Genomic DNA, 279,356 nt, shown 5'->3' with positions numbered 1-279,356 from the left:
GGACTCTAGGAGTGGTGGTAGGACCATGGAGTTCCTCTCGCCTTTCCTGTTGAGAGTGCCTCCTCTTGAGATGCGACGGGAACGCCGGGAATTCTTTCCCGTTGAAAGCAGGGAAAGGATCCCTCATCTCGAGCTACGAGGGGGAAACGGGGCTCCTCTGGATGTGGGCGGGACCATCGTGCTTCCTCTCGAGTGGAGACGGGTATGGCGGTGAACTTCTTGAGTTGCAGCAAGGGTGTGAAAGACCCTTTCGAAATTCCAGAGGTTAGGCGTCATTAGTCTCCAGACGCCTCATCGGAAATAGGCCTCATCTCGCCTGGAAGGGAGAACTTCCTGGATTTTCTCGAGTGGCGGCAGGTGTTCTCGAGTTAAGACTGGGACCTCAGGGACCCGCCCTGGTGGCCTCAGGAGAGGCCAGTCCCCATGCGAGGTGCTAGGGGGCCTCTCGGGATTCCTCTCCCGTCGATACCGGGGCCAAAAAGCTTGTGTGGAGTCAGGGCCGGAACCGAGGATTCCTCTCAGGGGCTGACATGGATCTTTGGGTACTTCTGGAGTCTCCCTAGGGGAGTCAGGCCTCGACTCGAGTGGGGGCATGCACGTGCGCTTTCCTTCCAGGCTGTAGCAGCAATGTCACGCTTCCCGTCGCGTGGATCAAAGGATCTGTGGTATTCCCTCGAGGCTTTCCCTCGAGGCTTTCCCACAGGGCTGTCCCACGTGCCACCGTGGTGTGAGTCGATCCTCGGCGTGAAAGATTAGCCAGTGCAGGGCAAAGAGGTTCCTCTGGAATGGACTGAGACATCTGGGGGACTCTTGGAATGGTGGTACGACCATGGAGTTCCTCTCGCCTTTCCTGTTTAGAGTGCCTCCTCTTGAGATACGACGGGAACACCGGGAATTCTTTCCCGTTGAAAGCAGGGAAAGGATCCCTCATCTCGAGCTAAGAGGGGGAAACGGGGCTCCTCTGGATGTGGGCGGGACCATCGTGCTTCCTCTCGAGTGGAGACGGGTATGGCGGTGAACTTCTTGAGTTGCAGCAAGGGTGTGAAAGACCCTTTCGAAGTTCGAGAGGTTAGGTGTCATTAGTCTCCAGACGCCTCATCGGAAATAGGCCTCATCTCGCCTGGAAGGGAGAACTTCCTGGATTTTCTCGAGTTGCGGCAGGTGTTCTCGAGTTACGACGGGGACCTCAGGGACCCGCCCTGGTGGCCTCAGGAGAGGCCAGTCCCCATGCGAGGTGTTAGGGGGCCTCTCGGGATTCCTCTCCCGTCGATACCAAGGCCAAAAACCTTGTGTGGAGTCAGGGTCGGAACCGAGGATTCCTCTCAGGGGCTTATATGGATCTTTGGGTACTTCTGGAGTCTCGCCAGGGGAGTCAGGCCTCGTCTCGAGTGGGGGCATGCACGTGCGCTTTCCTTCCAGGCTGTAGCAGCAATGTCACGCTTCCCGTCGCGTGGATCAAAGGATCTGTGGTTTTCCCTCGAGGCTTTCCCTCGAGGCTTTCCCACAGGGCTGTCCCACGTGCCTCCGTGGTGTGAGTCGATCCTCGGCGTGAAAGATGAGCCAGTGCAGGGCAAAGAGGTTCCTCTGGAATGGAGTGAGACATCTGGGGGACTCTAGGAATGGTGGTACGACCATGGAGTTCCTCTCGCCTTTCCTGTTGAGAGTGCCTCCTCTTGAGATGCGACGGGAACGCCGGGAATTCCTTCCCGTTGAAAGCAGGAAAGGATCCCTCATCTCGAGCTCCGAGAGGGAAACGGGGCTCCTCTGGATGTGGGCGGGACCATCGTGCTTCCTCTCGAGTGGAGACGGGTATGGCGGTGAACTTCTTGAGTTGCAGCAAGGGTGTGAAAGACCCTTTCGAAATTCCAAAGGTTAGGTGTCATTAGTCTCCAGACGCCTCATCGGAAATAGGCCTCATCTCGCCTGGAAGGGAGAACTTCCTGGATTTTCTCGAGTTGCGGCAGGTGTTCTCGAGTTAAGACGGGGACCTCAGGGACCCGCCCTGGTGGCCTCAGGAGAGGCCAGTCCCCATGCCAGGTGCTAGGGGGCCTCTCGGGATTCCTCTCCCGTCGATACCGGGGCCAAAAAGCTTGTGTGGAGTCAGGGCCGGAACCGAGGATTCCTCTCAGGGGCTGACATGGATCTTTGGGTACTTCTGGAGTCTCCCCAGGGGAGTCAGGCCTCGACTCGAGTGGGGGCATGCACGTGCGCTTTCCTTCCAGGCTGTAGCAGCAATGTCACGCTTCCCGTGGCGTGTATCAAAGGATCTGTGGTTTTCCCTCGAGACTTTCCCACAGGGCTGTCCCACGTGCCACCGTGGTGTGAGTCGATCCTCGGCGTGAAAGATGAGCCAGTGCAGGGCAAAGAGGTTCCTCTGGAATGGACTGAGACATCTGGGGGACTCTTGGAATGGTGGTACGACCATGGAGTTCCTCTCGCCTTTCCTGTTGAGAGTGCCTCCTCTTGAGATGCGACGGGAACGCCGGGAATTCTTTCCCGTTGAAAGCAGGGAAAGGATCCCTCATCTCGAGCTACGAGGGGGAAACGGGGCTCCTCTGGATGTGGGCGGGACCATCGTGCTTCCTCTCGAGTGGAGACGGGTATGGCGGTGAACTTCTTGAGTTGCAGCAAGGGTGTGAAAGACCCTTTCGAAATTCCAGAGGTTAGGCGTCATTAGTCTCCAGACGCCTCATCGGAAATAGGCCTCATCTCGCCTGGAAGGGAGAACTTCCTGGATTTTCTCGAGTGGCGGCAGGTGTTCTCGAGTTAAGACTGGGACCTCAGGGACCCGCCCTGGTGGCCTCAGGAGAGGCCAGTCCCCATGCGAGGTGCTAGGGGGCCTCTCGGGATTCCTCTCCCGTCGATACCGGGGCCAAAAAGCTTGTGTGGAGTCAGGGCCGGAACCGAGGATTCCTCTCAGGGGCTGACATGGATCTTTGGGTACTTCTGGAGTCTCCCTAGGGGAGTCAGGCCTCGACTCGAGTGGGGGCATGCACGTGCGCTTTCCTTCCAGGCTGTAGCAGCAATGTCACGCTTCCCGTCGCGTGGATCAAAGGATCTGTGGTATTCCCTCGAGGCTTTCCCTCGAGGCTTTCCCACAGGGCTGTCCCACGTGCCACCGTGGTGTGAGTCGATCCTCGGCGTGAAAGATTAGCCAGTGCAGGGCAAAGAGGTTCCTCTGGAATGGACTGAGACATCTGGGGGACTCTTGGAATGGTGGTACGACCATGGAGTTCCTCTCGCCTTTCCTGTTTAGAGTGCCTCCTCTTGAGATACGACGGGAACACCGGGAATTCTTTCCCGTTGAAAGCAGGGAAAGGATCCCTCATCTCGAGCTAAGAGGGGGAAACGGGGCTCCTCTGGATGTGGGCGGGACCATCGTGCTTCCTCTCGAGTGGAGACGGGTATGGCGGTGAACTTCTTGAGTTGCAGCAAGGGTGTGAAAGACCCTTTCGAAGTTCGAGAGGTTAGGTGTCATTAGTCTCCAGACGCCTCATCGGAAATAGGCCTCATCTCGCCTGGAAGGGAGAACTTCCTGGATTTTCTCGAGTTGCGGCAGGTGTTCTCGAGTTACGACGGGGACCTCAGGGACCCGCCCTGGTGGCCTCAGGAGAGGCCAGTCCCCATGCGAGGTGTTAGGGGGCCTCTCGGGATTCCTCTCCCGTCGATACCAAGGCCAAAAACCTTGTGTGGAGTCAGGGTCGGAACCGAGGATTCCTCTCAGGGGCTTATATGGATCTTTGGGTACTTCTGGAGTCTCGCCAGGGGAGTCAGGCCTCGTCTCGAGTGGGGGCATGCACGTGCGCTTTCCTTCCAGGCTGTAGCAGCAATGTCACGCTTCCCGTCGCGTGGATCAAAGGATCTGTGGTTTTCCCTCGAGGCTTTCCCTCGAGGCTTTCCCACAGGGCTGTCCCACGTGCCTCCGTGGTGTGAGTCGATCCTCGGCGTGAAAGATGAGCCAGTGCAGGGCAAAGAGGTTCCTCTGGAATGGAGTGAGACATCTGGGGGACTCTAGGAATGGTGGTACGACCATGGAGTTCCTCTCGCCTTTCCTGTTGAGAGTGCCTCCTCTTGAGATGCGACGGGAACGCCGGGAATTCCTTCCCGTTGAAAGCAGGAAAGGATCCCTCATCTCGAGCTCCGAGAGGGAAACGGGGCTCCTCTGGATGTGGGCGGGACCATCGTGCTTCCTCTCGAGTGGAGACGGGTATGGCGGTGAACTTCTTGAGTTGCAGCAAGGGTGTGAAAGACCCTTTCGAAATTCCAAAGGTTAGGTGTCATTAGTCTCCAGACGCCTCATCGGAAATAGGCCTCATCTCGCCTGGAAGGGAGAACTTCCTGGATTTTCTCGAGTTGCGGCAGGTGTTCTCGAGTTAAGACGGGGACCTCAGGGACCCGCCCTGGTGGCCTCAGGAGAGGCCAGTCCCCATGCCAGGTGCTAGGGGGCCTCTCGGGATTCCTCTCCCGTCGATACCGGGGCCAAAAAGCTTGTGTGGAGTCAGGGCCGGAACCGAGGATTCCTCTCAGGGGCTGACATGGATCTTTGGGTACTTCTGGAGTCTCCCCAGGGGAGTCAGGCCTCGACTCGAGTGGGGGCATGCACGTGCGCTTTCCTTCCAGGCTGTAGCAGCAATGTCACGCTTCCCGTGGCGTGTATCAAAGGATCTGTGGTTTTCCCTCGAGACTTTCCCACAGGGCTGTCCCACGTGCCACCGTGGTGTGAGTCGATCCTCGGCGTGAAAGATGAGCCAGTGCAGGGCAAAGAGGTTCCTCTGGAATGGACTGAGACATCTGGGGGACTCTTGGAATGGTGGTACGACCATGGAGTTCCTCTCGCCTTTCCTGTTGAGAGTGCCTCCTCTTGAGATGCGACGGGAACGCCGGGAATTCTTTCCCGTTGAAAGCAGGGAAAGGATCCCTCATCTCGAGCTACGAGGGGGAAACGGGGCTCCTCTGGATGTGGGCGGGACCATCGTGCTTCCTCTCGAGTGGAGACGGGTATGGCGGTGAACTTCTTGAGTTGCAGCAAGGGTGTGAAAGACCCTTTCGAAATTCCAGAGGTTAGGCGTCATTAGTCTCCAGACGCCTCATCGGAAATAGGCCTCATCTCGCCTGGAAGGGAGAACTTCCTGGATTTTCTCGAGTGGCGGCAGGTGTTCTCGAGTTAAGACTGGGACCTCAGGGACCCGCCCTGGTGGCCTCAGGAGAGGCCAGTCCCCATGCGAGGTGCTAGGGGGCCTCTCGGGATTCCTCTCCCGTCGATACCGGGGCCAAAAAGCTTGTGTGGAGTCAGGGCCGGAACCGAGGATTCCTCTCAGGGGCTGACATGGATCTTTGGGTACTTCTGGAGTCTCCCTAGGGGAGTCAGGCCTCGACTCGAGTGGGGGCATGCACGTGCGCTTTCCTTCCAGGCTGTAGCAGCAATGTCACGCTTCCCGTCGCGTGGATCAAAGGATCTGTGGTATTCCCTCGAGGCTTTCCCTCGAGGCTTTCCCACAGGGCTGTCCCACGTGCCACCGTGGTGTGAGTCGATCCTCGGCGTGAAAGATTAGCCAGTGCAGGGCAAAGAGGTTCCTCTGGAATGGACTGAGACATCTGGGGGACTCTTGGAATGGTGGTACGACCATGGAGTTCCTCTCGCCTTTCCTGTTTAGAGTGCCTCCTCTTGAGATACGACGGGAACACCGGGAATTCTTTCCCGTTGAAAGCAGGGAAAGGATCCCTCATCTCGAGCTAAGAGGGGGAAACGGGGCTCCTCTGGATGTGGGCGGGACCATCGTGCTTCCTCTCGAGTGGAGACGGGTATGGCGGTGAACTTCTTGAGTTGCAGCAAGGGTGTGAAATACCCTTTCGAAGTTCGAGAGGTTAGGTGTCATTAGTCTCCAGACGCCTCATCGGAAATAGGCCTCATCTCGCCTGGAAGGGAGAACTTCCTGGATTTTCTCGAGTTGCGGCAGGTGTTCTCGAGTTACGACGGGGACCTCAGGGACCCGCCCTGGTGGCCTCAGGAGAGGCCAGTCCCCATGCGAGGTGTTAGGGGGCCTCTCGGGATTCCTCTCCCGTCGATACCAAGGCCAAAAACCTTGTGTGGAGTCAGGGTCGGAACCGAGGATTCCTCTCAGGGGCTTATATGGATCTTTGGGTACTTCTGGAGTCTCGCCAGGGGAGTCAGGCCTCGTCTCGAGTGGGGGCATGCACGTGCGCTTTCCTTCCAGGCTGTAGCAGCAATGTCACGCTTCCCGTCGCGTGGATCAAAGGATCTGTGGTTTTCCCTCGAGGCTTTCCCTCGAGGCTTTCCCACAGGGCTGTCCCACGTGCCTCCGTGGTGTGAGTCGATCCTCGGCGTGAAAGATGAGCCAGTGCAGGGCAAAGAGGTTCCTCTGGAATGGAGTGAGACATCTGGGGGACTCTAGGAATGGTGGTACGACCATGGAGTTCCTCTCGCCTTTCCTGTTGAGAGTGCCTCCTCTTGAGATGCGACGGGAACGCCGGGAATTCCTTCCCGTTGAAAGCAGGAAAGGATCCCTCATCTCGAGCTCCGAGAGGGAAACGGGGCTCCTCTGGATGTGGGCGGGACCATCGTGCTTCCTCTCGAGTGGAGACGGGTATGGCGGTGAACTTCTTGAGTTGCAGCAAGGGTGTGAAAGACCCTTTCGAAATTCCAAAGGTTAGGTGTCATTAGTCTCCAGACGCCTCATCGGAAATAGGCCTCATCTCGCCTGGAAGGGAGAACTTCCTGGATTTTCTCGAGTTGCGGCAGGTGTTCTCGAGTTAAGACGGGGACCTCAGGGACCCGCCCTGGTGGCCTCAGGAGAGGCCAGTCCCCATGCGAGGTGCTAGGGGGCCTCTCGGGATTCCTCTCCCGTCGATACCGGGGCCAAAAAGCTTGTGTGGAGTCAGGGCCGGAACCGAGGATTCCTCTCAGGGGCTGACATGGATCTTTGGGTACTTCTGGAGTCTCCCCAGGGGAGTCAGGCCTCGACTCGAGTGGGGGCATGCACGTGCGCTTTCCTTCCAGGCTGTAGCAGCAATGTCACGCTTCCCGTGGCGTGTATCAAAGGATCTGTGGTTTTCCCTCGAGACTTTCCCACAGGGCTGTCCCACGTGCCACCGTGGTGTGAGTCGATCCTCGGCGTGAAAGATGAGCCAGTGCAGGGCAAAGAGGTTCCTCTGGAATGGACTGAGACATCTGGGGGACTCTTGGAATGGTGGTACGACCATGGAGTTCCTCTCGCCTTTCCTGTTGAGAGTGCCTCCTCTTGAGATGCGACGGGAACGCCGGGAATTCTTTCCCGTTGAAAGCAGGGAAAGGATCCCTCATCTCGAGCTACGAGGGGGAAACGGGGCTCCTCTGGATGTGGGCGGGACCATCGTGCTTCCTCTCGAGTGGACACGGGTATGGCGGTGAACTTCTTGAGTTGCAGCAAGGGTGTGAAAGACCCTTTCGAAGTTCCAGAGGTTAGGTGTCATTAGTCTCCAGACGCCTCATCGGAAATAGGCCTCATCTCGCCTGGAAGGGAGAACTTCCTGGATTTTCTCGAGTTGCGGCAGGTGTTCTCCAGTTACGACGGGGAACTCAGGGACCCGCCCTGGTGGCCTCAGGAGAGGCCAGTCCCCATGCGATGTGCTAGGGGGCCTCTCGGGATTCCTCTCCCGTCGATACCGGGGCCAAAAACCTTGTGTGGAGTAAGGGCCGGAACCGAGGATTCCTCTCAGGGGCTGACATGGATCTTTGGGTACTTCTGGAGTCTCCCCAGGGGAGTCAGGCCTCGTCTCGAGTGGGGGCATGCACGTGCGCTTTCCTTCCAGGCTGTAGCAGCAATGTCACGCTTCCTGTCGCGTGGATCAAAGGATCTGTGGTTTTCCCTCGAGGCTTTCCCTCGAGGCTTTCCCACAGGGCTGTCCCACGTGCCACCGTGGTGTGAGTCGATCCTCGGCGTGAAAGATGAGCCAGTGCAGGGCAAAGAGGTTCCTCTGGAATGGACTGAGACATCTTGGGGACTCCTTGAATGGTGGTACGACCATGGAGTTCCTCTCGCCTTTCCTGTTGAGAGTGCCTCCACTTGAGATGCGACGGGAACGCCGGGAATTCTTTCCCGTCTAAAGCAGGGAAAGGTTCCCTCATCTCGAGATACGAGGGGGAAACGGGGCTCCTCTGGATGTAGGCGGGACCATCGTGCTTCCTCTCGAGTGGAGATGGGTATGGCGGTGAACTTCTTGAGTTGCAGCAAGGGTGTGAAAGACCCTTTCGAAGTTCCAGAGGTTAGGTGTCATTAGTCTCCAGACGCCTCATCGGAAATAGGCCTCATCTCGCCTGAAAGGGAGAACTTCCTGGATTTTCTCGAGTTGCGGCAGGTGTTCTCGAGTTACGACGGGGACCTCAGGGACCCGCCCTGGTGGCCTCAGGAGAGGCCAGTCCCGATGCGGGGTGCTAGGGGGCCTCTCAGGATTCCTCTCCCGTCGATACCGGGGCCAAAAACCCTGTGTGGAGTCAGGGCCGGAACCGAGGATTCCTCTCAGGGGCTGACATGGATCTTTGGGTACTTCTGGAGTCTCCCCAGGGGAGTTAGGCCTCTTCTCGAGTGGGGGCATGCACGTGCGCTTTCCTTCCCGGCTGTAGCAGCAATGTCACGCTTCCCGTCGCGTGGATCAAAGGATCTGTGGTTTTCCCTCGAGTCTTTCCCACAGGGCTGTCCCACGTGCCACCGTGGTGTGAGTCGATCCTCGGCGTGAAAGATGAGCCAGTGCAGGGCAAAGAGGTTCCTCTGGAATGGACTGAGACATCTGGGGGACTCTTGGAATGGTGGTACGACCATGGAGTTCCTCTCGCCTTTCCTGTTGAGAGTGCCTCCTCTTGAGATGCGACGGGAACGCCGGGAAATCTTCCCCGTTGAAAGCAGGGAAAGGATCCATCATCTCGAGCTCCGAGGGGGAAACGGGGCTCCTTTGGATGTGGGCGGGACCATCATGCTTCCTCTCGAGTGGAGACGGGTATGGCGGTGAACTTCTTGAGTTGCAGCAAGGGTGTGAAAGACCCTTTCGAAGTTCCAGAGGTTAGGTGTCATTAGTCTCCAGACGCCTCATCGGAAATAGGCCTCATCTCGCCTGGAAGGGAGAACTTCCTGGATTTTCTCGAGTTGGGGCAGGTGTTCTCGAGTTACGACGGGGACCTCAGGGACCCGCCCTGGTGGCCTCAGGAGAGGCCAGTCCCCATGCGAGTTGCTAGGGGGCCTCTCGGGATTCCTCTCCCGTCGATACCGGGGCCAAAAACTTTGTATGGAGTCAGGGCCGGAACCGAGGATTCCTCTCAGGGGCTGACATGGATCTTTGGGTTATTCTGGAGTCCCCCCAGGGGAGTCAGGCCTCGTCTCGAGTGGGGGCATGCACGTGCGCTTTCCTTCCAGGCTGTAGCAGCAATGTCACGCTTCCAGTCGCGTGGATCAAAGGATCTGTGGTTTTCCCTCGAGGCTTTCCCTCGAGGCTTTCCCACAGGGCTGTCCCACGTGCCACCGTGGTGTGAGTCGATCCTCGGCGTGAAAGATGAGCCAGTGCAGGGCAAAGAGGTTCCTCTGGAATGGACTGAGACATCTGGGGGACTCTTGGAATGGTGGTACGACCATGGAGTTCCTCTCGCCTTTCCTGTTGAGAGTGCCTCCTCTTGAGATGCGACGGGAACGCCGGGAAATCTTCCCCGTTGAAAGCAGGGAAAGGATCCATCATCTCGAGCTCCGAGGGGGAAACGGGGCTCCTTTGGATGTGGGCGGGACCATCATGCTTCCTCTCGAGTGGAGACGGGTATGGCGGTGAACTTCTTGAGTTGCAGCAAGGGTGTGAAAGACCCTTTCGAAGTTCCAGAGGTTAGGTGTCATTAGTCTCCAGACGCCTCATCGGAAATAGGCCTCATCTCGCCTGGAAGGGAGAACTTCCTGGATTTTCTCGAGTTGGGGCAGGTGTTCTCGAGTTACGACGGGGACCTCAGGGACCCGCCCTGGTGGCCTCAGGAGAGGCCAGTCCCCATGCGAGTTGCTAGGGGGCCTCTCGGGATTCCTCTCCCGTCGATACCGGGGCCAAAAACTTTGTATGGAGTCAGGGCCGGAACCGAGGATTCCTCTCAGGGGCTGACATGGATCTTTGGGTTATTCTGGAGTCCCCCCAGGGGAGTCAGGCCTCGTCTCGAGTGGGGGCATGCACGTGCGCTTTCCTTCCAGGCTGTAGCAGCAATGTCACGCTTCCAGTCGCGTGGATCAAAGGATCTGTGGTTTTCCCTCGAGGCTTTCCCTCGAGGCTTTCCCACAGGGCTGTCCCACGTGCCTCCGTGGTGTGAGTCGATCCTCGGCGTGAAAGATGAGCCAGTGCAGGGCAAAGAGGTTCCTCTGGAATGGACTGAGACATCTGGGGGACTCTAGGAGTGGTGGTAGGACCATGGAGTTCCTCTCGCCTTTCCTGTTGAGAGTGCCTCCTCTTGAGATGCGACGGGAACGCCGGGAATTCTTTCCCGTTGAAAGCAGGGAAAGGATCCCTCATCTCGAGCTACGAGGGGGAAACGGGGCTCCTCTGGATGTGGGCGGGACCATCGTGCTTCCTCTCGAGTGGAGACGGGTATGGCGGTGAACTTCTTGAGTTGCAGCAAGGGTGTGAAAGACCCTTTCGAAATTCCAAAGGTTAGGTGTCATTAGTCTCCAGACGCCTCATCGGAAATAGGCCTCATCTCGCCTGGAAGGGAGAACTTCCTGGATTTTCTCGAGTTGCGGCAGGTGTTCTCGAGTTAAGACTGGGACCTCAGGGACCCGCCCTGGTGGCCTCAGGAGAGGCCAGTCCCCATGCGAGGTGCTAGGGGGCCTCTCGGGATTCCTCTCCCGTCGATACCGGGGCCAAAAGCTTGTGTGGAGTCAGGGCCGGAACCGAGGATTCCTCTCAGGGGCTGACATGGATCTTTGGGTACTTCTGGAGTCTCCCCAGGGGAGTCAGGACTCGTCTCGAGTGGGGGCATGCACGTGCGCTTTCCTTCCAGGCTGTAGCAGCAATGTCACGCTTCCCGTCGCGTGGATCAAAGGATCTGTGGTATTCCCTCGAGGCTTTCCCTCGAGGCTTTCCCACAGGGCTGTCCCACGTGCCACCGTGGTGTGAGTCGATCCTCGGCGTGAAAGATTAGCCAGTGCAGGGCAAAGAGGTTCCTCTGGAATGGACTGAGACATCTGGGGGACTCTTGGAATGGTGGTACGACCATGGAGTTCCTCTCGCCTTTCCTGTTTAGAGTGCCTCCTCTTGAGATACGACGGGAACACCGGGAATTCTTTCCCGTTGAAAGCAGGGAAAGGATCCCTCATCTCGAGCTAAGAGGGGGAAACGGGGCTCCTCTGGATGTGGGCGGGACCATCGTGCTTCCTCTCGAGTGGAGACGGGTATGGTGGTGAACTTCTTGAGTTGCAGCAAGGGTGTGAAAGACCCTTTCGAAGTTCCAGAGGTTAGGTGTCATTTGTCTCCAGACGCCACATAGGAAATAGGCCTCATCTCGCCAGGAAGGAAGAACTTCCTGGATTTTCTCGAGTTGCGGCAGGTGTTCTGGAGTTACGACGGGGACCTCAGGAACCCGTCCTGGTGGCCTCAGGAGAGGCCAGTCCCTATGCGAGTTGCTAGGGGGCCTCTCGGGATTCCTCTCCCGTCGATACCGGGGCCGAAAACCTTGTATGGAGTCAGGGCCGGAACCGAGGATTCCTCTCAGGGGCTGACATGGATCTTTGGGTACTTCTGGAGTCTCCCCAGGGGAGTCAGGCCTCGTCTCGAGTGGGGGCATGCACGTGCACTTTCCTTCCAGGCTGTAGCAGCAATGTCAGGCTTCCCGTCGCGTGGATCAAAGGATCTGTGGTTTTCCCTCGAGGCTTTCCCACAGGGCTGTCCCACGTGCCACCGTGGTGTGAGTCGATCCTCGGCGTGAAAGATGAGCCAGTGCTGGACAAAGAGGTTCCTCTGGAATGGACTGAGATATCTGGGGGACTCTTGGAATGGTGGTACGACCATGGAGTTCCTCTCGCCTTTCCTGTTGAGAGTGCCTCCTCTTGAGATGCGACGGGAACGCCGGGAACTCTTTCCCTTTGAAACCAGGGAAAGGATCCCTCATCTCGAGCTACGAGGGGAAAACGGGGCTCCTCTGGATGTGGGCGGGACCATCGTGCTTCATCTCGAGTGGAGACGGGTATGGCGGTGAACTTCTTGAGTTGCAGCAAGGGTGTGAAAGACCCTTTCGAAGTTCCAGAGGTTAGGTGTCATTAGTCTCCAGACGCCTCATCAGAAAAAGGCCTCATCTCGCCTGGAAGGGAGAACTTCCTGGAATTTCTCGAGTTGCGGCAGGTGTTCTCGAGTTACGACGGGGACCTCAGGGACCCGCCCTGGTGGCCTCAGGAGAGGCCAGTCCCTATGCGAGTTGCTAGGGGGCCTCTCGGGATTCCTCTCCCGTCGATACCGGGGCCAAGAACCTTGTGTGGAGTCAGGGCCGTAACCGAGGATTCCTCTCATGGGCTGACATGGATCTTTGGGTACGTCTGGAGACTCCCCAGTGGAGTCAGGCCTCGTCTCGAGTGGGGGCATGCACGTGCGCTTTCCTTCCAGGCTGTAGCAGCAATGTCACGCTTCCCGTCGCGTGGATCAAAGGATCTGTGGTTTTCCCTCGAGGCTTTCCCTCGAGGCTTTCCCACAGGGCTGTCCCACGTGCCACCGTGGTGTGAGTCGATCCTCGGCGTGAAAGATGAGCCAGTGCAGGGCAAAGAGGTTCCTCTGGAATGGACTGAGACATCTGGGGGACTCTTGGAATGGTGGTACGACCATGGAGTTCCTCTCGCCTTTCCTGTTGAGAGTGCCTCCTCTTGAGATGCGACGGGAACGCCGGGAATTCTTTCCCGTTGAAAGCAGGCAAAGGATCCCTCATCTCGAGCTACGAGGGGGAAACGGGGCTCCTCTGGATGTGGGCGGGACCATCGTGCTTCCTCTCGAGTGGAGACGGGTATGGCGGTGAACTTCTTGAGTTGCAGCAAGGGTGTGAAAGACTCTTTCGAAGTTCCATAGGTTAGGTGTCATTAGTCTCCAGACGCCTCATCGGAAATAGGCCTCATCTCGCCTGGAAGGGAGAACTTCCTGGATTTTCTCGAGTTGGGGCAGGTGTTCTCGAGTTACGACGGGGACCTCAGGGACCCGCCCTGGTGGCCTCAGGAGAGGCCAGTCCCCATGCGAGTTGCTAGGGGGCCTCTCGGGATTCCTCTCCCGTCGATACCGGGGCCAAAAACCTTGTGTGGAGTCAGGGCCGGAACCGAGGATTCCTCTCAGGGGCTGAAATGGATCTTTGGGTACTTCTGGAGTCTCCCCAGGGGAGTCAGGCCTCGTCTCGAGTGGGGGCATGCACGTGTGCTTTCCTTCCAGGCTGTAGCAGCAATGTCACGCTTCCCTTCGCGTGGATCAAAGGATCTGTGGTTTTCCCTCGAGGCTTTCCCTCGAGGCTTTCCCTCAGGGCTGTCCCACGTGCCACCGTGGTGTGAGTCGATCCTCGGCATGAAAGATGAGCCAGTGCAGGGCAAAGAGTTTCCTCTGGAATGGACTGAGACATCTGGGGGACTCTTGGAATGGTGGTACGACCATGGAGTTCCTCTCGCCTTTCCTGTTGAGAGTGCCTCCTCTTGAGATGCGACGGGATTGACGGGAATACTTTCCCGTTGAAAGCAGGGAAAGGATCCCTCATCTCGAGCTACGAGGGGGAAACGGGGCTCCTCTGGATGTGGGCGGGACCATCGTGCTTCCTCTCGAGTGGAGACGGGTATGGCGGTGAACTTCTTGAGTTGCAGCAAGGGTGTGAAAGACCCTTTCGAAGTTCCAGAGGTTAGGTGTCATTAGTCTCCAGACACCTCATCGGAAATAGGCCTCATCTCGCCTGGAAGGGAGAACTTCCTGGATTTTCTCGAGTTGCGGCAGGTGTTCTCCAGTTACGACGGGGACCTCAGGGACCCGCCCTGGTGGCCTCAGGAAAGGCCAGTCCCCATGCGAGTTGCTAGGGGGCCTCTCGGGATTCCTCTCCCGTCGATACCGGGGCCAAAAACCTTGTGTGGAGTCAGGGCCGGAACCGAGGATTCCTCTCAGGGGCTGACATGGATCTTTGGGTACTTCTGGAGTCTCGCCAGGGGAGACAGGCCTCGTCTCGAGTGGGGGCATGCACGTGCGCTTTCCTTCCAGGCTGTAGCAGCAATGTCACGCTTCCCGTCGCGTGGATCAAAGGATCTGTGGTTTTCCCTCGAGGCTTTCCCTCGAGGCTTTCCCACAGGGCTGTCCCACGTGCCTCCGTGGTGTGAGTCGATCCTCGGCGTGAAAGATGAGCCAGTGCAGGGCAAAGAGGTTCCTCTGGAATGGACTGAGACATCTGGGGGACTCTAGGAATGGTGGTACGACCATGGAGTTCCTCTCGCCTTTCCTGTTGAGAGTGCCTCCTCTTGAGATGCGACGGGAACGCCGGGAATTCTTTCCCGTTGAAAGCAGGGAAACGATCCCTCATCTCGAGCTACGAGGGGGAAACGGGGCTCCTCTGGATGTGGGCGGGACCATCGTGCTTCCTCTCGAGTGGACACGGGTATGGCGGTGAACTTCTTGAGTTGCAGCAAGGGTGTGAAAGACCCTTTCGAAGTTCCAGAGGTTAGGTGTCATTAGTCTCCAGACGACTCATCGAAAATAGGCCTCATCTCGCCTGCAAGGGAGAACTTCCTGGATTTTCTCGAGTTGCGGCAGGTGTTCTCGAGTTACGACGGGGACCTCAGGGACCCGCCCTGGTGGCCTCAGGAGAGGCCAGTCCCCATGCGAGGTGCTAGGGGGCCTCTCGGGATTCCTCTCCCGTCGATACCGGGGCCAAAAACCTTGTGTGGAGTCAGGGTCGGAACCGAGGATTCCTCTCAGGGGCTTATATGGATCTTTGGGTACTTCTGGAGTCTCGCCAGGGGAGACAGGCCTCGTCTCGAGTGGGGGCATGCACGTGCGCTTTCCTTCCAGGATGTAGCAGCAATGTCACGCTTCCCGTCACGTGCATCAAAGGATCTGTGGTTTTCCCTCGAGGCTTTCCCTCGAGGCTTTCCCACAGGGCTGTCCCACGTGCCTCCGTGGTGTGAGTCGATCCTCGGCGTGAAAGATGAGCCAGTGCAGGGCAAAGAGGTTCCTCTGGAATGGACTGAGACATCTGGGGGACTCTTGGAATGGTGGTACGACCATGGAGTTCCTCTCGCCTTTCCTGTTGAGAGTGCCTCCTCTTGAGATGCGACGGGAACGCCGGGAATTCCTTCCCGTTGAAAGCAGGAAAGGATCCCTCATCTCGAGCTCCGAGAGGGAAACGGGGCTCCTCTGGATGTGGGCGGGACCATCGTGCTTCCTCTCGAGTGGAGACGGGTATGGCGGTGAACTTCTTGAGTTGCAGCAAGGGTGTGAAAGACCCTTTCGAAATTCCAAAGGTTAGGTGTCATTAGTCTCCAGACGCCTCATCGGAAATAGGCCTCATCTCGCCTGGAAGGGAGAACTTCCTGGATTTTCTCGAGTTGCGGCAGGTGTTCTCGAGTTAAGACGGGGACCTCAGGGACCCGCCCTGGTGGCCTCAGGAGAGGCCAGTCCCCATGCGAGGTGCTAGGGGGCCTCTCGGGATTCCTCTCCCTTCGATACCGGGGCCAAAAAGCTTGTGTGGAGTCAGGGCCGGAACCGAGGATTCCTCTCAGGGGCTGACATGGATCTTTGGGTACTTCTGGAGTCTCCCCAGCGGAGTTAGGCCTCGACTCGAGTGGGGGCATGCACGTGCGCTTTCCTTCCAGGCTGTAGCAGCAATGTCACGCTTCCCGTGGCGTGTATCAAAGGATCTGTGGTTTTCCCTCGAGACTTTCCCACAGGGCTGTCCCACGTGCCACCGTGGTGTGAGTCGATCCTCGGCGTGAAAGATGAGCCAGTGCAGGGCAAAGAGGTTCCTCTGGAATGGACTGAGACATCTGGGGGACTCTTGGAATGGTGGTACGACCATGGAGTTCCTCTCGCCTTTCCTGTTGAGAGTGCCTCCTCTTGAGATGCGACGGGAACGCCGGGAATTCTTTCCCGTTGAAAGCAGGGAAAGGATCCCTCATCTCGAGCTACGAGGGGGAAACGGGGCTCCTCTGGATGTGGGCGGGACCATCGTGCTTCCTCTCGAGTGGACACGGGTATGGCGGTGAACTTCTTGAGTTGCAGCAAGGGTGTGAAAGACCCTTTCGAAGTTCCAGAGGTTAGGTGTCATTAGTCTCCAGACGCCTCATCGGAAATAGGCCTCATCTCGCCTGGAAGGGAGAACTTCCTGGATTTTCTCGAGTTGGGGCAGGTGTTCTCGAGTTACGACGGGGACCTCAGGGACCCGCCCTGGTGGCCTCAGGAGAGGCCAGTCCCCATGCGAGTTGCTAGGGGGCCTCTCGGGATTCCTCTCCCGTCGATACCGGGGCCAAAAACTTTGTATGGAGTCAGGGCCGGAACCGAGGATTCCTCTCAGGGGCTGACATGGATCTTTGGGTTCTTCTGGAGTCCCCCCAGGGGAGTCAGGCCTCGTCTCGAGTGGGGGCATGCACGTGCGCTTTCCTTCCAGGCTGTAGCAGCAATGTCACGCTTCCCGTCGCGTGGATCAAAGGATCTGTGGTTTTCCCTCGAGGCTTTCCCACAGGGCTGTCCCACGTGCCACCGTGGTGTGAGTCGATCCTCGGCGTGAAAGATGAGCCAGTGCAGGACAAAGAGGTTCCTCTGGAATGGACTGAGATATCTGAGGGACTTTTGGAATGGTGGTACGACCATGGAGTTCCTCTTGCCTTTCCTGTTGAGAGTGCCTCCTCTTGAGATGCGACGGGAACGCCGGGAACTCTTTCCCTTTGAAACCAGGGAAAGGATCCCTCATCTCGAGCTACGAGGGGAAAACGGGGCTCCTCTGGATGTGGGCGGGACCATCGTGCTTCATCTCGAGTGGAGACGGGTATGGCGGTGAACTTCTTGAGTTGCAGCAAGGGTGTGAAAGACCCTTTCGAAGTTCCAGAGGTTAGGTGTCATTAGTCTCCAGACGCCTCATCAGAAATAGGCCTCATCTCGCCTGGAAGGGAGAACTTCCTGGATTTTCTCGAGTTGCGGCAGGTGTTCTCGAGTTACGACGGGGACCTCAGGGACCCGCCCTGGTGGCCTCAGGAGAGGCCAGTCCCTATGCGAGTTGCTAGGGGGCCTCTCGGGATTCCTCTCCCGTCGATACCGGGGCCAACAACCTTGTGTGGAGTCAGGGCCGTAACCGAGGATTCCTCTCATGGGCTGACATGGATCTTTGGGTACGTCTGGAGACTCCCCAGTGGAGTCAGGCCTCGTCTCGAGTGGGGGCATGCACGTGCGCTTTCCTTCCAGGCTGTAGCAGCAATGTCACGCTTCCCGTCGCGTGGATCAAAGGATCTGTGGTTTTCCCTCGAGGCTTTACCTCGAGGCTTTCCCACAGGGCTGTCCCACGTGCCACCGTGGTGTGAGTCGATCCTCGGCGTGAAAGATGAGCCAGTGCAGGGCAAAGAGGTTCCTCTGGAATGGACTGAGACATCTGGGGGACTCTTGGAATGGTGGTACGACCATGGAGTTCCTCTCGCCTTTCCTGTTGAGAGTGCCTCCTCTTGAGATGCGACGGGAACGCCGGGAATTCTTTCCCGTTGAAAGCAGGCAAAGGATCCCTCATCTCGAGCTACGAGGGGGAAACGGGGCTCCTCTGGATGTGGGCGGGACCATCGTGCTTCCTCTCGAGTGGAGACGGGTATGGCGGTGAACTTCTTGAGTTGCAGCAAGGGTGTGAAAGACCCTTTCGAAGTTCCAGAGGTTAGGTGTCATTAGACTCCAGACGCCTCATCGGAAATAGGCCTCATCTCGCCTGGAAGGGAGAACTTCCTGGATTTTCTCGAGTTGCGGCAGGTGTTCTCGAGTTACGACGGGGACGTCAGGGACCCACCCTGGTGGCCTCAGGAGAGGCCACTCCCCGTGCGAGTTGCTAGGCGGCCTCTCGGGATTCCTCTCCCGTCGATACCGGGGCCAAAAACCTTGTGTGGAGTCAGGGCCGGAACCGAGGATTCCTCTCAGGGGCTGACATGGATCTTTGGGTACTTCTGGAGTCTCCCCAGGGGAGTCAGGCCTCGTCTCGAGTGGTGGCATGAACTTGCGCTTTCCTTCCAGGCTGTAGCAGCAATGTCACGCTTCCCGTCGGGTGGATCAAAGGATCTGTGGTTTTCCCTCGAGGCTTTCCCTCGAGGCTTTCCCACAGGGCTGGCCCACGTGCCACCGTGGTGTGAGTCGATCCTCGGCGTGAAAGATGAGCCAGTGCAGGGCAAAGAGGTTCCTCTGGAATGGACTGAGACATCTGGGGGACTCTTGGAATGGTGGTACGACCATGGAGTTCCTCTCGCCTTTCCTGTTGAGAGTGCCTCCTCTTGAGATGCGACGGGAACGCCGGGAATTCTTTCCCGTTGAAAGCAGGGAAGGGATCCCTCATCTCGAGCTACGAGGGGGAAACGGGGCTCCTCTGGATGTGGGCGGGACCATCGTGCTTCCTCTCGAGTGGAGACGGGTATGGCGGTGAACTTCTTGAGTTGCAGCAAGGGTGTGAAAGACCCTTTCGAAGTTCCAGAGGTTAGGTGTCATTAGTCTCCAGACGCCTCATCGGAAATAGGCCTCATCTCGCCTGGAAGGGAGAACTTCCTGGATTTTCTCGAGTTGCGGCAGGTGTTCTCGAGTTACGACGGGGACCTCAGGGACCCGCCCTGGTTGCCTCAGGAGAGGCCAGTCCCCATGCGAGTTGATAGGGGGCCTCTCGGGATTCCTCTCCCGTCGATACCGGGGACAAAAACCTTGTGTGGAGTCAGGGCCGGAACCGAGGATTCCTCTCAGGGGTGACATGTATCTTTGGGTACTTCTGGAGTCTCCAAAGGGGAGTCAGGCCTCGTCTCGAGTGGGGGCATGCACGTGCGCTTTCCTTCCAGGCTGTAGCAGCAATGTCACGATTCCCGTCGCATTTATCAAAGGGTCTGTGGCTTTCCCTCGAGTCTTTCCCTCGAGGCTTTCCCACAGGGCTGTCCCACGTGCCACCGTGGTGTGAATCGATCCTCGGCGTGACAGATGAGCCAGTGCAGGTCAAAGAGGTTCCTCTGGAATGGACTGAGACATCTAGGGGACTCTAGGAATGGTGGTACGACCATGGAGTTCCTCTCGCCTTTCCTGTTGAGAGTGCCTCTTCTTGAGATGCGACAGGAACGCCGGGAATTCTTTCCCGTTGAAAGCAGGGAAAGGATCCCTCATCTCGAGCTACGAGGGGGAAACGGGGCTCCTCTGGATGTGGGCGGGACCATCGTGCTTCCTCTCGAGTGGAGACGGGTATGCCGGTGAACTTCTTGAGTTGCAGCAAGGGTGTGAAAGACCCTTTCGAAGTTCCAGAGCTTACGTGTCATTAGTCTCCAGACGCCTCATCGGAAATAGGCCTCATCTCGCCTGGAAGGGAGAACTTCCTGGATTTTCTCGAGTTGCGGCAGGTGTTCTCGAGTTACGACGGGGACCTCAGGGACCCGCCCTGGTGGCCTCAGGAGAGGCCAGTCCCCATGCGAGTTGCTAGGGGGCCTCTCGGGATTCCTCTCCCGTCGATACCGGGGACAAAAACCTTGTGTGGATTCAGGGCCGGAACCGAGGATTCCTCTCAGGGGTGACATGTATCTTTGGGTACTTCTGGAGTCTCCAAAGGGGAGTCAGGCCTCGTCTCGAGTGGGGGCATGCACGTGCGCTTTCCTTCCAGGCTGTAGCAGCAATGTCACGCTTCCCGTCGCGTGGATCAAAGGATCTGTGGTTTTCCCTCGAGGCTTTCATTCGAGGCTTTCCCACAGGGCTGTCCCACGTGCCACCGTGGTGTGAGTCGATCCTCGGCGTGAAAGATGAGCCAGTGCAGGGCAAAGAGGTTCCTCTGGAATGGACTGAGACATCTGGGCAATCCTGGAATGGTGGTACGACCATGGAGTTCCTCTCGCCTTTCCTGTTGAGAATGCCTCCTCTTCAGATGCGACGGGAACACTGGGAATTCTTTCCCGTTGAAAGCAGGGAAAGGATCCCTCATCTCGAGCTACGAGGGGGAAACGGGGCTCCTCTGGATGTGGGCGGGACCATCGTGCTTCCTCTCGAGTGGAGACGGGTATGGCGGTGAACTTCTTGAGTTGCAGCAAGGGTGTGAAAGACCCTTTCGAAGTTCCAGAGGTTAGGTGTCATTAATCTCCAGACGCCTCATCGGAAATAGGCCTCATCTCGCCTGGAAGGGAGAACTTCCTGGATTTTCTCGAGTTACGGCAGGTGTTCTCGAGTTACGACGGGGACCTCAGGGACCCGCCCTGGTGGCCTCAGGAGAGGCCAGTCCCCATGCGAGTTGCTAGTGGGCCTCTCGGGATTCCTCTCCCGTCGATACCGGGGCCAAGAACCTTGTGTGGAGTCAGGGCCCGAACCGAGGATTCCTCTCAGGGGCTGACATGGATCTTTGGGTACTTCTGGAGTCTCCCCAGGGGAGTCAGGCCTCGTCTTGAGTGGGGGCATGCACGTGTGCTTTCCTTCCAGGCTGTAGCAGCAATGTCACGCTTCCCGTCGCGTGGATCAAAGGATCTGTGGTTTTCCCTCGAGGCTTTCCCTCGAGGCTTTCCCACAGGGCTGTCCCACGTGCCACCGTGGTGTGAGTCGATCCTCGGCGTGAAAAATGAGCCAGTGCAGGGCAGAGAGGTTCCTCTGGAATGGACTGAGACATCTGGGGGACTCTTGGAATGGTGGTACGACCATGGAGTTCCTCTCGCCTTTCCTGTTGAGAGTGCCTCCTCTTGAGATGCGACAGGAACGCCGGGAATTCTTTCCCGTTGAAAGCAGGGAAAGGATCCCTCATCTCGAGCTCCGAGGGGGACACGGGGCTCCTCTGGATGTGGGCGGGACCATCATGCTTCCTCTCGAGTGGAGACGGGTATGGCGGTGAACTTCTTGAGTTGCAACAAGGGTGTGAAAGACCCTTTCGAAGTTCCAGAGGTTAGGTGTCATTAGTCTCCAGAGGCCTCATCGGAAATAGGCCTCATCTCGCCTGGAAGGGAGAACTTCCTGGATTTTCTCGAGTTGCGGCAGGTGTTCTCGAGTTACGACGGGGACCTCAGGGACCCGCCCTGGTGGCCTCAGGAGAGGCCAGTCCCCATGCGAGTTGATAGGGGGCCTCTCGGGATTCCTCTCCCGTCGATACCGGGGCCAAAAACCTTGTGTGGTTACAGGGCCGGAACCGAGGATTCCTCTCAGGGGTGACATGTATCTTTGGGTACTTCTGGAGTCTCCCCAGGGGAGTCAGGCCTCGTCTCGAGTGGGGGCATGCACGTGCGCTTTCCTTCCAGGCTGTAGCAGCAATGTCACGCTTCCCGTCGAGTGGATCAAAGGATCTGTGGTTTTCCCTCGAGGCTTTCCCTCGAGGCTTTCCCACAAGGCTGTCCCACGTGCCACCGTGGTGTGAGTCGATCCTCGGCGTGAAAGATGAGCCAGTGCAGGGCAAAGAGGTTCCTCTGGAATGGACTGAGACATCTGGGGGACTCTTGGAATGGTGGTACGACCATGGAGTTCCTCTCGCCTTTCCTGTTGAGAGTGCCTCCTCTTGAGATGCGACGGGAACGCTGGGAATTCTTTCCCGTTGAAAGCAGGGAAAGGATCCCTCATCTCGAGCTACGAGGGGGAAACGGGGCTCCTCTGGATGTGGGCGGGACCATCGTGCTTCCTCTCGAGTGGAGACGGGTATGGCGGTGTACTTCTTGAGTTGCAGCAAGGGTGTGAAAGACCCTTTCGAAATTCCAGAGGTTAGGTGTCATTAGTCTCCAGACGCCTCATCGGAAATAGGCCTCATCTCTCCTGGAAGGGAGAACTTCCTGGATTTTCTCGAGTTGCGGCAGGTGTTCTCGAGTTACGACGGGGACCTCAGGGACCCGCCCTGGTGGCCTCAGGAGAGGCCAGTCCCCATGCGAGTTGCTAGGGGGCCTCTCGGGATTCCTCTCCCGTCGATACCGGGGCCAATAACCTTGTGTGGAGTCAGGGCCCGAACCGAGGATTCCTCTCAGGGGCTGACATGGATCTTTGAGTACTTCTGGAGTCTCCCCAGGGGAGTCAGGCCTCGTCTCGAGTGGGGGCATGCACGTGCGCTTTCCTTCCAGACTGTAGCAGCAATGTCATACTTCCCGTCGCGTGGATCAAAGGATTTGTGGTTTTCCCTCGAGGCTTTCCCTCGAGGCTTTCCCACAGGGCTGTCCCACGTGCCACCGTGGTGTGAGTCGATCCTCGGCGTGAAAGATGAGCCAGTGCAGGGCAAAGAGGTTCCTCTGGAATGGACTGAGACATCTGGGGGACTCTTGGAATGGTGGTACGACCATGGAGTTCCTCTCGCCTTTCCTGTTGAGAGTGCCTCCTCTTGAGATGCGACGGGAAGGCCGGGAATTCTTTCCCGTTGAAAGCAGGGAAAGGATCCCTCATTTCGAGCTCCGAGAGGGAAACGGGGCTCCTCTGGATGTGGGCGGGACCATCGTGCTTCCTCTCGAGTGGAGACGGGTATGGCGGTGAACTTCTTGAGTTGCAGCAAGGGTGTGAAATACCCTTTCGAAATTCCAGAGGTTAGGTGTCATTAGTCTCCAGACGCCTCATCGGAAATAGGCCTCATCTCGCCTGGAAGGGAGAACTTCCTGGATTTTCTCGAGTTACGGCAGGTGTTCTCGAGTTACGACGGGGACCTCAGGGACCCGCCCTGGTGGCCTAAGGAGAGGCCAGTCCCCATGCGAGTTGCTAGGGGGCCTCTCGGGATTCCTCTCCCGTCGATACCGAGGCCAAGAACCTTGTGTGGAGTCAGGGCCCGAACCGAGGATTCCTCTCAGGGGCTGACATGGATCTTTGGGTACTTCTGGAGTCTCCCCAGGGGAGTCAGGCCTCGTCTCGAGTGGGGGCATGCACGTGTGCTTTCCTTCCAGGCTGTAGTAGCAATGTCACGCTTCCCGTCGCGTGGATCAAAGGATCTGTGGTTTTCCCTCGAGGCTTTCCCTCGAGGCTTTCCCACAGGGCTGTCCCACGTGCCACCGTGGTGTGAGTCGATCCTCGGCGTGAAAAATGAGCCAGTGCAGGGCAAAGAGGTTCCTCTGGAATGGACTTAGACATCTGGGGGACTCTTGGAATGGTGGTACGACCATGGAGTTCCTCTCGCCTTTCCTGTTGAGAGTGCCTCCTCTTGAGATGCGACGGGAACGCCGGGAATTCTTTCCCGTTGAAAGCAGGAAAAGGATCCCTCATCTCGAGCTACGAGGGGGAAACGGGGCTCCTCTGGATGTGGGCGGGACCATCGTGCTTCCTCTCGAGTGGAGACGGGTATGGCGGTGAACTTCTTGAGTTGCAGCAAGGGTGTGAAAGACCCTTTCGAAGTTCCAGAGGTTAGGTGTCATTAGTCTCCAGACGCCTCATCGGAAATAGGCCTCATCTCGCCTGGAAGGGAGAACTTCCTGGATTTTCTCGAGTTGCGGCAGGTGTTCTCGAGTTACGACGGGGACCTCAGGCACCCGCCCTGGTGGCCTCAGGAGAGGCCAGTCCCCATGCGAGTTGCTAGGGGGCCTCTAGGGATTCCTCTCCCGTCGATACCGGGGCCAAAAACCTTGTGTGGAATCAGGGCCGGGACCGAGCATTCCTCTCAGGGGTGACATGGATCTTTGGGTACTTCTGGAGTCTCCCCAGGGGAGTCAGGCCTCCTCTCGAGTGGGGCCATGCACGTGCGCTTTCCTTCCAGGCTGTAGCAGCAATGTCACGCTTCCCGTCGCGTGGATCAAAGGATCTGTGGTTTTCCCTCGAGGCTTTCCCTCGAGGCTTTCCCACAGGGCTGTCCCACGTGCCACCGTGGTGTGAGTCGATCCTCGGCGTGAAAGATGAGCCAGTGCAGGGCAAAGAGGTTCCTCTGGAATGGACTGAGACATCTGGGGGAGTCTTGGAATGGTGGTACGACCATGGAGTTCCTCTCGCCTTTCCTGTTGAGAGTGCCTCCTCTTGAGATGCGACGGGAACGCCGGGAATTCTTTCCCGTTGAAAGCAGGGAAAGGATCCCTCATCTCGAGCTCCAAGGGGGAAACAGGGCTCCTCTGGATGTGGGCGGGACCATCGTACTTCCTCTCGAGTGGAGACGGGTATGGCGGTGAACTTCTTGAGTTGCAGCAAGGGTGTGAAAGACCCTTTCGAAGTTCCAGAGGTTAGGTGTCATTAGTCTCCAGACGCCTCATCGGAAATAGGCCTCATCTCGCCTGGAAGGGAGAACTTCCTGGATTTTCTTGAGTTGCGGCAGGTGTTCTCGAGTTACGACGGGGACCTCAGGGACCCGCCCGGGTGGCCTCAAGAGAGGCCAGTCCCCATGCGAGTTGCTAGGGGGCCTCTCGGGATTCCTCTCCCGTCGATACCGGGGCCAAAAACCTTGTGTGGAGTCAGGGCCGGGACCGAGGATTCCTCTCAGGGGTGACAAGGATCTTTGGGTACTTCTGGAGTCTCCCCAGGGGAGTCAGGCCTCCTCTCGAGTGGGGGCATGCACGTGTGCTTTCCTTCCAGGCTGTAGCAGCAATGTCACGCTTCCCGTCGCGTGGATCAAAGGATCTGTGGTTTTCCCTCGAGGCTTTCCCTCGAGGCTTTCCCACAGGGCTGTCCCACGTGCCACCGTGGTGTGAGTCGATCCTCGGCGTGAAAGATGAGCCAGTGCAGGGCAAAGAGGTTCCTCTGGAATGGACTGAGTCATCTGGGGGACTCTTGGAATGGTGGTACGACCATGGAGTTCCTCTCGCCTTTCCTGTTGAGAGTGCCTCCTCTTGAGATGCGACGGGAACGCCGGGAATTCTTTCCCGTTGAAAGCAGGGAAAGGATCCCTCATCTCGAGCTACGAGGGGGAAACGGGGCTCCTCTGGATGTGGGCGGGACCATCGTGCTTCCTCTCGAGTGGAGACGGGTATGGCGGTGAACTTCTTGAGTTGCAGCAAGGGTGTGAAAGACCCTTTCGAAGTTCCAGAGGTTAGGTGTCATTAGTCTCCAGACGCCTCATCGGAAATAGGCCTCATCTCGCCTGCAAGGGAGAACTTCCTGGATTTTCTCGAGTTGCGGCAGGTGTTCTCGAGTTACGACGGGGACCTCAGGGACCCGCCCTGGTGGCCTCAGGAGAGGCCAGTCCCCATGCGAGTTGCTAGGGGGCCTCTCGGGATTCCTCTCCCGTCGATACCGGGGCCAAAAAGCTTGTGTGGAGTCAGGGCCTGAACCGAGGATTCCTCTCAGGGGTGACATGTATCTTTGGGTACTTCTGGAGTCTCCCCAGGGGAGTCAGGCCTCGTCTCGAGTGGGGGCATGCACGTGCGCTTTCCTTCCAGGCTGTAGCAGCAATGTCACGCTTCCCGTCGAGTGGATCAAAGGATCTGTGGTTTTCCCTCGAGTCTTTCCCTCGAGGCTTTCCCACAAGGCTGTCCCACGTGCCACCGTGGTGTGAGTCGATCCTCGGCGTGAAAGATGAGCCAGTGCAGGGCAAAGAGGTTCCTCTGGAATGGACTGAGACATCTGGGGGACTCTTGGAATGGTGGTACGACCATGGAGTTCCTCTCGCCTTTCCTGTTGAGAGTGCCTCCTCTTGAGATGCGACGGGAACGCTGGGAATTCTTTCCCGTTGAAAGCAGGGAAAGGATCCCTCATCTCGAGCTACGAGGGGGAAACGGGGCTCCTCTGGATGTGGGCGGGACCATCGTGCTTCCTCTCGAGTGGAGACGGGTATGGCGGTGTACTTCTTGAGTTGCAGCAAGGGTGTGAAAGACCCTTTCGAAATTCCAGAGGTTAGGTGTCATTAGTCTCCAGACGCCTCATCGGAAATAGGCCTCATCTCACCTGGAAGGGAGAACTTCCTGGATTTTCTCGAGTTGCGGCAGGTGTTCTCGAGTTACGACGGGGACCTCAGGGACCCGCCCTGGTGGCCTCAGGAGAGGCCAGTCCCCATGCGAGTTGCTAGGGGGCCTCTCGGGATTCCTCTCCTGTCGATACCGGGGCCAATAACCTTGTGTGGAGTCAGGGCCCGAACCGAGGATTCCTCTCAGGGGCTGACATGGATCTTTGAGTACTTGTGGAGTCTCCCCAGGGGAGTCAGGCCTCGTCTCGAGTGGGGGCATGCACGTGCGCTTTCCTTCCAGACTGTAGCAGCAATGTCACACTTCCCGTCGCGTGGATCAAAGGATCTGTGGTTTTCCCTCGAGGCTTTCCCTCGAGGCTTTCCCACAGGGCTGTCCCACGTGCCACCGTGGTGTGAGTCGATCCTCGGCGTGAAAGATGAGCCAGTGCAGGGCAAAGAGGTTCCTCTGGAATGGACTGAGACATCTGGGGGACTCTTGGAATGGTGGTACGACCATGGAGTTCCTCTCGCCTTTCCTGTTGAGAGTGCCTCCTCTTGAGATGCGACGGGAACGCCGGGAATTCTTTCCCGTTGAAAGCAGGGAAAGGATCCCTCATCTCGATCTCCGAGGGGGAAACGGGGCTCCTCTGGATGTGGGCGGGACCATCGTGCTTCCTCTCGAGTGGAGACGGGTATGGCGGTGAACTTCTTGAGTTGCAGAAAGGGTGTGAAAGACCCTTTCGAAATTCCAGAGGTTAGGTGTCATTAGTCTCCAGACGCCTCATCGGAAATAGGCCTCATCTCGCCTGGAATGGAGAACTTCCTGGATTTTCTCGAGTTGCGGCAGGTGTTCTCGAGTTACGACGGGGACCTCAGGGACCCGCCCTGGTGGCCTAAGGAGAGGCCAGTCCCCATGCGAGTTGCTAGGGGGCCTCTCGGGATTCCTCTCCCGTCGATACCGGGGCCAGGAACCTTGTGTGGAGTCAGGGCCCGAACCGAGGATTCCTCTCAGGGGCTGACATGGATCTTTGGGTACTTCTGGAGTCTCCCCAGGGGAGTCAGGCCTCGTCTCGAGTGGGGGCATGCACGTGTGCTTTCCTTCCAGGCTGTAGCAGCAATGTCACGCTTCCCGTCGCGTGGATCAAAGGATCTGTGGTTTTCCCTCGAGGCTTTCCCTCGAGGCTTTCCCACAGGGCTGTCCCACGTGCCACCGTGGTGTGAGTCGATCCTCGGCGTGAAAAATGAGCCAGTGCAGGGCAAAGAGGTTCCTCTGGAATGGACTGAGACATCTGGGGGACTCTTGGAATGGTGGTACGACCATGGAGTTCCTCTCGCCTTTCCTGTTGAGAGTGCCTCCTCTTGAGATGCGACGGGAACGCCGGGAATTCTTTCCCGTTGAAAGCAGGGAAAGGATCCCTCATCTCGAGCTCCGAGGGGGAAACGGGGCTCCTCTGGATGTGGGCGGGACCATCGTGCTTCCTCTCGAGTGGAGACGGGTATGGCGGTGAACTTCTTGAGTTGCAGCAAGGGTGTGAAAGACCCTTTCGAAGTTCCAGAGGTTAGGTGTCATTAGTCTCCAGACGCCTCATCGGAAATAGGCCTCATCTCGCCTGGAAGGGAGAACTTCCCGGATTTTCTCGAGTTTCGGCAGGTGTACTCGAGTTACGACGGGGACCTCAGGGACCCGCCCTGGTGGCCTCCGGAGAGGCCAGTCCCCATGCGAGTTGCTAGGGGGCCTCTCGGGATTCCTCTCCCGTCGATACCGGGGCCAAAAACCTTGTGTGGAGTCAGGGCCGGGACCGAGGATTCCTCTCAGGGGTGACATGGATCTTTGGGTACTTCTGGAGTCTCCCCAGGGGAGTCAGGCCTCCTCTCGAGTGGGGCCATGCACGTGCGCTTTCCTACCAGGCTGTAGCAGCAATGTCACGCTTCCCGTCGCGTGGATCAAAGGATCTGTGGTTTTCCCTCGAGGCTTTCCCTCGAGGCTTTCCCACAGGGCTGTCCCACGTGCCACCGTGGTGTGAGTCGATCCTCGGCGTGAAAGATGAGCCAGTGCAGGGCAAAGAGGTTCCTCTGGAATGGACTGAGACATCTGGGGGAGTCTTGGAATGGTGGTACGACCATGGAGTTCCTCTCGCCTTTCCTGTTGAGAGTGCCTCCTCTTGAGATGCGACGGGAACGCCGGGAATTCTTTCCCGTTGAAAGCAGGGAAAGAATCCCTCATCTCGAGCTCCGAGGGGGAAACGGGGCTCCTCTGGATGTGGGCGGGACCATCGTACTTCCTCTCGAGTGGAGACGGGTATGGCGGTGAACTTCTTGAGTTGCAGCAAGGGTGTGAAAGACCCTTTCGAAGTTCCAGAGGTTAGGTGTCATTAGTCTCCAGACGCCTCATCGGAAATAGGCCTCATCTCGCCTGGAAGGGAGAACTTCCTGGATTTTCTTGAGTTGCGGCAGGTGTTCTCGTGTTACGACGGGGACCTCAGGGACCCGCCCGGGTGGCCTCAAGAGAGGCCAGTCCCCATGCGAGTTGCTAGGGGGCCTCTCGGGATTCCTCTCCCGTCGATACCGGGGCCAAAAACCTTGTGTGGATTCAGGGCCGGGACCGAGGATTCCTCTCAGGGGTGACAAGGATCTTTGGGTACTTCTGGAGTCTCCCCAGGGGAGTCAGGCCTCCTCTCGAGTGGGGGCATGCACGTGCACTTTCCTTCCAGGCTGTAGCAGCAATGTCACGCTTCCCGTCGCGTGGATCAAAGGATCTGTGGTTTTCCCTCGAGGCTTTCCCTCGAGGCTTTCCCACAGGGCTGTCCCACGTGCCACCGTGGTGTGAGTCGATCCTCGGCGTGAAAGATGAGCCAGTGCAGGGCAAAGAGCTTCCTCTGGAATGGACTGAGTCATCTGGGGGACTCTTGGAATGGTGGTACGACCATGGAGTTCCTCTCGCCTTTCCTGTTGAGAGTGCCTCCTCTTGAGATGCGACGGGAACGCCGGGAATTCTTTCCTGTTGAAAGCAGGGAAAGGATCCCTCATCTCGAGCTACGAGGGGGAAACGGGGCTCCTCTGGATGTGGGCGGGACCATCGTGCTTCCTCTCGAGTGGAGACGGGTATGGCGGTGAACTTCTTGAGTTGCAGCAAGGGTGTGAAAGACCCTTTCGAAATTCCAGAGGTTAGGTGTCATTAGTCTCCAGACGCCTCATCGGAAATAGGCCTCATCTCGCCTGGAAGGGAGAACTTCCTGGATTTTCTCGAGTTACGGCAGGTGTTCTCGAGTTACGACGGGGACCTCAGGGACCCGCCCTGGTGGCCTAAGGAGAGGCCAGTCCCCATGCGAGTTGCTAGGGGGCCTCTCGGGATTCCTCTCCCGTCGATACCGGGGCCAAAAACCTTGTGTGGAGTCAGGGCCCGAACAGAGGATTCCTCTCAGGGGCTGACATGGATCTTTGGGTACTTCTGGAGTCTCCCCAGGGGAGTCAGGCCTCGTCTCGAGTGGGGGCATGCACGTGTGCTTTCCTTCCAGGCTGTAGCAGCAATGTCACGCTTCCCGTCGCGTGGATCAAAGGATCTGTGGTTTTCCCTCGAGGCTTTCCCTCGAGGCTTTCCCACAGGGCTGTCCCACGTGCCACCGTGGTGTGAGTCGATCCTCGGCGTGAAAAATGAGCCAGTGCAGGGCAAAGAGTTTCCTCTGGAATGGACTGAGACATCTGGGGGACTCTTGGAATGGTGGTACGACCATGGAGTTCCTCTCGCCTTTCCTGTTGAGAGTGCCTCCTCTTGAGATGCGACGGGAAGGCCGGGAATTCTTTCCCGTTGAAAGCAGGGAAAGGATCCCTCATCTCGAGCTCCGAGGGGGAAACGGGGCTCCTCTGGATGTGGGCGGGACCATCGTGCTTCCTCTCGAGTGGAGACGGGTATGGCGGTGAACTTCTTGAGTTGCAGCAAGGGTGTGAAAGACCCTTTCGAAGTTCCAGAGGTTAGGTGTCATTAGTCTCCAGACGCCTCATTGGAAATAGGCCTCATCTCGCCTGGAAGGGAGAACATCCTGGATTTTCGCGAGTTGCGGCAGGTGTTCTCGAGTTACGACGGGGACCTCAGGGACCCGCCCTGGTGGCCTCCGGAGAGGCCAGTCCCCATGCGAGTTGCTAGGGGGCCTCTCAGTATTCCACTCCTGTCGATACCGGGGCCAAAAACCTTGTTTGGAGTCAGGGCCGGAACCGAGGATTCGTCTCAGGGGCTGACATGGATCTTTGGGTATTTCTGGAGTCTCCCCACTGGAGTCAGGCCTCGTTTCGAGTGGGGGCATGCACGAGCGCTTTTCTTCCAGGCTGTAGCAGCAATGTCACGCTTACCTTCGCGTGGATCAAAGGATCTGTGGTTTTCCCTCGAGGCTTTCCCTCGAGGCTTTCCCACAGGGCTGTCCCACTTGCCACCGTGGTGTGAGTCGATCCTCGGCGTGAAAGATGAGCCAGTGCAGGGCAAAGAGGTTCCTCTGGAATGGACTGAGACATCTGGGGGATTCTTGGAATGGTGGTACGACCATAGAGTTACTCTCGCCTTTCCTGTTGAGAGTGCCTCCTCTTGAGATGCGAGGGGAATGCCGGGAATTCTTTCCCGTTGAAAGCAGGGAAAGGATCCCACATCTCGAGCTACGAGGGGGAAACGGGGCTCCTCTGGATATGGGCGGGACCATCGTGCTTCCTCTCGAGTGGAGACGGGTATGGCGGTGAACTTCTTGAGTTGCAGCAAGGGTGTGAAAGACCCTTTCGAAGTTCCAGAGGTTAGGTGTCATTAGTCTCCAGACGCCTCATTGGAAATAGGCCTCATCTCGCCTGGAAGGGAGAACTTGCTGGATTTTCTCGAGTTGCGGCAGGTGTTCTCGAGTTACGACGGGGACCTCAGGGACCCGCCCTGATGGCCTCAGGAAAGGCCAGTCCCCATGCGAGTTGCTAGGGGGCCTCTCAGGATTCCTCTCCCGTCGATACCGGGGACAAAAACCTTGTGTGAAGTCAGGGCCGGAACCGGGGATTCCTCTCAGGGGCTGACATGGATCTTTGGGTACTTCTGGAGTCTCCCCAGGGGAGTCAGGCCTGGTTTCGAGTGGGGGCATGCACGTGCGCTTTCCTTCCAGGCTGTAGCAGCAATGTCACACTTCCCGTCGCGTGGATCAAAGGATCTGTGGTTTTCCCTCGAGGCTTTCCCTCGAGGCTTTGCCACAGGGCTGTCCCACGTGCCACCGTCGTGTGAGTCGATCCTCGGCGTGAAAGATGAGCCAGTGCAGGGCAAAGAGGTTCCTCTGGAATGGACTGAGACATCTGGGGGACTCTTGGAATGGTGGTACGACCATGGAGTTCCTCTCGCCTTTCCTGTTGAGAGTGCCTCCTCTTGAGATGCGACAGGAACGCCGGGAATTCTTTCCCGTTGAAAGCACGGAAAGGATCCCTCATCTCGAGCTACGAGGGGGAAACGGGGCTCCTCTGGATGTGGGCGGGACCATCGTGCTTCCTCTCGAGTGGAGACGGGTATGGCGGTGAACTACTTGAGTTGCAGCAAGGGTGTGAAAGACCCTTTCGAAGTTCCATAGTTTAGGTGTCATTAGTCTCTAGACGCCTCATCGGAAATAGGCCTCATCTCGCCTGGAAGGGAGAACTTCCTGGATTTTCTCGAGTTGCGGCAGGTGATCTCGAGTTACGATGGGGACCTCAGGGACCCGCCCTGGTGGCCTCAGGAGAGGCCAGTCCCCAAGCGAGTTGCTAGGGGGCCTCTCGGGATTTCTCTCCCGTCGATACCCGGGCCAAATCCTTGTGTGGAGTCAGGGCCGGAAACGAGGATTCCTCTCAGGGGCTGACATGGATCTTTGGGTACTTCTGGAGTCTCCCCAGGGGAGTCAGGCCTCGTCTCGAGTGGGGGCATGCACGTGCGCTTTCCCTCCAGGCTGAAGCAGCAATGTCACGCTTCCCGTCGCGTGGATCAAAGGATCTGTGGTTTTCCCTCGAGGCTTTCCGTCGAGGCTTTCCCACAGGGCTGTCCCACGTGCCACCGTGGTGTGAGTCGATCCTCGGCGTGAAAGCTGAGCCAGTGCAGGGCAAAGAGCTTCCTCTCGAATGGACTGAGACATCTGGGGGACTCTTGGAATGGTGGTACGACCATGGAGTTCCTCTCGCCTTTCCTGTTGAGAGTGCCTCCTCTTGAGATGCGACGGGAACGCCGGGAATTCTTTCCTGTTGAAAGCAGGGAAAGGATCGCTCATCTCGAGCTACGAGGGGGAAACGGGGCTCCTCTGGATGTGGGCGGGACCATCGTGCTTCCTCTCGAGTGGAGACGGGTATGGCGGTGAACTTCTTGAGTTGCAGCAAGGGTGTGAAAGACCCTTTCGAAGTTCCAGAGGTTAGGTGTCATTAGTCTCCAGACGCCTCATCGGAAATAGGCCTCATCTCGCCTGGAAGGGAGAACTTCCTGGATTTTCTCGAGTTGCGGCAGGTGTTCTCGAGTTACGACGGGGACCTCAGGGACCCGCCCTGGTGGCCTCAGGAGAGGCCAGTCCCCATGCGATTTGCTAGGGGGCCTCTCGGGATTCCTCTCCCGTCGATACCGGGGACAAAAACCTTGTGTGAAATCAGGGCCGGAACCGGGGATTCCTCTCAGGGGCTGACATGGATCTTTGGGTACTTCTGGAGTCTCCCCAGGGGAGTCAGTTCTGGTTTCGAGTGGGGGCATGCACGTGCGCTTTCCTTCCAGGCTGTAGCAGCAATGTCACACTTCCCGTCGCGTGGATCAAAGGATCTGTGGTTTTCCCTCGAGGCTTTCCCTCGAGGCTTTGCCACAGGGCTGTCCCACGTGCCACCGTGCTGTGAGTCGATCCTCGGCGTGAAAGATGAGCCAGTGCAGGGCAAAGAGGTTCCTCTGGAATGGACTGAGACATCTGGGGGACTCTTGGAATGGTGGTACGACCATGGAGTTCCTCTCGACTTTCCTGTTGAGAGTGCCTCCTCTTGAGATGCGACAGGAACGCCGGGAATTCTTTCCCGTTGAAAGCACGGAAAGGATCCCTCATCTCGAGCTACGAGGGGGAAACGGGGCTCCTCTGGATGTGGGCGGGACCATCGTGCTTCCTCTCGAGTGGAGACGGGTATGGCGGTGAACTACTTGAGTTGCAGCAAGGGTGTTAAAGACCCTTTCGAAGTTCCATAGTTTAGGTGTCATTAGTCTCTAGACGCCTCATCGGAAATAGGCCTCATCTCGCCTGGAAGGGAGAACTTCCTGGATTTTCTCGAGTTGCGGCAGGTGATCTCGAGTTACGATGGGGACCTCAGGGACCCGCCCTGGTGGCCTCAGGAGAGGCCAGTCCCCAAGCGAGTTGCTAGGGGGCCTCTCGGGATTTCTCTCCCGTCGATACCCGGGCCAAATCCTTGTGTGGAGTCAGGGCCGGAAACGAGGATTCCTCTCAGGGGCTGACATGGATCTTTGGGTACTTCTGGAGTCTCCCCAGGGGAGTCAGGCCTCGTCTCGAGTGGGGGCATGCACGTGCGCTTTCCCTCCAGGCTGAAGCAGCAATGTCACGCTTCCCGTCGCGTGGATCAAAGGATCTGTGGTTTTCCCTCGAGGCTTTCCGTCGAGGCTTTCCCACAGGGCTGTCCCACGTGCCACCGTGGTGTGAGTCGATCCTCGGCGTGAAAGCTGAGCCAGTGCAGGGCAAAGAGCTTCCTCTCGAATGGACTGAGACATCTGGGGGACTCTTGGAATGGTGGTACGACCATGGAGTTCCTCTCGCCTTTCCTGTTGAGAGTGCCTCCTCTTGAGATGCGACGGGAACGCCGGGAATTCTTTCCCGTTGAAAGCAGGGAAAGGATCGCTCATCTCGAGCTACGAGGGGGAAACGGGGCTCCTCTGGATGTGGGCGGGACCATCGTGCTTCCTCTCGAGTGGAGACGGGTATGGCGGTGAACTTCTTGAGTTGCAGCAAGGGTGTGAAAGACCCTTTCGAAGTTCCAGAGGTTAGGTGTCATTAGTCTCCAGACGCCTCATCGGAAATAGGCCTCATCTCGCCTGGAAGGGAGAACTTCCTGGATTTTCTCGAGTTGCGGCAGGTGTTCTCGAGTTACGACGGGGACCTCAGGGACCCGCCCTGGTGGCCTCAGGAGAGGCCAGTCCCCATGCGATTTGCTAGGGGGCCTCTCGGGATTCCTCTCCCGTCGATACCGGGGCCAAAAACCTTGTGTGGAGTCAGGGCCGGAACCGAGGATTCCTCTCAGGGGCTGACATGGATCTTTGGGTACTTCTGGAGTCTCCCCAGGGGAGTCAGGCCTCGTCTCGAGTGGGGGCATGCACGTGTGCTTTCCTTCCAGGCTGTAGCAGCAATGTCACGCTTCCCGTCGCGTGGATCAAAGGATCTGTGGTTTTCCCTCGAGGCTTTCCCTTGAGGCTTTCCCACAGGGCTGTCCCACGTGCCACCGTGGTGTGAGTCGATCCTCGGCGTGAAAGATGAGCCAGTGCAGGGCAAAGAGGTTCCTCTGGAATGGACTGAGACATCTGGGGGACTCTTGGAATGGTGGTACGACCATGGAGTTCCTCTCGCCTTTCCTGTTGAGAGTGCCTCCTCTTGAGATGCGACGGGAAGGCCGGGAATTCTTTCCCGTTGAAAGCAGGGAAAGGATCCCTCATCTCGAGCTCCGAGGGGGAAACGGGGCTCCTCTGGATGTGGGCGGGACCATCGTGCTTCCTCTCGAGTGGAGACGGGTATGGCGGTGAACTTCTTGAGTTGCAGCAAGGGTGTGAAAGACCCTTTCGAAGTTCCAGAGGTTAGGTGTCATTAGTCTCCAGACGCCTCATTGGAAATAGGCCTCATCTCGCCTGGAAGGGAGAACATCCTGGATTTTCGCGAGTTGCGGCAGGTGTTCTCGAGTTACGACGGGGACCTCAGGGACCCGCCCTGGTGGCCTCCGGAGAGGCCAGTCCCCATGCGAGTTGCTAGGGGGCCTCTCAGTATTCCACTCCTGTCGATACCGGGGCCAAAAACCTTGTTTGGAGTCAGGGCCGGAACCGAGGATTCGTCTCAGGGGCTGACATGGATCTTTGGGTATTTCTGGAGTCTCCCCACTGGAGTCAGGCCTCGTTTCGAGTGGGGGCATGCACGAGCGCTTTTCTTCCAGGCTGTAGCAGCAATGTCACGCTTACCTTCGCGTGGATCAAAGGATCTGTGGTTTTCCCTCGAGGCTTTCCCTCGAGGCTTTCCCACAGGGCTGTCCCACTTGCCACCGTGGTGTGAGTCGATCCTCGGCGTGAAAGATGAGCCAGTGCAGGGCAAAGAGGTTCCTCTGGAATGGACTGAGACATCTGGGGGATTCTTGGAATGGTGGTACGACCATAGAGTTACTCTCGCCTTTCCAGTTGAGAGTGCCTCCTCTTGAGATGCGAGGGGAATGCCGGGAATTCTTTCCCGTTGAAAGCAGGGAAAGGATCCCACATCTCGAGCTACGAGGGGGAAACGGGGCTCCTCTGGATATGGGCGGGACCATCGTGCTTCCTCTCGAGTGGAGACGGGTATGGCGGTGAACTTCTTGAGTTGCAGCAAGGGTGTGAAAGACCCTTTCGAAGTTCCAGAGGTTAGGTGTCATTAGTCTCCAGACGCCTCATTGGAAATAGGCCTCATCTCGCCTGGAAGGGAGAACTTGCTGGATTTTCTCGAGTTGCGGCAGGTGTTCTCGAGTTACGACGGGGACCTCAGGGACCCGCCCTGATGGCCTCAGGAAAGGCCAGTCCCCATGCGAGTTGCTAGGGGTCCTCTCAGGATTCCTCTCCCGTCGATACCGGGGACAAAAACCTTGTGTGAAGTCAGGGCCGGAACCGGGGATTCCTCTCAGGGGCTGACATGGATCTTTGGGTACTTCTGGAGTCTCCCCAGGGGAGTCAGGCCTGGTTTCGAGTGGGGGCATGCACGTGCGCTTTCCTTCCAGGCTGTAGCAGCAATGTCACACTTCCCGTCGCGTGGATCAAAGGATCTGTGGTTTTCCCTCGAGGCTTTCCCTCGAGGATTTGCCACAGGGCTGTCCCACGTGCCACCGTGGTGTGAGTCGATCCTCGGCGTGAAAGATGAGCCAGTGCAGGGCAAAGAGGTTCCTCTGGAATGGACTGAGACATCTGGGGGACTCTTGGAATGGTGGTACGACCATGGAGTTCCTCTCGCCTTTCCTGTTAAGAGTGCCTCCTCTTGAGATGCGACAGGAACGCCGGGAATTCTTTCCCGTTGAAAGCACGGAAAGGATCCCTCATCTCGAGCTACGAGGGGGAAACGGGGCTCCTCTGGATGTGGGCGGGACCATCGTGCTTCCTCTCGAGTGGAGACGGGTATGGCGGTGAACTACTTGAGTTGCAGCAAGGGTGTGAAAGACCCTTTCGAAGTTCCATAGTTTAGGTGTCATTAGTCTCTAGACGCCTCATCGGAAATAGGCCTCATCTCGCCTGGAAGGGAGAACTTCCTGGATTTTCTCGAGTTGCGGCAGGTGATCTCGAGTTACGATGGGGACCTCAGGGACCCGCCCTGGTGGCCTCAGGAGAGGCCAGTCCCCAAGCGAGTTGCTAGGGGGCCTCTCGGGATTTCTCTCCCGTCGATACCCGGGCCAAATCCTTGTGTGGAGTCAGGGCCGGAAACGAGGATTCCTCTCAGGGGCTGACATGGATCTTTGGGTACTTCTGGAGTCTCCCCAGGGGAGTCAGGCCTCGTCTCGAGTGGGGGCATGCACGTGCGCTTTCCCTCCAGGCTGAAGCAGCAATGTCACGCTTCCCGTCGCGTGGATCAAAGGATCTGTGGTTTTCCCTCGAGGCTTTCCGTCGAGGCTTTCCCACAGGGCTGTCCCACGTGCCACCGTGGTGTGAGTCGATCCTCGGCGTGAAAGCTGAGCCAGTGCAGGGCAAAGAGCTTCCTCTCGAATGGACTGAGACATCTGGGGGACTCTTGGAATGGTGGTACGACCATGGAGTTCCTCTCGCCTTTCCTGTTGAGAGTGCCTCCTCTTGAGATGCGACGGGAACGCCGGGAATTCTTTCCCGTTGAAAGCAGGGAAAGGATCCCTCATCTCGAGCTCCGAGGGGGAAACGGGGCTCCTCTGGATGTGGGCGGGACCATCGTGCTTCCTCTCGAGTGGAGACGGGTATGGCGGTGAACTTCTTGAGTTGCAGCAAGGGTGTGAAAGACCCTTTCGAAATTCCAGAGGTTAGGTGTCATTAGTCTCCAGACGCCTCATCGGAAATAGGCCTCATCTCGCCTGGAAGGGAGAACTTCCTGGATTTTCTCGAGTTACGGCAGGTGTTCTCGAGTTACGACGGGGACCTCAGGGACCCGCCCTGGTGGCCTAAGGAGAGGCCAGTCCCCATGCGAGTTGCTAGGGGGCCTCTCGGGATTCCTCTCCCGTCGATACCGGGGCCAAAAACCTTGTGTGGAGTCAGGGCCCGAACCGAGGATTCCTCTCAGGGGCTGACATGGATCTTTGGGTACTTCTGGAGTCTCCCCAGGGGAGTCAGGCCTCGTCTCGAGTGGGGGCATGCACGTGTGCTTTCCTTCCAGGCTGTAGCAGCAATGTCACGCTTCCCGTCTCATGGATCAAAGGATCTGTGGTTTTCCCTCGAGGCTTTCCCTCGAGGCTTTCCCACAGGGCTGTCCCACGTGCCACCGTGGTGTGAGTCGATCCTCGGCGTGAAAAATGAGCCAGTGCAGGGCAAAGAGTTTCCTCTGGAATGGACTGAGACATCTGGGGGACTCTTGGAATGGTGGTACGACCATGGAGTTCCTCTCGCCTTTCCTGTTGAGAGTGCCTCCTCTTGAGATGCGACGGGAACGCCGGGAATTCTTTCCCGTTGAAAGCAGGGAAAGGATCCCTCATCTCGAGCTCCGAGGGGGAAACGGGGCTCCTCTGGATGTGGGCGGGACCATCGTGCTTCCTCTCGAGTGGAGACGGGTATGGCGGTGAACTTCTTGAGTTGCAGCAAGGGTGTGAAAGACCCTTTCGAAGTTCCAGAGGTTAGGTGTCATTAGTCTCCAGACGCCTCATTGGAAATAGGCCTCATCTCGCCTGGAAGGGAGAACATCCTGGATTTTCGCGAGTTGCGGCAGGTGTTCTCGAGTTACGACAGGGACCTCAGGGACCCGCCCTGGTGGCCTCCGGAGAGGCCAGTCCCCATGCGAGTTGCTAGGGGGCCTCTCAGTATTCCACTCCTGTCGATACCGGGGCCAAAAACCTTGTTTGGAGTCAGGGCCGGAACCGAGGATTCGTCTCAGGGGCTGACATGGATCTTTGGGTATTTCTGGAGTCTCCCCACTGGAGTCAGGCCTCGTTTCGAGTGGGGGCATGCACGAGCGCTTTTCTTCCAGGCTGTAGCAGCAATGTCACGCTTACCTTCGCGTGGATCAAAGGATCTGTGGTTTTCCCTCGAGGCTTTCCCTCGAGGCTTTCCCACAGGGCTGTCCCACTTGCCACCGTGGTGTGAGTCGATCCTCGGCGTGAAAGATGAGCCAGTGCAGGGCAAAGAGGTTCCTCTGGAATGGACTGAGACATCTGGGGGATTCTTGGAATGGTGGTACGACCATAGAGTTACTCTCGCCTTTCCTGTTGAGAGTGCCTCCTCTTGAGATGCGAGGGGAATGCCGGGAATTCTTTCCCGTTGAAAGCAGGGAAAGGATCCCACATCTCGAGCTACGAGGGGGAAACGGGGCTCCTCTGGATATGGGCGGGACCATCGTGCTTCCTCTCGAGTGGAGACGGGTATGGCGGTGAACTTCTTGAGTTGCAGCAAGGGTGTGAAAGACCCTTTCGAAGTTCCAGAGGTTAGGTGTCATTAGTCTCCAGACGCCTCATTGGAAATAGGCCTCATCTCGCCTGGAAGGGAGAACTTGCTGGATTTTCTCGAGTTGCGGCAGGTGTTCTCGAGTTACGACGGGGACCTCAGGGACCCGCCCTGGTGGCCTCAGGAAAGGCCAGTCCCCATGCGAGTTGCTAGGGGGCCTCTCAGGATTCCTCTCCCGTCGATACCGGGGACAAAACCTTGTGTGAAGTCAGGGCCGGAACCGGGGATTCCTCTCAGGGGCTGACATGGATCTTTGGGTACTTCTGGAGTCTCCCCAGGGGAGTCAGGCCTGGTTTCGAGTGGGGGCATGCACGTGCGCTTTCCTTCCAGGCTGTAGCAGCAATGTCACACTTCCCGTCGCGTGAATCAAAGGATCTGTGGTTTTCCCTCGAGGCTTTCCCTCGAGGCTTTGCCACAGGGCAGTCCCACGTGCCACCGTGGTGTGAGTCGATCCTCGGCGTAAAAGATGAGCCAGTGCAGGGCAAAGAGGTTCCTCTGGAATGGACTGAGACATCTGGGGGACTCTTGGAATGGTGGTACGACCATGGAGTTCCTCTCGCCTTTCCTGTTGAGAGTGCCTCCTCTTGAGATGCGACAGGAACGCCGGGAATTCTTTCCCGTTGAAAGCACGGAAAGGATCCCTCATCTCGAGCTACGAGGGGGAAACGGGGCTCCTCTGGATGTGGGCGGGACCATCGTGCTTCCTCTCGAGTGGAGACGGGTATGGCGGTGAACTACTTGAGTTGCAGCAAGGGTGTGAAAGACCCTTTCGAAGTTCCATAGTTTAGGTGTCATTAGTCTCTAGACGCCTCATCGGAAATAGGCCTCATCTCGCCTGGAAGGGAGAACTTCCTGGATTTTCTCGAGTTGCGGCAGGTGATCTCGAGTTACGATGGGGACCTCAGGGACCCGCCCTGGTGGCCTCAGGAGAGGCCAGTCCCCAAGCGAGTTGCTAGGGGGCCTCTCGGGATTTCTCTCCCGTCGATACCTGGGCCAAATCCTTGTGTGGAGTCAGGGCCGGAAACGAGGATTCCTCTCAGGGGCTGACATGGATCTTTGGGTACTTCTGGAGTCTCCCCAGGGGAGTCAGGCCTCGTCTCGAGTGGGGGCATGCACGTGCGCTTTCCCTCCAGGCTGAAGCAGCAATGTCACGCTTCCCGTCGCGTGGATCAAAGGATCTGTGGTTTTCCCTCGAGGCTTTCCCTCGAGGCTTTCCCACAGGGCTGTCCCACGTGCCACCGTGGTGTGAGTCGATCCTCGGCGTGAAAGCTGAGCCAGTGCAGGGCAAAGAGCTTCCTCTCGAATGGACTGAGACATCTGGGGGACTCTTGGAATGGTGGTACGACCATGGAGTTCCTCTCGCCTTTCCTGTTGAGAGTGCCTCCTCTTGAGATGCGACGGGAACGCCGGGAATTCTTTCCCGTTGAAAGCAGGGAAAGGATCGCTCATCTCGAGCTACGAGGGGGAAACGGGGCTCCTCTGGATGTGGGCGGGACCATCGTGCTTCCTTTCGAGTGGAGACGGGTATGGCGGTGAACTTCTTGAGTTGCAGCAAGGGTGTGAAAGACCCTTTCGAAGTTCCAGAGGTTAGGTGTCATTAGTCTCCAGACGCCTCATCGGAAATAGGCCTCATCTCGCCTGGAAGGGAGAACTTCCTGGATTTTCTCGAGTTGCGGCAGGTGTTCTCGAGTTACGACGGGGACCTCAGGGACCCGCCCTGGTGGCCTCAGGAGAGGCCAGTCCCCATGCGATTTGCTAGGGGGCCTCTCGGGATTCCTCTCCCGTCGATACCGGGGCCAAAAACCTTGTGTGGAGTCAGGGCCGGAACCGAGGATTCCTCTCATGGGCTGACATGGATCTTTGGGTACTTCTGGAGTCTCCCCAGGGGAGTCAGGCCTCGTCTCGAGTGGGGGCATGCACGTGTGCTTTCCTTCCAGGCTGTAGCAGCAATGTCACGCTTCCCGTCGCGTGCATCAAAGGATCTGTGGTTTTCCCTCGAGGCTTTCCCTTGAGGCTTTCCCACAGGGCTGTCCCACGTGCTACCGTGGTGTGAGTCGATCCTCGGCGTGAAAGATGAGCCAGTGCAGGGCAAAGAGGTTCCTCTGGAATGGACTGAGACTTCTGGGGTACTCTTGGAATGGTGGTACGACCATGGAGTTCCTCTCGCCTTTCCTGTTGAGAGTGCCTCCTCTTGAGATGCGACGGGAACGCCGGGAATTCTTTCCCGTTGAAAGCAGGGAAAGGATCCCTCATCTCGTGCTACGAATGTGAAACGGGGCTCCTCTGGATGTGGGCGGGACCATCGTGCTTCCTCTCGAGTGGAGACGGGTATGGCGGTGAACTTCTTGAGTTGCAGCAAGGGTGTGAAAGACCCTTTCGAAGTTCCAGAGGTTAGGTGTCATTAGTCTCCAGACGCCTCATCGGAAATAGGCCTCATCTCGCCTGGAAGGGAGAACTTCCTGGATTTTCTCGAGTTGCGGCAGGTGTTCTCGAGTTACGACGGGGACCTCAGGGACCCGCCATGGTGGCCTCAGGAAAGGCCAGTCCCCATGCGAGTTGCTAGGGGGCCTCTCAGGATTCCTCTCCCGTCGATACCGGGGCCAAAAACCTTGTGTGGAGTCAGGGCCGGAACCGAGGTTTTCTCTCAGGGGTGACATGGAACTTTGGGTATTTCTGGAGTCTCCCCAGGGGAGTCAGGCCTCGTCTCGAGTGGGGGCATGCACGTGCGCTTTCCTTCCAGGCTGTAGCAGCAATGTCACGCTTCCCGTCGCGTGGATCAAAGGATCTGTGGTTTTCCCTCGAGGCTTTCCCTCGAGGCTTTGCCACAGGGCTGTCCCACGTGCCACCGTGGTGTGAGTCGATCCTCGGCGTGAAAGATGAGCCAGTGCAGGGCAAAGAGGTTCCTCTGGAATGGACTGAGACATCTGGGGGACTCTTGGAATGGTGGTACGACCATGGAGTTCCTCTCGCCTTTCCTGTTGAGAGTGCCTCCTCTTGAGATGCGACAGGAACGCCGGGAATACTTTCCCGTTGAAAGCACGGAAAGGATCCCTCATCTCGAGCTACGAGGGGGAAACGGGGCTCCTCTGGATGTGGGCGGGACCATCGTGCTTCCTCTCGAGTGGAGACGGGTATGGCGGTGAACTACTTGAGTTGCAGCAAGGGTGTGAAAGACCCTTTCGAAGTTCCATAGTTTAGGTGTCATTAGTCTCTTGACGCCTCATCGGAAATAGGCCTCATCTCGCCTGGAAGGGAGAACTTCCTGGATTTTCTCGAGTTGCGGCAGGTGATCTCGAGTTACGATGGGGACCTCAGTGACCCGCCCTGGTGGCCTCAGGAGAGGCCAGTCCCCAAGCGAGTTGCTAGGGGGCCTCTCGGGATTTCTCTCCCGTCGATACCCGGGCCAAATCCTTGTGTGGAGTCAGGGCCGGAAACGAGGATTCCTCTCAGGGGCTGACATGGATCTTTGGGTACTTCTGGAGTCTCCCCAGGGGAGTCAGGCCTCGTCTCGAGTGGGGGCATGCACGTGCGCTTTCCCTCCAGGCTGAAGCAGCAATGTCACGCTTCCCGTCGCGTGGATCAACGGATCTGTGGTTTTCCCTCGAGGCTTTCCGTCGAGGCTTTCCCACAGGGCTGTCCCACGTGCCACCGTGGTGTGAGTCGATCCTCGGCGTGAAAGCTGAGCCAGTGCAGGGCAAAGAGCTTCCTCTCGAATGGACTGAGACATCTGGGGGACTCTTGGAATGGTGGTACGACCATGGAGTTCCTCTCGCCTTTCCTGTTGAGAGTGCCTCCTCTTGAGATGCGACGGGAACGCCGGGAATTCTTTCCCGTTGAAAGCAGGGAAAGGATCGCTCATCTCGAGCTACGAGGGGGAAACGGGGCTCCTCTGGATGTGGGCGGGACCATCGTGCTTCCTCTCGAGTGGAGACGGGTATGGCGGTGAACTTCTTGAGTTGCAGCAAGGGTGTGAAAGACCCTTTCGAAGTTCCAGAGGTTAGGTGTCATTAGTCTCCAGACGCCTCATCGGAAATAGGCCTCATCTCGCCTGGAAGGGAGAACTTCCTGGATTTTCTCGAGTTGCGGCAGGTGTTCTCGAGTTACGACGGGGACCTCAGGGACCCGCCCTGGTGGCCTCAGGAGAGGCCAGTCCCCATGCGATTTGCTAGGGGGCCTCTCGGGATTCCTCTCCCGTCGATACCGGGGCCAAAAACCTTGTGTGGAGTCAGGGCCGGAACCGAGGATTCCTCTCAGGGGCTGACATGGATCTTTGGGTACTTCTGGAGTCTCCCCAGGGGAGTCAGGCCTCGTCTCGAGTGGGGGCATGCACGTGTGCTTTCCTTCCAGGCTGTAGCATCAATGTCACGCTTCCCGTCGCGTGGATCAAAGGATCTGTGGTTTTCCCTCGAGGCTTTCCCTTGAGGCTTTCCCACAGGGCTGTCCCACGTGCTACCGAGGTGTGAGTCGATCCTCGGCGTGAAAGATGAGCCTGTGCAGGGTAAAGAGGTTCCTCTGGAATGGACTGAGACTTCTGGGGTACTCTTGGAATGGTGGTACGACCATGGAGTTCCTCTCGCCTTTCCTGTTGAGAGTGCCTCCTCTTGAGATGCGACGGGAACGCCGGGAATTCTTTCCCGTTGAAAGCAGGGAAAGGATCCCTCATCTCGAGCTACGAATGTGAAACGGGGCTCCTCTGGATGTGGGCGGGACCATCGTGCTTCCTCTCGAGTGGAGACGGGTATGGCGGTGAACTTCTTGAGTTGCAGCAAGGGTGTGAAAGACCCTTTCGAAGTTCCAGAGGTTAGGTGTCATTAGTCTCCAGACGCCTCATCGGAAATAGGCCTCATCTCGCCTGGAAGGGAGAACTTCCTGGATTTTCTCGAGTTGCGGCAGGTGTTCTCGAGTTACGACGGGGACCTCAGGGACCCGCCATGGTGGCCTCAGGAAAGGCCAGTCCCCATGCGAGTTGCTAGGGGGCCTCTCAGGATTCCTCTCCCGTCGATACCGGGGCCAAAAACCTTGTGTGGAGTCAGGGTCGGAACCGAGGTTTCCTCTCAGGGGTGACATGGAACTTTGGGTATTTCTGGAGTCTCCCCAGGGGAGTCAGGCCTCGTCTCGAGTGGGGGCATGCACGTTCGCTTTCCTTCCAGGCTGTAGCAGCAATGTCACGCTTCCCGTCGCGTGGATCAAAGGATCTGTGGTTTTCCCTCGAGGCTTTCCCTCGAGGCTTTGCCACAGGGCTGTCCCACGTGCCACCGTGGTGTGAGTCGATCCTCGGCGTGAAAGATGAGCCAGTGCAGGGCAAAGAGGTTCCTCTGGAATGGACTGAGACATCTGGGGGACTCTTGGAATGGTGGTACGACCATGGAGTTCCTCTCGCCTTTCCTGTTGAGAGTGCCTCCTCTTGAGATGCGACGGGAACGCCGGGAATTCTTTCCCGTTGAAAGCAGGGAAAGGATCCCTCATCTCGAGCTCCGAGGGGGAAACGGGGCTCCTCTGGATGTGGGCGGGACCATCGTGCTTCCTCTCGAGTGGAGACGGGTATGGCGGTGAACTTCTTGAGTAGCAGCAAGGGTGTGAAAGACCCTTTCGAAGTTCCAGAGGTTAGGTGTCATTAGTCTCCAGACGCCTCATAGAAAATAGGCCTCATCTCGCCTGGAAGGGAGAACTTCCTGGATTTTCTCGAGTTGCGGCAGGTGTTCTCGAGTTACGACGGGGACCTCAGGGACCCGCCATGGTGGCCTCAGGAAAAGCCAGTCCCCATGCGAGTTGCTAGGGGGCCTCTCAGGATTCCTCTCCCGTCGATACCGGAGCCAAAAACCTTGTGTGGAGTAAGGGCCGGAACCGAGGTTTTCTCTCAGGGGTGACATGGAACTTTGGGTATTTCTGGAGTCTCCCCAGGGGAGTCAGGCCTCGTCTCGAGTGGGGGCATGCACGTGCGCTTTCCTTCCAGGCTGTAGCAGCAATGTCACGCTTCCCGTCGCGTGGATCAAAGGATCTGTGGTTTTCCCTCGAGGCTTTCCCACAGGGCTGTCCCACGTGCCACCGTGGTGTGAGTCGATCCTCGGCGTGAAAGATGAGCCAGTGCAGGGCAAAGAGGTTCCTCTGGAATGGACTGAGACATCTGGGGGACTCTTGGAATGGTGGTACGACCATGGAGTTCCTCTCGCCTTTCCTGTTGAGAGTGCCTCCTCTTGAGATGCGACGGGAATGCCGGGAATTCTTTCCCGTTGAAAGCAGGGAAAGGATCCCTCATCTCGAGCTACGAGGGGGAAACGGGGCTCCTCTGGATGTGGGCGGGACCATCGTGCTTCCTCTCGAGTGGAGACGGGTATGGCGGTGAACTTCTTGAGTAGCAGCAAGGGTGTGAAAGACCCTTTCGAAGTTCCAGAGGTTAGGTGTCATTAGTCTCCAGACGCCTCATCGGAAATAGGCCTTATCTCGCCTGGAAGGGAGAACTTCCTGGATTTTCTCGAGTTGCGGCAGGTGTTCTCGAGTTACGACGGGGACCTCAGGGACCCGCCCTGGTGGCCTCAGGAGAGGCCAGTCCCCATGCGAGTTGCTAGGGGGCCTCTCGGGATTCCTCTCCCGTCGATACCGGGGCCAAAAACCTTGTGTGGAGTCAGGGCCGGAACCGAGGATTCCTCTCAGGAGCTGACATGGATCTTTGGGTACTTCTGGAGTCTCCCCAGGGGAGTCAGGCCTCGTTTCGAGTGGGGGCATGCACGTGCGCTTTCCTTCCAGGCTGTAGCAGCAATGTCACACTTCCCGTCGCGTGGATCAAAGGATCTGTGGTTTTCCCTCGAGGCTTTCCCTCGAGGCTTTGCCACAGGGCTGTCCCACGTGCCACCGTGGTGTGAGTCGATCCTCGGCGTGAAAGATGAGCCAGTGCAGGGCAAAGAGGTTCCTCTGGAATGGACTGAGACATCTGGGGGATTCTTGGAATGGTGGTACGACCATAGAGTTCCTCTCGCCTTTCCTGTTGAGAGTGCCTCCTCTTGAGATGCGAGGGGAATGCCGGGAATTCTTTCCCGTTGAAAGCAGGGAAAGGATCCCTCATCTCGAGCTACGAGGGGGAAACGGGGCTCCTCTGGATATGGGCGGGACCATCGTGCTTCCTCTCGAGTGGAGACGGGTATGGCGGTGAACTTCTTGAGTTGCAGCAAGGGTGTGAAAGACCCTTTCGATGTTCCAGAGGTTAGGTGTCATTAGTCTCCAGACGCCTCATTGGAAATAGGCCTCATCTCGCCTGGAAAGGAGAACTTCCTGGATTTTCTCGAGTTGCGGCAGGAGTTCTCGAGTTACGACGGGGACCTCAGGGACCCGCCATGGTGGCCTCAGGAAAGGCCAGTCCCCATGCGAGTTGCTAGGGGGCCTCTCAGGATTCCTCTCCCGTCGATACCGGGGCCAAAAACCTTGTGTGGAGTCAGGGCCGGAACCGAGGTTTTCTCTCAGGGGTGACATGGAACTTTGGGTATTTCTGGAGTCTCCCCAGGGGAGTCAGGCCTCGTCTCGAGTGGGGCCATGCACGTGCGCTTTCCTTCCAGGCTGTAGCAGCAATGTCACGCTTCCCGTCCCGTGGATCAAAGGATCTGTGGTTTTCCCTCGAGGCTTTCCCACAGGGCTGTCCCACGTGCCACCGTGGTGTGAGTCGATCCTCGGCGTGAAAGATGAGCCAGTGCAGGGCAAAGAGGTTCCTCTGGAATGGACTGAGACATCTGGGGGACTCTTGGAATGGAGGTACGACCATGGAGTTCCTCTCGCCTTTCCTGTTGAGAGTGCCTCCTCTTGAGATGCGACGGGAACGCCGGGAATTCTTTCCCGTTGAAAGCAGGGAAAGGATCCCTCATCTCGAGCTACGAGGGGGAAACGGGGCTCCTCTGGATGTGGGCGGGACCATCGTGCTTCCTCTCGAGTGGAGACGGGTATGGCGGTGAACTTCTTGAGTTGCAGCAAGGGTGTGAAAGACCCTTTCGAAGTTCCAGAGGTTAGGTGTCATTAGTCTCCAGACGCCTCATCGGAAATAGGCCTCATCTCGCCTGGAAGGGAGAACTTCCTGGATTTTCTCGAGTTGCGGCAGGTGTTCTCGAGTTACGACGGGGACCTCAGGGACCCGCCCTGGTGGCCTCAGGAGAGGCCAGTCCCCATGCGAGTTGCTAGGGGGCCTCTCGGGATTCCTCTCCCATCGATACCGGGGCCAAAAACCTTGTGTGGAGTCAGGGCCGGAACCGAGGATTCCTCTCAGGTGCTGACATGGATCTTTGGGTATTTCTGGAGTCTCCCCAGGGGAGTCAGGCCTCGTCTCGAGTGGGGGCATGCACGTGCGCTTTCCTTCCAGGCTGTAGCAGCAATGTCACGCTTCCCGTCGCGTGGATCAAAGGATCTGTGGTTTTCCCTCGAGGCTTTCCCACAGGGCTGTCCCACGTGCCACCGTGGTGTGAGTCGATCCTCGGCGTGAAAGATGAGCCAGTGCAGGGCAAAGAGGTTCCTCTGGAATGGACTGAGACATCTGGGGGACTCTTGGAATGGTGGTACGACCATGGAGTTCCTCTCGCCTTTCCTGTTGAGAGTGCCTCCTCTTGAGATGCGACGGGAATGCCGGGAATTCTTTCCCGTTGAAAGCAGGGAAAGGATCCCTCATCTCGAGCTACGAGGGGGAAACGGGGCTCCTCTGGATGTGGGCGGGACCATCGTGCTTCCTCTCGAGTGGAGACGGGTATGGCGGTGAACTTCTTGAGTAGCAGCAAGGGTGTGAAAGACCCTTTCGAAGTTCCAGAGGTTAGGTGTCATTAGTCTCCAGACGCCTCATCGGAAATAGGCCTTATCTCGCCTGGAAGGGAGAACTTCCTGGATTTTCTCGAGTTGCGGCAGGTGTTCTCGAGTTACGACGGGGACCTCAGGGACCCGCCCTGGTGGCCTCAGGAGAGGCCAGTCCCCATGCGAGTTGCTAGGGGGCCTCTCGGGATTCCTCTCCCGTCGATACCGGGGCCAAAAACCTTGTGTGGAGTCAGGGCCGGAACCGAGGATTCCTCTCAGGAGCTGACATGGATCTTTGGGTACTTCTGGAGTCTCCCCAGGGGAGTCAGGCCTCGTTTCGAGTGGGGGCATGCACGTGCGCTTTCCTTCCAGGCTGTAGCAGCAATGTCACACTTCCCGTCGCGTGGATCAAAGGATCTGTGGTTTTCCCTCGAGGCTTTCCCTCGAGGCTTTGCCACAGGGCTGTCCCACGTGCCACCGTGGTGTGAGTCGATCCTCGGCGTGAAAGATGAGCCAGTGCAGGGCAAAGAGGTTCCTCTGGAATGGACTGAGACATCTGGGGGATTCTTGGAATGGTGGTACGACCATAGAGTTCCTCTCGCCTTTCCTGTTGAGAGTGCCTCCTCTTGAGATGCGAGGGGAATGCCGGGAATTCTTTCCCGTTGAAAGCAGGGAAAGGATCCCTCATCTCGAGCTACGAGGGGGAAACGGGGCTCCTCTGGATATGGGCGGGACCATCGTGCTTCCTCTCGAGTGGAGACGGGTATGGCGGTGAACTTCTTGAGTTGCAGCAAGGGTGTGAAAGACCCTTTCGATGTTCCAGAGGTTAGGTGTCATTAGTCTCCAGACGCCTCATTGGAAATAGGCCTCATCTCGCCTGGAAAGGAGAACTTCCTGGATTTTCTCGAGTTGCGGCAGGAGTTCTCGAGTTACGACGGGGACCTCAGGGACCCGCCATGGTGGCCTCAGGAAAGGCCAGTCCCCATGCGAGTTGCTAGGGGGCCTCTCAGGATTCCTCTCCCGTCGATACCGGGGCCAAAAACCTTGTGTGGAGTCAGGGCCGGAACCGAGGTTTTCTCTCAGGGGTGACATGGAACTTTGGGTATTTCTGGAGTCTCCCCAGGGGAGTCAGGCCTCGTCTCGAGTGGGGCCATGCACGTGCGCTTTCCTTCCAGGCTGTAGCAGCAATGTCACGCTTCCCGTCCCGTGGATCAAAGGATCTGTGGTTTTCCCTCGAGGCTTTCCCACAGGGCTGTCCCACGTGCCACCGTGGTGTGAGTCGATCCTCGGCGTGAAAGATGAGCCAGTGCAGGGCAAAGAGGTTCCTCTGGAATGGACTGAGACATCTGGGGGACTCTTGGAATGGAGGTACGACCATGGAGTTCCTCTCGCCTTTCCTGTTGAGAGTGCCTCCTCTTGAGATGCGACGGGAACGCCGGGAATTCTTTCCCGTTGAAAGCAGGGAAAGGATCCCTCATCTCGAGCTACGAGGGGGAAACGGGGCTCCTCTGGATGTGGGCGGGACCATCGTGCTTCCTCTCGAGTGGAGACGGGTATGGCGGTGAACTTCTTGAGTTGCAGCAAGGGTGTGAAAGACCCTTTCGAAGTTCCAGAGGTTAGGTGTCATTAGTCTCCAGACGCCTCATCGGAAATAGGCCTCATCTCGCCTGGAAGGGAGAACTTCCTGGATTTTCTCGAGTTGCGGCAGGTGTTCTCGAGTTACGACGGGGACCTCAGGGACCCGCCCTGGTGGCCTCAGGAGAGGCCAGTCCCCATGCGAGTTGCTAGGGGGCCTCTCGGGATTCCTCTCCCATCGATACCGGGGCCAAAAACCTTGTGTGGAGTCAGGGCCGGAACCGAGGATTCCTCTCAGGTGCTGACATGGATCTTTGGGTATTTCTGGAGTCTCCCCAGGGGAGTCAGGCCTCGTCTCGAGTGGGGGCATGCACGTGCGCTTTCCTTCCAGGCTGTAGCAGCAATGTCACGCTTCCCGTGGCCTGGATCAAAGGATCTGTGGTTTTCCCTCGAGGCTTTCCCTCGAGGCTCTCCCACAGGGCTGTCCCACGTGCCACCGTGGTGTGAGTCGATCCTTGGCGTGAAAGATGAGCCAGTGCAGGGCAAAGAGGTTCCTCTGGAATGGACTGAGACATCTGGGGGACTCTTGGAATGGTGGTACGACCATGGAGTTCCTCTCGCCTTTCCTGTTGAGAGTGCCTCCTCTTGAGATGCGACGGGAACGCCGGGAATTCTTTCCCCTTGAAAGCAGGGAAAGGATCCCTCATCTCGAGCTACGAGGGGGAAACGGGGCTCCTCTGGATGTGGGTGGGACCATCGTGCTTCCTCTCGAGTGGAGATGGGTATGGCGGTGAACTTCTTGAGTTGCAGCAAGGGTGTGAAAGACCCTTTCGAAGTTCCAGAGTTTAGGCGTCATTAGTCTCCAGACGCCTCATCGGAAATAGGCCTCATCTCGCCTGGAAGGGAGAACTTCCTGGATTTTCGCGAGTTGCGGCATGTGTTCTCGAGTTACGACGGGGACCTCAGGGACCCGCCCTGGTGGCCTCAGGAACGGCTAATCCCCATGCGAGTTGCTAGGGGGCCTCTCGGGATTCCTCTCCCGTCGATACCGGGGCCAATAACCTTGTGTGGAGTCAGGGCCGGAACCGAGGATTCCTCTCAGGGGATGACATTGACCTTTGGGTACTTCTGGAGTCTCCCCAGGGGAGTCGGGCCTCGTCTCGAGTGGAGGCATGCACGTGCGCTTTCCTTCCAGGCTGTAGCAGCAATGTCACGCTTCCCGTCGCGTGGATCAAAGGATCTGTGGTTTTCCCTCGAGGCTTTCCCTCGAGGCTGTCCCACAGGGCTGTCCCACGTGCCACCGTGGTGTGAGTCGATCCTTGGCGTGAAAGATGAGCCAGTGCAGGGCAAAGAGGTTCCTCTGGAATGGACTGAGACATCTGGGGGACTCTTGGAATGGTGGTTCGACCATGGAGTTCCTCTCGCCTTTCCTGTTGAGAGTGCCTCCTCTTGAGATGCGACGGGAACGCCGGGAATTCTTTCCCGTTGAAAGCAGGGAAAGGATCCCTCATCTCGAGCTATGAGGGGGAAACGGGGCTCCTCTGGATGTGGGCGGGACCATCGTGCTTCCTCGCGAGTGGAGACGGGTATGGCGGTGAACTTCTTGAGTTGCAGCAAGGGTGTGAAAGACCCTTTCGAAGTTCCAGAGTTTAGGTGTCATTAGTCTCCAAACGCCTCATCGGAAATAGGATTCTTCTCGCCTGGAAGGGAGAACTTCCTGGATTTTCTCGAGTTGCGACAGGTGTTCTCGAGTTACGACGGAGACCTCAGGGACCCGCCCTGGTGGCCTCAGTAACGGCCAGTCCCCATGGGAGTTGCTAGGGGGCCTCTCGGGATTACTCTCCCGTCGATACCGGGGCCAAAAACCTTGTGTGGAGTCAGGGCCGGAATCGAGGATTCCTCTCAGGGGCTGACATGGATCTTTGGGTACTTCTGGAGTCTCCCCAGGGGAGTCAGGCCTCGTCTCGAGTGGGGGCATGTACGTGCGCTTTCCTTCCAGGCTGTAGCAGGAATGTCACGCTTCCCGTCGCGTGCATCAAAGGATCTGTGGTTTTCCCTCGAGGCTTTCCCTCGAGGCTTTCTCACAGGGCTGTCCCATGTGCCACCGTGGTGTGAGTCGATCCTCGGCGTGAAAGATGAGCCAGTGCAGGGCAAAGAGGTTCCTCTGGAATGGACTGAGACATCTGGGGGACTCTTGGAATGGTGGTACGACCATGGAGTTCCTCTCGCCTTTCCTGTTGAGAGTGCCTCCTCTTGAGATGCGACGGGAACGCCGGGAATTCTTTACCATTGAAAGCAGGGAAAGGATCCCTCATCTCGAGCTACGAGGGGGAAACGGGGCTCCTCTGGATGTGGGCGGGACCATCGTGCTTCCTCTCGAGTGGAGACGGGTATGGCAGAGAACTTCTTGACTTGCAGCAAGGGAGTGAAAGACCCTTTCGAAGTTCCAGAGGTTAGGTGTCATTAGTCTCCAGACGCCTCATCGGAAATAGGCCTCATCTCGCCTGGAAGGGAGAACTTCCTGGATTTTCTCGAGTTGCGGCAGGTGTTCTCGAGTTATGACGGGGACCTCAAGGACCAGCCCTGCTGGCCTCAGGAGAGGCCAATCCCCATGCGAGTTGCTAGGGATGACTCTGGGATTCCTATCCCGTCGATACCGGGTCCAAAAACGTTGTGTGGAGTCAGGGCCGGAACCGAGGATTCCTCTCAGGGGCTGACATGGATCTTTGGGTACTTCTGGAGTCTTCCCAGGGGAGTCAGGCCTCGTCTCGAGTGGGGACAGGTACGTTCGCTTTCCTTCCAGGCTGTAGCAGCAATGTCACGCTTCCCGTGGCGTGGATCAAAGGATCTGTGGTTTTCCCACGAGTTTTTCCCTCGAGGCTTTCCCACAGGTCTGTCCCACGTGCCACCGTGGTGTGAGTTGATACTCGGCGTGAAAGATGAGCCAGTGCAGGGCAAAGAGGTTCCTCTGGAATGGACTGAGACATCTGGGGGACTCTTGGAATGGTGGTACCACCATGAAGTTCCTCTCGCCTTTCCTGTTGAGAGTGCCTCCTCTTGAGATGCGACGGGAACGCCGGGAATTCTTTCCCGTTGAAAGCAGGGAAAGGATCCCTCATCTCGAGCTACGAGGGGGAAACGGGGCTCCTCTGGATGTGGGCGGGACCATCGTGCTTCCTCTCGAGTGGAGACGGGTATGGCGGTGAACTTCTTGAGTTGCAGCAAGGGTGTGAAAGACCCTTTCGAAGTTCCAGAGTTTAGGTGTCATTAGTCTCCAAACGCCTCATCGGAAATAGGATTCTTCTCGCCTGGAAGGGAGAACTTCCTGGATTTTCTCGAGTTGCGACAGGTGTTCTCGAGTTACGACGGAGACCTCAGGGACCCTCCCTGGTGGCCTCAGGAGAGGCCAGTCCCCAAGCGAGTTGCTAGGGGGCCTCTCGGGATTCCTCTCCCGTCGATACCGGGGCCAAAAACCTTGTGTGGAGTCAGGGCCGGAACCGAGGATTCCTCTCAGGGGCTGACATGGATCTTTGGGTACTTCTGGAGTCTCCCCAGGGGAGTCAGGCCTCGTCTCGAGTGGGGGCATGCACGTGTGCTTTCCTTCCAGGCTGTAGCAGCAATGTCACGCTTCCCGTCGCGTGCATCAAAGGATCTGTGGTTTTCCCTCGAGGCTTTCCCTCGAGGCTTTCCCACAGGGCTGTCCCACGTGCCACCGTGGTGTGAGTCGATCCTCGGCGTGAAAGATGAGCCAGTGCAGGGCAAAGAGGTTCCTCTGGAATGGACTGAGACATCTGGGGGACTCTTGGAATGGTGGTACGACCATGGAGTTCCTCTCGCCTTTTCTGTTGAGAGTGCCTCCTCTTGAGATGCGACGGGAACGCCGGGAATTCTTTCCCGTTGAAAGCAGGGAAAGGATCCCTCATCTCGAGCTACGAGGGGGAAACGGGGCTCCTCGGGATGTGGGCGGGACCATCGTGCTTCCTCTCGAGTGGACACGGGTATGTCGGTGAACTTCTTGAGTGGCAGGAAGGGTGTGAAAGACCCTTTCGAAGTTCCAGAGGTTAGGTGTCATTAGTCTCCAGACGCCTCATCGGAAATAGGCCTCATCTCGCCTGGAAGGGAGAACTTCCTGGATTTTCTCGAGTTGCGGCAGGTGTTCTCGAGTTACGACGGGGACCTCAGGGACCCGCCCTGGTGGCCTCAGGAGAGGCCTGTCCCCATGCGAGTTGCTAGGGGGCCTCTCGGGATTCCTCTCCCGTCGATACCGGGGCCAAAAACCTTGTGTGGAGTCAGGGCCAGAACCGAGGATTCCTCTCAGGGGCTGACATGGATCTTTGGGTACTTCTAGAGTCTCCCGAGGGTAGTCAGGCCTCGTCTCGAGTGGGGGCATGCACGTGCGCTTTCCTTCCAGGCTGTAGCAGCAATGTCACGCTTCACGTCGCGTGGATCAAAGGATCTGTTGTTTTCCCTCGAGGCTTTCCCTCGAGGCTTTCCCACAGGGCTGTCCCACGTGCCACCGTGGTGTGAGTCGATCCTCGGCGTGAAAGATGAGCCATCGCAGGGCAAAGAGGTTCCTCTGGAATGGACTGAGACATCTGGGGGACTCTTGGAATGGTGGTACGACCATGGAGTTCATCTCGCCTTTCCTGTTGAGAGTGCCTCCTCTTGAGATGCGACGGGAATGCCGGGAATTCTTTCCCGTTGAACGCAGGGAAAGGATCCCTCATCTCGAGCTACGAGGGGGAAACGGGGCTCCTCTGGATGTGGGCGGGACCATCGTGCTTCCTCGCGAGTGGAGACGGGTATGGCGGTGAACTTCTTGAGTTGCAGCAAGGGTGTGAAAGACCCTTTCGAAGTTCCAGATGTTAGGTGTCATTAGTCTCCAGACGCCTCATCGGAAATAGGCCTCATCTAGCCTGGAAGGGAGAACTTCCTGGATTTTCTCGAGGTGCGGCAGGTGTTCTCGAGTTACGACGGGTACCACAGGGACCCGCCCTGATGGCCTCAGGAGAGGCCAGTCCCCATGCGAGTTGCTAGGGGGCCTCTCGGGATTCCTCTCCCGTCGACACCGGGGCCAAAAACCTTGTGTGGAGTCAGGGCCAGAACCGAGGATTCCTCTCAGGGGCTGACATGGATCTTTGGGTACTTCTAGAGTCTCCCCAGGGGAGTCAGGCCTCGTCTCGAGTGGGGGCATGCACGTGCGCTTTCCTTCCAGGCTGTAGCAGCAATGTCACGCTTCCCGTCGCGTGGATCAAATGATCTGTGGTTTTCCCTCGAGGCTTTCCCTCGAGGCTTTCCCAAAGGGCTGTCCCACGTGCCACCGTGGTGTGAGTCGATCCTCGGCGTGAAAGATGAGCCAGTGCAGGGCAAAGAGGTTCCTCTGGAATGGACTGAGACATCTGAGGGACTCTTGGAATGGTGGTACGACCATGGAGTTCCTCTCGCCTTTCCTGTTGAGAGTGCCTCCTCTTGAGATGCGACGGGAATGCCGGGAATTCTTTCCCGTTGAAAGCAGGGAAAGGATCCCTCATCTCGAGCTACCAGGGGGAAACGGGGCTCCTCTGGATGTGGGCGGGACCATCGTGCTTCCTCTCGAGTGGAGACGGGTATGGCGGTGAATTCTTGAGTTGCAGCAAGGGTGTGAAAGACTCTTTCGAAGTTCCAGAGGTTAGGTGTCATTAGTCTCCAGACGCCTCATCGGAAATAGGCCTCATCTCGCCTGGAAGGGAGAACTTCCTGGATTTTCTCGAGTTGCGGCAGGTGTTCTCGAGTTACGACGGGGACCTCAGGGACCCGCCCTGGTGGCCTCAGGAGAGGCTAGTCCCCATGCGAGTTGCTAGGGGGCCTCTCGGGATTCCTCTCCCGTCGATACCGGGGCAAAAACCTTGTGTGGAGTCAGGGCCGGAACCGACGATTCCTCTCAGGGGCTGACATGGATCTTTGGGTACTTCTGGAGTCTCCCCAGGCGAGTCAGGCCTCGTCTCGAGTGGGGGCATGCACGTGTGCTTTCCTTCCAGGCTGTAGCAGCAATGTCACGCTTCCCGTCGCGTGGATCAAAGGATCTGTGGTTTTCCCTCGAGGCTTTCCCTCGAGGCTTTCCCACAGGGCTGTCCCACGTGCCACCGTGGTGTGAGTCGATCCTCGGCGTGAAAGATGAGCCAGTGCAGGGCAAAGAGGTTCCTCTGGAATGGACTGAGACATCTGGGGGACTCTTGGAATGGTGGTACGACCATGGAGTTCCTCTCGCCTTTCCTGTTGAGAGTGCCTCCTCTTGAGATGCGCCGGGAACGCCGGGAATTCTTTCCCGTTGAAAGCAGGGAATGGATTCCTCTTCTCGAGCTACGAGGGGGAAACAGGGCTCCTCTGGATGTGGGCGGGACCATCGTGCTTCCTCTCGAGTGGAGACGGGTATGGCGGTGAACTTCTTGAGTTGCAGCAAGGGTGTGAAAGACCCTTTCGAAGTTCCAGAGGTTAGGTGTCATTAGTCTCCAGAAGCCTCATCGGAAATAGGCCTCATCTAGCCTGGAAGGGAGAACTTCCTGAATTTTCTCGAGGTGCGGCAGGTGTTCTCGAGTTACGACGGGTACCACAGGGACCCGCCCTGATGGCCTCAGGAACGGCCAGTCTCCATGCGAGATGCTAGGGGGCCTCTCGGGATTCCTCTCCCGTCGATACCGGGGCCAAAAACCTTGTGTGGAGTCAGGGCCGGAACCGAGGATTCCTCTCAGGGGCTGACATGGATCTTTGGGTACTTCTAGAGTCTCCCCAGGGGAGTCAGGCCTCGTCTCGAGTGGGGGCATGCACGTGCGCTTTCCTTCCAGGCTGTAGCAGCAATGTCACGCTTCCCGTCTTGTGGATCAAAGGATCTGTGGTTTTCCCTCGAGGCTTTCCCTCGAGGCTTTCCCACAGGGCTGTCCCACGTGCCACCGTGGTGTGAGTCGATCCTCGGCGTGAAAGATGAGCCAGTGCAGGGCAAAGAGGTTCCTCTGGAATGGACTGAGACATCTGGGGGACTCTTGGAATGGTGGTACGACCATGGAGTTCCTCTCGCCTTTCCTGTTGAGAGTGCCTCCTCTTGAGATGCGACGGGAATGCCGGGAATTCTTTCCCGTTGAAAGCAGGGAAAGGATCCCTCATCTCGAGCTCCGAGGGGGAAACGGGGCTCCTCTGGATGTGGGCGGGACCATCGTGCTTTCTCTCGTGTGGAGACGGGTATGGCGGTGAACTTCTTGAGTTGCAGCAAGGGTGTGAAAGACCCTTTCGAAGTTCCAGAGTTTAGGTGTCATTAGTCTGCAGACGCCTCATCGGAAATAGGCCTCATCTCGCCTGGAAGGGAGAACTTCCTGGATTTTCTCGAGTTGCGGCAGGTGTTCTCGAGTTACGACGGGGACCACAGGGACCCGCCCTGGTGGCCTCAGGAGAGGCCAGTCCCCATGCGAGTTGCTAGGGGGCCTCTCGGGATTCCTCTCCCGTCGATACCGGGGCCAAAAGCCTTGTGTGGAGTCAGGGCCGGAACCGAGCATTCCTCTCAGGGGTGACATGGATCTTTGGGTACTTCTGGAGTCTCCCCAGGGGAGTCAGGCCTCGTCTCGAGTGGGGGCATGCACGTGCGCTTTCCTTCCAGGCTGTAGCAGCAATGTCACGCTTCCCGTCGCGTGCATCAAAGGATCTGTGGTTTTCCCTCGAGGCTTTCCCTCGAGGCTTTCCCACAGGGCTGTCCCACGTGCCACCGTGGTGTGAGTCGATCCTCGGCGTGAAAGATGAGCCAGTGCACGGCAAAGAGGTTCCTCTGGAAGGGACTGAGACATCTGGGGGACTCTTGGAATGGTGGTACGACCATGGAGTTCCTCTCGCCTTTCCTGTTGAGAGTGCCTCCTCTTTGGATGCGACGGGAACGCCGGGAATTCTTTCCCGTTGAAAGCAGGGAAAGGATCCCTCATCTCGAGCTACGAGGGGGAAACGGGGCTCCTCTGGATGTGGGCGGGACCATCGTGCTTCCTCTCGAGTGGACACGGGTATGGCGCTGAACTTCTTGAGTTGCAGCAAGGGTGTGAAAGACCCTTTCGAAGTTCCAGAGGTTAGGTGTCATTAGTCTCCAGACGCCTCATCGGAAATAGGCCTCATCTCGCCTGGAAGGGAGAACTTCCTGGATTTTCTCGATTTGCGGCAGGTGTTCTCGAGTTACGACGGGGACCTCAGGGACCCGCCCTGGTGGCCTCAGGAGAGGCCAGTCCCCATGCGAGTTGCTAGGGGGCCTCTCGGGATTCCTCTCCCGTCGATACCGGGGCCAAAAACCTTGTGTGGAGTCAAGGCCGGAACCGAGGATTCCTCTCAGGGGCTGACATGGATCTTTGGGTACTTCTGGAGTCTCCCCAGGGGAGTCAGGCCTCGTCTCCAGTGGGGGCATGCACGTTCGCTTTCCTTCCAGGCTGTAGCAGCAATGTCACACTTCCCGTCGCGTGGATCAAAGGATCTGTGGTTTTCCCTCGAGGCTTTCCCTCGAGGCTTTCCCACAGGGCTGTCCCACGTGCCACCGTGGTGTGAGCCGATCCTCGGCGTGGAAGATGAGCCAGTGCAGGGCAAAGAGGTTCCTCTGGAATGGACTGAGACATCTGGGGGACTCTTGGAATGGTGGTACGACCATGGAGTTCCTCTCGCCTTTCCTGTTGAGAGTGCCTCCTCTTGAGATGCGACGGGAACGCCGGGAATTCTTTCCCGTTGAAAGCAGGGAAAGGATCCCACATCTCGAGCTCCGAGGGGGAAACGGGGCTCCTCTGGATGTGGGCGGGATCATCGTGCTTCCTCTCGAGTGGAGACGGGTATGGCGGTGAACTTCTTGAGTTGCAGCAAGGGTGTGAAAGACCCTTTCGAAGTTCCAGAGGTTAGGTGTCATTAGTCTCCAGACGCCTCTTCGGAAATAGGCCTCATCTCGCCTGGAAGGGAGAACTTCCTGGATATTCTCGATTTGCGGCAGGTGTTCTCGAGTTATGACGGGGACCTCAGGGACCCGCCCTGGTGGCCTCAGGAGAGGCCAGTCCCCATGCGAGTTGCTAGGGGGCCTCTCGGGATTCCTCTCCCGTCGATACCGGGGCCAAAAACCTTGTGTGGAGTCAGGGCCAGAACCGAGGATTCCTCTCAGGGGTGACATGGATCTTTGGGCACTTCTGGAGTCTCCCCAGGGGAGTCAGGCCTCGTCTCGAGTGGGGACATGCACGTGCGCTTTCCTTCCAGGCTGTAGCAGCAATGTCACGCTTCCCGTCGCGTGCATCAAAGGATCTGTGGTTTTCCCTCGAGGTTTTCCCTCGAGGCTTTCCCACAGGGCTGTCCCACGTGCCACCGTGGTGTGAGTCGATCCTCGGCGTGAAAGATGAGCCAGTGCAGGGCAAAGAGCTTCCTCTGGAATGGACTGAGACATCTGGGGGACTCTTGGAATGGTGGTACGACCATGGAGTTCCTCTCGCCTTTCCTGTTGAGAGTGCCTCCTCTTGAGATGCGACGGGAACGCCGGGAATTCTTTCCCGTTGAAAGCAGGGAAAGGATCCCTCATCTCGAGCTCCGAGGGGGAAACGGGGCTCCTCTGGATGTGGGCGGGATCATCGTGCTTCCTCTCGAGTGGAGACGGGTATGGCGGTGAACTTCTTGAGTTGCAGCAAGGGTGTGAAAGACCCTTTCGACGTTCCAGAGGTTAGGTGTCATTAGTCTCCAGACGCCTCATCGGAAATAGGCCTCATCTCGCCTGGAAGGGAGAACTTCCTGGATTTTCTCGAGGTGCGGCAGGTGTTCTCGAGTTACGACGGGTACCACAGGGACCCGCCCTGATGGCCTCAGGAGAGGCCAGTCCCCATGCGAGTTGCTAGGGGGCCTCTCGGGATTCCTCTCCCGTCGATACTAGGGCCAAAAACCTTGTGTGGAGTCAGGGCCGGAACCGAGGATTCCTCACAGGGGTGACATGGATCTTTGGGTACTTCTGGAGTCTCCCCAGGGGAGTCAGGCCTCGTCTCGAGTGGGGGCATGCACGTGCGCTTTCCTTCCAGGCTGTAGCAGCAATGTCACGCTTCCCGTCGCGTGCATCAAAGGATCTGTGGTTTTCCCTCGAGGCTTTCCCTCGAGGCTTTCCCACAGGGCTGTCCCACGTGCCACCGTGGTGTGAGTCGATCCTCGGCGTGAAAGATGAGCCAGTGCACGGCAAAGAGGTTCCTCTGGAAGGGACTGAGACATCTGGGGGACTCTTGGAATGGTGGTACGACCATGGAGTTCCTCTCGCCTTTCCTGTTGAGAGTGCCTCCTCTTTGGATGCGACGGGAACGCCGGGAATTCTTTCCCGTTGAAAGCAGGGAAAGGATCCCTCATCTCGAGCTCCGAGGGGGAAACGGGGCTCCTCTGGATGTGGGCGGGACCATCGTGCTTCCTCTCGAGTGGAGACGGGTATGGCGGTGAACTTCTTGAGTTGCAGCAAGGGTGTGAAAGACCCTTTCGAAGTTCCAGAGGTTAGGTGTCATTAGTCTCCAGACGCCTCATCGGAAATAGGCCTCATCTCGCCTGGAAGGGAGAACTTCCTGGATTTTCTCGATTTGCGGCAGGTGTTCTCGAGTTACGACGGGGACCTCAGGGACCCGCCCTGGTGGCCTCAGGAGAGGCCAGTCCCCATGCGAGTTGCTAGGGGGCCTCTCGGGATTCCTCTCCCGTCGATACCGGGGCCAAAAACCTTGTGTGGAGTCAAGGCCGGAACCGAGGATTCCTCTCAGGGGCTGACATGGATCTTTGGGTACTTCTGGAGTCTCCCCAGGGGAGTCAGGCCTCGTCTCCAGTGGGGGCATGCACGTTCGCTTTCCTTCCAGGCTGTAGCAGCAATGTCACACTTCCCGTCGCGTGGATCAAAGGATCTGTGGTTTTCCCTCGAGGCTTTCCCTCGAGGCTTTCCCACAGGGCTGTCCCACGTGCCACCGTGGTGTGAGCCGATCCTCGGCGTGGAAGATGAGCCAGTGCAGGGCAAAGAGGTTCCTCTGGAATGGACTGAGACATCTGGGGGACTCTTGGAATGGTGGTACGACCATGGAGTTCCTCTCGCCTTTCCTGTTGAGAGTGCCTCCTCTTGAGATGCGACGGGAACGCCGGGAATTCTTTCCCGTTGAAAGCAGGGAAAGGATCCCACATCTCGAGCTCCGAGGGGGAAACGGGGCTCCTCTGGATGTGGGCGGGATCATCGTGCTTCCTCTCGAGTGGAGACGGGTATGGCGGTGAACTTCTTGAGTTGCAGCAAGGGTGTGAAAGACCCTTTCGAAGTTCCAGAGGTTAGGTGTCATTAGTCTCCAGACGCCTCATCGGAAATAGGCCTCATCTCGCCTGGAAGGGAGAACTTCCTGGATATTCTCGATTTGCGGCAGGTATTCTCGAGTTATGACGGGGACCTCAGGGACCCGCCCTGGTGGCCTCAGGAGAGGCCAGTCCCCATGCGAGTTGCTAGGGGGCCTCTCGGGATTCCTCTCCCGTCGATACCGGGGCCAAAAACCTTGTGTGGAGTCAGGGCCGGAACCGAGGATTCCTCTCAGGGGTGACATGGATCTTTGGGCACTTCTGGAGTCTCCCCAGGGGAGTCAGGCCTCGTCTCGAGTGGGGACATGCACGTGCGCTTTCCTTCCAGGCTGTAGCAGCAATGTCACGCTTCCCGTCGCGTGCATCAAAGGATCTGTGGTTTTCCCTCGAGGTTTTCCCTCGAGGCTTTCCCACAGGGCTGTCCCACGTGCCACCGTGGTGTGAGTCGATCCTCGGCGTGAAAGATGAGCCAGTGCAGGGCAAAGAGGTTCCTCTGGAATGGACTGAGACATCTGGGGGACTCTTGGAATGGTGGTACGACCATGGAGTTCCTCTCGCCTTTCCTGTTGAGAGTGCCTCCTCTTGAGATGCGACGGGAACGCCGGGAATTCTTTCCCGTTGAAAGCAGGGAAAGGATCCCACATCTCGAGCTCCGAGGGGGAAACGGGGCTCCTCTGGATGTGGGCGGGACCATCGTGCTTCCTCTCGAGTGGAGACGGGTATGGCGGTGAACTTCTTGAGTTGCAGCAAGGGTGTGAAAGACCCTTTCGAAGTTCCAGAGGTTAGGTGTCATTAGTCTCCAGTCGCCTCATCGGAAATAGGCCTCATCTCGCCTGGAAGGGAGAACTTCCTGGATTTTCTCGAGTTGCGGCAGGTGTTCTCGAGTTATGACGGGGACCTCAGGGACCCGCCCTGGTGGCCTCAAGAACAGCCAGTCCCCATGCGAGTTGCTAGGGGGCCTCTCGGGATTCCTCTCCCGTCGATACCGGGGCCAAAAACCTTGTGTGGAGTCAGGGCCGGAACCGAGGATTCCTCTCAGGGGCTGACATGGATCTTTGGGCAATTCTGGAGTCTCCCCAGGGAAGTCAGGCCTCGTCTCGAGTGGGGGCATGCACGTGTGCTTTCCTTCCAGGCTGTAGCAGCAATGTCACGCTTCCCGTCGCGTGGATCAAAGGATCTGTGGTTTTCCCTCGAGGCTTTCCCTCGAGGCTTTCCCACAGGGCTGTCCCACGTGCCACCGTGGTGTGAGTCGATCCTCGGCATGAAAGATGAGCCAGTGCAGGGCAAAGAGGTTCCTCTGGAATGGACTGAGACATCTGGGGGACTCTTGGAATGGTGGTACGACCTTGGAGTTCCTCTCGCCTTTCCTGTTGAGAGTGCCTCCTCTTGAGATGCGACGGGAATGCCGGGAATTCTTTCCCGTTGAAAGCAGGGAAAGGATCCCTCATCTCTAGCTACGAGGGGGAAACGGGGCTCCTCTGGATGTGGGCGGGACCATCGTGCTTCCTCTCGAGTGGAGACGGGCAAGGAGGTGAACTTCTTGAGTAGCAGCAAGGGTGTGAAAGACCCTTTCGAAGTTCCAGAGGTTGGGTGTCATTAGTCTCCAGACGCCTCATCGGAAATAGGCCTCAACTCGCCTGGAAGGGAGAACTTCCTGGATTTTCTCGAGTTGCGGCAGGTGTTCTCAAGTTACGACGGGGACCTCAGGGACCCGCCCTGGTGGCCTCAGGAGAGGCCAGTCCCCATGCGAGGTGCTAGGGGGCCTCTCGGGATTCCTCTCCCGTCGATACCGGGGCCAAACACCTTGTGTGCAGTCAGGGCCGGAAACGAGGATTCCTCTCAGGGGCTGACATGGATCTTTGGGTACTTCTGGAGTCTCCCCAGGGGATTCAGGCCTCGTCTCGAGTGGGGGCATGCACGTGCGCTTTCCTTCCAGGCTGTAGCAGCAATGTCACGCTTCCCGTCGCGTGGATCAAAGGATCTGTGGTTTTCCCTCGAGGCTTTCCCTCGAGGCTTTCCCACATGGCTGTGCCACGTGCCACCGTGGTGTGAGTCGATCCTCGGCGTGAAAGATGAGCCAGTGCAGGGCAAAGAGGTTCCTCTGGAATGGACTGAGACATCTGGGGGACTCTTGGAATGGTGGTACGACCATGGAGTTCCTCTCGCCTTTCCTGTTGAGAGTGCCTCCTCTTGAGATGCGACGGGAACGCCGGGAATTCTTTCCCGTTGAAAGCAGGGAAAGGATCCCACATCTCGAGCTCCGAGGGGGAAACGGGGCTCCTCTGGATGTGGGCGGGATCATCGTGCTTCCTCTCGAGTGGAGACGGGTATGGCGGTGAACTTCTTGAGTTGCAGCAAGGGTGTGAAAGACCCTTTCGAAGTTCCAGAGGTTAGGTGTCATTAGTCTCCAGACGCCTCATCGGAAATAGGCCTCATCTCGCCTGGAAGGGAGAACTTCCTGGATATTCTCGATTTGCGGCAGGTATTCTCGAGTTATGACGGGGACCTCAGGGACCCGCCCTGGTGGCCTCAGGAGAGGCCAGTCCCCATGCGAGTTGCTAGGGGGCCTCTCGGGATTCCTCTCCCGTCGATACCGGGGCCAAAAACCTTGTGTGGAGTCAGGGCCGGAACCGAGGATTCCTCTCAGGGGTGACATGGATCTTTGGGCACTTCTGGAGTCTCCCCAGGGGAGTCAGGCCTCGTCTCGAGTGGGGACATGCACGTGCGCTTTCCTTCCAGGCTGTAGCAGCAATGTCACGCTTCCCGTCGCGTGCATCAAAGGATCTGTGGTTTTCCCTCGAGGTTTTCCCTCGAGGCTTTCCCACAGGGCTGTCCCACGTGCCACCGTGGTGTGAGTCGATCCTCGGCGTGAAAGATGAGCCAGTGCAGGGCAAAGAGCTTCCTCTGGAATGGACTGAGACATCTGGGGGACTCTTGGAATGGTGGTACGACCATGGAGTTCCTCTCGCCTTTCCTGTTGAGAGTGCCTCCTCTTGAGATGCGACGGGAACGCCGGGAATTCTTTCCCGTTGAAAGCAGGGAAAGGATCCCTCATCTCGAGCTCCGAGGGGGAAACGGGGCTCCTCTGGATGTGGGCGGGACCATCGTGCTTCCTCTCGAGTGGAGACGGGTATGGCGGTGAACTTCTTGAGTTGCAGCAAGGGTGTGAAAGACCCTTTCGACGTTCCAGAGGTTAGGTGTCATTAGTCTCCAGACGCCTCATCGGAAATAGGCCTCATCTCGCCTGGAAGGGAGAACTTCCTGGATTTTCTCGAGTTGCGGCAGGTGTTCTCGAGTTACGACGGGGACCTCAGGGACCCGCCCTGGTGGCCTCAGGAGAGGCCAGTCCCCATGCGAGTTGCTAGGGGGCCTCTCGGGATTCCTCTCCCGTCGATACCGGGGCCAAAAACCTTGTGTGGAGTCAGGGCCGGAACCGAGGATTCCTCTCAGGGGTGACATGGATCTTTGGGCACTTCTGGAGTCTCCCCAGGGGAGTCAGGCCTCGTCTCGAGTGGGGACATGCACGTGCGCTTTCCTTCCAGGCTGTAGCAGCAATGTCACGCTTCCCGTCGCGTGCATCAAAGGATCTGTGGTTTTCCCTCGAGGTTTTCACTCGAGGCTTTCCCACAGGGCTGTCCCACGTGCCACCGTGGTGTGAGTCGATCCTCGGCGTGAAAGATGAGCCAGTGCAGGGCAAAGAGCTTCCTCTGGAATGGACTGAGACATCTGGGGGACTCTTGGAATGGTGGTACGACCATGGAGTTCCTCTCGCCTTTCCTGTTGAGAGTGCCTCCTCTTGAGATGCGACGGGAACGCCGGGAATTCTTTCCCGTTGAAAGCAGGGAAAGGATCCCTCATCTCGAGCTCCGAGGGGGAAACGGGGCTCCTCTGGATGTGGGCGGGACCATCGTGCTTCCTCTCGAGTGGAGACGGGTATGGCGGTGAACTTCTTGAGTTGCAGCAAGGGTGTGAAAGACCCTTTCGACGTTCCAGAGGTTAGGTGTCATTAGTCTCCAGACGCCTCATCGGAAATAGGCCTCATCTCGCCTGGAAGGGAGAACTTCCTGGATTTTCTCGAGGTGCGGCAGGTGTTCTCGAGTTACGACGGGTACCACAGGGACCCGCCCTGATGGCCTCAGGAGAGGCCAGTCCCCATGCGAGTTGCTAGGGGGCCTCTCGGGATTCCTCTCCCGTCGATACTAGGGCCAAAAACCTTGTGTGGAGTCAGGGCCGGAACCGAGGATTCCTCACAGGGGTGACATGGATCTTTGGGTACTTCTGGAGTCTCCCCAGGGGAGTCAGGCCTCGTCTCGAGTGGGGGCATGCACGTGCGCTTTCCTTCCAGGCTGTAGCAGCAATGTCACGCTTCCCGTCGCGTGCATCAAAGGATCTGTGGTTTTCCCTCGAGGCTTTCCCTCGAGGCTTTCCCGCAGGGCTGTCCCACGTGCCACCGTGTTGTGAGTCGATCCTCGGCGTGAAAGATGAGCCAGTGCAGGGCAAAGAGGTTCCTCTGGAATGGACTGAGACATCTGGGGGACTCTTGGAATGGTGGTACGACCATGGAGTTCCTCTCGCCTTTCCTGTTGAGAGTGCCTCCTCTTGAGATGCGACGGGAACGCCGGGAATTCTTTCCCGTTGAAATCAGGGAAAGGATCCCTCATCTCGAGCTCCGAGGGGGAAACGGGGCTCCTCTGGATGTGGGCGGGACCATCGTGCTTCCTCTCGAGTGGAGACGGGTATGGCGGTGAACTTCTTGAGTTGCAGCAAGGGTGTGAAAGACCCTTTCGAAGTTCCAGAGGTTAGGTGTCATTAGTCTCCAGTCGCCTCATCGGAAATAGGCCTCATCTCGCCTGGAAGGGAGAACTTCCTGGATTTTCTCGAGTTGCGGCAGGTGTTCTCGAGTTATGACGGGGACCTCAGGGACCCGCCCTGGTGGCCTCAAGAACAGCCAGTCCCCATGCGAGTTGCTAGGGGGCCTCTCGGGATTCCTCTCCCGTCGATACCGGGGCCAAAAACCTTGTGTGGAGTCAGGGCCGGAACCGAGGATTCCTCTCAGGGGCTGACATGGATCTTTGGGCAATTCTGGAGTCTCCCCAGGGAAGTCAGGCCTCGTCTCGAGTGGGGGCATGCACGTGTGCTTTCCTTCCAGGCTGTAGCAGCAATGTCACGCTTCCCGTCGCGTGGATCAAAGGATCTGTGGTTTTCCCTCGAGGCTTTCCCTCGAGGCTTTCCCACAGGGCTGTCCCACGTGCCACCGTGGTGTGAGTCGATCCTCGGCATGAAAGATGAGCCAGTGCAGGGCAAAGAGGTTCCTCTGGAATGGACTGAGACATCTGGGGGACTCTTGGAATGGTGGTACGACCTTGGAGTTCCTCTCGCCTTTCCTGTTGAGAGTGCCTCCTCTTGAGATGCGACGGGAATGCCGGGAATTCTTTCCCGTTGAAAGCAGGGAAAGGATCCCTCATCTCTAGCTACGAGGGGGAAACGGGGCTCCTCTGGATGTGGGCGGGACCATCGTGCTTCCTCTCGAGTGGAGACGGGCAAGGAGGTGAACTTCTTGAGTAGCAGCAAGGGTGTGAAAGACCCTTTCGAAGTTCCAGAGGTTGGGTGTCATTAGTCTCCAGACGCCTCATCGGAAATAGGCCTCATCTCGCCTGGAAGGGAGAACTTCCTGGATTTTCTCGAGTTGCGGCAGGTGTTCTCAAGTTACGACGGGGACCTCAGGGACCCGCCCTGGTGGCCTCAGGAGAGGCCAGTCCCCATGCGAGGTGCTAGGGGGCCTCTCGGGATTCCTCTCCCGTCGATACCGGGGCCAAACACCTTGTGTGCAGTCAGGGCCGGAAACGAGGATTCCTCTCAGGGGCTGACATGGATCTTTGGGTACTTCTGGAGTCTCCCCAGGGGATTCAGGCCTCGTCTCGAGTGGGGGCATGCACGTGCGCTTTCCTTCCAGGCTGTAGCAGCAATGTCACGCTTCCCGTCGCGTGGATCAAAGGATCTGTGGTTTTCCCTCGAGGCTTTCCCTCGAGGCTTTCCCACATGGCTGTGCCACGTGCCACCGTGGTGTGAGTCGATCCTCGGCGTGAAAGATGAGCCAGTGCAGGGCAAAGAGGTTCCTCTGGAATGGACTGAGACATCTGGGGGACTCTTGGAATGGTGGTACGACCATGGAGTTCCTCTCGCCTTTCCTGTTGAGAGTGCCTCCTCTTGAGATGCGACGGGAACGCCGGGAATTCTTTCCCGTTGAAAGCAGGGAAAGGATCCCACATCTCGAGCTCCGAGGGGGAAACGGGGCTCCTCTGGATGTGGGCGGGATCATCGTGCTTCCTCTCGAGTGGAGACGGGTATGGCGGTGAACTTCTTGAGTTGCAGCAAGGGTGTGAAAGACCCTTTCGAAGTTCCAGAGGTTAGGTGTCATTAGTCTCCAGACGCCTCATCGGAAATAGGCCTCATCTCGCCTGGAAGGGAGAACTTCCTGGATATTCTCGATTTGCGGCAGGTATTCTCGAGTTATGACGGGGACCTCAGGGACCCGCCCTGGTGGCCTCAGGAGAGGCCAGTCCCCATGCGAGTTGCTAGGGGGCCTCTCGGGATTCCTCTCCCGTCGATACCGGGGCCAAAAACCTTGTGTGGAGTCAGGGCCGGAACCGAGGATTCCTCTCAGGGGTGACATGGATCTTTGGGCACTTCTGGAGTCTCCCCAGGGGAGTCAGGCCTCGTCTCGAGTGGGGACATGCACGTGCGCTTTCCTTCCAGGCTGTAGCAGCAATGTCACGCTTCCCGTCGCGTGCATCAAAGGATCTGTGGTTTTCCCTCGAGGTTTTCCCTCGAGGCTTTCCCACAGGGCTGTCCCACGTGCCACCGTGGTGTGAGTCGATCCTCGGCGTGAAAGATGAGCCAGTGCAGGGCAAAGAGGTTCCTCTGGAATGGACTGAGACATCTGGGGGACTCTTGGAATGGTGGTACGACCATGGAGTTCCTCTCGCCTTTCCTGTTGAGAGTGCCTCCTCTTGAGATGCGACGCGAACGCCGGGAATTCTTTCCCGTTGAAAGCAGGGAAAGGATCCCTCATCTCGAGCTCCGAGGGGGAAACGGGGCTCCTCTGGATGTGGGCGGGACCATCGTGCTTCCTCTCGAGTGGAGACGGGTATGGCGGTGAACTTCTTGAGTTGCAGCAAGGGTGTGAAAGACCCTTTCGACGTTCCAGAGGTTAGGTGTCATTAGTCTCCAGACGCCTCATCGGAAATAGGCCTCATCTCGCCTGGAAGGGAGAACTTCCTGGATTTTCTCGAGTTGCGGCAGGTGTTCTCGAGTTACGACGGGGACCTCAGGGACCCGCCCTGGTGGTCTCAGGAGAGGCCAGTCCCCATGCGAGTTGCTAGGGGGCCTCTCGGGATTCCTCTCCCGTCGATACCGGGGCCAAAAACCTTGTGTGGAGTCAGGGCCGGAACCGAGGATTCCTCTCAGGGGTGACATGGATCTTTGGGCACTTCTGGAGTCTCCCCAGGGGAGTCAGGCCTCGTCTCGAGTGGGGACATGCACGTGCGCTTTCCTTCCAGGCTGTAGCAGCAATGTCACGCTTCCCGTCGCGTGCATCAAAGGATCTGTGGTTTTCCCTCGAGGTTTTCCCTCGAGGCTTTCCCACAGGGCTGTCCCACGTGCCACCGTGGTGTGAGTCGATCCTCGGCGTGAAAGATGAGCCAGTGCAGGGCAAAGAGCTTCCTCTGGAATGGACTGAGACATCTGGGGGACTCTTGGAATGGTGGTACGACCATGGAGTTCCTCTCGCCTTTCCTGTTGAGAGTGCCTCCTCTTGAGATGCGACGGGGACGCCGGGAATTCTTTCCCGTTGAAAGCAGGGAAAGGATCCCTCATCTCGAGCTCCGAGGGGGAAACGGGGCTCCTCTGGATGTGGGCGGGACCATCGTGCTTCCTCTCGAGTGGAGACGGGTATGGCGGTGAACTTCTTGAGTTGCAGCAAGGGTGTGAAAGACCCTTTCGACGTTCCAGAGGTTAGGTGTCATTAGTCTCCAGACGCCTCATCGGAAATAGGCCTCATCTCGCCTGGAAGGGAGAACTTCCTGGATTTTCTCGAGGTGCGGCAGGTGTTCTCGAGTTACGACGGGTACCACAGGGACCCGCCCTGATGGCCTCAGGAGAGGCCAGTCCCCATGCGAGTTGCTAGGGGGCCTCTCGGGATTCCTCTCCCGTCGATACTAGGGCCAAAAACCTTGTGTGGAGTCAGGGCCGGAACCGAGGATTCCTCACAGGGGTGACATGGATCTTTGGGTACTTCTGGAGTCTCCCCAGGGGAGTCAGGCCTCGTCTCGAGTGGGGGCATGCACGTGCGCTTTCCTTCCAGGCTGTAGCAGCAATGTCACGCTTCCCGTCGCGTGCATCAAAGGATCTGTGGTTTTCCCTCGAGGCTTTCCCTCGAGGCTTTCCCGCAGGGCTGTCCCACGTGCCACCGTGTTGTGAGTCGATCCTCGGCGTGAAAGATGAGCCAGTGCAGGGCAAAGAGGTTCCTCTGGAATGGACTGAGACACATGGGGGACTCTTGGAATGGTGGTACGACCATGGAGTTCCTCTCGCCTTTCCTGTTGAGAGTGCCTCCTCTTGAGATGCGACGGGAACGCCGGGAATTCTTTCCCGTTGAAATCAGGGAAAGGATCCCTCATCTCGAGCTCCGAGGGGGAAACGGGGCTCCTCTGGATGTGGGCGGGACCATCGTGCTTCCTCTCGAGTGGAGACGGGTATGGCGGTGAACTTCTTGAGTTGCAGCAAGGGTGTGAAAGACCCTTTCGAAGTTCCAGAGGTTAGGTGTCATTAGTCTCCAGTCGCCTCATCGGAAATAGGCCTCATCTCGCCTGGAAGGGAGAACTTCCTGGATTTTCTCGAGTTGCGGCAGGTGTTCTCGAGTTATGACGGGGACCTCAGGGACCCGCCCTGGTGGCCTCAAGAACAGCCAGTCCCCATGCGAGTTGCTAGGGGGCCTCTCGGGATTCCTCTCCCGTCGATACCGGGGCCAAAAACCTTGTGTGGAGTCAGGGCCGGAACCGAGGATTCCTCTCAGGGGCTGACATGGATCTTTGGGCAATTCTGGAGTCTCCCCAGGGAAGTCAGGCCTCGTCTCGAGTGGGGGCATGCACGTGTGCTTTCCTTCCAGGCTGTAGCAGCAATGTCACGCTTCCCGTCGCGTGGATCAAAGGATCTGTGGTTTTCCCTCGAGGCTTTCCCTCGAGGCTTTCCCACAGGGCTGTCCCACGTGCCACCGTGGTGTGAGTCGATCCTCGGCATGAAAGATGAGCCAGTGCAGGGCAAAGAGGTTCCTCTGGAATGGACTGAGACATCTGGGGGACTCTTGGAATGGTGGTACGACCTTGGAGTTCCTCTCGCCTTTCCTGTTGAGAGTGCCTCCTCTTGAGATGCGACGGGAATGCCGGGAATTCTTTCCCGTTGAAAGCAGGGAAAGGATCCCTCATCTCTAGCTACGAGGGGGAAACGGGGCTCCTCTGGATGTGGGCGGGACCATCGTGCTTCCTCTCGAGTGGAGACGGGCAAGGAGGTGAACTTCTTGAGTAGCAGCAAGGGTGTGAAAGACCCTTTCGAAGTTCCAGAGGTTGGGTGTCATTAGTCTCCAGACGCCTCATCGGAAATAGGCCTCATCTCGCCTGGAAGGGAGAACTTCCTGGATTTTCTCGAGTTGCGGCAGGTGTTCTCAAGTTACGACGGGGACCTCAGGGACCCGCCCTGGTGGCCTCAGGAGAGGCCAGTCCCCATGCGAGGTGCTAGGGGGCCTCTCGGGATTCCTCTCCCGTCGATACCGGGGCCAAACACCTTGTGTGCAGTCAGGGCCGGAAACGAGGATTCCTCTCAGGGGCTGACATGGATCTTTGGGTACTTCTGGAGACTCCCCAGGGGATTCAGGCCTCGTCTCGAGTGGGGGCATGCACGTGCGCTTTCCTTCCAGGCTGTAGCAGCAATGTCACGCTTCCCGTCGCGTGGATCAAAGGATCTGTGGTTTTCCCTCGAGGCTTTCCCTCGAGGCTTTCCCACATGGCTGTGCCACGTGCCACCGTGGTGTGAGTCGATCCTCGGCGTGAAAGATGAGCCAGTGCAGGGCAAAGAGGTTCCTCTGGAATGGACTGAGACATCTGGGGGACTCTTGGAATGGTGGTACGACCATGGAGTTCCTCTCGCCTTTCCTGTTGAGAGTGCCTCCTCTTGAGATGCGACGGGAACGCCGGGAATTCTTTCCCGTTGAAAGCAGGGAAAGGATCCCACATCTCGAGCTCCGAGGGGGAAACGGGGCTCCTCTGGATGTGGGCGGGATCATCGTGCTTCCTCTCGAGTGGAGACGGGTATGGCGGTGAACTTCTTGAGTTGCAGCAAGGGTGTGAAAGACCCTTTCGAAGTTCCAGAGGTTAGGTGTCATTAGTCTCCAGACGCCTCATCGGAAATAGGCCTCATCTCGCCTGGAAGGGAGAACTTCCTGGATATTCTCGATTTGCGGCAGGTATTCTCGAGTTATGACGGGGACCTCAGGGACCCGCCCTGGTGGCCTCAGGAGAGGCCAGTCCCCATGCGAGTTGCTAGGGGGCCTCTCGGGATTCCTCTCCCGTCGATACCGGGGCCAAAAACCTTGTGTGGAGTCAGGGCCGGAACCGAGGATTCCTCTCAGGGGTGACATGGATCTTTGGGCACTTCTGGAGTCTCCCCAGGGGAGTCAGGCCTCGTCTCGAGTGGGGACATGCACGTGCGCTTTCCTTCCAGGCTGTAGCAGCAATGTCACGCTTCCCGTCGCGTGCATCAAAGGATCTGTGGTTTTCCCTCGAGGTTTTCCCTCGAGGCTTTCCCACAGGGCTGTCCCACGTGCCACCGTGGTGTGAGTCGATCCTCGGCGTGAAAGATGAGCCAGTGCAGGGCAAAGAAGTTCCTCTGGAATGGACTGAGACATCTGGGGGACTCTTGGAATGGTGGTACGACCATGGAGTTCCTCTCGCCTTTCCTGTTGAGAGTGCCTCCTCTTGAGATGCGACGGGAACGCCGGGAATTCTTTCCCGTTGAAAGCAGGGAAAGGATCCCTCATCTCGAGCTACGAGGGGGAAACGGGGCTCCTCTGGATGTGGGTGGGACCATCGTGCTTCCTCTCGAGTGGAGACGGGTATGGCGGTGAACTTCTTGAGTTGCAGCAAGGGTGTGAAAGACCCTTTCGAAGTTCCAGAGGTTACGTGTCAGTCTCCAGATGCCTCATCGGAAATAGACCTCATCTCGCCTGGAAGGGAGAACTTCCTGGATTTTCTCGAGGTGCGGCAGGTGTTCTCGAGTTACGACGGGTACCACAGGGACCCGCCCTGATGGCCTCAGGAGATGCCAGTCCCCATGCGAGTTGCTAGGGGGCCTCTCGGGATTCCTCTCCCGTCGATACTAGGGCCAAAAACCTTGTGTGGAGTCAGGGCCGGAACCGAGGATTCCTCACAGGGGTGACATGGATCTTTGGGTACTTCTGGAGTCTCCCCAGGGGAGTCAGGCCTCGTCTCGAGTGGGGGCATGCACGTGCGCTTTCCTTCCAGGCTGTAGCAGCAATGTCACGCTTCCCGTCGCGTGCATCAAAGGATCTGTGGTTTTCCCTCGAGGCTTTCCCTCGAGGCTTTCCCGCAGGGCTGTCCCACGTGCCACCGTGTTGTGAGTCGATCCTCGGCGTGAAAGATGAGCCAGTGCAGGGCAAAGAGGTTCCTCTGGAATGGACTGAGACATCTGGGGGACTCTTGGAATGGTGGTACGACCATGGAGTTCCTCTCGCCTTTCCTGTTGAGAGTGCCTCCTCTTGAGATGCGACTGGAACGCCGGGAATTCTTTCCCGTTGAAATCAGGGAAAGGATCCCTCATCTCGAGCTCCGAGGGGGAAACGGGGCTCCTCTGGATGTGGGCGGGACCATCGTGCTTCCTCTCGAGTGGAGACGGGTATGGCGGTGAACTTCTTGAGTTGCAGCAAGGGTGTGAAAGACCCTTTCGAAGTTCCAGAGGTTAGGTGTCATTAGTCTCCAGTTGCCTCATCGGAAATAGGCCTCATCTCGCCTGGAAGGGAGAACTTCCTGGATTTTCTCGAGTTGCGGCAGGTGTTCTCGAGTTATGACGGGGACCTCAGGGACCCGCCCTGGTGGCCTCAAGAACAGCCAGTCCCCATGCGAGTTGCTAGGGGGCCTCTCGGGATTCCTCTCCCGTCGATACCGGGGCCAAAAACCTTGTGTGGAGTCAGGGCCGGAACCGAGGATTCCTCTCAGGGGCTGACATGGATCTTTGGGCAATTCTGGAGTCTCCCCAGGGAAGTCAGGCCTCGTCTCGAGTGGGGGCATGCACGTGTGCTTTCCTTCCAGGCTGTAGCAGCAATGTCACGCTTCCCGTCGCGTGGATCAAAGGATCTGTGGTTTTCCCTCGAGGCTTTCCCTCGAGGCTTTCCCACAGGGCTGTCCCACGTGCCACCGTGGTGTGAGTCGATCCTCGGCATGAAAGATGAGCCAGTGCAGGGCAAAGAGGTTCCTCTGGAATGGACTGAGACATCTGGGGGACTCTTGGAATGGTGGTACGACCTTGGAGTTCCTCTCGCCTTTCCTGTTGAGAGTGCCTCCTCTTGAGATGCGACGGGAATGCCGGGAATTCTTTCCCGTTGAAAGCAGGGAAAGGATCCCTCATCTCTAGCTACGAGGGGGAAACGGGGCTCCTCTGGATGTGGGCGGGACCATCGTGCTTCCTCTCGAGTGGAGACGGGCAAGGAGGTGAACTTCTTGAGTAGCAGCAAGGGTGTGAAAGACCCTTTCGAAGTTCCAGAGGTTGGGTGTCATTAGTCTCCAGACGCCTCATCGGAAATAGGCCTCATCTCGCCTGGAAGGGAGAACTTCCTGGATTTTCTCGAGTTGCGGCAGGTGTTCTCAAGTTACGACGGGGACCTCAGGGACCCGCCCTGGTGGCCTCAGGAGAGGCCAGTCCCCATGCGAGGTGCTAGGGGGCCTCTCGGGATTCCTCTCCCGTCGATACCGGGGCCAAACACCTTGTGTGCAGTCAGGGCCGGAAACGAGGATTCCTCTCAGGGGCTGACATGGATCTTTGGGTACTTCTGGAGTCTCCCCAGGGGATTCAGGCCTCGTCTCGAGTGGGGGCATGCACGTGCGCTTTCCTTCCAGGCTGTAGCAGCAATGTCACGCTTCCCGTCGCGTGGATCAAAGGATCTGTGGTTTTCCCTCGAGGCTTTCCCTCGAGGCTTTCCCACATGGCTGTGCCACGTGCCACCGTGGTGTGAGTCGATCCTCGGCGTGAAAGATGAGCCAGTGCAGGGCAAAGAGGTTCCTCTGGAATGGACTGAGACATCTGGGGGACTCTTGGAATGGTGGTACGACCATGGAGTTCCTCTCGCCTTTCCTGTTGAGAGTGCCTCCTCTTGAGATGCGACGGGAATGACGGGAATACTTTCCCGTTGAAAGCAGGGAAAGGATCCCTCATCTCGAGCTACGAGGGGGAAACGGGGCTCCTCTGGATGTGGGCGGGACCATCCTGCTTCCTCTCGAGTGGAGACGGGTATGGCGGTGAACTTCTTGAGTTGCAGCAAGTGTGTGAAAGACCCTTTCGAAGTTCCAGAGGTTAGGTGTCATTAGTCTCCAGACGCCTCATCGGAAATAGGCCTCATCTCGCCTGCAAGGGAGAACTTCCTTGATTTTCTCGAGTTGGGTAGGTGTTCTCGAGTTACGACGGGGACCTCAGGGACCCGCCCTGGTTGCCTCAAGAGGCCAGTCCCCATGCGATTTGATACGGGGCCTCTCGGGATTCCTCTCCCGTCGATACCGGGGCCAAAAACCTTGTGTGGAGTCAGGGCCGTAACCGAGGATTCCTCTCAGGGGCTGACATGGATCTTTGGGTACTTCTGGAGTCTCCCCAGGGGAGTCAGGCCTCGTCTCGAGTGGGGGCATGCACGTGCGCTTTCCTTCCAGGCTGTAGCAGCAATGTCACGCTTCCTGTGGCGTGGATCAAAGGATCTGTGGTTTTCCCTCGAGGCTTTCCCACAGGGCTGTCCCACGTGCCACCGTGGTGTGAGTCGATCCTCGGCGTGAGAGATGAGCCAGTGAGGGCAAAGAGGTTCCTCTGGAATGGACTGAGACATCTGGGGGACTCTTGGAATGGTGGTACGACCATGGAGTTCCTCTCGCCTTTCCTGTTGAGATTGCCTCCTCTTGAGATGCGACGGGAACGCCGGGAATTCTTTCCCGTTGAAAGCAGGGAAAGGATCCCTCATCTCGAGCCACGAGGGGGAAACGGGGCTCCTCTGGATGTGGGCGGGACCATCGTGCTTCCTCTCGAGTGGAGACGGGTATGGCGGTGAACTTCTTGAGTTGCAGCAAGGTTGTGAAAGACCCTTTCGAAGTTCCAGAGGTTAGGTGTCATTAGTCTCCAGACGCCTCATCGGAAATAGGCCTCATCTCGCCTGGAAGGGAGAACTTCCTGGATTTTCTCGAGTTGCGGCAGGTGTTCTCGAGTTACAACGGGGACCTCAGGGACCCGCCCTGGTGGCCTCAGGAGAGGCCAGTCCCCATGCGAGGTGCTAGGGGGCCTATCGGGATTCCTCTCCCGTCGATACCGGGGCCAAAAACCTTGTGTGCAGTCAGGGCCGGAACCGAGGATTCCTCTCAGGGGCTGACATGGATCTTTGGGTACTTCTGGAGTATCCCCAGGGGAGTCAAGCCTCGTCTCGAGTGGGGGCATGCACGTGCGCTTTCCTTCCAGGCTGTAGCAGCAATGTCACGCTTCCCGTCGCGTGGATCAAAGGATCTGTGGTTTTCCCTCGAGGCTTTCCCACAGGGCTGTCCCACGTGCCACCGTGGTGTGAGTCGATCCTCGGCGTGAAAGATGAGCCAGTGCAGGGCAAAGAGGTTCCTCTGGAATGGACTGAGACATCTGGGGGACTCTTGGAATGGTGGTACGACCATGGAGTTCCTCTCGCCTTTCCTATTGAGAGTGCCTCCTCTTGAGATGCGATGGGAACGCCGGGAATTCTTTCCCGTTGAAAGCAGGGAAAGGATCCCTCATCTCGAGCTACGAGGGGGAAACGGGGCTCCTCTGGATGTGGGCGGGACCATCGTGCTTCCTCTCGAGTGGAGACGGGTATGGCGGTGAACTTCTTGAGTTGCAGCAAGGGTGTGAAAGGCCCTTTCGAATTTCCAGAGGTTAGGTGTCATTAGTCTCCAGACGACTCATCGGAAATAGGCCTCATCTCGCCTGGAAGGGAGAACTTCCTGGATTTTCTCGAGTTGCGGCAGGTGTTCTCGAGTTACGACGGGGACCTCAGGGACCCGCCCTGGTGGCCTCAGGAGAGGCCAGTCCCCATGCGAGGTGCTAGGGGGCCTCTCGGGATTCCTCTCCCGTCGATACCGGGGCCAAAAACCTTGTGTGCAGTCAGGGCCGGAACCGAGGATTCCTCTCAGGGGCTGACATGGATCTTTGGGTACTTCTGGAGTATCCCCAGGGGAGTCAAGCCTCGTCTCGAGTGGGGGCATGCACGTGCGCTTTCCTTCCAGGCTGTAGCAGCAATGTCACGCTTCCCGTCGCGTGGATCAAATGATCTGTGGTTTTCCCTCGAGGCTTTCCCACAGGGCTGTCCCACGTGCCACCGTGGTGTGAGTCGATCCTCGGCGTGAAAGATGAGCCAGTGCAGGGCAAAGAGGTTCCTCTGGAATGGACTGAGACATCTGGGGGACTCTTGGAATGGTGGTACGACCATGGAGTTCCTCTCGCCTTTCCTGTTGAGAGTGCCTCCTCTTGAGATGCGATGGGAACGCCGGGAATTCTTTCCCGTTGAAAGCAGGGAAAGGATCCCTCATCTCGAGCTACGAGGGGGAAACGGGGCTCCTCTGGATGTGGGCGGGACCATCGTGCTTCCTCTCGAGTGGAGACGGGTATGGCGGTGAACTTCTTGAGTTGCAGCAAGGGTGTGAAAGGCCCTTTCGAATTTCCAGAGGTTAGGTGTCATTAGTCTCCAGACCACTCATCGGAAATAGGCCTCATCTCGCCTGGAAGGGAGAACTTCCTGGATTTTCTCGAGTTGCGGCAGGTGTTCTCGAGTTACGACGGGGACCTCAGGGACCCGCCCTGGTGGCCTCAGGAGAGGCCAGTCCCCATGCGAGGTGCTAGGGGGCCTCTCGGGATTCCTCTCCCGTCGATACCGGGGCCAAAAACCTTTTTTGCAGTCAGGGCCGGAACCGAGGATTCCTCTCAGGGGCTTATATGGATCTTTGGGTACTTCTGGAGTCTCCCCACGGGAGTCAGGCCTCGTCTCGAGTGGGGGCATGCACGTGCGCTTTCCTTCCAGGCTGTAGCAGCAATGTCACGCTTCCAGTCGCGTGGATCAAAGGATCTGTGGTTTTCCCTCGAGGCTTTCCCACAGGGCTGTCCCACGTGCCTCCGTGTTGTGAGTCGATCCTCGGCGTGAAAGATGAGCCAGTGCAGGGCAAAGAGGTTCCTCTGGAATGGACTGAGACATCTGGGGGACTCTAGGAGTGGTGGTAGGACCATGGAGTTCCTCTCGCCTTTCCTGTTGAGAGTGCCTCCTCTTGAGATGCGACGGGAACGCCGGGAATTCTTTCCCGTTGAAAGCAGGGAAAGCATCCCTCATCTCGAGCTCCGAGGGGGAAACGGGGCTCCTCTGGATGTGGGCGGGACCATCGTGCTTCCTCTCGAGTGGAGACGGGTATGGCGGTGAACTTCTTGAGTTGCAGAAAGGGTGTGAAAGACCCTTTCGAAATTCCAAAGGTTAGGTGTCATTAGTCTCCAGACGCCTCATCGGAAATAGGCCTCATCTCGCCTGGAAGGGAGAACTTCCTGGATTTTCTCGAGTTGCGGCAGGTGTTCTCGAGTTAAGACTGGGACCTCAGGGACCCGCCCTGGTGGCCTCAGGAGAGGCCAGTCCCCATGCGAGGTGCTAGGGGGCCTCTCGGGATTCCTCTCCCGTCGATACCGGGGCCAAAAAGCTTGTGTGGAGTCAGGGCCGGAACCGAGGATTCCTCTCAGGGGCTGACATGGATCTTTGGGTACTTCTGGAGTCTCCCCAGGGGAGTCAGGCCTCGACTCGAGTGGGGGCATGCACGTGCGCTTTCCTTCCAGGCTGTAGCAGCAATGTCACGCTTCCCGTCGCGTGGATCAAAGGATCTGTGGTATTCCCTCGAGGCTTTCCCTCGAGGCTTTCCCACAGGGCTGTCCCACGTGCCACCGTGGTGTGAGTCGATCCTCGGCGTGAAAGATTAGCCAGTGCAGGGCAAAGAGGTTCCTCTGGAATGGAAGGAGACATCTGGGGGACTCTTGGAATGGTGGTACGACCATGGAGTTCCTCTCGCCTTTCCTGTTGAGAGTGCCTCCTCTTGAGATGCGACGGGAACGCCGGGAATTCTTTCCCGTCTAAAGCAGGGAAAGGTTCCCTCATCTCGAGATACGAGGGGGAAACGGGGCTCCTCTGGATGTGGGCGGGACCATCGTGCTTCCTCTCGAGTGGAGACGGGTATGGCGGTGAACTTCTTGAGTTGCAGCAAGGGTGTGAAAGACCCTTTCGAAGTTCGAGAGGTTAGGTGTCATTAGTCTCCAGACGCCTCATCGGAAATAGGCCTCATCTCGCCTGGAAGGGAGAACTTCCTGGATTTTCTCGAGTTGCGGCAGGTGTTCTCGAGTTACGACGGGGACCTCAGGGACCCGCCCTGGTGGCCTCAGGAGAGGCCAGTCCCCATGCGAGGTGCTAGGGGGCCTCTCGGGATTCCTCTCCCGTCGATACCAAGGCCAAAAACCTTGTGTGGAGTCAGGGTCGGAACCGAGGATTCCTCTCAGGGGCTTATATGGATCTTTGGGTACTTCTGGAGTCTCGCCAGGGGAGACAGGCCTCGTCTCGAGTGGGGGCATGCACGTGCGCTTTCCTTCCAGGCTGTAGCAGCAATGTCACGCTTCCCGTCGCGTGGATCAAAGGATCTGTGGTTTTCCCTCGAGGCTTTCCCTCGAGGATTTCCCACAGGGCTGTCCCACGTGCCTCCGTGGTGTGAGTCGATCCTCGGCGTGAAAGATGAGCCAGTGCAGGGCAAAGAGGTTCCTCTGGAATGGACTGAGACATCTGGGGGACTCTAGGAATGGTGGTACGACCATGGAGTTCCTCTCGCCTTTCCTGTTGAGAGTGCCTCCTCTTGAGATGCGACGGGAACGCCGGAAATTTCTTCCCGTTGAAAGCAGGAAAGGATCCCTCATCTCGAGCTCCGAGGGGAAAACGGGGCTCCTCTGGATGTGGGCGGGACCATCGTGCTTCCTCTCGAGTGGAGACGGGTATGGCGGTGAACTTCTTGAGTTGCAGCAAGGGTGTGAAAAACCCTTTCGAAATTCCAAAGGTTAGGTGTCATTAGTCTCCAGACGCCTCATCGGAAATAGGCCTCATCTCGCCTGGAAGGGAGAACTTCCTGGATTTTCTCGAGTTGCGGCAGGTGTTCTCGAGTTAAGACGGGGACCTCAGGGACCCGCCCTGGTGGCCTCAGGAGAGGCCAGTCCCCATGCGAGGTGCTAGGGGGCCTCTCGGGATTCCTCTCCCGTCGATACCGGGGCCAAAAAGCTTGTGTGGAGTCAGGGCCGGAACCGAGGATTCCTCTCAGGGGCTGACATGGATCTTTGGGTACTTCTGGAGTCTCCCCAGGGGAGTCAGGCCTCGACTCGAGTGGGGGCATGCACGTGCGCTTTCCTTCCAGGCTGTAGCAGCAATGTCACGCTTCCCGTGGCGTGTATCAAAGGATTTGTGGTTTTCCCTCGAGACTTTCCCACAGGGCTGTCCCACGTGCCACCGTGGTGTGAGTCGATCCTCGGCGTGAAAGATGAGCCAGTGCAGGGCAAAGAGGTTCCTCTGGAATGGACTGAGACATCTGGAGGACTCTTGGAATGGTGGTACGACCATGGAGTTCCTCTCGCCTTTCCTGTTGAGAGTGCCTCCTCTTGAGATGCGACGGGAACGCCGGGAATTCTTTCCCGTTGAAAGCAGGGAAAGGATCCCTCATCTCGAGCTCCGAGGGGGAAACGGGGCTCCTCTGGATGTGGGCGGGACCATCGTGCTTCCTCTCGAGTGGAGACGAGTATGGCGGTGAACTTCTTGAGTTGCAGCAAGGGTGTGAAAGACCCTTTCGAAGTTCCAGAGGTTAGGTGTCATTAGTCTCCAGACGCCTCATCGGAAATAGGCCTCATCTCGCCTGGAAGGGAGAACTTCCTGGATTTTCTCGAGTTGCGGCAGGTGTTCTCGAGTTAAGACTGGGACCTCAGGGACCCGCCCTGGTGGCCTCAGGAGAGGCCAGTCCCCATGCGAGGTGCTAGGGGGCCTCTCGGGATTCCTCTCCCGTCGATACCGGGGCCAAAAAGCTTGTGTGGAGTCAGGGCCGGAACCGAGGATTCCTCTCAGGGGCTGACATGGATCTTTGGGTACTTCTGGAGTCTCCCCAGGGGAGTCAGGCCTCGACTCGAGTAGGGGCATGCACGTGCGCTTTCCTTCCAGGCTGTAGCAGCAATGTCACGCTTCCCGTCGCGTGGATCAAAGGATCTGTGGTATTCCCTCGAGGCTTTCCCTCGAGGCTTTCCCAGAGGGCTGTCCCACGTGCCACCGTGGTGTGAGTCGATCCTCGGCGTGAAAGATTAGCCAGTGCAGGGCAAAGAGGTTCCTCTGGAATGGAAGGAGACATCTGGGGGACTCTTGGAATGGTGGTACGACCATGGAGTTCCTCTCGCCTTTCCTGTTGAGAGTGCCTCCTCTTGAGATGCGACGGGAACGCCGGGAATTCTTTCCCGTCTAAAGCAGGGAAAGGTTCCCTCATCTCGAGATACGAGGGGGAAACGGGGCTCCTCTGGATGTGGGCGGGACCATCGTGCTTCCTCTCGAGTGGAGACGGCTATGGCGGTGAACTTCTTGAGTTGCAGCAAGGGTGTGAAAGACCCTTTCGAAGTTCGAGAGGTTAGGTGTCATTAGTCTCCAGACGCCTCATCGGAAATAGGCCTCATCTCGCCTGGAAGGGAGAACTTCCTGGATTTTCTCGAGTTGCGGCAGGTGTTCTCGAGTTACGACGGGGACCTCAGGGACCCGCCCTGGTGGCCTCAGGAGAGGCCAGTCCCCATGCGAGGTGCTAGGGGGCCTCTCGGGATTCCTCTCCCGTCGATACCAAGGCCAAAAACCTTGTGTGGAGTCAGGGTCGGAACCGAGGATTCCTCTCAGGGGCTTATATGGATCTTTGGGTACTTCTGGAGTCTCGCCAGGGGAGACAGGCCTCGTCTCGAGTGGGGGCATGCACGTGCGCTTTCCTTCCAGGCTGTAGCAGCAATGTCACGCTTCCCGTCGCGTGGATCAAAGGATCTGTGGTTTTCCCTCGAGGCTTTCCCTCGAGGCTTTCCCACAGGGCTGTCCCACGTGCCACCGTGGTGTGAGTCGATCCTCGGCGTGAAAGATGAGCCAGTGCAGGGCAAAGAGGTTCCTCTGGAATGGACTGAGACATCTGGGGGACTCTAGGAATGGTGGTACGACCATGGAGTTCCTCTCGCCTTTCCTGTTGAGAGTGCCTCCTCTTGAGATGCGACGGGAACGGCGGAAATTTCTTGCCATTGAAAGCAGGAAAGGATCCCTCATCTCGAGCTCCGAGAGGGAAACGGGGCTCCTCTGGATGTGGGCGGGACCATCGTGCTTCCTCTCGAGTGGAGACGGGTATGGCGGTGAACTTCTTGAGTTGCAGCAAGGGTGTGAAAGACCCTTTCGAAATTCCAAAGGTTAGGTGTCATTAGTCTCCAGACGCCTCATCGGAAATAGGCCTCATCTCGCCTGGAAGGGAGAACTTCCTGGATTTTCTCGAGTTGCGGCAGGTGTTCTCGAGTTAAGACGGGGACCTCAGGGACCCGCCCTGGTGGCCTCAGGAGAGGCCAGTCCCCATGCGAGGTGCTAGGGGGCCTCTCGGGATTCCTCTCCCGTCGATACCGGGGCCAAAAACTTGTGTAGAGTCAGGGCCGGAACCGAGGATTCCTCTCAGGGGCTGACATGGATCTTTGGGTACTTCTGGAGTCTCCCCAGGGGAGTCAGGCCTCGACTCGAGTGGGGGCATGCACGTGCGCTTTCCTTCCAGGCTGTAGCAGCAATGTCACGCTTCCCGCGGCGTGTATCAAAGGATTTGTGGTTTTCCCTCGAGACTTTCCCACAGGGCTGTCCCACGTGCCACCGTGGTGTGAGTCGATCCTCGGCGTGAAAGATGAGCCAGTGCAGGGCAAAGAGGTTCCTCTGGAATGGACTGAGACATCTGGAGGACTCTTGGAATGGTGGTACGACCATGGAGTTCCTCTCGCCTTTCCTGTTGAGAGTGCCTCCTCTTGAGATGCGACGGGAACGCCGGGAATTCTTTCCCGTTGAAAGCAGGGAAAGGATCCCTCATCTCGAGCTACGAGGGGGAAACGGGGCTCCTCTGGATGTGGGCGGGACCATCGTGCTTCCTCTCGAGTGGACACGGGTATGGCGGTGAACTTCTTGAGTTGCAGCAAGGGTGTGAAAGACCCTTTCGAAGTTCCAGAGGTTAGGTGTCATTAGTCTCCAGACGCCTCATCGGAAATAGGCCTCATCTCGCCTGGAAGGGAGAACTTCCTGGATTTTCTCGAGTTGCGGCAGGTGTTCTCGAGTTACGACGGGGAACTCAGGGACTCGCCCTGGTGGCCTCAGGAGAGGCCAGTCCCCATGCGATGTGCTAGGGGGCCTCTCGGGATTCCTCTCCCGTCGATACCGGGGCCAAAAACCTTGTGTGGAGTAAGGGCCGGAACCGAGGATTCCTCTCAGGGGCTGACATGGATCTTTGGGTACTTCTGGAGTCTCCCCAGGGGAGTCAGGCCTCGTCTCGAGTGGGGGCATGCACGTGCACTTTCCTTCCAGGCTGTAGCAGCAATGTCACGCTTCCTGTCGCGTGGATCAAAGGATCTGTGGTTTTCCCTCGAGGCTTTCCCTCGAGGCTTTCCCACAGGGCTGTCCCACGTGCCACCGTGGTGTGAGTCGATCCTCGGCGTGAAAGATGAGCCAGTGCAGGGCAAAGAGGTTCCTCTGGAATGGACTGAGACATCTTGGGGACTCCTTGAATGGTGGTACGACCATGGAGTTCCTCTCGCCTTTCCTGTTGAGAGTGCCTCCTCTTGAGATGCGACGGGAACGCCGGGAAATCTTCCCCGTTGAAAGCAGGGAAAGGATCCATCATCTCGAGCTCCGAGGGGGAAACGGGGCTCCTTTGGATGTGGGCGGGACCATCATGCTTCCTCTCGAGTGGAGACGGGTATGGCGGTGAACTTCTTGAGTTGCAGCAAGGGTGTGAAAGACCCTTTCGAAGTTCCAGAGGTTAGGTGTCATTAGTCTCCAGACGCCTCATCGGAAATAGGCCTCATCTCGCCTGGAAGGGAGAACTTCCTGGATTTTCTCGAGTTGGGGCAGGTGTTCTCGAGTTACGACGGGGACCTCAGGGACCCGCCCTGGTGGCCTCAGGAGAGGCCAGTCCCCATGCGAGTTGCTAGGGGGCCTCTCGGGATTCCTCTCCCGTCGATACCGGGGCCAAAAACTTTGTATGGAGTCAGGGCCGGAACCGAGGATTCCTCTCAGGGGCTGACATGGATCTTTGGGTTATTCTGGAGTCCCCCCAGGGGAGTCAGGCCTCGTCTCGAGTGGGGGCATGCACGTGCGCTTTCCTTCCAGGCTGTAGCAGCAATGTCACGCTTCCAGTCGCGTGGATCAAAGGATCTGTGGTTTTCCCTCGAGGCTTTCCCTCGAGGCTTTCCCACAGGGCTGTCCCACGTGCCACCGTGGTGTGAGTCGATCCTCGGCGTGAAAGATGAGCCAGTGCAGGGCAAAGAGGTTCCTCTGGAATGGACTGAGACATCTGGGGGACTCTTGGAATGGTGGTACGACCATGGAGTTCCTCTCGCCTTTCCTGTTGAGAGTGCCTCCTCTTGAGATGCGACGGGAACGCCGGGAATTCTTTCCCGTTGAAAGCAGGAAAAGGATCCCTTATCTCGAGCTACGAGGGGGAAACGGGGCTCCTCTGGATGTGAGCGGGACCATCGTGCTTCCTCTCTAGTGGAGACGGGTATGGTGGTGAACTTCTTGAGTTGCAGCAAGGGTGTGAAAGACCCTTTCGAAGTTCCAGAGGTTAGGTGTCATTTGTCTCCAGACGCCACATAGGAAATAGGCCTCATCTCGCCAGGAAGGGAGAACTTCCTGGATTTTCTCGAGTTGCGGCAGGTGTTCTGGAGTTACGACGGGGACCTCAGGAACCCGCCCTGGTGGCCTCAGGAGAGGAGAGTCCCTATGCGAGTTGCTAGGGGGCCTCTCGGGATTCCTCTCCCGTCGATACCGGGGCCAAAAACCTTGTATGGAGTCAGGGCCGGAACCGAGGATTCCTCTCAGGGGCTGACATGGATCTTTGGGTACTTCTGGAGTCTCCCCAGGGGAGTCAGGCCTCGTCTCGAGTGGGGGCATGCACGTGCACTTTCCTTCCAGGCTGTAGCAGCAATGTCAGGCTTCCCGTCGCGTGGATCAAAGGATCTGTGGTTTTCCCTCGAGGCTTTCCCACAGGGCTCTCCCACGTGCCACCGTGGTGTGAGTCGATCCTCGGCGTGAAAGATGAGCCAGTGCTGGACAAAGAGGTTCCTCTGGAATGGACTGAGATATCTGGGGGACTCTTGGAATGGTGGTACGACCATGGAGTTCCTCTCGCCTTTCCTGTTGAGAGTGCCTCCTCTTGAGATGCGACGGGAACGCCGGGAACTCTTTCCCTTTGAAACCAGGGAAAGGATCCCTCATCTCGAGCTACGAGGGGAAAACGGGGCTCCTCTGGATGTGGGCGGGACCATCGTGCTTCATCTCGAGTGGAGACGGGTATGGCGGTGAACTTCTTGAGTTGCAGCAAGGGTGTGAAAGACCCTTTCGAAGTTCCAGAGGTTAGGTGTCATTAGTCTCCAGACGCCTCATTAGAAATAGGCCTCATCTCGCCTGGAAGGGAGAACTTCCTGGATTTTCTCGAGTTGCGGCAGGTGTTCTCGAGTTACGACGGGGACCTCAGGGACCCGCCCTGGTGGCCTCAGGAGAGGCCAGTCCCTATGCGAGTTGCTAGGGGGCCTCTCGGGATTCCTCTCCCGTCGATACCGGGGCCAACAACCTTGTGTGGAGTCAGGGCCGTAACCGAGGATTCCTCTCATGGGCTGACATGGATCTTTGGGTACGTCTGGAGACTCCCCAGTGGAGTCAGGCCTCGTCTCGAGTGGGGGCATGCACGTGCGCTTTCCTTCCAGGCTGTAGCAGCAATGTCACGCTTCCCGTCGCGTGGATCAAAGGATCTGTGGTTTTCCCTCGAGGCTTTCCCTCGAGGCTTTCCCACAGGGCTGTCCCACGTGCCACCGTGGTGTGAGTCGATCCTCGGCGTGAAAGATGAGCCAGTGCAGGGCAAAGAGGTTCCTCTGGAATGGACTGAGACATCTGGGGGACTCTTGGAATGGTGGTACGACCATGGAGTTCCTCTCGCCTTTCCTGTTGAGAGTTCCTCCTCTTGAGATGCGACGGGAACGCCGGGAATTCTTTCCCGTTGAAAGCAGGCAAAGGATCCCTCATCTCGAGCTACGAGGGGGAAACGGGGCTCCTCTGGATGTGGGCGGAACCATCGTGCTTCCTCTCGAGTGGAGACGGGTATGGCGGTGAACTTCTTGAGTTGCAGCAAGGGTGTGAAAGACTCTTTCGAAGTTCCAGAGGTTAGGTGTCATTAGTCTCCAGACGCCTCATCGGAAATAGGCCTCATCTCACCTGGAAGGGAGAACTTCCTGGATTTTCTCGAGTTGCGGCAGGTGTTCTCGAGTTAAGACGGGGACCTCAGGGACCCGCCCTGGTGGCCTCAGGAGAGGCCAGTCCCCATGCGAGGTGCTAGGGGGCCTCTCGGGATTCCTCTCCCTTCGATACCGGGGCCAAAAAGCTTGTGTGGAGTCAGGGCCGGAACCGAGGATTCCTCTCAGGGGCTGACATGGATCTTTGGGTACTTCTGGAGTCTCCCCAGCGGAGTTAGGCCTCGACTCGAGTGGGGGCATGCACGTGCGCTTTCCTTCCAGGCTGTAGCAGCAATGTCACGCTTCCCGTGGCGTGTATCAAAGGATCTGTGGTTTTCCCTCGAGACTTTCCCACAGGGCTGTCCCACGTGCCACCGTGGTGTGAGTCGATCCTCGGCGTGAAAGATGAGCCAGTGCAGGGCAAAGAGGTTCCTCTGGAATGGACTGAGACATCTGGGGGACTCTTGGAATGGTGGTACGACCATGGAGTTCCTCTCGCCTTTCCTGTTGAGAGTGCCTCCTCTTGAGATGCGACGGGAACGCCGGGAATTCTTTCCCGTTGAAAGCAGGGAAAGGATCCCTCATCTCGAGCTACGAGGGGGAAACGGGGCTCCTCTGGATGTGGGCGGGACCATCGTGCTTCCTCTCGAGTGGACACGGGTATGGCGGTGAACTTCTTGAGTTGCAGCAAGGGTGTGAAAGACCCTTTCGAAGTTCCAGAGGTTAGGTGTCATTAGTCTCCAGACGCCTCATCGGAAATAGGCCTCATCTCGCCTGGAAGGGAGAACTTCCTGGATTTTCTCGAGTTGCGGCAGGTGTTCTCGAGTTACGACGGGGACCTCAGGGACCCGCCCTGGTGGCCTCAGGAGAGGCCAGTCCCCATGCGATGTGCTAGGGGGCCTCTCGGGATTCCTCTCCCGTCGATACCGGGGCCAAAAACCTTGTGTGGAGTCAGGGCCGGAACCGAGGATTCCTCTCAGGGGCTGACATGGATCTTTGGGTACTTCTGGAGTCTCCCCAGGGGAGTCAGGCCTCGTCTCGAGTGGGGGCATGCACGTGCGCTTTCCTTCCAGGCTGTAGCAGCAATGTCACGCTTCCTGTCGCGTGGATCAAAGGATCTGTGGTTTTCCCTCGAGGCTTTCACTCGAGGCTTTCCCACAGGGCTGTCCCACGTGCCACCGTGGTGTGAGTCGATCCTCGGCGTGAAAGATGAGCCAGTGCAGGGCAAAGAGGTTCCTCTGGAATGGACTGAGACATCTGGGGGACTCCTGGAATGGTGGTACGACCATGGAGTTCCTCTCGCCTTTCCTGTTGAGAGTGCCTCCTCTTGAGATGCAACGGGAACGCCGGGAATTCTTTCCCGTCTAAAGCAGGGAAAGGTTCCCTCATCTCGAGATACGAGGGGGAAACGTGGCTCCTCTGGATGTGGGCGGGACCATCGTGCTTCCTCTCGAGTGGAGACGGGTATGGCGGTGAACTTCTTGAGTTGCAGCAAGGGTTTGAAAGACCCTTTCGAAGTTCCAGAGGTTAGGTGTCATTAGTCTCCAGACGCCTCATCGGAAATAGGCCTCATCTCGCCTGAAAGGGAGAATTTCCTGGATTTTCTCGAGTTGCGGCAGGTGTTCTCGAGTTACGACGGGGACCTCAGGGACCCGCCCTGGTGGCCTCAGGAGAGGCCAGTCCCCATGCGAGTTGCTAGGGGGCCTCTCGGGATTCCTCTCCCGTCGATACCGGGGCCAAAAACCTTGTGTGGAGTCAGGGCCGGAACCGAGGATTCCTCTCAGGGGCTGACATGGATCTTTGGGTACTTCTGGAGTCTCCCCAGGGGAGTTAGGACTCTTCTCGAGTGGGGGCATGCACGTGCGCTTTCCTTCCCGGCTGTAGCAGCAATGTCACGCTTCCCGTCGCGTGGATCAAGGGATCTGTGGTTTTCCCTCGAGGCTTTCCCACAGGGCTGTCCCACGTGCCACCGTGGTGTGAGTCGATCCTCGGCGTGAAAGATGAGCCAGTGCACGGCAAAGAGGTTCCTCTGGAATGGACTGAGACATCTGGGGGACTCTTGGAATGGTGGTACGACCATGGAGTTCCTCTCGCCTTTCCTGTTGAGAGTGCCTCCTCTTGAGATGCGACGGGAACGCCGGGAATTCTTCCCCGTTGAAAGCAGGGAAAGGATCCATCATCTCGAGCTCCGAGGGGGAAACGGGGCTCCTTTGGATGTGGGCGGGACCATCATGCTTCCTCTGGAGTGGAGACGGGTATGGCGGTGAACTTCTTGAGTTGCAGCAAGGGTGTGAAAGACCCTTTCGAAGTTCCAGAGGTTAGGTGTCATTAGTCTCCAGACGCCTCATCGGAAATAGGCCTCATCTCGCCTGGAAGGGAGAACTTCCTGGATTTTCTCGAGTTGGGGCAGGTGTTCTCGAGTTACGACGGGGACCTCAGGGACCCGCCCTGGTGGCCTCAGGAGAGGCCAGTCCCCATGCGAGTTGCTAGGGGGCCTCTCGGGATTCCTCTCCCGTCGATACCGGGGCCAAAAACTTTGTATGGAGTCAGGGCCGGAACCGAGGATTCCTCTCAGGGGCTGACATGGATCTTTGGGTTATTCTGGAGTCCCCCCAGGGGAGTCAGGCCTCGTCTCGTGTGGGGGCATGCACATGCGCTTTCCTTCCAGGCTGTAGCAGCAATGTCACGCTTCCCGTCGCGTGGATCAAAGGATCTGTGGTTTTCCCTCGAGGCTTTCCCTCCAGGCTTTCCCACAGGGCTGTCCCACGTGCCACCGTGGTGTGAGTCGATCCTCGGCGTGAAAGATGAGCCAGTGGAGGGCAAAGAGGTTCCTCTGGAATGGACTGAGACATCTGGGGGACTCTTGGAATGGTGGTACGACCATGGAGTTCCTCTCACCTTTCCTGTTGAGAGTGCCTCCTCTTGAGATGCGACGGGAACGCCGGGAATTCTTTCCCGTTGAAAGCAGGAAAAGGATCCCTCATCTCGAGCTACGAGGGGGAAACGGGGCTCCTCTGGATGTGGGCGGAACCATCGTGCTTCCTCTCTAGTGGAGACAGGTATGGTGGTGAACTTCTTGAGTTGCAGCAAGGGTGTGAAAGACCCTTTCGAAGTTCCAGAGGTTAGGTGTCATTAGTCTCCAGACGCCTCATCGGAAATAGGCCTCATCTCGCCTGGAAGGGAGAACTTCCTGGATTTTCTCGAGTTGCGGCAGGTGTTCTCGAGTTATGACGGGGACCTCAGGAACCCGCCCTGGTGGCCTCACGAGAGGCCAGTCCCTATGCGAGTTGCTAGGGGGCCTCTCAGGATTCCTCTCCCGTCGATACCGGGGCCAAAAACCTTGTATGGAGTCAGGGCCGGAACCGAGGATTCCTCTCAGGGGCTGACATGGATCTTTGGGTACTTCTGGAGTCTCCCCAGGGGAGTCAGGCCTCGTCTCGAGTGGGGGCATGCACGTGCGCTTTCCTTCCAGGCTGTAGCAGCAATGTCACGCTTCCCGTCGCGTGGATCAAAGGATCTGTGGTTTTCCCTCGAGGCTTTCCCACAGGGATGTCCCACGTGCCACCGTGGTGTGAGTCGATCCTCGGCGTGAAAGATGAGCCAGTGCAGGACAAAGAGGTTCCTCTGGAATGGACTGAGATATCTGGGGGACTTTTGGAATGGTGGTACGACCATGGAGTTCCTCTTGCCTTTCCTGTTGAGAGTGCCTCCTCTTGAGATGCGACGGGAACGCCGGGAACTCTTTCCCTTTGAAACCAGGGAAAGGATCCCTCATCTCGAGCTACGAGGGGAAAACGGGGCTCCTCTGGATGTGGGCGGGACCATCGTGCTTCATCTCGAGTGGAGACGGGTATGGCGGTGAACTTCTTGAGTTGCAGCAAGGGTGTGAAAGACCCTTTCGAAGTTCCAGAGGTTAGGTGTCATTAGTCTCCAGACGCCTCATCAGAAATAGGCCTCATCTCGCCTGGAAGGGAGAACTTCCTGGATTTTCTCTAGTTGCGGCAGGTGTTCTCGAGTTACGACGGGGACCTCAGGGACCCGCCCTGGTGGCCTCAGGAGAGGCAAGTCCCTATGCGAGTTGCTAGGGGGCCTCTCGGGATTCCTCTCCCGTCGATACCGGGGCCAACAACCTTGTGTGGAGTCAGGGCCGTAACCGAGGATTCTTCTCATGGGCTGACATGGATCTTTGGGTACGTCTGGAGACTCCCCAGTGGAGTCAGGCCTCGTCTCGAGTGGGGGGATTCACGTGCGCTTTCCTTCCAGGCTGTAGCAGCAATGTCACGCTTCCCGTCGCGTGGATCAAAGGATCTGTGGTTTTCCCTCAAGGCTTTCCCTCGAGGCTTTCCCACAGGGCTGTCCCACGTGCCACCGTGGTGTGAGTCGATCCTCGGCGTGAAAGATGAGCCAGTGCAGGGCAAAGAGGTTCCTCTGGAATGGACTGAGACATCTGGGGGACTCTTGGAATGGTGGTACGACCATGGAGTTCCTCTCGCCTTTCCTGTTGAGAGTGCCTCCTCTTGAGATGCGATGGGAACGCCGGGAATTCTTTCCCGTTGAAAGCAGGCAAAGGATCCCTCATCTCGAGCTACGAGGGGGAAACGGGGCTCCTCTGGATGTGGGCGGGACCATCGTGCTTCCTCTCGAGTGGAGACGGGTATGGCGGTGAACTTCTTGAGTTGCAGCAACGGTGTGAAAGACTCTTTCGAAGTTCCAGAGGTTAGGTGTCATTAGTCTCCAGACGCCTCATCGGAAATAGGCCTCATCTCGCCTGGAAGGGAAAACTTCCTGGATTTTCTCGAGTTGGGGCAGGTGTTCTCGAGTTACGACGGGGACCTCAGGGACCCGCCCTGGTGGCCTCAGGAGAGGCCAGTCCCCATGCGAGTTGCTAGGGGGCCTCTCGGGATTCCTCTCCCGTCGATACCGGGGCCAAAAACCTTGTGTGGAGTCAGGGCCGGAACCGAGGATTCCTCTCAGGGGCTGAAATGGATCTTTGGGTACTTCTGGAGTCTCCCCAGGGGAGTCAGGCCTCTTCTCGAGTGGGGGCATGCACGTGTGCTTTCCTTCCAGGCTGTAGTAGCAATGTCACGCTTCCCTTCGCGTGGATCAAAGGATATGTGGTTTTCCCTCGAGGCTTTCCCTCGAGGCTTTCCCTCAGGGCTGTCACACGTGCCACCGTGGTGTGAGTCGATCCTCGGCATGAAAGATGAGCCAGTGCAGGGCAAAGAGTTTCCTCTGGAATGGACTGAGACATCTGGGGGACTCTTGGAATGGTGGTACGACCATGGAGTTCCTCTCGCCTTTCCTGTTGAGAGTGCCTCCTCTTGAGATGCGACGGGAATGACGGGAATACTTTCCCGTTGAAAGCAGGGAAAGGATCCCTAATCTCGAGCTACGAGGGGGAAACGGGGCTCCTCTGGATGTGGGCGGAACCATCGTGCTTCCTCTCGAGTGGAGACGGGTATGGCGGTGAACTTCTTGAGTTGCAGCAAGGGTGTGAAAGACTCTTTCGAAGTTCCAGAGGTTAGGTGTCATTAGTCTCCAGACGCCTCATCGGAAATAGGCCTCATCTCACCTGGAAGGGAGAACTTCCTGGATTTTCTCGAGTTGCGGCAGGTGTTCTCGAGTTACGACGGGGACCTCAGGGACCCGCCCTGGTGGCCTCAGGAGAGGCCAGTCCCCATGCGAGTTGCTAGGGGGCCTCTCGGGATTCCTCTCCCGTCGATACCGGGGCCAAAAACCTTGTGTGGAGTCAGGGCCGGAACCGAGGATTCCTCTCAGGGGCTGACATGGATCTTTGGGTACTTCTGGAGTCTCGCCAGGGGAGACAGGCCTCGTCTCGAGTGGGGGCATGCACGTGCGCTTTCCTTCCAGGCTGTAGCAGCAATGTCACGCTTCCCGTCGCGTGGATCAAAGGATCTGTGGTTTTCCCTCGAGGCTTTCCCTCGAGGCTTTCCCACAGGGCTGTCCCACGTGCCACCGTGGTGTGAGTCGATCCTCGGCGTGAAAGATGAGCCAGTGCAGGGCAAAGAGGTTCCTCTGGAATGGACTGAGACATCTGGGGGACTCTAGGAATGGTGGTACGACCATGGAGTTCCTCTCGCCTTTCCTGTTGAGAGTGCCTCCTCTTGAGATGCGACGGGAACGCCGGGAATTCTTTCCCGTTGAAAGCAGGGAAAGGATCCCTCATCTCGAGCTACGAGGGGGAAACGGGGCTCCTCTGGATGTGGGCGGGACCATCGTGCTTCCTCTCGAGTGGACACAGGTATGGCGGTGAACTTCTTGAGTTGCAGCAAGGGTGTGAAAGACCCTTTCGAAGTTCCAGAGGTTAGGTGTCATTAGTCTCCAGACGACTCATCGAAAATAGGCCTCATCTCGCCTGCAAGGGAGAACTTCCTGGATTTTCTCGAGTTGCGGCAGGTGTTCTCGAGTTACGACGGGGACCTCAGGGACCCGCCCTGGTGGCCTCAGGAGAGGCCAGTCCCCATGCGAGGTGCTAGGGGGCCTCTCGGGATTCCTCTCCCGTCGATACCGGGGCCAAAAACCTTGTGTGGAGTCAGGGTCGGAACCGAGGATTCCTCTCAGGGGCTTATATGGATCTTTGGGTACTTCTGGAGTCTCGCCAGGGGAGACAGGCCTCGTCTCGAGTGGGGGCATGCACGTGCGCTTTCCTTCCAGGCTGTAGCAGCAATGTCACGCTTCCCGTCGCGTGCATCAAAGGATCTGTGGTTTTCCCTCGAGGCTTTCCCTCGAGGCTTTCCCACAGGGCTGTCCCACGTGCCTCCGTGGTGTGAGTCGATCCTCGGCGTGAAAGATGAGCCAGTGCAGGGCAAAGAGGTTCCTCTGGAATGGACTGAGACATCTGGGGGACTCTTGGAATGGTGGTACGACCATGGAGTTCCTCTCGCCTTTCCTGTTGAGAGTGCCTCCTCTTGAGATGCGACGGGAACGCCGGGAATTCCTTCCCGATGAAAGCAGGAAAGGATCCCTCATCTCGAGCTCCGAGAGGGAAACGGGGCTCCTCTGGATGTGGGCGGGACCATCGTGCTTCCTCTCGAGTGGAGACGGGTATGGCGGTGAACTTCTTGAGTTGCAGCAAGGGTGTGAAAGACCCTTTCGAAATTCCAAAAGTTAGGTGTCATTAGTCTCCAGACGCCTCATCGGAAATAGGCCTCATCTCGCCTGGAAGGGAGAACTTCCTGGATTTTCTCGAGTTGCGGCAGGTGTTCTCGAGTTAAGACGGGGACCTCAGGGACCCGCCCTGGTGGCCTCAGGAGAGGCCAGTCCCCATGCGAGGTGCTAGGGGGCCTCTCGGGATTCCTCTCCCTTCGATACCGGGGCCAAAAAGCTTGTGTGGAGTCAGGGCCGGAACCGAGGATTCCTCTCAGGGGCTGACATGGATCTTTGGGTACTTCTGGAGTCTCCCCAGCGGAGTTAGGCCTCGACTCGAGTGGGGGCATGCACGTGCGCTTTCCTTCCAGGCTGTAGCAGCAATGTCACGCTTCCCGTGGCGTGTATCAAAGGATCTGTGGTTTTCCCTCGAGACTTTCCCACAGGGCTGTCCCACGTGCCACCGTGGTGTGAGTCGATCCTCGGCGTGAAAGATGAGCCAGTGCAGGGCAAAGAGGTTCCTCTGGAATGGACTGAGACATCTGGGGGACTCTTGGAATGGTGGTACGACCATGGAGTTCCTCTCGCCTTTCCTGTTGAGAGTGCCTCCTCTTGAGATGCGACGGGAATGCCGGGAATTCTTTCCCGTTGAAAGCAGGGAAAGGATCCCTCATCTCGAGCTACGAGGGGGAAACGGGGCTCCTCTGGATGTGGGCGGGACCATCGTGCTTCCTCTCGAGTGGACACGGGTATGGCGGTGAACTTCTTGAGTTGCAGCAAGGGTGTGAAAGACCCTTTCGAAGTTCCAGAGGTTAGGTGTCATTAGTCTCCAGACGCCTCATCGGAAATAGGCCTCATCTCGCCTGGAAGGGAGAACTTCCTGGATTTTCTCGAGTTGCGGCAGGTGTTCTCGAGTTACGACGGGGACCTCAGGGACCCGCCCTGGTGGCCTCAGGAGAGGCCAGTCCCCATGCGATGTGCTAGAGGGCCTCTCGGGATTCCTCTCCCGTCGATACCGGGGCCAAAAACCTTGTGTGGAGTCAGGGCCGGAACCGAGGATTCCTCTCAGGGGCTGACATGGATCTTTGGGTACTTCTGGAGTCTCCCCAGGGGAGTCAGGCCTCGTCTCGAGTGGGGGCATGCACGTGCGCTTTCCTTCCAGGCTGTAGCAGCAATGTCACGCTTCCTGTCGCGTGGATCAAAGGATCTGTGGTTTTCCCTCGAGGCTTTCCCTCGAGGCTTTCCCACAGGGCTGTCCCACGTGCCACCGTGGTGTGAGTCGATCCTCGGCGTGAAAGATGAGCCAGTGCAGGGCAAAGAGGTTCCTCTGGAATGGACTGAGACATCTGGGGGACTCCTGGAATGGTGGTACGACCATGGAGTTCCTCTCGCCTTTCCTGTTGAGAGTGCCTCCTCTTGAGATGCGACGGGAACGCCGGGAATTCTTTCCCGTCTAAAGCAGGGAAAGGTTCCCTCATCTCGAGATACGAGGGGGAAACGGGGCTCCTCTGGATGTGGGCGGGACCATCGTGCTTCCTCTCGAGTGGAGACGGGTATGGCGGTGAACTTCTTGAGTTGCAGCAAGGGTGTGAAAGACCCTTTCGAAGTTCCAGAGGTTAGGTGTCATTAGTCTCCAGACGCCTCATCGAAAATAGGCCTCATCTCGCCTGAAAGGGAGAATTTCCTGGATTTTCTCGAGTTGCGGCAGGTGTTCTCGAGTTACGACGGGGACCTCAGGGACCCGCCCTGGTGGCCTCAGGAGAGGCCAGTCCCCATGCGAGTTGCTAGGGGGCCTCTCGGGATTCCTCTCCCGTCGATACCGGGGCCAAAAACCTTGTGTGGAGTCAGGGCCGGAACCGAGGATTCCTCTCAGGGGCTGACATGGATCTTTGGGTACTTCTGGAGTCTCCCCAGGGGAGTTAGGACTCTTCTCGAGTGGGGGCATGCACGTGCGCTTTCCTTCCCGGCTGTAGCAGCAATGTCACGCTTCCCGTCGCGTGGATCAAAGGATCTGTGGTTTTCCCTCGAGGCTTTCCTACAGGGCTGTCCCACGTGCCACCGTGGTGTGAGTCGATCCTCGGCGTGAAAGATGAGCCAGTGCAGGGCAAAGAGGTTCCTCTGGAATGGACTGAGACATCTGGGGGACTCTTGGAATGGTGGTACGACCATGGAGTTCCTCTCGCCTTTCCTGTTGAGAGTGCCTCCTCTTGAGATGCGACGGGAACGCCGGGAATTCTTCCCCGTTGAAAGCAGGGAAAGGATCCATCATCTCGAGCTCCGAGGGGGAAACGGGGCTCCTTTGGATGTGGGCGGGACCATCATGCTTTCTCTGGAGTGGAGACGGGTATGGCGGTGAACTTCTTGAGTTGCAGCAAGGGTGTGAAAGACCCTTTCGAAGTTCCAGAGGTTAGGTGTCATTAATCTCCAGACGCCTCATCGGAAATAGGCCTCATCTCGCCTGGAAGGGAGAACTTCCTGGATTTTCTCGAGTTGGGGCAGGTGTTCTCGAGTTACGACGGGGACCTCAGGGACCCGCCCTGGTGGCCTCAGGAGAGGCCAGTCCCCATGCGAGTTGCTAGGGGGCCTCTCGGGATTCCTCTCCCGTCGATACCGGGGCCAAAAACTTTGTATGGAGTCAGGGCCGGAACCGAGGATTCCTCTCATGTGCTGACATGGATCTTTGGGTTCTTCTGGAGTCCCCCCAGGGGAGTCAGGCCTCGTCTCGAGTGGGGGCATGCACGTGCGCTTTCCTTCCAGGCTGTAGCAGCAATGTCACGCTTCCCGTCGCGTGGATCAAAGGATCTGTGGTTTTCCCTCGAGGCTTTCCCTCGAGGCTTTCCCACAGGGCTGTCCCACGTGCCACCGTGGTGTGAGTCGATCCTCGGCGTGAAAGATGAGCCAGTGCAGGGCAAAGAGGTTCCTCTGGAATGGACTGAGACATCTGGGGGACTCTTGGAATGGTGGTACGACCATGGAGTTCCTCTCACCTTTCCTGTTGAGAGTGCCTCCTCTTGAGATGCGACGGGAACGCCGGGAATTCTTTCCCGTTGAAAGCAGGAAAAGGATCCCTCATCTCGAGCTACGAGGGGGAAACGGGGCTCCTCTGGATGTGGGCGGAACCATCGTGCTTCCTCTCTAGTGGAGACAGGTATGGTGGTGAACTTCTTGAGTTGCAGCAAGGGTGTGAAAGACCCTTTCGAAGTTCCAGAGGTTAGGTGTCATTAGTCTCCAGACGCCTCATAGGAAATAGGCCTCATCTCGCCTGGAAGGGAGAACTTCCTGGATTTTCTCGAGTTGCGGCAGGTGTTCTCGAGTTATGACGGGGACCTCAGGAACCTGCCCTGGTGGCCTCAGGAGAGGCCAGTCCCTATGCGAGTTGCTAGGGGGCCTCTCAGGATTCCTCTCCCGTCGATACCGGGGCCAAAAACCTTGTATGGAGTCAGGGCCGGAACCGAGGATTCCTCTCAGGGGCTGACATGGATCTTTGGGTACTTCTGGAGTCTCCCAAGGGGAGTCAGGCCTCGTCTCGAGTGGGGGCATGCACGTGCACTTTCCTTCCAGGCTGTAGCAGCAATGTCACACTTCCCGTCGCGTGGATCAAAGGATCTGTGGTTTTCCCTCGAGGCTTTCCCACAGGGCTGTCCCACGTGCCACCGTGGTGTGAGTCGATCCTCGGCGTGAAAGATGAGCCAGTGCAGGGCAAAGAGGTTCCTCTGGAATGGACTGAGACATCTGGGGGACTCTTGGAATGGTGGTACGACCATGGAGTTCCTCTCGCCTTTCCTGTTGAGAGTGCCTCCTCTTGAGATGCGACGGGAACGCCGGGAATTCTTCCCCGTTGAAAGCAGGGAAAGGATCCCTCATCTCGAGCTCCGAGGGGGAAACGGGGCTCCTTTGGATGTGGGCGGGACCATCATGCTTCCTCTGGAGTGGAGACGGGTATGGCGGTGAACTTCTTGAGTTGCAGCAAGGGTGTGAAAGACCCTTTCGAAGTTCCAGAGGTTAGGTGTCATTAGTCTCCAGACGCCTCATCGGAAATAGGCCTCATCTCGCCTGGAAGGGAGAACTTCCTGGATTTTCTCGAGTTGGGGCAGGTGTTCTCGAGTTACGACGGGGACCTCAGGGACCCGCCCTGGTGGCCTCAGGAGAGGCCAGTCCCCATGCGAGTTGCTAGGGGGCCTCTCAGGATTCCTCTCCCGTCGATACCGGGGCCAAAAACCTTGTATGGAGTCAGGGCCGGAACCGAGGATTCCTCTCAGGGGCTGACATGGATCTTTGGGTACTTCTGGAGTCTCCCCAGGGGAGTCAGGCCTCGTCTCGAGTGGGGGCATGCACGTGCACTTTCCTTCCAGGCTGTAGCAGCAATGTCACGCTTCCCGTCGCGTGGATCAAAGGATCTGTGGTTTTCCCTCGAGGCTTTCCCACAGGGCTGTCCCACGTGCCACCGTGGTGTGAGTCGATCCTCGGCGTGAAAGATGAGCTAGTGCAGGACAAAGAGGTTCCTCTGGAATGGACTGAGATATCTGGGGGACTTTTGGAATGGTGGTACGACCATGGAGTTCCTCTTGCCTTTCCTGTTGAGAGTGCCTCCTCTTGAGATGCGACGGGAACGCCGGGAACTCTTTCCCTTTGAAACCAGGGAAAGGATCCCTCATCTCGAGCTACGAGGGGAAAACGGGGCTCCTCTGGATGTGGGCGGGACCATCGTGCTTCATCTCGAGTGGAGACGGGTATGGCGGTGAACTTCTTGAGTTGCAGCAAGGGTGTGAAAGACCCTTTCGAAGTTCCAGAGGTTAGGTGTCATTAGTCTCCAGACGCCTCATCAGAAATAGGCCTCATCTCGCCTGGAAGGGAGAACTTCCTGGATTTTCTCGAGTTGCGGCAGGTGTTCTCGAGTTATGACGGGGACCTCAGGGACCCGCCCTGGTGGCCTCAGGAGAGGCCAGTCCCTATGCGAGTTGCTAGGGGGCCTCTCGGGATTCCTCTCCCGTCGATACCGGGGCCAACAACCTTGTGTGGAGTCAGGGCCGTAACCGAGGATTCCTCTCATGGGCTGACATGGATCTTTGGGTACGTCTGGAGACTCCCCAGTGGAGTCAGGCCTCGTCTCGAGTGGGGGCATGCACGTGCGCTTTCCTTCCAGGCTGTAGCAGCAATTTCACGCTTCCCGTCGCGTGGATCAAAGGATCTGTGGTTTTCCCTCGAGGCTTTCCCTCGAGGCTTTCCCACAGGGCTGTCCCACGTGCCACCGTGGTGTGAGTCGATCCTCGGCGTGAAAGATGAGCCAGTGCAGGGCAAAGAGGTTCCTCTGGAATGGACTGAGACATCTGGGGGACTCTTGGAATGGTGGTACGACCATGGAGTTCCTCTCGCCTTTCCTGTTGAGAGTGCCTCCTCTTGAGATGCGACGGGAACGCCGGGAATTCTTTCCCGTTGAAAGCAGGCAAAGGATCCCTCATCTCGAGCTACGAGGGGGAAACGGGGCTCCTCTGGATGTGGGCGGGACCATCGTGCTTCCTCTCGAGTGGAGACGGGTATGGCGGTGAACTTCTTGAGTTGCAGCAAGGGTGTGAAAGACTCTTTCGAAGTTCCAGAGGTTAGGTGTCATTCGTCTCCAGACGCCTCATCGGAAATAGGCCTCATCTCGCCTGGAAGGGAGAACTTCCTGGATTTTCTCGAGTTGGGGCAGGTGTTCTCGAGTTACGACGGGGACCTCAGGGACCCGCCCTGGTGGCCTCAGGAGAGGCCAGTCCCCATGCGAGTTGCTAGGGGGCCTCTCGGGATTCCTCTCCCGTCGATACCGGGGCCAAAATCCTTGTGTGGAGTCAGGGCCGGAACCGAGGATTCCTCTCAGGGGCTGAAATGGATCTTTGGGTACTTCTGGAGTCTCCCCAGGGGAGTCAGGCCTCGTCTCGAGTGGGGGCCTGCAAGTGCGCTTTCCTTCCAGGCTGTAGCAGCAATGTCACGCTTCCCGAAGCGTGGATCATAGGATCTGTGGTTTTCCCTCGAGGCTTTCCCTCGAGGCTTTCCCACAGGACTGTCCCACGTGCCACCGTGGTGTGAGTCCATCCTCGGCGTGAAAGATGAGCCAGTGCAGGGCAAAGAGTTTCCTCTGGAATGGACTGAGACATCTGGGGGACTCTTGGAATGGTGGTACGACCATGGAGTTCCTCTCGCCTTTCCTGTTGAGAGTGCCTCCTCTTGAGATGCGACGGGAACGCCGGGAATTCTTTCCCGTTGAAAGCAGGCAAAGGATCCCTCATCTCGAGCTACGAGGGGGAAACGGGGCTCCTCTGGATGTGGGCGGGACCATCCTGCTTCCTCTCGAGTGGAGACGGGTATGGAAGTGAACTTCTTGAGTTGCAGCAAGGGTGTGAAAGACCCTTTCGAAGTTCCAGAGGTTAGGTGTCATTAGTCTCCAGACGCCTCATCGGAAATAGGCCTCATCTCGCCTGGAAGGGAGAACTTCCTGGATTTTCTCGAGATGCGGCAGGTGTTCTCGAGTTACGACGGGGACCTCAGGGACCCGCCCTGGTGGCCTCAGGAGAGGCCAGTCCACATGCGAGTTGCTAGGGGGCCTCTCGGGATTCCTCTCCCGTCGATACCGGGGCCAAAAACCTTGTGTGGAGTCAGGGCCGGAAACGAGGATTCCTCTCAGGGGCTGACATGGATCTTTGGGTACTTCTGGAGTCTCCGCAGGGGAGTCAGGCCTCGTCTCGAGTGGGGGCATGCACATGCGTTTTCTTTCCATGCTGTAGCAGCAATGTCACGCTTCCCGTCGCGTGGATCAAAGGATCTGTGGTTTTCCCTCGAGGCTTTCCCACAGGGCTGTCCCACGTGCCACCGTGGTGTGAGTCGATCCTCGGCGTGAAAGATGAGCCAGTGCAGTGCACAGAGGTTCCTCTGGAATGGACTGAGACATCTGGGGGACTCTTGGAATGGTGGTACGACCATGGAGTTCCTCTCGCCTTTCCTGTTGAGAGTGCCTCCTCTTGAGATGCGACGGGAACGCCGGGAATTCTTCCCCGTTGAAAGCAGGGAAAGGATCCCTCATCTCGAGCTACGAGGGGGAAACGGGGCTCCTCTGGATGTGGGCGGGACCATCGTGCTTCCTCTCTAGTGGAGACGGGTATTGCCGGGGTCCAGCCCCGGTGGATCCAGGGAATTCGAAGGGTGGACGGCGTTGGCGTGGAAAGACTTGTTTATTTATTAATATAAGATTAGATTAAGAAACTGTAGTGCAGTAGGAAGATTAAGTGGAGAAAGAGGGCTGAATAGCTTGGTTTACGCGGAAGACCAATAAAATTCCAGACAAGGAATTTGCACCATCTACGTTGGGCCACCGGTGCCCGCTTGAATATCTAAGGGTGCCTCGCCTTAAGCTCCCTTTCTCGCGGATCTTAAAAACCAGGGCAAATAAGTAGACCTGGCGAGCCTCCGCGCCCCAGATGGAAATTCAGCCTGAAATTAAAGTAAAGAGCAGAGGGAAGAAAAGGGAGAGAAAAAGAGAGAGAGAGAGAGACACGGGGGGAGCCATATTCCCAAGACACCAGGCCGAGACTAGTCCGAGAAACTGGTCTGAGAATCTGGTCCCGTCCTTTATTGTTCAGAAGGCCTTTTATACTTTTGATAAAACATGGAGATCAATGGGTAACACAAAGTTATGCAGCGTTAGCAGTCCAGACTCTTATCAAAACCAGGCTTTTCTCTCTGCATACCTAATTGTATACACAAGTCTTAGGTAATTTACATCATCTTCCAACCAAAAGGGCCAATTAACATTTTACAGCCTTTTTTCTGATAAGGGTTTGTCAACCACAAGACTTATTTGTGTTGATCTTCCCAAGGTCTGGTGCCACTCTCGGAAAGCACTAAAGAAAGTTACATTCTTAGACAGCAAGGATACAGCAACTTATAACAAGTAGAGGGAGTGCAGTGATTTATAGCAAAAGAGAAGCAATTAACTCAAAAGTCTAGTGTTGCTAACATCAAAACTACTATGTATCTTTTTCTACATCCTGCTTACATTAACATCCTTCCAGGTGCCTAAAAGATAAAGAATAAGGAGGTCTGGCAGCAATCCTTGAGTCAACAGTGAAAACCCTCTACCAATATAATTTTTAACTCTTTAGAAAAGGCTCTGTATCTTTAAGATGCTTTTAAGCTTTGTGCCTCCCGCGGTTGGGGGGCTGTAAGCAATTCACAAGCTGTAAGCTTTGTGCCTCTCGCGGTTGGGGGGCTGTAAGCAATTCACAAGCTGTAAGAGGTCTGGGGAACCTGTTAGGCAGACTAGAGAGCTATCAGAGGGGTTTAACTGAAACATCCCTTTCAAATGCAGAAGACTAAAACCCTGAATTGACTTTTTTCCAGAGAATATCAGAAAAGTGGAAAAGCAGAGCACAAAAGCCGGCAGATTTTTGCTGGGGTACATGCTTAGGAATATCCAGAGGGGTCCCTGAAGTCTGAGCACGCCTTGCGTATGTCAGCTTCCTTCCTCATGACCTTGTCACGGGCGGGATTCCTCACACTGGCTTCCGGCAACTCCCCCTTCTTTATTAGTTTTTTAAAAAAATTAGGTGCAGTTCAGTCGCGAGATTCCGAATGCTCTGCCGAAGAGTCCTGACAACACAAGGAAGCACGATTACAAGGAGCAGGATTATGGCACCCACAGCAGCATAGCTAGAGACAGTAGTCAGAAGAGTTTTTCCAGAAATGAAGTCAGAGAAGGTGTGGAAAAAGTCATTGGCTTCTCCTGCGGCGGTAAAATCTAATCGGGAGTGTTCCAAGGTCTGAATCTGATTATGAAGTTTCCCTAAATCTAAACTAATATCTGAGCTGTTCCAGACACCTAAAATATGATTTTTGACCCTCTCCCATTTAAAATCTGTCTCATTTACTTTCAGGGATGTAACACATATCCACCGGTAATCGGCATGACATGAAAGAGCCAATTTCATTTTCAGACTCTGTAATTCATTCCCAATATGCATTACTGCTTCTTCTAAGGCATCAATCCTTATTTCTAGCTTCCTATCTATAATTTCCTGGGTTGCCAGCGTTAGAGAAACATTTTTGGATACGGTGTCAACATATTGGGCAGTATACACTTGTTGAGACAATGATAATGCCGCCACAGTAACAGAAGTAATTGCGGTTATCAAAGCTGATATTCCCAAAACAAGTAAGCCCACAAACCGTCGTGTTCGCATTAAATCTTGTAGCTGTTGCAGTACAGCTAGGCCATGGTTATCATACCAATACGTGGCTACAGTTACAGGTACCATGAGATAGGGCGGACGTTTTAAAACCATGAAAGAGCAAACTTTATATTGAGGAGTTAAACAGGATGAAAGCATACATTGTTCACAAGACACTACATGGGGTCCACCTGTATAATTCAATTGTATGTTAAGTCTTTCAGAATCATTAGTGAAAAGAAAAACATAAGGAGAGGGTAGACAAGCTAAAATAGAGTAAATAGAGGTATTTTTTGGTCGGATTAAAATAATAGGGGCGGTAGCCGCAAGGGCTCTCCAAATTTCTGGCTGCCAAAAGGTTTTACCTCTAGTTATATAAGACAGCATAGGGGGAACAAATTGGTTATGATGCCGTCTGGTGGCAACTAATGGCCAAGAAATTGAATATTCTTTCCAATTATCCAATCTATTGATAAAGTCATCGTCAGACTCAGGGTCTTGACCTGGATTTGGGTTGCTCCAGTCCTGAATCGCACAATTTCTTCCTCCCGGCATATTGTAATCTACTCTCGAATTATAAATACAAGATTTCCAAATCGGATATCCTGAATGATCATCTATAGTTTTCCAAATAACATCTGAGGGAGCAACATCATCACAATTTGGATATTCTGATGGAGTTTTGAGAGACAAAGACTTATAGGGGCCAAGGACCCCAGGCATACGGGCTCGTAATATCCAAGCAGACCGATCCCCTATAGATGCAAATTTAGAGGTTGGGGAATCTGTCATAACTGCTTTTGTGGAGGCTCCAACGCATCCTGTCTTGGTAAAGAAGTCTCCTGTAAGGCCAGGAGGAAAATTAAAGCAGACAGGAAAATCATCTGCTAGTCCTTTAAAGGTATAATTGAAATTAATAGGGTATTGGTCTTTTGTATAGGAAGTATAAGATCCTCCCAAAAGGCGAGGCTGGTCTGTACTAACTCGTATGGGGTCACTGTTCCAAGTAACAACTTGGAAAGTTGGAGGATCCGGGAGAAACGCCCAATATTTGGTTGGAATGGGAGCAGCGCTTACCTGGCAAGAGAGCAAGGCAAGCATGGCAATAAACACCTTTTCAGGAGAGACTGACGATCCCTGTAGGGTAGCTATCCCCTGTGCCTGGCGACAGAGAGCTTTAATCTGTCCCCAGGTGGGCAAGGAGGCTTGTTGGGTTGACTGAGCTGGGCGTCCTAATGGATTCCTGCGAGGCAAAAAATCAGGGGGTGCAATATCCTGTATCTGAAGTCGTGACATCTGTCCAGTGGGTGGCTCCGATCCGCGCCTATCCGGGATCTCCAATGTCAGCTGTCCTGGGGTCAGCGGCGTTTCCCGTGCTGGCGGAGGGAGCGGGGGAAGAGGGAGTTTCTTCCTTTTTAGAGATCGCGGTGGCGGGGGATTCTGGTATCCGGGGAGCTGAGACATGGCGAATTAGTCTGTCTGGAACCCAAATCGGAGCGTCCGCGTCCTGTGGAAAAACACAAGCATACCCTCGCCCATTGGTTAATAAGGGGTCAGGACCTTTCCATTGTCCGGAAAGAAGGTCCCTCCATTTTACTAATGGTTTTGCATTCAATTGCTCTGGGCACCAATGGCGAAGCATTGCAGTGTTTCCGGATGAATCAGCATTTAAGTTATTTATTACGAAAAGAGCATGTTGCAAAATCTGATGGGGGGAACTATATTTAAATTCCCCTTCTTTTAGTTTTTGAATATGGATTTTCAGTGTTTGATGTGCTCTTTCCACAATGGCTTGTCCTTGTGGGTTATAAGGGATGCCGGTGTTATGTTTAATTTGAAATCTTGTACAGAATTGCTGAAAAGATTTAGAAGTGTAAGCAGGAGCATTATCAGTTTTTAAAGCTTTTGGCAAGCCCAGATAGGAAAAGCATGTAAAAAGATGTTGTATTACATCTTTAACTGCTTCCCCTGTACGAGCAGTGGCAATAATAACATGAGAGAAGGTATCTACAGTTACATGAACAAAAGACAGTTTTCCAAATGAAGAGACATGGGTTACATCCATTTGCCAGAGTGCATTAGGTTTGAGACCGCGAGGGTTAACTCCCAGAGGCAAAGCATTCACGGTAGTAGGACAATGTGAACAAGAACGAACAATCTCTCGGGCAGATTCTCGAGGAATTTGAAACTGGTATCGTAAGGCAGTGGCATTTTGGTGATGAAGTGAGTGAGAAGCTCGAGCTTCTTCAAAAACAGAAGCCACTGAAATCCTGGTTAACGAATCTGCCAATTCATTGAGAGCATTTAAAGGGCCAGGCAGGCCGGAATGAGCCCGAATGTGGCCGATAAAGAACGCCCGATTTCTTTTCCATATTTGCTGCTGCAGTTTAGTTAACAAATGGAAGATAGCAGTTTTGTTTTCAGGCAAAACTGCAGTCTCAATGTGTGGAAACAGCCTGACCACATACTGAGAGTCAGAATAAAGGTTAAATTCTTTCTCCGCAAACATAACAAAGGCCTCAATAACAGCTGTGATTTCAGCCCTTTGAGCTGAAGTTTCTTGTGTTTCCAAAAGTTTTTGATGATCTCTTGTGACTATAGAGGCTCTACCGTTAGCCGATCCATCAGTAAAGACTACCTGAGCATCTGAAATAGGGAACTGTTTACACCGGACAGGAAAAATAACTGGATGGTTAGACATAAAATTTAGTAAAACATGCGAGGGTAAATGATGCAAAATTTGACCACAGTAATTCCCTATGGCAATCTGCCAGTCTTCATCAAACATTAAAAGAGCATCAAGCTGCTCCTTATTATATGGAATTACAATCTCTGATGGCTCTTTACCAAACAATTCAATGCTCCGCTTCCTTCCTTTTAGCATTAATGTGGCAATTAAACCAGGATAAGAAGCCACGACTTTTTTAGCTTGGGTAGGAAGATGGATCCATTCTAAAGGGCCGCGTTGCCACAGAACTCCCGTAGGCGCCGTTGGAGTAGCTAGGCAAAGGAACTGCCACGTCATCGTCAAATCAATTCTTTTTACATAGCTATTTGATAAGGCTGCTTCTACTTTGCCTAGGGCTTCTTGAGCCTCAGCTGTTAATTGTCTTTTTGAGGTTGGATCAGGATCCCCGCGTAAAGTGTTAAAAAGAGGTTTTAATTCGGCAGTGGTTAATTTTAAATATGGTCTAATCCAATTAATATCACCTAAGAGTTTTTGATAATCATTTAAAGTAATAAGATGGTCTTTTCTCAATTGCAGCGGGGTATGAGTCACCGTTTCCGAATTTATGACTCTTCCTAAGTAAGTTATGGGCGGATTGATTTGAATTTTTTCTGGGGCAATTTTTAGGCCTCTGTCTGTCAATGCCTGGGTCAGGTCCTGGAGCACAGTCTGCAGGTGAACTCTATCAGGATGAGCTATTAAAATATCATCCATATAGTGAATCATATACACGTGTTCATATTTAGCCCTAGTATCTTCTAGAGCGGCATTAACAAATTTTTGGCATAAAGTAGGGCTATTTTTCATTCCCTGAGGCAGAACCTTCCACTGAAACCGTAAATAAGGCTGTTTAAGATTTTCTGATGGCAGACTAAAGGCAAATCGCTTTTTATCCTCAGGATTTAAGGGAATAGTGAAAAAACAATCTTGTAAATCAATAACAATTATATTATATCCCTCTGGAACGGCTACTGGGGAAGGGAGCCCAGGCTGTAAGGCCCCCATGTCCTCCATGGTGGCATTAATAGCTCTCAAATCCTGTAAAAGTCGCCATTTACCAGATTTTTTCTTAATGACAAAAATAGGAGTGTTCCAGGGGCTATTGGAGGGCTCAATATGTCCCAATTCTAATTGTTCAAAGATTAATGCTTTAGCTGCCAATAATTTTTCCTTATGCAGAGGCCACTGTTCTACCCACACCGGATCTTGAGATTTCCATGTGATGGGGTCGGCAGCAAAAACAATGGCCTGAATTATAAATTTGGATATCCCAATCCAGCACGTAGCTTGCGAGGAGTTGGGCAAATTGGCTCAATTATTCCTGTCTGTTGTTTACCCAATCCTTTTGATGGATCATAGCCCATCTGCAACATCTGAGAGGTCACTTTATCATCAGGGCTAAAAAGTAACACTCCCATTTGAGATAGCACGTCCCTCCCCCACAGGGTAAGGGGGAGCGAAGGAACGACATAAGGTTGGAAAGTTCCACGGGTATCCTCAAATTGCCAATCTAAAATTTTTGCACTTTTGGCTATTGTGGGGGCTCTTCCTATCCCCACCAAGTTATTTTCAGTAGTATGTGTGGGCCAGGAGCTGGGCCAGTCTTTTCCTGAAATGCAAGAAACATCTGCTCCTGTGTCTAATAACCCCACAATAGACTTGCCATTAATCAGGATAGTCTTCATAGGACGTTTCTGAGTAATTTCTGTTATCCAAAAAACCATATCACTAGACCCAAATCCTTTATCCTGCCTTTCATTTTGAGTAGCTGTGCGCCCAATTGCAGTGTGGTAAGGCAAAAGCAAAAGTTGGGCTATTCTTTGTCCCTGATGTATTTGGAAAGTTTTAGTTGGGGGTGAAATCATTATCTGGATTTCTCCTGTATAATCTGAGTCAATTACTCCAGGGATGATTGTGAGACCTTGCATAGCTAAGGAACTTCTGCCTAGTATAATTCCTACTAAACCTGTTGGTAATGGGCCTTTAACTCCTGTAGGTATTTTTACAGTGGGGCTATCTGGTGTTAATATTGCTGAGGTGGTGGAACTGAGGTCCAGTCCTGCGCTGCCTGGGGTTGCTCTGATGAGTTCTGCGATGGGACGAAGGGAATGAATGGGTTCAGTGAGGCTGCCCCAATTGTTGTCGGGGCCTGAGGCTGGCCCCTCAATCCGTTTCCCGACTGCTGGTCGGGGCCCAAAAAGGCTCCATTTCTATGGAATTGTGACCTACATTCTTTTGCCCAGTGATATCCTTTTTGACAACGAGGGCAGAGAGATCTAGGGAGATTAGTAGGCACAGCCGGGGAGGGAGAATTCGGCAGAGAAGAACCGGCTGCTTTTTGGGGACAAGCTCGCATAAGGTGCCCTTCCCGTCCGCAAGAGAAGCAGGCCTTGGATAAACCAATATTCTGGCCTGGACTACTGGAATGACTCTTTGACGGGTTATTTCTATTTGTAAAAAAGGACTGTACTGCCTGCTGGTAAGAATTTCCCTTTATGGCTGCAGCTATGGCAACGCCCTGCATCATCGCTGGTCCTACATCTGCACATTGCCTGATATAATCTATTATTTCCCCAGTTTTTTTAATAGGACGTAAAATGGCCTGGCAGGTAGAATTAGCATTTTCAAATGCCAGTTGTTTTATCAATATACTAGCTGCCTCAGTGTTGGAAATTACTCTGTTGACTGCCTCTGCAAGTCTTGATATAAAGTCTTCATATGGCTCTTCTGGTTTTTGTTTAACATTTGAGAAGGAAGAGGTAGATTCTTTCCCTTCAGGCAACAAACGCCAAGCCCCAAGGGCGCAGGCGGTTACTTGATCTAAAGTGGTTTTATCTAATCCCATTTGATCTCTAAGTGTTCCAAAATCATTAGTCCCTGCCAACATATTTTTTATAATATATCTTGGGCCATATTTTTGGTTAGCATCAGCCTGTTTTTGGGCTAGATCTTCATATTCAGTTCTCCAAAGTACATATTGACCTCCAGACAGACAAGTTTTAGCGACTGTCTTCCAGTCATGGGGTGTCATCCATCTGCCCGCTAAAGCTTCCACCAATGATACAGTGTACGGGGCTTTAGGCCCATACAAAGCACAAGCCTGTTTGAGTTCTTTAATCATTTTCATTGGAATGGGTTCCCAGTGGGGGGCTGTTCTCCCACCACTTCCACCAAATATTATGGGGAAACAAGCCTCAAGGTGGGGATCAAGTTCATCATCTGGGCTAGAGAAAACTCTTCTTCGGGGAGCTTCTAGTGGAGGCCCCTCACCCTTATAGGGAGGGGGGGGCAAGGGGTGTCCTATGTCACTTTCTTCGTACTTTGGGAATTTTTTATCCGTTCTGTGTTTAGGTCTTACGGATGTTTTATCTGGGGAATCTGGCCTTAAACTCTCAGGTGCATATAATCTGATGGGGGACATTTGTCTTGAGCCTCTGGAAGCAGAAGGCTTAATTAAGGAAATTTCTCTTGAATTTGTGGAAGCAGGTGGTCTGGTTGGGGAAGTTTTTATTAAGCTCTTTGGAGCAGATAATCTAATTGGAGAAGTTTCTCTTAAACTCCTTGGAGCATCTTTATTTAATAAAGACCAGTCCTCATCAGAATGATCTTGACTTACTTCCTCTTCCAAATCTTCCTCATCTGAAAGCTGCTCTTTTTTGTCATCTCTATCTATTACCTTTTCTTGGGCAGTCATTGCAGCTATCATTTGACTCAACTGCCGATAGTTAGGTGTAGCCTCCTTTTCATCACTCTCCTCTTCGATAGATACCTTTTTCTCTGCACTTTCCTCTTTAAGATGTACCTTTTCAGATTCAGGGGCAGGGTCTAGAGCATCCCTAATTATATTCCATAAGGAAAAGGCGTCAGTAGGCACCTTTTGTGAGCCATGTTCAGCATGGTAAGTTTTTAGTTGTTTTCCTACTCTCTCCCAGGTGTCTAAGTTAACAGTGCCTTCTTCTGGAAACCAGGGACACTGTTCTTGTACAAAGGAAAAAAATGAATGAATATTGGATTTTTTAACTTTAATTCCTCGTTTAGTTAGTAACTGCAAGATTACTCCTGTAAAAAGCTGTCTTTCTTTTGATTCACTGTTACCCATGTCAGAAAACTAAGTCTTATAGAAAAGTCTACCTCAACAAAAAGGTTTTACCTTTGGCGAGGGGGGTTTTGTTTTCAACCCTAAGATAGCAGGTTTCTTTTCAACCTCTAGAGCACCAGGTTTCTCTTAAACCCTTGAACACTTCCCACTCCTCCTCACCCTGTCTATCCTACAGGGGGGTCCGCGGCACCCTGAGTGGGGTCCTAGCCGTCCCGAACACTCAACACTGGGGGAGTACCCGAAAGTACTCCGGGGGGAGTGATTAAGTCACTCCGGGGGGGAGCAACAGAGAGTGCTCCGGGGGGAGCAACAGAGAGTGCTCCGGGGGGAGCTACAGAGAGTGCTCCGGGGGGAGCTTTTGCTCCGAGGAACCTACCTTCGAATAGCCTGTTCCGGGCGCCACTTGCCGGGGTCCAGCCCCGGTGGATCCAGGGAATTCGAAGGGTGGACGGCGTTGGCGTGGAAAGACTTGTTTATTTATTAATATAAGATTAGATTAAGAAACTGTAGTGCAGTAGGAAGATTAAGTGGAGAAAGAGGGCTGAATAGCTTGGTTTACGCGGAAGACCAATAAAATTCCAGACAAGGAATTTGCACCATCTACGTTGGGCCACCGGTGCCCGCTTGAATATCTAAGGGTGCCTCGCCTTAAGCTCCCTTTCTCGCGGATCTTAATAACCAGGGCAAATAAGTATACCTGGCGAGCCTCCGCGCCCCAGATGGAAATTCAGCCTGAAATTAAAGTAAAGAGCAGAGGGAAGAAAAGGGAGAGAAAAAGAGAGAGAGAGAGAGACAGGGGGGGAGCCAGATTCCCAAGAAACCAGGCCGAGACTAGTCCGAGAAACTGGTCTGAGAATCTGGTCCCGTCCTTTATTGTTCAGAAGGCCTTTTATACTTTTGATAAAACATGGAGATCAATGGGTAACACAAAGTTATGCAGCGTTAGCAGTCCAGACTCTTATCAAAACCAGGCTTTTCTCTCTGCATACCTAATTGTATACACAAGTCTTAGGTAATTTACATCATCTTCCAACCAAAAGGGCCAATTAACATTTTACAGCCTTTTTTCTGATAAGGGTTTGTCAACCACAAGACTTATTTGTGTTGATCTTCCCAAGGTCTGGTGCCACTCTCGGAAAGCACTAAAGAAAGTTACATTCTTAGACAGCAAGGATACAGCAACTTATAACAAGTAGAGGGAGTGCAGTGATTTATAGCAAAAGAGAAGCAATTAACTCAAAAGTCTAGTGTTGCTAACATCAAAACTACTATGTATCTTTTTCTACATCCTGCTTACATTAACATCCTTCCAGGTGCCTAAAAGATAAAGAATAAGGAGGTCTGGCAGCAATCCTTGAGTCAACAGTGAAAACCCTCTACCAATATAATTTTTAACTCTTTAGAAAAGGCTCTGTATCTTTAAGATGCTTTTAAGCTTTGTGCCTCCCGCGGTTGGGGGGCTGTAAGCAATTCACAAGCTGTAAGCTTTGTGCCTCTCGCGGTTGGGGGGCTGTAAGCAATTCACAAGCTGTAAGAGGTCTGGGGAACCTGTTAGGCAGACTAGAGAGCTATCAGAGGGGTTTAACTGAAACATCCCTTTCAAATGCAGAAGACTAAAACCCTGAATTGACTTTTTTCCAGAGAATATCAGAAAAGTGGAAAAGCAGAGCACAAAAGCCAGCAGATTTTTGCTGGGGTACATGCTTAGGAATATCCAGAGGGGTCCCTGAAGTCTGAGCACGCCTTGCGTATGTCAGCTTCCTTCCTCATGACCTTGTCACGGGCGGGATTCCTCACACTGGCTTCCGGCAGGGTATGGTGGTGAACTTCTTGAGTTGCAGCAAGGCTGTGAAAGACCCTTTCGAAGTTCCAGAGGTAAGGTGTCATTAGTCTCCAGACGCCTCATCGGAAATAGGCCTCATCTCGCCTGGAAGGGAGAACTTCCTGGATTTTCTCGAGTTGCGGCAGGTGTTCTCGAGTTACGACGGGGACCTCAGGGACCCGCCCTGGTGGCCTCAGGAGAGGCCAGTCCCCATGCGAGTTGCTAGGGGGCCTCTCGGGATTCCTCTCCCGTCGATACCGGGGCCAAAAAGCTTGTGTGGAGTCAGGGCCGGAACCGAGGATTCCTCTCAGGGGCTGACATGGATCTTTGGGTACTTCTGGAGTCTCCCCAGGGGAGTCAGGCCTCGTCTCGAGTGGGGGCATGCACGTGCACTTTCCTTCCAGGCTGTAGCAGCAATGTCACGCTACCTGTCGCGTGGATCAAATGATCTGTGGTTTTCCCTCGAGGCTTTCCCACAGGGCTGTCCCACGTGCCACCGTGGTGTGAGTCGATCCTCGGCGTGAAAGATGAGCCAGTGCAGGGCAAAGAGGTTCCTCTGGAATGGACTGAGACATCTGGGGGACTCTTGGAATGGTGGTACGACCATGGAGTTCCTCTCGCCTTTCCTGTTGAGAGTGCCTCCTCTTGAGATGCGACGGGAACGCCGGGAATATTTTCCCGTTGAAAGCAGGGAAAGGATCCCTCATCTCGAGCTACGAGGGGGAAACGGGGCTCCTCTGGATGTGGGCGGGACCATCGTGCTTTCTCTCGACTGGAGACGGGTATGGCGGTGAACTTCTTGAGTTGCAGCAAGGGTGTGAAAGACCCTTTCGAAGTTCCAGAGGTTAGGTGTCATTAGTCTCCAGACGCCTCATCGGAAATAGGCCTCATCTCGCCTGGAAGGGAGAACTTCCTTGATTTTCTCGAGTTGCGGCAGGTGTTCTCGAGTTACGACGGGGACCTCAGGGACCCGCCCTGGTGGCCTCAGGAGAGGCCAGTCCCTATGCGTGTTGCTAGGGGGCCCCTCGGGATTCCTCTCCCGTCGATACCGGGGCCAAAAACCTTGTGTGGAGACAGGGCCGGAACCGAGGATTCCTCTCAGGGACTGATATGGATCTTTGGGTACTTCTGGAGTCTCGCCAGGGGAGACAGGCCTCGTCTCGTGTGGGGGCATGCACGTGCACTTTCCTGCCAGGCTGTAGCAGCAATGTCACGCTTCACGTCGCGTGGATCAAAGGATCTGCGGTTTTCCCTCGAGGCTTTCCCTCGAGGCTTTCCCACAGGGCTGTCCCACGTGACACCGTGGTGTGAGTCGATTCTCGGCGTGAAAAATGAGCCAGTGCAGGGCAAAGAGGTTCCTCTGGAATGGACTGAGACATCTGGGGGACTCTTGGAATGGTGGTACGACCATGGAGTTCCTCTCGCCTTTCCTGTTGAGAGTGCCTCCTCTTGAGATGCGACGGGAACGCCGGGAATTCTTTCCCGTTGAAAGGAGGGAAAGGATCCCTCATCTCGAGCTACGAGGGGGAAACGGGGCTCCTCTGGATGTGGGCGGGACCATCGTGCTTTCTCTCGAGTGGAGACGGGTATGGCGGTGAACTTCTTGAGTTGCAGCAAGGGTGTGAAAGACCCTTTCGAAGTTCCAGAGGTTTGGTGTCATTAGTCTCCAGAGGCCTCATCGGAAATAGGCCTCATCTCGCCTAGAAGGGAGAACTTCCTGGATTTTCTCGAGTTGCGGCAGGTGTTCTCGAGTTACGACGGGGACCTCAGGGACCCGCTCTGGTGGCCTCCGGAGAGGCCAGTCCCCATGCGAGTTGCTAGGGGGCCTCTCGGGATTCCTCTCCCGTCGATACCGGGGCCAAAAACCTTGTGTGGAGTCAGGGCCGGAACCGAGGATTCCTCTCAGGGGCTGACATGGATCTTTGGGTACTTCTGGAGTCTCCCCAGTGGAGTCAGGCCTCGTCTCGAGTGGGGGCATGCACGTGCGCTTTCCTTCCAGGCTGTAGCAGCAATGTCACGCTTCCCGTCGCGTGGATCAAAGGATCTGTGGTTTTCCCTCGAGGCTTTCCCTCGAGGCTTTCCCACAGGGCTGTCCCACGTGCCACCGTGGTGTGAGTCGATCCTCGGCGTGAAAGATGACCCAGTGCAGGGCAAAGAGCTTCCTCTGGAATGGACTGAGACATCTGGGGGACTCTTGGAATGGTGGTACGACCATGGAGTTCCTCTCGCCTTTCCTGTTGAGAGTGCCTCCTCTTGAGATGCGACGGGAACGCCGGGAATTCTTTCCCGTTGAAAGCAGGAAAAGGATCCCTCATCTCGAGCTACGAGGGGGAAACGGGGCTCCTCTGGATGTGGGCGGGACCATCGTGCTTCCTCTCGAGTGGAGACGGGTATGGCGGTGAACTTCTTGAGTTGCAGCAAGGGTGTGAAAGACCCTTTCGAAGTTCCAGAGGTTAGGTGTCATTAGTCTCCAGACGCCTCATCGGAAATAGGCCTCATCTCGCCTGGAATGGAGAACTTCCTGGATTTTCTCGAGTTGCGGCAGGTGTTCTCGAGTTACGACGGGGACCTCAGGGACCTGCCCTGGTGGCCTCAGGAGAGGTCAGTCCCCATGCGAGTTGCTAGGGGGCCTCTCGGGATTCCTCTCCCGTCGATACCGGGGCCAAAAACCTTGTGTGGTGTCAGGGCCGGAACCGAGGATTCCTCTCAGGGGCTGACATGGATCTTTGGGTACTTCTGGAGTCTCCCCAGGGGAGTCAGGCCTCGTCTCGAGTGGGGGCATGCACGTGCACTTTCCTTCCAGGCTGTAGCAGCAATGTCACGCTTCCCGTCGCGTGGATCAAAGGATCTGTGGTTTTCCCTCGAGGCTTTCCCACAGGGCTGTCCCACGTGCCACCGTGGTGTGAGTCGATCCTCGGCGTGAAAGATGAGCCAGTGCAGGGCAAAGAGGTTCCTCTGGAATGGACTGAGACATCTGGGGGACTCTTGGAATGGTGGTACGACCATGGAGTTCCTCTCGCCTTTCCTGTTGAGAGTGCCTCCTCTTGAGATGCGACGGGAACGCCGGGAATTCTTTCCCGTTGAAAGCAGGGAAAGGATCCCTCATCTCGAGCTACGAGGGGGAAACGGGGCTCCTCTGGATGTGGGCGGGACCATCGTGCTTCCTCTCGAGTGGAGACGGGTATGGCGGTGAACTTCTTGAGTTGCAGCAAGGGTGTGAAAGACCCTTTCGAAGTTCCAGAGGTTAGGTGTCATTAGTCTCCAGACGCCTCATCGGAAATAGGCCTCATCTCGCCTGGAAGGGAGAACTTCCTGTATTTTCTCGAGTTGCGGCAGGTGTTCTCGAGTTACGACGGGGACCTCAGGGACCCGCCCTGGTGGCCTCAGGAGAGGCCAGTCCCCATGCGAGTTGTTAGGGGGCCTCTCGGGATTCCTCTCCCGTCGATACCGGGGCCAAAAACCTTGTATGGAGTCAGGGCCGGAACCGAGGATTCCTCTCAGGGGCTGACATGGATCTTTGGGTACTTCTGGAGTCTCCCCAGGGGAGTCAGGCCTCGTCTCGAGTGGGGGCATGCACGTGCGCTTTTCTTCCAGGCTGTAGCAGCAATGTAACGCTTCCCGTCGCGTGGATCAAAGGATCTGTGGTTTTCCCTCGAGGCTTTCCCTCGAGGCTTTCCCACAGGGCTGTCCCACGTGCCACCGTGTTGTGAGTCGATCCTCGGCGTGAAAGATGAGCCAGTGCAGGGCAAAGAGGTTCCTCTGGAATGGACTGAGACATCTGGGGGACTCTAGGAATGGTGGTACGACCATGGAGTTCCTCTCGCCTTTCCTGTTGAGAGTGCCTCCTCTTGAGATGCGACGGGAACGCCGGGAATTCTTTCCCGTTGAAAGCAGGGAAAGGATCCCTCATCTCGAGCTACGAGGGGGAAACGGGGCTCCTCTGGATGTGGGCGGGACCATCGTGCTTCCTCTCGAGTGGAGACGGGTATGGCGGTGAACTTCTTGAGTTGCAGCAAGGGTGTGAAAGACCCTTTCGAAGTTCCAGAGGTTTGGTGTCATTAGTCTCCAGAGGCCTCATCGGAAATAGGCCTCATCTCGCCTGGAAGGGAGAACTTCCTGGATTTTCTCGAGTTGCGGCAGGTGTTCTCGAGTTACGACGGGGACCTCAGGGACCCGCCCTGGTGGCCTCAGGAGAGGCCATTCCCCATGCGAGTTGCTAGGGGGCCTCTCGGGATTCCTCTCCCATCGATACCGGGGCCAAAAAGCTTGTGTGGAGTCAGGGCCGGAACCGAGGATTCCTCTCAGGGGCTGACATGGATCTTTGGGTACTTCTGGAGTCTCCCCAGGGGAGTCAGGCTTCGTCTCGAGTGGGGGCATGCACGTGCGCTTTCCTTCCAGGCTGTAGCAACAATGTCACGCTTCCCGTCGCGTGGATCAAAGGATCTGTGGTTTTCCCTCGAGGCTTTCCCTCGAGGCTTTCCCACAGGGCTGTCCCACGTGCCACCGTGTTGTGAGTCGTTCCTCGGCGTGAAAGATGAGCCAGTGCAGGGCAAAGAGGTTCCTCTGGAATGGACTGAGACATCTGGGGGACTCTTGGAATGGTGGTACGACCATGGAGTTCCTCTCGCCTTTCCTGTTGAGAGTGCCTCCTCTTGAGATGCGACGGGAACGCCGGGAATTCTTTCCCGTTGAAACCAGGGAAAGGATCCCTCATCTCGAGCTACGAGGGGGAAACGGGGCTCCTCTGGATGTGGGCGGGACCATCGTGCTTCCTCTCGAGTGGAGACGGGTATGGCGGTGAACTTCTTGAGTTGCAGCAAGGGTGTGAAAGACCCTTTCGAAGTTCCAGAGGTTTGGTGTCATTAGTCTCCAGAGGCCTCATCGGAAATAGGCCTCATCTCGCCTGGAAGGGAGAACTTCCTGGATTTTCTCGAGTTGCGGCAGGTGTTCTCGAATTACGACGGGAACCTCAGGGACCCGCCCTGGTGGCCTCCGGAGAGGCCAGTCCCCATGCGAGTTGCTAGGGGGCCTCTCGGGATTCCTCTCCCGTCGATACCGGGGCCAAAAACCTTGTGTGGAGTCAGGGCCGGAACCGAGGATTCCTCTCAGGGGCTGACATGGATCTTTGGGTACTTCTGGAGTCACCCCAGTGGAATCAGGCCTCGTCTCGAGTAGGGGCATGCACGTGCGCTTTCCTTTCAGGCTGTAGCAGCAATGTCTCGCTTCCCGTCACGTGGATCAAAGGATCTGTGGTTTTCCCTCGAGGCTTTCCCTCGAGGCTTTCCCACAGGGCTGTCCCACGTGCCACCGTGGTGTGAGTCGATCCTCGGCGTGAAAGATGAGCCAGTGCAGGGCAAAGAGGTTCCTCTGGAATGGACTGAGACATCTGGGGGACTCTTGGAATGGTGGTACGACCATGGAGTTCCTCTCGCCTTTCCTGTTGAGAGTGCCTCCTCTTGAGATGCGACGGGAACGCCGGGAATTCATTCCCGTTGAAAGCAGGGAAAGGATCGCTCATCTCGAGCTACGAGGGGGAAACGGGGCTCCTCTGGATGTGGGAGGGACCATCGTGCTTCCTCTCTACTGGAGACGGGTATGGCGGTGAACTTCTTGAGTTGCAGCAAGGGTGTGAAAGACCCTTTCGAAGTTCCAGAGGTTAGGTGTCATTAGTCTCCAGAGGCCTCATCGGAAATAGGCCTCATCTCGCCTGGAAGGGAGAACTTCCTGGATTTTCTCGAGTTGCGGCAGGTGTTCTCGAGTTACGACGGGGACCTCAGGGACCCGCCCTGGTGGCTTCAGGAGAGGCCAGTCCCTAAGCGAGTTGCTAGGGGGCCTCTCGGGATTCCTCTCCCGTCGATACCGGGGCCAAAAAGCTTGTGTGGAGTCAGGGCCGGAACCGAGGATTACTCTCAGGGGCTGACATGGATCTTTGGGTACTTCTGGAGTCTCCCCAGGGGAGTCAGGCCTCGTCTCGAGTGGGGGCATGCACGTGCGCTTTCCTTCCAGGCTGTAGCAGCAATGTCACGCTTCCCGTCGCGTGGATCAAAGGATCTGTGGTTTTCCCTCGAGGCTTTCCCTCGAGGCTTTCCCACAGGGCTGTCCCACGTGCCACCGTGGTGTGAGTCGATCCTCGGCGTGAAAGATGAGCCAGTGCAGGGCAAAGAGGTTCCTCTGGAATGGACTGAGACATCTGGGGGACTCTTGGAATGGTGGTACGACCATGGAGTTCCTCTCGCCTTTCCTGTTGAGAGTGCCTCCTCTTGAGATGCGACGGGAACGCCGGGAATTTTTTGCCGTTGAAAGCAGGGAAAGGATCCCTCATCTCGAGCTACGAGGGGGAAACGGGGCTCCTCTGGATGTGGGCGGGACCATCGTGCATCCTCTCGAGTGGAGACGGGTGTGGCGGTGAACTTCTTGAGTTGCAGCAAGGGTGTGAAAGACCCTTTCGAAGTTCCAGAGGTTAGGTGTCATTAGTCTCCAGAGGCCTCATCGGAAATAGGCCTCATCTCGCCTGGAAGGGAGAACTTCCTGGATTTTCTCGAGTTGCGGCAGGTGTTCTCGAGTTACGACGGGGACCTCAGGGACCCGTCCTGGTGGCCTCAGGGAGGCCAGTCCCCATGCGAGTTGCTAGGGGGCCTCTCGGGATTCCTCTCCCGTCGATACCGGGGCCAAAAACCTTGTGTGGAGTCAGGGCCGGAACCGAGGATTCCTCTCAGGGGCTGACATGGATCTTTGGGTACTTCTGGAGTCTCCCCAGGGGAGTCAGGCCTCGTCTCGAGTGGGGGCATGCACGTGCACTTTCCTTCCAGGCTGTAGCAGCAATGTCACGCTTCCCGTTGCGTGGATCAAAGGATCTGTGGTTTTCCCTCGAGGCTTTCCCACAGGGCTGTCCCACGTGCCACCGTGGTGTGAGTCGATCCTCGGCGTGAAAGATGAGCCAGTGCAGGGCAAAGAGGTTCCTCTGGAATGGACTGAGACATCTGGGGGACTCTTGGAATGGTGGTACGACCATGGAGTTCCTCTCGCCTTTCCTGTTGAGAGTGCCTCCTCTTGAGATGCGACGGGAACGCCGGGAATTCTTTCCCGTTGAAAGCAGGGAAAGGATCGCTCATCTCGAGCTACGAGGGGGAAACGGGGCTCCTCTGGATGTGGGCGGGACCATCGTGCTTCCTCTCGAGTGGAGACGGGTATGGCGGTGAACTTCTTGAGTTGCAGCAAGGGTGTGAAAGACCCTTTCGAAGTTCCAGAGGTTAGGTGTCATTAGTCTCCAGAGGCCTCATCGGAAATAGGCCTCATCTCGCCTGGAAGGGAGAACTTCCTGGATTTTCTCGAGTTGCGGCAGGTGTTCTCGAGTTACGACGGGGACCTCAGGGACCCGCCCTGGTGGCCTCAGGAGAGGCCAGTCCCTAGGCGAGTTGCTAGGGGGCCTCTCGGGATTCCTCTCCCGTTGATACAGGGGCCAAAAACCTTGTGTGGAGTCAGGGCCGGAACCGAGGATTCCTCTCAGGGGCTGACATGGATCTTTGGGTACTTCTGGAGTCTCCCCAGGGGAGTCAGGCCTCGTCTCGAGTGGGGGCATGCACGTGCGCTTTCCTTCCAGGCTGTAGCAGCAATGTCACGCTTCCCGTCGCGTGGATCAAAGGATCTGTGGTTTTCCCTCGAGGCTTTCCCTCGAGGCTTTCCCACAGGGCTGTCCCACGTGCCACCGTGGTGTGAGTCAATCCTGGGCGTGAAAGATGAGCCAGTGCAGGGCAAAGAGGTTCCTCTGGAATGGACTGAGACATCTGGGGGACTCTTGGAATGGTGGTACGACCATGGAGTTCCTCTCGCCTTTCCTGTTGAGAGTGCCTCCTCTTGAGATGCGACGGGAACGCCGGGAATTCTTTCCCGTTGAAAGCAGGGAAAGGATCCCTCATCTCGAGCTACGAGGGGGAAACGGGGCTCCTCTGGATGTGGGTGGGACCATCGTGCTTCCTCTCTAGTGGAGACGGGTATGGTGGTGAACTTCTTGAGTTGCAGCAAAGGTGTGAAAGACCCTTTCGAGTTCCAGAGGTAAGGTGTCATTAGTCTCCAGACGCCTCATCGGAAATAGGCCTCATTTCGCCTGGAAGGGAGAACTTCCTGGATTTTCTCGAGTTGCGGCAGGTGTTCTCGAGTTACGACGGGGACCTCAGGGACCCGCCCTGGTGGCCTCAGGAGAGGCCAGTCCCCATGCGAGTTGCTAGGGGGCCTCTCGGGATTCCTCTCCCGTCGATACCGGGGCCAAAAACCTTGTGTGGAGTCAGGGCCGGAACCGAGGATTCCTCTCAGGGGCTGACATGGATCTTTGGGTACTTTTGGAGTCTCCCCAGGGGAGTCAGGCCTCGTCTCGAGTGGGGGCATGCACGTGCACTTTCCTTCCAGGCTGTAGCAGCAATGTCACGCTTCCCGTCGCGTGGATCAAATGATGTGTGGTTTTCCCTAGAGGCTTTCCCACAGGGCTGTCCCACGTGCCACCGTGTTGTGAGTGGATCCTCGGCGTGAAAGATGAGCCAGTGCAGGGCAAACAGGTTCCTCTGGAATGGACTGAGACATCTGGGGGACTCTTGGAATGGTGGTACGACCATGGAGTTCCTCTCGCCTTTCCTGTTGAGAGTGCCTCCTCTTGAGATGCGACGGGAACGCCGGGAATTCTTTCCCGTTGAAACCAGGGAAAGGATCCCTCATCTCGAGCTACGAGGGGGAAACGGGGCTCCTCTGGATGTGGGCGGGACCATCGTGCTTCCTCTCGAGTGGAGACGGGTATGGCGGTGAACTTCTTGAGTTGCAGCAAGGGTGTGAAAGACCCTTTCGAAGTTCCAGAGGTTTGGTGTCATTAGTCTCCAGAGGCCTCATCGGAAATAGGCCTCATCTCGCCTGGAAGGGAGAACTTCCTGGATTTTCTCGAGTTGTGGCAGGTGTTCTCGAATTACGACGGGGACCTCAGGGACCCGCCCTGGTGGCCTCCGGAGAGGCCAGTCCCCATGCGAGTTGCTAGGGGGCCTCTCGGGATTCCTCTCCCGTCGATACCGGGGCCAAAAACCTTGTGTGGAGTCAGGGCTGGAACCGAGGATTCCTCTCAGGGGCTGACATGGATCTTTGGGTACTTCTGGAGTCACCCCAGTGGAGTCAGGCCTCGTCTCGAGTAGGGGCATGCACGTGCGCTTTCCTTTCAGGCTGTAGCAGCAATGTCACGCTTCCCGTCACGTGGATCAAAGGATCTGTGGTTTTCCCTCGAGGCTTTCCCTCGAGGCTTTCCCACAGGGCTGTCCCACGTGCCACCGTGGTGTGAGTCGATCCTCGGCGTGAAAGATGAGCCAGTGCAGGGCAAAGAGGTTCCTCTGGAATGGACTGAGACATCTGGGGGACTCTTGGAATGGTGGTACGACCATGGAGTTCCTCTCGCCTTTCCTGTTGAGAGTGCCTCCTCTTGAGATGCGACGGGAACGCCGGGAATTCTTTCCCGTTGAAAGCAGGGAAAGGATCCCTCATCTCGAGCTACGAGGGGGAAACGGGGCTCCTCTGGATGTGGGCGGGACCATCGTGCTTCCTCTCTAGTGGAGACGGGTATGGCGGTGAACTTCTTGAGTTGCAGCAAGGGTGTGAAAGACCCTTTCGAAGTTCCAGAGGTAAGGTGTCATTAGTCTCCAGACGCCTCATCGGAAATAGGCCTCATTTCGCCTGGAAGGGAGAACTTCCTGGATTTTCTCCAGTTGCGGCAGGTGTTCTCGAGTTACGACGGGGACCTCAGGGACCCGCCCTGGTGGCCTCAGGAAAGGCCAGTCCCTATGCAAGTTGCTAGGGGGCCTCTCGGGATTCCTCTCCCGTCGATACCGGGGCCAAAAACCTTGTGTGGAGTCAGGGCCGGAACCGAGGATTCCTCTCAGGGGCTGACATGGATCTTTGGGTACTTCTGGAGTCTCCCCAGGGGAGTCAGGCCTCGTCTCGAGTGGGGGCATGCACGTGCACTTTCCTTCCAGGCTGTAGCAGCAATGTCACGCTTCCCGTCGCGTGGATCAAAGGATCTGTGGTTTTCCCTCGAGGCTTTCCCACAGGGCTGTCCCACGTGCCACCGTGGTGTGCGTCGATCCTCGGCGTGAAAGATGAGCCAGTGCAGGGCAAAGAGGTTCCTCTGGAATGGACTGAGACATCTGGCGGACTCATGGAATGGTGGTACGACCATGGAGTTCCTCTCGCCTTTCCTGTTGAGAGTGCCTCCTCTTGAGATGCGACGGGAACGCCGGGAATTCTTTCCCGTTGAAACCAGGGAAAGGATCCCTCATCTCGAGCACCGAGGGGAAAACGGGGCTCCTCTGGATGTGGGCGGGACCATCGTGCTTCCTCTCGAGTGGAGACGGGTATGGCGGTGAACTTCTTGAGTTGCAGCAAGGGTGTGAAAGACCCTTTCGAAGTTCCAGAGGTTTGGTGTCATTAGTCTCCAGAGGCCTCATCGGAAATAGGCCTCATCTCGCCTGGAAGGGAGAACTTCCTGGATTTTCTCGAGTTGCGGCAGGTGTTCTCGAGTTACGACGGGGACCTCAGGGACCCGCCCTGGTGGCCTCAGGAGAGGCCAGTCCCCATGCGAGTTGCTAGGGGGCCTCTCGGGATTCCTCTCCCGTCGATACCGGGGCCAAAAACCTTGTGTGGAGTCAGGGCCGGAACCGAGGATTCCTCTCAGGGGCTGACATGGATCTTTGGGTACTTCTGGAGTCTCCCCAGGGGAGTCAGGCCTCGTCTCGAGTGGGGGCATGCACGGGCACTTTCCTTCCAGGCTGTAGCAGCAATGTCACGCTTCCCGTCGCGTGGATCAAAGGATCTGTGGTTTTCCCTCGAGGCTTTCCCACAGGGCTGTCCCACGTGCCACCGTGGTGTGAGTCGATCCTCGGCGTGAAAGATGAGCCAGTGCAGGGCAAAGAGGTTCCTCTGGAATGGACTGAGACATCTGGGGGACTCTTGGAATGGTGGTACGACCATGGAGTTCCTCTCGCCTTTCCTGTTGAGAGTGCCTCCTCTTGAGATGCGACGGGAACGCCGGGAATTCTTTCCCGTTGAAAGCAGGGAAAGGATCCCTCATCTCGAGCTACGAGGGGGAAACGGGGCTCCTCTGGATGTGGGCGGGACCATCGTGCTTCCTCTCGAGTGGAGACGGGTATGGCGGTGAACTTCTTGAGTTGCAGCAAGGGTGTGAAAGATCCTTTCGAAGTTCCAGAGGTTAGGTGTCATTAGTCTCCAGACGCCTCATCGGAAATAGGCCTCATCTCGCCTGGATGGGAGAACTTCCTGGATTTTCTCGAGTTGCGGCAGGTGTTCTCGAGTTACGACGGGGAACTCAGGGACCCGCCCTGGTGGCCTCAGGAGAGGTCAGTCCCCATGCGAGTTGCTAGGGGGCCTCTCGGGATTCCTCTCCCGTCGATACCGGGGCCAAAAAGCTTGTGTGGAGTCAGGGCCGGAACCGAGGATTCCTCTCAGGGGCTGACATGGATCTTTGGGTACTTCTGGAGTCTCCCCAGGGGAGTCAGGCCTCGTCTCAAGTGGGGGCATGCACGTGCGCTTTCCTTCCAGGCTGTAGCAGCAATGTCACACTTCCCGTCGCGTGGATCAAAGGATCTGTGGTTTTCCCTCGAGGCTTTCCCTCGAGGCTTTCCCACAGGGCTGTCCCACGTGCCACCGTGTTGTGAGTCGATCCTCGGCGTGAAAGATGAGCCAGTGCAGGGCAAAGAGGTTCCTCTGGAATGGACTGAGACATCTGGGGGACTCTTGGAATGGTGGTACGACCATGGAGTTCCTCTCGACTTTCCTGTTGAGAGTGCCTCCTCTTGAGATGCGACGGGAACGCCGGGAATTCTTACCCGTTGAAAGCAGGGAAAGGATCCCTCATCTCGAGCTACGAGGGGGAAACGGGGCTCCTCTGGATGTGGGCGGGACCATCGTGCTTCCTCTCGAGTGGAGACGGGTATGGCGGTGAACTTCTTGAGTTGCAGCAAGGGTGTGAAAGACCCTTTCGAAGTTTCAGAGGTTTGGTGTCATTAGTCTCCAGAGGCCTCATCGGAAATAGGCCTCATCTCGCCTGGAAGGGAGAACTTCCTGGATTTTCTCGAGTTGTGGCAGGTGTTCTCGAATTACGACGGGGACCTCAGGGACCCGCCCTGGTGGCCTCCGGAGAGGCCAGTCCCCATGCGAGTTGCTAGGGGGCCTCTCGGGATTCCTCTCCCGTCGATACCGGGGCCAAAAACCTTGTGTGGAGTCAGGGCCGGAACCGAGGATTCCTCTCAGGGGCTGACATGGATCTTTGGGTACTTCTGGAGTCACCCCAGTGGAGTCAGGCCTCGTCTCGAGTAGGGGCATGCACGTGCGCTTTCCTTTCAGGCTGTAGCAGCAATGTCACGCTTCCCGTCACGTGGATCAAAGGATCTGTGGTTTTCCCTCGAGGCTTTCCCTCGAGGCTTTCCCACAGGGCTGTCCCACGTGCCACCGTGGTGTGAGTCGATCCTCGGCGTGAAAGATGAGCCAGTGCAGGGCAAAGAGGTTCCTCTGGAATGGACTGAGACATCTGGGGGACTCTTGGAATGGTGGTACGACCATGGAGTTCCTCTCGCCTTTCCTGTTGAGAGTTCCTCCTCTTGAGATGCGACGGGAACGCCGGGAATTCTTTCCCGTTGAAAGCAGGGAAAGGATCCCTCATCTCGAGCTACGAGGGGGAAACGGGGCTCCTCTGGATGTGGGCGGGACCATCGTGCTTCCTCTCTAGTGGAGACGGGTATGGCGGTGAACTTCTTGAGTTGCAGCAAGGGTGTGAAAGACCCTTTCGAAGTTCCAGAGGTTAGGTGTCATTAGTCTCCAGAGGCCTCATCGGAAATAGGCCTCATCTCGCCTGGAAGGGAGAACTTCCTGGATTTTCTCGAGTTGCGGCAGGTGTTCTCGAGTTACGACGGGGACCTCAGGGACCCGCTCTGGTGGCATCAGGAGAGGCCAGTCCCTAGGCGAGTTGCTAGGGGGCCTCTCGGGATTCCTCTCCCGTTGATACCGGGGCCAAAAACCTTGTGTGGAGTCGAGGCCGGAACCGAGGATTCCTCTCAGGGGCTGACATGGATCTTTGGGTACTTGTGGAGTCTCCCCAGGGGAGTCAGGCCTCGTCTCGAGTGGGGGCATGCACGTGCGCTTTCCTTCCAGGCTGTAGCAGCAATGTCACTTTTCCCGTCGCGTGGATCAAAGGATCTGTGGTTTTCCCTCGAGGCTTTCCCACAGGGCTGTCCCACGTGCCACCGTGGTGTGAGTCGATCCTCGGCGTGAAAGATGAGCCAGTGCAGGGCAAAGAGGTTCCTCTGGAATGGACTGAGACATCTGGGGGACTCTTGGAATGGTGGTACGACCATGGAGTTCCTCTCGCCTTTCCTGTTGAGAGTGCCTCCTCTTGAGATGCGACGGGAACGCCAGGAATTTTTTGCCGTTGAAAGCAGGGAAAGGATCCCTCATCTCGAGCTACGAGGGGGAAACGGGGCTCCTCTGGATGTGGGCGGGACCATCGTGCTTCCTCTCGAGTGGAGACGGATATGGCGGTGAACTTCTTGAGTTGCAGCAAGGGTGTGAAAGACCCTTTCGAAGTTCCAGAGGTTAGGTGTCATTAGTCTCCAGAGGCCTCATCGGAAATAGGCCTCATCTCGCCTGGAAGGGAGAACTTCCTGGATTTTCTCGAGTTGCGGCAGGTGATCTCGAGTTACGACGGGGACCTCAGGGACCCGCCCTGGTGGCCTCAGGAGAGGCCAGTCCCCGTGCGAGTTGCTAGGGGGCCTCTCGGGATTCCTCTACCGTCGATACCGGGGCCAAAAAGCTTGTGCGGAGTCAAGGCCGGAACCGAGGATTCCTCTCAGGGGCTGACATGGATCTTTGGGAACTTCTGGAGTCTCCCCAGGGGAGTCAGGCCTCGTCTCGAGTGGGGGCATGCACGTGTGCTTTCCTTCCAGGCTGTAGCAGCAATGTCACGCTTCCCGTCGCGTGGATCAAAGGATCTGTGGTTTTCCCTCGAGGCTTTCCCTCGAGGCTTTCCCACAGGGCTGTCCCACGTGCCACCGTGTTGTTAGTCGATCCTCGGCGTGAAAGAAGCCAGTGCAGGGCAAAGAGGTTCCTCTGGAATGGACTGAGACATCTGGGGGACTCTTGGAATGGTGGTACGACCATGGAGTTCCTCTCGCCTTTCCTGTTGAGAGTGCCTCCTCTTGAGATGCGACGGGAACGCCGGGAATTCTTTCCCGTTGAAAGCAGGGAAAGGATCCCTCATCTCGAGCTACGAGGGGGAAACGGGGCTCCTCTGGATGTGGGCGGGACCATCGTGCTTCCTCTCGAGTGGAGACGGGTATGGCGGTGAACTCCTTGAGTTGCAGCAAGGTGTGAAAGACCCTTTCGAAGTTCCAGAGGTTTGGTGTCATTAGTCTCCAGAGGCCTCATCGGAAATAGGCCTCATCTCGCCTGGAAGGGAGAACTTCCTGGATTTTCTCGAGTTGCGGCAGGTGTTCTCGAATTACGACGGGGACCTCAGGGACCCGCCCTGGTGGCCTCCGTAGAGGCCAGTCCCCATGCGAGTTGCTAGGGGGCCTCTCGGGATTCCTCTCCCGTCGATACCGAGGCCAAAAACCTTGTGTGGAGTCAGGGCCGGAACCGAGGATTCCTCTCAGGGGCTGACATGGATCTTTGGGTACTTCTGGAGTCTCCCCAGGGGAGTCAGGCCTCGTCTCGAGTGGGGGCATGCACGTGCGCTTTCCTTCCAGGCTGTAGCAGCAATATCACGCTTCCCGTCACGTGGATCAAAGGATCTGTGGTTTTCCCTCGAGGCTTTCCCTCGAGGCTTTCCCACAGGGCTGTCCCACGTGCCACCGTGGTGTGATTCGATCCTCGGCGTGAAAGATGAGCCAGTGCAGGGCAAAGAGTTTCCTCTGGAATGGACTGAGACATCTGGGGGACTCTTGGAATGGTGGTACGACCATGGAGTTCCTCTCGCCTTTCCTGTTGAGAGTGCCTCCTCTTGAGATGCGACGGGAATGCCGGGAATTCTTTCCCGTTGAAAGCAGGGAAAGGATCCCTCATCTCGAGCTACGAGGGGGAAACGGGGCTCCTCTGGATGTGGGCGGGACCATCGTGCTTCCTCTCGAGTGGAGACGGGTATGGCGGTGAACTTCTTGAGTTGCAGCAAGGGTGTGAAAGACCCTTTCGAAGTTCCAGAGGTTAGGTGTCATTAGTCTCCAGACGCCTCATCGGAAATAGACCTCATCTCGCCTGGAAGGGAGAACTTCCTGGATTTTCTCGATTTGCGGCAGGTGTTCTCGAGTTACGACGGGGACCTCAGGGACGCGCCCTGGTGGCCTCAGGAGAGGCCAGTCCCCATGCGAGTTGTTAGGGGGCCTCTCGGGATTCCTCTCCCGTCGATACCGGGGCCAAAAACCTTGTGTGGAGTCAGGGCCCGAACCGAGGATTCCTCTCAGGGGCTGACATGGATCTTTGGGTACTTCTGGAGTCTCCCCAGGGGAGTCAGGCCTCGTCTCGAGTGGGGGCATGCGCATGCGCTTTCCTTCCAGGCTTTAGCAGCAATGTCACGCTTCCCGTCGCTTGGATCAAAGGATCTGTGGTTTTCCCTCGAGGCTTTCCCTCGAGGCTTTCCCACAGGGCTGTCCCACGTGCCACCGTGGTGTGAGTCGATCCTCGGCGTGAAAGATGAGCCAGTGCAGGGCAAAGAGGTTCCTCTGGAATGGACTGAGACATCTGGGGGACTCTTGGAATGGTGGTACGACCATGGAGTTCCTCTCGCCTTTCCTGTTGAGAGTGCCTCCTCTTGAGATGCGACGGGAACGCCGGGAATTTTTTGCCGTTGAATGCAGGGAAAGGATCCCTCATCTCGAGCTACGAGGGGGAAACGGGGCTCCTCTGGATGTGGGCGGGACCATCGTGCTTCCTCTCGAGTGGAGACGGGTATGGCGGTGAACTTCTTGAGTTGCAGCAAGGGTGTGAAAGACCCTTTCGAAGTTCCAGAGGTTAGATGTCATTAGTCTCCAGAGGCCTCATCGGAAATAGGCCTCATCTCGCCTGGAAGGGAGAACTTCCTGGATTTTCTCGAGTTGCGGCAGGTGTTCTCGAGTTACGACGGGGACCTCAGGGACCCGCCCTGGTGGCCTCAGGAGAGGCCAGTCCCCATGCGAGTTGCTAGGGGGCCTCTCGGGATTCCTCTCCCGTCGATACCGGGGCCAAAAAGCTTGTGTGGAGTCAAGGCCGGAACCGAGGATTCCTCTCAGGGGCTGACATGGATCTTTGGGTACTTCTGGAGTCTCCCCAGGGGAGTCAGGCCTCGTCTCGAGTGGGGGCATGCACGTGCGCTTTCCTTCCAGGCTGTAGCAGCAATGTCATGCTTCCCGTCGCGTGGATCAAAGGTTCTGTGGTTTTCCCTCGAGGCTTTCCCTCGAGGCTTTCCCACAGGGCTGTCCCACGTGCCACCGTGGTGTGCGTCGATCCTCGGCGTGAAAGATGAGCCAGTGCAGGGCAAAGAGTTTCCTCTGGAATGGACTGAGACATCTGGGGGACTATTGGAATGGTGGTACGACCATGGAGTTCCTCTCGCCTTTCCTGTTGAGAGTGCCTCCTCTTGAGATGCGACGGGAACGCCGGGAATTCTTTCCCGTTGAAAGCAGGGAAAGGATCCCTCATCTCGAGCTACGAGGGGGAAACGGGGCTCCTCTGCATGTGGGCGGGACCATCGTGCTTCCTCTCGAGTGGAGACGGGTATGGCGGTGAACTTCTTGAGTTGCAGCAAGGGTGTGAAAGACCCTTTCGAAGTTCCAGAGGTTTGGTGTCATTAGTCTCCAGAGGCCTCATCGGAAATAGGCCTCATCTCGCCTGGAAGGGAGAACTTCCTGGATTTTCTCGAGTTGCGGCAGGTGTTCTCGAGTTACGACGGGGACCTCAGGGACCCGCCCTGGTGGCCTCAGGAAAGGCCAGTCCCTATGCAAGTTGCTAGGGGGCCTCTCGGGATTCCTCTCCCGTCGATACCGGGGCCAAAAACCTTGTGTGGAGTCAGGGCCGGAACCGAGGATTCCTCTCAGGGGCTGACATGGATCTTTGGGTACTTCTGGAGTCTCCCCAGGGGAGTCAGGCCTCGTCTCGAGTGGGGGCATGCACGTGTGATTTCCTTCCAGGCTGTAGCAGCAATGTCACGCTTCCCGTCGCGTGGATCAAAGGATCTGTGGTTTTCCCTCGAGGCTTTCCCACAGGGCTGTCCCACGTGCCACCGTGGTGTGCGTCGATCCTCGGCGTGAAAGATGAGCCAGTGCAGGGCAAAGAGGTTCCTCTGGAATGGACTGAGACATCTGGCGGACTCATGGAATGGTGGTACGACCATGGAGTTCCTCTCGCCTTTCCTGTTGAGAGTGCCTCCTCTTGAGATGCGACGGGAACGCCGGGAATTCTTTCCCGTTGAAACCAGGGAAAGGATCCCTCATCTCGAGCACCGAGGGGAAAACGGGGCTCCTCTGGATGTGGGCGGGACCATCGTGCTTCCTCTCGAGTGGAGACGGGTATGGCGGTGAACTTCTTGAGTTGCAGCAAGGGTGTGAAAGACCCTTTCGAAGTTCCAGAGGTTAGGTGTCATTAGTCTCCAGAGGCCTCATCGGAAATAGGCCTCATCTCGCCTGGAAGGGAGAACTTCCTGGATTTTCTCGAGTTGCGGCAGGTGTTCTCGAGTTACGACGGGGACCTCAGGGACCCGCCCTGGTGGCCTCAGCAGAGGCCAGTCCCTAGGCGAGTTGCTAGGGGGCCTCTCGGGATTCCTCTCCCGTTGATACCGGGGCCAAAAACCTTGTGTGGAGTCAGGGCCGGAACCGAGGATTCCTCTCAGGGGCTGACATGGATCTTTGGGAACTTCTGGTGTCTCCCCAGGGGAGTCAGGCCTCGTCTCGAGTGGGGGCATGCACGTGCGCTTTCCTTCCAGGCTGTAGCAGCAATGTCACGCTTCCCGTCGCGTGGATCAAAGGATCTGTGGTTTTCCCTCGAGGCTTTCCCTCGAGGCTTTCCCACAGGGCTGTCCCAAGTGCCACCGTGGTGTGAGTCAATCCTGGGCGTGAAACATGAGCCAGTGCAGGGCAAAGAGGTTCCTCTGGAATGGACTGAGACATCTGGGGGACTCTTGGAATGGTGCTACGACCATGGAGTTCCTCTCGCCTTTCCTGTTGAGAGTGCCTCCTCTTGAGATGCGACGGGAACGCCGGGAATTCTTTCCCGTTTAAAGCAGGGAAAGGATCCCTCATCTCGAGCTACGAGGGGGAAACGGGGCTCCTCTGGATGTGGGCGGGACCATCGTGCTTCCTCTCGAGTGGAGACGGGTATGGCGGTGAACTTCTTGAGTTGCAGCAAGGGTGTGAAAGACCCTTTCGAAGTTCCAGAGGTTTGGTGTCATTAGTCTCCAGAGGCCTCATCGGAAATAGGCCTCATCTCGCCTGGAAGGGAGAACTTCCTGGATTTTCTCGAGTTGCGGCAGGTGTTCTCGAATTACGACGGGGACCTCAGGGACCCACCCTGGTGGCCTCCGGAGAGGCCAGTCCCCATGCGAGTTGCTAGGGGGCCTCTCGGGATTCCTCTCCCATCGATACCGGGGCCAAAAACCTTGTGTGGAGTCAGGGCTGGAACCGAGGATTCCTCTCAGGGGCTGACATGGATCTTTGGGTACTTCTGGAGTCACCCCAGTGGAGTCAGGCCTCGTCTCGAGTAGGGGCATGCACGTGCGCTTTCCTTTCAGGCTGTAGCAGCAATGTCACGCTTCCCGTCACGTGGATCAAAGGATCTGTGGTTTTCCCTCGAGGCTTTCCCTCGAGGCTTTCCCACAGGGCTGTCCCACGTGCCACCGTGGTGTGAGTCGATCCTCGGCGTGAAAGATGAGCCAGTGCAGGGCAAAGAGGTTCCTCTGGAATGGACTGAGACATCTGGGGGACTCTTGGAATGGTGGTACGACCATGGAGTTCCTCTCGCCTTTCCTGTTGAGAGTGCCTCCTCTTGAGATGCGACGGGAACGCCGGGAATTCTTTCCCGTTGAAAGCAGGGAAAGGATCCCTCATCTCGAGCTACGAGGGGGAAACGGGGCTCCTCTGGATGTGGGCGGGACCATCGTGATTCCTCTCGAGTGGAGACGGGTATGGCGGTGAACTTCTTGAGTTGCAGCAAGGGTGTGAAAGACCCTTTCGAAGTTCCAGAGGTTAGGTGTCATTAGTCTCCAGACGCCTCATCGGAAATAGGCCTCATCTCGCCTGGAAGGGAGAACTTCCTGGATTTTCTCGAGTTGCGTCAGGTGTTCTCGAGTTACGACGGGGACCTCAGGGACCCGCCCTGGTGGCCTCAGGAGAGGCCAGTCCCCATGCGAGTTGCTAGGGGGCCTCTCGGGATTCCTCTCCCGTCGATACCGGGGCCAAAAACCTTGTGTGGAGTCAGGGCCGGAACCGAGGATTCCTCTCAGGGGCTGACATGGATCTTTGGGTACTTCTGGAGTCTCCCCAGGGGAGTCAGGCCTCGTCTCGAGTGGGGGCATGCACGGGCACTTTCCTTCCAGGCTGTAGCAGCAATGTCACGCTTCTCGTCGCGTGGATCAAAGGATCTGTGGTTTTCCCTCGAGGCTTTCCCACAGGGCTGTCCCACGTGCCACCGTGGTGTGAGTCGATCCTCGGCGTGAAAGATGAGCCAGTGCAGGGCAAAGAGGTTCCTCTGGAATGGACTGAGACATCTGGGGGACTCTTGGAATGGTGGTACGACCATGGAGTTCCTCTCGCCTTTCCTGTTGAGAGTGCCTCCTCTTGAGATGCGACGGGAACGCCGGGAATTCTTTCCCGTTGAAAGCAGGGAAAGGATCCCTCATCTCGAGCTACGAGGGGGAAACGGGGCTCCTCTGGATGTGGGCGGGACCATCGTGCTTCCTCTCGAGTGGAGACGGGTATGGCGGTGAACTTCTTGAGTTGCAGCAAGGGTGTGAAAGATCCTTTCGAAGTTCCAGAGGTTAGGTGTCATTAGTCTCCAGACGCCTCATCGGAAATAGGCCTCATCTCGCCTGGATGGGAGAACTTCCTGGATTTTCTCGAGTTGCGGCAGGTGTTCTCGAGTTACGACGGGGACCTCAGGGACCCGCCCTGGTGGCCTCAGGAGAGGTCAGTCCCCATGCGAGTTGCTAGGGGGCCTCTCGGGATTCCTCTCCCGTCGATACCGGGGCCAAAAAGCTTGTGTGGAGTCAGGGCCGGAACCGAGGATTCCTCTCAGGGGCTGACATGGATCTTTGGGTACTTCTGGAGTCTCCCCAGGGGAGTCAGGCCTCGTCTCAAGTGGGGGCATGCACGTGCGCTTTCCTTCCAGGCTGTAGCAGCAATGTCACACTTCCCGTCGCGTGGATCAAAGGATCTGTGGTTTTCCCTCGAGGCTTTCCCTCGAGGCTTTCCCACAGGGCTGTCCCACGTGCCACCGTGTTGTGAGTCGATCCTCGGCGTGAAAGATGAGCCAGTGCAGGGCAAAGAGGTTCCTCTGGAATGGACTGAGACATCTGGGGGACTCTTGGAATGGTGGTACGACCATGGAGTTCCTCTCGCCTTTCCTGTTGAGAGTGCCTTCTCTTGAGATGCGACGGGAACGCCGGGAATTCTTTCCCGTTGAAAGCAGGGAAAGGATCCCTCATCTCGAGCTACGAGGGGGAAACGGGGCTCCTCTGGATGTGGGCGGGACCATCGTGCTTCCTCTCGAGTGGAGACGGGTATGGCGGTGAACTTCTTGAGTTGCAGCAAGGGTGTGAAAGACCCTTTCGAAGTTTCAGAGGTTTGGTGTCATTAGTCTCCAGAGGCCTCATCGGAAATAGGCCTCATCTCGCCTGGAAGGGAGAACTTCCTGGATTTTCTCGAGTTGTGGCAGGTGTTCTCGAATTACGACGGGGACCTCAGGGACCCGCCCTGGTGGCCTCCGGAGAGGCCAGTCCCCATGCGAGTTGCTAGGGGGCCTCTCGGGATTCCTCTCCCGTCGATACCGGGGCCAAAAACCTTGTGTGGAGTCAGGGCCGGAACCGAGGATTCCTCTCAGGGGCTGACATGGATCTTTGGGTACTTCTGGAGTCACCCCAGTGGAGTCAGGCCTCGTCTCGAGTAGGGGCATGCACGTGCGCTTTCCTTTCAGGCTGTAGCAGCAATGTCACGCTTCCCGTCACGTGGATCAAAGGATCTGTGGTTTTCCCTCGAGGCTTTCCCTCGAGGCTTTCCCACAGGGCTGTCCCACGTGCCACCGTGGTGTGAGTCGATCCTCGGCGTGAAAGATGAGCCAGTGCAGGGCAAAGAGGTTCCTCTGGAATGGACTGAGACATCTGGGGGACTCTTGGAATGGTGGTACGACCATGGAGTTCCTCTCGCCTTTCCTGTTGAGAGTGCCTCCTCTTGAGATGCGACGGGAACGCCGGGAATTCTTTCCCGTTGAAAGCAGGGAAAGGATCCCTCATCTCGAGCTACGAGGGGGAAACGGGGCTCCTCTGGATGTGGGCGGGACCATCGTGCTTCCTCTCGAGTGGAGACGGGTATGGCGGTGAACTTCTTGAGTTGCAGCAAGGGTGTGAAAGACCCTTTCGAAGTTCCAGAGGTTAGGTGTCATTAGTCTCCAGAGGCCTCATCGGAAATAGGCCTCATCTCGCCTGGAAGGGAGAACTTCCTGGATTTTCTCGAGTTGCGGCAGGTGTTCTCGAGTTACGACGGGGACCTCAGGGACCCGCTCTGGTGGCCTCAGGAGAGGCCAGTCCCTAGGCGAGTTGCTAGGGGGCCTCTCGGGATTCCTCTCCCGTTGATACCGGGGCCAAAAACCTTGTGTGGAGTCGAGGCCGGAAACGAGGATTCCTCTCAGGGGCTGACATGGATCTTTGGGTACTTGTGGAGTCTCCCCAGGGGAGTCAGGCCTCGTCTCGAGTGGGGGCATGCACGTGCGCTTTCCTTCCAGGCTGTAGCAGCAATGTCACTTTTCCCGTCGCGTGGATCAAAGGATCTGTGGTTTTCCCTCGAGGCTTTCCCACAGGGCTGTCCCACGTGCCACCGTGGTGTGAGTCGATCCTCGGCGTGAAAGATGAGCCAGTGCAGGGCAAAGAGGTTCCTCTGGAATGGACTGAGACATCTGGGGGACTCTTGGAATGGTGGTACGACCATGGAGTTCCTCTCGCCTTTCCTGTTGAGAGTGCCTCCTCTTGAGATGCGACGGGAACGCCAGGAATTTTTTGCCGTTGAAAGCAGGGAAAGGATCCCTCATCTCGAGCTACGAGGGGGAAACGGGGCTCCTCTGGATGTGGGCGGGACCATCGTGCTTCCTCTCGAGTGGAGACGGATATGGCGGTGAACTTCTTGAGTTGCAGCAAGGGTGTGAAAGACCCTTTCGAAGTTCCAGAGGTTAGGTGTCATTAGTCTCCAGAGGCCTCATCGGAAACAGGCCTCATCTCGCCTGGAAGGGAGAACTTCCTGGATTTTCTCGAGTTGCGGCAGGTGATCTCGAGTTACGACGGGGACCTCAGGGACCCGCCCTGGTGGCCTCAGGAGAGGCCAGTCCCCATGCGAGTTGCTAGGGGGCCTCTCGGGATTCCTCTACCGTCGATACCGGGGCCAAAAAGCTTGTGCGGAGTCAAGGCCGGAACCGAGGATTCCTCTCAGGGGCTGACATGGATCTTTGGGAACTTCTGGTGTCTCCCCAGGGGAGTCAGGCCTCGTCTCGAGTGGGGGCATGCACGTGTGCTTTCCTTCCAGGCTGTAGCAGCAATGTCACGCTTCCCGTCGCGTGGATCAAAGGATCTGTGGTTTTCCCTCGAGGCTTTCCCTCGAGGCTTTCCCACAGGGCTGTCCCACGTGCCACCCTGTTGTTAGTCGATCCTCGGCGTGAAAGATGAGCCAGTGCAGGGCAAAGAGGTTCCTCTGGAATGGACTGAGACATCTGGGGGACTCTTGGAATGGTGGTACGACCATGGAGTTCCTCTCGCCTTTCCTGTTGAGAGTGCCTCCTCTTGAGATGCGACGGGAACGCCGGGAATTCTTTCCCGTTGAAAGCAGGGAAAGGATCCCTCATCTCGAGCTACGAGGGGGAAACGGGGCTCCTCTGGATGTGGGCGGGACCATCGTGCTTCCTCTCGAGTGGAGACGGGTATGGCGGTGAACTTCTTGAGTTGCAGCAAGGTGTGAAAGACCCTTTCGAAGTTCCAGAGGTTTGGTGTCATTAGTCTCCAGAGGCCTCATCGGAAATAGGCCTCATCTCGCCTGGAAGGGAGAACTTCCTGGATTTTCTCGAGTTGCGGCAGGTGTTCTCGAATTACGACGGGGACCTCAGGGACCCGCCCTGGTGGCCTCCGGAGAGGCCAGTCCCCATGCGAGTTGCTAGGGGGCCTCTCGGGATTCCTCTCCCGTCGATACCGAGGCCAAAAACCTTGTGTGGAGTCAGGGCCCGAACCGAGGATTCCTCTCAGGGGCTGACATGGATCTTTGGGTACTTCTGGAGTCTCCCCAGGGGAGTCAGGCCTCGTCTCGAGTGGGGGCATGCGCATGCGCTTTCCTTCCAGGCTTTAGCAGCAATGTCACGCTTCCCGTCGCTTGGATCAAAGGATCTGTGGTTTTCCCTCGAGGCTTTCCCTCGAGGCTTTCCCACAGGGCTGTCCCACGTGCCACCGTGGTGTGAGTCGATCCTCGGCGTGAAAGATGAGCCAGTGCAGGGCAAAGAGGTTCCTCTGGAATGGACTGAGACATCTGGGGGACTCTTGGAATGGTGGTACGACCATGGAGTTCCTCTCGCCTTTCCTGTTGAGAGTGCCTCCTCTTGAGATGCGACGGGAACGCCGGGAATTCTTTCCCGTTGAAAGCAGGGAAAGGATCCCTCATCTCGAGCTACGAGGGGGAAACGGGGCTCCTCTGGATGTGGGCGGGACCATCGTGATTCCTCTCGAGTGGAGACGGGTATGGCGGTGAACTTCTTGAGTTGCAGCAAGGGTGTGAAAGACCCTTTCGAAGTTCCAGAGGTTAGGTGTCATTAGTCTCCAGACGCCTCATCGGAAATAGGCCTCATCTCGCCTGGAAGGGAGAACTTCCTGGATTTTCTCGAGTTGCGTCAGGTGTTCTCGAGTTACGACGGGGACCTCAGGGACCCGCCCTGGTGGCCTCAGGAGAGGCCAGTCCCCATGCGAGTTGCTAGGGGGCCTCTCGGGATTCCTCTCCCGTCGATACCGGGGCCAAAAACCTTGTGTGGAGTCAGGGCCGGAACCGAGGATTCCTCTCAGGGGCTGACATGGATCTTTGGGTACTTCTGGAGTCTCCCCAGGGGAGTCAGGCCTCGTCTCGAGTGGGGGCATGCACGGGCACTTTCCTTCCAGGCTGTAGCAGCAATGTCACGCTTCCCGTCGCGTGGATCAAAGGATCTGTGGTTTTCCCTCGAGGCTTTCCCACAGGGCTGTCCCACGTGCCACCGTGGTGTGAGTCGATCCTCGGCGTGAAAGATGAGCCAGTGCAGGGCAAAGAGGTTCCTCTGGAATGGACTGAGACATCTGGGGGACTCTTGGAATGGTGGTACGACCATGGAGTTCCTCTCGCCTTTCCTGTTGAGAGTGCCTCCTCTTGAGATGCGACGGGAACGCCGGGAATTCTTTCCCGTTGAAAGCAGGGAAAGGATCCCTCATCTCGAGCTACGAGGGGGAAACGGGGCTCCTCTGGATGTGGGCGGGACCATCGTGCTTCCTCTCGAGTGGAGACGGGTATGGCGGTGAACTTCTTGAGTTGCAGCAAGGGTGTGAAAGATCCTTTCGAAGTTCCAGAGGTTAGGTGTCATTAGTCTCCAGACGCCTCATCGGAAATAGGCCTCATCTCGCCTGGATGGGAGAACTTCCTGGATTTTCTCGAGTTGCGGCAGGTGTTCTCGAGTTACGACGGGGACCTCAGGGACCCGCCCTGGTGGCCTCAGGAGAGGTCAGTCCCCATGCGAGTTGCTAGGGGGCCTCTCGGGATTCCTCTCCCGTCGATACCGGGGCCAAAAAGCTTGTGTGGAGTCAGGGCCGGAACCGAGGATTCCTCTCAGGGGCTGACATGGATCTTTGGGTACTTCTGGAGTCTCCCCAGGGGAGTCAGGCCTCGTCTCAAGTGGGGGCATGCACGTGCGCTTTCCTTCCAGGCTGTAGCAGCAATGTCACACTTCCCGTCGCGTGGATCAAAGGATCTGTGGTTTTCCCTCGAGGCTTTCCCTCGAGGCTTTCCCACAGGGCTGTCCCACGTGCCACCGTGTTGTGAGTCGATCCTCGGCGTGAAAGATGAGCCAGTGCAGGGCAAAGAGGTTCCTCTGGAATGGACTGAGACATCTGGGGGACTCTTGGAATGGTGGTACGACCATGGAGTTCCTCTCGACTTTCCTGTTGAGAGTGCCTCCTCTTGAGATGCGACGGGAACGCCGGGAATTCTTACCCGTTGAAAGCAGGGAAAGGATCCCTCATCTCGAGCTACGAGGGGGAAACGGGGCTCCTCTGGATGTGGGCGGGACCATCGTGCTTCCTCTCGAGTGGAGACGGGTATGGCGGTGAACTTCTTGAGTTGCAGCAAGGGTGTGAAAGACCCTTTCGAAGTTCCAGAGGTTTGGTGTCATTAGTCTCCAGAGGCCTCATCGGAAATAGGCCTCATCTCGCCTGGAAGGGAGAACTTCCTGGATTTTCTCGAGTTGCGGCAGGTGTTCTCGAGTTACGACGGGGACCTCAGGGACCCGCCCTGGTGGCCTCAGGAGAGGCCAGTCCCCATGCGAGTTGCTAGGGGGCCTCTCGGGATTCCTCTCCCGTCGATACCGGGGCCAAAAAGCTTGTGTGGAGTCAGGGCCGGAACCGAGGATTCCTCTCAGGGGCTTACATGGATCTTTGGGTACTTCTGGAGTCTCCCCAGGGGAGTCAGGCCTCGTCTCGAGTGGGGGCATGCACGTGCGCTTTCCTTCCAGGCTGTAGCAGCAATGTCACGCTTCCCGTCGCGTGGATCAAAGGATCTGTGGTTTTCCCTCGAGGCTTTCCCTCGAGGCTTTCCCACAGGGCTGTCCCACGTGCCACCGTGTTGTGAGTCGATCCTCGGCGTGAAAGATGAGCCAGTGCAGGGCAAAGAGGTTCCTCTGGAATGGACTGAGACATCTGGGGGACTCTTGGAATGGTGGTACGACCATGGAGTTCCTCTCGCCTTTCCTGTTGAGAGTGCCTTCTCTTGAGATGCGACGGGAACGCCGGGAATTCTTTCCCGTTGAAAGCAGGGAAAGGATCCCTCATCTCGAGCTACGAGGGGGAAACGGGGCTCCTCTGGATGTGGGCGGGACCATCGTGCTTCCTCTCGAGTGGAGACGGGTATGGCGGTGAACTTCTTGAGTTGCAGCAAGGGTGTGAAAGACCCTTTCGAAGTTTCAGAAGTTTGGTGTCATTAGTCTCCAGAGGCCTCATCGGAAATAGGCCTCATCTCGCCTGGAAGGGAGAACTTCCTGGATTTTCTCGAGTTGTGGCAGGTGTTCTCGAATTACGACGGGGACCTCAGGGACCCGCCCTGGTGGCCTCCGGAGAGGCCAGTCCCCATGCGAGTTGCTAGGGGGCCTCTCGGGATTCCTCTCCCGTCGATACCGGGGCCAAAAACCTTGTGTGGAGTCAGGGCCGGAACCGAGGATTCCTCTCAGGGGCTGACATGGATCTTTGGGTACTTCTGGAGTCACCCCAGTGGAGTCAGGCCTCGTCTCGAGTAGGGGCATGCACGTGCGCTTTCCTTTCAGGCTGTAGCAGCAATGTCACGCTTCCCGTCACGTGGATCAAAGGATCTGTGGTTTTCCCTCGAGGCTTTCCCTCGAGGCTTTCCCACAGGGCTGTCCCACGTGCCACCGTGGTGTGAGTCGATCCTCGGCGTGAAAGATGAGCCAGTGCAGGGCAAAGAGGTTCCTCTGGATTGGACTGAGACATCTGGGGGACTCTTGGAATGGTGGTACGACCATGGAGTTCCTCTCGCCTTTCCTGTTGAGAGTGCCTCCTCTTGAGATGCGACGGGAACGCCGGGAATTCTTTCCCGTTGAAAGCAGGGAAAGGATCCCTCATCTCGAGCTACGAGGGGGAAACGGGGCTCCTCTGGATGTGGGCGGGACCATCGTGCTTCCTCTCGAGTGGAGACGGGTATGGCGGTGAACTTCTTGAGTTGCAGCAAGGGTGTGAAAGACCCTTTCGAAGTTCCAGAGGTTAGGTGTCATTAGTCTCCAGAGGCCTCATCGGAAATAGGCCTCATCTCGCCTGGAAGGGAGAACTTCCTGGATTTTCTCGAGTTGCGGCAGGTGTTCTCGAGTTACGACGGGGACCTCAGGGACCCGCTCTGGTGGCCTCAGGAGAGGCCAGTCCCTAGGCGAGTTGCTAGGGGGCCTCTCGGGATTCCTCTCCCGTTGATACCGGGGCCAAAAACCTTGTGTGGAGTCGAGGCCGGAACCGAGGATTCCTCTCAGGGGCTGACATGGATCTTTGGGTACTTGTGGAGTCTCCCCAGGGGAGTCAGGCCTCGTCTCGAGTGGGGGCATGCACGTGCGCTTTCCTTCCAGGCTGTAGCAGCAATGTCACTTTTCCCGTCGCGTGGATCAAAGGATCTGTGGTTTTCCCTCGAGGCTTTCCCACAGGGCTGTCCCACGTGCCACCGTGGTGTGAGTCGATCCTCGGCGTGAAAGATGAGCCAGTGCAGGGCAAAGAGGTTCCTCTGGAATGGACTGAGACATCTGGGGGACTCTTGGAATGGTGGTACGACCATGGAGTTCCTCTCGCCTTTCCTGTTGAGAGTGCCTCCTCTTGAGATGCGACGGGAACGCCAGGAATTTTTTGCCGTTGAAAGCAGGGAAAGGATCCCTCATCTCGAGCTACGAGGGGGAAACGGGGCTCCTCTGGATGTGGGCGGGACCATCGTGCTTCCTCTCGAGTGGAGACGGATATGGCGGTGAACTTCTTGAGTTGCAGCAAGGGTGTGAAAGACCCTTTCGAAGTTCCAGAGGTTAGGTGTCATTAGTCTCCAGAGGCCTCATCGGAAATAGGCCTCATCTCGCCTGGAAGGGAGAACTTCCTGGATTTTCTCGAGTTGCGGCAGGTGATCTCGAGTTACGACGGGGACCTCAGGGACCCGCCCTGGTGGCCTCAGGAGAGGCCAGTCCCCATGCGAGTTGCTAGGGGGCCTCTCGGGATTCCTCTACCGTCGATACCGGGGCCAAAAAGCTTGTGCGGAGTCAAGGCCGGAACCGAGGATTCCTCTCAGGGGCTGACATGGATCTTTGGGAACTTCTGGAGTCTCCCCAGGGGAGTCAGGCCTCGTCTCGAGTGGGGGCATGCACGTGTGCTTTCCTTCCAGGCTGTAGCAGCAATGTCACGCTTCCCGTCGCGTGGATCAAAGGATCTGTGGTTTTCCCTCGAGGCTTTCCCTCGAGGCTTTCCCACAGGGCTGTCCCACGTGCCACCGTGTTGTTAGTCGATCCTCGGCGTGAAAGATGAGCCAGTGCAGGGCAAAGAGGTTCCTCTGGAATGGACTGAGACATCTGGGGGACTCTTGGAATGGTGGTACGACCATGGAGTTCCTCTCGCCTTTCCTGTTGAGAGTGCCTCCTCTTGAGATGCGACGGGAACGCCGGGAATTCTTTCCCGTTGAAAGCAGGGAAAGGATCCCTCATCTCGAGCTACGAGGGGGAAACGGGGCTCCTCTGGATGTGGGCGGGACCATCGTGCTTCCTCTCGAGTGGAGACGGGTATGGCGGTGAACTTCTTGAGTTGCAGCAAGGTGTGAAAGACCTTTTCGAAGTTCCAGAGGTTTGGTGTCATTAGTCTCCAGAGGCCTCATCGGAAATAGGCCTCATCTCGCCTGGAAGGGAGAACTTCCTGGATTTTCTCGAGTTGCGGCAGGTGTTCTCGAATTACGACGGGGACCTCAGGGACCCGCCCTGGTGGCCTCCAGAGAGGCCAGTCCCCATGCGAGTTGCTAGGGGGCCTCTCGGGATTCCTCTCCCGTCGATACCGAGGCCAAAAACCTTGTGTGGAGTCAGGGCCGGAACCGAGGATTCCTCTCAGGGGCTGACATGGATCTTTGGGTACTTCTGGAGTCTCCCCAGGGGAGTCAGGCCTCGTCTCGAGTGGGGGCATGCACGTGCGCTTTCCTTCCAGGCTGTAGCAGCAATGTCACGCTTCCCGTCACGTGGATCAAAGGATCTGTGGTTTTCCCTCGAGGCTTTCCCTCGAGGCTTTCCCACAGGGCTGTCCCACGTGCCACCGTGGTGTGATTCGATCCTCGGCGTGAAAGATGAGCCAGTGCAGGGCAAAGAGTTTCCTCTGGAATGGACTGAGACATCTGGGGGACTCTTGGAATGGTGGTACGACCATGGAGTTCCTCTCGCCTTTCCTGTTGAGAGTGCCTCCTCTTGAGATGCGACGGGAATGCCGGGAATTCTTTCCCGTTGAAAGCAGGGAAAGGATCCCTCATCTCGAGCTACGAGGGGGAAACGGGGCTCCTCTGGATGTGGGCGGGACCATCGTGCTTCCTCTCGAGTGGAGACGGGTATGGCGGTGAACTTCTTGAGTTGCAGCAAGGGTGTGAAAGACCCTTTCGAAGTTCCAGAGGTTAGGTGTCATTAGTCTCCAGACGCCTCATCGGAAATAGACCTCATTTCGCCTGGAAAGGAGAACTTCCTGGATTTTCTCGATTTGCGGCAGGTGTTCTCGAGTTACGACGGGGACCTCAGGGACCCGCCCTGGTGGCCTCAGGAGAGGCCAGTCCCCATGCGAGTTGTTAGGGGGCCTCTCGGGATTCCTCTCCCGTCGATACCGGGGCCAAAAACCTTGTGTGGGGTCAGGGCCCGAACCGAGGATTCCTCTCAGGGGCTGACATGGATCTTTGGGTACTTCTGGAGTCTCCCCAGGGGAGTCAGGCCTCGTCTCGAGTGGGGGCATGCGCATGCGCTTTCCTTCCAGGCTTTAGCAGCAATGTCACGCTTCCCGTCGCTTGGATCAAAGGATCTGTGGTTTTCCCTCGAGGCTTTCCCTCGAGGCTTTCCCACAGGGCTGTCCCAAGTGCCACCGTGGTGTGAGTCGATCCTCGGCGTGAAAGATGAGCCAGTGCAGGGCAAAGAGGTTCCTCTGGAATGGACTGAGACATCTGGGGGACTCTTGGAATGGTGGTACGACCATGGAGTTCCTCTCGCCTTTCCTGTTGAGAGTGCCTCCTCTTGAGATGCGACGGGAACGCCGGGAATTTTTTGCCGTTGAATGCAGGGAAAGGATCCCTCATCTCGAGCTACGAGGGGGAAACGGGGCTCCTCTGGATGTGGGCGGGACCATCGTGCTTCCTCTCGAGTGGAGACGGGTATGGCGGTGAACTTCTTGAGTTGCAGCAAGGGTGTGAAAGACCCTTTCGAAGTTCCAGAGGTTAGATGTCATTAGTCTCCAGAGGCCTCATCGGAAATAGGCCTCATCTCGCCTGGAAGGGAGAACTTCCTGGATTTTCTCGAGTTGCGGCAGGTGTTCTCGAGTTACGACGGGGACCACAGGGACCCGCCCTGGTGGCCTCAGGAGAGGCCAGTCCCCATGCGAGTTGCTAGGGGGCCTCTCGGGATTCCTCTCCCGTCGATACCGGGGCCAAAAAGCTTGTGTGGAGTCAAGGCCGGAACCGAGGATTCCTCTCAGGGGCTGACATGGATCTTTGGGTACTTCTGGAGTCTCCCCAGGGGAGTCAGGCCTCGTCTCGAGTGGGGGCATGCACGTGCGCTTTCCTTCCAGGCTGTAGCAGCAATGTCATGCTTCCCGTCGCGTGGATCAAAGGTTCTGTGGTTTTCCCTCGAGGCTTTCCCTCGAGGCTTTCCCACAGGGCTGTCCCACGTGCCACCGTGTTGTGAGTCGATCCTCGGCGTGAAAGATGAGCCAGTGCAGGGCAAAGAGTTTCCTCTGGAATGGACTGAGACATCTGGGGGACTATTGGAATGGTGGTACGACCATGGAGTTCCTCTCGCCTTTCCTGTTGAGAGTGCCTCCTCTTGAGATGCGACGGGAACGCCGGGAATTCTTTCCCGTTGAAAGCAGGGAAAGGATCCCTCATCTCGAGCTACGAGGGGGAAACGGGGCTCCTCTGCATGTGGGCGGGACCATCGTGCTTCCTCTCGAGTGGAGACGGGTATGGCGGTGAACTTCTTGAGTTGCAGCAAGGGTGTGAAAGACCCTTTCGAAGTTCCAGAGGTTTGGTGTCATTAGTCTCCAGAGGCCTCATCGGAAATAGGCCTCATCTCGCCTGGAAGGGAGAACTTCCTGGATTTTCTCGAGTTGCGGCAGGTGTTCTCGAGTTACGACGGGGACCTCAGGGACCCGCCCTGGTGGCCTCCGGAGAGGCCAGTCCCCATGCGAGTTGCTAGGGGGCCTCTCGGGATTCCTCTCCCGTCGATACCGGGGCCAAAAACCTTGTGTGGAGTCAGGGCCGGAACCGAGGATTCCTCTCAGGGGCTGACATGGATCTTTGGGTACTTCTGGAGTCTCCCCAGTGGAGTCAGGCCTCGTCTCGAGTGGGGGCATGCACGTGCGCTTTCCTTCCAGGCTGTAGCAGCAATGTCACTTTTCCCGTCGCGTGGATCAAAGGATCTGTGGTTTTCCCTCGAGGCTTTCCGTCGAGGCTTTCCCACAGGGCTGTCCCACGTGCCACCGTGGTGTGAGTCGACCCTCGGCGTGAAAGATGAGCCAGTGCAGGGCAAAGAGCTTCCTCTGGAATGGACTGAGACATCTGGGGGACTCTTGGAATGGTGGTACGACCATGGAGTTCCTCTCGCCTTTCCTGTTGAGAGTGCCTCCTCTTGAGATGCGACGGGAACGCCGGGAATTTTTTGCCGTTGAAAGCAGGGAAAGGATCCCTCATCTCGAGCTACGAGGGGGAAACGGGGCTCCTCTGGATGTGGGCGGGACCATCGTGCTTCCTCTCGAGTGGAGACGGGTATGGCGGTGAACTTCTTGAGTTGCAGCAAGGGTGTGAAAGACCCTTTCGAAGTTCCAGAGGTTAGATGTCATTAGTCTCCAGAGGCCTCATCGGAAATAGGCCTCATCTCGCCTGGAAGGGAGAACTTCCTGGATTTTCTCGAGTTGCGGCAGGTGTTCTCGAGTTACGACGGGGACCTCAGGGACCCGCCCTGGTGGCCTCCGGAGAGGCCAGTCCCCATGCGAGTTGCTAGGGGGCCTCTCGGGATTCCTCTCCCGTCGATACCGGGGCCAAAAACCTTGTGTGGAGTCAGGGCCGGAACCGAGGATTCCTCTCAGGGGCTGACATGGATCTTTGGGTACTTCTGGAGTCTCCACAGTGGAGTCAGGCCTCGTCTCGAGTGGGGGCATGCACGTGCGCTTTCCTTTCAGGCTGTAGCAGCAATGTCACGCTTCCCGTCACGTGGATCAAAGGATATGTGGTTTTCCCTCGAGGCTTTCCCTCGAGGCTTTCCCACAGGGCTGTCCCACGTGCCACCGTGGTGTGAGTCGATCCTCGGCGTGAAAAATGAGCCAGTGCAGGGCAAAGAGGTTCCTATGGAATGGACTGAGACATCTGGGGGACTCTTGGAATGGTGGTACGACCATGGAGTTCCTCTCGCCTTTCCTGTTGAGAGTGCCTCCCCTTGAGATGCGACGGGAACGCCGGGAATTCTTTCCCGTTGAAAGCAGGGAAAGGATCCCTCATCTCGAGCTACGAGGGGGAAACGGGGCTCCTCTGGATGTGGGCGGGACCATCGTGCTTCCTCTCGAGTGGAGACGGGTATGGCGGTGAACTTCTTGAGTTGCAGCAAGGGTGTGAAAGACCCTTTCGAAGTTCCAGAGGTTAGGTGTCATTAGACTCCAGACGCCTCATCGGAAATAGGCCTCATCTCGCCTGGAAGGGAGAACTTCCTGGATTTTCTCGAGTTGCGGCAGGTGTTCTCGAGTTTCGACGGGGACCTCAGGAACCCGCCCTGGTGGCCTCAGGAGAGGCCAGTCCCCATGCGAGTTGCTAGGGGGCCTCTCGGGATTCCTCTCCCGTCGATACCGGGGCCAAAAAGCTTGTGTGGAGTCAGGGCCGGAACCGAGGATTCCTCTCAGGGGCTGACATGGATCTTTGGGTACTTCTGGAGTCTCCCCAGGGGAGTCAGGCTTCGTCTCGAGTGGGGGCATGCACGTGCACTTTCCTTCCAGGCTGTAGCAGCAATGTCACGCTTCCCGTCGCGTGGATCAAATGATGTGTGGTTTTCCCTCGAGGCTTTCCCACAGGGCTGTCCCACGTGCCACCGTGGTGTGAGTCGATCCTCGGCGTGAAAGATGAGCCAGTGCAGGGCAAAGAGCTTCCTCTGGAATGGACTGAGACATCTGGGGGACTCTTGGAATGGTGGTACGACCATGGAGTTCCTCTCGCCTTTCCTGTTGAGAGTGCCTCCTCTTGAGATGCGACGGGAACGCCGGGAATTCTTTCCCGTTGAAAGCAGGGAAAGGATCCCTCATCTCGAGCTACGAGGGGGAAACGGGGCTCCTTTGGATGTGGTCGGGACCATCGTGCTTCCTCTCGAGTGGAGACGGGTATGGTGGTGAACTTCTTGAGTTGCAGCAAGGGTGTGAAAGACCCTTTCGAAGTTCCAGAGTTTAGGTGTCATTAGTCTCCAGACGCCTCATCGGAAATAAGCCTCATCTCGCCTGGAAGGGAGAACTTCCTGGATTTTCTCGAGTTGTGGCAGGTGTTCTCGAGTAACGACGGGGACCTCAGGGACTGGCCCTGGTGGCCTCAGGAGAGGCCAGTCCCCATGCGAGTTGCTAGGGGGCCTCTCGGGATTCCTCTCCCGTCGATACCGGGGCCAAGAAGCTTGTGTGGAGTCAGGGCCGGAACCGAGGATTCCTCTCAGGGGCTGACATGGATCTTTGGGTACTTCTGGAGTCTCCCCAGGGGAGTCAGGCCTCGTCTCGAGTGGGGGCATGCACGAGCGCTTTCCTTCCAGGCTGTAGCAGCAATGTCACGCTTCCCGTCGCGTGGATCAAAGGATCTGTGGTTTTCCCTCGAGGCTTTCCCTGGAGGCTTTCCCACAGGGCTGTCCCACGTGCCACCGTGGTGTGAGTCGATCCTCGGCGTGAAAGATGAGCCAGTGCAGGGCAAAGAGGTTCCTCTGGAATGGACTGAGATATCTGGGGGACTCTTGGAATGGTGGTACGACCATGGAGTTCCTCTCGCCTTTCCTGTTGAGAGTGCCTCCTCTTGAGATGCGACGGGAACGCCGGGAATTCTTTCCCGTTGAAAGCAGGGAAAGGATCCCTCATCTCGAGCTACGAGGGGGAAACGGGGCTCCTCTGGATGTGGGCGGGACCATCGTGCTTCCTCTCGAGTGGAGACGGGTATGGCGGTGAACTTCTTGAGTTGCACCAAGGGTGTGAAAGACCCTTTCGAAGTTCCAGAGGTTTGGTGTCATTAGTCTCCAGAGGCCTCATCGGAAATAGGCCTCATCTCGCCTGGAAGGGAGAACTTCGTGGATTTTCTCGAGTTGCGGCAGGTGTTCTCGAGTTACGACGGGGACCTCAGGGACCCGCCCTGGTGGCCTCAGGAGAGGCCAGTCCCCATGCGAGTTGCTAGGGGGCCTCTCGGGATTCCTCTCCCGTCGATACCGGGGCCAAAAAGCTTGTGTGGAGTCAGGGCCGGAACCGAGGATTCCTCTCAGGGGCTTACATGGATCTTTGGGTACTTCTGGAGTCTCCCCAGTGGAGTCAGACCTCGTCTCGAGTGGGGGCATGCACGTGCGCTTTCCTTCCAGGCTGTAGTAGCAATATCACGCTTCCCGTCGCGTGGATCAAAGGATCTGTGGTTTTCCCTCGAGGCTTTCCCTCGAGGCTTTCCCACAGGGCTGTCCCACGTGCCACCGTGGTGTGAGTCGATCCTCGGCGTGAAAGATGAGCCAGTGCAGGGCAAAGAGGTTCCTCTGGAATGGACTGAGACATCTGGGGGACTCTTGGAATGGTGGTACGACCATGGAGATCCTCTCGCCTTTCCTGATGAGAGTGCCTCCTCTTGAGATGCGACGGGAACGCCGGGAATTCTTTCCCGTTGAAAGCAGGGAAAGGATCCCTCATCTCGAGCTACGAGGGGGAAACGGGGCTCCTCTGGATGTGGGCGGGACCATCGTGCTTCCTCTCTAGTGGAGACGAGTATGGTGGTGAACTTCTTGAGTTGCAGCAAGGGTGTGAAAGACCCTTTCGAAGTTCCGGAGGTTAGGTGTCATTAGTCTCCAGAGGCCTCATCGGAAATAGGCCTCATCTCGCCTGGAAGGGAGAACTTCCTGGATTTTCTCGAGTTGCGGCAGGTGTTCTCGAGTTACGACGGGGACCTCAGGGACCCGCCCTGGTGGCCTCAGGAAAGGCCAGCCCCAGGCGAGTTGCTAGGGGGCCTCTCGGGATTCCTCTCCCGTTGATACCGGGGCCAAAAACCTTGTGTGGAGTCAGGGCCGGAACCGAGGATTCCTCTCAGGGGCTGACATGGATCTTTGAGTACTTCTGGAGTCTCCCCAGGGGAGTCAGGCCTCGTCTCAAGTGGGGGCATGCACGTGCGCTTTCCTTCCAGGCTGTAGCAGCAATGTCACGCTTCCCGTCGCGTGGATCAAAGGATCTGTGGTTTTCCCTCGAGGCTTTCCCTCGAGGCTTTCCCACAGGGCTGTCCCACGTGCCACCGTGGTGTGAGTCGATCCTCGGCGTGAAAGATGAGCCAGTGCAGGGCAAAGAGGTTCCTCTGGAATGGACTGAGACATCTGGGGGACTCTTGGAATGGTGGTACGACCATGGAGTTCCTCTCGCCTTTCCTGTTGAGAGTGCCTCCTCTTGAGATGCGACGGGAACGCCGGGAATTCTTTCCCGTTGAAAGCAGGGAAAGGATCCCTCATCTCGAGCTACGAGGGGGAAACGGGGCTCCTCTGGATGTGGGCGGGACCATCGTGCTTCCTCTCTAGTGGAGACGGGTATGGTGGTGAACTTCTTGAGTTGCAGCAAGGCTGTGAAAGACCCTTTCGAAGTTCCAGAGGTAAGGTGTCATTAGTCTCCAGACGCCTCATCGGAAATAGGCCTCATCTCGCCTGGAAGGGAGAACTTCCTGGATTTTCTCGAGTTGCGGCAGGTGTTCTCGAGTTACGACGGGGACCTCAGGGACCCGCCCTGGTGGCCTCAGGAGAGGCCAGTCCCCATGCGAGTTGCTAGGGGGCCTCTCGGGATTCCTCTCCCGTCGATACCGGGGCCAAAAACCTTGTGTGGAGTCAGGGCCGGAACCGAGGATTCCTCTCAGGGGCTGACATGGATCTTTGGGTACTTCTGGAGTCTCCCCAGGGGAGTCAGGCCTCGTCTCGAGTGGGGGCATGCACGTGCACTTTCCTTCCAGGCTGTAGCAGCAATGCCACGCTTCCCGTCGCGTGGATCAAAGGATCTGTGGTTTTCCCTCGAGGCTTTCCCACAGGGCTGTCCCACGTGCCACCGTGGTGTGAGTCGATCCTCGGCGTGAAAGATGAGCCAGTGCAGGGCAAAGAGGTTCCTCTGGAATGGACTGAGACATCTGGGGGACTCTTGGAATGGTGGTACGACCATGGAGTTCCTCTCGCCTTTCCTGTTGAGAGTGCCTCCTCTTGAGATGCGACGGGAACGCCTGGAATTTTTTGCCGTTGAAAGCAGGGAAAGGATCCCTCATCTCGAGCTACGAGGGGGAAACGGGGCTCCTCTGGATGTGGGCGGGACCATCGTGCTTTCTCTCGAGTGGAGACGGGTATGGCGGTGAACTTCTTGAGTTGCAGCAAGGGTGTGAAAGACCCTTTCGAAGTTCCAGAGGTTAGGTGTCATTAGTCTCCAGACGCCTCATCGGAAATAGGCCTCATCTCGCCTGGAAGGGAGAACTTCCTTGATTTTCTCGAGTTGCGGCAGGTGTTCTCGAGTTACGACGGGAACCTCAGGGACCCGCCCTGTTGGCCTCAGGAGAGGCCAGTCCCTATGCGTGTTGCTAGGGGGCCCCTCGGGATTCCTCTCCCGTCGATACCGGGGCCAAAAAGCTTGTGTGGAGTCAGGGCCGGAACCGAGGATTCCTCTCAGGGGCTGACATGGATCTTTGGGTACTTCTGGAGTCTCCCCAGTGGAGTCAGACCTCGTCTCGAGTGGGGGCATGCACGTGCGCTTTCCTTCCAGGCTGTAGTAGCAATATCACGCTTCCCGTCGCGTGGATCAAAGGATCTGTGGTTTTCCCTCGAGGCTTTCCCTCGAGGCTTTCCCACAGGGCTGTCCCACGTGCCACCGTGGTGTGAGTCGATCCTCGGCGTGAAAGATGAGCCAGTGCAGGGCAAAGAGGTTCCTCTGGAATGGACTGAGACATCTGGGGGACTCTTGGAATGGTGGTACGACCATGGAGATCCTCTCGCCTTTCCTGTTGAGAGTGCCTCCTCTTGAGATGCGACGGGAACGCCGGGAATTCTTTCCCGTTGAAAGCAGGGAAAGGATCCCTCATCTCGAGCTACGAGGGGGAAACGGGGCTCCTCTGGATGTGGGCGGGACCATCGTGCTTCCTCTCTAGTGGAGACGGGTATGGTGGTGAACTTCTTGAGTTGCAGCAAGGGTGTGAAAGACCCTTTCGAAGTTCCGGAGGTTAGGTGTCATTAGTCTCCAGAGGCCTCATCGGAAATAGGCCTCATCTCGCCTGGAAGGGAGAACTTCCTGGATTTTCTCGAGTTGCGGCAGGTGTTCTCGAGTTACGACGGGGACCTCAGGGACCCGCCCTGGTGGCCTCAGGAAAGGCCAGTCCCTAGGCGAGTTGCTAGGGGGCCTCTCGGGATTCCTCTCCCGTTGATACCGGGGCCAAAAACCTTGTGTGGAGTCAGGGCCGGAACCGAGGATTCCTCTCAGGGTCTGACATGGATCTTTGAGTACTTCTGGAGTCTCCCCAGGGGAGTCAGGCCTCGTCTCAAGTGGGGGCATGCACGTGCGCTTTCCTTCCAGGCTGTAGCAGCAATGTCACGCTTCCCGTCGCGTGGATCAAAGGATCTGTGGTTTTCCCTCGAGGCTTTCCCTCGAGGCTTTCCCACAGGGCTGTCCCACGTGCCACCGTGGTGTGAGTCGATCCTCGGCGTGAAAGATGAGCCAGTGCAGGGCAAAGAGGTTCCTCTGGAATGGACTGAGACATCTGGGGGACTCTTGGAATGGTGGTACGACCATGGAGTTCCTCTCGCCTTTCCTGTTGAGAGTGCCTCCTCTTGAGATGCGACGGGAACGCCGGGAATTCTTTCCCGTTGAAAGCAGGGAAAGGATCCCTCATCTCGAGCTACGAGGGGGAAACGGGGCTCCTCTGGATGTGGGCGGGACCATCGTGCTTCCTCTCTAGTGGAGACGGGTATGGTGGTGAACTTCTTGAGTTGCAGCAAGGCTGTGAAAGACCCTTTCGAAGTTCCAGAGGTAAGGTGTTATTAGTCTCCAGACGCCTCATCGGAAATAGGCCTCATCTCGCCTGGAAGGGAGAACTTCCTGGATTTTCTCGAGTTGCGGCAGGTGTTCTCGAGTTACGACGGGGACCTCAGGGACCCGCCCTGGTGGCCTCAGGAGAGGGCAGTCCCCATGCGAGTTGCTAGGGGGCCTCTCGGGATTCCTCTCCCGTCGATACCGGGGCCAAAAACCTTGTGTGGAGTCAGGGCCGGAACCGAGGATTCCTCTCAGGGGCTGACATGGATCTTTGGGTACTTCTGGAGTCTCTCCAGGGGAGTCAGGCCTCGTCTCGAGTGGGGGCATGCACGTGCACTTTCCTTCCAGGCTGTAGCAGCAATGCCACGCTTCCCGTCGCGTGGATCAAAGGATCTGTGGTTTTCCCTCGAGGCTTTCCCACAGGGCTGTCCCACGTGCCACCGTGGTGTGAGTCGATCCTCGGCGTGAAAGATGAGCCAGTGCAGGGCAAAGAGGTTCCTCTGGAATGGACTGAGACATCTGGGGGACTCTTGGAATGGTGGTACGACCATGGAGTTCCTCTCGCCTTTCCTGTTGAGAGTGCCTCCTCTTGAGATGCGACGGGAACGCCTGGAATTTTTTGCCGTTGAAAGCAGGGAAAGGATCCCTCATCTCGAGCTACGAGGGGGAAACGGGGCTCCTCTGGATGTGGGCGGGACCATCGTGCTTTCTCTCGAGTGGAGACGGGTATGGCGGTGAACTTCTTGAGTTGCAGCAAGGGTGTGAAAGACCCTTTCGAAGTTCCAGAGGTTAGGTGTCATTAGTCTCCAGACGCCTCATCGGAAATAGGCCTCATCTCGCCTGGAAGGGAGAACTTCCTTGATTTTCTCGAGTTGCGGCAGGTGTTCTCGAGTTACGACGGGAACCTCAGGGACCCGCCCTGTTGGCCTCAGGAGAGGCCAGTCCCTATGCGTGTTGCTAGGGGGCCCCTCGGGATTCCTCTCCCGTCGATACCGGGGCCAAAATCCTTGTGTGGAGTCAGGGCCGGAACCGAGGATTCCTCTCAGGGACTGATATGGATCTTTGGGTACTTCTGGAGTCTCGCCAGGGGAGACAGGCCTCGTCTCGTGTGGGGGCATGCACGTGCACTTTCCTTCCAGGCTGTAGCAGCAATGTCACGCTTCCCGTCGCGTGGATCAAAGGATCTGCGGTTTTCCCTCGAGGCTTTCCCTCGAGCCTTTCCCACAGGGCTGTCCCACGTGACACCGTGGTGTGAGTCGATTCTCGGCGTGAAAGATGAGCCAGTGCAGGGCAAAGAGGTTCCTCTGGAATGGACTGAGACATCTGGGGGACTCTTGGAATGGTGGTACGACCATGGAGTTCCTCTCGCCTTTCCTGTTGAGAGTGCCTCCTCTTGAGATGCGACGGGAACGCCGGGAATTCTTTCCCGTTGAAAGCAGGGAAAGGATCCCTCATCTCGAGCTACGAGGGGGAAACGGGGCTCCTCTGGATGTGGGCGGGACCATCGTGCTTCCTCTCTAGTGGAGACGGGTATGGCGGTGAACTTCTTGAGTTGCAGCAAGGGTGTGAAAGACCCTTTCGAAGTTCCAGAGGTTAGGTGTCATTAGTCTCCAGACGCCTCATCGGAAATAGGCCTCATCTCGCCTGGAAGGGAGAACTTCCTGGATTTTCTCGAGTTGCGGCAGGTGTTCTCGAGTTACGACGGGGACCTCAGGGACCCGCCCTGGTGGCCTCAGGAAAGGCCAGTCCCTAGGCGAGTTGCTAGGGGGCCTCTCGGGATTCCTCTCCCGTTGATACCGGGGCCAAAAACCTTGTGTGGAGTCAGGGCCGGAACCGAGGATTCATCTCAAGGGCTGACATGGATCTTTGGGTACTTCTGGAGTCTCCCCAGGGGAGTCAGGCCTCGTCTCAAGTGGGGGCATGCACGTGCGCTTTCCTTCCAGGCTGTAGCAGCAATGTCACGCTTCCCGTCGCGTGGATCAAAGGATCTGTGGTTTTCCCTCGAGGCTTTCCCTCGAGGCTTTCCCACAGGGCTGTCCCACGTGCCACCGTGGTGTGAGTCGATCCTCGGCGTGAAAGATGAGCCAGTGCAGGGCAAAGAGGTTCCTCTGGAATGGACTGAGACATCTGGGGGACTCTTGGAATGGTGGTACGACCATGGAGTTCCTCTCGCCTTTCCTGTTGAGAGTGCCTCCTCTTGAGATGCGACGGGAACGCCGGGAATTCTTTCCCATTGAAAGCAGGGAAAGGATCCCTCATCTCGAGCTACGAGGGGGAAACGGGGCTCCTCTGGATGTGGGCGGGACCATCGTGCTTCCTCTCTAGTGGAGACGGGTATGGTGGTGAACTTCTTGAGTTGCAGCAAGGCTGTGAAAGACCCTTTCGAAGTTCCAGAGGTTAGGTGTCATTAGTCTCCAGACGCCTCATCGGAAATAGGCCTCATCTCGCCTGGAAGGGAGAACTTCCTGGATTTTCTCGAGTTGCGGCAGGTGTTCTTAAGTTACGACGGGGAACTCAGGGACCCGCCCTGGTGGCCTCAGGAGAGGCCAGTCCCCATGCGAGTTGCTAGGGGGCCTCTCGGGATTCCTCTCCCGTCGATACCGGGGCCAAAAACCTTGAGTGGAGTCAGGGCCGGAACCGAGGATTCCTCTCAGGGGCTGACATGGATCTTTGGGTACGTCTGGAGTCTCCCCAGGGGAGTCAGGCCTCGTCTCGAGTGGGGGCATGCACGTGCGCTTTCCTTCCAGGCTGTAGCAGCAATGTCACGCTTCCCGTCGCGTGGATCAAAGGATCTGTGGTTTTCCCTCGAGGCTTTCCCTCGAGGCTTTCCCACAGGGCTGTCCCACGTGCCACCGTGGTGTGAGTCGATCCTCGGCGTGAAAAATGAGCCAGTGCAGGGCAAAGAGCTTCCTCTGGAATGGACTGAGACATCTGGGGGACTCTTGGAATGGTGGTACGACCATGGAGTTCCTCTCGCCTTTCCTGTTGAGAGTGCTTCCTCTTGAGATGCGACGGGAACGCAGGGAATTCTTTCCCGTTGAAAGCAGGGAAAGGATCCCTCATCTCGAGCTACGAGGGGGAAACGGGGCTCCTTTGGATGTGGTCGGGACCATCGTGCTTCCTCTCGAGTGGAGACGGGTATGGTGGTGAACTTCTTGAGTTGCAGCAAGGGTGTGAAAGACCCTTTCGAAGTTCCAGAGGTTAGGTGTCATTAGTCTCCAGACGCCTCATCGGAAATAAGCCTCATCTCGCCTGGAAGGGAGAACTTCCTGGATTTTCTCGAGTTGTGGCAGGTGTTCTCGAGTAACGACGGGGACCTCAGGGACCGGCCCTGGTGGCCTCAGGAGAAGCCAGTCCCCATGCGAGTTGCTAGGGGGCCTCTCGGGATTCCTCTCCCGTCGATACCGGGGCCAAAAAGCTTGTGTGGAGTCAGGGCCGGAACCGAGGATTCCTCTCAGGGGCTGACATGGATCTTTGGGTACTTCTGGAGTCTGCCCAGGGGAGTCAGGCCTCGTCTCGAGTGGGGGCATGCACGTGCGCTTTCCTTCCAGGCTGTAGCAGCAATGTCACGCTTCCCGTCGCGTGGATCAAAGGATCTGTGGTTTTCCCTCGAGGCTTTCCCTCGAGGCTTTCCCACAGGGCTGTCCCACGTGCCACCGTGGTGTGAGTCGATCCTCGGCGTGAAAGATGAGCCAGTGCAGGGCAAAGAGGTTCCTCTGGAATGGACTGAGACATCTGGGGGACTCTTGGAATGGTGGTACGACCATGGAGTTCCTCTCGCCTTTCCTGTTGAGAGTGCCTCCTCTTGAGATGCGACGGGAACGCCGGGAATTCTTTCCCGTTGAAAGCAGGGAAAGGATCCCTCATCTCGAGCTACGAGGGGGAAACGGGGCTCCTCTGGATGTGGGCGGGACCATCGTGCTTCCTCTCGAGTGGAGACGGGTATGGCGGTGAACTTCTTGAGTTGCAGCAAGGGTGTGAAAGACCCTTTCGAAGTTCCAGAGGTTTGGTGTCAATAGTCTCCAGAGGCCTCATCGGAAATAGGCCTCATCTCGCCTGGAAGGGAGAACTTCCTGGATTTTCTCGAGTTGCGGCAGGTGTTCTCGAGTTACGACGGGGACCTCAGGGACCCGCCCTGGTGGCCTCCGGAGAGGCCAGTCCCCATGCGAGTTGCTAGGGGGTCTCTCGGGATTCCTCTCCCGTCGATACCGGGGCCAAAAAGCTTGTGTGGAGTCAGGGCCGGAACCGAGGATTCTTCTCAGGGGCTGACATGGATCTTTGGGTACTTCTGGAGTCTCCCCAGGGGAGTCAGGCCTCGTCTCGAGTGGGGGCATGCATGTGCGCTTTCCTTCCAGGCTGTAGCAGCAATGTCACGCTTCCCGTCGCGTGGATCAAAGGATCTGTGGTTTTCCCTTGAGGCTTTCCCTCGAGGCTTTCCCACAGGGCTGTCCCACGTGCCACCGTGTTGTGAGTCGATCCTCGGCGTGAAAGATGAGCCAGTGCAGGGCAAAGAGGTTCCTCTGAAATGGACTGAGACATCTGGGGGACTCTTGGAATGGTGGTACGACCATGGAGTTCCTCTCGCCTTTCCTGTTGAGAGTGCCTCCTCTTGAGATGCGACGGGAACGCCGGGAATTCTTTCCCGTTGAAAGCAGGGAAAGGATTCCTCATCTCGAGCTACGAGGGGGAAACGGGGCTCCTCTGGATGTGGGCGGGACCATCGTGCTTCCTCTCGAGTGGAGACGGGTATGGCGGTGAACTTCTTGAGTTGCACCAAGGGTGTGAAAGACCCTTTCGAAATTCCAGAGGTTTGGTGTCATTAGTCTCCAGAGGCCTCATCGGAAATAGGCCTCATCTCGCCTGGAAGGGAGAACTTCCTGGATTTTCTCGAGTTGCGGCAGGTGTTCTCGAGTTACGACGGGGACCTCAGGGACCCGCCCTGGTGGCCTCAGGAGAGGCCAGTCCCCATGTGAGTTGCTAGGGGGCCTCTCGGGATTCCTCTCCCGTCGATACCGGGGCCAAAAACCTTGTGTGGAGTCAGGGCCGGAACCGAGGATTCCTCTCAGGGGCTGACATGGATCTTTGGGTACTTATGGAGTCTCCCCAGTGGAGTCAGACCTCGTCTTGAGTGGGGGCATGCACGTGCGCTTTCCTTCCAGGCTGTAGTAGCAATGTCACGCTTCCCGTCGCGTGCATCAAAGGATCTGTGGTTTTCCCTCGAGGCTTTCCCACAGGGCTGTCCCACGTGCCACCGTGGTGTGAGTCGATCCTCGGCGTGAAAGATGGGCCAGTGCAGGGCAAAGAGGTTCCTCTGGAATGGACTGAGACATCTGGGGGACTCTTGGTATGGTGGTACGACCATGGAGTTCCTCTCGCCTTTCCTGTTGAGAGTGCCTCCTCTTGAGATGCGACGGGAACGCCGGGAATTCTTTCCCGTTGAAAGCAGGGAAAGGATCCCTCATCTCGAGCTACGAGGGGGAAACTGGGCTCCTCTGGATGTGGGCGGGACCATCGTGCTTCCTCGCTAGTGGAGACGGGTATGGCGGTGAACTTCTTGAGTTGCAGCAAGGGTGTGAAAGACCCTTTCGAAGTTCCAGAGGTTAGGTGTCATTAGTCTCCAGAGGCCTCATCGGAAATAGGCCTCATCTCGCCTGGAAGGGAGAACTTCCTGGATTTTCTCGAGTTGCGGCAGGTGTTCTCGAGTTACGACGGGGACCTCAGGGACCCGCCCTGGTGGCCTCAGGAGAGGCCAGTCCCTAGGCGAGTTGCTAGGGGGCCTCTCGGGATTCCTCTCCCGTTGATACCGGGGCCAAAAACCTTGTGTGGAGTCAGGGCCGGAACCGAGGATTCCTCTCAGGGGCTGACATGGATCTTTGGGTACTTGTGGAGTCTCCCCAGAGGAGTCAGGCCTCGTCTCGAGTGGGGGCATGCACGTGCGCTTTCCTTCCAGGCTGTAGCAGCAATATCACGCTTCCCGTGGCGTGGATCAAAGGATCTGTGGTTTTCCCTCGAGGCTTTCCCTCGAGGCTTTCCCACAGGGCTGTCCCACGTGCCACCGTGGTGTGAGTCGATCCTCGGCGTGAAAGATGAGCCAGTGCAGGGCAAAGAGGTTCCTCTGGAATGGACTGAGACATCTGGGGGACTCTTGGAATGGTGGTACGACCATGGAGTTCCTCTCGCCTTTCCTGTTGAGAGTGCCTCCTCTTGAGATGCGACGGGAACGCCGGGAATTCTTTCCCGTTGAAAGCAGGGAAAGGATCCCTCATCTCGAGCTACGAGGGGGAAACGGGGCTCCTCTGGATGTGGGCGGGACCATCGTGCTTCCTCTCGAGTGGAGACGGGTATGGCGGTGAACTTCTTGAGTTGCAGCAAGGGTGTGAAAGACCCTTTCGAAGTTCCAGAGGTTTGGTGTCAATAGTCTCCAGAGGCCTCATCGGAAATAGGCCTCATCTCGCCTGGAAGGGAGAACTTCCTGGATTTTCTCGAGTTGCGGCAGGTGTTCTCGAGTTACGACGGGGACCTCAGGGACCCGCCCTGGTGGCCTCCGGAGAGGCCAGTCCCCATGCGAGTTGCTAGGGGGTCTCTCGGGATTCCTCTCCCGTCGATACCGGGGCCAAAAAGCTTGTGTGGAGTCAGGGCCGGAACCGAGGATTCTTCTCAGGGGCTGACATGGATCTTTGGGTACTTCTGGAGTCTCCCCAGGGGAGTCAGGCCTCGTCTCGAGTGGGGGCATGCATGTGCGCTTTCCTTCCAGGCTGTAGCAGCAATGTCACGCTTCCCGTCGCGTGGATCAAAGGATCTGTGGTTTTCCCTTGAGGCTTTCCCTCGAGGCTTTCCCACAGGGCTGTCCCACGTGCCACCGTGGTGTGAGTCGATCCTCGGCGTGAAAGATGAGCCAGTGCAGGGCAAAGAGGTTCCTCTGAAATGGACTGAGACATCTGGGGGACTCTTGGAATGGTGGTACGACCATGGAGTTCCTCTCGCCTTTCCTGTTGAGAGTGCCTCCTCTTGAGATGCGACGGGAACGCCGGGAATTCTTTCCCGTTGAAAGCAGGGAAAGGATTCCTCATCTCGAGCTACGAGGGGGAAACGGGGCTCCTCTGGATGTGGGCGGGACCATCGTGCTTCCTCTCGAGTGGAGACGGGTATGGCGGTGAACTTCTTGAGTTGCACCAAGGGTGTGAAAGACCCTTTCGAAATTCCAGAGGTTTGGTGTCATTAGTCTCCAGAGGCCTCATCGGAAATAGGCCTCATCTCGCCTGGAAGGGAGAACTTCCTGGATTTTCTCGAGTTGCGGCAGGTGTTCTCGAGTTACGACGGGGACCTCAGGGACCCGCCCTGGTGGCCTCAGGAGAGGCCAGTCCCCATATGAGTTGCTAGGGGGCCTCTCGGGATTCCTCTCCCGTCGATACCGGGGCCAAAAACCTTGTGTGGAGTCAGGGCCGGAACCGAGGATTCCTCTCAGGGGCTGACATGGATCTTTGGGTACTTATGGAGTCTCCCCAGTGGAGTCAGACCTCGTCTTGAGTGGGGGCATGCACGTGCGCTTTCCTTCCAGGCTGTAGTAGCAATGTCACGCTTCCCGTCGCGTGCATCAAAGGATCTGTGGTTTTCCCTCGAGGCTTTCCCACAGGGCTGTCCCACGTGCCACCGTGGTGTGAGTCGATCCTCGGCGTGAAAGATGGGCCAGTGCAGGGCAAAGAGGTTCCTCTGGAATGGACTGAGACATCTGGGGGACTCTTGGTATGGTGGTACGACCATGGAGTTCCTCTCGCCTTTCCTGTTGAGAGTGCCTCCTCTTGAGATGCGACGGGAACGCCGGGAATTCTTTCCCGTTGAAAGCAGGGAAAGGATCCCTCATCTCGAGCTACGAGGGGGAAACGGGGCTCCTCTGGATGTGGGCGGGACCATCGTGCTTCCTCGCTAGTGGAGACGGGTATGGCGGTGAACTTCTTGAGTTGCAGCAAGGGTGTGAAAGACCCTTTCGAAGTTCCAGAGGTTAGGTGTCATTAGTCTCCAGAGGCCTCATCGGAAATAGGCCTCATCTCGCCTGGAAGGGAGAACTTCCTGGATTTTCTCGAGTTGCGGCAGGTGTTCTCGAGTTACGACGGGGACCTCAGGGACCCGCCCTGGTGGCCTCAGGAGAGGCCAGTCCCTAGGCGAGTTGCTAGGGGGCCTATCGGGATTCCTCTCCCGTTGATACCGGGGCCAAAAACCTTGTGTGGAGTCAGGGCCGGAACCGAGGATTCCTCTCAGGGGCTGACATGGATCTTTGGGTACTTCTGGAGTCTCCCCAGGGGAGTCAGGCCTCGTCTCGAGTGGGGGCATGCACGTGCGCTTTCCTTCCAGGCTGTAGCAGCAATGTCACGCTTCCCGTGGCGTGGATCAAAGGATCTGTGGTTTTCCCTCGAGGCTTTCCCTCGAGGCTTTCCCACAGGGCTGTCCCACGTGCCACCGTGGTGTGAGTCGATCCTCGGCGTGAAAGATGAGCCAGTGCAGGGCAAAGAGGTTCCTCTGGAATGGACTGAGACATCTGGGGGACTCTTGGAATGGTGGCACGACCATGGAGATCCTCTCGCCTTTCCTGTTGAGAGTGCCTCCTATTGAGATGCGACGGGAACGCCGGGAATTCTTTCCCGTTGAAAGCAGGGAAAGGATCCCTCATCTCGAGCACCGAGGGGAAAACGGGTCTCCTCTGGATGTGGGCGGGACCATCGTGCTTCCTCTCGAGTGGAGACGGGTATGGCGGAGAACTTCTTGAGTTGCAGCAAGGGTGTGAAAGACCCTTTCAAAGTTCCAGAGGTTAGGTGTCATTAGTCTCCAGACGCCTCATCGGAAATAGGCCTCATCTCGCCTGGAAGGGAGAACTTCCTGGATTTTCTCGAGTTGCGGCAGGTGTTCTTAAGTTACGACGGGGAACTCAGGGACCCGCCCTGGTGGCCTCAGGAGAGGCCAGTCCCCATGCGAGTTGCTAGGGGGCCTCTCGGGATTCCTCTCCCGTCGATACCGGGGCCAAAAACCTTGAGTGGAGTCAGGGCCGGAACCGAGGATTCCTCTCAGGGGCTGACATGGATCTTTGGGTACTTGTGGAGTCTCCCCAGGGGAGTCAGGCCTCGTCTCGAGTGGGGGCATGCACGTGCGCTTTCCTTACAGGCTGTAGCAGCAATGTCACGCTTCCCGTCACGTGGATCAAAGGATCTGTGGTTTTCCCTCGAGGCTTTCCCTCGAGGCTTTCCCACAGGGCTGTCCCACGTGCCACCGTGGTGTGAGTCGATCCTCGGCGTGAAAGATGAGCCAGTGCAGGGCAAAGAGGTTCCTCTGGAATGGACTGAGACATCTGGGGGACTCTTGGAATGGTGGCACGACCATGGAGATCCTCTCGCCTTTCCTGTTGAGAGTGCCTCCTATTGAGATGCGACGGGAACGCCGGGAATTCTTTCCCGTTGAAAGCAGGGAAAGGATCCCTCATCTCGAGCTACGAGGGGGAAACGGGGCTCCTCTGGATATGGGCGGGACCATCGTGCTTCCTCTCGAGTGGAGACGGGTATGGCGGTGAACTTCTTGAGTTGCAGCAAGGGTGTGAAAGACCCTTTCGAAGTTCCAGAGGTTAGGTGTCATTAGTCTCCGGACGCCTCATCGGAAATAGGCCTCATCTCGCCTGGAAGGGAGAACTTCCTGGATTTTCTCGAGTTGCGGCAGGTGTTCTCGAGTTACGACGGGGACCTCAGGGACCCGCCCTGGTGGCCTCAGGAGAGGCCAGTCCCCATGCGAGTTGCTAGGGGGCCTCTCGGGATTCCTCTCCCGTCGATACCGGGGCCAAAAACCTTGTGTGGAGTCAGGGCCGGAACCGAGGATTCCTCTCAGGGGCTGACATGGATCTTTGGGTACTTCTGGAGTCTCCCCAGGGGAGTCAGGCCTCGTCTCGAGTGGGGGCATGCACGTGCACTTTCCTTCCAGGCTGTAGCAGCAATGTCACGCTTCCCGTCGCGTGGATCAAAGGATCTGTGGTTTTCCCTCGAGGCTTTCCCACAGGGCTGTCCCACGTGCCACCGTGGTGTGAGTCGATCCTCGGCGTGAAAGATGAGCCAGTGCAGGGCAAAGAGGTTCCTCTGGAATGGACTGAGACATCTGGGGGACTCTTGAAATGGTGGTACGACCATGGAGTTCCTCTCGCCTTTCCTGTTGAGAGTGCCTCCTCTTGAGATGCGACGGGAACGCCGGGAATTCTTTCCCGTTGAAAGCAGGGAAAGGATCCCTCATCTCGAGCTACGAGGGGGAAACGGGGCTCCTCTGGATGTGGGCGGGACCATCGTGCTTCCTCTCTAGTGGAGACGGGTATGGCGGTGAACTTCTTGAGTTGCAGCAAGGGTGTGAAAGACCCTTTCGAAGTTCCAGAAGTTAGGTGTCATTAGTCTCCAGAGGCCTCATCGGAAATAGGCCTCATCTCGCCTGGAAGGGAGAACTTCCTGGATTTTTCTCGAGTTGCGTCAGGTGTTCTCGAGTTACGACGGGGACCTCAGGGACCCGCCCTGGTGGCCTCAGGAGAGGCCAGTCCCTAGGCGAGTTGCTAGGGGGCCTCTCGGGATTCCTCTCCCGTTGATACCGGGGCCAAAAACCTTGTGTGGAGTCAGGGCCGGAACCGAGGATTCCTCTCAGGGGCTGACATGGATCTTTGGGTACTTCTGGAGTCTCCCCAGGGGAGTCAGGCCTCCTCTCGAGTGGGGGCATGCACGTGCGCTTTCCTTCCATGCTGTAGCAGCAATGTCACGCTTCCCGTCGCGTGGATCAAAGGATCTGTGGTTTTCCCTCGAGGCTTTCCCTCGAGGCTTTCCCACAGGGCTGTCCCACGTGCCACCGTGGTGTGAGTCAATCCTGGGCGTGAAAGATGAGCCAGTGCAGGGCAAAGAGGTTCCTCTGGAATGGACTGAGACATCTGGGGGACTCTTGGAATGGTGGTACGACCATGGAGTTCCTCTCGCCTTTCCTGTTGAGAGTGCCTCCTCTTGAGATGCGACGGGAACGCCGGGAATTCTTTCCCGTTTAAAGCAGGGAAAGGATCCCTCATCTCGAGCTACGAGGGGGAAACGGGGCTCCTCTGGATGTGGGCGGGACCATCGTGCTTCCTCTCTAGTGGCGACGGGTATGGTGGTGAACTTCTTGAGTTGCAGCAAGGCTGTGAAAGACCCTTTCGAAGTTCCAGAGGTTAGGTGTCATTAGTCTCCAGACGCCTCATCGGAAATAGGCCTCATCTCGCCTGGAAGAGAGAACTTCCTGGATTTTCTCGAGTTGCGGCAGGTGTTCTCGAGTTACGACGGGGACCTCAGGGACCCGCCCTGGTGGCCTCAGGAGAGGCCAGTCCCCATGCGAGTTGTTAGGGGGCCTCTCGGGATTCCTCTCCCGTCGATACCGGGGCCAAAAACCTTGTGTGGAGTCAGGGCCGGAACCGAGGATTCCTCTCAGGGGCTGACATGGATCTTTGGGTACTTCTGGAGTCTCCCCAGGGGAGTCAGGCCTCGTCTCGAGTGGGGGCATGCGCGTGCGCTTTCCTTCCAGGCTTTAGCAGCAATGCCACGCTTCCCGTCGCTTGGATCAAAGGATCTGTGGTTTTCCCTCGAGGCTTTCCCTCGAGGCTTTCCCACAGGGCTGTCCCACGTGCCACCGTGGTGTGAGTCGATCCTCGGCGTGAAAGATGAGCCAGTGCAGGGCAAAGAGGTTCCTCTGGAATGGACTGAGACATCTGGGGGACTCTTGGAATGGTGGTACGACCATGGAGTTCCTCTCGCCTTTCCTGTTGAGAGTGCCTCCTCTTGAGATGCGACGGGAACGCCGGGAATTCTTTCCCGTTGAAAGCAGGGAAAGGATCCCTCATCTCGAGCTACGAGGGGGAAACGGGGCTCCTCTGGATGTGGGCGGTACCATCGTGCTTCCTCTCGAGTGGAGACGGGTATGGCGGTGAACTTCTTGAGTTGCAGCAAGGGTGTGAAAGACCCTTTCGAAGTTCCAGAGGTTAGGTGTCATTAGACTCCAGACGCCTCATCGGAAATAGGCCTCATCTCGCCTGGAAGGGAGAACTTCCTGGATTTTCTCGAGTTGCGGCAGGTGTTCTCGAGTTTCGACGGGGACCTCAGGAACCCGCCCTGGTGGCCTCAGGAGAGGCCAGTCCCCATGCGAGTTGCTAGGGGGCCTCTCGGGATTCCTCTCCCGTCGATACCGGGGCCAAAAAGCTTGTGTGGAGTCAGGGCCGGAACCGAGGATTCCTCTCAGGGGCTGACATGGATCTTTTGGTACTTCTGGAGTCTCCCCAGTGGAGTCAGGCCTCGTCTCGAGTGGGGGCATGCACGTGCGCTTTCCTTTCAGGCTGTAGCAGCAATGTCACTCTTCCCGTCACGTGGATCAAAGGATATGTGGTTTTCCCTCGAGGCTTTCCCTCGAGGCTTTCCCACAGGGCTGTGCCACGTGCCACCGTGGTGTGAGTCGATCCTCGGCGTGAAAGATGAGCCAGTGCAGGGCAAAGAGGTTCCTCTGGAATGGACTGAGACATCTGGGGGACTCTAGGAATGGTGGTACGACCATGGAGTTCCTCTCGCCTTTCCTGTTGAGAGTGCCTCCTCTTGAGATGCGACGGGAACGCCGGGAATTCTTTCCCGTTGAAAGCAGGGAAAGGATCCCTCATCTCGAGCTACGAGGGGGAAACGGGGCTCCTCTGGATGTGGGCGGGACCATCGTGCTTCCTCTCGAGTGGAGACGGGTATGGCGGTGAACTTCTTGAGTTGCAGCAAGGGTGTGAAAGACCCTTTCGAAGTTCCAGAGGTTAGGTGTCATTAGTCTACAGAGGCCTCATCGGAAATAGGCCTCATCTCGCCTGGAAGGGAGAACTTCCTGGATTTTCTCGAGTTGCGGCCGGTGTTCTCGAGTTACGACGGGGACCTCAGGGACCCGCCCTGGTGGCCTCAGGAAAGGCCAGTCCCTAGGCGAGTTGCTAGGGGGCCTCTCGGGATTCCTCTCCCGTTGATACCGGGGCCAAAAACCTTGTGTGGAGTCAGGGCCGGAACCGAGGATTCCTCTCAGGGGCTGACATGGATCTTTGGGTACTTCTGGAGTCTCCCCAGGGGAGTCAGGCCTCGTCTCGAGTGGGGGCATGCACGTGCGCTTTCCTTCCAGGCTGTAGCAGCAATGTCACGCTTCCCGTCGCGTGGATCAAAGGATCTGTGGTTTTCCCTCGAGGCTTTCCCTCGAGGCTTTCCCACAGGGCTGTCCCACGTGCCACCGTGGTGTGAGTCGATCCTCGGCGTGAAAGATGAGCCAGTGCAGGGCAAAGAGGTTCCTCTGGAATGGACTGAGACATCTGGGGGACTCTTGGAATGGTGGTACGACCATGGAGTTCCTCTCGCCTTTCCTGTTGAGAGTGCCTCCTCTTGAGATGCGACGGGAACGCCGGGAATTCTTTCCCGTTGAAAGCAGGGAAAGGATCCCTCATCTCGAGCTACGAGGGGGAAACGGGGCTCCTCTGGATGTGGGCGGGACCATCGTGCTTCCTCTCTAGTGGAGACGGGTATGGTGGTGAAATTCTTGAGTTGCAGCAAGGGATGAAAGACCCTTTCGAAGTTCCAGAGGTTAGGTGTCATTAGTCTCCAGACGCCTCATCGGAAATAGGCCTCATCTCGCCTGGAAGGGAGAACTTCCTGGATTTTCTCGAGTTGCAGCAGGTGTTCTCGAGTTACGACGGGGACCTCAGGGACCCGCCCTGGTGGCCTCAGGAGAAGCCAGTCCCTATGCGAGTTGCTAAGGGGCCTCTCGGGATTCCTCTCCCGTCGATACCGGGGCCAAAAACCTTGTGTGGAGTCAGGGCCGGAACCGAGGATTCCTCTCAGGGGCTGACATGGATCTTTGGGTACTTCTGGAGTCTCCCCAGGGGAGTCAGGCCTCGTCTCGAATGGGGGCATGCACGTGCACTTTCCTTCCAGGCTGTAGCAGCAATGTCACGCTTCCCGTCGCGTGGATTAAATGATGTGTGGTTTTCCCTCGAGGCTTTCCCACAGGGCTGTCCCACGTGCCACCGTGGTGTGAGTCGATCCTCGGCGTGAAAGATGAGCCAGTGCAGGGCAAAGAGCTTCCTCTGGAATGGACTGAGACATCTGGGGGACTCTTGGAATGGTGGTACGACCATGGAGTTCCTCTCGCCTTTCCTGTTGAGAGTGCCTCCTCTTGAGATGCGACGGGAACGCAGGGAATTCTTTCCCATTGAAAGCAGGGAAAGGATCCCTCATCTCGAGCTACGAGGGGGAAACGGGGCTCCTTTGGATGTGGTCGGGACCATCGTGCTTCCTCTCGAGTGGAGACGGGTATGGTGGTGAACTTCTTGAGTTGCAGCAAGGGTGTGAAAGACCCTTTCGAAGTTCCAGAGGTTAGGTGTCATTAGTCTCCAGACGCCTCATCGGAAATAAGCCTCATCTCGCCTGGAAGGGAGAACTTCCTGGATTTTCTCGAGTTGTGGCAGGTGTTCTCGAGTAACGACGGGGACCTCAGGGACCGGCCCTGGTGGCCTCAGGAGAGGCCAGTCCCCATGCGAGTTGCTAGGGGGCCTCTCGGGATTCCTCTCCCGTCGATACCGGGGCCAAAAAGCTTGTGTGGAGTCAGGGCCGGAACCGAGGATTCCTCTCAGGGGCTGACATGGATCTTTGGGTACTTCTGGAGTCTCCCCAGGGGAGTCAGGCCTCGTCTCGAGTGGGGGCATGCATGTGCGCTTTCCTTCCAGGCTGTAGCAGCAATGTCACGCTTCCCGTCGCGTGGATCAAAGGATCTGTGGTTTTCCCTCGAGGCTTTCCCTCGAGGCTTTCCCACAGGGCTGTCCCACGTGCCACCGTGGTGTGAGTCGATCCTCGGAGTGAAAGATGAGCCAGTGCAGGGCAAAGAGGTTCCTCTGAAATGGACTGAGACATCTGGGGGACTCTTGGAATGGTGGTACGACCATGGAGTTCCTCTCGCCTTTCCTGTTGAGAGTGCCTCCTCTTGAGATGCGACGGGAACGCCGGGAATTCTTTCCCGTTGAAAGCAGGGAAAGGATCCCTCATCTCGAGCTACGAGGGGGAAACGGGGCTCCTCTCGATGTGGGCGGGACCATCGTGCTTCCTCTCGAGTGGAGACGGGTATGGCGGTGAACTTCTTGAGTTGCAGCAAGGGTGTGAAAGACCCTTTCGAAGTTCCAGAGGTTAGGTGTCATTAGTCTCCAGACGCCTCATCGGAAATAGGCCTCATCTCGCCTGGAAGGGAGAACTTCCTGGATTTTCTCGAGTTGCGGCAGGTGTTCTCGAGTTACGACGGGGACCTCAGGGACCCGCCCTGGTGGCCTCAGGAGAGGCCAGTCCCCACGCGAGTTGCTAGGGGGCCTCTCGGGATTCCTCTCCCGTCGATACCGGGGCCAAAAACCTTGTGTGGAGTCAGGGCCGGAACCGAGGATTCCTCTCAGGGGCTGACATGGATCTTTGGGTACTTCTGGAATCTCCCCAGTGGAGTCAGACCTCGTCTCGAGTGGGGGCATGCACGTGCGCTTTCCTTCCAGGCTGTAGTAGCAATGTCACGCTTCCCGTCGCGTGGATCAAAGGATCTGTGGTTTTCCCTCGAGGCTTTCCCTCGAGGCTTTCCCACAGGGCTGTCCCACGTGCCACCGTGGTGTGAGTCGATCCTCGGCGTGAAAGATGAGCCAGTGCAGGGCAAAGAGGTTCCTCTGGTATGGACTGAGACATCTGGGGGACTCTTGGAATGGTGGTACGACCATGGAGATCCTCTCGCCTTTCCTGTTGAGAGTGCCTCCTCTGAGATGCGACGGGAACGCCGGGAATTCTTTCCCGTTGAAAGCAGGGAAAGGTTCCCTCATCTCGAGCACCGAGGGGAAAACGGGGCTCCTCTGGATGTGGGCGGGACCATCGTGCTTCCTCTCGAGTGGAGACGGGTATGGCGGAGAACTTCTTGAGTTGCAGCAAGGGTGTGAAAGACCCTTTCAAAGTTCCAGAGGTTAGGTGTCATTAGTCTCCAGACGCCTCATCGGAAATAGGCCTCATCTCGCCTGGAAGGGAGAACTTCCTGGATTTTCTCGAGTTGCGGCAGGTGTTCTTAAGTTACGACGGGGAACTCAGGGACCCGCCCTGGTGGCCTCAGGAGAGGCCAGTCCCCATGCGAGTTGCTAGGGGGCCTCTCGGGATTCCTCTCCCGTCGATACCGGGGCCAAAAACCTTGTGTGGAGTCAGGGCCGGAACCGAGGATTCCTCTCAGGGGCTGACATGGATCTTTGGGTACTTCTGGAGTCTCCCCAGGGGAGTCAGGCCTCGTCTCGAGTGGGGGCATGCGCGTGCGCTTTCCTTCCAGGCTTTAGCAGCAATGTCACGCTTCCCGTCGCTTGGATCAAAGGATCTGTGGTTTTCCCTCGAGGCTTTCCCTCGAGGCTTTCCCACAGGGCTGTCCCACGTGCCACCGTGGTGTGAGTCGATCCTCGGCGTGAAAGATGAGCCAGTGCAGGGCAAAGAGGTTCCTCTGGAATGGACTGAGACATCTGGGGGACTCTTGGAATGGTGGTACGACCATGGAGTTCCTCTCGCCTTTCCTGTTGAGAGTGCCTCCTCTTGAGATGCGACGGGAACGCCGGGAATTCTTTCCCGTTGAAAGCAGGGAAAGGATCCCTCATCTCGAGCTACGAGGGGGAAACGGGGCTCCTCTGGATGTGGGCGGGACCATCGTGCTTCCTCTCTAGTGGAGACGGGTATGGCGGTGAACTTCTTGAGTTGCAGCAAGGGTGTGAAAGACCCTTTCGAAAATCCAGAGGTTAGGTGTCATTAGTCTCCAGAAGCCTCATCGGAAATAGGCCTCATCTCGCCTGGAAGGGAGAACTTCCTGGATTTTCTCGAGTTGCGGCCGGTGTTCTCGAGTTACGACGGGGACCTCAGGGACCCGCCCTGGTGGCCTCAGGAAAGGCCAGTCCCTAGGCGAGTTGCTAGGGGGCCTCTCGGGATTCCTCTCCCGTCGATACCGGGGCCAAAAACCTTGTGTGGAGTCAGTGCCGGAACCGAGGATTCCTCTCAGGGGCTGACATGGATCTTTGGGTACTTCTGGAGTCTCCCCAGGGGAGTCAGGCCTCGTCTCGAGTGGGGGCATGCACGTGCACTTTCCTTCCAGGCTGTAGCAGCAATGTCACGCTTCCCGTCGCGTGGATCAAAGGATCTGTGGTTTTCCCTCGAGGCTTTCCCACAGGGCTGTCCCACGTGCCACCGTGGTGTGAGTCGATCCTCGGCGTGAAAGATGGGCCAGTGCAGGGCAAAGAGGTTCCTCTGGAATGGACTGAGACATCTGGGGGACTCTTGGAATGGTGGTACGACCATGGAGTTCCTCTCGCCTTTCCTGTTGAGAGTGCCTCCTCTTGAGATGCGACGGGAACGCCGGGAATTCTTTCCCGTTGAAAGCAGGGAAAGGATCCCTCATCTCGAGCTACGAGGGGGAAACGGGGCTCCTCTGGATGTGGGCGGGACCATCGTGCTTCCTCTCTAGTGGAGACCGGTATGGCGGTGAACTTCTTGAGTTGCAGCAAGGGTGTGAAAGACCCTTTCGAAGTTCCAGAGGTTAGGTGTCATTAGTCTCCAGAGGCCTCATCGGAAATAGGCCTCATCTCGCCTGGAAGGGAGAACTTCCTGGATTTTCTCGAGTTGCGGCAGGTGTTCTCGAGTTACGACGGGGACCTCAGGGACCCACCCTGGTGGCCTCAGGAGAGGCCAGTCCCTAGGCGAGTTGCTAGGGGGCCTCTCGGGATTCCTCTCCCGTTGATACCGGGGCCAAAAACCTTGTGTGGAGTCAGGGCCGGAACCGAGGATTCCTCTCAGGGGCTGACATGGATCTTTGGGTACTTCTGGAGTCTCCCCAGGGGAGTCAGGCCTCGTCTCGAGTGGGGGCATGCACGTGCGCTTTCCTTCCAGGCTGTAGCAGCAATGTCACGCTTCCCGTCGCGTGGATCAAAGGATCTGTGGTTTTCCCTCGAGGCTTTCCCTCGAGGCTTTCCCACAGGGCTGTCCCACGTGCCACCGTGGTGTGAGTCAATCCTGGGCGTGAAAGATGAGCCAGTGCAGGGCAAAGAGGTTCCTCTGGAATGGACTGAGACATCTGGGGGACTCTTGGAATGGTGGTACGACCATGGAGTTCCTCTCGCCTTTCCTGTTGAGAGTGCCTCCTCTTGAGATGCGACGGGAACGCCGGGAATTCTTTCCCGTTGAAAGCAGGGAAAGGATCCCTCATCTCGAGCTACGAGGGGGAAACGGGGCTCCTCTGGATGTGGGCGGGACCATCGTGCTTCCTCTCTAGTGGAGCCGGGTATGGCGGTGAACTTCTTGAGTTGCAGCAAGGGTGTGAAAGACCCTTTCGAAGTTCCAGAGGTTAGGTGTCATTAGTCTCCAGAGGCCTCATCGGAAATAGGCCTCATCTCGCCTGGAAGGGAGAACTTCCTGGATTTTCTCGAGTTGCGGCAGGTGTTCTCGAGTTACAACGGGGACCTCAGGGACCCGCCCTGGTGGCCTCAGGAAAGGCCAGTCCCTAGGCGAGTTGCTAGGGGGCCTCTCGGGATTCCTCTCCCGTCGATACCGGGGCCAAAAACCTTGTGTGGAGTCAGTGCCGGAACCGAGGATTCCTCTCAGGGGCTGACATGGATCTTTGGGTACTTCTGGAGTCTCCCCAGGGGAGTCAGGCCTCGTCTCGAGTGGGGGCATGCACGTGCGCTTTCCTTCCAGGCTGTAGCAGCAATGTCACACTTCCCGTCGCGTGGATCAAAGGATCTGTGGTTTTCCCTCGAGGCTTTCCCACAGGGCTGTCCCACGTGCCACCGTGGTGTGAGTCGATCCTCGGCGTGAAAGATGAGCCAGTGCAGGGCAAAGAGGTTCCTCTGGAATGGACTGAGACATCTGGGGGACTCTTGGAATGGTGGTACGACCATGGAGTTCCTCTCGACTTTCCTGTTGAGAGTGCCTCCTCTTGAGATGCGACGGGAACGCCGGGAATTCTTTCCCGTTGAAAGCAGGGAAAGGATCCCTCATCTCGAGCTACGAGGGGGAAACGGGGCTCCTCTGGATGTGGGCGGGACCATCGTGCTTCCTCTCGAGTGGAGACGGGTATGGCGGTGAACTTCTTGAGTTGCACCAAGGGTGTGAAAGACCCTTTCGAAGTTCCAGAGGTTTGGTGTCATTAGTCTCCAGAGGCCTCATCGGAAATAGGCCTCATCTCGCCTGGAAGGGAGAACTTCCTGGATTTTCTCGAGTTGCGGCAGGTGTTCTCGAGTTACGACGGGGACCTCAGGGACCCGCCCTGGTGGCCTCAGGAGAGGCCAGTCCCCATGCGAGTTGCTAGGGGGCCTCTCGGGATTCCTCTCCCGTTGATACCGGGGCCAAAAACCTTGTGTGGAGTCAGGGCCGGAACCGAGGATTCCTCTCAGGGGCTGACATGGATCTTTAGGTACTTGTGGAGTCTCCCCAGAGGAGTCAGGCCTCGTCTCGAGTGGGGGCATGCACGTGCGCTTTCCTTCCAGGCTGTAGCAGCAATGTCACGCTTCCCGTCGCGTGGATCAAAGGATCTGTGGTTTTCCCTCGAGGCTTTCCCTCGAGGCTTTCCCACAGGGCTGTCCCACGTGCCACCGTGGTGTGAGTCGATCCTCGGCGTGAAAGATGAGCCAGTGCAGGGCAAAGAGGTTCCTCTGGAATGGACTGAGACATCTGGGGGACTCTTGGAATGGTGGCACGACCATGGAGATCCTCTCGCCTTTCCTGTTGAGAGTGCCTCCTATTGAGATGCGACGGGAACGCCGGGAATTCTTTCCCGTTGAAAGCAGGGAAAGGATCCCTCATCTCGAGCACCGAGGGGAAAACGGGGCTCCTCTGGATGTGGGCGGGACCATCGTGCTTCCTCTCGAGTGGAGACGGGTATGGCGGAGAACTTCTTGAGTTGCAGCAAGGGTGTGAAAGACCCTTTCAAAGTTCCAGAGGTTAGGTGTCATTAGTCTCCAGACGCCTCATCGGAAATAGGCCTCATCTCGCCTGGAAGGGAGAACTTCCTGGATTTTCTCGAGTTGCGGCAGGTGTTCTTAATATACGACGGGGAACTCAGGGACCCGCCCTGGTGGCCTCAGGAGAGGCCAGTCCCCATGCGAGTTGCTAGGGGGCCTCTCGGGATTCCTCTCCCGTCGATACCGGGGCCAAAAACCTTGAGTGGAGTCAGGGCCGGAACCGAGGATTCCTCTCAGGGGCTGACATGGATCTTTGGGTACTTGTGGAGTCTCCCCAGGGGAGTCAGGCCTCGTCTCGAGTGGGGGCATGCACGTGCGCTTTCCTTACAGGCTGTAGCAGCAATGTCACGCTTCCCGTCACGTGGATCAAAGGATCTGTGGTTTTCCCTCGAGGCTTTCCCTCGAGGCTTTCCCACAGAGCTGTCCCACGTGCCACCGCGGTGTGAGTCGATCCTCGGCGTGAAAGATGAGCCAGTGCAGGGCAAAGAGTTTCCTCTGGAATGGACTGAGACATCTGGGGGACTCTTGGAATGGTGGTACGACCATGGAGTTCCTCTCGCCTTTCCTGTTGAGAGTGCCTCCTCTTGATATGCGACGGGAACGCCGGGAATTCTTTCCCGTTGAAAGCAGGGAAAGGATCCCTCATCTCGAGCTACGAGGGGGAAACGGGGCTCCTCTGGATATGGGCGGGACCATCGTGCTTCCTCTCGAGTGGAGACGGGTATGGCGGTGAACTTCTTGAGTTGCAGCAAGGGTGTGAAAGACCCTTTCGAAGTTCCAGAGGTTAGGTGTCATTAGTCTCCGGACGCCTCATCGGAAATAGGCCTCATCTCGCCTGGAAGGGAGAACTTCCTGGATTTTCTCGAGTTGCGGCAGGTGTTCTCGAGTTACGACGGGGACCTCAGGGACCCGCCCTGGTGGCCTCAGGAGAGGCCAGTCCCCATGCGAGTTGCTAGGGGGCCTCTCGGGATTCCTCTCCCGTCGATACCGGGGCCAAAAACCTTGTGTGGAGTCAGGGCCGGAACCGAGGATTCCTCTCAGGGGCTGACATGGATCTTTGGGTACTTCTGGAGTCTCCCCAGGGGAGTCAGGCCTCGTCTCGAGTGGGGGCATGCACGTGCACTTTCCTTCCAGGCTGAAGCAGCAATGTCACGCTTCCCGTCGCGTGGATCAAAGGATCTGTGGTTTTCCCTCGAGGCTTTCCCACAGGGCTGTCCCACGTGCCACCGTGGTGTGAGTCGATCCTCGGCGTGAAAGATGAGCCAGTGCAGGGCAAAGAGGTTCCTCTGGAATGGACTGAGACATCTGGGGGACTCTTGAAATGGTGGTACGACCATGGAGTTCCTCTCGCCTTTCCTGTTGAGAGTGCCTCCTCTTGAGATGCGACGGGAACGCCGGGAATTCTTTCCCGTTGAAAGCAGGGAAAGGATCCCTCATCTCGAGCTACGAGGGGGAAACGGGGCTCCTCTGGATGTGGGCGGGACCATCGTGCTTCCTCTCTAGTAGAGACGGGTATGGCGGTGAACTTCTTGAGTTGCAGCAAGGGTGTGAAAGACCCTTTCGAAGTTCCAGAAGTTAGGTGTCATTAGTCTCCAGAGGCCTCATCGGAAATAGGCCTCATCTCGCCTGGAAGGGAGAACTTCCTGGATTTTTCTCGAGTTGCGTCAGGTGTTCTCGAGTTACGACGGGGACCTCAGGGACCCGCCCTGGTGGCCTCAGGAGAGGCCAGTCCCTAGGCGAGTTGCTAGGGGGCCTCTCGGGATTCCTCTCCCGTTGATACCGGGGCCAAAAACCTTGTGTGGAGTCAGGGCCGGAACCGAGGATTCCTCTCAGGGGCTGACATGGATCTTTGGGTACTTCTGGAGTCTCCCCAGGGGAGTCAGGCCTCCTCTCGAGTGGGGGCATGCACGTGCGCTTTCCTTCCATGCTGTAGCAGCAATGTCACGCTTCCCGTCGCGTGGATCAAAGGATCTGTGGTTTTCCCTCGAGGCTTTCCCTCGAGGCTTTCCCACAGGGCTGTCCCACGTGCCACCGTGGTGTGAGTCAATCCTGGGCGTGAAAGATGAGCCAGTGCAGGGCAAAGAGGTTCCTCTGGAATGGACTGAGACATCTGGGGGACTCTTGGAATGGTGGTACGACCATGGAGTTCCTCTCGCCTTTCCTGTTGAGAGTGCCTCCTCTTGAGATGCGACGGGAACGCCGGGAATTCTTTCCCGTTTAAAGCAGGGAAAGGATCCCTCATCTCGAGCTACGAGGGGGAAACGGGGCTCCTCTGGATGTGGGCGGGACCATCGTGCTTCCTCTCTAGTGGAGACGGGTATGGCGGTGAACTTCTTGAGTTGCAGCAAGGGTGTGAAAGACCCTTTCGAAGTTCCAGAGGTTAGGTGTCATTAGTCTACAGAGGCCTCATCGGAAATAGGCCTCATCTCGCCTGGAAGGGAGAACTTCCTGGATTTTCTCGAGTTGCGGCCGGTGTTCTCGAGTTACGACGGGGACCTCAGGGACCCGCCCTGGTGGCCTCAGGAAAGGCCAGTCCCTAGGCGAGTTGCTAGGGGGCCTCTCGGGATTCCTCTCCCGTTGATACCGGGGCCAAAAACCTTGTGTGGAGTCAGGGCCGGAACCGAGGATTCCTCTCAGGGGCTGACATGGATCTTTGGGTACTTCTGGAGTCTCCCCAGGGGAGTCAGGCCTCGTCTCGAGTGGGGGCATGCACGTGCGCTTTCCTTCCAGGCTGTAGCAGCAATGTCACGCTTCCCGTCGCGTGGATCAAAGGATCTGTGGTTTTCCCTCGAGGCTTTCCCTCGAGGCTTTCCCACAGGGCTGTCCCACGTGCCACCGTGGTGTGAGTCGATCCTCGGCGTGAAAGATGAGCCAGTGCAGGTCAAAGAGCTTCCTCTGGAATGGACTGAGACATCTGGGGGACTCTTGGAATGGTGGTACGACCATGGAGTTCCTCTCGCCTTTCCTGTTGAGAGTGCCTCCTCTTGAGATGCGACGGGAACGCAGGGAATTCTTTCCCGTTGAAAGCAGGGAAAGGATCCCTCATCTCGAGCTACGAGGGGGAAACGGGGCTCCTTTGGATGTGGTCGGGACCATCGTGCTTCCTCTCGAGTGGAGACGGGTATGGTGGTGAACTTCTTGAGTTGCAGCAAGGGTGTGAAAGACCCTTTCGAAGTTCCAGAGGTTAGGTGTCATTAGTCTCCAGACGCCTCATCGGAAATAAGCCTCATCTCGCCTGGAAGGGAGAACTTCCTGGATTTTCTCGAGTTGTGGCAGGTGTTCTCGAGTAACGACGGGGACCTCAGGGACCGGCCCTGGTGGCCTCAGGAGAGGCCAGTCCCCATGCGAGTTGCTAGGGGGCCTCTCGGGATTCCTCTCCCGTCGATACCGGGGCCAAAAAGCTTGTGTGGAGTCAGGGCCGGAACCGAGGATTCCTCTCAGGGGCTGACATGGATCTTTGGGTACTTCTGGAGTCTCCCCAGGGGAGTCAGGCCTCGTCTCGAGTGGGGGCATGCATGTGCGCTTTCCTTCCAGGCTGTAGCAGCAATGTCACGCTTCCCGTCGCGTGGATCAAAGGATCTGTGGTTTTCCCTCGAGGCTTTCCCTCGAGGCTTTCCCACAGGGCTGTCCCACGTGCCACCGTGGTGTGAGTCGATCCTCGGAGTGAAAGATGAGCCAGTGCAGGGCAAAGAGGTTCCTCTGAAATGGACTGAGACATCTGGGGGACTCTTGGAATGGTGGTACGACCATGGAGTTCCTCTCGCCTTTCCTGTTGAGAGTGCCTCCTCTTGAGATGCGACGGGAACGCCGGGAATTCTTTCCCGTTGAAAGCAGGGAAAGGATCCCTCATCTCGAGCTACGAGGGGGAAACGGGGCTCCTCTCGATGTGGGCGGGACCATCGTGCTTCCTCTCGAGTGGAGACGGGTATGGCGGAGAACTTCTTGAGTTGCAGCAAGGGTGTGAAAGACCCTTTCAAAGTTCCAGAGGTTAGGTGTCATTAGTCTCCAGACGCCTCATCGGAAATAGGCCTCATCTCGCCTGGAAGGGAGAACTTCCTGGATTTTCTCGAGTTGCGGCAGGTGTTCTTAAGTTACGACGGGGAACTCAGGGACCCGCCCTGGTGGCCTCAGGAGAGGCCAGTCCCCATGCGAGTTGCTAGGGGGCCTCTCGGGATTCCTCTCCCGTCGATACCGGGGCCAAAAACCTTGTGTGGAGTCAGGGCCGGAACCGAGGATTCCTCTCAGGGGCTGACATGGATCTTTGGGTACTTCTGGAGTCTCCCCAGGGGAGTCAGGCCTCGTCTCGAGTGGGGGCATGCGCGTGCGCTTTCCTTCCAGGCTTTAGCAGCAATGTCACGCTTCCCGTCGCTTGGATCAAAGGATCTGTGGTTTTCCCTCGAGGCTTTCCCTCGAGGCTTTCCCACAGGGCTGTCCCACGTGCCACCGTGGTGTGAGTCGATCCTCGGCGTGAAAGATGAGCCAGTGCAGGGCAAAGAGGTTCCTCTGGAATGGACTGAGACATCTGGGGGACTCTTGGAATGGTGGTACGACCATGGAGTTCCTCTCGCCTTTCCTGTTGAGAGTGCCTCCTCTTGAGATGCGACGGGAACGCCGGGAATTCTTTCCCGTTGAAAGCAGGGAAAGGATCCCTCATCTCGAGCTACGAGGGGGAAACGGGGCTCCTCTGGATGTGGGCGGGACCATCGTGCTTCCTCTCTAGTGGAGACGGGTATGGCGGTGAACTTCTTGAGTTGCAGCAAGGGTGTGAAAGACCCTTTCGAAAATCCAGAGGTTAGGTGTCATTAGTCTCCAGAAGCCTCATCGGAAATAGGCCTCATCTCGCCTGGAAGGGAGAACTTCCTGGATTTTCTCGAGTTGCGGCCGGTGTTCTCGAGTTACGACGGGGACCTCAGGGACCCGCCCTGGTGGCCTCAGGAAAGGCCAGTCCCTAGGCGAGTTGCTAGGGGGCCTCTCGGGATTCCTCTCCCGTCGATACCGGGGCCAAAAACCTTGTGTGGAGTCAGTGCCGGAACCGAGGATTCCTCTCAGGGGCTGACATGGATCTTTGGGTACTTCTGGAGTCTCCCCAGGGGAGTCAGGCCTCGTCTCGAGTGGGGGCATGCACGTGCACTTTCCTTCCAGGCTGTAGCAGCAATGTCACGCTTCCCGTCGCGTGGATCAAAGGATCTGTGGTTTTCCCTCGAGGCTTTCCCACAGGGCTGTCCCACGTGCCACCGTGGTGTGAGTCGATCCTCGGCGTGAAAGATGGGCCAGTGCAGGGCAAAGAGGTTCCTCTGGAATGGACTGAGACATCTGGGGGACTCTTGGAATGGTGGTACGACCATGGAGTTCCTCTCGCCTTTCCTGTTGAGAGTGCCTCCTCTTGAGATGCGACGGGAACGCCGGGAATTCTTTCCCGTTGAAAGCAGGGAAAGGATCCCTCATCTCGAGCTACGAGGGGGAAACGGGGCTCCTCTGGATGTGGGCGGGACCATCGTGCTTCCTCTCTAGTGGAGACCGGTATGGCGGTGAACTTCTTGAGTTGCAGCAAGGGTGTGAAAGACCCTTTCGAAGTTCCAGAGGTTAGGTGTCATTAGTCTCCAGAGGCCTCATCGGAAATAGGCCTCATCTCGCCTGGAAGGGAGAACTTCCTGGATTTTCTCGAGTTGCGGCAGGTGTTCTCGAGTTACGACGGGGACCTCAGGGACCCACCCTGGTGGCCTCAGGAGAGGCCAGTCCCTAGGCGAGTTGCTAGGGGGCCTCTCGGGATTCCTCTCCCGTTGATACCGGGGCCAAAAACCTTGTGTGGAGTCAGGGCCGGAACCGAGGATTCCTCTCAGGGGCTGACATGGATCTTTGGGTACTTCTGGAGTCTCCCCAGGGGAGTCAGGCCTCGTCTCGAGTGGGGGCATGCACGTGCGCTTTCCTTCCAGGCTGTAGCAGCAATGTCACGCTTCCCGTCGCGTGGATCAAAGGATCTGTGGTTTTCCCTCGAGGCTTTCCCTCGAGGCTTTCCCACAGGGCTGTCCCACGTGCCACCGTGGTGTGAGTCAATCCTGGGCGTGAAAGATGAGCCAGTGCAGGGCAAAGAGGTTCCTCTGGAATGGACTGAGACATCTGGGGGACTCTTGGAATGGTGGTACGACCATGGAGTTCCTCTCGCCTTTCCTGTTGAGAGTGCCTCCTCTTGAGATGCGACGGGAACGCCGGGAATTCTTTCCCGTTGAAAGCAGGGAAAGGATCCCTCATCTCGAGCTACGAGGGGGAAACGGGGCTCCTCTGGATGTGGGCGGGACCATCGTGCTTCCTCTCTAGTGGAGCCGGGTATGGCGGTGAACTTCTTGAGTTGCAGCAAGGGTGTGAAAGACCCTTTCGAAGTTCCAGAGGTTAGGTGTCATTAGTCTCCAGAGGCCTCATCGGAAATAGGCCTCATCTCGCCTGGAAGGGAGAACTTCCTGGATTTTCTCGAGTTGCGGCAGGTGTTCTCGAGTTACAACGGGGACCTCAGGGACCCGCCCTGGTGGCCTCAGGAAAGGCCAGTCCCTAGGCGAGTTGCTAGGGGGCCTCTCGGGATTCCTCTCCCGTCGATACCGGGGCCAAAAACCTTGTGTGGAGTCAGTGCCGGAACCGAGGATTCCTCTCAGGGGCTGACATGGATCTTTGGGTACTTCTGGAGTCTCCCCAGGGGAGTCAGGCCTCGTCTCGAGTGGGGGCATGCACGTGCGCTTTCCTTCCAGGCTGTAGCAGCAATGTCACACTTCCCGTCGCGTGGATCAAAGGATCTGTGGTTTTCCCTCGAGGCTTTCCCACAGGGCTGTCCCACGTGCCACCGTGGTGTGAGTCGATCCTCGGCGTGAAAGATGAGCCAGTGCAGGGCAAAGAGGTTCCTCTGGAATGGACTGAGACATCTGGGGGACTCTTGGAATGGTGGTACGACCATGGAGTTCCTCTCGACTTTCCTGTTGAGAGTGCCTCCTCTTGAGATGCGACGGGAACGCCGGGAATTCTTTCCCGTTGAAAGCAGGGAAAGGATCCCTCATCTCGAGCTACGAGGGGGAAACGGGGCTCCTCTGGATGTGGGCGGGACCATCGTGCTTCCTCTCGAGTGGAGACGGGTATGGCGGTGAACTTCTTGAGTTGCACCAAGGGTGTGAAAGACCCTTTCGAAGTTCCAGAGGTTTGGTGTCATTAGTCTCCAGAGGCCTCATCGGAAATAGGCCTCATCTCGCCTGGAAGGGAGAACTTCCTGGATTTTCTCGAGTTGCGGCAGGTGTTCTCGAGTTACGACGGGGACCTCAGGGACCCGCCCTGGTGGCCTCAGGAGAGGCCAGTCCCCATGCGAGTTGCTAGGGGGCCTCTCGGGATTCCTCTCCCGTTGATACCGGGGCCAAAAACCTTGTGTGGAGTCAGGGCCGGAACCGAGGATTCCTCTCAGGGGCTGACATGGATCTTTAGGTACTTGTGGAGTCTCCCCAGAGGAGTCAGGCCTCGTCTCGAGTGGGGGCATGCACGTGCGCTTTCCTTCCAGGCTGTAGCAGCAATGTCACGCTTCCCGTCGCGTGGATCAAAGGATCTGTGGTTTTCCCTCGAGGCTTTCCCTCGAGGCTTTCCCACAGGGCTGTCCCACGTGCCACCGTGGTGTGAGTCGATCCTCGGCGTGAAAGATGAGCCAGTGCAGGGCAAAGAGGTTCCTCTGGAATGGACTGAGACATCTGGGGGACTCTTGGAATGGTGGCACGACCATGGAGATCCTCTCGCCTTTCCTGTTGAGAGTGCCTCCTATTGAGATGCGACGGGAACGCCGGGAATTCTTTCCCGTTGAAAGCAGGGAAAGGATCCCTCATCTCGAGCACCGAGGGGAAAACGGGGCTCCTCTGGATGTGGGCGGGACCATCGTGCTTCCTCTCGAGTGGAGACGGGTATGGCGGAGAACTTCTTGAGTTGCAGCAAGGGTGTGAAAGACCCTTTCAAAGTTCCAGAGGTTAGGTGTCATTAGTCTCCAGACGCCTCATCGGAAATAGGCCTCATCTCGCCTGGAAGGGAGAACTTCCTGGATTTTCTCGAGTTGCGGCAGGTGTTCTTAATATACGACGGGGAACTCAGGGACCCGCCCTGGTGGCCTCAGGAGAGGCCAGTCCCCATGCGAGTTGCTAGGGGGCCTCTCGGGATTCCTCTCCCGTCGATACCGGGGCCAAAAACCTTGAGTGGAGTCAGGGCCGGAACCGAGGATTCCTCTCAGGGGCTGACATGGATCTTTGGGTACTTGTGGAGTCTCCCCAGGGGAGTCAGGCCTCGTCTCGAGTGGGGGCATGCACGTGCGCTTTCCTTACAGGCTGTAGCAGCAATGTCACGCTTCCCGTCACGTGGATCAAAGGATCTGTGGTTTTCCCTCGAGGCTTTCCCTCGAGGCTTTCCCACAGAGCTGTCCCACGTGCCACCGCGGTGTGAGTCGATCCTCGGCGTGAAAGATGAGCCAGTGCAGGGCAAAGAGTTTCCTCTGGAATGGACTGAGACATCTGGGGGACTCTTGGAATGGTGGTACGACCATGGAGTTCCTCTCGCCTTTCCTGTTGAGAGTGCCTCCTCTTGATATGCGACGGGAACGCCGGGAATTCTTTCCCGTTGAAAGCAGGGAAAGGATCCCTCATCTCGAGCTACGAGGGGGAAACGGGGCTCCTCTGGATATGGGCGGGACCATCGTGCTTCCTCTCGAGTGGAGACGGGTATGGCGGTGAACTTCTTGAGTTGCAGCAAGGGTGTGAAAGACCCTTTCGAAGTTCCAGAGGTTAGGTGTCATTAGTCTCCGGACGCCTCATCGGAAATAGGCCTCATCTCGCCTGGAAGGGAGAACTTCCTGGATTTTCTCGAGTTGCGGCAGGTGTTCTCGAGTTACGACGGGGACCTCAGGGACCCGCCCTGGTGGCCTCAGGAGAGGCCAGTCCCCATGCGAGTTGCTAGGGGGCCTCTCGGGATTCCTCTCCCGTCGATACCGGGGCCAAAAACCTTGTGTGGAGTCAGGGCCGGAACCGAGGATTCCTCTCAGGGGCTGACATGGATCTTTGGGTACTTCTGGAGTCTCCCCAGGGGAGTCAGGCCTCGTCTCGAGTGGGGGCATGCACGTGCACTTTCCTTCCAGGCTGAAGCAGCAATGTCACGCTTCCCGTCGCGTGGATCAAAGGATCTGTGGTTTTCCCTCGAGGCTTTCCCACAGGGCTGTCCCACGTGCCACCGTGGTGTGAGTCGATCCTCGGCGTGAAAGATGAGCCAGTGCAGGGCAAAGAGGTTCCTCTGGAATGGACTGAGACATCTGGGGGACTCTTGAAATGGTGGTACGACCATGGAGTTCCTCTCGCCTTTCCTGTTGAGAGTGCCTCCTCTTGAGATGCGACGGGAACGCCGGGAATTCTTTCCCGTTGAAAGCAGGGAAAGGATCCCTCATCTCGAGCTACGAGGGGGAAACGGGGCTCCTCTGGATGTGGGCGGGACCATCGTGCTTCCTCTCTAGTGGAGACGGGTATGGCGGTGAACTTCTTGAGTTGCAGCAAGGGTGTGAAAGACCCTTTCGAAGTTCCAGAAGTTAGGTGTCATTAGTCTCCAGAGGCCTCATCGGAAATAGGCCTCATCTCGCCTGGAAGGGAGAACTTCCTGGATTTTTCTCGAGTTGCGTCAGGTGTTCTCGAGTTACGACGGGGACCTCAGGGACCCGCCCTGGTGGCCTCAGGAGAGGCCAGTCCCTAGGCGAGTTGCTAGGGGGCCTCTCGGGATTCCTCTCCCGTTGATACCGGGGCCAAAAACCTTGTGTGGAGTCAGGGCCGGAACCGAGGATTCCTCTCAGGGGCTGACATGGATCTTTGGGTACTTCTGGAGTCTCCCCAGGGGAGTCAGGCCTCCTCTCGAGTGGGGGCATGCACGTGCGCTTTCCTTCCATGCTGTAGCAGCAATGTCACGCTTCCCGTCGCGTGGATCAAAGGATCTGTGGTTTTCCCTCGAGGCTTTCCCTCGAGGCTTTCCCACAGGGCTGTCCCACGTGCCACCGTGGTGTGAGTCAATCCTGGGCGTGAAAGATGAGCCAGTGCAGGGCAAAGAGGTTCCTCTGGAATGGACTGAGACATCTGGGGGACTCTTGGAATGGTGGTACGACCATGGAGTTCCTCTCGCCTTTCCTGTTGAGAGTGCCTCCTCTTGAGATGCGACGGGAACGCCGGGAATTCTTTCCCGTTTAAAGCAGGGAAAGGATCCCTCATCTCGAGCTACGAGGGGGAAACGGGGCTCCTCTGGATGTGGGCGGGACCATCGTGCTTCCTCTCTAGTGGAGACGGGTATGGCGGTGAACTTCTTGAGTTGCAGCAAGGGTGTGAAAGACCCTTTCGAAGTTCCAGAGGTTAGGTGTCATTAGTCTACAGAGGCCTCATCGGAAATAGGCCTCATCTCGCCTGGAAGGGAGAACTTCCTGGATTTTCTCGAGTTGCGGCCGGTGTTCTCGAGTTACGACGGGGACCTCAGGGACCCGCCCTGGTGGCCTCAGGAAAGGCCAGTCCCTAGGCGAGTTGCTAGGGGGCCTCTCGGGATTCCTCTCCCGTTGATACCGGGGCCAAAAACCTTGTGTGGAGTCAGGGCCGGAACCGAGGATTCCTCTCAGGGGCTGACATGGATCTTTGGGTACTTCTGGAGTCTCCCCAGGGGAGTCAGGCCTCGTCTCGAGTGGGGGAATGCACGTGCGCTTTCCTTCCAGGCTGTAGCAGCAATGTCACGCTTCCCGTCGCGTGGATCAAAGGATCTGTGGTTTTCCCTCGAGGCTTTCCCTCGAGGCTTTCCCACAGGGCTGTCCCACGTGCCACCGTGGTGTGAGTCGATCCTCGGCGTGAAAGATGAGCCAGTGCAGGTCAAAGAGCTTCCTCTGGAATGGACTGAGACATCTGGGGGACTCTTGGAATGGTGGTACGACCATGGAGTTCCTCTCGCCTTTCCTGTTGAGAGTGCCTCCTCTTGAGATGCGACGGGAACGCAGGGAATTCTTTCCCGTTGAAAGCAGGGAAAGGATCCCTCATCTCGAGCTACGAGGGGGAAACGGGGCTCCTTTGGATGTGGTCGGGACCATCGTGCTTCCTCTCGAGTGGAGACGGGTATGGTGGTGAACTTCTTGAGTTGCAGCAAGGGTGTGAAAGACCCTTTCGAAGTTCCAGAGGTTAGGTGTCATTAGTCTCCAGACGCCTCATCGGAAATAAGCCTCATCTCGCCTGGAAGGGAGAACTTCCTGGATTTTCTCGAGTTGTGGCAGGTGTTCTCGAGTAACGACGGGGACCTCAGGGACCGGCCCTGGTGGCCTCAGGAGAGGCCAGTCCCCATGCGAGTTGCTAGGGGGCCTCTCGGGATTCCTCTCCCGTCGATACCGGGGCCAAAAAGCTTGTGTGGAGTCAGGGCCGGAACCGAGGATTCCTCTCAGGGGCTGACATGGATCTTTGGGTACTTCTGGAGTCTCCCCAGGGGAGTCAGGCCTCGTCTCGAGTGGGGGCATGCATGTGCGCTTTCCTTCCAGGCTGTAGCAGCAATGTCACGCTTCCCGTCGCGTGGATCAAAGGATCTGTGGTTTTCCCTCGAGGCTTTCCCTCGAGGCTTTCCCACAGGGCTGTCCCACGTGCCACCGTGGTGTGAGTCGATCCTCGGAGTGAAAGATGAGCCAGTGCAGGGCAAAGAGGTTCCTCTGAAATGGACTGAGACATCTGGGGGACTCTTGGAATGGTGGTACGACCATGGAGTTCCTCTCGCCTTTCCTGTTGAGAGTGCCTCCTCTTGAGATGCGACGGGAACGCCGGGAATTCTTTCCCGTTGAAAGCAGGGAAAGGATCCCTCATCTCGAGCTACGAGGGGGAAACGGGGCTCCTCTCGATGTGGGCGGGACCATCGTGCTTCCTCTCGAGTGGAGACGGGTATGGCGGTGAACTTCTTGAGTTGCAGCAAGGGTGTGAAAGACCCTTTCGAAGTTCCAGAGGTTAGGTGTCATTAGTCTCCAGACGCCTCATCGGAAATAGGCCTCATCTCGCCTGGAAGGGAGAACTTCCTGGATTTTCTCGAGTTGCGGCAGGTGTTCTCGATTTACGACGGGGACCTCAGGGACCCGCCCTGGTGGCCTCAGGAGAGGCCAGTCCCCATGCGAGTTGCTAGGGGGCCTCTCGGGATTCCTCTCCCGTCGATACCGGGGCCAAAAACCTTGTGTGGAGTCAGGGCCGGAACCGAGGATTCCTCTCAGGGGCTGACATGGATCTTTGGGTACTTCTGGAGTCTCCCCAGTGGAGTCAGACCTCGTCTCGAGTGGGGGCATGCACGTGCGCTTTCCTTCCAGGCTGTAGTAGCAATGTCACGCTTCCCGTCGCGTGGATCAAAGGATCTGTGGTTTTCCCTCGAGGCTTTCCCTCCAGGCTTTCCCACAGGGCTGTCCCACGTGCCACCGTGGTGTGAGTCGATCCTCGGCGTGAAAGATGAGCCAGTGCAGGGCAAAGAGGTTCCTCTGGAATGGACTGAGACATCTGGGGGACTCTTGGAATGGTGGTACGACCATGGAGATCCTCTCGCCTTTCCTGTTGAGAGTGCCTCCTCTTGAGATGCGACGGGAACGCCGGGAATTCTTTCCCGTTGAAAGCAGGGAAAGGTTCCCTCATCTCGAGCACCGAGGGGAAAACGGGGCTCCTCTGGATGTGGGCGGGACCATCGTGCTTCCTCTCGAGTGGAGACGGGTATGGCGGAGAACTTCTTGAGTTGCAGCAAGGGTGTGAAAGACCCTTTCAAAGTTCCAGAGGTTAGGTGTCATTAGTCTCCAGACGCCTCATCGGAAATAGGCCTCATCTCGCCTGGAAGGGAGAACTTCCTGGATTTTCTCGAGTTGCGGCAGGTGTTCTTAAGTTACGACGGGGAACTCAGGGACCCGCCCTGGTGGCCTCAGGAGAGGCCAGTCCCCATGCGAGTTGCTAGGGGGCCTCTCGGGATTCCTCTCCCGTCGATACCGGGGCCAAAAACCTTGAGTGGAGTCAGGGCCGGAACCGAGGATTCCTCTCAGGGGCTGACATGGATCTTTGGGTACTTCTGGAGTCTCCCCAGGGGAGTCAGGCCTCGTCTCGAGTGGGGGCATGCGCGTGCGCTTTCCTTCCAGGCTTTAGCAGCAATGTCACGCTTCCCGTCGCTTGGATCAAAGGATCTGTGGTTTTCCCTCGAGGCTTTCCCTCGAGGCTTTCCCACAGGGCTGTCCCACGTGCCACCGTGTTGTGAGTCGATCCTCGGCGTGAAAGATGAGCCAGTGCAGGGCAAAGAGGTTCCTCTGGAATGGACTGAGACATCTGGGGGACTCTTGGAATGGTGGTACGACCATGGAGTTCCTCTCGCCTTTCCTGTTGAGAGTGCCTCCTCTTGAGATGCGACGGGAACGCCGGGAATTCTTTCCCGTTGAAAGCAGGGAAAGGATCCCTCATCTCGAGCTATGAGGGGGAAACGGGGCTCCTCTGGATGTGGGCGGGACCATCGTGCTTCCTCTCTAGTGGAGACGGGTATGGCGGTGAACTTCTTGAGTTGCAGCAAGGGTGTGAAAGACCCTTTCGAAGTTCCAGAGGTTTGGTGTCATTAGTCTCCAGAGGCCTCATCGGAAATAGGCCTCATCTCGCCTGGAAGGGAGAACTTCCTGGATTTTCTCGAGTTGCGGCAGGTGTTCTCGAGTTACGACGGGGACCTCAGGGACCCGCCCTGGTGGCCTCAGGAGAGGCCAGTCCCCATGCGAGTTGCTAGGGGGCCTCTCGGGATTCCTCTCCCGTCGATACCGGGGCCAAAAAGCTTGTGTGGAGTCAGGGCCGGAACCGAGGATTCCTCTCAGGGGCTGACATGGATCTTTGGGTACTTCTGGAGTCTCCCCAGGGGAGTCAGGCCTCGTCTCGAGTCGGGGCATGCACGTGGGCTTTCCTTCCAGGCTGTAGCAGCAATGTCACGCTTCCCGTCGCGTGGATCAAAGGATCTGTGGTTTTCCCTCGAGGCTTTCCCTGGAGGCTTTCCCACAGGGCTGTCCCAAGTGCCACCGTGTTGTGAGTCGATCCTCGGCGTGAAAGATGAGCCAGTGCAGGGCAAAGAGGTTCCTCTGGAATGGACTGAGACATCTGGGGGACTCTTGGAATGGTGGTACGACCATGGAGTTCCTCTCGCCTTTCCTGTTGAGAGTGCCTCCTCTTGAGATGCGACGGGAACGCCGGGAATTCTTTCCCGTTGAAAGCAGGGAAAGGATCCCTCATCTCGAGCTACGAGGGGGAAACGGGGCTCCTCTGGATGTGGGCGGGACCATCGTGCTTCCTCTCGAGTGGAGGCGGGTATGGCGGTGATCTTCTTGAGTTGCAGCAAGGGTGTGAAAGACCCTTTCGAAGTTCCAGAGGTTTGGTGTCATTAGTCTCCAGAGGCCTCATCGGAAATAGGCCTCATCTCGCCTGGAAGGGAGAACTTCCTGGATTTTCTCGAGTTGCGGCAGGTGTTCTCAAATTACGACGGGGACCTCAGGGACCCGCCCTGGTGGCCTCCGGAGAGGCCAGTCCCCATGCGAGTTGCTAGGGGGCCTCTCGGGATTCGTCTCCCGTCGATACTGGGGCCAAAAACCTTGTGTGGAGTCAGGGCCGGAACCGAGGATTCCTCTCAGGGGCTGACATGGATCTTTGGGTACTTCTGGAGTCTCCCCAGTGGAGTCAGGCCTCGTCTCGAGTGGGGGCATGCACGTGCGCTTTCCTTTCAGGCTGTAGCAGCAATGTCACACTTCCCGTCACGTGGATTAAAGGATCTGTGGTTTTCCCTCGAGGCTTTCCCTCGAGGCTTTCCCACAGGGCTGTCCCACGTGCCACCGTGGTGTGAGTCGATCCTCGGCGTGAAAGATGAGCCAATGCAGGGCAAAGAGGTTCCTCTGGAATGGACTGAGACATCTGGGGGACTCTTGGAATGGTGGTACGACCATGGAGTTCCTTTCGCCTTTCCTGTTGAGAGTGCCTCGTCTTGAGATGCGACGGGAACGCCGGGAATTCTTTCCCGTTGAAAGCAGGGAAAGGATCCCTCATCTCGAGCTACGAGGGGGAAACGGGGCTCCTCTGGATGTGGGCGGGACCATCGTGCTTCCTCTCGAGTGGAGACGGGTATGGCGGTGAACTTCTTGAGTTGCAGCAAGGGTGTGAAAGTCCCTTTCGAAGTTCCAGAGGTAAGGTGTCATTAGTCTCCAGACGCCTCATCGGAAATAGGCCTCATCTCGCATGGAAGGGAGAACTTCCTGGATTTTCTCGAGTTGCGGCAGGTGTTCTCGAGTTACGACGGGGACCTCAGGGACCCGCCCTGGTGGCCTCAGGAGAGGCCAGTCCCTATGCGAGTTGCTAGGGGGCCTCTCGGGATTCCTCTCCCGTCGATACCGGGGCCAAAAAGCTTGTGTGGAGTCAGGGCCGGAACCGAGGATTCCTCTCAGGGGCTGACATGGATCTTTGGGTACTTCTGGAGTCTCCCCAGGGGAGTCAGGCCTCGTCTCGAGTGGGGGCATGCACGTGCACTTTCCTTCCAGGCTGTAGCAGCAATGTCACGCTTCCCGTCGCGTGGATCAAATGATGTGTGGTTTTCCCTAGAGGCTTTCCCACAGGGCTGTCCCACGTGCCACCGTGGTGTGAGTCGATCCTCGGCGTGAAAGATGAGCCAGTGCAGGGCAAAGAGGTTCCTCTGGAATGGACTGAGACATCTGTGGGACTCTTGGAATGGTGGTACGACCATGGAGTTCCTCTCGCCTTTCCTGTTGAGAGTGCCTCCTCTTGAGATGCGACGGGAACGCCGGAAATTTTTTCCCGTTGAAAGCAGGGAAAGGATCCCTCATCTCGAGCTACGAGGGGGAAACGGGGCTCCTCTGGATGTGGGCGGGACCATCGTGCTTTCTCTCGAGTGGAGACGGGTATGGCGGTGAACTTCTTGAGTTGCAACAAGGGTTTGAAAGACCCTTTCGAAGTTCCAGAGGTTAGGTGTCATTAGTCTCCAGACGCCTCATCGGAAATAGGCCTCATCTCGCCTGGAAGGGAGAACTTCCTGGATTTTCTCGAGTTGCGGCAGGTGTTCTCGAGTTACGACGGGGACCTCAGGAACAGGCCCTGGTGGCCTCAGGTGAGGCCAGTCCCCATGCGAGTTGCTAGGGGGCCTCTCGGGATTCCTCTCCCGTCGATACCGGGGCCAAAAACTTTGTGTGGAGTCAGGGCCGGAACCGAGGATTCCTCTCAGGGGCTGATATGGATCTTTGGATACTTCTGGAGTCTCTCCAGGGGAGACAGGCCTCGTTTCGTGAGGGGGCATGCACGTGCACTTTCCTTCCAGGCTGTAGCAGCAATGTCACGCTTCCCGTCGCGTGGATCAAAGGATCTGTGGTTTTCCCTCGAGGCTCTCCCTCGAGGCTTTCCCACAGGGCTGTCCCACGTGCCACCGTGGTGTGAGTCGATCCTCGGCGTGAAAGATGAGCCAGTGCAGGGCAAAGAGGTTCCTCTGGAATGGACTGAGACATCTGGGGGACTCTTGGAATGGTGGTACGACCATGGAGTTCCTCTCGCCTTTCCTGTTGAGAGTGCCTCCTCTTGAAATGCGACGGGAACGCCGGGAATTCTTTCCCGTTGAAAGCAGGGAATGGATCCCTCATCTCGAGCTACGAGGGGGAAACGGGGCTCCTCTGGATGTGGGCGGGACCATCGTGCTTCCTCTCGAGTGGAGACGGGTATGGCGGTGTACTTCTTGAGTTGCAGCAAGGGTGTGAAAGACCCTTTCGAAGTTCCAGAGGTTTGGTGTCATTAGTCTCCAGAGGCCTCATCGGAAATAGCCCTCATCTCGCCTGGAAGGAAGAACTTCCTGGATTTTCTCGAGTTGCGGCAGGTGTTCTCGAGTTACGACGGGGACCTCAGGGACCCGCCCTGGTGGCCTCAGGAGAGGCCAGTCCCCATGCGAGTTGCTAGGGGGCCTCTCGGGATTCCTCTCCCGTCGATACCGGGGCCAAAAACCTTGTGTGGAGTCAGGGCCGGAACCGAGGATTCCTCTCAGGGGCTGACATGGATCTTTGGGTACTTCTGGAGTCTCCCCAGGGGAGTCAGGCCTCGTCTCGAGTGGGGGCATGCACGTGCGCTTTCCTTCCAGGCTGTAGCAGCAATGTCACGCTTCCCGTCGCGTGGATCAAAGGATCTGTGGTTTTCCCTCGAGGCTTTCCCTCGAGGCTTTCCCACAGGGCTGTCCCACGTGCCACCGTGGTGTGAGTCGATCCTCGGCGTGAAAGATGAGCCAGTGCAGGGCAAAGAGCTTCCTCTGGAATGGACTGAGACATCTGGGGGACTCTTGGAATGGTGGTACGACCATGGAGTTCCTCTCGCCTTTCCTGTTGAGAGTGCCTCCTCTTGAGATGCGACGGGAACGCAGGGAATTCTTTCCCGTTGAAAGCAGGGAAAGGATCCCTCATCTCGAGCTACGAGGGGGAAACGGGGCTCCTTTGGATGTGGTCGGGACCATCGTGCTTCCTCTCGAGTGGAGACGGGTATGATGGTGAACTTCTTGAGTTGCAGCAAGGGTGTGAAAGACCCTTTCGAAGTTCCAGAGGTTAGGTGTCATTAGTCTCCAGACGCCTCATCGGAAATAGGCCTCATCTCGCCTGGAAGGGAGAACTTCCTGGATTTTCTCGAGTTGCGGCAGGTGTTCTCGAGTTACGACGGGTAACTCAGGGACCGGCCCTGGTGGCCTCAGGAGAGGCCAGTCCCCATGCGAGTTGCTAGGGGGCCTCTCGGGATTCCTCTCCCGTCGATATCGAGGCCAAAAACCTTGTGTGGAGTCAGGGCCAGAACCGAGGATTCCTCTCAGGGGCTGACATGGATCTTTGGGTACTTCTGGAGTCTCCCCAGTGGAGTCAGGCCTCGTCTCGAGTGGGGGCATGCACGTGCGCTTTCCTTCCAGGCTGTAGCAGCAATGTCACGCTTCCCGTGGCGTGGATCAAAGGATCTGTGGTTTTCCCTCGAGGCTTTCCCTCGAGGCTTTCCCACAGGGCTGTCCCACGTGCCACCGTGGTGTGAGTCGATCCTCGGCGTGAAAGATGAGCCAGTGCAGGGCAAAGAGGTTCCTCTGGAATGGACTGAGACATCTGGGGGACTCTTGGAATGGTGGTACGACCATGGAGTTCCTCTCGCCTTTCCTGTTGAGAGTGCCTCCTCTTGAGATGCGACGGGAACGCCGGGAATTCTTTCCCGTTGAAAGCAGGGAAAGGATCCCTCATCTCGAGCTACGAGGGGGAAACGGGGCTCCTTTGGATGTGGTCGGGACCATCGTGCTTCCTCTCGAGTGGAGACGGGTATGGTGGTGAACTTCTTGAGTTGCAGCAAGGGTGTGAAAGACCCTTTCGAAGTTCCAGAGGTTAGGTGTCATTAGTCTCCAGACGCCTCATCGGAAATAGGCCTCATCTCGCCTGGAAGGGAGAACTTCCTGGATTTTCTCGAGTTGCGGCAGGTGTTCTCGAGTTACGACGGGGACCTCAGGGACCGGCCCTGGTGGCCTCAGGAGAGTCCAGTCCCCATGCGAGTTGCTAGGGGGCCTCTCGGGATTCCTCTCCCGTCGATACCGGGGCCAAAAACCTTGTGTGGAGTCAGGGCCGGAACCGAGGATTCCTCTCAGGGGCTGATATGGATCTTTGGATACTTCTGTAGTCTCGCCAGGGGAGACAGGCCTCGTCTCGAGTGGGGGCATGCACGTGCACTTTCCTTCCAGGCTGTAGCAGCAATGTCACGCTTCCCGTCGCGTGGATCAAAGGATCTGTGGTTTTCCCTCGAGGCTTTCCCTCGAGGCTTTCCCACAGGGCTGTCCCACGTGCCACCGTGGTGTGAGTCGATCCTCGGCGTGAAAGATGAGCCAGTGCAGGGCAAAGAGCTTCCTCTGAAATGGACTGAGACATCTGGGGGACTCTTGGAATGGTGGTACGACCATGGAGTTCCTCTCGCCTTTCCTGTTGAGAGTGCCTCCTCTTGAGATGCGACGGGAACGCAGGGAATTCTTTCCCGTTGAAAGCAGGGAAAGGATCCCTCATCTCGAGCTACGAGGGGGAAACGGGGCTCCGTTGGATGTGGTCGGGACCATCGTGCTTCCTCTCGAGTGGAGACGGGTATGGTGGTGAACTTCTTGTGTTGCAGCAAGGGTGTGAAAGACCCTTTCGAAGTTCCAGAGGTTAGGTGTCATTAGTCTCCAGAGGCCTCATCGGAAATAGGCCTCATCTCGCCTGGAAGGGAGAACTTCCTGGATTTTCTCGAGTTGCGGCAGGTGTTCTCGAGTTACGACGGGGACCTCAGGGACCGGCCCTGGTGGCCTCAGGAGTGGCCAGTCCTCATGCGAGTTGCTAGGGGGCCTCTCGGGATTCCTCTCCCGTCGATACCGGGGCCAAAAACCTTGTGTGGAGTCAGGGCCGGAACCGAGGATTCCTCTCAGGCGCTGATATGGATCTTTGGATACTTCTGGAGTCTCGCCAGGGGAGACAGGCCTCGTTTCGTGAGGGGGCATGCACGTGCACTTTCCTTCCAGGCTGTAGCAGCAATGTCACGCTTCCCGTCGCGTGGATCAAAGGATCTGTGGTTTTCCCTCGAGGCTTTCCCTCGAGGCTTTCCCACAGGGCTGTCCCACGTGCCACCGTGGTGTGAGTCGATCCTCGGCGTGAAAGATGAGCCAGTGCAGGGCAAAGAGGTTCCTCTGGAATGGACTGAGACATCTGGGGGACTCTTGGAATGGTGGTACGACCATGGAGTTCCTCTCGCCTTTCCTGTTGAGAGTGCCTCCTCTTGAGATGCGACGGGAACGCCGGGAATTCTTTCCCGTTGAAACCAGGGAAAGGATCCCTCATCTCGAGCTACGAGGGGGAAACGGGGCTCCTCTGGATGTGGGCGGGACCATCGTGCTTCCTCTCGAGTGGAGACGGGTATGGCGGTGAACTTCTTGAGTTGCAGCAAGGGTGTGAAAGACCCTTTCGAAGTTCCAGAGGTTTGGTGTCATTAGTCTCCAGAGGCCTCATCAGAAATAGCCCTCATCTCGCCTGGAAGGGAGAACTTCCTGGATTTTCTCGAGTTGCGGCAGGTGTTCTCGAGTTACCACGGGGACCTCAGGGACCCGCCCTGGTGGCCTCAGGAGAGGCCAGTCCCCATGCGAGTTGCTAGGGGGCCTCTCGGGATTCCTCTCCCGTCGATACCGGGGCCAAAAATCTTGTGTGGAGTCAGGGCCGGAACCGAGGATTCCTCTCAGGGGCTGACATGGATCTTTGGGTACTTCTGGAGTCTCCCCAGTGGAGTCAGGCCTCGTCTCGATTGGGGGCATGCACGTGCGCTTTCCTTCCAGGCTGTAGCAGCAATGTCACGCTTCCCGTCACGTGGATCAAAGGATCTGTGGTTTTCCCTCGAGGCTTTCCCTCGAGGCTTTCCCACAGGGCTGTCCCACGTGTCACCGTGGTGTGAGTCGATCCTCGGCGTGAAAGATGAGCCAGTGCAGGGCAAAGAGGTTCCTCTGGAATGGACTGAGACATCTGGGGGACTCTTGGAATGGTGGTACGACCATGGAGTTCCTCTCGCCTTTCCTGTTGAGAGTGCCTCCTCTTGAGATGCGACGGGAACGCAGGGAATTCTTTCCCGTTGAAAGCAGGGAAAGGATCCCTCATCTGGAGCTACGAGGGGGAAACGGGGCTCCTTTGGATGTGGTCGGGACCATCGTGCTTCCTCTCGAGTGGAGACGGGTATGGTGGTGAACTTCTTGAGTTGCAGCAAGGGTGTGAAAGACCCTTTCGAAGTTCCAGAGGTTAGGTGTCATTAGTCTCCAGACGCCTCATCGGAAATAGGCCTCATCTCGCCTGGAAGGGAGAACTTCCTGGATTTTCTCGAGTTGCGGCAGGTGTTCTCGAGTTATGACGGGGACCTCAGGGACCGGCCCTGGTGGCCTCAGGAGAGGCCAGTCCCCATGCGAGTTGCTAGGGGGCCTCTCGGGATTCCTCTCCCGTCGATACCGGGGCCAAAAACCTTGTGTGGAGTCAGGGCCGGAACCGAGGATTCCTCTCAGGGGCCGATATGGATCTTTGGATACTTCTGGAGTCTCGCCAGGGGAGACAGGCCTCGTTTCGTGAGGGGGCATGCACGTGCACTTTCCTTCGAGGCTGTAGCAGCAATGTCACGCTTCCCGTCGCGTGGATCAAAGGATCTGTGGTTTTCCCTCGAGGCTTTCCCTCGAGGCTTTCCCACAGGGCTGTCCCACGTGCCACCGTGGTGTGAGTCGATCCTCGGCGTGAAAGATGAGCCAGTGCAGGGCAAAGAGGTTCCTCTGGAATGGACTGAGACATCTGGGGGACTCTTGGAATGGTGGTACGACCATGGAGTTCCTCTCGCCTTTCCTGTTGAGAGTGCCTCCTCTTGAGATGCGACTGGAACGCCGGGAATTCTTTCCCGTTGAAAGCAGGGAAAGGATCCCTCATCTCGAGCTACGAGGGGGAAACGGGGCTCCTCTGGATGTGGGCGGGACCATCGTGCTTCCTCTCGAGTGGAGACGGGTATGGCGGTGAACTTCTTGAGTTGCAGCAAGGGTGTGAAAGACCCTTTGGAAGTTCCAGAGGTTTGGTGTCATTAGTCTCCAGAGGCCTCATCGGAAATAGCCCTCATCTCGCCTGGAAGGGAGAACTTCCTGGATTTTCTCGAGTTGCGGCAGGTGTTCTCGAGTTACGACGGGAACCTCAGGGACCCGCCCTGGTGGCCTCAGGAGAGGCCAGTCCCCATGCGAGTTGCTAGGGGGCCTCTCGGGATTCCTCTCCCGTCGATACCGGGGCCAAAAACCTTGTGTGGAGTCAGGGCCGGAACCGAGGATTCCTCTCAGGGGCTGACATGGATCTTTGGGTACTTCTGGAGTCTCCCCAGTGGAGTCAGGCCTCGTCTCGAGTGGGGGCATGCACGTGCGCTTTCCTTCCAGGCTTTAGCAGCAATGTCACGCTTCCCGTCGCGTGGATCAAAGGATCTGTGGTTTTCCCTCGAGGCTTTCCCTCGAGGCTTTCCCACAGGGCTGTCCCACGTGTCACCGTGGTGTGAGTCGATCCTCGGCGTGAAAGATGAGCCAGTGCAGGGCAAAGAGGTTCCTCTGGAATGGACTGAGACATCTGGGGGACTCTTGGAATGGTGGTACGACCATGGAGTTCCTCTCGCCTTTCCTGTTGAGAGTGCCTCCTCTTGAGATGCGACGGGAACGCAGGGAATTCTTTCCCGTTGAAAGCAGGGAAAGGATCCCTCATCTCGAGCTACGAGGGGGAAACGGGGCTCCTTTGGATGTGGTCGGGACCATCGTGCTTCCTCTCGAGTGGAGACGGGTATGGTGGTGAACTTCTTGAGTTGCAGCAAGGGTGTGAAAGACCCTTTCGAAGTTCCAGAGGTTAGGTGTCATTAGTCTCCAGACGCCTCATCGGAAATAGGCCTCATCTCGCCTGGAAGGGAGAACTTCCTGGATTTTCTCGAGTTGCGGCAGGTGTTCTCGAGTTATGACGGGGACCTCAGGGACCGGCCCTGGTGGCCTCAGGAGAGGCCAGTCCCCATGCGAGTTGCTAGGGGGCCTCTCGGGATTCCTCTCCCGTCGATACCGGGGCCAAAAACCTTGTGTGGAGTCAGGGCCGGAACCGAGGATTCCTCTCAGGGGCTGATATGGATCTTTGGATACTTCTGGAGTCTCGCCAGGGGAGACAGGCCTCGTTTCGTGAGGGGGCATGCACTTGCACTTTCCATCCAGGCTTTAGCAGCAATGTCACGGTTCCCGTCGCGTGGATCAAAGGATCTGTGGTTTTCCCTCGAGGCTTTCCCTCGAGGCTTTCCCACAGGGCTGTCCCACGTGCCACCGTGGTGTGAGTCGATCCTCGGCGTGAAAGATGAGCCAGTGCAGGGCAAAGAGGTTCCTCTGGAATGGACTGAGACATCTGGGGGACTCTTGGAATGGTGGTACGACCATGGAGTTCCTCTCGCCTTTCCTGTTGAGAGTGCCTCCTCTTGAGATGCGACGGGAACGCCGGGAATTCTTTCCCGTTGAAACCAGGGAAAGGATCCCTCATCTCGAGCTACGAGGGGGAAACGGGGCTCCTCTGGATGTGGGCGGGACCATCGTGCTTCCTCTCGAGTGGAGACGGGTATGGCGGTGAACTTCTTGAGTTGCAGCAAGGGTGTGAAAGACCCTTTCGAAGTTCCAGAGGTTTGGTGTCATTAGTCTCCAGAGGCCTCATCGGAAATAGCCCTCATCTCGCCTGGAAGGGAGAACTTCCTGGATTTTCTCGAGTTGCGGCAGGTGTTCTCGAGTTACGACGGGGACCTCAGGGACCCGCCCTGGTGGCCTCAGGAGAGGCCAGTCCCCATGCGAGTTGCTAGGGGGCCTCTCGGGATTCCTCTCCCGTCGATACCGGGGCCAAAAACCTTGTGTGGAGTCAGGGCCGGAACCGAGGATTCCTCTCAGGGGCTGACATGGATCTTTGGGTACTTCTGGAGTCTCCCCAGTGGAGTCAGGCCTCGTCTCGAGTGGGGGCATGCACGTGCGCTTTCCTTCCAGGCTTTAGCAGCAATGTCACGCTTCCCGTCGCGTGGATCAAAGGATCTGTGGTTTTCCCTCGAGGCTTTCCCTCGAGGCTTTCCCACAGGGCTGTCCCACGTGCCACCGTGGTGTGAGTCGATCCTCGGCGTGAAAGATGAGCCAGTGCAGGGCAAAGAGGTTCCTCTGGAATGGACTGAGACATCTGGGGGACTCTTGGAATGGTGGTACGACCATGGAGTTCCTCTCGCCTTTCCTGTTGAGAGTGCCTCCTCTTGAGATGCGACGGGAACGCAGGGAATTCTTTCCCGTTGAAAGCAGGGAAAGGATCCCTCATCTCGAGCTACGAGGGGGAAACGGGGCACCTCTGGATGTGGGCGGGAACATCATGTTTCCTCTCGAGTGGAGACGGTTATGGCGGTGAACTTCTTGAGTTGCAGCAAGGGTGTGAAAGACCCTTTCGAAGTTCCAGAGGTTCCGTGTCATTAGTCTCCAGACGCCTTATCGGAAATAAGCCTCATCTCGCCTGGAAGGGAGAACTTCCTGGATTTTCTCGAGTTGCGGCAGGTGTTCTCGAGTTACGACGGGGACGTCAGGGACAAGCCCTGGTGGCCTCAGGAAACTCCAGTCTCCATACGAGTTGCTAGGGTGCCTCTCGGGATTCCTCTCAAGTCGATACCGGGGCCAAAAACCTTGTGTGGTGTCAGGGCCGGAACGGAGGATTCCTCTAAGGGGCTGACATGGATCTTTGGGTCTTTCTGGAGTCTCCCCAGGGGAGTCAGGCCTCGTCTCGAGTGGGGGCATGCACGTGCGCTTTCCTTCCAGGCTGTAGCAGCAATGTCACGCTTCCCGTCGCGTGGATCAAAGGATCTGTGGTTTTCCCTCTTGGCTTTCCCTCGAGGCTATCCCAGAGGGCTGTCCCACGTGCCAACGTGGTGTGAGTCGATCTTCGGCATGAAAGATGAGCCAGTGCAGGGCAAAGAGGTTCCTCTGGAATGGACTGAAACATCTGGGGGACTCTTGGAATGGTGGTACGACCATGGAGTTCCTCTCGTCTTTCCTGTTGAGAGTGCCTCCTCTTGAGATGCGACGGGAACGCCGAAAATACTTTCCCTTTGATAGCAGGGAAAGGATCCCTCATCTCGAGCTACGAGGGGCAAACGGGGCTCCTCTGGATGTGGGCGGGACCATCGTGTTTCCTCTCGAGTGGAGACGGTTATGGCGGTGAACTTCTTGAGTTGCAGCAAGGGTGTGAAAGACCCTTTCGAAGTTCCAGAGGTTCCGTGTCATTAGTCTCCAGACGCCTCATCGGAAATAGGCCTCATCTCGCCTGGAAGGGAGAACTTCCTGAAGTTTCTCGAGTTGCGGCAGGTGTTCTCGAGTTCCGACGGGGACCTCAGGGACCCGCCCTGGTGGCCTCAGGAAAGGCCAATCCCCATGCTAGTTGCTCGGGGGCCTCTCAGGATTCCTCTCCTATCGATACCGGGGCCAAAAAATTTGTGTGGAGTCAGGGCCGGAACCGAGGATTCCTCTCAGGGGCTGACATGGATCTTTGGGTACTTCTGGAGTCTCCCCAGGGGAGTCAGGCCTCGTCTCGAGTGGGGGCATGCACGTGCGCTTTCCTTCCAGGCTGTAGCCGCAATGTCTCGGTTCCCGTCGCGTGGATCAAAGGATCTGTGGTTTTCCCTCGAGGCTTTCCCACAGGGCTGTCCCACGTGCCACCGTGGTGTGAGTCGATTCTCGGCGTGAAAGATGAGACAGTGCAGGGCAAAGAGGTTCCTCTGGATTGGACTGAGACATCTGGGGGACTCTTGGAATGGTGGCAGGACCATGGAGTTCCTCTCGCCTTTCCTGTTGAGAGTGCCTCCTCTTGAGATGCGACGGGAATGCCGGGAATTCTTTCCCGTTGAAAGCAGGGAAAGGATCCCTCATCTCGAGCTACGAGGGGGAAACGGGGCTCCTCTGGATGTGGGCGGGACCATCGTGCTTCCTCTCGAGTGGAGACGGGTATGGCGGTGAAATTCTTGAGTTGCAGCAAGGGTGTGAAAGAACCTTTCGAAGTTCAAGAGGTTAGGTGTCATTAGTCTCCAGACGCCTCATCGGAAATAGGACTCATCTCGCCTGGAAAGGAGAACTTCCTGGATTTTCTCGAGTTGCGGCAGGTGTTCTCGATTTACGACGGGGACCTCAGGGACCCCCCCTGGTGGCCTCAGGTACGGCCAGTCCCCATGCTAGTTGCTAGGGGGCCTCTCGGGATTCCTCTCCCGTCGATACCGGGGCCAAAAACCTTGTGTGGAGTCAGGGCCGGAACCGAGGATTCCTCTCAGGGGCTGACATGGATCTTTGGGTACTTCTGGAGTCTCCCCAGGGGAGTCAGGCCTCGTCTCGAGTGGGGTCATGCACGTGCGCTTTCCTTCCAGGCTGTAGCCGCAATGTCTCGGTTCCCGTCGCGTGGATCAAAGGATCTGTGGTTTTCCCTCGAGGCTTTCCCTCGAGGCTTTCCCACAGGGCTGTCCCACGTGCCACCATGGTGTGAGTCGATCCTCGGCGTGAAAGATGAGCCAGTGCAGGGCAAAGAGTTTCCTCTGGAATGGACTGAGACATCTGGGGGACTCTTGGAATGGTGATACGACCATGGAGTTCCTCTCATCTTTCCTGTTGAGATTGCCTCCTCTTGAGATGCGACGGGAACACCGGGAATTCTTTCCCGCTGATAGCAGGGAAAGGATCCCTCATCTCGAGCTACGAGGGGGAAACGGGGCTCCTCTGGATGTGGGCGGGACCATCGTGTTTTCTGTCGAGTGGAGACGGGTATGGCGGTGAACTTCTTGAGTTGCAGCAAGGGTGTGAAAGACCCTTTCGAAGTTCCAGAGGTTCGGTGTCATTAGTCTCCAGACGCCTCATCGGAAATAGGCCTCATCTCGCCTGTAAGGGAGAACTTCCTGGATTTTCTCGAGTTGCGGCAGGTGTTCTCGAGTTACGACGGGGACCTCAGGGACCCGCCCTGGTGTCCTCAGGAAAGGCCAGTCCCCATGCGAGTTGCTCGGGGGCCTCTCGGGATTCCTCTCCCGTCGATACCGGGGCCAAAATACTGGTGTGGAGTCAGGGCCGGAACCGAGGATTCCTCTCAGGGGCTGACATGGATCTTTGGGTACTTGTGGAGTCTCCCCAGGGGAGTCAGGCCTCGTCTTGAGTGGGGGCATGCACGTGCGCTTTCCTTCCAGGCTGTAGCAGCAATGTCACGCTTCCCGTCGCGTGGATCAAAGGATCTGTGGTTTTCCCTCGAGGCTTTCCCACAGGGCTGTCCCACGTGCCACCGTGGTGTGAGTCGATCCTCGGCGTGAAAGATGAGCCAGTGCAGGGCAAAGAGGTTCCTCTGGAATGGACTGAGACATCTGGGGGACTCTTGGAATGGTGGTACGACCATGGAGTTCCTCTCGCCTTTCCTGTTGAGAGTGCCTCCTCTTGAGATGCGACGGGAACGCCGGGAATTCTTTCCCGTTGAAAGCAGGGAAAGGATCCCTCATCTCGAGCTCCGAGGGGGAAACGGGGCTCCTCTGGATGTGGGCGGGACCATCGTGCTTCCTCTCGAGTGGAGACGGGTATGGCGGTGAACTTCTTGAGTTGCAGCAAGGGTGTGAAAGACCCTTTCGAAGTTCCAGAGTTTAGGTGTCATTAGTCTCCAGACGCCTCATCGGAAATAGGCCTCATCTCGCCTGGAAGGGAGAACTTCCTGGATTTTCTCGAGTTGCGGCAGGTGTTCTCGAGTTATGACGGGGACCTCAGGGACCGGCCCTGGTGGCCTCAGGAGAGGCCAGTCCCCATGCGAGTTGCTAGGGGGCCTCTCGGGATTCCTCTCCCGTCGATACCGGGGCCAAAAACCTTGTGTGGAGTCAGGGCCGGAACCGAGGATTCCTCTCAGGGGCTGATATGGATCTTTGGATACTTCTGGAGTCTCGCCAGGGGAGACAGGCCTCGTTTCGTGAGGGGGCATGCACTTGCACTTTCCATCCAGGCTTTAGCAGCAATGTCACGGTTCCCGTCGCGTGGATCAAAGGATCTGTGGTTTTCCCTCGAGGCTTTCCCTCGAGGCTTTCCCACAGGGCTGTCCCACGTGCCACCGTGGTGTGAGTCGATCCTCGGCGTGAAAGATGAGCCAGTGCAGGGCAAAGAGGTTCCTCTGGAATGGACTGAGACATCTGGGGGACTCTTGGAATGGTGGTACGACCATGGAGTTCCTCTCGCCTTTCCTGTTGAGAGTGCCTCCTCTTGAGATGCGACGGGAACGCCGGGAATTCTTTCCCGTTGAAACCAGGGAAAGGATCCCTCATCTCGAGCTACGAGGGGGAAACGGGGCTCCTCTGGATGTGGGCGGGACCATCGTGCTTCCTCTCGAGTGGAGACGGGTATGGCGGTGAACTTCTTGAGTTGCAGCAAGGGTGTGAAAGACCCTTTCGAAGTTCCAGAGGTTTGGTGTCATTAGTCTCCAGAGGCCTCATCGGAAATAGCCCTCATCTCGCCTGGAAGGGAGAACTTCCTGGATTTTCTCGAGTTGCGGCAGGTGTTCTCGAGTTACGACGGGGACCTCAGGGACCCGCCCTGGTGGCCTCAGGAGAGGCCAGTCCCCATGCGAGTTGCTAGGGGGCCTCTCGGGATTCCTCTCCCGTCGATACCGGGGCCAAAAACCTTGTGTGGAGTCAGGGCCGGAACCGAGGATTCCTCTCAGGGGCTGACATGGATCTTTGGGTACTTCTGGAGTCTCCCCAGTGGAGTCAGGCCTCGTCTCGAGTGGGGGCATGCACGTGCGCTTTCCTTCCAGGCTTTAGCAGCAATGTCACGCTTCCCGTCGCGTGGATCAAAGGATCTGTGGTTTTCCCTCGAGGCTTTCCCTCGAGGCTTTCCCACAGGGCTGTCCCACGTGCCACCGTGGTGTGAGTCGATCCTCGGCGTGAAAGATGAGCCAGTGCAGGGCAAAGAGGTTCCTCTGGAATGGACTGAGACATCTGGGGGACTCTTGGAATGGTGGTACGACCATGGAGTTCCTCTCGCCTTTCCTGTTGAGAGTGCCTCCTCTTGAGATGCGACGGGAACGCAGGGAATTCTTTCCCGTTGAAAGCAGGGAAAGGATCCCTCATCTCGAGCTACGAGGGGGAAACGGGGCACCTCTGGATGTGGGCGGGAACATCATGTTTCCTCTCGAGTGGAGACGGTTATGGCGGTGAACTTCTTGAGTTGCAGCAAGGGTGTGAAAGACCCTTTCGAAGTTCCAGAGGTTCCGTGTCATTAGTCTCCAGACGCCTTATCGGAAATAAGCCTCATCTCGCCTGGAAGGGAGAACTTCCTGGATTTTCTCGAGTTGCGGCAGGTGTTCTCGAGTTACGACGGGGACGTCAGGGACAAGCCCTGGTGGCCTCAGGAAACTCCAGTCTCCATACGAGTTGCTAGGGTGCCTCTCGGGATTCCTCTCAAGTCGATACCGGGGCCAAAAACCTTGTGTGGTGTCAGGGCCGGAACGGAGGATTCCTCTAAGGGGCTGACATGGATCTTTGGGTCTTTCTGGAGTCTCCCCAGGGGAGTCAGGCCTCGTCTCGAGTGGGGGCATGCACGTGCGCTTTCCTTCCAGGCTGTAGCAGCAATGTCACGCTTCCCGTCGCGTGGATCAAAGGATCTGTGGTTTTCCCTCTTGGCTTTCCCTCGAGGCTATCCCAGAGGGCTGTCCCACGTGCCAACGTGGTGTGAGTCGATCTTCGGCATGAAAGATGAGCCAGTGCAGGGCAAAGAGGTTCCTCTGGAATGGACTGAAACATCTGGGGGACTCTTGGAATGGTGGTACGACCATGGAGTTCCTCTCGTCTTTCCTGTTGAGAGTGCCTCCTCTTGAGATGCGACGGGAACGCCGAAAATACTTTCCCTTTGATAGCAGGGAAAGGATCCCTCATCTCGAGCTACGAGGGGCAAACGGGGCTCCTCTGGATGTGGGCGGGACCATCGTGTTTCCTCTCGAGTGGAGACGGTTATGGCGGTGAACTTCTTGAGTTGCAGCAAGGGTGTGAAAGACCCTTTCGAAGTTCCAGAGGTTCCGTGTCATTAGTCTCCAGACGCCTCATCGGAAATAGGCCTCATCTCGCCTGGAAGGGAGAACTTCCTGAAGTTTCTCGAGTTGCGGCAGGTGTTCTCGAGTTCCGACGGGGACCTCAGGGACCCGCCCTGGTGGCCTCAGGAAAGGCCAATCCCCATGCTAGTTGCTCGGGGGCCTCTCAGGATTCCTCTCCTATCGATACCGGGGCCAAAAAATTTGTGTGGAGTCAGGGCCGGAACCGAGGATTCCTCTCAGGGGCTGACATGGATCTTTGGGTACTTCTGGAGTCTCCCCAGGGGAGTCAGGCCTCGTCTCGAGTGGGGGCATGCACGTGCGCTTTCCTTCCAGGCTGTAGCCGCAATGTCTCGGTTCCCGTCGCGTGGATCAAAGGATCTGTGGTTTTCCCTCGAGGCTTTCCCACAGGGCTGTCCCACGTGCCACCGTGGTGTGAGTCGATTCTCGGCGTGAAAGATGAGACAGTGCAGGGCAAAGAGGTTCCTCTGGATTGGACTGAGACATCTGGGGGACTCTTGGAATGGTGGCAGGACCATGGAGTTCCTCTCGCCTTTCCTGTTGAGAGTGCCTCCTCTTGAGATGCGACGGGAATGCCGGGAATTCTTTCCCGTTGAAAGCAGGGAAAGGATCCCTCATCTCGAGCTACGAGGGGGAAACGGGGCTCCTCTGGATGTGGGCGGGACCATCGTGCTTCCTCTCGAGTGGAGACGGGTATGGCGGTGAAATTCTTGAGTTGCAGCAAGGGTGTGAAAGAACCTTTCGAAGTTCAAGAGGTTAGGTGTCATTAGTCTCCAGACGCCTCATCGGAAATAGGACTCATCTCGCCTGGAAAGGAGAACTTCCTGGATTTTCTCGAGTTGCGGCAGGTGTTCTCGATTTACGACGGGGACCTCAGGGACCCCCCCTGGTGGCCTCAGGTACGGCCAGTCCCCATGCTAGTTGCTAGGGGGCCTCTCGGGATTCCTCTCCCGTCGATACCGGGGCCAAAAACCTTGTGTGGAGTCAGGGCCGGAACCGAGGATTCCTCTCAGGGGCTGACATGGATCTTTGGGTACTTCTGGAGTCTCCCCAGGGGAGTCAGGCCTCGTCTCGAGTGGGGTCATGCACGTGCGCTTTCCTTCCAGGCTGTAGCCGCAATGTCTCGGTTCCCGTCGCGTGGATCAAAGGATCTGTGGTTTTCCCTCGAGGCTTTCCCTCGAGGCTTTCCCACAGGGCTGTCCCACGTGCCACCATGGTGTGAGTCGATCCTCGGCGTGAAAGATGAGCCAGTGCAGGGCAAAGAGTTTCCTCTGGAATGGACTGAGACATCTGGGGGACTCTTGGAATGGTGATACGACCATGGAGTTCCTCTCATCTTTCCTGTTGAGATTGCCTCCTCTTGAGATGCGACGGGAACACCGGGAATTCTTTCCCGCTGATAGCAGGGAAAGGATCCCTCATCTCGAGCTACGAGGGGGAAACGGGGCTCCTCTGGATGTGGGCGGGACCATCGTGTTTTCTGTCGAGTGGAGACGGGTATGGCGGTGAACTTCTTGAGTTGCAGCAAGGGTGTGAAAGACCCTTTCGAAGTTCCAGAGGTTCGGTGTCATTAGTCTCCAGACGCCTCATCGGAAATAGGCCTCATCTCGCCTGTAAGGGAGAACTTCCTGGATTTTCTCGAGTTGCGGCAGGTGTTCTCGAGTTACGACGGGGACCTCAGGGACCCGCCCTGGTGTCCTCAGGAAAGGCCAGTCCCCATGCGAGTTGCTCGGGGGCCTCTCGGGATTCCTCTCCCGTCGATACCGGGGCCAAAATACTGGTGTGGAGTCAGGGCCGGAACCGAGGATTCCTCTCAGGGGCTGACATGGATCTTTGGGTACTTGTGGAGTCTCCCCAGGGGAGTCAGGCCTCGTCTCGAGTGGGGGCATGCACGTGCGCTTTCCTTCCAGGCTGTAGCAGCAATGTCACGCTTCCCGTCGCGTGGATCAAAGGATCTGTGGTTTTCCCTCGAGGCTTTCCCACAGGGCTGTCCCACGTGCCACCGTGGTGTGAGTCGATCCTCGGCGTGAAAGATGAGCCAGTGCAGGGCAAAGAGGTTCCTCTGGAATGGACTGAGACATCTGGGGGACTCTTGGAATGGTGGTACGACCATGGAGTTCCTCTCGCCTTTCCTGTTGAGAGTGCCTCCTCTTGAGATGCGACGGGAACGCCGGGAATTCTTTCCCGTTGAAAGCAGGGAAAGGATCCCTCATCTCGAGCTCCGAGGGGGAAACGGGGCTCCTCTGGATGTGGGCGGGACCATCGTGCTTCCTCTCGAGTGGAGACGGGTATGGCGGTGAACTTCTTGAGTTGCAGCAAGGGTGTGAAAGACCCTTTCGAAGTTCCAGAGTTTAGGTGTCATTAGTCTCCAGACGCCTCATCGGAAATAGGCCTCATCTCGCCTGGAAGGGAGAACTTCCTGGATTTTCTCGAGTTGCGGCAGGTGTTCTCGAGTTACGACGGGGACCTCAGGGACCCGCCCTGGTGGCCTTAGGAGAGGGCAGTCCCCATGCGAGTTGCTAGGAGGCCTCTCGGGATTCCTCTCCCGTCCATACCGGGGCCAAAAACATTTGGTGGAGTCAGGGCCGGAACCGAGGATTCCTCTCAGGGGCTGACATGGATCTTTGAGTACTTCTGGAGTCTCCCCAGGGGAGTCAGGCCTCGTCTCGAGTGGGGGCATGCACGTGCGCTTTCCTTCCAGGCTGTAGCAGCAATGTCACGCTTCCCGTCGCGTGGATCAAAGGATCTGTGGTTTTCCCTCGAGGCTTTCCCTCGAGGCTTTCCCACAGGGCTGTCCCACGTGCCACCGTGGTGTGAGTCGATCCTCGGCGTGAAAGATGAGCCAGTGCAGGGCAAAGAGGTTCCTCTGGAATGCACTGAGACATCTGGGGGACTCTTGGAATGGTGGTACGACCATGGAGTTCCTCTCGCCTTTCCTGTTGAGAGTGCCTCCTCTTGAGATGCGACGGGAACGCCGGGAATTCTTTCCCGTTGAAAGCAGGGAAAGGATCCCTCATCTCGAGCTACGAGGGGGAAACGGGGCTCCTTTGGATGTGGTCGGGACCATCGTGCTTCCTCTCGAGTGGAGACGGGTATGGTGGTGAACTTCTTGAGTTGCAGCAAGGGTGTGAAAGACCCTTTCGAAGTTCCAGAGGTTAGGTGTCATTAGTCTCCAGACGCCTCATCGGAAATAGGCCTCATCTCGCCTGGAAGGGAGAACTTCCTGGATTTTCTCGAGTTGCGGCAGGTGTTCTCGAGTTATGACGGGGACCTCAGGGACCGGCCCTGGTGGCCTCAGGAGAGGCCAGTCCCCATGCGAGTTGCTAGGGGGCCTCTCGGGATTCCTCTCCCGTCGATACCGGGGCCAAAAACCTTGTGTGGAGTCAGGGCCGGAACCGAGGATTCCTCTCAGGGGCTGATATGGATCTTTGGATACTTCTGGAGTCTCGCCAGGGGAGACAGGCCTCGTTTCGTGAGGGGGCATGCACTTGCACTTTCCATCCAGGCTTTAGCAGCAATGTCACGGTTCCCGTCGCGTGGATCAAAGGATCTGTGGTTTTCCCTCGAGGCTTTCCCTCGAGGCTTTCCCACAGGGCTGTCCCACTTGCCACCGTGGTGTGAGTCGATCCTCGGCGTGAAAGATGAGCCAGTGCAGGGCAAAGAGGTTCCTCTGGAATGGACTGAGACATCTGGGGGACTCTTGGAATGGTGGTACGACCATGGAGTTCCTCTCGCCTTTCCTGTTGAGAGTGCCTCCTCTTGAGATGCGACGGGAACGCCGGGAATTCTTTCCCGTTGAAACCAGGGAAAGGATCCCTCATCTCGAGCTACGAGGGGGAAACGGGGCTCCTCTGGATGTGGGCGGGACCATCGTGCTTCCTCTCGAGTGGAGACGGGTATGGCGGTGAACTTCTTGAGTTGCAGCAAGGGTGTGAAAGACCCTTTCGAAGTTCCAGAGGTTTGGTGTCATTAGTCTCCAGAGGCCTCATCGGAAATAGCCCTCATCTCGCCTGGAAGGGAGAACTTCCTGGATTTTCTCGAGTTGCGGCAGGTGTTCTCGAGTTACGACGGGGACCTCAGGGACCCGCCCTGGTGGCCTCAGGAGAGGCCAGTCCCCATGCGAGTTGCTAGGGGGCCTCTCGGGATTCCTCTCCCGTCGATACCGGGGCCAAAAACCTTGTGTGGAGTCAGGGCCGGAACCGAGGATTCCTCTCAGGGGCTGACATGGATCTTTGGGTACTTCTGGAGTCTCCCCAGTGGAGTCAGGCCTCGTCTCGAGTGGGGGCATGCACGTGCGCTTTCCTTCCAGGCTTTAGCAGCAATGTCACGCTTCCCGTCGCGTGGATCAAAGGATCTGTGGTTTTCCCTCGAGGCTTTCCCTCGAGGCTTTCCCACAGGGCTGTCCCACGTGCCACCGTGGTGTGAGTCGATCCTCGGCGTGAAAGATGAGCCAGTGCAGGGCAAAGAGGTTCCTCTGGAATGGACTGAGACATCTGGGGGACTCTTGGAATGGTGGTACGACCATGGAGTTCCTCTCGCCTTTCCTGTTGAGAGTGCCTCCTCTTGAGATGCGACGGGAACGCAGGGAATTCTTTCCCGTTGAAAGCAGGGAAAGGATCCCTCATCTCGAGCTACGAGGGGGAAACGGGGCACCTCTGGATGTGGGCGGGAACATCATGTTTCCTCTCGAGTGGAGACGGTTATGGCGGTGAACTTCTTGAGTTGCAGCAAGGGTGTGAAAGACCCTTTCGAAGTTCCAGAGGTTCCGTGTCATTAGTCTCCAGACGCCTTATCGGAAATAAGCCTCATCTCGCCTGGAAGGGAGAACTTCCTGGATTTTCTCGAGTTGCGGCAGGTGTTCTCGAGTTACGACGGGGACGTCAGGGACAAGCCCTGGTGGCCTCAGGAAACTCCAGTCTCCATACGAGTTGCTAGGGTGCCTCTCGGGATTCCTCTCAAGTCGATACCGGGGCCAAAAACCTTGTGTGGTGTCAGGGCCGGAACGGAGGATTCCTCTAAGGGGCTGACATGGATCTTTGGGTCTTTCTGGAGTCTCCCCAGGGGAGTCAGGCCTCGTCTCGAGTGGGGGCATGCACGTGCGCTTTCCTTCCAGGCTGTAGCAGCAATGTCACGCTTCCCGTCGCGTGGATCAAAGGATCTGTGGTTTTCCCTCTTGGCTTTCCCTCGAGGCTATCCCAGAGGGCTGTCCCACGTGCCAACGTGGTGTGAGTCGATCTTCGGCATGAAAGATGAGCCAGTGCAGGGCAAAGAGGTTCCTCTGGAATGGACTGAAACATCTGGGGGACTCTTGGAATGGTGGTACGACCATGGAGTTCCTCTCGTCTTTCCTGTTGAGAGTGCCTCCTCTTGAGATGCGACGGGAACGCCGAAAATACTTTCCCTTTGATAGCAGGGAAAGGATCCCTCATCTCGAGCTACGAGGGGCAAACGGGGCTCCTCTGGATGTGGGCGGGACCATCGTGTTTCCTCTCGAGTGGAGACGGTTATGGCGGTGAACTTCTTGAGTTGCAGCAAGGGTGTGAAAGACCCTTTCGAAGTTCCAGAGGTTCCGTGTCATTAGTCTCCAGACGCCTCATCGGAAATAGGCCTCATCTCGCCTGGAAGGGAGAACTTCCTGAAGTTTCTCGAGTTGCGGCAGGTGTTCTCGAGTTCCGACGGGGACCTCAGGGACCCGCCCTGGTGGCCTCAGGAAAGGCCAATCCCCATGCTAGTTGCTCGGGGGCCTCTCAGGATTCCTCTCCTATCGATACCGGGGCCAAAAAATTTGTGTGGAGTCAGGGCCGGAACCGAGGATTCCTCTCAGGGGCTGACATGGATCTTTGGGTACTTCTGGAGTCTCCCCAGGGGAGTCAGGCCTCGTCTCGAGTGGGGGCATGCACGTGCGCTTTCCTTCCAGGCTGTAGCCGCAATGTCTCGGTTCCCGTCGCGTGGATCAAAGGATCTGTGGTTTTCCCTCGAGGCTTTCCCACAGGGCTGTCCCACGTGCCACCGTGGTGTGAGTCGATCCTCGGCGTGAAAGATGAGCCAGTGCAGGGCAAAGAGGTTCCTCTTGAATGGACTGAGACATCTGGGGGACTCTTGGAATGGTGGTACGACCATGGAGTTCCTCTCGCCTTTCCTGTTGAGAGTGCCTCCTCTTGAGATGCGACGGGAACGCCGGGAATTCTTTCCCGTTGAAAGCAGGGAAAGGATCCCTCATCTCGAGCTACGAGGGGGAAACGGGGCTCCTCTGGATGTGGGCGGGACCATCGTGCTTCCTCTCGAGTGGAGACGGGTATAGCGGTGAACTTCTTGAGTTGCAGCAAGGGTGTGAAAGACCCTTTCTAAGTTCCAGAGTTTAGGTGTCATTAGTCTCCAGACGCCTCATCGGAAATAGGCCTCATCTCGCCTGGAAGGGAGAACTTCCTGGATTTTCTCGAGTTGCGGCAGGTGTTCTCGAGTTACGACGGGGACCTCAGGGACCCGCCCTGGTGGCCTCAGGAGAGGCCAGTCCCCATGCGAGTTGCTAGGGGGCCTCTCGGGATTCCTCTCCCGTCGATACCGGGGCCAAAAACTTTTGGTGGAGTCAGGGCCGGAACCGAGGATTCCTCTCAGGGGCTGACATGGATCTTTGGGTACTTCTGGAGTCTCCCCAGGGGAGTCAGGCCTCGTCTCGAGTGGGGGCATGCACGTGCGCTTTCCTTCCAGGCTGTAGCAGCAATGTCACGCTTCCCGTGGCATGGATCAAAGGATCTGTGGTTTTCCCTCGAGGCTTTCCCTCGAGGCTTTCCCAAAGGGCTGTCCCACGTGCCACCGTGGTGTGATTCGATCCTCGGCGTGAAAGATGTGCCAGTGAAGGGCAAAGAGGTTCCTCTGGAATGGACTGAGACATCTGGGGGACTCTTGGAATGGTGGTACGACCATGGAGTTCCTCTCGCCTTTCCTGTTGAGAGTGCCTCCTCTTGAGATGCGACGGGAACGCCGGGAATTCTTTCCCGTTGAAAGCAGGGAAAGGATCCCTCATCTCGAGCTCCGAGTGGGAAACGGGGCTCCTCTGGATGTGGGCGGGACCATCGTGCTTCCTCTCGAGTGGAGAAGCGTATGGCGGTGAACTTCTGGAGTTGCAGCAAGGGTGTGAAAGACCCTTTCGAAGTTCCAGAGGTTAGGTGTCATTAGTCTCCAGACGCCTCATCGGAAATAGGCGTCATCTCGCCTGGAAGGGAGAACTTCCTGGATTTTCTCGAGTTGCGGCAGGTGTTCTCGAGTTACGACGGGGACCTCAGGGACCCGCCCTGGTGGCCTCAGGAGAGGCCAGTCCCCATGCGAGTTGCTAGGGGGCCTCTCGGGATTCCTCTCCCGTCGATACCGGGGCCAAAAACCTTGTGTGGAGTCAGGGCCGGAACCGAGGATTCCTCTCAGGGGCTGATATGGATCTTTGGGTACATCTGGAGTCTCGCCAGGGGAGACCGGCCTCGTCTCGAGTCGGGGCATGCACGTGCACTTTTCTTCCAGGCTGTAGCAGCAATGTCACGCTTCCCGTCGCGTGGATCAAACGATCTGTGGTTTTCCCTCGAGGCTTTCCCTCGAGGCTTTCCCACTGGGCTGTCCCACGTGCCACCGTGGTGTGAGTCGATCCTCGGCGTGAAAGATGAGCCAGTGCAGGGCAAAGAGGTTCCTCTGGAATGGACTGAGACATCTGGGGGACTCTTGGAATGGTGGTACGACCATGGAGTTCCTCTCGCCTTTCCTGTTGAGAGTGCCTCCTCTTGAGATGCGACGGGAACGCCGGGAATTCTTTCCCGTTGAAAGCAGGGAAAGGATCCCTCATCTCGAGCTATGAGGGGGAAACGGGGCTCCTCTGGATGTGGGCGGGACCATCGTGCTTCCTCTCGAGTGGACACGGGTATGGCGGTGAACTTCTTGAGTTGCAGCAAGGGTGTGAAAGACCCTTTCGAAGTTCCAGAGGTTAGGTGTCATTAGTCTCCAGACGCCTCATTGGAAATAGGCCTCATCTCGCCTGGAATGGAGAATTTCCTGGATTTTCTCGAGTTGCGGCAGGTGTTCTCGAGTTACGACGGGGACCTCAGGAACCCGCCCTGGTGGCCTCAGTAGACGCCAGTCCCCATGTGAGTTGCTAGGGGGCCTCTCGGGATTACTCTCCCGTCGATACCGGGGCCAAAAACCTTGTGTGGAGTCAGGGCCGGAACCGAGGATTCCTCTCAGGGGCTGATATGTATCTTTGGGTACATCTGGAGTCTCGCCAGGGGAGACCGGCCTCGTCTCGAGTCGGGGCATGCACGTGCACTTTCCTTCCAGGCTGTAGCAGCAATGTCACGCTTCCCGTCGCGTGGATCAAACGATCTGTGGTTTTCCCTCGAGGCTTTCCCTCGAAGCTTTCCCACAGGGCTGTCCCACGTGCCACCGTGGTGTGAGTCGATCCTCGGCGTGAAAGATGAGCCAGTTCAGGGCAAAGAGGTTCCTCTGGAATGGACTGAGACATCTGGGGGACTCTTGGAATGGTGGTACGACCATGGAGTTCCTCTCGCCTTTCCTGTTGAGAGTGCCTCCTCTTGAGATGCGACGGGAACGCCGGGAATTCTTTCCCGTTGAAAGCAGGGAAAGGATCCCTCATCTCGAGCTACGAGGGGGAAACGGTGCTCCTCTGGATGTGGGCGGGACCATCGTGCTTCCTCTCGAGTGGACACGGGTATGGCGGTGAACTTCTTGAGTCGCAGCAAGGGTGTGAAAGACCCTTTCGAAGTTCCAGAGGTTAGGTGTCATTAGTCTCCAGACGCCTCATCGGAAATAGGCCTCATCTCGCCTGGAAGGGAGAACTTCCTGGATTTCCTCGAGTTGCGGCAGGTGTTATAGAGTTACGACGGGGACCTCAGGGACCCGCCCTGGTGGCCTCAGGAGAGGCCAGTCCCCATGTGAGTTGCTAGGGGGCCTCTCGGGATTCCTCTCCCGTCCATACCGGGGCCAAAAACCTTGTGTGGAGTCAGGGCCGGAACCGAGGATTCCTCTCAGGGGCTGATATGGATCTTTTGGTACATCTGGAGTCTCGCCAGGGGAGACAGGCCTCGTCTCGAGTGGGGGCATGCACGTGCACTTTCCTTCCAGGCTGTAGCAGCAATGTCACGCTTCCCGTCGCGTGGATCAAAGGATCTGTGGTTTTCCCTCGAGGCTTTCCTTCGAGGCTTTCCCACAGGGCTGTCCCACGTGCCACCGTGGTGTGAGTCGATCCTCGGCGTGAAAGATGAGCCAGTGCAGGGCAAAGAGGTTCCTCTGGAATGGACTGAGACATCTGGGGGACTCTTGGAATGGTGGTACGACCATGGAGTTCCTCTCGCCTTTCCTGTTGAGAGTGCCTCCTCTTGAGATGCGACGGGAACGCCGGGAATTCTTTCCCGTTGAAAGCAGGGAGAGGATCCCTCATCTCGAGCTACGAGGGGGAAACTGGGCTCCTCTGGATGTGGGCGGGACCATCGTGCTTCCTCTCGAGTGGAGACGGGTATGGCGGTGAACTTCTTGAGTCGCAGCAAGGGTGTGAAAGACCCTTTCGAAGTTCCAGAGGTTACGTGTCATTAGTCTCCAGACGCCTCATCGGAAATAGGCCTCATCTCGCCTGGAAGGGAGAACTTCCTGGATTTTCTCGAGTTGCGGCAGGTGTTCTCGATTTACGACGGGGACCTCAGGGACCCGCCCTGGTGGCCTCAGGAGAGGCCAGTCCCCATGCGAGTTGCTAGGGGGCCTCTCGGGATTCCTCTCCCGTCGATACCGGGGCCAAAAACCTTGTGTGGAGTCAGGGCCAGAACCGAGGATTCCTCTCAGGGGCTGATATGGATCTTTGGGTACATCTGGAGTCTCGCCAGGGGAGACAGGCCTCGTCTCGAGTCGGGGCATGCACGTGCACTTTCCTTCCAGGCTGTAGCAGCAATGTCACGCTTCCCGTCGCGTGGATCAAAGGATCTGTGGTTTTCCCTCGAGGCTTTCCCTCGAGGCTTTCCCACAGGGCTGTCCCACGTGCCACCGTGGTGTGAGTCGATCCTCGGCGTGAAAGATGAGCCAGTGCAGGGCAAAGAGGTTCCTCTGGAATGGACTGAGACATCTGCGGGACTCTTGGAATGGTGGTACGCCCATGGAGTTCCTCTCGCCTTTCCTGTTGAGAGTGCCTCCTCTTGAGATGCGACGGGAACGCCGGGAATTCTTTCCCGTTGAAAGCAGGGAAAGGATCCCTCATCTCGAGCTACGTGGGGGAAACGGGGCTCCTCTGGATGTGGGCGGGACCATCGTGCTTCCTCTCGAGTGGAGACGGGTATGGCGGTGAACTTCTTGAGTCGCAGCAAGGGTGTGAAAGACCCTTTCGAAGTTCCAGAGGTTAGGTGTCATTAGTCTCCAGACGCCTCATCGGAAATAGGCCTCATTTCGCCTGGAAGGGAGAACTTCCTGGATTTTCTCGAGTTGCGGCAGGTGTTCTCGAGTTACGACGCGGACCTCAGGGACCCTCCCTGGTGGCCTCAGGAGAGGCCAGTCCCCATGCGAGTTGCTAGGGGGCCTCTCGGGATTCCTCTCCCGTCGATACCGGGGCCAAAAACCTTTGGTGGAGTCAGGGCCGGAACCGAGGATTCCTCTCAGGGGCTGACATGGATCTTTGAGTACTTCTGGAGTCTCCCCAGGGGAGTCAGGCCTCGTCTCGACTGGGGGCATGCACGTGCGCTTTCCTTCCAGGCTGTAGCAGCAATGTCACGCTTCCGTCGCGTGGATCAAAGGATCTGTGGTTTTCCCTCGAGGCTTTCCCTCGAGGCTTTCCCACAGGGCTGTCCCACGTGCCACCGTGGTGGGAGTCGATCCTCGGCGTGAAAGATGAGCCAGTGCAGGGCAAAGAGGTTCCTCTGGAATGGACTGAGACATCTGGGGGACTCTTGGAATGGTGGTACGACCATGGAGTTCCTCTCGCCTTTCCTGTTGAGAGTGCCTCCTCTTGAGATGCGAAGGGAACCCCGGAAATTCTTTCCCGTTGAAAGCAGGGAAAGGATCCCTAATCTCGAGCTCCGAGGGGGAAACGGGGCTCCTCTGGATGTTGGCGGGTCCATCGTGCTTCCTCTCGAGTGGAGACGGGTATGGCGGTGAACTTCTTGAGTTGCAGCAAGGGTGTGAAAGACCCTTTCGAAGTTCCAGAGGTTAGGTGTCATTAGTCTCCAGACGCCTCATCGGAAATAGGCCTCATCTCGCCTGGAAGGGAGAACTTCCTGGATTTTCTCGAGTTGCGGCAGGTGTTCTCGAGTTACGACGGGGACCTCAGGGACCCGCCCTGGTGGCCTCAGGAGAGGCCAGTCCCCATGCGAGTTGCTAGGGGGCCTCTCGGGATTCCTCTCCCGTTGATACCAGGGCCAAAAACCTTGTGTGGAGTCAGGGCCGTAACCGAGGATTCCTCTCAGGGGATGACATGGATCTTTGGGTACTTGTGGAGTCTCCCCAGGGGAGTCAGGCCTCGTCTCGAGTGGGGGCATGCACGTGCACTTTCCTTCCAGGCTGTAGCAGCAATGTCACGCTTCCCGTGGCCTGGATCAAACGATCTGTGTTTTTCCCTCGAGGCTTTCCCTTGAGGCTTTCCCACAGGGCTGTCCCACGTGCCACCGTGGTGTGAGTCGAACCTCGGCGTGAAAGATGAGCCAGTGCAGGGCCAAGAGGTTCCTCTGGAATGGACTGAGACATCTGGGGGACTCTTGGAATGGTGGTACGACCATGGAGTTCCTCTCGCCTTTCCTGTTGAGAGTGCCTCCTATTGAGAAGAGACGGGAACGCCGGGAATTCTTTCCCCTTGAAAGCAGGGAAAGGATCCCTCATCTCGAGCTACGAGGGGGAAACGGGGCTCCTCTGGATGTGGGCGGGACCATCGTGCTTCCTCTCGAGTGGAGACGGGTATGGCGGTGAACTTCTTGAGTTGCAGCAAGGGTGTGAAAGACCCTTTCGAAGTTCCAGAATTTAGGTGTCATTAGTCTCCAGACGCTTCATCGGAAATAGGCCTCATCTCGCCTGCAAGGGAGAACTTCCTGGATTTTCTCGAGTTGCGGCAGGTGTTCCCGAGTTACGACGGGGACCTCAGGGACCCGCCCTGGTGGCCTCAGGAGAGGCCAGTCCCCATGCGTGTTGCTAGGGGGCCTCTCGGGATTCCTCTCCCGTCGATACCGGGGCCAAAAACCTTGTGTGGTGTCAGGGCCGGAACCGAGGATTCCTCTCAGGGGCTGACATGGATTTTTGGGTACTTCTGGAGTCTCCCCAGGGGAGTCAGGCCTCGTCTTGAGTGAGGGCATGCACGTGCGCTTTCCTTCCAGGCTGTAGCAGCAATGTCACGCTTCCCGTCGCGTGGATCAAAGGATCTGTGGTTTTCCCTCGAGGCTTTCCCTCGAGGCTTTCCCACAGGGCTGTCCCACGTGCCACCGTGGTGTGAGTCGATCCTCGGCGTGAAAGATGAGCCAGTGCAGGGCAAAGAGGTTCCTCTGGAATGGACTGAGACATCTGGCGGACTCTTGGAATGGTGGTACGACCATGGAGTTCCTCTCGGCTTTCCTGTGGAGAGTGCCTCCTCTTGAGATGCGACGGGATCGCCGGGAATTCTTTCCCGTTGAAAGCAGGGAAAGGATCCCTCATCTCGAGCTCCGAGGGGGAAACGGGGCTCCTCTGGATGTGGGCGGGACCATCGTGCTTCCTCTCGAGTGGAGACGGGTATGGCGGTGAACTTCTTGAGTTGCAGCAACGGTGTGAAAGACCCTTTCGAAGTTCCAGAGGTTAGGTGTCATTAGTCTCCAGACGCCTCATCGGAAATAGGCCTCATCTCGCCTGGAAGGGAGAACTTCCTGGATTTTCTCGAGTTGCGGCAGGTGTTCTCGAGTTACGACGGGGACCTCAGGCACCCGCCCTGGTGGCCTCAGGAGAGGCCAGTCCCCATGCGAGTTGCTAGGGGGCCTCTCGGGATTCCTCTCCCGTCGAAACCGGGGCCAAAAACCTTGTGTGGAGTCAGGGCCGGAACCGAGGATTCCTCTCAGGGGCTGACATGGATCTTTGGGTACTTCTGGAGTCTCCCCAGGGGAGTCAGGCCTCGTCTTGTGTGGAGGCATGCACTTGCGCTTTCCTTCCAGGCTGTAGCAGCAATGTCACGCTTCCCGTCGCGTGGATCAAAGGATCTGTGGTTTTCCCTCGAGGCTTTCCCTCGAGGCTTTCCCACAGGGCTGTCCCACGTGCCACCGTGGTGTGAGTCGATCCTCGGCGTGAAAGATGAGCCAGTGCAGGGCAAAGAGGTTCCTCTGGAATGGACTGAGACATCTGGGGGACTCTTGGAATGGTGGTACGACCATGGAGTTCCTCTCGGCTTTCCTGTTGAGAGTGCCTCCTCTTGAGATGCGACGGGATCGCCGGGAATTCTTTCCCGTTGAAAGCAGGGAAAGGATCCCTCATCTCGAGCTACGAGGGGGAAACGGGGCTCCTCTGGATGTGGGCGGGACCATCGTGCTTCCTCTCGAGTGGAGACGGGTATGGCGGTGAACTTCTTGAGTTGCAGCAAAGGCGTGAAAGACCCTTTCGAAGTTCCAGAGGTTAGGTGTCATTAGTCTCCAGACGCCTCATCGGAAATAGGCCTGATCTCGCCTGGAAGGGAGAACTTCCTGGATTTTCTCGAGTTGCGGCAGGTTATCCCGAGTTACGACGGGGACCTCAGGGACCCGCCCTGGTGGCCTCAGGAGAGGCCAGTCCCCATGCGAGTTGCTAGGGGGCCTCTCGGGATTCCTCTCCCGTCGATACCGGGGCCTAAAACCTTGTGTGGCGTCAGGGCCGGAACCGAGGATTCCTCTCAGGGGCTGATATGGATCTTTGGGTACTTCTGGAGTCTCGCCAGGGGACACAGGCCTCGTCTCGAGTGGGGGCATGCACGTGCGCTTTCCTTCCAGGCTGTAGCAGCAATGTCACGCTTCCCGTAGCGTTTATCAAAGGGTCTGTTGTTTTCCCTCGAGGCTTTCCCTCGATGCTTTCCCACAATGCTGTCCCACGTGCCACCGTGGTGTGAGTCGATCCTCGGCGTGAAAGATGAGCCAGTGCAGGGCAAAGAGTTTCCTCTGGAATGGACTGAGACATCTGGGGGACTCTTGGAATGGTGGTACGACCATGGAGTTCCTCTCGCCTTTCCTGTTGAGAGTGCCTCCTCTTGAGATGCGACGGGAACGCCGGGAATTCTTTCCCGTTGAAAGCAGGGAAAGGATCCCCCATTTTGAGCTCCGAGGGGAAAACGGGGCTCCTCTGGATGTGGGCGGGACCATCGTGCTTCCTCTCGAGTGGAGACGGTTATGGCGGTGAACTTCTTGAGTTGCAGCAAGGGTGTGAAAGACCCTTTCGAAGTTCCAGAGGTTAGGTGTCATTAGTCTCCAGACGCCTCATCGGAAATAGGCCTCATCTCGCCTGGAATGGAGAACTTCCTGGATTTTCTCGAGTTGCGGCAGGTGTTCCCGAGTTACGACGGGGACCTCAGGGACCCGCCCTGGTGGCCTCAGGAGAGGCCAGTCCCCATGCGAGTTGCTAGGGGGCCTCTCGTGATTCCTCTCCCGTCGATACCGGGGCCAAGAACCTTGTGTGGAGTCAGGGCCGGAACCGAGGATTCCTCTCAGGGGCTGACATGGATCTTTGGGTACTTCTGGAGTCTCCCCAGGGGATTCAGGCCTCGTCTCGAGTGGGGTCATGCACGTGCGCTTTCCTTCCAGGCTGTAGCAGCAATGTCACGCTTCCTGTGGCCTGGATCAAAGGATCTGTGGTTTTCCCTCGAGGCTTTCCCTCGAGGCTTTCCCACAGGGCTGTCCCACGTGCCACCGTGGTGTGAGTCGATCCTCGGCGTGAAAGATGAGCCAGTGCAGGGCAAAGAGGTTCCTCTGGAATGGACTGAGACATCTGGGGGACTCTTGGAATGGTGGTACGACCATGGAGTTCCTCTCGGCTTTCCTGTGGAGAGTGCCTCCTCTTGAGATGTGACGGGATCGCCGTGAATTCTTTCCCGTTGAAAGCAGGGAAAGGATCCCTCATCTCGAGCTCCGAGGGGGAAACGGGGCTCCTCTGGATGTGGGCGGGACAATCGTGCTTCCTCTCGAGTGGAGACGGGTATGGCGGTGAACTTCTTGAGTTGCAGCAAGGGTGTGAAAGACCCTTTCGAAGTTCCAGAGGTTAGGTGTCATTAGTCTCCAGACGCCTCATCGGAAATAGGCCTCATCTCGCCTGGAAGGGAGAACTTCCTGGATTTTCTCGAGTTGCGGCAGGTTATCCCGAGTTACGAGGGGACCTCAGGGACCCGCCCTGGTGGCCTCAGGATAGGCCAGTCCCCATGCGAGTTGCTAGGGGACCTCTCGGGATTCCTCTCCCGTCGATACCGGCGCCAAAAACCTTGTGTGGAGTCAGGGCCGGAACCGAGGATTCCTCTCAGGGGCTGATATGGATCTTTGGGTACTTCTGGAGTCTCGCCAGGGGAGACAGGCCTCGTCTCGAGTGGGGGCATGCACGTGCGCTTTCCTTCCAGGGTGTAGCAGCAATGTCACGCTTCCCGTGGCGTGGATCAAAGGGTCTGTGGTTTTCCCTCGAGGCTTTCCCTCGAGGCTTTCCCACAGGGCTGTCCCACGTGCCTCCGTGGTGTGAGTCGATCCTCGGCGTGAAAGATGAGCCAGTGCAGGGCAAAGAGGTTCCTCTGGAATGGACTGAGACATCTGGGGGACTCTTGGAATGGTGGTACGACCATGGAGTTCCTCTCGCCTTTCCTGTTGAGAGTGCCTCCTCTTGAGATGCGACGGGAACGCCGGGAATTCTTTCCCGTAGAAAGCAGGGAAAGGATCCCTCATCTCGAGCTACGAGGGGGAAACGGGACTCCTCTGGATGTGGGCGGGACCATCGTGCTTCCTGGTGAGTGGACACGGGTATGGCGGTGAACTTCTTGAGTTGCAGCAAGGGTGTGAAAGACCCTTTCGAAGTTCCAGAAGTTAGGTGTCATTTATCTCCAGACGCCTCATCGGAAATAGGCCTCATCTTGCCTGGAAGGGAGAATTTCCTGGATTTTCTCGAGTTGCGGCAGGTGTTCTCGAGTTACGACGGGGACCTCAGGGACCCGCCCTGGTGGCCTCAGGAGAGGCCAGTCCCCATGCGAGTTGCTAGGGGGCCTCTCGGGATTCCTCTCCCGTCGATAACGGGCCCAAAAACATTTTTTGGAGTCAGGGCCGGAACCGAGGATTCCTCTCAGGGGCTGACATGGATCTTTGGGTACTTGTGGAGTCTCCCCAGGGGAGTCAGGCCTCGTCTCGAGTGGGGGCATGCACGTGCACTTTCCTTCCAGGATGTAGCAGCAATGTCACGCTTCCCGTGGCCTGGATCAAACGATCTGTGGTTTTCCCTCGAGGCTTTCCCTTGAGGCTTTCCCACAGGGCTGTCCCACGTGCCACCGTGGTGTGAGTCGAACCTCGGCGTGAAAGATGAGCCAGTGCAGGGCCAAGAGGTTCCTCTGGAATGGACTGAGACATCTGGGGGACTCTTGGAATGGTGGTACGACCATGGAGTTCCTCTCGCCTTTCCTGTTGAGAATGCCTCCTATTGAGAAGAGACGGGAACGCCGGGAATTCTTTCCCGTTGAAAGCAGGGAAAGGATCCCCCATTTCGACCTCCGAGGGGGAAACGGGGCTCCTCTGGATGTGGGCGGGACCATCGTGCTTCCTCTCAAGTGGAGACGGGTATGGCGGTGAACTTCTTGAGTTGCAGCAAGGGTGTGAAAGACCCTTTCGAAGTTCCAGAGGTTAGGTGTCATTAGTCTCCAGACGCCTCATCGGAAATAGGCCTCATCTCGCCTGGAAGGGAGAACTTCTTGGATTTTCTCGAGTTGCGGCAGGTGTTCTCGAGTTACGACGGGGACCTCAGGGACCCGCCCTGGTGGCCTCAGGAGAGGCCAGTCCCCATGCGAGTTGCTAGGGGGCCTCTCGGGATTCCTCTCCCGTTGATACCAGGGCCAAAAACCTTGTGTGGAGTCAGGGCCGGAAGCGAGGATTCCTCTCAGGGGCTGACATGTATCTTTGGGTACTTCTGCAGTCTCTCCAAGGGAGTCAGGCCTCGTCTCGAGTGGGGGCATGCACGTGCGCTTTCCTTCCAGGCTGTAGCAGCAATGGCACGCTTCCCGTCGCGTGGATCAAAGGATCTGTGGTTTTCCCTCGAGGCTTTCCCTCGAGGCTTTCCCACAGGGCTGTCCCACGTGCCACCGTGGTGTGAGTCGATCCTCGGCGTGAAAGATGAGCCAGTGCAGGGCAAAGAGGTTCCTCTGGAATGGACTGAGACATCTGGGGGACTCTTGGAATGGTGGTACGACCATGGAGTTCCTCTCGGCTTTCCTGTGGAGAGTGCCTCCTCTTGAGATGCGACGGGATCGCCGGGAATTCTTTCCCGTTGAAAGCAGGGAAAGGATCCCTCATCTCGAGCTCCGAGTGGGAAACGGGGCTCCTCTGGATGTGGGCGGGACCATCGTGCTTCCTCTCGAGTGGAGACGTGTATGGCGGTGAACTTCTTGATTTGCAGCAAGGGTGTGAAAGACCCTTTCGAAGTTCCAGAGGTTAGGTGTCATTAGTCTCCAGACGCCTCATCGGAAATAGGCCTCATCTCGCCTGGAAGGGAGAACTTCCTGGATTTTCTCGAGTTGCGGCAGGTTATCCCGAGTTACGACGGGGACCTCAGGGACCCGCCCTGGTGGCCTCCGGAGAGGCCAGTCCCCATGCGAGTTGCTAGGGGGCCTCTCAGGATTCCTCTCCCGTCGATACCGGGGCCAAAAACCTTGTGTGGAGTCAGGGCCGGAACCGAGGATTCCTCTCAGGGGCTGATATGGATCTTTGGGTACTTCTGGAGTCTCGCCAGGGGAGACAGGCCTCGTCTCGAGTGGGGGCATGCACGTGCGCTTTCCTTCCAGGCTGTAGCAGCAATGTCACGCTTCCTGTGGCGTGGATCAAAGGGTCTGTGGTTTTCCCTCGAGGCTTTCCCTCGAGGCTTTCCCACAGGGCTGTCCCACGTGCCACCGTGGTGTGAGTCGATCCTCGGCGTGAAAGATGAGCCAGTGCAGGGCAAAGAGTTTCCTCTGGAATGGACTGAGACATCTGGGGGACTCTTGGAATGGTGGTACGACCATGGAGTTCCTCTCGCCTTTCCTGTTGAGAGTGCCTCCTCTTGAGATGCGACGGGAACGCCGGGAATTCTTTCCCGTTGAAAGCAGGGAAAGGATCCCTCATCTCGAGCTACGAGGGGGAAACGGGGCTCCTCTGGATGTGGGCGGGACCATCGTGCTTCCTCTCGAGTGGAGACAGGTATGGCGGTGAACTTCTTGAGTTGCAGCAAGGGTGTGAAAGACCCTTTCGAAGTTCCAGAGGGTAGGTGTCATTAGTCTCCAGACGCCTCATCGGAAATAGGCCTCATCTCGCCTGGAAGGGAGAACTTCCTGGATTTTCTCGAGTTGCGGCAGGTGTTCCCGAGTTACGACGGGGACATCAGGGACCCGCCCTGGTGGCCTCAGGAGAGGCCAGTCCCCATGCGAGTTGCTAGGGGGCCTCTCGGGATTCCTCTCCCGTCGATACCGGGCCCAAAAACATTTTTTGGAGTCAGGGCCGGAACCGAGGATTCCTCTCAGGGGCTCACATGGACCTTTGGGTACTTCTGGAGTGTCCCCAAGGGAGTCAGGCCTCGTCTCGAGTCGGGGCATGCACGTGCGCTTTCCTTCCAAACTGTAGCAGCAATGTCACGCTTCCCGTCGCGTGGATCAAAGGATCTGTGGTTTTCCCTCGAGGCTTTCCCTCGAGGCTTTCCCACAGGGCTGTCCCACGTGCCACCGTGGTGTGAGTCGATCCTCGGCGTGAAAGATGAGCCAGTGCAGGGCAAAGAGGTTCCTCTGGAATGGACTGAGATATCTGGGGGACTCTTGGAATGGTGGTACGACCATGGAGTTCCTCTCGCCTTTCCTGTTGAGAGTGCCTCCTCTTGAGATGCGACGGGAACGCCGGGAATTCTTTCCCGTTGAAAGCAGGGAAAGGATCCCTCAACTCGAGCTCCGAGGGGGAAACGGGGCTCCTCTGGATGTTGGCGGGTCCATCGTGCTTCCTCTCGAGTGGAGACGGGTATGGCGGTGAACTTCTTGAGTTGCAGCAAGGGTGTGAAAGACCCTTTCGAAGTTCCAGAGGTTAGGTGTCATTAGTCTCCAGACGCCTCATCGGAAATAGGCCTCATCTCGCCTGGAAGGGAGAACTTCCTGGATTTTCTCGAGTTGCGGCAGGTGTTCTCGAGTTACGACGGGGACCTCAGGGACCCGCCCTGGTGGCCTCAGGAGAGGCCAGTCCCCATGCGAGTTGCTAGGGGGCCTCTCGGGATTCCTCTCCCGTTGATACCAGGGCCAAAAACCTTGTGTGGAGTCAGGGCCCGAAGCGAGGATTCCTCTCAGGGGCTGACATGGATCTTTCGGTACTTCTGCAGTCTCCCCAAGGGAGTCAGGCCTCGTCTCGAGTGGGGGCATGCACGTGCACTTTCCTTCCAGGCTGTAGCTGCAATGTCACGCTTCCCGTCGCGTGGATCAAAGGATCTGTGGTTTTCCCTCGAGGCTTTCCCTCGAGGCTTTCCCACAGGGCTGTCTCACGTGCCACCGTGGTGTGAGTCGATCCTCGGCGTGAAAGATGAGCCAGTGCAGGGCAAAGAGGTTCCTCTGGAATGGACTGAGACATCTGGGGGACTCTTGGAATGGTGGTACGACCATGGAGTTCCTCTCGCCTTTCCTGTTGAGAGTGCCTCCTCTTGAGATGCAACGGGAACACCGGGAATTCTTTCCCGTTGAAAGCAGGGAAAGGATCCCTCATCTCGAGCTCCGAGGGGGAAACGGGGCTCCTCTGGATGTGGGCGGGACCATCGTGCTTCCTCTCGAGTGGAGACGGGTATGGCGGTGAACTTCTTGAGTTGCAGCAAAGGTTTGAAAGACCCTTTCGAAGTTCCAGAGTTTAGGTGTCATTAGTCTCCAGACGCCTCATCGGAAATAGGCCTCATCTCGCCTGGAAGGGAGAACTTCCTGGATTTTCTCGAGTTGCGGCAGGTGTTCTCGAGTTACGACGGGGACCTCAGGGACCCGCCCTGGTGGCCTCAGGAGAGGCCAGTCCCCATGCGAGGTGCTAGGGGGCCTCTCGGGATTCCTCTCCCGTCGATACCGGCGCCAAAACCCTTGTGTGAATTCAGGGCCGGAACCGAGGATTCCTCTCAGGAGCTGACATGGATCTTTGGGTACTTGTGGAGTCTCCCCAGGGGAGTCAGGCCTCGTCTCGAGTGGGGGCATGCACGTGCACTTTCCTTCCAGGCTGTAGCAGCAATGTCACGCTTCCCGTAGCGTGCAACAAACGATCTGTGGTTTTCCCTCGAGGCTTTCCCTCGAGGCTTTCCCACAGGGCTGTCCCACGTGCCACCGTGGTGTGAGTCGATCCTCGGCGTGAAAGATGAGCCAGTGCAGGGCAAAGAGGTTCCTCTGGAATGGACTGAGACATCTGGGGGACTCTTGGAATGGTGGTACGACCATGGAGTTCCTCTCGCCTTTCCTGTTGAGAGTGCCTCCTATTGAGATGCGACGGGAACGCCGGGAATACTTTCCCCTTGAAAGCAGGGAAAGGATCCCTCATCTCGAGCTCCGAGGGGGAAACGGGGCTCCTCTGGATGTGGGCGGGACCATCGTGCTTCCTCTCGAGTGGAGACGGGTATGGCGGTGAACTTCTTGAGTTGCAGCAAGGGTGTGAAAGACCCTTTCGAAGTTCCAGAGGTGAGGTGTCATTAGTCTCCAGACGCTTCATCGGAAATAGGCCTCATCTCGCCTGCAAGGGAGAACTTCCTGGATTTTCTCGAGTTGCGGCAGGTGTTCTCGAGTTACGACGGGGACCTCAGGGACCCGCCCTGGTGGCCTCAGGAGAGGCCAGTCCCCATGCGAGTTGCTAGGGGGCATCTCGGGATTCCTCTCCCGTCGATACCGGGGCCAAAAACCTTGTGTGGAGTCAGGGCCGGAACCGAGGATTCCTCTCAGGGGCTGATATGGATCTTTGGGTACTTCTTGAGTCTCGCCAGGGGAGACAGGCCTCGTCTCGAGTGGGGGCATGCACGTGCGCTTTCCTTCCAGGCTGTAGCAGCAATGTCACGCTTCCCGTCGCGTGGATCAAAGGGTCTGTGGTTTTCCCTCGAGGCTTTCCCTCGAGGCTTTCCCACAGGGCTGTCCCACGTGCCACCGTGGTGTGAGTCGATCCTCGGCGTGAAAGATGAGCCAGTGCAGGGCAAAGAGTTTCCTCTGGAATGGACTGAGACATCTGGGGGACTCTTGGAATGGTGGTACGACCATGGAGTTCCTCTCGCCTTTCCTGTTGAGAGTGCCTCCTCTTGAGATGCGACGGGAACGCCGGGAATTCTTTTCCGTTGAAAGCAGGGAAACGATCCCTCATCTCGAGCTCCGAGGGGGAAACGGGGCTCCTCTGGATGTGGGCGGGACCATCGTGCTTCCTCTCGAGTGGAGACAGGTATGGCGGTGAACTTCTTGAGTTGCAGCAAGGGTGTGAAAGACCCTTTCGAAGTTCCAGACGTTAGGTGTCATTAGTCTCCAGACGCCTCATCGGAAATAGGCCTCATCTCGCCTGGAAGGGAGAACTTCCTGGATTTTCTCGAGTTGCGGCAGGTTATCCCGCGTTACGACGGGGACCTCAGGGACCCGCCCTGGTGGCCTCAGGAGAGGCCAGTCCCCATGCGAGTTGCTAGGGGGCCTCTCGGGATTCCTCTCCCGTCGATACCGGGGCCAAAAACCTTGTGTGGAGTCAGGGCCGGAACCGAGGATTCCTCTCAGGGGCTGATATGGATCTTTGGGTACTTCTGGAGTCTCGCCAGGGGAGACAGGCCTCGTCTCGAGTGGGGGCATGCACGTGCGCTTTCCTTCCAGGCTGTAGCAGCAATGTCACGCTTCCCGTCGCGTGGATCAAAGGATCTGTGGTTTTCCCTCGAGGCTTTCCCTCGAGGCTTTCCCACAGGGCTGTCCAACGTGCCACCGTGGTGTGAGTCGATCCTCGGCGTGAAAGATGAGCCAGTGCAGGGCAAAGAGGTTCCTCTGGAATGGACTGAGACATCTGGGGGACTCTTGGAATGGTGGTACGACCATGGAGTTCCTCTCGGCTTTCCTGTGGAGAGTGCCTCCTCTTTAGATGCGACGGGATCACCGGGAATTCTTTCCCGTTGAAAGCAGGGAAAGGATCCCTCATCTCGAGCTCCGAGGGGGAAACGGGGCTCCTCTGGATGTGGGCGGGACCATTGTGCTTCCTCTCGAGTGGAGACGGGTATGGCGGTGAACTTCTTGAGTTGCAGCAAGGGTGTGAAATACCCTTTCGAAGTTCCAGAGGTTAGGTGTCATTAGTCTCCAGACGCCTCATCGGAAATAGGCCTCATCTCGCCTGGAAGGGAGAACTTCCTGGATTTTCTCGAGTTGCGGCAGGTGTTCTCGAGTTACGACGGGGACCTCAGGCACCCGCCCTGGTGGCCTCAGGAGAGGCCAGTCCCCATGCGAGTTGCTAGGGGGCCTCTCGGGATTCCTCTCCCGTCGATACCGGGGCCAAAAACCTTGTGTGGAGTCAGGGCCGGAACCGAGGATTCCTCTCAGGGGCTGACATGGATCTTTGGGTACTTCTGGAGTCTCCCCAGGGGAGTCAGGCCTCGTCTCGTGTGGGGGCATGCACTTGCGCTTTCCTTCCAGGCTGTAGCAGCAATGTCACGCTTCCCGTGGCGTGGATCAAAGGATCTGTGGTTTTCCCTCGAGGCTTTCCCTCGAGGCTTTCCCAAAGGGCTGTCCCACGTGCCACCGTGGTGTGAGTCGATCCTCGGCGTGAAAGATGAGCCAGTGCAGGGCAAAGAGGTTCCTCTGGAATGGACTGAGACATCTGGGGGACTCTTGGAATGGTGGTACGACCATGGAGTTCCTCTCGCCTTTCCTGTGGAGAGTGCCTCCTCTTGAGATGCGACGGGAGCACCGGGAATTCTTTCCCGTTGAAAGCAGGTCAAGGATCCCTCATCTCGAGCTCCGAGGGGGAAACGGGGCTCCTCTGGATGTGGGCGGGACCATCGTGCTTCCTCTCGAGTGGAGACGGGTATGGCGGTGAACTTCTTGAGTTGCAGCAAGGGTGTGAAAGACCCTTTCGAAGTTCCAGAGGTTAGGTGTCATTAGTCTCCAGACGCCTCATCGGAAATAGGCCTCATCTCGCCTGGAAGGGAGATCTTCCTGGATTTTCTCGAGTTGCGGCAGGTGATCCTGAGTTACGACGGGGACCTCAGGGACCCGCCCTGGTGGCCTCAGGAGAGGCCAGTCCCCATGCAATTTGCTAGGGGGCCTCTCGGGATTCCTCTCCCGTCGATACCGGGGCCAAAAACCTTGTGTGGAGTCAGGGCCGGAACCGAGGATTCCTCTCAGGGGCTGAAATGGATCTTTGGGTACTTCTGGAGTCTCCCCAGGGGATTCAGGCCTCGTCTCGAGTGGGGGCATGCACGTGCGCTTTCCTTCCAGGCTGTAGCAGCAATGTCACGCTTCCCGTCGCGTGGATCAAAGGATCTGTGGTTTTCCCTTGAGGCTTTCCCTCGAGGCTTTCCCACAGGGCTGTCCCACGTGCCACCGTGGTGTGAGTCGATCCTCGGCGTGAAAGATGAGCCAGTGCAGGGCAAACATGTTCCTCTGGAATGCACTGAGACATCTGGGGGACTCTTGGAATGGTGGTACGACCATGGAGTTCCTCTCGCCTTTCCTGTTGAGAGTGCCTCCTCTTGAGATGCGACGGGAACCCCGGGAATTCTTTCCCCTTGAAAGCAGGGAAAGGATCCCTCATCTCGAGCTCCGAGGGGGAAACGGGGCTCCTCTGGATGTGGGCGGGACCATCGTGCTTCCTCTCGAGTGGAGACGGGTATGGCGGTGAACTTCTTGAGTTGCAGCAAGGGTGTGAAAGACCCTTTCGAAGTTCCAGAGGTTAGGTGTCATTAGTCTCCAGACGCCTCATCGGAAATAGGCCTCATCTCGCCTGGAAGGGAGAACTTCCTGGATTTTCTCGAGTTGCGGCAGGTTATCCCGAGTTACGACGGGGACCTCAGGGACCCGCCCTGGTGGCCTCAGGAGAGGCCAGTCCCCATGCGAGTTGCTAGGGGGCCTCTCGGGATTCCTCTCCCGTCGATACCGGGGCCAAAAGCCTTGTGTGGAGTCAGGGCCGGAACCGAGGATTCCTCTCAGGGGCTAATATGGATCTTTGGGTACTTCTGGAGTCTCGCCAGGGGAGACAGGCCTCGTCTCGAGTGGGGGCATGCACGTGCGCTTTCCTTCCAGGCTGTAGCAGCAATGTCACGCTTCTCGTCGCGTGGATCAAAGGGTCTGTGTTTTTCCCTCGAGGCTTTCACTCGAGGCTTTCCCACAGGGCTGTCCCACGTGCCACCGTGGTGTGAGTCGATCCTCGGCGTGAAAGATGGGCCAGTGCAGGGCAAAGAGGTTCCTCTGGAATGGACTGAGACATCTGGGGGACTCTTGGAATGGTGGTACGACCATGGAGTTCCTCTCGCCTTTCCTGTTGAGAGTGCCTCCTCTTGAGATGCGACGGGAACGCCGGGAATTCTTTCCCGTTGAAAGCAGGGGAAGGATCCCTCATCTCGAGCTCCGAGGGGGAAACGGGGCTCCTCTGGATGTTGGCGGGTCCATCGTGCTTCCTCTCGAGTGGAGACGGGTATGGCGGTGAACTTCTTGAGTTGCAGCAAGGGTGTGAAAGACCCTTTTGAAGTTCCAGAGGTTAGGTGTCATTAGTCTCCAGACGCCTCATCGGAAATAGGCCTCATCTCGCCTGGAAGGGAGAACTTCCTGGATTTTCTCGAGTTGCGGCAGGTGTTCTCGAGTTACGACGGGGACCTCAGGGACCCGCCCTGGTGGCCTCAGGAGAGGCCAGTCCCCATGCGAGTTGCTAGGGGGCCTCTCGGGATACCTCTCCCATTGATACCAGGGTCAAAAACCTTGTGTGGAGTCAGGGCCGGAAGCGAGGATTCCTCTCAGGGGCTGACATGGATCTTTGGGTACTTCTGCAGTCTCCCCAAGGGAGTCAGGCCTCGTCTCGAGTGGGGGCATGCACGTGCGCTTTCCTTCCAGGCTGTAGCAGCAATGTCACGCTTCCCGTCGCGTGGATCAAAGGATCTGTGGTTTTCCCTGGAGGCTTTCCCTCGAGGCTTTCCCACAGGGCTGTCCCACGTGGCACCGTGGTGTGAGTCGATCCTCGGCGTGAAAGATGAGCCAGTGCAGGGCAAAGAGGTTCCTCTGGAATGGACTGAGACATCTGGGGGACTCTTGGAATGGTGGTACGACCATGGAGTTCCTCTCGCCTTTCCTGTTGAGAGTGTCTCCTCTTGAGATGCGACGGGAACACCGGGAATTCTTTCCCCTTGAAAGCAGGGAAAGGATCCCTCATCTCGAGCTCCGAGGGGGAAACGGGGCTCCTCTGGATGTGGGCGGGACCATCGTGCTTCCTCTCGAGTGGAGACGGGTATGGCGGTGAACTTCTTGAGTTGCAGCAAGGGTGTGAAAGACCCTTTCGAAGTTCCAGAGGTTAGGTGTCATTAGTCTCCAGACGCCGAATCGGAAATAGGCCTCATCTCGCCTGGAAGGGAGAACTTCCTGGATTTTCTCGAGTTGCGGCAGGTGTTCTCGAGTTACGACGGGGACCTCAGGGACCCGCCCTGGTGGCCTCAGGAGAGGCCAGTCCCCATGCGAGGTGCTAGGGGGCCTCTCGGGATTCCTCTCCCGTCGATACCGGCGCCAAAAACCTTGTGTGAAGTCAGGGACGGAACCGAGGATTCCTCTCAGGGGCTGACATGGATCTTTGGGTACTTGTGGAGTCTCCCCAGGGGAGTCAGGCCTCGTCTCGAGTGGGGGCATGCACGTGCACTTTCCTTCCAGGCTGTAGCAGCAATGTCACGCTTCCCGTCGCGTGGATCAAAGGATCTGTGGTTTTCCCTCGAGGCTTTCCCTCGAGGCTTTCCCACAGGGCTGTCCCACGTGCCACCGTGGTGTGAGTCGATCCTCGGCGTGAAAGATGAGCCAGTGCAGGGCAAAGAGGTTCCTCTGGAATGGACTGAGACATCTGGGGGACTCTTGGAATGGTGGTACGACCATGGAGTTCCTCTCGCCTTTCCTGTTGAGAGTGCCTCCTATTGAGATGCGACGGGAACGCCGGGAATTCTTTCCCCTTGAAAGCAGGGAAAGGATCCCTCATCTCGAGCTCCAAGGGGAAAACGGGGCTCCTCTGGATGTGGGCGGGACCATCGTGCTTCCTCTCGAGTGGAGACGGGTATGGCGGTGAACTTCTTGAGTTGCAGAAAGGGTGTGAAAGACCCTTTCGAAGTTCCAGAGGTTAGGTGTCATTAGTCTCCAGAAGCTTCATCGGAAATAGGCCTCATCTCTCCTGCAAGGGAGAACTTCCTGGATTTTTTCGAGTTGCGGCAGGTGTTCTCGAGTTACGACGGGGACCTCAGAGACCCGCCCTGGTGGCCTCAGGAGAGGCCAGTCCCCATGCGAGTTGCTAGGGGGCCTCTCGGGATTCCTCTCCCGTCAATACCGGGGCCAAAAACCTTGTGTGAAGTCAGGGCCGGAACCGAGGATTCCTCTCAGGGGCTGACATGTATCTTTGGGTACTTCTGGAGTCTCCCCAGGGGAGTCAGGCCTCGTCTCGAGTGGGGGCATGCACGTGCACTTTCCTTCCAGGCTGTAGCAGCAATGTCACGCTTCCCGCCGCGTGGATCAAAGGATCTGTGGTTTTCCCTCGAGGCTTTCCCTCGAGGCTTTCCCACAGGGCTGTCCCACGTGCCACCGTGGTGTGAGTCGATCCTCGGCGTGAAAGATGAGCCAGTGCAGGGCAAAGAGTTTCCTCTGGAATGGACTGAGACATCTGGGGGACTCTTGGAATGGTGGTACGACCATGGAGTTCCTCTCGCCTTTCCTGTTGAGAGTGCCTCCTCTTGAGATGCGACGGGAACGCCGGGAATTCTTTCCCGTTGAAAGCAGGAAAAGGATCCCTCATCTCGAGCTACGAGGGGGAAACGGGGCTCCTCTGGATGTGGGCGGGAACATCGTGCTTCCTCTCGAGTGGAGACAGGTATGGCGGTGAACTTCTTGAGTTGCAGCAAGGGTGTGAAAGACCCTTTCGAAGTTTCATAGTTTAGGTGTCATTAGTCTCCAGACGCCTCATCGGAAATAGGCCTCATCTCGCCTGGAAGGGAGAACTTCCTGGATTTTCTCGAGTTGCGGCAGGTTATCCCGAGTTACGACGGGGACCTCAGGGACCCGCCCTGGTGGCCTCAGGAGAGGCCAGTCCCCATGCGAGTTGCTAGGGGGCCTCTCGGGATTCCTCTCCCGTCGATACCGGGGCCAAAAACTTGTGTGAAGTTAGGGCCGGAACCGAGGATTCCTCTCAGGGGCTGATATGGATCTTTGGGTACTTCTGGAGTCTCGCCAGGGGAGACAGGCCTCGTCTCGAGTGGGGGCATGCACGTGCGCTTTCCTTCCAGGCTGTAGCAGCAATGTCACGCTTCCCGTGGCGTGGATCAAAGGGTCTGTGGTTTTCCCTCGAGGCTTTCCCTCGAGGCTTTCCCACAGGGCTGTCCCACGTGCCACCGTGGTGTGAGTCGATCCTCGGCGTGAAAGATGAGCCAGTGCAGGGCAAAGAGTTTCCTCTGGAATGGACTGAGACATCTGGGGGACTCTTGGAATGGTGGTACGACCATGGAGTTCCTCTCGCCTTTCCTGTTGAGAGTGCCTCCTCTTGAGATGCGACGGGAACGCCGGGAATTCTTTCCCGTTGAAAGCAGGGAAAGGATCCCTCATCTCGAGCTACGAGGGGGAAACGGGGCTCCTCTGGATGTGGGCGGGACCATCGTGCTTCCTCTCGAGTGGAGACAGGTATGGCGGTGAACTTCTTGAGTTGCAGCAAGGGTGTGAAAGACCCTTTCGAAGTTCCAGAGGTTAGGTGTCATTAGTCTCCAGACGCCTCATCGGAAATAGGCCTCATCTCGCCTGGAAGGGAGAACTTCCTGGATTTTCTCGAGTTGCGGCAGGGGTTCTCGACTTACGACGGGGACCTCAGGGACCCGCCCTGGTGGCCTCAGGAGAGGCCAGTCCCCATGCGAGTTGCTAGGGGGCCTCTCGGGATTCCTCTCCCGTCGATACCGGGGCCAAAAGAATTTTTTGGAGTCAGGGCCGGAACCGAGGATTCCTCTCAGGGGCTGAAATGGATCTTTGGGTACTTCTGGAGTCTCCCCAGGGGAGTCAGGCCTCGTCTCGAGTGGGGGCATGCACGTGCACTTTCCTTCCAGGCTGTAGCAGCAATGTCACGCTTCCCGTCGCGTGGATCAAAGGATCTGTGGTTTTCCCTCGAAGCTTTCCCTAGAGGCTTTCCCACAGGGCTGTCCCACGTGCCACCGTGGTGTGAGTCGATCCTCGGCGTGAAAGATGAGCCAGTGCAGGGCAAAGAGGTTCCTCTGGAATGGACTGAGACATCTGGGGGACTCTTGGAATGGTGGTACGACCATGGAGTTCCTCTCGCCTTTCCTGTTGAGAGTGCCTCCTCTTGAGATGCGACGGGAACGCCGGGAATTCTTTACCGTTGAAAGCAGGGAAAGGATCCCTCATCTCGAGCTCCGAGGGGGAAACGGGGCTCCTCTGGATGTGGGCGGGACCATCGTGCTACCTCTCGAGTGGAGACGGGTATGGCGGTGAACTTCTTGAGTTGCAGAAAGGGTGTGAAAGACCCTTTCGAAGTTCCAGAGGTTAGGTGTCATTAGTCTCCAGACGCCTCATCGGAAATAGGCCTCATCTCGCCTGGAAGGGAGAACTTCCTGGATTTTCTCGAGTTGCGGCAGGTGTTCTCGAGTTACGACGGGGACCTTAGAGACCCGCCCTGGTGGCCTCAGGAGAGGCCAGTCCCCATGCGAGTTGCTAGGGGGCCTCTCGGGATTCCTCTCCCGTCGATACCGGGGCCAAAAACCTTGTGTGGCGTCAGGGCCGGAACCGAGGATTCCTCTCAGGGGCTGACATGTATCTTTGGGTACTTCTGGAGTCTCCCCAGGGGAGTCAGGCCTCGTCTCGAGTGGGGGCATGCACGTGCACTTTCCTTCCAGGCTGTAGCAGTAATGTCACGCTTCCCGCCGCGTGGATCAAAGGATCTGTGGTTTTCCCTCGAGGCTTTCCCTCGAGGCTTTCCCACAGGGCTGTCCCACGTGCCACCGTGGTGTGAGTCGATCCTCGGCGTGAAAGATGAGCCAGTGCAGGGCAAAGAGTTTCCTCTGGAATGGACTGAGACATCTGGGGGACTCTTGGAATGGTGGTACGACCATGGAGTTCCTCTCGCCTTTCCTGTTGAGAGTGCCTACTCTTGAGATGCGACGTGAACGCCGGGAATTCTTTCCGGTTGAAAGCAGGGAAAGGATCCCTCATCTCGAGCTACGAGGGGGAAACGGGGCTCCTCTGGATGTGGGCGGGACCATCGTGCTTCCTCTCGAGTGGAGACAGGTATGGCGGTGAACTTCTTGAGTTGCAGCAAGGGTGTGAAAGACCCTTTCGAAGTTTCAGAGTTTAGGTGTCATTAGTCTCCAGACGCCTCATCGGAAATAGGCCTCATCTCGCCTGGAAGGGAGAACTTCCTGGATTTTCTCGAGTTGCGGCAGGTTATCCCGAGTTACGACGGGGACCACAGGGACCCGCCCTGGTGGCCTCAGGAGAGGCCAGTCCCCATGCGAGTTGCTAGGGGGCCTCTCGGGATTCCTCTCCCGTCGATACCGGGGCCAAAAACTTGTGTGGAGTCAGGGCCGGAACCGAGGATTCCTCTCAGGGGCTGATATGGATCTTTGGGTACTTCTGGAGTCTCGCCAGGGGAGACAGGCCTCGTCTCGAGTGGGGGCATGCACGTGCGCTTTCCTTCCAGGCTGTAGCAGCAATGTCACGCTTCCCGTGGCGTGGATCAAAGGGTCTGTGGTTTTCCCTCGAGGCTTTCCCTCGAGGCTTTCCCACAGGGCTGTCCCACGTGCCACCGTGGTGTGAGTCGATCCTCGGCGTGAAAGATGAGCCAGTGCAGGGCAAAGAGTTTCCTCTGGAATGGACTGAGACATCTGGGGGACTCTTGGAATGGTGGTACGACCATGGAGTTCCTCTCGCCTTTCCTGTTGAGAGTGCCTCCTCTTGAGATGCGACGGGAACGCCGGGAATTCTTTCCCGTTGAAAGCAGGGAAAGGATCCCTCATCTCGAGCTACGAGGGGGAAACGGGGCTCCTCTGGATGTGGGCGGGACCATCGTGCTTCCTCTCGAGTGGAGACAGGTATGGCGGTGAACTTCTTGAGTTGCAGCAAGGGTGTGAAAGACCCTTTCGAAGTTCCAGAGGTTAGGTGTCATTAGTCTCCAGACGCCTCATCGGAAATAGGCCTCATCTCGCCTGGAAGGGAGAACTTCCTGGATTTTCTCGAGTTGCGGCAGGGGTTCTCGACTTACGACGGGGACCTCAGGGACCCGCCCTGGTGGCCTCAGGAGAGGCCAGTCCCCATGCGAGTTGCTAGGGGGCCTCTCGGGATTCCTCTCCCGTCGATACCGGGGCCAAAAGAATTTTTTGGAGTCAGGGCCGGAACCGAGGATTCCTCTCAGGGGCTGAAATGGATCTTTGGGTACTTCTGGAGTCTCCCCAGGGGAGTCAGGCCTCGTCTCGAGTGGGGGCATGCACGTGCACTTTCCTTCCAGGCTGTAGCAGCAATGTCACGCTTCCCGTCGCGTGGATCAAAGGATCTGTGGTTTTCCCTCGAAGCTTTCCCTAGAGGCTTTCCCACAGGGCTGTCCCACGTGCCACCGTGGTGTGAGTCGATCCTCGGCGTGAAAGATGAGCCAGTGCAGGGCAAAGAGGTTCCTCTGGAATGGACTGAGACATCTGGGGGACTCTTGGAATGGTGGTACGACCATGGAGTTCCTCTCGCCTTTCCTGTTGAGAGTGCCTCCTCTTGAGATGCGACGGGAACGCCGGGAATTCTTTACCGTTGAAAGCAGGGAAAGGATCCCTCATCTCGAGCTCCGAGGGGGAAACGGGGCTCCTCTGGATGTGGGCGGGACCATCGTGCTACCTCTCGAGTGGAGACGGGTATGGCGGTGAACTTCTTGAGTTGCAGAAAGGGTGTGAAAGACCCTTTCGAAGTTCCAGAGGTTAGGTGTCATTAGTCTCCAGACGCCTCATCGGAAATAGGCCTCATCTCGCCTGGAAGGGAGAACTTCCTGGATTTTCTCGAGTTGCGGCAGGTGTTCTCGAGTTACGATGGGGACCTTAGAGACCCGCCCTGGTGGCCTCAGGAGAGGCCAGTCCCCATGCGAGTTGCTAGGGGGCCTCTCGGGATTCCTCTCCCGTCGATACCGGGGCCAAAAACCTTGTGTGGCGTCAGGGCCGGAACCGAGGATTCCTCTCAGGGGCTTACATGGATCTTTGGGTACTTCTGGAGTCTCCCCAAGGGAGTCAGGCCTCGTCTCGAGTGGGGGCATGCACGTGCGCTTTCCTTCCAGGCTGTAGCAGCAATGTCACGCTTCCCGTCGCGTGGATCAAAGGATCTGTGGTTTTCCCTCGAAGCTTTCCCTAGAGGCTTTCCCACAGGGCTGTCCCACGTGCCACCGTGGTGTGAGTCGATCCTCGGCGTGAAAGATGAGCCAGTGCAGGGCAAACATGTTCCTCTGGAATGCACTGAGACATCTGGGGGACTCTTGGAATGGTGGTACGACCATGGAGTTCCTCTCGCCTTTCCTGTTGAGAGTGCCTCCTCTTGAGATGCGACGGGAACGCCGGGAATTCTTTCCCCTTGAAAGCAGGGAAAGGATCCCTCATCTCGAGCTCCGAGGGGGAAACGGGGCTCCTCTGGATGTGGGCGGGACCATCGTGCTTCCTCTCGAGTGGAGACGGGTATGGCGGTGAACTTCTTGAGTTGCAGCAAGGGTGTGAAAGACCCTTTCGAAGTTCCAGAGGTTAGGTGTCATTAGTCTCCAGACGCCGAATCGGAAATAGGCCTCATCTCGCCTGGAAGGGAGAACTTCCTGGATTTTCTCGAGTTGCGGCAGGTGTTCTCGAGTTACGACGGGGACTTCAGGGACCCGCCCTGGTGGCCTCAGGAGAGGCCAGTCCCCATGCGAGTTGCTAGGGGGCCTCTCGGGATTCCTCTCCCGTCGATACCGGGGCCAAAAACCTTGTGTGGCGTCAGGGCCGGAACCGAGGATTCCTCTCAGGGGCTTACATGGATCTTTGGGTACTTCTGGAGTCTCCCCAAGGGAGTCAGGCCTCGTCTCGAGTGGGGGCATGCACGTGCGCTTTCCTTCCAGGCTGTAGCAGCAATGTCACGCTTCCCGTCGCGTGGATCAAAGGATCTGTGGTTTTCCCTCGAAGCTTTCCCTAGAGGCTTTCCCACAGGGCTGTCCCACGTGCCACCGTGGTGTGAGTCGATCCTCGGCGTGAAAGATGAGCCAGTGCAGGGCAAACATGTTCCTCTGGAATGCACTGAGACATCTGGGGGACTCTTGGAATGGTGGTACGACCATGGAGTTCCTCTCGCCTTTCCTGTTGAGAGTGCCTCCTCTTGAGATGCGACGGGAACGCCGGGAATTCTTTCCCCTTGAAAGCAGGGAAAGGATCCCTCATCTCGAGCTCCGAGGGGGAAACGGGGCTCCTCTGGATGTGGGCGGGACCATCGTGCTTCCTCTCGAGTGGAGACGGGTATGGCGGTGAACTTCTTGAGTTGCAGCAAGGGTGTGAAAGACCCTTTCGAAGTTCCAGAGGTTAGGTGTCATTAGTCTCCAGACGCCGAATCGGAAATAGGCCTCATCTCGCCTGGAAGGGAGAACTTCCTGGATTTTCTCGAGTTGCGGCAGGTGTTCTCGAGTTACGACGGGGACCTCAGGGACCCGCCCTGGTGGCCTCAGGAGAGGCCAGTCCCCATGCGAGGTGCTAGGGGGCCTCTCGGGATTCCTCTCCCGTCGATACCGGCGCCAAAAACCTTGTGTGAAGTCAGGGATGGAACCGAGGATTCCTCTCAGGGGCTGACATGGATCTTTGGGTACTTGTGGAGTCTCCCCAGGGGAGTCAGGCCTCGTCTCGAGTGGGGGCATGCACGTGCACTTTCCTTCCAGGCTGTAGCAGCAATGTCACGCTTCCCGTCGCGTGGATCAAACGATCTGTGGTTTTCCCTCGAGGCTTTCCCTCGAGGCTTTCCCACAGGGCTGTCCCACGTGCCACCGTGGTGTGAGTCGATCCTCGGCGTGAAAGATGAGCCAGTGCAGGGCAAAGAGGTTCCTCTGGAATGGACTGAGACATCTGGGGGACTCTTGGAATGGTGGTACGACCATGGAGTTCCTCTCGGCTTTCCTGTGGAGAGTGCCTCCTCTTTAGATGCGACGGGATCACCGGGAATTCTTTCCCGTTGAAAGCAGGGAAAGGATCCCTCATCTCGAGCTCCGAGGGGGAAACGGGGCTCCTCTGGATGTGGGCGGGACCATTGTGCTTCCTCTCGAGTGGAGACGGGTATGGCGGTGAACTTCTTGAGTTGCAGCAAGGGTGTGAAATACCCTTTCGAAGTTCCAGAGGTTAGGTGTCATTAGTCTCCAGACGCCTCATCGGAAATAGGCCTCATCTCGCCTGGAAGGGAGAACTTCCTGGATTTTCTCGAGTTGCGGCAGGTGTTCTCGAGTTACGACGGGGACCTCAGGCACCCGCCCTGGTGGCCTCAGGAGAGGCCAGTCCCCATGCGAGTTGCTAGGGGGCCTCTCGGGATTCCTCTCCCGTCGATACCGGGGCCAAAAACCTTGTGTGGAGTCAGGGCCGGAACCGAGGATTCCTCTCAGGGGCTGACATGGATCTTTGGGTACTTCTGGAGTCTCCCCAGGGGAGTCAGGCCTCGTCTCGTGTGGGGGCATGCACTTGCGCTTTCCTTCCAGGCTGTAGCAGCAATGTCACGCTTCCCGTGGCGTGGATCAAAGGATCTGTGGTTTTCCCTCGAGGCTTTCCCTCGAGGCTTTCCCAAAGGGCTGTCCCACGTGCCACCGTGGTGTGAGTCGATCCTCGGCGTGAAAGATGAGCCAGTGCAGGGCAAAGAGGTTCCTCTGGAATGGACTGAGACATCTGGGGGACTCTTGGAATGGTGGTACGACCATGGAGTTCCTCTCGCCTTTCCTGTGGAGAGTGCCTCCTCTTGAGATGCGACGGGAGCACCGGGAATTCTTTCCCGTTGAAAGCAGGTCAAGGATCCCTCATCTCGAGCTCCGAGGGGGAAACGGGGCTCCTCTGGATGTGGGCGGGACCATCGTGCTTCCTCTCGAGTGGAGACGGGTATGGCGGTGAACTTCTTGAGTTGCAGCAAGGGTGTGAAAGACCCTTTCGAAGTTCCAGAGGTTAGGTGTCATTAGTCTCCAGACGCCTCATCGGAAATAGGCCTCATCTCGCCTGGAAGGGAGATCTTCCTGGATTTTCTCGAGTTGCGGCAGGTGATCCTGAGTTACGACGGGGACCTCAGGGACCCGCCCTGGTGGCCTCAGGAGAGGCCAGTCCCCATGCGATTTGCTAGGGGGCCTCTCGGGATTCCTCTCCCGTCGATACCGGGGCCAAAATCCTTGTGTGGAGTCAGGGCCGGAACCGAGGATTCCTCTCAGGGGCTGAAATGGATCTTTGGGTACTTCTGGAGTCTCCCCAGGGGATTCAGGCCTCGTCTCGAGTGGGGGCATGCACGTGCGCTTTCCTTCCAGGCTGTAGCAGCAATGTCACGCTTCCCGTCGCGTGGATCAAAGGATCTGTGGTTTTCCCTTGAGGCTTTCCCTCGAGGCTTTCCCACAGGGCTGTCCCACGTGCCACCGTGGTGTGAGTCGATCCTCGGCGTGAAAGATGAGCCAGTGCAGGGCAAACATGTTCCTCTGGAATGCACTGAGACATCTGGGGGACTCTTGGAATGGTGGTACGACCATGGAGTTCCTCTCGCCTTTCCTGTTGAGAGTGCCTCCTCTTGAGATGCGACGGGAACCCCGGGAATTCTTTCCCCTTGAAAGCAGGGAAAGGATCCCTCATCTCGAGCTCCGAGGGGGAAACGGGGCTCCTCTGGATGTGGGCGGGACCATCGTGCTTCCTCTCGAGTGGAGACGGGTATGGCGGTGAACTTCTTGAGTTGCAGCAAGGGTGTGAAAGACCCTTTCGAAGTTCCAGAGGTTAGGTGTCATTAGTCTCCAGACGCCTCATCGGAAATAGGCCTCATCTCGCCTGGAAGGGAGAACTTCCTGGATTTTCTCGAGTTGCGGCAGGTTATCCCGAGTTACGACGGGGACCTCAGGGACCCGCCCTGGTGGCCTCAGGAGAGGCCAGTCCCCATGCGAGTTGCTAGGGGGCCTCTCGGGATTCCTCTCCCGTCGATACCGGGGCCAAAAGCCTTGTGTGGAGTCAGGGCCGGAACCGAGGATTCCTCTCAGGGGCTAATATGGATCTTTGGGTACTTCTGGAGTCTCGCCAGGGGAGACAGGCCTCGTCTCGAGTGGGGGCATGCACGTGCGCTTTCCTTCCAGGCTGTAGCAGCAATGTCACGCTTCTCGTCGCGTGGATCAAAGGGTCTGTGTTTTTCCCTCGAGGCTTTCACTCGAGGCTTTCCCACAGGGCTGTCCCACGTGCCACCGTGGTGTGAGTCGATCCTCGGCGTGAAAGATGGGCCAGTGCAGGGCAAAGAGGTTCCTCTGGAATGGACTGAGACATCTGGGGGACTCTTGGAATGGTGGTACGACCATGGAGTTCCTCTCGCCTTTCCTGTTGAGAGTGCCTCCTCTTGAGATGCGACGGGAACGCCGGGAATTCTTTCCCGTTGAAAGCAGGGGAAGGATCCCTCATCTCGAGCTCCGAGGGGGAAACGGGGCTCCTCTGGATGTTGGCGGGTCCATCGTGCTTCCTCTCGAGTGGAGACGGGTATGGCGGTGAACTTCTTGAGTTGCAGCAAGGGTGTGAAAGACCCTTTTGAAGTTCCAGAGGTTAGGTGTCATTAGTCTCCAGACGCCTCATCGGAAATAGGCCTCATCTCGCCTGGAAGGGAGAACTTCCTGGATTTTCTCGAGTTGCGGCAGGTGTTCTCGAGTTACGACGGGGACCTCAGGGACCCGCCCTGGTGGCCTCAGGAGAGGCCAGTCCCCATGCGAGTTGCTAGGGGGCCTCTCGGGATACCTCTCCCATTGATACCAGGGTCAAAAACCTTGTGTGGAGTCAGGGCCGGAAGCGAGGATTCCTCTCAGGGGCTGACATGGATCTTTGGGTACTTCTGCAGTCTCCCCAAGGGAGTCAGGCCTCGTCTCGAGTGGGGGCATGCACGTGCGCTTTCCTTCCAGGCTGTAGCAGCAATGTCACGCTTCCCGTCGCGTGGATCAAAGGATCTGTGGTTTTCCCTGGAGGCTTTCCCTCGAGGCTTTCCCACAGGGCTGTCCCACGTGGCACCGTGGTGTGAGTCGATCCTCGGCGTGAAAGATGAGCCAGTGCAGGGCAAAGAGGTTCCTCTGGAATGGACTGAGACATCTGGGGGACTCTTGGAATGGTGGTACGACCATGGAGTTCCTCTCGCCTTTCCTGTTGAGAGTGTCTCCTCTTGAGATGCGACGGGAACACCGGGAATTCTTTCCCCTTGAAAGCAGGGAAAGGATCCCTCATCTCGAGCTCCGAGGGGGAAACGGGGCTCCTCTGGATGTGGGCGGGACCATCGTGCTTCCTCTCGAGTGGAGACGGGTATGGCGGTGAACTTCTTGAGTTGCAGCAAGGGTGTGAAAGACCCTTTCGAAGTTCCAGAGGTTAGGTGTCATTAGTCTCCAGACGCCGAATCGGAAATAGGCCTCATCTCGCCTGGAAGGGAGAACTTCCTGGATTTTCTCGAGTTGCGGCAGGTGTTCTCGAGTTACGACGGGGACCTCAGGGACCCGCCCTGGTGGCCTCAGGAGAGGCCAGTCCCCATGCGAGGTGCTAGGGGGCCTCTCGGGATTCCTCTCCCGTCGATACCGGCGCCAAAAACCTTGTGTGAAGTCAGGGACGGAACCGAGGATTCCTCTCAGGGGCTGACATGGATCTTTGGGTACTTGTGGAGTCTCCCCAGGGGAGTCAGGCCTCGTCTCGAGTGGGGGCATGCACGTGCACTTTCCTTCCAGGCTGTAGCAGCAATGTCACGCTTCCCGTCGCGTGGATCAAAGGATCTGTGGTTTTCCCTCGAGGCTTTCCCTCGAGGCTTTCCCACAGGGCTGTCCCACGTGCCACCGTGGTGTGAGTCGATCCTCGGCGTGAAAGATGAGCCAGTGCAGGGCAAAGAGGTTCCTCTGGAATGGACTGAGACATCTGGGGGACTCTTGGAATGGTGGTACGACCATGGAGTTCCTCTCGCCTTTCCTGTTGAGAGTGCCTCCTATTGAGATGCGACGGGAACGCCGGGAATTCTTTCCCCTTGAAAGCAGGGAAAGGATCCCTCATCTCGAGCTCCAAGGGGAAAACGGGGCTCCTCTGGATGTGGGCGGGACCATCGTGCTTCCTCTCGAGTGGAGACGGGTATGGCGGTGAACTTCTTGAGTTGCAGAAAGGGTGTGAAAGACCCTTTCGAAGTTCCAGAGGTTAGGTGTCATTAGTCTCCAGAAGCTTCATCGGAAATAGGCCTCATCTCTCCTGCAAGGGAGAACTTCCTGGATTTTTTCGAGTTGCGGCAGGTGTTCTCGAGTTACGACGGGGACCTCAGAGACCCGCCCTGGTGGCCTCAGGAGAGGCCAGTCCCCATGCGAGTTGCTAGGGGGCCTCTCGGGATTCCTCTCCCGTCAATACCGGGGCCAAAAACCTTGTGTGAAGTCAGGGCCGGAACCGAGGATTCCTCTCAGGGGCTGACATGTATCTTTGGGTACTTCTGGAGTCTCCCCAGGGGAGTCAGGCCTCGTCTCGAGTGGGGGCATGCACGTGCACTTTCCTTCCAGGCTGTAGCAGCAATGTCACGCTTCCCGCCGCGTGGATCAAAGGATCTGTGGTTTTCCCTCGAGGCTTTCCCTCGAGGCTTTCCCACAGGGCTGTCCCACGTGCCACCGTGGTGTGAGTCGATCCTCGGCGTGAAAGATGAGCCAGTGCAGGGCAAAGAGTTTCCTCTGGAATGGACTGAGACATCTGGGGGACTCTTGGAATGGTGGTACGACCATGGAGTTCCTCTCGCCTTTCCTGTTGAGAGTGCCTCCTCTTGAGATGCGACGGGAACGCCGGGAATTCTTTCCCGTTGAAAGCAGGAAAAGGATCCCTCATCTCGAGCTACGAGGGGGAAACGGGGCTCCTCTGGATGTGGGCGGGAACATCGTGCTTCCTCTCGAGTGGAGACAGGTATGGCGGTGAACTTCTTGAGTTGCAGCAAGGGTGTGAAAGACCCTTTCGAAGTTTCATAGTTTAGGTGTCATTAGTCTCCAGACGCCTCATCGGAAATAGGCCTCATCTCGCCTGGAAGGGAGAACTTCCTGGATTTTCTCGAGTTGCGGCAGGTTATCCCGAGTTACGACGGGGACCTCAGGGACCCGCCCTGGTGGCCTCAGGAGAGGCCAGTCCCCATGCGAGTTGCTAGGGGGCCTCTCGGGATTCCTCTCCCGTCGATACCGGGGCCAAAAACTTGTGTGAAGTTAGGGCCGGAACCGAGGATTCCTCTCAGGGGCTGATATGGATCTTTGGGTACTTCTGGAGTCTCGCCAGGGGAGACAGGCCTCGTCTCGAGTGGGGGCATGCACGTGCGCTTTCCTTCCAGGCTGTAGCAGCAATGTCACGCTTCCCGTGGCGTGGATCAAAGGGTCTGTGGTTTTCCCTCGAGGCTTTCCCTCGAGGCTTTCCCACAGGGCTGTCCCACGTGCCACCGTGGTGTGAGTCGATCCTCGGCGTGAAAGATGAGCCAGTGCAGGGCAAAGAGTTTCCTCTGGAATGGACTGAGACATCTGGGGGACTCTTGGAATGGTGGTACGACCATGGAGTTCCTCTCGCCTTTCCTGTTGAGAGTGCCTCCTCTTGAGATGCGACGGGAACGCCGGGAATTCTTTCCCGTTGAAAGCAGGGAAAGGATCCCTCATCTCGAGCTACGAGGGGGAAACGGGGCTCCTCTGGATGTGGGCGGGACCATCGTGCTTCCTCTCGAGTGGAGACAGGTATGGCGGTGAACTTCTTGAGTTGCAGCAAGGGTGTGAAAGACCCTTTCGAAGTTCCAGAGGTTAGGTGTCATTAGTCTCCAGACGCCTCATCGGAAATAGGCCTCATCTCGCCTGGAAGGGAGAACTTCCTGGATTTTCTCGAGTTGCGGCAGGGGTTCTCGACTTACGACGGGGACCTCAGGGACCCGCCCTGGTGGCCTCAGGAGAGGCCAGTCCCCATGCGAGTTGCTAGGGGGCCTCTCGGGATTCCTCTCCCGTCGATACCGGGGCCAAAAGAATTTTTTGGAGTCAGGGCCGGAACCGAGGATTCCTCTCAGGGGCTGAAATGGATCTTTGGGTACTTCTGGAGTCTCCCCAGGGGAGTCAGGCCTCGTCTCGAGTGGGGGCATGCACGTGCACTTTCCTTCCAGGCTGTAGCAGCAATGTCACGCTTCCCGTCGCGTGGATCAAAGGATCTGTGGTTTTCCCTCGAAGCTTTCCCTAGAGGCTTTCCCACAGGGCTGTCCCACGTGCCACCGTGGTGTGAGTCGATCCTCGGCGTGAAAGATGAGCCAGTGCAGGGCAAAGAGGTTCCTCTGGAATGGACTGAGACATCTGGGGGACTCTTGGAATGGTGGTACGACCATGGAGTTCCTCTCGCCTTTCCTGTTGAGAGTGCCTCCTCTTGAGATGCGACGGGAACGCCGGGAATTCTTTACCGTTGAAAGCAGGGAAAGGATCCCTCATCTCGAGCTCCGAGGGGGAAACGGGGCTCCTCTGGATGTGGGCGGGACCATCGTGCTACCTCTCGAGTGGAGACGGGTATGGCGGTGAACTTCTTGAGTTGCAGAAAGGGTGTGAAAGACCCTTTCGAAGTTCCAGAGGTTAGGTGTCATTAGTCTCCAGACGCCTCATCGGAAATAGGCCTCATCTCGCCTGGAAGGGAGAACTTCCTGGATTTTCTCGAGTTGCGGCAGGTGTTCTCGAGTTACGACGGGGACCTTAGAGACCCGCCCTGGTGGCCTCAGGAGAGGCCAGTCCCCATGCGAGTTGCTAGGGGGCCTCTCGGGATTCCTCTCCCGTCGATACCGGGGCCAAAAACCTTGTGTGGCGTCAGGGCCGGAACCGAGGATTCCTCTCAGGGGCTGACATGTATCTTTGGGTACTTCTGGAGTCTCCCCAGGGGAGTCAGGCCTCGTCTCGAGTGGGGGCATGCACGTGCACTTTCCTTCCAGGCTGTAGCAGTAATGTCACGCTTCCCGCCGCGTGGATCAAAGGATCTGTGGTTTTCCCTCGAGGCTTTCCCTCGAGGCTTTCCCACAGGGCTGTCCCACGTGCCACCGTGGTGTGAGTCGATCCTCGGCGTGAAAGATGAGCCAGTGCAGGGCAAAGAGTTTCCTCTGGAATGGACTGAGACATCTGGGGGACTCTTGGAATGGTGGTACGACCATGGAGTTCCTCTCGCCTTTCCTGTTGAGAGTGCCTACTCTTGAGATGCGACGTGAACGCCGGGAATTCTTTCCGGTTGAAAGCAGGGAAAGGATCCCTCATCTCGAGCTACGAGGGGGAAACGGGGCTCCTCTGGATGTGGGCGGGACCATCGTGCTTCCTCTCGAGTGGAGACAGGTATGGCGGTGAACTTCTTGAGTTGCAGCAAGGGTGTGAAAGACCCTTTCGAAGTTTCAGAGTTTAGGTGTCATTAGTCTCCAGACGCCTCATCGGAAATAGGCCTCATCTCGCCTGGAAGGGAGAACTTCCTGGATTTTCTCGAGTTGCGGCAGGTTATCCCGAGTTACGACGGGGACCACAGGGACCCGCCCTGGTGGCCTCAGGAGAGGCCAGTCCCCATGCGAGTTGCTAGGGGGCCTCTCGGGATTCCTCTCCCGTCGATACCGGGGCCAAAAACTTGTGTGGAGTCAGGGCCGGAACCGAGGATTCCTCTCAGGGGCTGATATGGATCTTTGGGTACTTCTGGAGTCTCGCCAGGGGAGACAGGCCTCGTCTCGAGTGGGGGCATGCACGTGCGCTTTCCTTCCAGGCTGTAGCAGCAATGTCACGCTTCCCGTGGCGTGGATCAAAGGGTCTGTGGTTTTCCCTCGAGGCTTTCCCTCGAGGCTTTCCCACAGGGCTGTCCCACGTGCCACCGTGGTGTGAGTCGATCCTCGGCGTGAAAGATGAGCCAGTGCAGGGCAAAGAGTTTCCTCTGGAATGGACTGAGACATCTGGGGGACTCTTGGAATGGTGGTACGACCATGGAGTTCCTCTCGCCTTTCCTGTTGAGAGTGCCTCCTCTTGAGATGCGACGGGAACGCCGGGAATTCTTTCCCGTTGAAAGCAGGGAAAGGATCCCTCATCTCGAGCTACGAGGGGGAAACGGGGCTCCTCTGGATGTGGGCGGGACCATCGTGCTTCCTCTCGAGTGGAGACAGGTATGGCGGTGAACTTCTTGAGTTGCAGCAAGGGTGTGAAAGACCCTTTCGAAGTTCCAGAGGTTAGGTGTCATTAGTCTCCAGACGCCTCATCGGAAATAGGCCTCATCTCGCCTGGAAGGGAGAACTTCCTGGATTTTCTCGAGTTGCGGCAGGGGTTCTCGACTTACGACGGGGACCTCAGGGACCCGCCCTGGTGGCCTCAGGAGAGGCCAGTCCCCATGCGAGTTGCTAGGGGGCCTCTCGGGATTCCTCTCCCGTCGATACCGGGGCCAAAAGAATTTTTTGGAGTCAGGGCCGGAACCGAGGATTCCTCTCAGGGGCTGAAATGGATCTTTGGGTACTTCTGGAGTCTCCCCAGGGGAGTCAGGCCTCGTCTCGAGTGGGGGCATGCACGTGCACTTTCCTTCCAGGCTGTAGCAGCAATGTCACGCTTCCCGTCGCGTGGATCAAAGGATCTGTGGTTTTCCCTCGAAGCTTTCCCTAGAGGCTTTCCCACAGGGCTGTCCCACGTGCCACCGTGGTGTGAGTCGATCCTCGGCGTGAAAGATGAGCCAGTGCAGGGCAAAGAGGTTCCTCTGGAATGGACTGAGACATCTGGGGGACTCTTGGAATGGTGGTACGACCATGGAGTTCCTCTCGCCTTTCCTGTTGAGAGTGCCTCCTCTTGAGATGCGACGGGAACGCCGGGAATTCTTTACCGTTGAAAGCAGGGAAAGGATCCCTCATCTCGAGCTCCGAGGGGGAAACGGGGCTCCTCTGGATGTGGGCGGGACCATCGTGCTACCTCTCGAGTGGAGACGGGTATGGCGGTGAACTTCTTGAGTTGCAGAAAGGGTGTGAAAGACCCTTTCGAAGTTCCAGAGGTTAGGTGTCATTAGTCTCCAGACGCCTCATCGGAAATAGGCCTCATCTCGCCTGGAAGGGAGAACTTCCTGGATTTTCTCGAGTTGCGGCAGGTGTTCTCGAGTTACGATGGGGACCTTAGAGACCCGCCCTGGTGGCCTCAGGAGAGGCCAGTCCCCATGCGAGTTGCTAGGGGGCCTCTCGGGATTCCTCTCCCGTCGATACCGGGGCCAAAAACCTTGTGTGGCGTCAGGGCCGGAACCGAGGATTCCTCTCAGGGGCTTACATGGATCTTTGGGTACTTCTGGAGTCTCCCCAAGGGAGTCAGGCCTCGTCTCGAGTGGGGGCATGCACGTGCGCTTTCCTTCCAGGCTGTAGCAGCAATGTCACGCTTCCCGTCGCGTGGATCAAAGGATCTGTGGTTTTCCCTCGAAGCTTTCCCTAGAGGCTTTCCCACAGGGCTGTCCCACGTGCCACCGTGGTGTGAGTCGATCCTCGGCGTGAAAGATGAGCCAGTGCAGGGCAAACATGTTCCTCTGGAATGCACTGAGACATCTGGGGGACTCTTGGAATGGTGGTACGACCATGGAGTTCCTCTCGCCTTTCCTGTTGAGAGTGCCTCCTCTTGAGATGCGACGGGAACGCCGGGAATTCTTTCCCCTTGAAAGCAGGGAAAGGATCCCTCATCTCGAGCTCCGAGGGGGAAACGGGGCTCCTCTGGATGTGGGCGGGACCATCGTGCTTCCTCTCGAGTGGAGACGGGTATGGCGGTGAACTTCTTGAGTTGCAGCAAGGGTGTGAAAGACCCTTTCGAAGTTCCAGAGGTTAGGTGTCATTAGTCTCCAGACGCCGAATCGGAAATAGGCCTCATCTCGCCTGGAAGGGAGAACTTCCTGGATTTTCTCGAGTTGCGGCAGGTGTTCTCGAGTTACGACGGGGACTTCAGGGACCCGCCCTGGTGGCCTCAGGAGAGGCCAGTCCCCATGCGAGTTGCTAGGGGGCCTCTCGGGATTCCTCTCCCGTCGATACCGGGGCCAAAAACCTTGTGTGGCGTCAGGGCCGGAACCGAGGATTCCTCTCAGGGGCTTACATGGATCTTTGGGTACTTCTGGAGTCTCCCCAAGGGAGTCAGGCCTCGTCTCGAGTGGGGGCATGCACGTGCGCTTTCCTTCCAGGCTGTAGCAGCAATGTCACGCTTCCCGTCGCGTGGATCAAAGGATCTGTGGTTTTCCCTCGAAGCTTTCCCTAGAGGCTTTCCCACAGGGCTGTCCCACGTGCCACCGTGGTGTGAGTCGATCCTCGGCGTGAAAGATGAGCCAGTGCAGGGCAAACATGTTCCTCTGGAATGCACTGAGACATCTGGGGGACTCTTGGAATGGTGGTACGACCATGGAGTTCCTCTCGCCTTTCCTGTTGAGAGTGCCTCCTCTTGAGATGCGACGGGAACGCCGGGAATTCTTTCCCCTTGAAAGCAGGGAAAGGATCCCTCATCTCGAGCTCCGAGGGGGAAACGGGGCTCCTCTGGATGTGGGCGGGACCATCGTGCTTCCTCTCGAGTGGAGACGGGTATGGCGGTGAACTTCTTGAGTTGCAGCAAGGGTGTGAAAGACCCTTTCGAAGTTCCAGAGGTTAGGTGTCATTAGTCTCCAGACGCCGAATCGGAAATAGGCCTCATCTCGCCTGGAAGGGAGAACTTCCTGGATTTTCTCGAGTTGCGGCAGGTGTTCTCGAGTTACGACGGGGACCTCAGGGACCCGCCCTGGTGGCCTCAGGAGAGGCCAGTCCCCATGCGAGGTGCTAGGGGGCCTCTCGGGATTCCTCTCCCGTCGATACCGGCGCCAAAAACCTTGTGTGAAGTCAGGGATGGAACCGAGGATTCCTCTCAGGGGCTGACATGGATCTTTGGGTACTTGTGGAGTCTCCCCAGGGGAGTCAGGCCTCGTCTCGAGTGGGGGCATGCACGTGCACTTTCCTTCCAGGCTGTAGCAGCAATGTCACGCTTCCCGTCGCGTGGATCAAACGATCTGTGGTTTTCCCTCGAGGCTTTCCCTCGAGGCTTTCCCACAGGGCTGTCCCACGTGCCACCGTGGTGTGAGTCGATCCTCGGCGTGAAAGATGAGCCAGTGCAGGGCAAAGAGGTTCCTCTGGAATGGACTGAGACATCTGGGGGACTCTTGGAATGGTGGTACGACCATGGAGTTCCTCTCGCCTTTCCTGTTGAGAGTGCCTCCTATTGAGATGCGACGGGAACGCCGGGAATTCTTTCCCCTTGAAAGCAGGGAAAGGATCCCTCATCTCGAGCTCCGAGGGGAAAACGGGGCTCCTCTGGATGTGGGCGGGACCATCGTGCTTCCTCTCGAGTGGAGACGGGTATGGCGGTGAACTTCTTGAGTTGCAGAAAGGGTGTGAAAGACCCTTTCGAAGTTCCAGAGGTTAGGTGTCATTAGTCTCCAGAAGCTTCATCGGAAATAGGCCTCATCTCTCCTGCAAGGGAGAACTTCCTGGATTTTTTCGAGTTGCGGCAGGTGTTCTCGAGTTACGACGGGGACCTCAGAGACCCGCCCTGGTGGCCTCAGGAGAGGCCAGTCCCCATGCGAGTTGCTAGGGGGCCTCTCGGGATTCCTCTCCCGTCGATACCGGGGCCAAAAACCTTGTGTGAAGTCAGGGCCGGAACCGAGGATTCCTCTCAGGGGCTGACATGGATCTTTGGGTACTTCTGCAGTCTCCCCAAGGGAGTCAGGCCTCGTCTCGAGTGGGGGCATGCACGTGCGCTTTCCTTCCAGGCTGTAGCAGCAATGTCACGCTTCCCGTCGCGTGGATCAAAGGATCTGTGGTTTTCCCTGGAGGCTTTCCCTCGAGGCTTTCCCACAGGGCTGTCCCACGTGGCACCGTGGTGTGAGTCGATCCTCGGCGTGAAAGATGAGCCAGTGCAGGGCAAAGAGTTTCCTCTGGAATGGAGTGAGACATCTGGGGGACTCTTGGAATGGTGGTACGACCATGGAGTTCCTCTCGCCTTTCCTGTTGAGAGTGTCTCCTCTTGAGATGCGACGGGAACACCGGGAATTCTTTCCCCTTGAAAGCAGGGAAAGGATCCCTCATCTCGAGCTCCGAGGGGGAAACGGGGCTCCTCTGGATGTGGGCGGGACCATCGTGCTTCCTCTCGAGTGGAGACGGGTATGGCGGTGAACTTCTTGAGTTGCAGCAAGGGTGTGAAAGACCCTTTCGAAGTTCCAGAGGTTAGGTGTCATTAGTCTCCAGACGCCGAATCGGAAATAGGCCTCATCTCGCCTGGAAGGGAGAACTTCCTGGATTTTCTCGAGTTGCGGCAGGTGTTCTCGAGTTACGACGGGGACCTCAGGGACCCGCCCTGGTGGCCTCAGGAGAGGCCAGTCCCCATGCGAGGTGCTAGGGGGCCTCTCGGGATTCCTCTCCCGTCGATACCGGCGCCAAAAACCTTGTGTGAAGTCAGGGACGGAACCGAGGATTCCTCTCAGGGGCTGACATGGATCTTTGGGTACTTGTGGAGTCTCCCCAGGGGAGTCAGGCCTCGTCTCGAGTGGGGGCATGCACGTGCACTTTCCTTCCAGGCTGTAGCAGCAATGTCACGCTTCCAGTCGCGTGGATCAAAGGATCTGTGGTTTTCCCTCGAGGCTTTCCCTCGAGGCTTTCCCACAGGGCTGTCCCACGTGCCACCGTGGTGTGAGTCGATCCTCGGCGTGAAAGATGAGCCAGTGCAGGGCAAAGAGGTTCCTCTGGAATGGACTGAGACATCTGGGGGACTCTTGGAATGGTGGTACGACCATGGAGTTCCTCTCGCCTTTCCTGTTGAGAGTGCCTCCTATTGAGATGCGACGGGAACGCCGGGAATTCTTTCCCCTTGAAAGCAGGGAAAGGATCCCTCATCTCGAGCTCCGAGGGGAAAACGGGGCTCCTCTGGATGTGGGCGGGACCATCGTGCTTCCTCTCGAGTGGAGACGGGTATGGCGGTGAACTTCTTGAGTTGCAGAAAGGGTGTGAAAGACCCTTTCGAAGTTCCAGAGGTTAGGTGTCATTAGTCTCCAGAAGCTTCATCGGAAATAGGCCTCATCTCTCCTGCAAGGGAGAACTTCCTGGATTTTTTCGAGTTGCGGCAGGTGTTCTCGAGTTACGACGGGGACCTCAGAGACCCGCCCTGGTGGCCTCAGGAGAGGCCAGTCCCCATGCGAGTTGCTAGGGGGCCTCTCGGGATTCCTCTCCCGTCAATACCGGGGCCAAAAACCTTGTGTGAAGTCAGGGCCGGAACCGAGGATTCCTCTCAGGGGCTGACATGTATCTTTGGGTACTTCTGGAGTCTCCCCAGGGGAGTCAGGCCTCGTCTCGAGTGGGGGCATGCACGTGCACTTTCCTTCCAGGCTGTAGCAGCAATGTCACGCTTCCCGCCGCGTGGATCAAAGGATCTGTGGTTTTCCCTCGAGGCTTTCCCTCGAGGCTTTCCCACAGGGCTGTCCCACGTGCCACCGTGGTGTGAGTCGATCCTCGGCGTGAAAGATGAGCCAGTGCAGGGCAAAGAGTTTCCTCTGGAATGGACTGAGACATCTGGGGGACTCTTGGAATGGTGGTACGACCATGGAGTTCCTCTCGCCTTTCCTGTTGAGAGTGCCTCCTCTTGAGATGCGACGGGAACGCCGGGAATTCTTTCCCGTTGAAAGCAGGAAAAGGATCCCTCATCTCGAGCTACGAGGGGGAAACGGGGCTCCTCTGGATGTGGGCGGGAACATCGTGCTTCCTCTCGAGTGGAGACAGGTATGGCGGTGAACTTCTTGAGTTGCAGCAAGGGTGTGAAAGACCCTTTCGAAGTTTCATAGTTTAGGTGTCATTAGTCTCCAGACGCCTCATCGGAAATAGGCCTCATCTCGCCTGGAAGGGAGAACTTCCTGGATTTTCTCGAGTTGCGGCAGGTTATCCCGAGTTACGACGGGGACCTCAGGGACCCGCCCTGGTGGCCTCAGGAGAGGCCAGTCCCCATGCGAGTTGCTAGGGGGCCTCTCGGGATTCCTCTCCCGTCGATACCGGGGCCAAAAACTTGTGTGAAGTTAGGGCCGGAACCGAGGATTCCTCTCAGGGGCTGATATGGATCTTTGGGTACTTCTGGAGTCTCGCCAGGGGAGACAGGCCTCGTCTCGAGTGGGGGCATGCACGTGCGCTTTCCTTCCAGGCTGTAGCAGCAATGTCACGCTTCCCGTGGCGTGGATCAAAGGGTCTGTGGTTTTCCCTCGAGGCTTTCCCTCGAGGCTTTCCCACAGGGCTGTCCCACGTGCCACCGTGGTGTGAGTCGATCCTCGGCGTGAAAGATGAGCCAGTGCAGGGCAAAGAGTTTCCTCTGGAATGGACTGAGACATCTGGGGGACTCTTGGAATGGTGGTACGACCATGGAGTTCCTCTCGCCTTTCCTGTTGAGAGTGCCTCCTCTTGAGATGCGACGGGAACGCCGGGAATTCTTTCCCGTTGAAAGCAGGGAAAGGATCCCTCATCTCGAGCTACGAGGGGGAAACGGGGCTCCTCTGGATGTGGGCGGGACCATCGTGCTTCCTCTCGAGTGGAGACAGGTATGGCGGTGAACTTCTTGAGTTGCAGCAAGGGTGTGAAAGACCCTTTCGAAGTTCCAGAGGTTAGGTGTCATTAGTCTCCAGACGCCTCATCGGAAATAGGCCTCATCTCGCCTGGAAGGGAGAACTTCCTGGATTTTCTCGAGTTGCGGCAGGGGTTCTCGACTTACGACGGGGACCTCAGGGACCCGCCCTGGTGGCCTCAGGAGAGGCCAGTCCCCATGCGAGTTGCTAGGGGGCCTCTCGGGATTCCTCTCCCGTCGATACCGGGGCCAAAAGAATTTTTTGGAGTCAGGGCCGGAACCGAGGATTCCTCTCAGGGGCTGAAATGGATCTTTGGGTACTTCTGGAGTCTCCCCAGGGGAGTCAGGCCTCGTCTCGAGTGGGGGCATGCACGTGCACTTTCCTTCCAGGCTGTAGCAGCAATGTCACGCTTCCCGTCGCGTGGATCAAAGGATCTGTGGTTTTCCCTCGAAGCTTTCCCTAGAGGCTTTCCCACAGGGCTGTCCCACGTGCCACCGTGGTGTGAGTCGATCCTCGGCGTGAAAGATGAGCCAGTGCAGGGCAAAGAGGTTCCTCTGGAATGGACTGAGACATCTGGGGGACTCTTGGAATGGTGGTACGACCATGGAGTTCCTCTCGCCTTTCCTGTTGAGAGTGCCTCCTCTTGAGATGCGACGGGAACGCCGGGAATTCTTTACCGTTGAAAGCAGGGAAAGGATCCCTCATCTCGAGCTCCGAGGGGGAAACGGGGCTCCTCTGGATGTGGGCGGGACCATCGTGCTACCTCTCGAGTGGAGACGGGTATGGCGGTGAACTTCTTGAGTTGCAGAAAGGGTGTGAAAGACCCTTTCGAAGTTCCAGAGGTTAGGTGTCATTAGTCTCCAGACGCCTCATCGGAAATAGGCCTCATCTCGCCTGGAAGGGAGAACTTCCTGGATTTTCTCGAGTTGCGGCAGGTGTTCTCGAGTTACGACGGGGACCTTAGAGACCCGCCCTGGTGGCCTCAGGAGAGGCCAGTCCCCATGCGAGTTGCTAGGGGGCCTCTCGGGATTCCTCTCCCGTCGATACCGGGGCCAAAAACCTTGTGTGGCGTCAGGGCCGGAACCGAGGATTCCTCTCAGGGGCTGACATGTATCTTTGGGTACTTCTGGAGTCTCCCCAGGGGAGTCAGGCCTCGTCTCGAGTGGGGGCATGCACGTGCACTTTCCTTCCAGGCTGTAGCAGTAATGTCACGCTTCCCGCCGCGTGGATCAAAGGATCTGTGGTTTTCCCTCGAGGCTTTCCCTCGAGGCTTTCCCACAGGGCTGTCCCACGTGCCACCGTGGTGTGAGTCGATCCTCGGCGTGAAAGATGAGCCAGTGCAGGGCAAAGAGGTTCCTCTGGAATGGACTGAGACATCTGGGGGACTCTTGGAATGGTGGTACGACCATGGAGTTCCTCTCGCCTTTCCTGTTGAGAGTGCCTACTCTTGAGATGCGACGTGAACGCCGGGAATTCTTTCCGGTTGAAAGCAGGGAAAGGATCCCTCATCTCGAGCTACGAGGGGGAAACGGGGCTCCTCTGGATGTGGGCGGGACCATCGTGCTTCCTCTCGAGTGGAGACAGGTATGGCGGTGAACTTCTTGAGTTGCAGCAAGGGTGTGAAAGACCCTTTCGAAGTTTCAGAGTTTAGGTGTCATTAGTCTCCAGACGCCTCATCGGAAATAGGCCTCATCTCGCCTGGAAGGGAGAACTTCCTGGATTTTCTCGAGTTGCGGCAGGTTATCCCGAGTTACGACGGGGACCACAGGGACCCGCCCTGGTGGCCTCAGGAGAGGCCAGTCCCCATGCGAGTTGCTAGGGGGCCTCTCGGGATTCCTCTCCCGTCGATACCGGGGCCAAAAACTTGTGTGGAGTCAGGGCCGGAACCGAGGATTCCTCTCAGGGGCTGATATGGATCTTTGGGTACTTCTGGAGTCTCGCCAGGGGAGACAGGCCTCGTCTCGAGTGGGGGCATGCACGTGCGCTTTCCTTCCAGGCTGTAGCAGCAATGTCACGCTTCCCGTGGCGTGGATCAAAGGGTCTGTGGTTTTCCCTCGAGGCTTTCCCTCGAGGCTTTCCCACAGGGCTGTCCCACGTGCCACCGTGGTGTGAGTCGATCCTCGGCGTGAAAGATGAGCCAGTGCAGGGCAAAGAGTTTCCTCTGGAATGGACTGAGACATCTGGGGGACTCTTGGAATGGTGGTACGACCATGGAGTTCCTCTCGCCTTTCCTGTTGAGAGTGCCTCCTCTTGAGATGCGACGGGAACGCCGGGAATTCTTTCCCGTTGAAAGCAGGGAAAGGATCCCTCATCTCGAGCTACGAGGGGGAAACGGGGCTCCTCTGGATGTGGGCGGGACCATCGTGCTTCCTCTCGAGTGGAGACAGGTATGGCGGTGAACTTCTTGAGTTGCAGCAAGGGTGTGAAAGACCCTTTCGAAGTTCCAGAGGTTAGGTGTCATTAGTCTCCAGACGCCTCATCGGAAATAGGCCTCATCTCGCCTGGAAGGGAGAACTTCCTGGATTTTCTCGAGTTGCGGCAGGGGTTCTCGACTTACGACGGGGACCTCAGGGACCCGCCCTGGTGGCCTCAGGAGAGGCCAGTCCCCATGCGAGTTGCTAGGGGGCCTCTCGGGATTCCTCTCCCGTCGATACCGGGGCCAAAAGAATTTTTTGGAGTCAGGGCCGGAACCGAGGATTCCTCTCAGGGGCTGAAATGGATCTTTGGGTACTTCTGGAGTCTCCCCAGGGGAGTCAGGCCTCGTCTCGAGTGGGGGCATGCACGTGCACTTTCCTTCCAGGCTGTAGCAGCAATGTCACGCTTCCCGTCGCGTGGATCAAAGGATCTGTGGTTTTCCCTCGAAGCTTTCCCTAGAGGCTTTCCCACAGGGCTGTCCCACGTGCCACCGTGGTGTGAGTCGATCCTCGGCGTGAAAGATGAGCCAGTGCAGGGCAAAGAGGTTCCTCTGGAATGGACTGAGACATCTGGGGGACTCTTGGAATGGTGGTACGACCATGGAGTTCCTCTCGCCTTTCCTGTTGAGAGTGCCTCCTCTTGAGATGCGACGGGAACGCCGGGAATTCTTTACCGTTGAAAGCAGGGAAAGGATCCCTCATCTCGAGCTCCGAGGGGGAAACGGGGCTCCTCTGGATGTGGGCGGGACCATCGTGCTACCTCTCGAGTGGAGACGGGTATGGCGGTGAACTTCTTGAGTTGCAGAAAGGGTGTGAAAGACCCTTTCGAAGTTCCAGAGGTTAGGTGTCATTAGTCTCCAGACGCCTCATCGGAAATAGGCCTCATCTCGCCTGGAAGGGAGAACTTCCTGGATTTTCTCGAGTTGCGGCAGGTGTTCTCGAGTTACGATGGGGACCTTAGAGACCCGCCCTGGTGGCCTCAGGAGAGGCCAGTCCCCATGCGAGTTGCTAGGGGGCCTCTCGGGATTCCTCTCCCGTCGATACCGGGGCCAAAAACCTTGTGTGGCGTCAGGGCCGGAACCGAGGATTCCTCTCAGGGGCTTACATGGATCTTTGGGTACTTCTGGAGTCTCCCCAAGGGAGTCAGGCCTCGTCTCGAGTGGGGGCATGCACGTGCGCTTTCCTTCCAGGCTGTAGCAGCAATGTCACGCTTCCCGTCGTGTGGATCAAAGGATCTGTGGTTTTCCCTCGAAGCTTTCCCTAGAGGCTTTCCCACAGGGCTGTCCCACGTGCCACCGTGGTGTGAGTCGATCCTCGGCGTGAAAGATGAGCCAGTGCAGGGCAAACATGTTCCTCTGGAATGCACTGAGACATCTGGGGGACTCTTGGAATGGTGGTACGACCATGGAGTTCCTCTCGCCTTTCCTGTTGAGAGTGCCTCCTCTTGAGATGCGACGGGAACGCCGGGAATTCTTTCCCCTTGAAAGCAGGGAAAGGATCCCTCATCTCGAGCTCCGAGGGGGAAACGGGGCTCCTCTGGATGTGGGCGGGACCATCGTGCTTCCTCTCGAGTGGAGACGGGTATGGCGGTGAACTTCTTGAGTTGCAGCAAGGGTGTGAAAGACCCTTTCGAAGTTCCAGAGGTTAGGTGTCATTAGTCTCCAGACGCCGAATCGGAAATAGGCCTCATCTCGCCTGGAAGGGAGAACTTCCTGGATTTTCTCGAGTTGCGGCAGGTGTTCTCGAGTTACGACGGGGACCTCAGGGACCCGCCCTGGTGGCCTCAGGAGAGGCCAGTCCCCATGCGAGTTGCTAGGGGGCCTCTCGGGATTCCTCTCCCGTCGATACCGGGGCCAAAAACCTTGTGTGGCGTCAGGGCCGGAACCGAGGATTCCTCTCAGGGGCTTACATGGATCTTTGGGTACTTCTGGAGTCTCCCCAAGGGAGTCAGGCCTCGTCTCGAGTGGGGGCATGCACGTGCGCTTTCCTTCCAGGCTGTAGCAGCAATGTCACGCTTCCCGTCGCGTGGATCAAAGGATCTGTGGTTTTCCCTCGAAGCTTTCCCTAGAGGCTTTCCCACAGGGCTGTCCCACGTGCCACCGTGGTGTGAGTCGATCCTCGGCGTGAAAGATGAGCCAGTGCAGGGCAAACATGTTCCTCTGGAATGCACTGAGACATCTGGGGGACTCTTGGAATGGTGGTACGACCATGGAGTTCCTCTCGCCTTTCCTGTTGAGAGTGCCTCCTCTTGAGATGCGACGGGAACGCCGGGAATTCTTTCCCCTTGAAAGCAGGGAAAGGATCCCTCATCTCGAGCTCCGAGGGGGAAACGGGGCTCCTCTGGATGTGGGCGGGACCATCGTGCTTCCTCTCGAGTGGAGACGGGTATGGCGGTGAACTTCTTGAGTTGCAGCAAGGGTGTGAAAGACCCTTTCGAAGTTCCAGAGGTTAGGTGTCATTAGTCTCCAGACGCCGAATCGGAAATAGGCCTCATCTCGCCTGGAAGGGAGAACTTCCTGGATTTTCTCGAGTTGCGGCAGGTGTTCTCGAGTTACGACGGGGACCTCAGGGACCCGCCCTGGTGGCCTCAGGAGAGGCCAGTCCCCATGCGAGGTGCTAGGGGGCCTCTCGGGATTCCTCTCCCGTCGATACCGGCGCCAAAAACCTTGTGTGAAGTCAGGGATGGAACCGAGGATTCCTCTCAGGGGCTGACATGGATCTTTGGGTACTTGTGGAGTCTCCCCAGGGGAGTCAGGCCTCGTCTCGAGTGGGGGCATGCACGTGCACTTTCCTTCCAGGCTGTAGCAGCAATGTCACGCTTCCCGTCGCGTGGATCAAACGATCTGTGGTTTTCCCTCGAGGCTTTCCCTCGAGGCTTTCCCACAGGGCTGTCCCACGTGCCACCGTGGTGTGAGTCGATCCTCGGCGTGAAAGATGAGCCAGTGCAGGGCAAAGAGGTTCCTCTGGAATGGACTGAGACATCTGGGGGACTCTTGGAATGGTGGTACGACCATGGAGTTCCTCTCGCCTTTCCTGTTGAGAGTGCCTCCTATTGAGATGCGACGGGAACGCCGGGAATTCTTTCCCCTTGAAAGCAGGGAAAGGATCCCTCATCTCGAGCTCCGAGGGGAAAACGGGGCTCCTCTGGATGTGGGCGGGACCATCGTGCTTCCTCTCGAGTGGAGACGGGTATGGCGGTGAACTTCTTGAGTTGCAGAAAGGGTGTGAAAGACCCTTTCGAAGTTCCAGAGGTTAGGTGTCATTAGTCTCCAGAAGCTTCATCGGAAATAGGCCTCATCTCTCCTGCAAGGGAGAACTTCCTGGATTTTTTCGAGTTGCGGCAGGTGTTCTCGAGTTACGACGGGGACCTCAGAGACCCGCCCTGGTGGCCTCAGGAGAGGCCAGTCCCCATGCGAGTTGCTAGGGGGCCTCTCGGGATTCCTCTCCCGTCGATACCGGGGCCAAAAACCTTGTGTGAAGTCAGGGCCGGAACCGAGGATTCCTCTCAGGGGCTGACATGTATCTTTGGGTACTTCTGGAGTCTCCCCAGGGGAGTCAGGCCTCGTCTCGAGTGGGGGCATGCACGTGCACTTTCCTTCCAGGCTGTAGCAGCAATGTCACGCTTCCCGCCGCGTGGATCAAAGGATCTGTGGTTTTCCCTCGAGGCTTTCCCTCGAGGCTTTCCCACAGGGCTGTCCCACGTGCCACCGTGGTGTGAGTCGATCCTCGGCGTGAAAGATGAGCCAGTGCAGGGCAAAGAGTTTCCTCTGGAATGGACTGAGACATCTGGGGGACTCTTGGAATGGTGGTACGACCATGGAGTTCCTCTCGCCTTTCCTGTTGAGAGTGCCTCCTCTTGAGATGCGACGGGAACGCCGGGAATTCTTTCCCGTTGAAAGCAGGAAAAGGATCCCTCATCTCGAGCTACGAGGGGGAAACGGGGCTCCTCTGGATGTGGGCGGGACCATCGTGCTTCCTCTCGAGTGGAGACAGGTATGGCGGTGAACTTCTTGAGTTGCAGCAAGGGTGTGAAAGACCCTTTCGAAGTTTCATAGTTTAGGTGTCATTAGTCTCCAGACGCCTCATCGGAAATAGGCCTCATCTCGCCTGGAAGGGAGAACTTCCTGGATTTTCTCGAGTTGCGGCAGGTTATCCCGAGTTACGACGGGGACCTCAGGGACCCGCCCTGGTGGCCTCAGGAGAGGCCAGTCCCCATGCGAGTTGCTAGGGGGCCTCTCGGGATTCCTCTCCCGTCGATACCGGGGCCAAAAACTTGTGTGGAGTCAGGGCCGGAACCGAGGATTCCTCTCATGGGCTGATATGGATCTTTGGGTACTTCTGGAGTCTCGCCAGGGGAGACAGGCCTCGTCTCGAGTGGGGGCATGCACGTGCGCTTTCCTTCCAGGCTGTAGCAGCAATGTCACGCTTCCCGTCGCGTGGATCAAAGGGTCTGTGGTTTTCCCTCGAGGCTTTCCCTCGAGGCTTTCCCACAGGGCTGTCCCACGTGCCACCGTGGTGTGAGTCAATCCTCGGCGTGAAAAATGAGCCAGTGCAGGGCAAAGAGTTTCCTCTGGAATGGACTGAGACATCTGGGGGACTCTTGGAATGGTGGTACGACCATGGAGTTCCTCTCGCCTTTCCTGTTGAGAGTGCCTCCTCTTGAGATGCGACGGGAACGCCGGGAATTCTTTCCCGTTGAAAGCAGGGAAAGGATCCCTCATCTCGAGCTACGAGGGGGAAACGGGGCTCCTCTGGATGTGGGCGGGACCATCGTGCTTCCTCTCGAGTGGATACAGGTATGGCGGTGAACTTCTTGAGTTGCAGCAAGGGTGTGAAAGACCCTTTCGAAGTTCCAGAGGTTAGGTGTCATTAGTCTCCAGACGCCTCATCGGAAATAGGCCTCATCTCGCCTGGAAGGGAGAACTTCCTGGATTTTCTCGAGTTGCGGCAGGGGTTCTCGACTTACGACGGGGACCTCAGGGACCCGCCCTGGTGGCCTCAGGAGAGGCCAGTCCCCATGCGAGTTGCTAGGGGGCCTCTCGGGATTCCTCTCCCGTCGATACCGGGGCCAAAAGAATTTTTTGGAGTCAGGGCCGGAACCGAGGATTCCTCTCAGGGGCTGAAATGGATCTTTGGGTACTTCTGGAGTCTCCCCAGGGGAGTCAGGCCTCGTCTCGAGTGGGGGCATGCACGTGCGCTTTCCTTCCAGGCTGTAGCAGCAATGTCACGCTTCCCGTCGCGTGGATCAAAGGATCTGTGGTTTTCCCTCGAAGCTTTCCCTAGAGGCTTTCCCACAGGGCTGTCCCACGTGCCACCGTGGTGTGAGTCGATCCTCGGCGTGAAAGATGAGCCAGTGCAGGGCAAAGAGGTTCCTCTGGAATGGACTGAGACATCTGGGGGACTCTTGGAATGGTGGTACGACCATGGAGTTCCTCTCGCCTTTCCTGTTGAGAGTGCCTCCTCTTGAGATGCGACGGGAACGCCGGGAATTCTTTACCGTTGAAAGCAGGGAAAGGATCCCTCATCTCGAGCTCCGAGGGGGAAACGGGGCTCCTCTGGATGTGGGCGGGACCATCGTGCTACCTCTCGAGTGGAGACGGGTATGGCGGTGAACTTCTTGAGTTGCAGAAAGGGTGTGAAAGACCCTTTCGAAGTTCCAGAGGTTAGGTGTCATTAGTCTCCAGACGCCTCATCGGAAATAGGCCTCATCTCGCCTGGAAGGGAGAACTTCCTGGATTTTCTCGAGTTGCGGCAGGTGTTCTCGAGTTACGACGGGGACCTCAGAGACCCGCCCTGGTGGCCTCAGGAGAGGCCAGTCCCCATGCGAGTTGCTAGGGGGCCTCTCGGGATTCCTCTCCCGTCGATACCGGGGCCAAAAACTTGTGTGAAGTTAGGGCCGGAACCGAGGATTCCTCTCAGGGGCTGATATGGATCTTTGGGTACTTCTGGAGTCTCGCCAGGGGAGACAGGCCTCGTCTCGAGTGGGGGCATGCACGTGCGCTTTCCTTCCAGGCTGTAGCAGCAATGTCACGCTTCCCGTGGCGTGGATCAAAGGGTCTGTGGTTTTCCCTCGAGGCTTTCCCTCGAGGCTTTCCCACAGGGCTGTCCCACGTGCCACCGTGGTGTGAGTCGATCCTCGGCGTGAAAGATGAGCCAGTGCAGGGCAAAGAGTTTCCTCTGGAATGGACTGAGACATCTGGGGGACTCTTGGAATGGTGGTACGACCATGGAGTTCCTCTCGCCTTTCCTGTTGAGAGTGCCTCCTCTTGAGATGCGACGGGAACGCCGGGAATTCTTTCCCGTTGAAAGCAGGGAAAGGATCCCTCATCTCGAGCTACGAGGGGGAAACGGGGCTCCTCTGGATGTGGGCGGGACCATCGTGCTTCCTCTCGAGTGGAGACAGGAATGGCGGTGAACTTCTTGAGTTGCAGCAAGGGTGTGAAAGACCCTTTCGAAGTTCCAGAGGTTAGGTGTCATTAGTCTCCAGACGCCTCATCGGAAATAGGCCTCATCTCGCCTGGAAGGGAGAACTTCCTGGATTTTCTCGAGTTGCGGCAGGGGTTCTCGACTTACGACGGGGACCTCAGGGACCCGCCCTGGTGGCCTCAGGAGAGGCCAGTCCCCATGCGAGTTGCTAGGGGGCCTCTCGGGATTCCTCTCCCGTCGATACCGGGGCCAAAAGAATTTTTTGGAGTCAGGGCCGGAACCGAGGATTCCTCTCAGGGGCTGACATGGATCTTTGGGTACTTCTGGAGTCTCCCCAGGGGAGTCAGGCCTCGTCTCGAGTGGGGGCATGCACGTGCGCTTTCCTTCCAGGCTGTAGCAGCAATGTCACGCTTGCCGTCGCGTGGATCAAAGGATCTGTGGTTTTCCCTCGAAGCTTTCCCTAGAGGCTTTCCCACAGGGCTGTCCCACGTGCCACCGTGGTGTGAGTCGATCCTCGGCGTGAAAGATGAGCCAGTGCAGGGCAAAGAGGTTCCTCTGGAATGGACTGAGACATCTGGGGGACTCTTGGAATGGTGGTACGACCATGGAGTTCCTCTCAGCTTTCCTGTGGAGAGTGCCTCGTCTTGAGATGCGACGGGATCGCCGGGAATTCTTTCCCGTTGAAAGCAGGGAAAGGATCCCTCATCTCGAGGTCCGAGGGGAAAACGGGGCTCCTCTGGATTTGGGCGGGACCATCGTGCTTCCTCTCGAGTGGAGACGGGTATGGCGGTGAACTTCTTGAGTTGCAGCAAGGGTGTGAAAGACCCTTTCGAAGTTCCAGAGGTTAGGTGTCATTAGTCTCCAGACGCCTCATCGGAAATAGGCCTCATCTCGCCTGGAAGGGAGAACTTCCTGGATTTTCTCGAGTTGCGGCAGGTGTTCCCGAGTTACGACGGGGACCTCAGGGACCCGCCCTGGTGGCCTCAGGAGAGGCCAGTCCCCATGCGAGTTGCTAGGGGGCCTCTCGGGATTCCTCTCCCGTCGATACCGGGGCCAAAAACCTTGTGTGGAGTCAGGGCCGGAACCGAGGATTCCTCTCAGGGGCTGAAATGGATCTTTGGGTACTTTGGGAGTCTCCCCAGGGGATTCAGGTCTCGTCTCGAGTGGGGGCATGCACGTGCACTTTCCTTCCAGGCTGTAGCAGCAATGTCACGCTTCCCGTCGCGTGGATCAAAGGATCTGTGGTTTTCCCTCGAGGCTTTCCCTCGAGGCTTTCCCACAGGGCTGTCCCACGTGCCACCGTGGTGTGAGTCGATCCTCGGCGTGAAAGATGAGCCAGTGCAGGGCAAAGAGGTTCCTCTGGAATGGACTGAGACATCTGGGGGACTCTTGGAATGGTGGCACGACCATGGAGTTCCTCTCGCCTTTCCTGTTGAGAGTGCCTCCTCTTGAGATGCGACGGGAACGCCGGGAATTCTTTCCGGTTGAAAGCAGGGAAAGGATCCCTCATCTCGAGCTACGAGGGGGAAACGGGGCTCCTCTGGATGTGGGCGGGACCATCGTGCTTCCTCTAGAGTGGAGACAGGTATGGCGGTGAACTTCTTGAGTTGCAGCAAGGGTGTGAAAGACCCTTTCGAAGTTCCAGAGGTTAGGTGTCATTAGTCTCCAGACGCCTCATCGGAAATAGGCCTCATCTCGCCTGCAAGGGAGAACTTCCTGGATTTTCTCGAGTTGCGGCAGGTGTTCCCGAGTTACGACGGGGACCTCAGGGACCCGCCCTGGTGGCCTCATGAGAGGCCAGTCCCCATGCGAGTTGCTAGGGGGCCTCTCGGGATTCCTCTCCCGTCGATACCGGGGCCAAAAACCTTGTGTGGAGTCAGGGCCGGAACCGAGGATTCCTCTCAGGGGCTGAAATGGATCTTTGGGTACTTCTGGAGTCTCCCCAGGGGATTCAGGCCTCGTCTCGAGTGGGAGCATGCACGTGCGCTTTCCTTCCAGGCTGTAGCAGCAATGTCATGGTTCCCGTCGCGTGGATCAAAGGATCTGTGGTTTTCCCTCGAGGCTTTCCCTCGAGGCTTTCCCACAGGGCTGTCCCACGTGCCACCGTGGTGTGATTCGATCCTCGGCGTGAAAGATGAGCCAGTGCAGGGCAAAGAGGTTCCTCTGGAATGGACTGAGACATCTGGGGGACTCTTGGAATGGTGGCACGACCATGGAGTTCCTCTCGCCTTTCCTGTTGAGAGTGCCTCCTCTTGAGATGCGACGGGAACGCCGGGAATTCTTTCCGGTTGAAAGCAGGGAAAGGATCCCTCATCTTGAGCTACGAGGGGGAAACGGGGCTCCTCTGGATGTGGGCGGGACCATCGTGCTTCCTCTAGAGTGGAGACAGGTATGGCGGTGAACTTCTTGAGTTGCAGCAAGGGTGTGAAAGACCCTTTCGAAGTTCCAGAGGTTAGGTGTCATTAGTCTCCAGACGCCTCATCGGAAATAGGCCTCATCTCGCCTGCAAGGGAGAACTTCCTGGATTTTCTCGAGTTGCGGCAGGTGTTCCCGAGTTACGACGGGGACCTCAGGGACCCGCCCTGGTGGCCTCATGAGAGGCCAGTCCCCATGCGAGTTGCTAGGGGGCCTCTCGGGATTCCTCTCCCGTCGATACCGGGGCCAAAAACCTTGTGTGGAGTCAGGGCCGGAACCGAGGATTCCTCTCAGGGGCTGAAATGGATCTTTGGGTACTTCTGGAGTCTCCCCAGGGGATTCAGGCCTCGTCTCGAGTGGGAGCATGCACGTGCGCTTTCCTTCCAGGCTGTAGCAGCAATGTCATGGTTCCCGTCGCTTGGATCAAAGGATCTGTGGTTTTCCCTCGAGGCTTTCCCTCGAGGCTTTCCCACAAGGCTGTCCCACGTGCCACCGTGGTGTGATTCGATCCTCGGCGTGAAAGATGAGCCAGTGCAGGGCAAAGAGGTTCCTCTGGAATGGACTGAGACATCTGGGGGACTCTTGGAATGGTGGTACGAACATGGAGTTCCTCTCGGCTTTCCTGTGGAGAGTGCCTCCTCTTGAGATGCGACGGGATCGCCGGGAATTCTTTCCCGTTGAAAGCAGGGAAAGGATCCCTCATCTCGAGCTCCGAGGGGGAAACGGGGCTCCTCTGGATGTGGGCGGGACCATCGTGCTTCCTCTCGAGTGGAGACGGGTATGGCGGTGAACTTCTTGAGTTGCAGCAAGGGTGTGAAAGACCCTTTCGAAGTTCCAGAGGTTAGGTGTCATTAGTCTCGAGACGCCTCATCGGAAATAGGCCTCATCTCGCCTGGAAGGGAGAACTTCCTGGATTTTCTCGAGTTGCGGCAGGTGTTCTCGAGTTACGACGGGGACCTCAGGCACCCGCCCTGGTGGCCTCAGGAGAGGCCAGTCCCCATGCGAGTTGCTAGGGGGCCTCTCGGGATTCTTCTCCCGTCGATACCGGGGCCAAAAACCTTGTGTGGAGTCAGGGCCGGAACCGAGGATTCCTCTCAGGGGCTAACATGGATCTTTGGGTACTTCTGGAGTCTCCCCAGGGGAGTCAGGCCTCGTCTCGTGTGGGGGCATGCACTTGCGGTTTCCTTCCAGGCTGTAGCAGCAATGTCACGCTTCCCGTGGCGTGGATCAAAGGATCTGTGGTTTTCCCTCGAGGCTTTCCCTCGAGGCTTTCCCACAGGGCTGTCCCACGTGCCACCGTGGTGTGAGTCGATCCTCGGCGTGAAAGATGAGCCAGTGCAGGGCAAAGAGGTTCCTCTGGAATGGACTGAGATATCTGGGGGACTCTTGGAATGGTGGTACGACCATGGAGTTCCTCTCGCCTTTCCTGTTTAGAGTGCCTCCTCTTGAGATGCGACGGGAACGCCGGGAATTCTTTCCCGTTGAAAGCAGGGAAAGGATCCCTCATCTCGAGCTACGAGGGGGAAACGGGACTCCTCTGGATGTGGGCGGGACCATCGTGGTTCCTCCCGAGTGGAGACGGGTATGGCGGTGAACTTCTTGAGTTGCAGCAAGGATGTGAAAGACCCTTTCGAAGTTCCAGAAGTTAGGTGTCATTTATCTCCAGACGCCTCATCGGAAATAGGCCTCATCTCGCCTGGAAGGGAGAACTTCCTGGATTTTCTCGAGTTGCGGCAGGTGTTCTCGAGTTACGACGGGGACCTCAGGGACCCGCCCTGGTGGCCTCAGGAGAGGCCAGTCCCCATGCGAGTTGCTAGGGGGCCTCTCGGGATTCCTCTCCCGTCGATACCGGGGCCAAAAGAATTTTTTGGAGTCAGGGCCGGAACCGAGGATTCCTCTCAGGGGCTGACATGGATCTTTGGGTACTTCTGGAGTGTCCCCATGGGAGTCAGGCCTCGTCTCGAGTGGGGGCATGCACGTGCACTTTCCTTCCAGGCTGTAGCAGCAATGTCACGCTTCCCGTCGCGTGGATCAAAGGATCTGTGGTTTTCCCTCGAGGCTTTCCCTCGAGGCTTTCCCAAAGGGCTGTCCCACGTGCCACCGTGGTGTGAGTCGATCCTCGGCGTGAAAGATGAGCCAGTTCAGGGCAAAGAGGTTCCTCTGGAATGGACTGAGACATCTGGGGGACTCTTGGAATGGTGGTACGACCATGGAGTTCCTCTCGCCTTTCCTGTTGAGAGTGCCTCCTCTTAAGATGCGACGGGAACGCCGGGAATTCTTTCCCGTTGAAAGCAGGGAAAGGATCCCTCATCTCGAGCTCCGAGGGGGAAACGGGGCTCCTCTGGATGTTGGCGGGTCCATCGTGCTTCCTCTCGAGTGGAGACGGGTATGGCGGTGAACTTCTTGAGTTGCAGCAAGGGTGTGAAAGACCCTTTCGAAGTTCCAGAGGTTAGGTGTCATTAGTCTCCAGACGCCTCATCGGAAATAGGCCTCATCTCGCCTGGAAGGGAGAACTTCCTGGATTTTCTCGAGTTGCGGCAGGTGTTCTCGAGTTACGACGGGGACCTCAGGGACCCGCCCTGGTGGCCTCAGGAGAGGCCAGTCCCCATGCGAGTTGCTAGGGGGCCTCTCGAGATTCCTCTCCCGTTGATACCAGGGCCAAAAACCTTGTGTGGAGTCAGGGCCGGAACCGAGGATTCCTCTCAGGGGCTGACATGGATCTTTGGGTACTTCTGCAGTCTCCCCAAGGGAGTCAGGCCTCGTCTCGAGTGGGGGCATGCACGTGCGCTTTCCTTCCAGGCTGTAGCAGCAATGTCACGCTTCCCGTCGTGTGGATCAAAGGATCTGTGGTTTTCCCTCGAGGCTTTCCCTCGAGGCTTTCCCTCAGGGCTGTCCCACGTGCCACCGTGGTGTGAGTCGATCCTCGGCGTGAAAGATGAGCCAGTGCAGGGCAAAGAGGTTCCTCTGGAATGGACTGAGACATCTGGGGGACTCTTGGAATGGTGGTACGACCATGGAGTTCCTCTCGCCTTTCCTGTTGAGAGTGCCTCCTCTTGAGATGCGACGGGAACGCCGGGAATTCTTTCCCGTTGAAAGCAGGGAAAGGATCCCTCATCTCGAGCTACGAGGGGGAAATGGGACTCCTCTGGATGTGGGCGGGACCATCGTGCTTCCTCCCGAGTGGAGGCGGGTATGGCGGTGAACTTCTTGAGTTGCAGCAAGGGTGTGAAAGACCCTTTCGAAGTTCCAGAAGTTAGGTGTCATTTATCTCCAGACGCCTCATCGGAAATAGGCCTCATCTCGCCTGGAAGGGAGAACTTCCTGGATTTTCTCGAGTTGCGGCAGGTGTTCTCGAGTTACGACGGGGACCTCAGGGACCCGCCCTGGTGGCCTCAGGAGAGGCCAGTCCCCATGCGAGTTGCTAGGGGGCCTCTCGGGATTCCTCTCCCGTCGATACCGGGGCCAAAAGAATTTTTTGGAGTCAGGGCCGGAACCGAGGATTCCTCTCAGGGGCTGACATGGATCTTTGGGTACTTCTGGAGTGTCCCCAAGGGAGTCAGGCCTCGTCTCGAGTCGGGGCATGCACGTGCGCTTTCCTTCCAGGCTGTAGCAGCAATGTCACGCTTCCCGTGGCGTGGATCAAAGGATCTGTGGTTTTCCCTCGAGGCTTTCCCTCGAGGCTTTCCCACAGGGCTCTCCCACGTGCCACCGTGGTGTGAGTCGATCCTCGGCGTGAAAGATGAGCCAGTGCAGGGCAAAGAGTTTCCTCTGGAATGGACTGAGACATCTGGGGGACTCTTGGAATGGTGGTACGACCATGGAGTTCCTCTCGCCTTTCCTGTTGAGAGTGCCTCCTCTTGAGATGCGACGGGAACGCCGGGAATTCTTTCCCGTTGAAAGCAGGGAAAGGATCCCTCATCTCGAGCTACGAGGGGGAAACGGGGCTCCTCTGGATGTGGGCGGGACCATCGTGCTTCCTCTCGAGTGGAGACAGGTATGGCGGTGAACTTCTTGAGTTGCAGCAAGGGTGTGAAAGACCCTTTCGAAGTTCCAGAGGTTAGGTGTCATTAGTCTCCAGACGCCTCATCGGAAATAGGCCTCATCTTGCCTGGAAGGGAGAACTTCCTGGATTTTCTCGAGTTGCGGCAGGTGTTCCCGAGTTACGACGGGGACCTCAGGGACCCGCCCTGGTGGCCTCAGGAGAGGCCAGTCCCCATGCGAGTTGCTAGGGGGCCTCTCGGGATTCCTCTCCCGTCGATACCGGGGCCAAAAACCTTGTGTGGAGTCAGGGCCGGAACCGAGGATTCCTCTCAGGGGCTGACATGTATCTTTGGGTACATCTGGAGTCTCCCCAGGGGAGTCAGGCCTCGTCTCGAGTGGGGGCATGCACGTGCGCATTCCTTCCAGGCTGTAGCAGCAATGTCACGCTTCCCGTCGCGTGGATCAAAGGATCTGTGGTTTTCCCTCGAGGCTTTCCCTCGAGGCTTTCCCACAGGGCTGTCCCACGTGCCACCGTGGTGTGAGTCGATCCTCGGCGTGAAAGATGAGCCAGTGCAGGGCAAAGAGGTTCCTCTGGAATGGACTGAGGCATCTGGGGGACTCTTGGAATGGTGGTACGACCATGGAGTTCCTCTCAGCTTTCCTGTTGAGAGTGCCTCCTCTTGAGATGCGACGGGATCGCCGGGAATTCTTTCCCGTTGAAAGCAGGGAAAGGATCCCTCTTCTCGAGCTCCGAGGGGAAAACGGGGCTCCTCTGGATGTGGGCGGGACCATCGTGCTTCCTCTCGAGTGGAGACGGGTATGGCGGTGAACTTCTTGAGTTGCAGCAAGGGTGTGAAAGACCCTTTCGAAGTTCCAGAGGTTAGGTGTCATTAGTCTCCAGACGCCTCATCGGAAATAGGCCTCATCTCGCCTGGAAGGGAGAACTTCCTGGATTTTCTCGAGTTGCGGCAGGTGTTCCCGAGTTACGACGGGGACCTCAGGGACCCGCCCTGGTGGCCTCAGGAGAGGCCAGTCCCCATGCGAGTTGCTAGGGGGCCTCTCGGGATTCCTCTCCCGTCGATACCGGGGCCAAAAACCTTGTGTGGAGTCAGGGCCGGAACCGAGGATTCCTCTCAGGGGCTGAAATGGATCTTTGGGTACTTCTGTAGTCTCCCCAGGGGATTCAGGTCTCGTCTCGAGTGGGGGCATGCACGTGCACTTTCCTTCCAGGCTGTAGCAGCAATGTCACGCTTCCCGTCGCGTGGATCAAAGGATCTGTGGTTTTCCCTCGAGGCTTTCCCTCGAGGCTTTCCCACAGGGCTGTCCCACGTGCCACCGTGGTGTGAGTCGATCCTCGGCGTGAAAGATGAGCCAGTGCAGGGCAAAGAGGTTCCTCTGGATTGGACTGAGACATCTGGGGGACTCTTGGAATGGTGGCACGACCATGGAGTTCCTCTCGCCTTTCCTGTTGAGAGTGCCTCCTCTTGAGATGCGACGGGAACGCCGGGAATTCTTTCCGGTTGAAAGCAGGGAAAGGATCCCTCATCTCGAGCTACGAGGGGGAAACGGGGCTCCTCTGGATGTGGGCGGGACCATCGTGCTTCCTCTAGAGTGGAGACAGGTATGGCGGTGAACTTCTTGAGTTGCAGCAAGGGTGTGAAAGACCCTTTCGAAGTTCCAGAGGTTAGGTGTCATTAGTCTCCAGACGCCTCATCGGAAATAGGCCTCATCTCGCCTGCAAGGGAGAACTTCCTGGATTTTCTCGAGTTGCGGCAGGTGTTCCCGAGTTACGACGGGGACCTCAGGGACCCGCACTGGTGGCCTCAGGAGAGGCCAGTCCCCATGCGAGTTGCTAGGGGGCCTCTCGGGATTCCTCTCCCGTCGATACCGGGGCCAAAAACCTTGTGTGGAGTCAGGGCCGGAACCGAGGATTCCTCTCAGGGGCTGAAATGGATCTTTGGGTACTTCTGGAGTCTCCCCAGGGGATTCAGGTCTCGTCTCGAGTGGGGGCATGCACGTGCGCTTTCCTTCCAGGCTTTAGCAGCAATGTCACGCTTCCCGTCGCGTGGATCAAAGGATCTGTGGTTTTCCCTCGAGGCTTTCCCTCGAGGCTTTCCCACAGGGCTGTCCCACGTGCCACCGTGGTGTGAGTCGATCCTCGGCGTGAAAGATGAGCCAGTGCAGGGCAAAGAGGTTCCTCTGGAATGCACTGAGACATCTGGGGGACTCTTGGAATGGTGGTACGACCATGGAGTTCCTCTCGGCTTTCCTGTGGAGAGTGCCTCCTCTTGAGATGCGACGGTATCGCCGGGAATTCTTTCCCGTTGAAAGCAGGGAAAGGATCCCTCATCTCGAGCTCCGAGGGGGAAACGGGGCTCCTCTGGATGTGGGCGGGACCATCGTGCTTCCTCTCGAGTGGAGACGGGTATGGCGGTGAACTTCTTGAGTTGCAGCAAGGGTATGAAAGACCCTTTCGAAATTCCAGAGGTTAGGTGTCATTAGTCTCCAGACGCCTCATCGGAAATGGGCCTCATCTCGCCTGGAAGGGAGAACTTCCTGGATTTTCTCGAGTTGCGGCAGGTTATCCCGAGTTACGACGGGGACCTCAGGGACCCGCCCTGGTGGCCTCAGGAGAGGCCAGTCCCCATGCGAGTTGCTAGGGGGCCTCTCGGGATTCCTCTCCCGTCGATACCGGGGCCAAAAACCTTGTGTGGAGTCAGGGCCGGAACCGAGGATTCCTCTCAGGGGCTGACATGTATCTTTGGGTACATCTGGAGTCTCCCCAGGGGAGTCAGGCCTCGTCTCGAGTGGGGGCATGCACGTGCGCATTCCTTCCAGGCTGTAGCAGCAATGTCACGCTTCCCGTCGCGTGGATCAAAGGATCTGTGGTTTTCCCTCGAGGCTTTCCCTCGAGGCTTTCCCACAGGGCTGTCCCACGTGCCACCGTGGTGTGAGTCGATCCTCGGCGTGAAAGATGAGCCAGTGCAGGGCAAAGAGGTTCCTCTGGAATGGACTGAGGCATCTGGGGGACTCTTGGAATGGTGGTACGACCATGGAGTTCCTCTCAGCTTTCCTGTTGAGAGTGCCTCCTCTTGAGATGCGACGGGATCGCCGGGAATTCTTTCCCGTTGAAAGCAGGGAAAGGATCCCTCTTCTCGAGCTCCGAGGGGAAAACGGGGCTCCTCTGGATGTGGGCGGGACCATCGTGCTTCCTCTCGAGTGGAGACGGGTATGGCGGTGAACTTCTTGAGTTGCAGCAAGGGTGTGAAAGACCCTTTCGAAGTTCCAGAGGTTAGGTGTCATTAGTCTCCAGACGCCTCATCGGAAATAGGCCTCATCTCGCCTGGAAGGGAGAACTTCCTGGATTTTCTCGAGTTGCGGCAGGTGTTCCCGAGTTACGACGGGGACCTCAGGGACCCGCCCTGGTGGCCTCAGGAGAGGCCAGTCCCCATGCGAGTTGCTAGGGGGCCTCTCGGGATTCCTCTCCCGTCGATACCGGGGCCAAAAACCTTGTGTGGAGTCAGGGCCGGAACCGAGGATTCCTCTCAGGGGCTGAAATGGATCTTTGGGTACTTCTGTAGTCTCCCCAGGGGATTCAGGTCTCGTCTCGAGTGGGGGCATGCACGTGCACTTTCCTTCCAGGCTGTAGCAGCAATGTCACGCTTCCCGTCGCGTGGATCAAAGGATCTGTGGTTTTCCCTCGAGGCTTTCCCTCGAGGCTTTCCCACAGGGCTGTCCCACGTGCCACCGTGGTGTGAGTCGATCCTCGGCGTGAAAGATGAGCCAGTGCAGGGCAAAGAGGTTCCTCTGGATTGGACTGAGACATCTGGGGGACTCTTGGAATGGTGGCACGACCATGGAGTTCCTCTCGCCTTTCCTGTTGAGAGTGCCTCCTCTTGAGATGCGACGGGAACGCCGGGAATTCTTTCCGGTTGAAAGCAGGGAAAGGATCCCTCATCTCGAGCTACGAGGGGGAAACGGGGCTCCTCTGGATGTGGGCGGGACCATCGTGCTTCCTCTAGAGTGGAGACAGGTATGGCGGTGAACTTCTTGAGTTGCAGCAAGGGTGTGAAAGACCCTTTCGAAGTTCCAGAGGTTAGGTGTCATTAGTCTCCAGACGCCTCATCGGAAATAGGCCTCATCTCGCCTGCAAGGGAGAACTTCCTGGATTTTCTCGAGTTGCGGCAGGTGTTCCCGAGTTACGACGGGGACCTCAGGGACCCGCACTGGTGGCCTCAGGAGAGGCCAGTCCCCATGCGAGTTGCTAGGGGGCCTCTCGGGATTCCTCTCCCGTCGATACCGGGGCCAAAAACCTTGTGTGGAGTCAGGGCCGGAACCGAGGATTCCTCTCAGGGGCTGAAATGGATCTTTGGGTACTTCTGGAGTCTCCCCAGGGGATTCAGGTCTCGTCTCGAGTGGGGGCATGCACGTGCGCTTTCCTTCCAGGCTTTAGCAGCAATGTCACGCTTCCCGTCGCGTGGATCAAAGGATCTGTGGTTTTCCCTCGAGGCTTTCCCTCGAGGCTTTCCCACAGGGCTGTCCCACGTGCCACCGTGGTGTGAGTCGATCCTCGGCGTGAAAGATGAGCCAGTGCAGGGCAAAGAGGTTCCTCTGGAATGCACTGAGACATCTGGGGGACTCTTGGAATGGTGGTACGACCATGGAGTTCCTCTCGGCTTTCCTGTGGAGAGTGCCTCCTCTTGAGATGCGACGGTATCGCCGGGAATTCTTTCCCGTTGAAAGCAGGGAAAGGATCCCTCATCTCGAGCTCCGAGGGGGAAACGGGGCTCCTCTGGATGTGGGCGGTACCATCGTGCTTCCTCTCGAGTGGAGACGGGTATGGCGGTGAACTTCTTGAGTTGCAGCAAGGGTATGAAAGACCCTTTCGAAATTCCAGAGGTTAGGTGTCATTAGTCTCCAGACGCCTCATCGGAAATGGGCCTCATCTCGCCTGGAAGGGAGAACTTCCTGGATTTTCTCGAGTTGCGGCAGGTTATCCCGAGTTACGACGGGGACCTCAGGGACCCGCCCTGGTGGCCTCAGGAGAGGCCAGTCCCCATGCTAGTTGCTAGGGGGCCTCTCGGGATTCCTCTCCCGTCGATACCGGGGCCAAAAACCTTGTGTGGAGTCAGGGCCGGAACCGAGGATTCCTCTCAGGGGCTAATATGGATCTTTGGGTACTTCTTGAGTCTCGCCAGGGGAGACAGGCCTCGTCTCGAGTGGGGGCATGCACGTGCGCTTTCCTTCCAGGCTGTAGCAGCAATGTCACGCTTCCCGTCGCATGGATCAAAGGGTCTGTGGTTTTCCTTCGAGGCTTTCCCTCGAGGCTTTCCCACAGGGCTGTCCCACGTGCCACCGTGGTGTGAGTCGATCCTCGGCGTGAAAGATGAGCCAGTGCAGGGCAAAGAGTTTCCTCTGGAATGGACTGAGACATCTGGGGGACTCTTGGAATGGTGGCACGACCATGGAGTTCCTCTCGCCTTTCCTGTTGAGAGTGCCTCCTCTTGAGATGCGACGGGAACGCCGGGAATTCTTTCCGGTTGAAAGCAGGGAAAGGATCCCTCATCTCGAGCTACGAGGGGGAAACGGGGCTCCTCTGGATGTGGGCGGGACCATCGTGCTTCCTCTAGAGTGGAGACAGGTATGGCGGTGAACTTCTTGAGTTGCAGCAAGGGTGTGAAAGACCCTTTCGAAGTTCCAGAGGTTAGGTGTTATTAGTCTCCAGACGCCTCATCGGAAATAGGCCTCATCTCGCCTGCAAGGGAGAACTTCCTGGATTTTCTCGAGTTGCGGCAGGTGTTCCCGAGTTACGACGGGGACCTCAGGGACCCGCCCTGGTGGCCTCAGGAGAGGCCAGTCCCCATGCGAGTTGCTAGGGGGCCTCTCGGGATTCCTCTCCCGTCGATACCGGGGCCAAAAACCTTGTGTGGAGTCAGGGCCGGAACCGAGGATTCCTCTCAGGGGCTGATATGGATCTTTGGGTACTTCTGGAGTCTCCCCAGGGGATTCAGGCCTCGTCTCGAGTTGGAGCATGCACGTGCGCTTTCCTTCCAGGCTGTAGCAGCAATGTCATGGTTCCCGTCGCGTGGATCAAAGGATCTGTGGTTTTCCCTCGAGGCTTTCCCTCGAGGCTTTCCCACAGGGCTGTCCCACGTGCCACCGTGATGTGAGTCGATCCTCGGCGTGAAAGATGAGCCAGTGCAGGGCAAAGAGGTTCCTCTGGAATGGACTGAGACATCTGGGGGACTCTTGGAATGGTGGTACGACCATGGAGTTTCTCTCGGCTTTCCTGTGGAGAGTGCCTCCTCTTGAGATGCGACGGGATCGCCGGGAATTCTTTCCCGTTGAAAGCAGGGAAAGGATCCCTCATCTCGAGCTCCGAGGGGGAAACGGGGCTCCTCTGGATGTGGGCGGGACCATCGTGCTTCCTCTCGAGTGGAGACGGGTATGGCGGTGAACTTCTTGAGTTGCAGCAAGGGTGTGAAAGACCCTTTCGAAGTTCCAGAGGTTAGGTGTCATTAGTCTCCAGACGCCTCATCGGAAATAGGCCTCATCTCGCCTGGAAGGGAGAACTTCCTGGATTTTCTCGAGTTGCGGCAGGTGTTCTCGAGTTACGACGGGGACCTCAGGCACCCGCCCTGGTGGCCTCAGGAGAGGCCAGTCCCCATGCGAGTTGCTAGGGGGCCTCTCGGGATTCTTCTCCCGTCGATACCGGGGCCAAAAACCTTGTGTGGAGTCAGGGCCGGAACCGAGGATTCCTCTCAGGGGCTGACATGGATCTTTGGGTACTTCTGGAGTCTCCCCAGGGGAGTCAGGCCTCGTCTCGTGTGGGGGCATGCACTTGCGGTTTCCTTCCAGGCTGTAGCAGCAATGTCACGCTTCCCGTGGCGTGGATCAAAGGATCTGTGGTTTTCCCTCGAGGCTTTCCCTCGAGGCTTTCCCACAGGGCTGTCCCACGTGCCACCGTGGTGTGAGTCGATCCTCGGCGTGAAAGATGAGCCAGTGCAGGGCAAAGAGGTTCCTCTGGAATGGACTGAGACATCTGGGGGACTCTTGGAATGGTGGTACGACCATGGAGTTCCTCTCGCCTTTCCTGTTGAGAGTGCCTCCTCTTGAGATGCGACGGGAACGCCGGGAATTCTTTCCCGTTGAAAGCAGGGAAAGGATCCCTCATCTCGAGCTACGAGGGGGAAACGGGACTCCTCTGGATGTGGGCGGGACCATCGTGGTTCCTCCCGAGTGGAGACGGGTATGGCGGTGAACTTCTTGAGTTGCAGCAAGGGTGTGAAAGACCCTTTCGAAGTTCCAGAAGTTAGGTGTCATTTATCTCCAGACGCCTCATCGGAAATAGGCCTCATCTCGCCTGGAAGGGAGAACTTCCTGGATTTTCTCGAGTTGGGGCAGGTGTTCTCGAGTTACGACGGGGACCTCAGGGACCCGCCCTGGTGGCCTCAGGAGAGGCCAGTCCCCATGCGAGTTGCTAGGGGGCCTCTCGGGATTCCTCTCCCGTCGATACCGGGGCCAAAAACCTTGTGTGGAGTCAGGGCCGGAACCGAGGATTCCTCTCAGGGGCTGACATGGATCTTTGGGTACTTCTGGAGTCTCCCCAGGGGAGTCAGGCCTCGTCTCGTGTGGGGGCATGCACTTGCGATTTCCTTCCAGGCTGTAGCAGCAATGTCACGCTTCCCGTGGCGTGGATCAAAGGATCTGTGGTTTTCCCTCGAGGCTTTCCCTCGAGGCTTTCCCACAGGGCTGTCCCACGTGCCACCGTGGTGTGAGTCGATCCTCGACGTGAAAGATGAGCCAGTGCAGGGCAAAGAGGTTCCTCTGGAATGGACTGAGACATCTGGGGGACTCTTGGAATGTTGGTACGACCATGGAGTTCCTCTCGCCTTTCCTGTTGAGAGTGCCTCCTCTTGAGATGCGACGGGAACGCCGGGAATTCTTTCCCGTTGAAAGCAGGGAAAGGATCCCTCATCTCGAGATCCGAGGGGGAAACGGGGCTCCTCTGAATGTTGGCGGGTCCATCGTGCTTCCTCTCGAGTGGAGACGGGTATGGCGGTGAACTTCTTGAGTTGCAGCAAGGGTGTGAAAGACCCTTTCGAAGTTCCAGAGGTTAGGTGTCATTAGTCTCCAGACGCCTCATCGGAAATAGGCCTCATCTCGCCTGGAAGGGAGAACTTCCTGGATTTTCTCGAGTTGCGACAGGTGTTCTCAAGTTACGACGGGGACCTCAGGGACCCGCCCTGGTGGCCTCAGGAGAGGCCAGTCCCCATGCGAGTTGCTAGGGGGCCTCTCGGGATTCCTCTCCCGTTGATACCAGGGCCAAAATCCTTGTGTGGAGTCAGGGCCGGAACCGAGGATTCCACTCAGGGGCTGACATGGATCTTTGGGTACTTCTGGAGTCTCCCCAGGGGAGTCAGGCCTCGTCTCGAGTGGGGGCATGCAAGTGCGCTTTCCTTCCAGGCTGTAGCAGCAATGTCACGCTTCCCGTCGCGTGGATCAAAGGTTCTGTGGTTTTCCCTCGAGGCTTTCCCTCGAGGATTACCCACAGGGCTGTCCCACGTGCCACCGTGGTGTGAGTTGATCCTCGGCGTGAAAGATGAGCCAGTGCAGGGCAAAGAGGTTCCTCTGAAATGGACTGAGATATCTGGGGGACTCTTGGAATGGTGGTACGACCATGGAGTTCCTCTCGGCTTTCCTGTGGAGAGTGACTCCTCTTGAGATGCGACGGGATCGCCGGGAATTCTTTCCCGTTGAAAGCAGGGAAAGGATCCCTCATCTCGAGCTACGAGGGGGAAACGGGGCTCCTCTGGATGTGGGCGGGACTATCGTGCTTCCTCTCGAGTGGAGACGGGTATGGCGGTGAACTTCTTGAGTTGCAGCAAGGGTGTGAAAGACCCTTTCGAAGTTCCAGAGGTTAGGTGTCATTAGTCTCCAGACGCCTCATCGGAAATAGGCCTCATCTCGCCTGGAAGGGAGAACTTCCTGGATTTTCTCGAGTTGCGGCAGGTGTTCTCGAGTTACGACGGGGACCTCAGGGACCCGCCCTGGTGGCCTCAGGAGAGGCCAGTCCCCATGCGAGTTGCTAGGGGGCCTCTCGAGATTCGTCTCCCGTTGATACCAGGGCCAAAAACCTTGTGTGGAGTCAGGGCCGGAACCGAGGATTCCTCTCAGGGGCTGACATGGATCTTTGGGTACTTCTGCAGTCTCCCCAAGGGAATCAGGCCTCGTCTCGAGTGGGGGCATGCACGTGCGCTTTCCTTCCACACTGTAGAAGCAATGTCACGCTTCCCGTCGCGTGGATCAAAGGATCTGTGGTTCTCCCTCGAGGCTTTCCCACAGGGCTGTCCCTAGTGCCACCGTGGTGTGAGTCGATCCTCGGCGTATAAGATGAGCCATTGCAGGGCAAACAGGTTCCCCTGGAATGGAATGAGACATCTGGGGGACTCTTGAAATGGTGGTACGACCATGGAGTTCCTCTCGCCTTTCCTGTTGAGAGTGCCTCCTCTTGAGATGCGATGGGAACGCCGGGAATACTTTCCCGTTGAAAGCAGGGAAAGGATCCCATATCTCGAGCTACGAGGGGGAAACGGGGCTCCTCTGGATGTGGGCGGGACCATCGTGCTTCCTCTCGAGTGGAGACGGGTATGGCGGTGAACTTCTTGAGTTGCAGCAAGGGTGTGAAAGACCCTTTCGAAGTTCCAGAGGTTAGGTGTCATTCGTCTCCAGATGCCTCATCCGAAATAGGCCTCATCTCGCCTGGAATGTAGAACTTCCTGGATTTTCTCGAGTTGCGGCAGGTGTTGTCGAGTTACGACGGGGACCTCAGGGACCCGCCCTGGTGGCCTCAGGAGAGGCCAGTCCCCATGCGAGTTGCTAGGGGGCCTCTCGGGATTCCTCTCCTGTCGATACCGGGGCCAAAAACCTTGTGTGGAGTCAGGGCCGGAACCGAGGATTCCTCTCAGGGGCTGACATGGATCTTTGGGTACTCCTGGAGTCTCCCCAGCGGAGTGAGACCTCGTCTCGAGTGGGGGCATGCACGTGCGCTTTCCTTCCAGGCTGTAGCAGCAATGTCACGCTTCCCGTCACGTGGATCAAAGGATCTGTGGTTTTCTCTCGAGGCTTTCCCTCGAGGCTTTCCCACAGGGCTGTCCCACGTGCCACCGTGGTGTGAGTCGGTCCTCGGCGTGAAAGATGAGCCAGTGCGGGGCAAAGAGGTTCCTCTGGAATGGACTGAGACATCTGGGGGACTCTTGGAATGGTGGTACGACCATGGAGTTCCTCTCGCCTTTCCTGTTGAGAGTGCCTCCTCTTGAGATGCGACGGGAACGCCGGGAATTCTTTCCCGTTGAAAGCAGGGAAAGGATCCCTCATCTCGAGCTACGAGGGGCAAACGGGGCTCCTCTGGATGTGGGCGGGACCATCGTGCTTCCTCTCGAGTGGAGACGGGTATGGCGGTGAACTTCTTGAGTTGCAGCAAGGGTGTGAAAGACCCTTTCGAAGTTCCAGAGGTTAGGTGTCATTAGTCTCCAGACGCCTCATCGGAAATAGGCCTCATCTCGCCTGGAAGGGAGAACTTCCTGGATTTTCTCGAGTTGCGGCAGGTGTTCTCGAGTTACGACGGGGACCTCAGGGACCCGCCCTGGTGGCCTCAGGAGAGGCCAGTCCCCATGCGAGTTGCTAGGGGGCCTCTCGAGATTCGTCTCCCGTTGATACCAGGGCCAAAAACCTTGTGTGGAGTCAGGGCCGGAACCGAGGATTCCTCTCAGGGGCTGACATGGATCTTTGGGTACTTCTGCAGTCTCCCCAAGGGAGTCAGGCCTCGTCTCGAGTGGGGTCATGCACGTGCGCTTTCCTTCCAGGCTGTAGCAGCAATGTCACGCTTCCCGTCGCGTGGATCAAAGGATCTGTGGTTTTCCCTCGAGGCTTTCCCTCGAGGCTTTCCCACAGGGCTGTCCCACGTGCCACCGTGGTGTGAGTCGATCCTCGGCGTGAAAGATGAGCCAGTGCAGGGCAAAGAGGTTCCTCTGGAATGGACTGAGACATCTGGGGGACTCTTGGAATGGTGGTACGACCATGGAGTTCCTCTCGCCTTTCCTGTTGAGAGTGCCTCCTCTTGAGATGCGACGGGAACGCCGGGAATTCTTTCCCGTTGAAAGCAGGGAAAGGATCCCTCATCTCGAGCTACGAGGGGGAAACGGGACTCCTCTGGATGTGGGCGGGACCATCGTGCTTCCTCCCGAGTGGAGGCGGGTATGGCGGTGAACTTCTTGAGTTGCAGCAAGGGTGTGAAAGACCCTTTCGAAGTTCCAGAGGTTAGGTGTCATTAGTCTCCAGACGCCTCATCGGAAATAGGCCTCATCTCGCCTGGAAGGGAGAACTTCCTGGATTTTCTCGAGTTGCGGCAGGTGTTCTCGAGTTACGACGGGGACCTCAGGGACCCGCCCTGGTGGCCTCAGGAGAGGCCAGTCCCCATGCGAGTTGCTAGGGGGCCTCTCGAGATTCGTCTCCCGTTGATACAAGGGCCAAAAACCTTGTGTGGAGTCAGGGCCGGAACCGAGGATTCCTCTCAGGGGCTGACATGGATCTTTGGGTACTTCTGCAGTCTCCCCAAGGGAGTCAGGCCTCGTCTCGAGTGGGGGCATGCACGTGCGCTTTCCTTCCACACTGTAGAAGCAATGTCACGCTTCCCGTCGCGTGGATCAAAGGATCTGTGGTTCTCCCTCGAGGCTTTCCCACAGGGCTGTCCCTAGTGCCACCGTGGTGTGAGTCGATCCTCGGCGTATAAGATGAGCCATTGCAGGGCAAACAGGTTCCTCTGGAATGGAATGAGACATCTGGGGGACTCTTGGAATGGTGGTACGACCATGGAGTTCCTCTCGCCTTTCCTGTTGAGAGTGCCTCCTCTTGAGATGCGATGGGAACGCCGGGAATACTTTCCCGTTGAAAGCAGGGAAAGGATCCCATATCTCGAGCTACGAGGGGGAAACGGGGCTCCTCTGGATGTGGGCGGGACCATCGTGCTTCCTCTCGAGTGGAGACGGGTATGGCGGTGAACTTCTTGAGTTGCAGCAAGGGTGTGAAAGACCCTTTCGAAGTTCCAGAGGTTAGGTGTCATTCGTCTCCAGACGCCTCATCCGAAATAGGCCTCATCTCGCCTGGAATGTAGAACTTCCTGGATTTTCTCGAGTTGCGGCAGGTGTTGTCGAGTTACGACGGGGACCTCAGGGACCCGCCCTGGTGGCCTCAGGAGAGGCCAGTCCCCATGCGAGTTGCTAGGGGGCCTCTCGGGATTCCTCTCCTGTCGATACCGGGGCCAAAAACCTTGTGTGGAGTCAGGGCCGGAACCGAGGATTCCTCTCAGGGGCTGACATGGATCTTTGGGTACTCCTGGAGTCTCCCCAGCGGAGTGAGACCTCGTCTCGAGTGGGGGCATGCACGTGCGCTTTCCTTCCAGGCTGTAGCAGCAATGTCACGCTTCCCGTCGCGTGGATCAAAGGATCTGTGGTTTTCCCTCGAGGCTTTCCCTCGAGGCTTTCCCACAGGGCTGTCCCACGTGCCACCGTGGTGTGAGTCGATCCTCGGCGTGAAAGATGAGCCAGTGCGGGGCAAAGAGGTTCCTGTGGAATGGACTGAGACATCTGGGGGACTCTTGGAATGGTGGTACGACCATGGAGTTCCTCTCGCCTTTCCTGTTGAGAGTGCCTCCTCTTGAGATGCGACGGGAACGCCGGGAATTCTTTCCCGTTGAAAGCAGGGAAAGGATCCCTCATCTCGAGCTACGAGGGGCAAACGGGGCTCCTCTGGATGTGGGCGGGACCATCGTGCTTCCTCTCGAGTGGAGACGGGTATGGCGGTGAACTTCTTGAGTTGCAGCAAGGGTGTGAAAGACCCTTTCGAAGTTCCAGAGGTTAGGTGTCATTAGTCTCCAGACGCCTCATCGGAAATAGGCCTCATCTCGCCTGGAAGGGAGAACTTCCTGGATTTTCTCTAGTTGCGGCAGGTGTTCCCGAGTTACGACGGGGACCTCTGGGACCCGCCCTGATGGCCTCAGGAGAGGCCAGTCCCCATGCGAGTTGCTAGGGGGCCTCTCGGGATTCCTCTCCCGTCGATACCGGGGCCAAAAACCTTGTGTGGAGTCAGGGCCGGAACCGAGGATTCCTCTCAGGGGCTGACATGGATCTTTGGGTACTTCTGGAGTCTCCCCAGGGGAGTCAGGCCTCGTCTCGAGTGGGGGCATGCACGTGCGCTTTCCTTCCAGGCTGTAGCAGCAATGTCACGCTTCCCGTAGCGTGGATCAAAGGATCTGTGGTTTTCCCTCAAGGCTTTCCCTCGAGGCGTTCCCACAGGGCTGTCCCACGTGCCACCGTGGTGTGAGTCGATCGTCGGCGTGAAAGATGAGCCAGTGCAGGGCAAAGAGGTTCCTCTGGAATGGACTGAGACATCTGGGGGACTCTTGGAATGGTGGTACGACCATGGAGTTCCTCTCGCCTTTCCTGTTGAGAGTGCCTCCTCTTGAGATGCGACGGGAACGCCGGGAATTCTTTCCCGTTGAAAGCAGGGAAAGGATCCCTCATCTCGAGCTACGAGGGGGAAACGGGGCTCCTCTGGATGTGGGCGGGTCCATCGTGCTTCCTCTCGAGTGGAGACGGGTATGGCGGTGAACTTCTTGAGTTGCAGTAAGGGTGTGAAAGACCCTTTCGAAGTTCCAGAGGTTAGGTGTCATTAGTCTCCTGACGCCTCATCGGAAATAGGCCTCATCTCGCCTGGAAGGGAGAACTTCCTGGATTTTCTCGAGTTGCGGCAGGTGTTCCCGAGTTACGACGGGGACCTCAGGGACCCGCCCTGGTGGCCTCAGGAGAGGCCAGTCCCCATGCGAGTTGCTAGGGGGCCTCTCGGGATTCCTCTCCCGTCGATACCGGGGCCAAAAACCTTGTGTGGAGTCAGGGCCGGAACCGAGGATTCCTCTCAGGGGCTGACATGGATCTTTGGGTACTTCTGGAGTCTGCCCAGGGGATTCAGGCCTCGTCTCGAGTGGGGGCATGCACGTGCGCTTTCCTTCCAGGCTGTAGCAGCAATGTCACGCTTCCCGTCGCGTGGATCAAAGGATCTGTGGTTTTCCCTCGAGGCTTTCCCTCGAGGCTTTCCCACAGGGCTGTCCCACGTTCCAACGTGGTGTGAGTCGATCCTCGGCGTGAAAGATGAGCCAGTGCAGGGCAAAGAGGTTCCTCTGGAATGGACTGAGACATCTGGGGGACTCTTGGAATGGTGGTACGACCATGGAGTTCCTCTCGGCTTTCCTGTGGAGAGTGCCTCCACTTGAGATGCGACGGGATCGCCGGGAATTCTTTCCCGTTGAAAGCAGGGAAAGGATCCCTCATCTCGAGCTCCGAGGGGGAAACCGGGCTCCTCTGGATGTGGGCGGGACCATCGTGCTTCCTCTCGAGTGGAGACGGGTATGGCGGTGAACTTCTTGAGTTGCAGCAAGGGTGTGAAAGACCCTTTCGAAGTTCCAGAGGTTAGGTGTCATTAGTCTCCAGACGCCTCATCGGAAATAGGCCTCATCTCGCCTGGAAGGGAGAACTTCCTGGATTTTCTCGAGTTGCGGCAGGTGTTCCCGAGTTACGACGGGGCCCTCAGGGACCCGCCCTGGTGGCCTCAGGAGAGGCCAGTCCCCATGCGTGTTGCTAGGGGGCCTCTCGGGATTCCTCTCCCGTCGATACCGGGGCCAAAAACCTTGTGTTGGGTCAGGGCCGGAACCGAGGATTCCTCTCAGGGGCTGACATGGATCTTTGGGTACTTCTGGAGTCTCGCCTGGGGAGACAGGCCTCGTCTCCAGTGGGGGCATGCACGTGCGCTTTCCTTCCAGGCTGTAGCAGCAATGTCACGCTTCCCGTCGCGTGGATCAAAGGATCTGTGTTTTTCCCTCGAGGCTTTCCCTCGAGGCTTTCCCATAGGGCTGTCCCACGTGCCACCGTGGTGTGAGTCGATCCTCGGCGTGAAAGATGAGCCAGTACAGGGCAAAAAGGTTCCTCTGGAATGGACTGAGACATCTGGTTGACTCTTGGAATGGTGGTTCGACCATGGAGTTCCTCTCGCCTTTCCTATTGAGAGTGCCTCCTCTTGAGATGCGACGGGAACGCTGGGAATTCTTTCCCGTTGAAAGCAGGGAAAGGATCCCTCATCTCGAGCTACGAGGGGGAAACGGGGCTCCTCTGGATGTGGGCGGGACCATCGTGCTTCCTCTCGAGTGGAGACGGGTATGGCGGTGAACTTCTTGAGTTGCAGCAAGGGTGTGAAAGACCCTTTCGAAGTTCCAGAGGTTAGGTTTCATTAGTCTCCAGACGCCTCATCGGAAATAGGCCTCATCTCGCCTGGAAGGGAGAACTTCCTGGATTTTCTCGAGTTGCGGCAGGTGTTCTCGAGTTACGACGAGGACCTCAGGGACCCGCCCTGGTGGCCTCAGGAGAGGCCAGTCCCCAAGCGAGTTGCTAGGGGTCCTCTCGGGATTCCTCTCCCGTCGATACCAGGGACAAAAACCTTGTGTGGAGTAAGGGCCGGAACCGAGGATTCCTCTCAGGGGCTGACATGGATCTTTGGGTACTCCTGGAGTCTCGCCAGGGGCGTCAGGCCTCGTCTCAAGTGGGGGCATGCACGTGTGCTTGCCTTCCAGGCTGTAGCAGCAATGTCACGCTTCCCGTCACGTAGATCAAAGGATCTGTGGTTTTCCCTCAAGGCTTTCCCTCAAGGCTTTCCCACAGGGCTGTCCCACGTGCCACCGTGGTGTGAGTCGATCCTCGGCGTGAAAGATGAGCCACTGCAGGGCAAAGAGGTTCCTCTGGTATGTACTGAGATAAATGGGGGACTCTTGGCATGGTGGTACGTCCATGGAGTTCCTCTCGCCTCTCCTGCTGAGAGTGCCTCCTCTTGAGATGCGACGGGAACAACGGGAATTCTTTCCCGTTGAAAGCAGGGAAAGGATCCCTCATCTCGAGCTCCGAGGGGGAAACGGGGCTCCTCTGGATGTGGGCCGGTCCATCGTGCTTCCTCTCGAGTGGAGACGGGTATGGGGGTGAACTTCTTGAGTTGCAGCAAGGGTGTGAAAGACCCTTTCGAAGTTCCAGAGGTTAGGTGTCATTAGTCTCCAGACGCCTCATCGGAAATAGGCCTCATCTCGCCTGGAAGGGAGAACTTCCTGGATTTTCTCGAGTTGCGGCAGGTGTTCTCGAGTTACGACGGAGACCACAGGGACCCGCCCTGGTGGCCTCAGGAAAGGACAGTCCCAATGCGAGTTGCTATGTGGCCTCTCGGGATTCCTCTCCCGTCGATACTGGGGCCAAAACCCTTGTGTGGAGTCAGGGCCGGAACCGAGGATTCCTCTCAGGGGCTGATATGGATCTTTGGGTACTTCTGGAGTCTCCCCAGGGGAGTCAGGCCTCGTCTCGTGTGGGGTCATGCACGTGCGCTTTCCTTCCACACTGTAGAAGCAATGTCACGCTTCCCGTCGCGTGGATCAAAGGATCTGTGGTTCTCCCTCGAGGCTTTCCCACAGGGCTGTCCCTAGTGCCACCGTGGTGTGAGTCGTTCCTCGGCGTGAAAGATCAGCCAATGCAGGGCAAACAGGTTCCTCTGGAATGGAATGAGACATCTGGGGGACTCTTGGAATGGTGGTACGACAATGGAGTTACTCTCGCCTTTCCTGTTGAGAGTGCCTCCTCTTGAGATGCGATGGGAACGCCGGGAATTCTTTCCCGTTGAAAGCAGGGAAAGGATCCCATATCTCGAGCTACGAGGGGGAAACGGGGCTCCTCTGGATGTGGGCGGGACCATCGTTCTTCCTCTCGAGTGGAGACGGATATGGCGGTGAACTTCTTGAGTTGCAGCAAGGGTGTGAAAGACCCTTTCGAAGTTCCAGAAGTTAGGTGTCATTAGTCTCCAGACCCCTCATCTGAAATAGGTTTCATCTCTCCTGGAAGGTAGAACTTCGTGGATTTTCTCGAGTTGCGGCAGGTGTTCTCGAGTTACGACGGGGACATCAGGGACCCGCCCTGGTGGCCTCAGGAAAGGCCAGTCCCCATGCGAGTTGCTATCGGGCCTCTCGGGATTCCTCTCCTGTCGATACCGGGGCCAAAATCTTTGTGTGGATTCAGGGCCGGAACCGAGGATTCCTCTCAGGGGCTGACATGGATCTTTGGGTACTTTTGGAGTCTCCCCAGGGGAGTCAGGCCTCGTCTCGAGTGGGGGCATGCACGTGTGCTTTCCTTCCAGGCTGTAGCAGCAATGTCACGCTTCCCGTCGCGTGGATCAAAGGATCTGTGGTTTTCCCTCGAGGCTTTCCCTCGAGGCTTTCCCACATGGCTGTCCCACGTGCCACCGTGGTGTGAGTGGATCCTAGGCGTGAAAGATGAGCCAGTGCAGGGCAAAGAGGATCCTATGGAATGGACGGAGACATGTGGGGGACTCTTGGAATGGTGGTACGACCATGGAGCTCCTCTCGACTTTCCTGTCGAGAGTGCCTCCTCTTGAGATGCGACGGGAACGCCGGGAATTCTTTCCCGTTGAAAGCAGGGAAAGGATCCCTCATCTGGAGCTACGAGGGGGAAACGGGGCTC

Source organism: Capricornis sumatraensis, chromosome 22 (assembly GCF_032405125.1).
Source record: "Capricornis sumatraensis isolate serow.1 chromosome 22, serow.2, whole genome shotgun sequence".
Classification (NCBI taxonomy): domain Eukaryota; kingdom Metazoa; phylum Chordata; class Mammalia; order Artiodactyla; family Bovidae; genus Capricornis; species Capricornis sumatraensis.
This window is presented reverse-complemented; position numbering follows the sequence as displayed.